The sequence below is a fragment of the Amphibalanus amphitrite genome, unplaced genomic scaffold, assembly GCF_019059575.1.
Source record: "Amphibalanus amphitrite isolate SeventyFive unplaced genomic scaffold, NRLGWU_Aamphi_draft 001056F_arrow, whole genome shotgun sequence".
NCBI lineage: Eukaryota > Metazoa > Arthropoda > Thecostraca > Balanomorpha > Balanidae > Amphibalanus > Amphibalanus amphitrite.
Window position 1 is genome coordinate 1 of NW_024882550.1, and position 247,989 is coordinate 247,989.

Genomic DNA, 247,989 nt, shown 5'->3' on the forward strand with positions numbered 1-247,989 from the left:
ACTGCAATAACTGCTCCAATCCTGTGATAGAACCTGGCCATGGATGAGATAACCTGGCGATGCACCTACTACCTTTCTGCACTCAGCAGCAAATTTTTTTTTTAATCCAGATGATAAAGTGCAAGGCCCTATATACTAAAAAGTGTGATTAATTAATAATTACATCTCCAAATCTCCTCAGAACAACCCACTGAACTCTATAAATATCTGAAACCCCTACAAAAATAACTGAAACAAAAGCGTCGTTTTCGTCTCGCTAATTACGTTTACGTAAATTAATAGCTAATTTGCTGCATTGTTTAATTTGCAGCAGAACGTTTGTTGATCCTTTTCTCCTGAGAGCCTAAGCATAACATATTAATATATTCATTTTCCTTAAAATATTTTACCGAATATTATTAAGTGGTTTTATTTCAAATGAAATAATAATTAAAACAAAATTGGTGTTGTACAACCGATTATTTATGATGATCTACCATACTACATGATAATCAATGACGTCATCTTACCAAAAAATCAAAAGACGTAGAATAAGGATTTATAAAAGCTTAGCATACTTATCGGCAAAACGTTGGACGGCGGTGAAAACAGGGCGCCTGGGGCGATTTGATCAAGGTTCGTGAAATCTACACGTGACGTTTGGTATATAGAAGGCCCTTGGAGTGGGAGGAGTTCCAAATGTCACGTGACTAATATGCCCTCCGGCGCCCTCTTTTCACCGGCGTCCAAAACGTTTTCTTTGTTTTTTCGCAGTCGCACCGTGCCGTTTTCGCGTTTTAATTTTCCTTGTACCTACTTCCTTTGTCTTTAACTTATCCTGTGGTTCCAGAGTCCCTGTCCTTTCCATTTCCTTTTAAATATATTTTTAATGCTCATCCCTATCCCCCAGTCCTAACAGTTTCAAATTGTATTGCAATAAAATGTTTTGAATTCTTCACATATAACCTATCTACCTTCGTTGGTACTGTTGGTAGCCAGTGACACATCTAGGCAGGTAAGTAGGTACCTACCTGCTTTCCTGCTGTCTTCATAAAGCATACCTAATGAAGTTGTCAAATTTGTAGCACATTTTCAACACTTTCATGTGGTGTCAGTGTGGCATGAAACCTAGCTAGGTTCATTATGTTCAGGGTTCAATTCAGAAGAGCTCCGCATAACTCACATAAGAGACAGACGGAGGCTTTACATGAGGTAGATGGCCTGATGACTTAGCTGGAATATGGCCAAAATTAAATTGACAACTTTTAGGTGAAAGGTGGTGATTTGGGTTAAGGGGCGTTTGTTGAAGTCAACTACTGGGTTATTTTGCACCCATTAAATGAAACTTCTGCTCCAATTCTACCCATTGAACCGCAATATCATGATCCACCTGTCCATCACTAGGTATCCTTCCTTATTACATAGAAACTTTGAATGGCATGGCAATTTATAATTTTAAATGACAATATTTTTATGTTTCTTCTGTAGGTAGGTAGGTAGGTAGGTAGGTAGGTAGGTACACCAGACTGCTATGGACACTTTTCCAAGTTGGTGGGGCAAAAAACCTAATGTATATCTTGGTTTGAGTCGTTTGATTGAGTTGATTGATTCCTTTCATTGTCGCGTTTGAGTCGATTGAATCAATTCCCGAAAACTGCTCTGACTTGATTGATTTGATTGGTTTCCCAAATTTGTCGTGATTGAATTGATTGCTATTGATTGAGTCGTATACAACCCTGGTTCAAACATGTGATATGATGTTGCCCCCATGCATTAGGGTGGGTGTCAAGGTCACCTGAAGGTCAGGTCAGGTCATTGACCTTTGATGACCTCGGTTCACTTTTTCGAGTTTTACATGTTTCTAGGCCAGTTTTTGGAGCTGAATTCGAATTTAGCAACCATATGAACATTTACGAAGTAGTTTTGGTGCCTTCGTAACATGTTACGAAGCTGTCAGAGGCGGTTGCCACCTACTACGAATACCCTTACTGGTTGACCTGACCTGATCTGACCCGACCTGGCCTAAATACATGAAGACATCATCTGTGATCAAAACTAACATGATATTCGTGATCAGCACCCCGAAAAACCCCATGGCAGCCACACTTTACGACGTTCTAACAGGTCCCGATTTTCCCGCCTTTGGGGTCATTGACCTGACCTGCAAGGTCAACCAATGACCTAGGACCTTAAAATTGGGTATCATCGGCTTCCTCTCGTCACGGGCAACACGCTCGTTTTTTCCGCGAAGCTCTAGCTCGATCAGGGGCGAAACGGCAAGGGGGGTCCAACGGACCCCCCCCCCCCTTATACGTTCGCGGCTGGAAAAACACCAATACGGGCGAGGGTTAATTATGTCGTTATCCGTCAGTGACTTTCGTTTGTGTGCTTACAGATATGGAAGCGAGACTGTTTATCCTCCTGCCACTTTTGCTGACATCTGCTGCGACACGTTCTTCTCACGTGCCTCTACATGACGTTTGCCTTCCGACTGAGACCCGAACGACGTGGAAAACTAGCATCGAAACTTGAGTACCAATTGTGTGACTTTTCGAAGCACAATGGCTGTAAATGTATTTTGAATGTAATTATTGGAATTAATCATGAAAGTTTGTTGTCCTTTATCTCCATAAATTGTTTTGATTTCATGTCATTTTGTCAATTGTTAAGACTTTTACGTCACCGTTTAAAAGTAGTAAATGTAAATGTTTTCGAAACCTGTGCCAAATGTAAATCTGTTTCGCGGATTTCGGGTCTAAGTCTTTACCCTTCTGTTCCGCTACGCCGTTACATCCCCGACTCGAATCCTGCCCCTGGCTCATCTGTGACGCCCCAAGACGAAAACGACGCTGCAACGCTCAATGACCTGACCCGACCGGTCAGCACCGCCCGTCCGAACAGACAGTCGTCCCGATTCAACCCCGTCACCAGACGACACAACGCCTCCTATTGCGCACCAACCCGACCAGAAATGTTTACGCCCGGTCTCTAGCCGGCAGGGTGTGAACGCGGCGACCTCGACCGGATGGCTCCGATGACTGGTTCGTCAGCGCTGGCCTCGCCACCCGAGCCAGCGGCGCTGTTGACAAATGTCAGCGCCCGGCCGGCCCCGTGACGTCCGGTGTCAGACTGACTGACACCCCATCACTGCTGACGTCGCTGGGAGCCGCCGAACAACGAACTGACACCGGTCATCTGATATCATCGGGGGCCATCCGTGTCATCGCCGGTCACCATTCTTCATCGCACGCTTCACCGCTCGGCTGGTACGCGCGCACGCCCGACGTAAGCCGAAGCAAGTCGCCGTCGTGAGGCTGCCGCTGCCGCCACACTGCTGAGGTCGTCACTCTGCTTTGCCCTGCTCAACTTCGCTCGCTTTCTGCTTCGACTGGCCGGCGTTAGGCGCTCGCTGACGTAAGCCGAGACAAGTTCGCCGTCGCGATGCTGCCCGCCGTTGCCCCTCACAGCGCCACCTAGCGGTTGCGGACAAACGCCACCTAGCGTTGTGAGCGATGCGGGCGCCACCTAGCGCTGCGTTCTCTAAAGACAGACGCCATCTAGCGAGTGAGTGCGGTGAAAGGAAACGGGGAAACGGGTTACGGACAAAAGTACGTATCGCTAAAGTACGTAGGACAAAAGTACGTAAGCAAAAGTACGTAGGATTAAAGTACGTATCGCAGAAGTACGTACAGTATAAATTACGTATGGACAAAAGTACGTCAGGGACAAAAGTACGTATCGCAGAAGTACGTACAGTATAAAGTACGTATGGACAAAAGTATGTCAGGGACAAAAGTACGTATCGCAGAAGTACGTACAGTATAAAGTACGTGTTACGAACAAAGCTTACATGTATTAAGGATAATAGGGTATTGTCGATATGGTGGCTCCCTAGGCTACCGAGTTCGTGCAGCACGTGTTTTATTTTATTTCGAAATGTAGGACAAACACAGGGGACAAACGGCCCCCGGTCAACAGACATGGTAGCCCAAATCTAGTCGGATATGAAAATTATTCTAAATCCATAGACTTTAATGCTAAATTGACTATATTTGAGAGGGTTTTATGAAGACACGTGACCAGATACAGAAAAAAGCGAGATGCTATCTTGTAGATCAAATCGTCTACTTTCTGCGACTTTTGAAGTGTTTTTCAATCTGAGGTACGGAAATCGTGTTCCCAAGAGACTGAAAGTAGCCATGCTTTACATTAGACCCAATGGCAAAAATTTGGAATCTGACGAAATTGGCCATTTTTACGTCTGATTTATGAAAGTTCTAGACAGGATATATAAAAACCCGAGATGCTATCAGGTGGGAAATTTCATTGTCTATTACCACTTTTTGAAGTGTTTTTCGATCTGAGACCGGCAAATCGTGTTCCCAAGAGACTGAAAGTAACCCTGTTCTACAGCAAGACAATGGCAGAATTCTAATATTTGATGGAAGATATCTTAGGTGATAATAACCTTACTACTAATTGCAATGCTTCATTGGAAAGCTCAACACTGGCACTATCATCGGTCTTTGCATTGCTATTTCACGGAACAACAAGAAATAACGTTTTGAAGCCTTTGAATATTGACTTACTTTTCATCGACGCCCGACGGGCTCGATCCCCATCACCACCAACAATTTTCCGGGAAGTAAGGGTTTTGCAGATATTTAAGCAGAATTGCAGAGCTGTGTTAGTACTACGGCACTTAAATACACATTTTAAGAAAACTGCTTTTTCTTAGCATGAGTTAGGTCTCCGAAACAGCAACATGTCGATGTAATGAGGAAAAATAAGTGCAAATGATCGCGCAAGAGAGTATCCTTAGCTCCCTAGCAACCACCTATGACCTAGCAACGTAAGGCAGAATAGTAAACAACTTCTGTTGATATCAGGTACTCAGCCTTGGAAGCACACTAGACGGTCACCATACTGGGCTTCATACTGAATTTTGCATACCAGAATGGATGTTTCCAACTAAAATTATTTTTTCGCGAAATTTATCTTCGTTGCCCTACTATTTTTCGTAAAACAGAGATATACAAACTTCATGATATCAAAAATGATATTGTGATAATGAAAACCGCCATATAAAACAAGATAATTGCTGAGATCATGCCTACTAAACTTGGTCCTACCCCCTAATTCAATATACCCTGTGGGACAAACATGAAAATGTGTTGTGTGTGGTCAAAAATGTAGGCATTGTGTTGAATGTTTTAATTTTGAAGAGGCATATCTTTAAATACAATGCATCGGCCTCAAAAGTGATTTTTAAGTTTATAACATGGTCCTCCGGGCCGGATCTTTAGTAACCAGTAATTCTAATGGATCCGTGTTTTTTTTTTCTTTTTTGGAATGATATACGGGTAAAATGAGTAGCACAACGGAATCATTAAAAACCCGTAGTGTCGTGTCTGCTTCGTCGAGAAGTTCCACGGTAAGGCGTGAGGCAGAGCTGGCCAAGCTTCGTCTGTCACAGCAGCGACAACGAAGCGAGCTGGAGCGACAGCTTCAGGAGGCTGAGCGGCGACTGAAAGAGTCCGCGCTGGCTCATGAAGTCGAGCTTCTCGAAGCGGAGGCAGACCTCATTGAACGGGACGAGCGGGATGGTAGTGATGGCGAGCGTGTGCGTGGCGGCGGCGACTCCAGAGTGCAGTCGCCCGCGACAGCCGGACAGCCGCCTCCCACTGCTGCCACGGACCATCAGCCGCCGTGTGACGCGGCACCGGTGACTGCCGCCGATCGCACCAGCCGCTGGATCAGTGATCTGGGGAGCCGGGCCTGTTCCCCGGAGAGAACGCCGCCTGGAACCTGGATCGACCAGCTGCTTCCCTCCACAAGTCCTGAGATGGGTAAGCCAGGACAGCAGTGCACGGCCGCAGCACCCTCTCCTCTACCAAGACTGGCGCTAGAGAAGTTTCAAGGTGACCCGCTGCAGTGGCCCACGTGGAGCGCTCTGTTCAAGTCGTTAGTCCACGATCGAAGCGAGCTGTCTGACGCAGAGCGACTGACTCACCTTCAGACGTGTCTCGAAGGGCCGGCACGAGACGCCGTCAGTGGCCTCCTGTGTGACGGCTCCCTCTACGGAGAAGCTCTCCGCGAGCTACAAGAGCAGTTTGGTGATCCGACAGCGGTTGTGAGGTCCAGCATTCGTCAGGTGCTACAGCTGCCTCCTGTGACGGAACACAGCCTGACTGGTCTGGTCGAGCTGTCCCGCGCCCTGCACGCCGCCGTCAGCGTGCTGCGGTCGATGGGCTACCACGCTGACCTCGCAGCTACCTCCAATGTCGCAGCAGTCGTCTCAAAGCTGCCTTTGTCACTCGCCTGGAAGTGGGGAGAGGAAGTTCTGGCAAAGAGACCTGTGCAGCCGACTCTTGGCGACTTGGACAGATGGCTACGGAGACAGGCGCTGGCTGCACGTGCAGTGCAGGATGACCTAGCAGAGAGTGGAGGCCCGCGGAGCCGAATAAATGGTCTTGTCGCTTGCAGCAGCAGCAGTAGAGATGGAGATCGGGACAGAATGACCGGGGAGGCTGTTGTATCCCGTATGGCGGGTGTGTCTGCTGTCGTGTCGGCACCTTCTCTCCCGTGTGGCTGCTGTGGCGGCGGCCACGGGCTAGACTCATGTGAGGAGCTGTTGCGCATGAGTCTGAGCGACCGAATGTGCATTGTCACGCAGGCACGAGCGTGCTTCGCGTGCCTAGCGGTTGGCCACGTCGCACGCAACTGCAAGCTGAGAAGAAAATGTACTGTGAACGGGTGTGGCCGGTACCATCACCATCTTCTTCACAGTGCTGCGGCGCCCGCCCTGAGTATTCCTGGCGCCGTTTGTGATAAGTCTCAGCGTGCACCCGTCCGATGTCACGGGACAGTGGACTCAGTCGCCCGTGTGGGCACACAGACCGTCACCGGAGCTGACGGAGCGCCGGCAGCCGGCAGGACCCAGCTGATCCTGCAGGTGGTGCCGGTAACTGCTCACGGGCCGGGAGGTAGCCGCCGGGTGAATGCCCTGTTAGATCTGGGAAGCCAGATATCGCTGGTAACGGATAAGCTGGCGGGTCAGTTGGGACTGACAGGGCCAGTACAGCCACTGCGGATCGCTACGGTCGATCGCACCACGGCCAGGCCGTCACGACGAGTTACGTTTAGCGTGCAGCCTATGGGGTCAGGCGAGCTCTACGAAGTGATGAACGCACAAGCAACTCCAACGCTGAACGTATCCGGACGGGCGGTGAACTGGCCGCTGGAGAAGTTGAAGTGGCCACATCTGGCAGACATCGACCTCTGTGAAGCGACCTCGGAGGTAGTTGAAGTCCTGCTCGGAGCCGATGTATTCGGTCTGATCGTGCCACGAGAGGTCCGAGAGGGCCCACCGGGGAGCCCGTCCGCTGTGCGCACGCGGCTAGGATGGATAGCCACCGGCCGGCTGCCGGCGCTCAACCGAGATGACACGCTGCTGGTTCACCATGTCCGCGCACCAGGTGATGACGCTCTGCGCGCTCCGGTGGGACAGCTCATGACGACGGAACCAGACGAGATTCAGTTCAGCTCGCTGCCGGGGAAGTTGGAACTGAAGGAGGCGGCGCCCCGGCTGCTCGAAACCGATCTAGTGAGAGGCAGGCATCACGATACGGGTCTGTACTGGAGCCGACCGGACGCCAAACCGCCCGATACTCACGTGCCACCCTCACAGATGACGCAACAGAGGACGGCGATCGCCGGCACAGATGGCTGCCCGCTATGTTGCAGCGGGGAGGCCTCCTTTAGGTGGAGCTGTCCACCCGATTTGTGGGACCGACGGCTACGCGCCCGCCGCCGAAATCGAGGCGGTCAGCGGGATGTAGGTACGGCGTACGCACGTCCAACTGACCGTCTGTGCCTGCTGGAAGACGGCCAACGGACGGAAGTAAAACGCGCGCCGCTCAGGCGGCTGATGCAAGTCCTATCGAAGTATCTAGTGACGATGGTCTTTTAAATGTCCATGCCTGCGTGCATGCTTTGTTCGATGTCGAAGTGATAATTCGTAAACGGAGCTGGGTCGAATTATGGGGAGGCTGTTACGAACAAAGCTTACATGTATTAAGGATAATAGGGTATTGTCGATATGGTGGCTCCCTAGGCTACCGAGTTCGTGCAGCACGTGTTTTATTTTATTTCGAAATGTAGGACAAACACAGGGGACAAACATGAAAATGTGTTGTGTGTGGTCAAAAATGTAGGCATTGTGTTGAATGTTTTAATTTTGAAGAGGCATATCTTTAAATACAATGCATCGGCCTCAAAAGTGATTTTTACGGAGCGAGCGAAGCGAGCGTAGTCTTTCCTTAGATTAACGGAAATTTCTGAGTATGAGCGGCCGGCCGGCCGTGGTCACGCTTTTGCGTGGCTTATATCTCAGCAACCACTTGACCGATTTACATGCGGTAATTTTTGTAGGGTAGCTTCATTCCTTCTACCAAGTATTGGACTATTCCCGATGCATGTGGGTGACCCCTTATGCACGTGCCACGTGCAAAACGTAGAGGTGTCACTTTTGCAATTGTTGCAATATCTCGGTAACTACTTGGCCGATTGCGCTGAAAGTTGGCATGTAGGTAGGTACCCACTATGCAATGCATATCCATGTGCCAGAGTTGAGGTGCTGCTGCACGTGCGCACGTGCAGGGGTCGATTCCAGATCTCGAGAACGGCTGGACCGATGGCGCTCAAATTTGGTACATGGCTAGGGACCGGTTAGTAGGGTGTCGTGCAAAAGTCAGTTGGGACCCATTTTGCACGTGCGCACGTGCAGGGTGCCGCCTCCAGATCTCGAGAACGGCTGGGCCGATTGTGCTCAAATTTGGCACATCGCTAGAGACCGGTTAGTAGGGTGCCGTGCACAACTCAGTTGGAGGTACCCCCTCGCAATTTCGCACGTGCAAGGCTCACCCTCTCGCTCGCTCCGTTAGTCGCCCCAAAAGGCGTTATACTGGTTAAGTTTATAACAGTACGTATGGACAAAAGTGCGTCAGGGACAAAAGTACGTATAGCTAATGTACGTAGGGTAAAAAGTACGTATGGACAAAAGTACGTCAGGGACAAAAGTACGTATCGCAGAAGTACGTAGGGTATAAAGTACGCATGGACAAAAGTACGTCACGGACAAAAGTACGTATAGCTAATGTACGTAGGGTAAAAAGTACGTATGGACAAAATTACGTCACGGACAAAAGTACGTATGGCAGAAGTACGTAAGGGTATAAAGTACGTAAACGTATGGACAAAAGTACGTCACGTACAAAAGTACATATAGCAAATGTACGTAGGGTATAATGAAGGATAAAGACGCAAGGTAAAGACCTTGGGCAAGACGCCCCAGATAATCTATTTTGCTACATGGGCCTACCAGGCCTACCTAAATTTTGTGCTACATCACCTGGAAGGCCAAATTTGTACTCAATGTGTTCTTTGGACATTTTACTTTAAATTCCACCCCTCAAATTCATTGACTTATGATCGGACTCCCAGCTAGGAAGTGATTTGTGAAGCAACTGCAAATGGGACATTTTGCCCCAACCCCAGGGCAAAACGCCCCACGGCCTGAGGCAAGAAGCCCCATGCTCTAGAGTCTAGCTTAAAGATTTAAAGGGAGATTATGACCTTTTTCCACAAAATCTGAGTTAGGACCATTTTCTGACAAAACACAACAAGCTATAATGTAAATTAAAACCATTTTGCTCAATTCGGTACCTTGCCGCAAATATCTCAACTTGAAGTCACGTTAGCGGGGAGCGCTGAAAATGACCGTTGAATAAGTACTTACATCACTTTTTGGTACTTGCATGTAATTTTGTAAAATGAGCGTATTCATTACATTTGATCTTCATCACATCTAGTTAGTTAATGGTCGTCTATAGTGCCTTCAAAAGATATTCATGGTTTGGGGGTGGTTTATGTCTAAATTTACGCAACTATTTTTCCTGTTCATCATCTGTCGCCATATGCTGCTATTTTAGTAGCAACGACTCAATTTTGAATCGGTCCCGCCGACTGCACAATAAAAGAAGATAGATACAACACTTTTGCGGCATCACTGAAAAACTTATGCAGTACTGTTATCAAAATTCTCATAACACCGTTCGACAAACCTGAAGTCTTTTTGAAATAAATATGCTTGTATTTTTCGCTTCAGGCTCTGAGGCCAAAATAATGAATTTCGTAGTCGCAATCGCAAGATTTGGCTGCGTTTCTGGCGCTTGCCGTTCATTTGTGGCGCAAAATAATACTTGGAAACAAAGAAGAGTGGGCACTATGTACCCCCGAATTAGAATCTAATTAATTCTAAACCGTATTACATTACCGTATTACAAACCGTATTAAAATTCTCGTATTACATAATTCTAAACCGAATTAACTCTAATTCAAATTAGAATCCTTACAACCAAGCAACGACAAGGCGATAACAAACAAAAACCCAAGCGTCGCTGTTTGAAACAAAAGCGCCATATACTGCGACTTTTTTATAGAGAAGGACAACGCATTTCGGTGGGTGTGACAAGTACTGCAAGTACTGCTTCTTTTTTGCAAAAATAAAAACCTTTTTCACATACGAAAATGTGCTAGGAAATTTTCATATTTTATAGATACTACAGTAGAAATAGTATAGATGTCGAGTAATTTTTATTTAAGAAAAAAAGAAAGCTCATTATCTCCCTTTAACATGGTAGTTGGCTAAATCTTATATCCCGCGAGTTGCTGGGGGGGGGGCGTTAAACGCCCCCACTTTTTTCGCCGGGCCATAGCATAAAAACGGCGCGCCGCAGGCGCGCCAAATTTTGGATACCTGTAGGGAATTGATTTTAGTTTATTGTGACAAAGTTTTAAAAAAATCGGTCGGAAAATTTTTGAGATATCGAGGTTTTAGTGACGTCATGATTTCTGAGTTTTCGACCAAAAACGGCATATGTTCAAAAAATTATATAAAATCACAGAATAGACATACAGACATGCCGTAAACGTCATTAGACTGCCAATACCATGATCAATCAAATGGCTATCTTCGATTATTGATTATCGCTCCGCATTTTCCATAATCTTGAATTGAATCTTGGCAATTTTTCGTGACTACTTCACGACCATGATACATGAATTTCTTAAATTGAACTTTTTGAGCCAAACACGTACACATATGATATAATGAATGTCACCATCGTGTTCTACGCCCCAAATTACCTATAAAACACGTGTCACAGGCTGCGAATATCAGTTTTGATTTTCGGGGATATGTGCCTACCCGGTTGACCTGACCTTGACCCTGACCTATGCTTGACTGACCCCTACATGGAGCTGACACTCTTGTAGGCCTTATATGATGGATTGTGCACCGTTTGGACAGAGTTTATGACGAGAGGCGCCCATTGCGAAGTCCTGAAGTCCATGCTACTGAAAGCCCGATTTCAGGTGTTTGACCTGACCTTGACCCGACCTGTGACCTCAAAATTCAACTTTAAAGTACTCATCTGAAGCGTCTCGTCGCGCTCTTTCGTTTGCCGCCTCGTGCGTTTCGCTGCGCCTATTGGTTCTCGAGTTATCGGCTGGGGGCGTTTAACGCCCCCCCCCCCCCAGCAAACGGTGGGTGGCGAAATACCCCAGCAACTGCCGGGATATGAGAGATCCGTTAGACCGCTGGAGGCACGGCACTGAAGTTAGCACCTTCCATCCTATCAGGTGTTCAGCTATGACACTATTGTATGAGCAGGTTTTTCACGTGCCTCATAAGGCCAAATAATAAATTATTGCAATGCAAATCAGTTAACAATACACTTCCTTTGCCATACAGTTGCTGAGAAAAATACATATAAATGCATAGAAACTTGCTGTTCGCCAGCTACCGAACATTAGGAAGTGGGTAGTCCGAACAACACATGAGGTAAAACGCCCCATGGGGCTTTTTGCCCCGCGACCTACTGGGGCGTTTTACCCCATCATGTAGTTCGGTCAGCGAACAACGCCTTGCGCTCCAGCAAGACATAATTTAACACGAACCAACCCGGCATTATAAGCGTTAGACAATAGTTGTTCAAAATACATAAGAGTCGTTAACCTGATGTGGACTACAAAAGAACGCGAAGATGCATAATCAGATGACCAAACATAAATATCACTAAAAAACAACACATTTTTGGCTATATCTCCCTAGAGAGTTATTACAATTTCTTTCCAGCTCATATAATGATCATATAGTGCACGTTTAACAGAAGAGAGGACCTTTCCCCAGAACCCTGTCAGTTCCGAGAGATATCGGTGAGGCCGCCAGGCGTTTTACCTCGGCGGGGCGACTTGCCCCGGTCTACCCTACGTGTGGACCAAGTACGTCACGGACAAAAGTACGTATAGCAAATGTACGTAGGGTATAAAGTACGTACCCCACCCATGGGGTAAGTTGATCAATGTGTAATACCTTTCTTATTCTTTATTTAATGAGCATTTGCTACAAGGCATAGCAAAATTTCTCGATGAGTAAATGGGCGAAAGGAACAAAGCTATATTATTTGGTACCTATATGAATTTATCACGAGTTCCCTATAGTATGGCAACAGGGCAGCAATAAAGAAAAAGTGGCTCAACTTACACTACTATACCCTACTTCTAGCATACGTACTTACTACTTATACACTACGTACTTTGGCATACGAACCGTACGTACTTTTGGCATACGTACTTTTTACACTACGTACTTTTTCATACGAACTTTTGCGTACGAACATTTGCGTACGTACTTTTGGCATACGTACTTTATACACTACGTACTTTTGCAAACGTACTTTTGCGTACGAACATTTGCGTACGTACTTTTGGCATACGTACTTTATACACTACGTACTTTTGCATACGAACTTTTGCGTACGAACATTTGCGTACGTACTTTTGGCATACGTACTTTTTACACTACGTACTTTTGCATACGTACTTTTGCGTACGAACATTTGCGTACGTACTTTTGGCATACGTACTTTATGCACTACGTACTTTTTCATACGTACTTTTGCGTACGAACATTTGCGTACGTACTTTTGACATACGTGCTTTATGCACTACGTACTTTTGCATACGTACTTTTACGTACGAACATTTGCGTACGTACTTTTGGCATACGAACTTTAGCGCCTACGTATATTTGCGTACGAACATTTGCATACGTACTTTTGTCCTACGTACTTTAGCGATACGTACTTTAGTCCTAAAATCGAAAGGAAACAATAGAGTGACTGCGAGGAACATGATGACTGAAAGTGAATGCGCAATTGGACCAAACGGGTGAACATTTGATTTTAGATCCGGACTATAAACAATAATCGCGGACGGTGCTAAGGTCGGACATTTCGGAAAAAGAACTCTACTACAAGGACTACAACAAATAGGGGACATGGGAAAAAGCGATTGCACGTGTGCTCATTGTATTGTATAGCCCTCGCCCTGGCAGGGCATTTTTCATAACACGGCCTGGCAGGGAGGGGGGGGGGGGCCGATGCGACCCCCCCTCGCGATTGGCTCCTATGGCACCTAGAAACACCAAATTTGGTAGGTAGGTGGGCCCCCGGAGTTCTCGCCCCTGTGCAAATTTTGTTGCTCTAGGTCAATATTTAGGGGGGTTTAGGGGGGTATAAATGTAAAAATTTCGCTAAAAACAGGTCAAAGATTTTTGCTTATAACTTTTGATCTAATTAAGATAGAGCAAAAAGAAAAGCACCAGTGAACTCAGCACGTCAAGGCGGCGCGTCGAATGATATACTTTTTAGGTTGCTTAAGAGTACTTAAAGTTTTTCTTAATTTTTAAGTAAACTTTAATTAATTAATTAAGTTCAAGTTAGCCAAATTGCATCATATCGCATATCATTCGATTCGGCTGATCACAAGGAACACAATGACGCCATTTTTAAGCTCTAGCGTCATTATGTGCCAAGTTATTGGCAAAAACGTCATTTGACCTCAGTTGACCTCATTTGACCTGACCCATGGATAAATACACCAAACAAAGAAGCACCAAGTGACCTGCTGTTAAGTACTGTGGTTTCAAAGCACAAAAGTGATAGAACGAAGCGGATATCTCCAGTATTTTCCGAATTTAGTATTTTCCCATAGGCTTAACATTACGACGTAATGACCTCTAACTGACCTCAGGTCAGTGACCTAAAAAAAACGAACTATATGTTATACAACTCGGTAAACTTAGCACACCCTGAAAGTTTGAAGGAAATTAGTTCAAAACTGAGAGCTGGACAGGTGCAAAAAGAAAATTGAAATTTGACCATGACCTTGTACCGGTTTTTCTGACCTGATGACCTGACCCAAGGTCAACCGGACCTGAAATTTTCAGGTCATATGTCAAAAGATTGCCCCATAGGCTGTATCAAATTTGGCGGCGCTGCGCGCCGCCGTTTTTACGCTATCTTCGAAAAACCTTAAGGGGGGTCGCATCGACCCCCCCCCCTGCCAGGGCGAGGGCTATAGTGTTGCATTTGACTGTATTGTGCCATATATTATACTATGTCGTTTTATGTTGCAATGTTTGTGTGTGCGTTTGTTGGGTGATAACTAACGTGTGTTGACACGTTATATCATGCATCATATCGGAAGCATTCCAAGACGAAAATCTTCATTTAAGAATTAAGATTTTAGCTTTAGGGACCTTGCGTTGTGATGTAACAAAGTTCATCCCCAGCCCCTGCCTTACTAACAATGTCCTTTTATAGTCCTCGTTCCTTACCTGTGACGCCTGTCCTGACCCGCTTCTGATTGGTGTTATGATATGACGTACATGTGTGACGTATGTATGACGCGTGGTATATGTCGCGCCGGAGCGGGCCGAAGCCACGGCAGTCGAGTGGAGAGAATTCTAAGACAGCAACGGACTCGGACCGTGTGAGGGCCGCTCCCTCGCCGGTCGCTTATCTTCACTTGTTCTTTTCGGCTCGTCATCTCGATCGAACTCATTATCTCGGACATTCAAATATGTATAACGTGAAAAGTGAAACGCTGTATTTTAATTATCACGAACTTTATTACACAGGTACATACCGACCGGCATGAGCATTTCGACATAGACATAAGGAGCTCCATTGGCACAATAGACACGGCATCATGTTGTCACTTCCTTAGTCAAGTATAGCTACCGTCACATCAGTTGTTGCTCAATTACATAAAGACCTCGCCCGCACATGCCATTTTCCCATCCTAGAACGCACATGGGGGGGGGGGGGGTTGCCACCCCCGCGCCAATTTGTTCCTGTTGGAGATAGAGCTTCGCGGTAAAGACCAAAAAGATTCTTTGGGAAGAAACGAATCCAATGATACCCAGTTTTACCTTCTTAGGTCAGTCATTGACCTTCCAGGTCAGGTCAAACTAAAAAATGTTGCTGTTTTGGGTCACCGTTGGATATCAAGTGCGCTGCTTAGCATATACCGACGACGATGCCGTTTTCTGGTGCCAAGCCAGCTAGAACCTCTTTGTAACACTACCCGACCAGATTTTTGCGGCTGAGGTCATTTCAGGTCAAGTTAGGTCAAGATCAATTATATGTGTTTGTATGTCTGTGTGTGTCTGTGTGTATACTGATGTGAGCACCGATTGTTTATGTGTCCATTATTACATGAAATCATGATCTGAGAAGCTTTTACCAAAAATGCAGTCAAAAAATTTCACGAAAAGTAAATTACGCTTGCCTAAAACGCAATTATTTCAGATGACCTAGGTTGACCTTGACCCTGACCTTGACATCTGTACATCGTCGAACAACATGTTCCATGATAGGTGGGAGGTAAGACTGGCAAAAAAGGCCGAAATCAAGGTGTCAAAAGCTCACAAGGCCCATAGCCAACGCAAGATGTTGAGAATTGGTCATTTGGGTCATGACATGACCTGAAAAATAAGGTTATATCTCCGAAACCAAAAACCACAGAAACTTGAAAGTTTTAGTGGACATCAAGAAAGGATAGAGGAGCAGCTATACCAAAAATAAGACTTCTAGCTCTAAAAATGTTGAGTGCAGAGCAGAAAGACTACCGGGGGGGGCAACCACCCCCCCCCCCATGTGCGGGCGAGGGTTAAAACTCAAATAACAATTCATATTGCTGTTAAAGGACATTAAATGCATTATTATTGGCAGGACCTACTCGCAGTGCACAATTAACCATTCCTTTACCCTTTGTTGAAAATTTAGAGATTTTCAGCTTGACAGCAATTGATCCCGTGTTGATCAATAAGCACACAAGATCGCCATGCGTTCAGCCCTGTTGATTGCTAAGGCGGACACGGTGCCATGTGAGCAGGCTATCAGCCGTCTCATTCAGCTGCTCCCGGTGACCTAGTGTCCATCAGCGTCTCATCCGTCTCCATACACCGCCTCCAGAACGACCCTGGCCGTCGGCAGCAGTCGCCGCCGCCGGCTGCAGCGTCGCCCCAGACGGCGGCTATTCGTCAGCGCCGTCGTCCCTGCGTCGGCTCGGCCTCTCACCCCGACCGCCACCGCGCGCGGGGGAAGGTGGGTAAGCCGGCGCCCAGATTGCATAGGAGCGGCGCAGACAGCGTAGCGGGTAATAGTGTCAGATTGAGTGGAAGCGGCGCTGTGTTGGGATGAAGGAGGCAAAGTGCCGCGGCGCTTTCCTTTTTAGGCTCAGATGTGTGAGGTGAATGGTAATCACCGACAATGGGAACATTCAGACGTGCACGGAGAAACGGCATGTCAACTGACAGGTGCTGCGTGTTTCTGAAAAGAATGCTTTAACATGTTCCACTATTTATAAAATCTGATGGCTTATAGTTGCAATTCAAAATACCTAATAATTAAAATCTAAATGATAATTTAGATTTTGATTATCATTTTGGTTTGCAACTATTGGCCATCAGATTTTATAAATATGTCTAACAATACTGAACAATGTTCTGGGAGTCTCGAGTCTCGACTTGTATCCTGCTAGGTTGCACTAGGCTTATTTTGATAACAACTGCACCGCAGCTCCCGGCCCCCGGGGCAGGACGAGAAGTGAGAAGTCTGGAAGAATCGTGGTAGGTATTTGCTGGGACACAAAGTTGCAATGTTTTGTACTGAGATCTTAGTTAGCTGAATTAGCTCAAAACTAGCCCAATGAACAGGAAATCTAATTAGAAGAGGTGTCGTCATTCGGTTCCAACTTCCATTGTTGTAGGTATCTGGGTACTATGGACGTCAAACCCCTTGAGACCCCAAGATTACTTTACTAATATTGAGAACCCACTTTTTGCGATAATTTTTAAATACGTTAACTCTCGTTGACGATATTCTGGCAATGTGTGTTTCAGAACCTGCCGAAACTTTTATTACAAAGTTATTTTGACGCCAAACGATTATGAAAGGTACTTCTCATTCACTCGTAATGTTAAATTTCACGGAACGAATTTGCGGTTTGGGTAGAGGCTACGCGCTCATGGGGCGGAGCCACGTAATGACGTCAGCGCTAAGCTCCGCCCTACCCTCCGGCGCTCCTTGCGTCCGGTCACTCGCGTCTCGCGCTCCATCCAGGCTTGCTGGTGGGCGGTGGCTGGTAGCGGTAGCGGGCGCTGGTAGATGACATTAAGAGCAGATGGCGCTGGTGGCGGGGCTCGAGTATGGCCGAACGGACAAGCCTCTGCCCGGGCCTGAATTGACCTTAGCATTATGAGTGAATGAGAAGTACCTTTCATAATCGTTTGGCGTCAAGATACCTTTGTAATAAAAGTTTCGGCAGGTTCTGAAACACACATTGCCAGAAAATCGTTAACTAGAGTTCACGCATTTAAAAATTATCGCAAAAAGTGTGGTCTTAAGGGGTTTGACGTCCATAGTACCTAGGACCTGCACCATTTTGAATTAGTTCCGAAATTTTCAAAGTGCCTATTTTTGCATCTAGATGTATTAAAAATAGTGAAAAATTGCATTCAACAATTAATTAGATGAATGGAATATGTATAAACATAGACCTCGTATGCACTATGCACATAGGTGGGCACCGTTCCCCAAAATTGTAACTTCGTTACTCGTTCCTCCGTTCCCTCAAAACGTGACTTTCGTTACTCGTTCCTCCGTTCCTCTGTATATAATGTAACGGAAGTTCTTTTAGTCCGTTACTCCGTTACAGCAAAATAAAAAACGTTAAAATGTTGGGTATTTCAAACATTTTTGAGACCATTCTGACACAAACTAAACCTACCGAGAAAGCGGAATGCCCACCAAATCTACCAAGACAGTGGGCACTGATTGGACACTAAACCTTGGAACGTCTGGTGGTACTGATGCGCATTACTTGTCCCTGGCCAGATGCCGGTTGCACTTCACGAACACTAGACGTTCCAGGTTGGCATCTGAGAGCATAGGCGGCGGAACGGGGGGGGGGCACCGGCGCACCGTGCCCCCTTTGATTTTGGCATTTTAACATTAGCCCTATGTGCGTTGCATGGAAAGAATGGGACAAAAAGTCGGCAGTGCCCCCCCCCCCTCTCCCTTAATTGAAGATGTTCCGCTGCCACTTTCTGAGAGGGTAGCCCTTTTTGCACGTAGCACATCTTTTCCCATTGAGAACATGCGCTCTACTGAGGCGCTTGAAGGGACGCCCGTGTTGAACTTTGCGAACACATACTGCAACGCCGGCTCATTGCGGAAGGCCAGTACACTGTACACTGAGGCCATCTTCCGTCTTCAAGTCAGGGCTGCTCAATAATCCACTATTCCGCTGCTGCATTAATGTCTGTGGGTTAGCTGAAAGATCAACCCGCTCGGACAACGAAAAGTAACGGAGGAACGAAGGAACGGACTAAACTGTTAACTTGTAACGGAGGAACGAACAACCAATGTAACGGAAGTTACTTGGTCCGTTACCCTTTTTAAAATGTAACGAGTCCGTTCCTCCGTTCCTAAAAATTGTAACGGCGTTCCGGAACGGAGGAACGGAGGAACGGATCGTGCCCACCTATGACTATGCATAAGGACGTGGAAAAACAGCTCGAAGAGTTTTCCCTCTAAATATGGAAGCAATGATTGAAATTTGATATTCTACAGATTGCGAGTTTCACAGCTCATTTCTGGCAACCTTGAATGTGCCGACCGCGCTCATTATTCAGAAAAAAAATATTGATAGTACCTAGTTGTCTTTCGTTTTTATTATTCTTTTCTGGTTTTTGCTGTATTGAAGAAGCTGCTTTGAAATCGGCTCCTTCACTTTGATATAGAAATCCAGCATCAGAGTGGCGTGAGTTTGATAGTTGCTTTGTTGAAGGCTACGGTTTATATAGCCTTGGGCTACGGTCTGCCATGTTTTCGGTTTTGCATGAATAGGTATTGTTTTTGTTTTTTTTTTTGTTCATTGGATGGATTTTGTTACATTTAAGCTGTGTATTTTGTCATTGCTCAGCTATAAATACATATTTTGCACAGTACATACAGTGCTTTATTGCATTTATTGTCACATGCTCCCAGTTTGAATTCATTTTAATGCCTATTCCAATTCAGTATTCAATTCAAATTGAGACAGGCCACTACCTTGTTTTTGTTTAGTTTTTAGCAGTTAGTTGAAGATGCACCTTATTGCCCGTCTTCGAACCTGAAGAACCACTGTCACTGTAAACAAATATTGAAACTGTAAGCCATGACAATAAGGGTAATAAGAACCCTTTTAAATCACTAGTCAGATATTTCAGCCTGTCTGATCTCTTAAAGTACACTGATAGATACATCACAAGCTGAGCTATAGGAATGAACAGAAAGTCAAAAAGAAAAATCAACAGCAAGGTGATATTTTCACCTGGCTAGTGCTAAAAGTATCTAGGTATCACGTGAGCTTTTCATTGAAGCTCTTAAAATGATAACACAGGCTAAAATATCTGACTATATATTTCAAGTTTTATCAATCCCTAAAATTATCATGAAGACTGTAGATTGTAGAAGGTTGAATATATTGCTGACTATATCATTATAAAGTAAGATGACTTTTTGGGTGTAGCCCATTATCAAGCTTGACATTTAGACTTTTGAAGCTTCAAAATGACTAGGAACTATTAAACCACATGTTCCTTCTTCCTGAGCTATTGAAACACATGAAATGATATATCTCGCTATCACAAGTAACCTGCATTGATCCATCAGTCAAAGGAACAGAATACACATTGATGATTGATGCAAAAAGTAAAAACATGCAACATTAGATCAAGAGTATTCACTAATTCCTGCATTATTTTATTCTCCAGTGAAATGGCCCACTCTAAGTTGACTGTACCCGTTTCCAGCGCTGCTGAGCTGCTGATATGGAGGCTGGCGGTGGAACCAGGCCTGCTGGCATGTCGTCCCCGCCGCGCTGGACCGGCCTGCACGCCGAGTACTCGCCTCCGAGGACGGCCTCGGAGCCCGGCCAGCGCTCCGAGACGCGCCGCCCGCACCTGGTCAACTACGGCGCCTCCCGGCTCAGCACGCCCGTCAGCTTCATCCCGCTGCCTGAGCACGGTACGGACCCGACGGGTGGAGTGATCGATCGCAGACAAACTAAAAAACCTGCCATTGACAGCGCTGGGAAGACCGTGTATGTATATCATTTTCGGTTTTGATTGCGTGCAATGTTTTTACGGAGCGAGCGAAGCGAGCGGAGTCTTTCCTTAGATTAACGGAAATTTCTGAGTATGAGCGGCCGGCCGGCCGGCCGTGCGGACGCTTTTGCGAGGCTTATATCTCAGCAACCACTTGACCGATTTACATGGGGTAATTTTTGTAGGGTAGCTTCATTCCTTCTACCAAGTATTGGACTATTCCCGATGCATGTGGGTGACCCCTTATGCACGTGCCACGTGCAAAACGAAGAGGTGTCAGTTTTGCAATTGTTGCAATATCTCGGTAACTACTTGGCCGATTGCGCTCAAAGTTGGCATGTAGGTAGACACCCACTAGGCACTGCATATCCATGTGCCAGAGTTGGGGTGCTGCTGCACGTGCGCACGTGCAGGGGTCGTTTCCAGACCTCGAGAACGGCTGGACCGATGGCGCTCAAATTTGGTACACGGTTAGGGACCAGTTAGTAGGGTGCCGTGCACAAGTCAGTTGGGACCCATTTTGCACGTGCGCACGTGCAGGGTGCCGCTCCCAGATCTCGAGAGCGGCTGGGCCGATTGTGCTCAAATTTGGCACATCGCTAGAAACCGGTCAGTAGGGGGCCGTGCACAAGTCAGTTGGAGGTATCCCCTCGAAATTTCGCACGTGCAAGACTCACCCCCTCGCTCGCTCCGTTAGTCGCCCCAAAAGGCGCTATACTGGTGATTAGTTCCTTGCTCGCGTATGTATTGGGGAGCATCCACATGGCGGGCTTAACTCCTCGTAATGCTGTATTTGTAGATCAAAGCTGAAATGGTTGTCACATTCGTCGGATACAGTTATCGTCGCATTCATCCTTTTCCAGTGTTTTCGGTCGCTCGCATTCCACCCCGGTAGGTGGCGCCCTCTGTGTCGCCTCATAGGGCGATTCCGTGGGACAGCTGATCTGGCGCCGACCCTCACGTGCCCTCTTCTATGTAGTATGGCAAGCTCATGGTTATGTGCACTAGCCTGTTGTGTACCTATGTGAATTGTGAGCCCTTTCGCCGTGCTGATACTGGCCGTTTACGCCGGCTCCCGCCGCCAGGTCGGCTGGTGATCGGTGTGCCCGACCGCACCCAGCCGCCCGACATCAGCATCCAGGGCTCGGGCGTGGAGCGCTCGCACGCCGTGCTGGAGACGGGTGGCCCCGGCGGCGGTGTGCTGCTGCGACCTCAGGCCGGGGTCACCACGGTGGACGGTATCCGGTGTGCGGCGCCCGTCCAACTCACCAGCGGTGAGTACCGAAGGGAATCGGGCAGGAGAGCGCTAACGACGCTTTGATACAGTCAGAGGAGGGCTCACGATGCCGTGGTGTAGGCGTATTAGCGACGCCAATATTTTGATATGAATGAGAGAGGGATGACGAGTGACGACGCAGTGATACAGACGGGATAAGTCTGACGACAGCGTATTAATGCGGGCTGGAGAGCACTAACGTTTCATGATACAGGCTGGAGAGCACTAACGTTACATGATACAGGCGGGAGAGCACTAACGTTACATGATACAGGTGGGAGAGCACTAACAGCACTTGGGAGGTAGGTGGTCGATCGTTCGAGTGAAGGGGAGGAATATTAAAAGGTTGGGATGTCGATCCCCGGTGGTTGAGTACGCGGACCTGTCGACCGAGCACCGGGGCGGGGTAGGCTCTCTGTGACCCGGAGCCGACGAGATGGGGTTACACACTGCACTGTGGGGGGGGGGGGGGTCGGGAGAGAAGAGGTCGGAGGGTTCAATAGGTGCTGAGACGGCTCAATTTATGATCTCTGGAACATTCACCGGATGTGATGAATTAATTTCTGGTAAGCGTGCCACTGCTAATGTAATGAGGTAAATGATGAGTGATGAAACGTGGAGTTTGTTGGACTCGAGGTAGGAACTCTGGTTATAATAACGCCGTTGAACTTATGTTATCATTGCTGTGGAATGGTATGAAGGAAGGTACTGAAATATGTCCATTTCACTGTGTTGTTTGGGATATCCTCATTTAGATAATAGATTGCACTCCGATGGCTGGCGAGGAATAATGCAGCGACAGACGATACAAGCGACAATTTCCCTGCCTACTTATGTCTACTGCATTAACGAATGTATTTTTTTTTTCGACCAGTATCATCCTTTTTCTGCAAGACATTGCGGGAAGCCTTCCCGGGAAGGCTGCAAGTCGCAATGTTATGCTCGCTTATGTCGACACATTCCGCCTTCGGCCTGCCAGTTAGATATGTGAGTTCTATGTAGTTTCGTCTAATGCGTCGCTCTGCCTCTCTGGAACAAATTGGATCTGCGAACGAATGGCGCAGAATGTTTTCCCAGATTTTTGCCCGATCAAGCACCGTCACATTGACGTTATATAAGCGACTACGCGTCCGTTGCAAAGCTCTTAAGTCTAGTCGCGATAATGAATTCTCGTTAAGCATTCACAAAGCTTTTAGCTGGATAGTAAACAAATCGTCGCTCCTACCTGTGCTTACTGAACTAATCGACAGGGCAACACAGTCGACTCACAGTGTTTGCCTTGAAACAATGACTCAGCTCTCTGATCGATCAGTACGAGTCAATGAATATTTAACGACCTCCCGGCGTCCACCGGATGTGGACAGCCCTCGGCGGTGTCAAACACTGGATCAGGGGCAGGCTCGGCGGGCGCTCTGTAGGGGTTTTGCGGTTCGAGTGCCCTGAAACTGGGTCCCCACTCCTCAGTCCGGGCGGGAATTCTGTAAACCTCGTGTTAGCAGTTACATCACTCATGGCTGCCCCTGTGAAGCCTGTAAGCTAACCCAACCTATTTCTGTCACAATTGAGTAATGGCTCGCCTATCCATCTCCTACATATTGGCTAGGGGTTTATATTTGTGTTATTTCATTAATTGCCGATGATAAACTCGCTCTCGGTCTCCGTCGTCAGTCCGTTCAATCACGTTCGTTTCACCTGTTGCCAGATTTAATTGAGAATTGTTAATTAACTTTTGAATATCCGTTGCGAATAGAAGTGCGTCTATCTGCCACGAAGTATGTCACCGCCTCATTCATAAAATTAAAAATGGTGGATTCAATTTTAGTAAAATTTTGTGCTTCAAAAGATTGTCAAGAAAATGACTTAAGTTATTTAACATAAAATTGTACCGAAGTGCGAGTCGACAGGCATCCCGGCTACTGCCTGCGACGTGAGCTGTAATGCCTGTTAACAATGCCCTTACACCTAACAATGTGAATGTATCAGTGACATCGCAGTACGTCGGCGCTGGTTTTTTCCGTCGGAAACGGCGCGGTCCAGCTCCGGACATTCCTAGTGACTGGCTCGAATGTTAAAGGGACCCTCCCACCTTCAAAAAAGTTAATGAATTGGCATGAAAGTGATGTCGCTCGGTTCAGAAAGAGCAAAAACGAATATCTACCAAATTTCATCGAAAAATATTCACCGGTTTTCAAGATATTAGACTTTTACTTTTGTTTACTTTTTGGGATCTCCGCTGTTCCTAGCGACTTTATTTGAAAGTGCGGCATTTGTTGCGCGCAAAGCAGCATATACCACCGCGTGCTACAAAACGTTTTAGTCAAACATTTAACGGACGTTCGAAAGCCTGATGACGTCATCAGATTCCCGTAATGGTTAAGAGATAGGGACCACGCTGGTCCCACCCTGCAAGTAAAGGGAAGAAATTTCTTGAACACCATAAAGCTGCGGGGGTTGCGACCAGGATAAATGGTGGTTTCTGAGCCTGGCCGCAAACTTGGCTATCTCAACTCAAAACTAATGTTAAGGTGGGAGGGTCCCTTTAACGCCACGGGTGGTGTGGGTGTGTGGCCTGTGGGAATGGGAAGTCTGAGAGTCGTACCTGGGTGTGAAGGCATGGAGGGACTGGGATGCAGCCGTACCCGGGTGTGTGGGCGTGGTGAGACTGGGATACAGCCGTGCCTGGGCGTGTGGGCGTAGAGGGACTGAGATTCACCCGCACCCGGGTGTGTGGGCGTGGTGGGACTGGGATCCAGTCGTACCTGGGTGTAAAGGCGAGGTGGAACTGGGATCCAGTGGCAGTTTCAAGGTGTGGATAATTTCGCATTCTCAAAGCTGGGGTAACTCCGGCGGTGCCAAAGTTATCAGTTATGCTTGTCTGAGCTGGCCTCTTTATGTTATTCGTTCTTATGCCGCTGCAGCGTGCGATGCTGCGATGAATTCGAATTTGGATCAGGCTAGGTAAACTGAGAGCTGCAAATGTGTATGTAGTTGCGTTCTCTGCACCCCGAGCACTCACACTGATTTCCCGAGCCCTTTCCCACCACTGGGAAATTTCCAGTAGTGCGGCTACATTTCGATAATTGTGTTCTGCCTGGTGGTAGGTGGCCACACGCCCTGAAGTATCCCGCGTGGGCCGAGCCGAGTCGCGTCGAACAGGCGTCAGGAGCCAGTGGTCAGAGGAGCTCCAGTGACCAGAGGTAGCTATTCTGTGTCCGGTCACTCCACCAGCCTGCCGGGAGCGGTCGCACGGTCGGGGGTCGAGGCCACCAGTTGTTGGATACGCTGCACTGCACGTGCTCCGCGCTTGGATGGTTAGGTGCAGCAATGGTGCATTTCCCTCGCGCCGGCCCTGTATAAACGGTCTCGGTGATTCGGTGTATGCTGCAAATAATTGGTCGCCTGTGTTTTGGGGCATGCCTGTTCGGCTACGATGCAATGAATGTTCGATGTTCGATGCAACATTTGTTTTGCGCAGCTGAATCATGGTTATGGAAATGCAAATGCCCTATCGGTTATTATGCAATTTTTACAGATTTAAATTTTGATTGCTTTGGGCTGGTCGGGTATTTTGTTTTTTGTTTTCAATACTGTTAAATTGTTTGTTGTGAATCATTTTAACGGCACTTCTTACAACGAAGTCGCTATTTTTGATACCTGTGCTCTGCGTGACGACCCAACTTGCGCTGAAAAAGAAAAGATTAGAAGCTGTAAATGGTAGAATCTGTATGGCATTTCGTGCGTTGACTCAAGTGTGCACTGGACACGGAATTACAAACATGTAGAAAAGTTGGATTTGGAAATGCACAGCGGAATGCATGAGTCGATTTTATGACACGTAGTCGTCGTTTGGCGCTGTCATTTTGAATAGTCCGGCACCGGCTACAGTAGATCTCCAAACACTTAGCTTGCCAGTCTTGCGCCACGCTTCCATGCAGTATCTCATGAATATTAACCCGCGCCCCGTAGGGGGGGGGGGCCGAAACGGCCCCCCCCTGTCCTTTTCGGTCGATATCTCCTAAACGGCTGGAGATATCGCCACCAAACTTTCAGGACCCCTCCGGGCATCAATTTTACACATTGTGACCAAAAATTTTTCCAGAGGCTATGATAGGTTGGCCACAAATGACGTCAGAGTGACGTCATGTTCTGTCATTTTCGACCGAAAAAAGACCTTCGCGAGTAGACCTGTCAGGACTACAGCTTTGAAGATACAGAAAAATGATCAAGACATAAAAGGTGTAGAATTGACAGGGCTACAAAACTGCTATCTCGAATTTTTGAAATTTTTTGAGTTTTGACCCCCAAAAATCAAAAAAGCATTTTTTTGGATATATTCGCCAAAAAATCCAAAAAGTTTTTTGAGTTTCGAAAAAACCGGAATATATGTGATAGTGCCTACCGTCTTCTATCTACATACCAAATTTCAGATCGATACCTCGTTTTTTGGCCAAGTTATAGCGAAAAAACTGTTCAAAAATGATGACGTCAAATTTTCAAACTCAATTTTTGGCAATTCTAGAACTCGTAGAGCAAAACGAAGACCACCATTAGACTCCCCGTGACGAGCTGCATCGAATCGATACCCATTATATGCAAAAATATCAACTTTGAAATTTGACCTAATTTGACCTGACCTTGACCTGACCTTCACCAAAACGTGACCTAGGCTGGCCCCAAAGGCTGCCTAACCCACATAATCGCATTTGTCATGTAAAATGGACCATAAAACATGTATCACACGACACATTCATATTGTGACCCCCGGTGACCTGACCTCGCTGTGACCTGACCTGGTATCAGTGACCTCAGATAGCAAAGTATGTGTTTGACGAACAATGTACCATCGATGGTTTTCAATAAATTACCAATTTACTCGCTTTCACAGCACATTTCTTGAATTGCCTGTGAACGGTGAAAATCTGACCTTTGACCTGACCTGTGACGTCATCGGTTTGACCTAGGTCAATGAAATTTGGTCACAAGGTAGTTCCCAGGTGGGGCTATCGAACGCCGTTTGAATTTTGAAAATCGGCCGGTAACTTTCCGAGATCTTAGGGGGGGGGGCCGAAACGGCCCCCCCCCTACGGGTGGTAGGGTCCGCCGGTAGCCCTACGGGGCGCGGGTTAAGTCACGCTTTGAAAATGGTAAGTAGAGCTCGTTCCTATTCGTTATTAACATGCACCGCTTCATGGTGGCTTTCGGGACTGTGAGCCGGCTCGCGACTGGTTTGTGAGCAATGGAACCCGTCGGCCTCAGCTCGATGTGCGGCGCCTTTGATATGTGCTGTATGTCGCCTGCTTTCGTGCGCTCATGTGTATCTGTCTTTTTTCACAGCGAAGCTACGCCTCATGCTGTTTCTCCTGATCCTGCTTCTTGCCTCACCCACCTAGCACCTGGTCTATGAAACACCAAGTCAGTTTTTAACAGCTCTCATTTCATATGGCTCATTCCAGCGTTTATTAAATTTCACACTGACTCACAACATTTGGATGGTATACTTACTACCTTGTAGTCCTTGCTGTCCTCATTTATACTCAGAAATCATCCCGATACCTAACGGCCTCTGTCCTGCTCGCCGCTTTACTGACGTATATCCGTGGCGCGCCACTGTGTCTCGTGAACTCTGTGTCTCGGCATCTCACCCCTTCCGTCCGCTCCGCCGCTAACCGCTGTCGATCTGTGTTGGCCGCCTTGACAGGTTGTATGCTGTGCTTTGGTCGCTCTCACTACTTCAAGTACATGTGTCCCGCCGACTACCGGCCCCCAGAGTCGGCCGACGCCGAAATGACCGGAGACTATCTGGCCATGGGCGGATCACCAGGTGAGTCGATCGGCTGGAGGCTGGTGTCGAGGGGTCACAGGGTCACGACAGAATGCCGGTGACATTGGAGGGGACCGGGTGCATTCCATGGTGACGGACAGGGTCAGAAGGGGGACGCCAGATGGGGAGCTGGGTGGGTGGGATGGGTCGGTTGTGACAGATAATGCGCCTGGGACAGATACAAAATAGGGGGTGTGCAGAGCGGGATCGGTCGGTCGTGCTAGCGATGGCTCTGGTCCTCCTCTGGTAGGTGCTCAAAAGTGTAGGAGGCTCGTTCCGACACCTGAGCCTGAGGGGATCTGCCAGCGGCTGCTCTGGGGTATATGCTGACACGGCCCGCCGGGGCCGGACTCTGCCCCGCCAGTGTGGACGTCCTTCCACCGTCCCACATGACCGAGCGGCCGAACTCCCTGAACTGAACTCCCTGGATCAGTTTTAGCTCGGCTTATTTGATCGGAAAATTGGTGCAGAAACGAAAAACACTGCTGATGTGTTACAATAGCCAGAACAATGAGGGGTATCAGCCAGCAAAAATAAAACAGCATTACTTATCCAACAAAAACAAAGTAGGTCAGACAGCAGGGGCAAAACAGCCGGGGTTTGTGAGCACCAACCGCTGAGGCTGCTGGAACGTCCATTTGCCCTTAATCCGGTGATGGGATTACCCATCAAAACACTGCAGCATTGTATTTCAGACCATATGAAATGTGTCTAGTCACATCCCTCTTTCCGGAGATTTGTTATCGTAAAGCATCACGGATGTCGGTCTGCGTCAGCTTGCTGTCAGTCCGACTAAGACGGGTGCCGTATACAGAGTGCACTCTCCGGCTTCTGTTAGCTGTGACTCCTGCGTGCGAGATATCCAGAGCCTATGCACTGGGCTCACACTCGTCCGAGCTATCAGTGCTTCTCGCGGTGTTTACACGCAGCTTCACGACGTGCTACTGTCGTGTTGAAATCGCTCGTCACCAGAGTCGGTTGTAAGATATTGCCAAGTGCCGGCGATAATATAAACGGAGCGTGTAAACCTGATGGTTAGCGACCCGCTAAATTTACTCTCAGCTCGTAATGTAGATCCAACTGACGCGGCCGGGCTTTGGTTGAGGGCGATATGGTCGGGACTCCCGACCCCTCCCAACTCGGGAGGGATTTACGAGGGTGATGGCCCCGCTGAGACGTCTGTTCAATTACCCAGCCACAGCCCTGCCAAGATTCAACGGCGAACAGTCCATTAGCGCAAAAAGGCAGCCGAGAGGCGTGGGGGACATTTGTTTCTGCCGCGCGCAGGCCCGCTAGCTTGGTCACTGTCGTGTTCTTGTCATGACGTCTGTCTGCGTCTGTCGACAATGAAAATGGCGTCAGTGGACCGGTGTCAGTGGACCGGTGTCAGTGGACCGGTGTCAGTGGACAGGTGTCAGTGGACGAGTTAGTGGACCGGTGTCAGTGGACGAGTTCAGTGTGCTGGTGTCAGTGGACGAGTGTTGTGAACAGGTGTCAGTTAGTGCTTACAGTCTGGGGACCAGTGGGGACAGAACTATGACAGGCCGCCGGTCGTCAGCCTCACCATCGGACTCTCCTCTGAATCAGCCATCTGTCAGTTACCTGTCAGTTCAAGTCAGCCAGTCAGACTACCTGTCAGTCGGCCGTCATCAGCCACCGCGTAGGCTGTCCGTGAACATCCGGCTCTGCAGTCGCATTTTCCCCGGACCCGGTGCTAGAGTGACTTGTGAACCGACAAATACTTGAACCTCCCACCTGCACACGGAGGTGTGCCATCAGCCTCAGACGATAGTCAGCGGGTACAGTCACCCAGTGCCAGTCGCCCAGTGTCTATGCACGCCACTCTTCGCTGTCCTTCGGGCGTTGGCTCGTAAAGCTTCGGTCAGCCGGGGCTGGGTTACGCAACGGGCGGCTCGCGGTGCCGATCTGACCGCCCCGTCGGGGCTGCTCTGTGGACGTGAGTAGACGACCGATCGGGCAGGTAAACCATCGCAAACCATCACACACGGGGGCGTGAGTGGCCGCTGGGAGTCTGGTGAGCGTGCCTGGTCGCTCGGTCGGTCGATTTGGATGCATGGGCGCTCAGGAGCCAGCGTTGAGCCGCTTGGTGTGTTGAAACATCGGGAAGCCTGGGACCATAAGCTCGTTGACAGTTGTTTGACGCAACAAAGTGAAGGGTCTGTCGGTATTGTATTATCTTGTTTCAGATCAGTTCCCTAATTGATGAGAATCTGCTTCTGGAAGGAATCGCCGCACTACCGTTCACCTTGGCCCGTGCTCGTTGTCGCCACCAGTGTCCACTGCTACCGGTTTTTGAGGTCTGTGGGTCACCCGTGTCGTAATTAGCGGGCGTTTTCACCCCGTCAGACGGCTACTCAAGGCCGCGCACAACTCGCGCCGTGGGATGGCCGCCTCAAGGCCGCCGCGGCGGTGTCATCGTTAGGAAACTGACCGACCGCACGGCGTCAGTTGTGCGTGTCCTGTGCTGGGCTGTTACACGGCAGTTCTCCGCCTGACTGGGTTCATTCAGTCTTACAACAGACGCGCTATTCCCGCTCGTAGCACTGCCGTATGGTGGAATGTAGGTGCCACTGTGCGTTTGTCAGATTAGGCCAAGTTTGCGCTCTGTTTCGCAAGTTTTTTTTTTCAACGGGCCTGCATGATCTGACCACCGTCGACCAAAGGCACAGGGCAGATCCTAAGTTAGTAGATATATCCTGCTGATCTCAATGGTTATGCTGTGGGCGTTGGAGATCCCTGCAAGCCAGTGGATGTGCGAGAGCGTCATCCCAGCTCATCCACCCCCTCTCCCTGTAATATCCCCTGATGTCAGTGGAGCAGCTGATTGAGCTCGTTTGGACTGAGAAGCTCGGCTTGACGGGCGGTTCGCGCGGCGCGATGAGAGCCAATTCGGCGGCCTCCAACACGCGGGGTCGGGCCTCACGCGCTGAATCGAGACCCTACGCACAGGGTAGCTGTTGAGGAGGGAGGTCAAAGTGCTGGAGGAGCCTAAGGGAGAAGTGGACGGCACTGTCCCGAGGACGTGGAGTCTTTGAGGAATTCAGAGCTGGATGGTCTGTTAACTGAAGTGACCATTTTCCTGGCGTGCCACCGTTTCATGCGGTGCGGTATACACGAAGGTCGATGAATAGCCCCGTGGTCTTGGGACCTTGGATGTAAGGACGACGGTTAGCGGCGTGCATCGCTAGGAATTCGTGCGTGCTGAAAGCATACCCATACTACTGATTCCCATGTTCGTGATTTGCCATGGCATTGAAGAGTCTGGTATGTTGGTGTTCTTTACCGCTGTTTCAGTTAATGTTTTACCTTGTCGAAAATCCTGGCCCGAAGTTTTCCCTATATTTCCCCTGATCAGAAGCTGGGATTTCCTTTTTTACGTCGGAACAATGGGTCTAGCTGCTCCTTCAGCGGATTGTGTGCACGAGCACGCGCTACTGGTATGGTCGTGCTTAGTTTGCTGATCGGCTCCTGGTATCGGTGAAGTGGTGCTTTGTTACTCAAAAATATTTTTAATATGAAGCGTTGTGGATGGCTAGTGTTCATAGCTACTGCATTGGTCATGTCCTACCATAATCTCGGGGTACGCACTTATCGAAAAACGCTACAATACTGCGTGTGTGTATCACGCATTCCGCATCTATCTCGTAATGAAGCGTCATAAATAATGTTCATGTCTATTTCGATCAGTATTTGGCCTCAAATAGTCCCGAACGTGATACCGACAGGCGCAGCACGGCGCACACTGCACAGCTGTAGTGTCCGCCCTGAGATACAGTGCCCGTTCAAAGATGCTGGGTCACCCTATTGCTCAGGTCCCACCCTCCGCTGTACGGGGTCACTCCATGTGTCCGCCCACTCTCCAGGGTACCGTCTCTGCACGGCTGCAGCGGCAGCGACTCAGTGCTGCACGCCGCTGACCGTGCTGAGATCAGCGGCACGTGCCGGCCGTCAGCGCCGCCCGGCCGCGCGCTGATGGACGCTGACGGGGCGCGCCGGGACGCCGGACAGAGCCCTGCTGATCGGGCGTCGCCGGACGGGTCCGTCGGCCCGGCGCCGCCCCGGTCCGGCCGATCGCCGCCCTGATTCAGCGGCTGTGCGGCGCGGCCGGCAGCTGACGGGGCGCTCCTGGACGGCGGGGCGGCGCCGAGCCCCGTCCGTCCGCCCGGCTGGCCCGCCCGCCCGCTCCCCAACCAGCCAGTCGGCCGGCGACGCGCGCAGTGTGGAGCCGCTGCTCGGTGAAGGTGGTGCATCGCGCGGGCGACGGGCGCTGTGGATCAGTGTTTTTGTCCGTGAGACGGGCAGTGACAGTCAGTGGACTTTCCGACGAGTCGGACGACAGATTCACGCAAGAGGCACCGCGACAGTGGACTGTAGATTCCTAGAAAAAAAAGACGGACGAGCGAAGCAGTAGTTAGTACCGAGCTACGAGCATCGACAGTGTGTCTGTACTCACGGAGTAGCAGCATTCAACGCAACCGGTCGGCGGACCGCCGAGCTACCCATTCCGCTCGGCCGCCTGTGACCGCGCTCCGGACATAGCTCGGTCGGGCGGACCTCCACCGCTGCCGACGCCGGCGGTGTTGGGTTTACACGGGCGTGCGACGTGTAAACGGACCGAGCCGCACACCGGGAGCAGAGGGCAGGATGGCCTGTGTCAGCCAGCGCGCCGGTGAGAGGGTCCGCGGAGACGCCGCGACGACTGGGATACCGGGAAAGTGGAGGGTGTAGAGAAACGAGGTGGACAGATGCGATTGTAGTGAAGGATGTAGTGTTATTGGTATCGTTCGATAGCACAGTAAACCATGGTCGCCAACGCAGGTTTTTAAATGTCCGCGTTGCCCAGTAGGTCGCTCTGCTTCGCTCTCCCTAAGCACCCAAACAGCTAACCAAATCAGTCCATTTTTAGGAAAAGTCACGGGGACTGGGTTATTACTGGAGAGCAGCGACCCCTCCCCTCGCTCCCGCCCCCTCCTGGGCCTGTCTCGGCGCAGTCTCTGTGTTGATATTTGCCGGCTGTCAGCCGCGGCGCCCCTCCCCCGGAGCCTCTGATGGGTACCGCTGAGTGGAGCGTGGGCGGAGTGGCCTGTTGGCGGATCTCGTGTCGTCCGCTGACGGATGACGCTGCCTGGCCGGCCCGGTACGGCCCACCGGCACGTGTCCGTACTGCCAAACATGTGACTGTGGTTGGCAGGCTGGCCGTGGAGTTCGGCACGTGAGCCGGTTGCGTCAGGCCAGACGGGTTGAGGAGGCGCGCCGGGCACCGGGCCGCGCCTGTTCGGTGTCGCAGCGACTGCCGCACTGTGCTCGACACATGTCCGCCGGCTCATTGGACCGACGGAGGTTGTCCCGACCGGTGCTCGACCGGTGCTCAACCGGTGCTCGACCAGCTGTGCCGCGGCATTGTCTGACGTGGCACGTGGCACCCGTGCCAAGAAGCACGTGGCCCGTGCTGGTCGCGGTCGGTCGCTTCCGGCAGGTGTTTCTTTTTTGGAGCGCTCGGCGCTTTACGGCGCCCTTTCAATCGAGCGGCTGGCTATATAGGCCGAGATGGGGTGCTGGCAGCTGCCGCGGCGCCGGCACTGATTGAATCCGTCCCTGGGGAAGAGGAGGAATTCCACCGCGCCGCCGAGCGGCCGCCTGTTATCCGACGGTTCCGCTCATTTATCCGGCGCCCGCAGCTGCGGACGGCCGCGTTGCTGCCAAATTCTCCCCGCCCGGGTAAGGCTGGTCCCGGAAGCGCGCTCCATTCGCCCTCAGTTCGCTCCGGTATGCGATTTTCTCTGTTGGCGTGTCGAGTTTTACAGCCCGGGCTGGTTATGGCGCTCGTGGAGACGGGGTGCGGAGCGATGAATTGATTTAGTGTCGGTTTTACTGCCAGCTGCGCCCCGGTCAGACTGGGTGGGATACCGATCACCACCGATCACCGCCCGTCTCCCGTCCAAACAGTGCGCTTTTTGGGCGGACCGGTCTTGCTTAATCACAAACTGCATGTGTGCGGCGGCGGGGATTTGAGCTAGTGAAAGCAGGTGATGGTCTCCATACGTGCCTACACATCACATGTCCCGCCGCTGACATCTTTAGAACGTGCCGATAAGTGCCGCGCCATACTCCTGAAAGCACACAAATTCCACAGGCGTCACAAAGTCAGGCTGTATCGTCTTTGAGTGGCTCTAACAGGCATGAGGCCGCGTTTTACGACACAGGCATCCGACTGACAGAATCGCACACCTGTTGAGTACTTGGGTCATCACTTTGCCAACCATCGAGCTTCGAATCTGGATGGCACTCACATGCCCAAAGATCTCACAGACACACCGAGCCATCTCCATAATGCAAATATCGAGCGGCGCCGCATTCCCAGCGCGTATTCTCTCGCGTGGGTCCCGCGCGGCGTGTCGCAACTGCGTCTGTGTGTGCGTGGTCGGTTCTGCTCCGGGACGCCGGTCATGTCCCGCCGTCAGCTCTCTGTCCTGTCCGGCGCCGTCCGTGGGGACGTGCAGGTGCGCTGTGACATTCAGACGGTGCACACGTCCTTCGATGGCGGACGCGCCGTGTTGTGAGCGGTCCGGCTGGCGTCCAGACGTGATTTATTGACCGATTGTGAGTGGTGACTCACCGGTCTGCATGGTGCAGTCCTGTCCGTCAGCGGCCGCTGACGCGTCCCCGTTCAGCCGGCACCGGTACTCACTCTGTCCGTACACCATATAAGGTGTTCCGACAGTACCGACAGGATCAATGTTCAATCATTTTCGTCTCACCATGCCACTGGACATAGTATTTTGCTTTGTGGGCAGTTGTCTGTGTAATGTGGGTTAGCGCTTGCCACTTCACTAGTGGCCCTAATGCCTTGGTGCGCGGTTGTTCGCCGTCAGCAGTCTTATTCCCCTTGTTACTGACATTCTTCCGTCTTTGTCCGCCTCTCGTTCTCATTGTGTTGATGTTTGTGTTTGAGCTCCGCCCCGGTAACCCCGCTGTCTTATTGACGCGTCCCTTCTGCTCCTCCGGCAGCGCTGGACAACCCCGAGTACTACCACATGGGCGAGTCTGGCGGCGGTGGCGGCCCCCCGGTGTCTCCTCGTCTCCAGCTGCCGCCGCCCAAACCACCCCGCCAGCCGGCCTCCGAGGGCCCCTTCACTGGCGAGTACCTCTACACTCGGCTGGAGCGTCCTGCGGGGCCGGCGCCGGCAGCACGCACCCTGCCGCCGCCCCGCGCCGCGCCGCCCCCGTCACCGTACGACAACGTGCCGCCGACGGCCGCGGCGGCCCGGGCGGCGGCGGCGGCGGCGGCGGCGGCGCAGGGCGGTGACCGGGAGCAGCCGTCCGTCTGCAGCACGGTACGTGTGACACGACCTGCAGGCGCCGTTCCGTTGTCCCGGGACAGTGTTGTTACCCGTCGCTTGCAGCCGCTCTGTGTTCTATCCCTGCTCTGTCCTGACTTCTGAGTGCGCTGGACCGACCACTCTGCGTATTGGTCTCCGTGTTGCATGTCCTGTGTGTCTGTCGGCTCCTCCGTTTGTCACTTGCCACACCGTTCGTTTGCCACACGTCAATGTGTCTGTTCATCTGTCGATTCGTCCGTCGAGCGGGTTACAAATCTGACGAGCGTGTGTTTAGCTATCTGCATGTGGTCTTCTTTATTGGTTGCCGATCTTTCCGCTCGTTATTTTTCTTTCGCCTGCTACCACTACCATTGGCAATCTTTTATATATTCTGTCATCTTCGAACGGGACTGGTTCTCAGTCTCCGGGGTACTCAAAGCGTATCTCTCCCGCTGCGCCTCGCTGGTCTGCTCCGAATTTCTTCAATCCTTGTTGGCCCGCGATTTAGCCCACAGAGTTCGGCTATTTCCGTCGCGCTGTGTACCACTCGTTGATAGCGCGCACTTGAGAGGTCATTCATCCGTCACAAGGAGCATTTGTAGTGAATGAACGACGCAGATTGTGTTGAGCTACTTGGAACTGGGCGAAGTCAACAATTACTCGGAACCGACACAGGAGATAGTTCTTAGAGCGCTATCTGTCGTGAATACGGCCCATCTCGAGCTAATCTCGGCTAATTTCTGATGGCTTCTCACTGAGGTGGGTCGGCCTAGATGGACCATTCGCCGGCATCTGTTTCGTCCTCACCGACCTCACCCCAGGGAAAACCTCTGTTGGCGCCTCGGCGTAGCCTCCATGTGACCACTGACTATCTGCCTGATTGCACGACAAACTATGCCGGGACTGTGGGCGCGCCGGCGGCGGTGGCCGACAGTTGGCGGTGTTGACGGTGCTATCGCTATCAGCCCGCGGACAAATTAGGTCTGGCGGGTGGTGGAGATATCACCACGTGTACGGACGGTACGGTGTTTGCCAGTGTGCCGCTGCGTGAGGTGTGTCCCTGAATGAGGGAGGGAATCTGCGCTGAGAGTACCTATGGGCGGATCGGGGAGTACTGTTTAGAGGATCGGCTGAAGTTATTGGGCTATTTACATATGAGAACAGAAAAAGCGTGCTTCGGCGCCGGCGCCTGCAACGCCTCTTTGGTGTCTGGGGCCAGAGTTTGTCTCAATTCAGGATCGGAGATGTTTGAATTTACACTAACATCGCCGGATTCGAAACCTTCTGTGACATTACCTAGTGACTATCTCAATTCAATCGAGAACACTACAAGAAGAGGTCAGCACGGAAACGCAAGGTGTGATCGCTGTTTCGGGTTCTATTGTATAAGCGATGAGAGGAATTCGGTTTCTCAGCACGGCCGCATGTTCAGGCTGCTCGGCGCTGCTGCTGCTGTTGATTTCAGTGACCGCTGGCGATGGTCATCGCAATTTTTCATTGGAAACTGGCCTGTGCTGCTGCTGATTTGTCCGTTGAAACTAATCCGTAAGGGGCTGGCAAACGTGGGTGAACTATACTGTCTCTCTGGATGAGACTCGATTCACATTTTTCCTCACCTGCTCTACCGCTCTGCCAGCGATCCCTGCTGAACCCACCGACCTCTGTGGACTCCTGTCACACCACTGTCACATCCAGTGTCACATTACTGTCACACCCTTTGCCCAACTCCATTTCTCACCTCCGTCACCTACCAGCTGTTCGCCCACCTCCCCCCCCCCACCCATCTTCCCCTCCTCCTCCCCGGCCCCGCCCCCCAGAAGGCAGACCGTTGGCGCCTCGGTACCACTATAGCCGTATGACCGATAGTCTCGGCCAAAGGTCGTCCCGGTACGTCAACACCTGCCGCCATCGGCGCTATCTCGTCCTCCGAGCGGCCGGGCACGGTGTGAGACGACGCTCGACGGTCTCGGGGCCACGACGGTGACCAGAGCAGCTCCCACGTGCGTGCTGTGAAGGTGTGGGACCGTACGGTCACAGAGTGCTTACGCGTGGGGCGGTGCGAGACGGTGACAGCTTGAGAAGTGCTGTTGCGACTCTGTGCAGAGCGATCAGTGCAGTGTAGCGCCGTCCCGCGCAGTGCAGTGTGCTGGACCAGGTGCAGTGCCGCGCAGTTTGGTGTAGGGTGTCGTGCAGGCGCGGATACAAGGGGGGGGGGCATGGGGGCCATGGCCCCCCCCCTTAGCCAATTTTTTTCAAAAATTAAATAAAAAGTTAAAAAGTTAAAAAGCTGAAAAGGGGCCTCCTGAAAATAAAGTGGCCGAAATCCGATGAGTTTTTTTTTAACCTACCCACTTAGTTATTTCTTAGAAGACTAGCTGAGAAGACTTCTTTGTTAGAAGATTGGTAAAGCTTTTCATAACTTGGAGGTCTCTTATACTCACAGAGATGACCACTTTTACAGGGCCTCCTAACCTGCACAGAGGGCCTCCAAGCCTGCACAGATGTTGAGATGTTGCCTGAACAGCTAGATAAGCTCAATAGACGCAGTTTTTTTGGGGGGGGGGCCCAACAAGTGGGAAGATGGGGCCTCCAACAGGTGGGATTATGGGGGGGCCTCCTGGTTTCTAATGGCCCCTCCCTTGGAGATTTTCTGGATCCGCCCCTGGTGTCGTGCTTTACTGTGCCGCGCCGGGCCGCGCAGTGCCGTAGGCTGCAGTACAGTGTGTCGTGCCGTCCATCTCAGGTAGTGGCGTGTCGCTCCCAGTCACCGTACACCGGACGACGTCGCTCCGTCTGTCCGTCTCTGTCTATGTGTGGGTGCATGTTTGTGCCGTCTAGCCATCTCGGCTCGGCGGCGTCAGGCGGACTCCTCAGTGGGTGAGTTGTGGGTCTGTCCGCAGACGAGGCCGTCCCTCCTCCCGAGCTGACTGACTGCACCCCTGGGACCGTGATGCGTTTCGCTGCAAACCCGGACCCCCGCGGTCTTGACAAGGATGGACATTAGACAGATGCATCGTTCCATAATGTAACGACGCGCTGCGTTGAATTGCCATCCAGGGACTTAAGATTGATTCAGAGCTGCTCTGCAGCGACGCCGTCAGGTCGGCTAGCTGGAATGCCGACCGGAACAGAAGGTGGGAGGCGCTGCGGCCGTCGAGCGCCGTTTGCGGTGGTGCGTTACGCTCGGGAAGATGTGCCGACACGTCTGTGGAACAGTGACGGAATGTGTTTACTGACATGCCGCCGACCTGACCGCCGGCCGTGGTTATTTTCATAGCGGGCGGCGGAGGCGTCCCATGATGCGCTCAGCACATGTGACGCGGTGACTGCAGACGCCCTGGTACGGTCCTGCGCTCTGACCCAGACACCCGATCAGCGGGGTGGGCGCGCCAGTCACGGCGACTGGCGCGATGGTGGCAGAAACAGTCTGCTGAGAGACATCTCCCTTCGATCTTCCTTTCTCACTCTCTTGGGCAGCTGTTTATCGCAATGGAAATATGTCAGCGTGCTGCGGGCAGCTGTTTATTGCAATGGAAATATGTCAGCATGCTGCCAATTGGCTCTCCACTCCAGCGTTATTTCACGTTTGACGTCACAGGTCATCCACGACTGCGTCGGCTGGCCTGTTCGTCTCCACGCGCCAGCACTGTGACCAGATGGCCGCTCGTTAACATTCCCGGCCATCGCGAAAGCCTGTTCCATGTAATACATCGGCTTTGCACGCTGCAGGAACGGCCGGCTCTGCCTGTGCGTGAGCACGCACCCGGGCCAGTGACCTCTCTCCCCTCTTCCACGCGCCCTCTCCTCTGCTCCGCTCCGTTCCGGGCCGATCACTGAATCCGATATGCCTGGATTGCGCCCGCCCGCTCCCCGGCAGAGCTGCAGTCGAGGTCAGCCCACTGCCGTCCGCCCGGCCCGCCCTGCTCTGCCAGGCTCCCCGGACCGGTGGCTTACAGTCTGTCGATGGTGATATCTCGGGTGGACCGTGCGCACGGCCTGCACAGTGACCGTGCTCGTGCAAATAATCTAACGGCGATGATTGGTGGCTGCAATTACGTCCTCGCTGGCGCTCTAGCGCTGACGACCGAGCGATAGATTTGGATGGCCATGGCCGTCTGATGATGGTGGGCAGACGTCCCGCTTGCCACTGCATTGATCTACATCTCTTGGCTCGGGCGGTGAGGCCTTGGTACCGCGCCTCCGTCTCGGTATGGGTCTCAGAAACAGACGATCTGCTGATGAAATGGATATTGGATAGTGCTGCTGCGTCTCGTTCTCTTGGTCGGTTAACCGGTGGTATGATCTCGCGATATGCTGATACTGCACGGTTATGCGGTACTGATCATCAGATGATGGCTATGCTGGTACTCGAATGTCATAAGTTTATCGACCACTGGTTTAGATATCTGCTAGTGATTTCTCAGTTACAGTCTTCATATGTCGCAAAATGAGCCGACTAGAGTATATCAGCTGACTGGAGTTTATCGGCTGACTGTTTATGTTAATCTTGTTACGTAATGACAAAGATCAGTGATCATGGTAATTGTAAAAGAACGTGATTTTGCGCATTTTCGCACGTTGTACTTGTGTCCAACTCAAACACTTCACTGAATCCCAAAGTTCCCGTCAGGAATTGAAGGTTGGTGCTCTCTAGGTCACCACTAGCACCAGTGCATAGTGTGCGTATGTTGACCTCAGTGTATATTGAGACTGTTGACCCGTCCGCTGTCCCCCACTCTCCCTAACCTCCGCCTCCCTCTTCTCTCACTCCCAGGTGTCTCAGGACCACCCGGACTCGGCCGACGCCCTGCAGCAGCTGGAGCAGTCGCGTCTGGACGAGATCCTACACATGTGCGCCGAGTACGACAGTCAGATGGCCGGCGGGCCGCTCTCCGGCCCCGCCGCCCGGCCGCCCGACTCGCCGGCAGTAGCGCATAGAAGGTATGCTGGGGGACAAGCGTAGGGTCTGGGGGTGGGGGAGGTGGCCTCTTGGTATGATGATGATGGGGCCCTCCGTGGCTTGGCATTGAGATCGGCGTAGAGCCTCTCTGTCTGACCCTGTCTGCATTCGTGTTCCCGCAGGCTGGGGCCAGTGATGTTCATTCGTTGTTTGTTTGTTCAATTCCATGCGGCTGGGAGGAGGCCACTTTTCGTTGCACGTGGTATCACCCCATGGGGAATAATGCAGGGTGCAGCATGCATTCTGCACAGTGCGATGCAAGCGAAATGGTGTCACTGGCTTGTAAAAACTGTCATATGCTGATGCGAACATGTGCATATGCGGCTGACTCACCCTTTCCATGAAAGCCTACTTTCCATATTACATGAACCGAATGGCCAGTCACTCCCTCAAAACTAAATCCTACATTTGCATGTCATGCATTTGATAATTCGCTTGTGATCATACCTGGTACAGTTTACGCCCATGCCCAACTGGGAATAGCCACAGGGTAGCCTGGAGGTCAGGGGTCATCCCATGTGACGTGGCTCACGTCCGGTCACGTCACGGTCACGGACGTGCGGCGGCACGGCTATCGTGACGTCACGTCCGTGGTCGGGGTGGGTCGCGACTGCGCACTCCTGGCGCTCTCAGTCCATTGCAGTGAACGGGTTAGGTGTAACGTTGTGTATGTGGGGGCCAGTGTGGTGTTGTGCGGTGTTGGTGTGTTGCAGGTTATAGGAGAATGTAAATGGTGACGGCTTGTGGTGTTGATTTCAGTTGGGTGACTTCACTTGGCTGAGCACTGGTGTTGTATGTACATATGCATGTGTAACATAAGCAGCGGGGAATACAGTATCCCGGCTGAACGTGTGCTTAAGCGCTCAGTACCTCAGTGTGTTTCCGTCCCCTCCACTGGCCTGGTGTCGGCTGGACGTGCCCAGGCGTTTGCAGTAGCGCAGTACAGCAGTGTGTTCCGTCCCCTCCACTGACTCCACTGTGTTGTCGCCGCCGGCAGGATCAAGACGAACGGCTCTCTGCCGCGGGACCGCCGGCTGGGCTCCCCGGGCGCGGACACTCCGCCGGAGCCGCGGCGCCGCTCCGCCTCCGAGGACGAGCTGAGCCCGGCGGCAGCCGCAGCAGCCGACGTCCGCAGTCCCTACGAGAACGTCAGCTTCGTCCACTACCCGCAGAGCCCCCGCACCCGGATCCGCACCACGGTGCAGCGCGAGCGTCTGGACGGCGCCGGCCGCGAGGCGAGCCCACCGGTGTCGACGGCCGGCGCGGTGTACATGGTTCCGCCGCCGCCGGTGCCGCTGCCGACCCCGCCGCCGCGCGCGCCGCTCCACTCCGGTGGCATGGTGAACGGCTCGGACGGCCGCGGCCTGCAGTTTGTCAACGAGGAGTACATGCGGGGACTGCCCCTGGACCCCAGCTTCCAGAACGATGATCTCGTCTTTCTACCGGTGAGTGAAAGAGGGCGTGGTAAGCTTGGAAGGAGGGCCAGCACGGGAGAGAGTCAGCTTGAAGGAATAATTGCCCTCCCGTTTAGAGGAATTCGACCTATTCATTAGTTTGGTTAATTGATAGTTCGGTTCAATTAGGAGTGAGATGGAGAATTGGATAGGCATCTCGTTTGGATTAATAAGAATGCCGACTCCCGTTCAGATCAGTGCGAATCTTCGTTTTGTTTGCGCAATAAATTCACTGTGGCAAACATTGATCTTAGCATTATTCAAGCACTTGTTGAAACTGCAGTCATTACCAGCGAACTTCGTTTGAAACCAAACAGCAGATTATTTGGAAAGGAACTCTTTGATCACTGCAACTGTTCACTTTTATCGTGGCAGCTGTTCTCGTGCGGCTACCGATCCAGTGAAATACCATTTGATACTGATAATCATCGTTTCGCTCGCCTCGCCCTCTCCAATACCGTCAACCCTCCTCACTACTGAATTACTGATCAATTCCCGTGTTCCCCTCCAGCTGTAACAACCCCCCCCCCTCCACAATCGCCCCTCAGAATAACCATCTCGCTCATCTCATCGCCATTGATTTTCATTATTTTCCTCATCCCCTCCAGTAGTCAAAAGATCTCCCCATTTACTTGTTGCAGCAGCTGGAGTAATGCTAAGTAATGCATTACTGGAGTAGGTAATGCTTGGAGTAATGCTTGAGTAATGCTAAGATCAATGCTAATTGTTTGCCCTAGTGGATCTCCCCATTTCTCCACACTAAACCAGAAACCAGCCATCTTATCGTTTGTGTATTCAGAAGTGCCCCAGAAAAAAATATGTCCACCAGAGCAGTGACCAGCTCTTCATTCTCCCCATCACATCAGTGTGAACAGTGAAGGTGTCATACAACACGTCTGACCAATGACTAACCCCCCCCCCCCCCCGCTTCCGTCCAGGCGGTGGGCGGCGGGTACGTGAACACGGGTATGGACGAGGAGACGCGTCGCGCGGCCGCCGAACTGCAGCATCGGCAGCGACTCGGTAACGTCTACCAGCAGCTGCCGTCGCGGCCGCCCGTCGAGTCGCCCCTCCCCGGCCTGCAGACCGACGGCCGCGCGCCCTCAGAGTCGGAGCTGCCCGGGTCGCTGTCGACTCCGGCAGAGGAGGAGGGTGGCTCTGCGCGCGTCAGCTGGAGGGATGACGTCGAGTCGAACTCTGGGGATGAGATGGTCCGTCACAGTCGGTCGTTCAGCGATACCACCGATGATGACCGTGAGGTGAGACCCGAGGGATTGAGGAGTCGGTGAGTGATGCGGAGTGGGCGACATTGAAACTTAGAATCATCACAGGTACGCGCCGCGGGGATTTCTGGAAGAGAGAGGGCGAGTTTCTCTGGGTTGGGTCGCGTCAGGGTTCTCAAACACCTGGGGTTTGAGATGGAAAGTACCCAGGAGTGAGTATAGAGATGGAGGAAGCAACTTTGGGAGACGACTAACCCCTGGAACTACGGCTGACCTCTGGGGAAGCCCACACCCTGTTTGTAAAGTGGCGGCGTCGTAACGAATCATGTGGGGAGTGCCATCATAAGGCACTGGTGCCGTGCGGATGTTATGTTCCATTCTCTTGGAGCCAGCCCGGGACGGTTCACGATTTGAAGGGTTATGATAACCGAGTCTCCGGATGACTAGAGTTTAAAGGGCGCATCTGAACAGTTGTGGACTGGCTTTTAGGCTGGCCTGAAAGGATGTCTGTCGGTCCCTTGTGTGACAGCTACGAGCCGCGCCAGAATGCAGCGGCCTCGTGTCTTGGCGTTGAGCTTCAATCGAGTACCTATGTGTGCCGCGTCTGTCAACATTTGGCGCTAGCTTGTAATGCGATAGGAGTCGTTATTGTCACCTGACCTAACAATGACGTTATGGGAGATAGGATTTAAGGTGTTCCATTTATTGTTGACGATGTACTCAGAACTGATGCCTACAGACGCTCAATTCAATGACGATTGTATCATTGAGACGCAAAAATGGCGTGTGCGATTGCACGGCTCTTTGATATTATCGGCAATGGCATTTCGATCGAGGTCTGTCTGTTTGCCAAGGTCAGATATTGCTGTTGATTTGGTGTAACTGATACGGATGTCTCCCTCGATACTCGAGTGTGTTGTGGGGTAAGGTATGTCAGGAAGTGTTATAGCATAGTCAGTGGTCTATCGAAGCGTTGCACTATCACAATGATCATATTTTCCCGGAAATTCCATCAGACTTGGCTGGGCATATGCATATTTAGATATCACACCCAACCTATATCGAGCGTGTATAAGTAAGAGTAACTAAGAACGACACATTATCAATGTGCCAATCATTTTGTTCAATGTTGCAGGAGCTGTTAATCGCTGTCACTTATACTTAAAACGATTCAGTTCATGTATAACTGCGTGTCGCTTCCTGCGTCCCTTGGCCAAACCTAGCTGGGTGAGCTGTTTTATATGTTTGACCCCTCCTTCCCTCGTCTTTGTCAGATGTGCCGCCGTCTGAAGGACCAGAGGCGTATGACGTACCGGCAGCTGTCCGAACTGCGGCAACAGAAACTCGACCTCGAGCACCAGGAGTCTGAGGCCATCCGACAGGTCAGTCCTGTCCTGTCTATCTGTGAGAGGTGTGACCTGCAAGAGCATTTCTGTCCCGGTCCTTTGGTCTCACCGGGAAGGGTTGCTTCGATCCTAGGCTACCTTTGTCTTATGGGCTATGGCTCTAAAATATGACGCTTTATGTCTGTTGGGAATATTTAATGATGTTTTATGTCTGTTGGGAATATTTGCTACTTCTTTTTCCACTTCATCGTACATCGTACTACATTTATGCTCTATACATATTTATGCCTTATTAGAGGACATTTGGGAAAAGTTACGCTAAGAATACTTTGAAAAAATTGCCTTTGCCTCGTTTTACTTTGCTTTGTTGATACGAAAAATGGCTTCCTTAGCTTTTCCAGTGTATATTCTGTCTGTTGGTCAATTGCTAGCGGATGTTCCTATTGATTTTATTCGGTGCGGTACAAGGCGCGCAATGTCATGAACATTTGCATGAGGGTGAATATCGATATCTAAATATGGTTGTCGGCATTTCACTTGTTTCTGGCGCGCATTCATGAGCAAGTTCCTCGTAGGGGCTCACATTTTTGATGGCCCAAAATGTACATAGCCCTTTCAAAATGCATCCACTCAGTTGAAGCTACTGTTGAAAAATCACCCGGTGTTATATCACTTGTTTTTAACGTCGATGCTCGCCCTGAGTTGCCTCGTGCCAACGCTTTCATATGGAATCATGTTGGCATGCCAGCTATGGAAAGCTGTATTTGCATGTTTTCAGAAATCATCAAACCGGCTCCACACACGATTTGGAAAGGTCAAACTATCACTCTGTACGTGTGAGACCGCGCTGAATCACCTCCTGAATGCCAGGACCAGATTTATCAAATAGCATCAGTTGTTGCCAGACGGCCATATATCTGCCTTTTCTCCACAGCATGATAAGACGATTTTTTGCAATGTTTTGTTGGTATGTAGGTTAAGTTGTTTTGCAATATATCATTTGAAGATGAATTGATGTGGGTGGGTGAATGCAAGTGCAGATTGCAGTTGCTGATTGTGGCTTTTAGCGACCGTTTCTGCGTTACTTTTCGAACTGTGGCGATTTGCATCACTCGCACCATGCTTGGTTATAAAGAATCAAAGTCATATGCTGTGGACTTATTGTGGAAGGTTTGGACGTAACCCTGCCCATATGTATTTAGCCGGTACAGAAATAGGCTGAGACAGCACAAAATGCTATACGTATAAACAGTGTAATATATCGTTGCCTTGTCTCCATGCCTGCCTTTGTCATCTGCCATTGCAACACGTTACACCGACTATTGGATACCGCTTTTTGCCGAAATGCGGCCAGTAACAAGTTTTTGCTGTCGCAACAACTCTTGTCGTCTATGCAAGGCAACTAGGTCGCCAGCGAAGGGCGCATTGCTGAGTTATTGTGACTTGAACCGTTCAGCTGACCCATTACCAATCAAGTATCAGGTCAGCATGAGGTCAGAGGTCAGCATCCGAATAATGCTGCCGTCGGGAGGAAAAAAGCCGTAAGTCGCATTTTTATCGATTTTTCGTTTTTGATATCGTTGGAAAGCTCTTTTCATGATGCGTTTAATGGTACTGCTCAAACGTGTGTACACTCAAAAATGAACATATTATATATAATATAAAAATTCAAAAACGGATTTGTTACATCAGGGATAGCAAAACACGCAGGAAGAAAGCCGTATCCTTAAATTTGGCAGATACGGCATTTATACAAAATTTCAAACAAAGAATGTGGAACTGATAAGTCAGGAAGAAAGCCGTATCTTGTAGATACGGCTTTTATTTGATGGTGGCCTGTGAAATATGAGCCGAATCGTTGGCCCAGGCAGTTTGGAAGAAAGCCGTATCTACTCATTTAGCATGGCTTCGGCATATCCTGGACGGAACAGTTGAACATTTACACAAACATGCTACGTGATCGTAGCAATATGTGACCATTTATAGGGGAATTTTAATTGAAATAAAATAGGGAGTGAACTTGAGAAGTTTGAAGCCAACAGAACTTTGCCAGCTCGGTGGTGTCAGCAGGGTGCCGGGCATTCAGTATTTTGATGTGCTTACCAGCCGGGAGCGCCAGTATAATCCGACCGTTCTTTTCCCCAGCTTCGTTTAAAATTCCAATAAAAAATACCCGACTTAGCCTCCCCCATGATTAATTTGGCCTCCCTGTCCCCACCCCACCCCACAACCAAAATAGCATCATGTTAAGTTCGACCCGGTAATCATCATAGACATGCAGCTCGTAGCCGGCACGCTTAGTACGACGACCTACAATCTTTGTCGTAAAACCGTTAAAGATATAGTTGAATACCGTGAAAGGTCGGACGATTGCTATTGCCAACCTCGTCACATTCATTGTGATAATTGTGACCACGCCCATGTATCTTTGGGACGTCATCCCCTGTCACTTCCATTCCTGGTCAATGACTTTACCGTCTTCTTTCCGGCTCCCTCATACCATGATGCTCAATCATATTGGAAATTTAGGCTACCTTGTAGCACCCACACAAGCCCAGCATTGTCATATTCTACGGGCAGCAGTGTCCAGAGCCTACCAGCACAGCTGTGGCCGGTGGAGGATGCAGCAAGGCGTACTTAATAGCCCTCTGCTCTGTTGCAGTAGGCGCTATAATCAGAGCCCTGTGAATACGAGTGCACATTGGGGGGCCTTTTGAGGGTGCGCCCTCTAAAGGGCGTTCCCGCAGACGTGTGGAGCTCTCAGCAGTCTAGCGATCTCCGACAATGAGGCGGCATTTGCTTACACCCTCAGCCGCGGCACAGTGCTGTCGCCCTAGATGTTTCGCACAGGCTTTGTAGATGCAGTTTCTTTAGGGAAATTCCTGAAGTTCTTACACCATCCTCTATTTTGGTTCAGGAGCCGGGCGGTTCCGTGCTTGTAGGTGCACACCACGTGACTTAACAGCTTCCCTTTTCCGGGAACCTTGTGTCCAGCTAATCAGCAACATTCCCACTCATCCTCTTTTGCCCCCTTGAAGTGCTTTGAGGTCTGCAGATCGACGATGGGAAACTACACTATCTCGGTTCTCTCGACATTGTCGCCGTGGCTCCGGCGCAGCGGCAGACCGGCACACTCATCTCTCCGAATATATCGGTGGCTAAGAATTAACTCTGGAGTCCGGTGTAATCGAAAATTGAAGCACCGTACAAAGACAGCATTCGTGATTCCCCTTGTCGGTCGCAGGCACGTAGCCAAAATTTTGCTCAGGGAGGGGCCACAGGTCGCGGCCTAGTGTCGTGCCCCTCCAGAAAAGGAAAACTCCTCGGATTTGGCCCACTATCTCTTGGGGTGTGGTGCAGCTGTGGTTATTTTTTCTTAAATTTTATTTTATTTTTCGCCTTTAGAGGGGGGCATGGCCCCTGTGCCCCCCCCCCCTTGGCTACGTCTCTGGTCGGTTGGTCAAGCTGTCTTTTGATGGCACCCTGCGCAATCAGAATCCAAGAGCCTAAAGTTACGACAATAATGCGATTATGCATGGATGATGTAGTTTAAAATGGGTATCATGTTTGTTTTTGTATCGAACGTTCAATTAAATAGGTATCCACTAGGGTTACCCGCGTGCTCCGCAACGCGAAGAAGGGTTAATTTTGACCCGTAGGTATTGGGTTGGTCTGTGTCGATTTGGTTGGTATCCATTTCGTTCGATTTCTTTTTGACGGCCAAGCATTTTGTAATAAAACAAAAAAGATACATCGCATCGAGGTGCCCGTGTCGTATTATCATGCGTTCTACTTTAGAATGATTCGAAATCTGACGTGAAGTCTTTTGAGGGCCATCGATGAATTCCGGTAAAAATGACAATGTAATGGTTTGGAACATTTACATTTTTAAGAATACTGTTGATCATCATGCAAAAATGAAGGCTGAGCCTTGGACAGAATTGAATGCTCTTTCCAACGGTGCCATTTTTAATTGCCAGAGATATCAGATCATTGAGCAAAACCTGTGTGATTAATAAAGTGGCACAAAATTGACAAACACCATTTTCTTCCGTGATTTGTACCACCTTGATTTGGAGCAATCAGCTTTTCACAATTTTCTCATGAGAGGCGGTACATTTCTCTTGCCAACAGGCGTTGTTCCAACTCGCTCCGTTTAACGGTCACCTAAAAATAAAATCAATTCCAAAATCCGTCCAAAACGTCAATTTTCCACATAAAAGTGCCCTCCTCGGTGCACGTGGCGCGTGCCATCCTCTGCATCGTACACCATTCGATAGCCCGTTCAATTATCTGCACGATGCTGTTTTTCCCGTGCCGGTCGGATCCCTGGTCACCAAGATATTGCACGGGGACCGGACCCGTGTCGGCCAAAATTTGCCGTTTTCGCCCGATTTCGCACGCCGATTTATACATGTAAAGTCTATGACGCGAATTTGCACTTTTTGGGCACGCGCCACGCGCTCCCTATCAATCCGATCGAGCTGAGACCCCTCAAAGGCACGTCGCGCATCCTTGATCTATAAGTTGTGCAAATTTCACCGCGCTAGGTGCAACGGTCTGGCCTGTAGTCCACGCAAAGCACGACCAAGTCGGGACCTCGGTAACGGACAGACGCACCCTCCTCAAATAGTAATATAGACAAGCGGCTGCGCCACTTGCTTTGCTGCGTGGTAGGAAAAAATTGCGGCACCAGCCAATTTGCTTTCGAATGGTGTTCGATTCAAATCGATGTGTCGTCTAGAAGCATAGATATGGACGGAAATGTGAAGATAATTTAAAAAAGAACTGTTCTGAGGCCTTTGTTGGATGAAATTGGCTGAAACGGGGTCAAGACGGGTCAAAGGGGTCAGCCCCGGTCACTTTGGGTGAGGCCAGGTCACAAAGGTCACCTCGCGTCCGATGGGATCAGCCCGGGCCACTGTTCAACTTTTGCCTCCACCACTACCCCTTCCCCTACCACTACCCCTACCACTACCCCTACCACTACCACTACCACTACCCCTACCACTACTACTACCCATACTCCTACCCCTACCACTACCCCTACCACTACCCCTACCACTGCATCTACCACTACCACTACCACTACCCCTACCCCTACCACTACTACTACCCATGTTCCTACCCATACCACTACCCCTACCACTACCCCTACTACTACCCCTACCACTACTACCCCTACCACTACCCCTACCCCTACCCCTACTACTACTCCTACCACTACCCCTACCCCTACTCCTACTACTACTCCTACCACTACCCCTACCCCTACCCCTACCCCTACATCCTAGTGTAATGAGATTACATTTTTTCACCAGACTAGGCATAAAATTTTGAACGCAGGCTGAGTTCACTGGTGCACATTCCTCAGCAGCAGGTGTTCCTGTCCCGACCTTCCTTTCCCTCTCCCACGCTACGCGCGAAAACAGCGAGGCATTCCGCCCCAAAATGACGCAGCGAATGGAGCCGCGCAACAACGCAGCCGGGAGATTAGAGGCGACCGAGGCGTCAGTAACGACTGAAACGAGTATCCATAACCGGACTAACAGCCATTCAGGATGCTCCCGGTAGCAGAGGCGGATCGGCCAAACCTTCCCGAAGTCACGGACGCCAGCAAACGGCGCGGCCCACCTCCGGCTTCAGTAATTAAGGAGGCAGGTGGCATGCCAAACGGGAAAACAAGGGAAGAGTGAGCAGCAAACACATTGCAACAGCAATCAGCGGGCCAAATCAACGATGAAAGCAATACGACCAAAATCGCCATTGCAGGACGAATCCGTAGATACCCGACAACCCACAATGGAACCCAGTCCTCTTACCAGAAATCAGGCAGAAGGAGACAAGAATCATTTCAAGAAATCAAGCAATGCATGGACATTATTGGTACTGCAACTCGTAAAAGACTAAAAACAGCGAAGAACAGAAAAACGGCTATTCTCTGGATCAGAATTCCTTAAAACTCAACAAAACAAAGTCGAGCGGCAAGGAAGAACAGACGAATGTACAGTTGACCCGGTTGCACGACCGCCGGCAAACAGACTGAAAAAAAATGTTCATGATACCGGCTCGGCAGTACACAGAAAATACGCAAAACATCAGCGGAAGAGTGGTAGTATGAACGGAACCAAATTGTCTGAGTTGATGAGCGGCTTAGAAAATTACATGCAAAATAGCGAATTCACAATCAAGAACCACTAAAAGAAGAGAAATCGCCCGTGTAGCTCAAAACAGCTAAATCAACAGAGAAGGAATTCGCAAAAAGTTGAGTCCTCACAAAAGCTCACCAAATCTGAAGAAAAGTTAACCGGAAATGAAACCAAGACGCTGCAGAAATTCACTCAACCCGCAACAAGGGAACCGGTTAATTGCACATTGGAAGGATCCGCCGAATTTAAAGAGCGGGTCAGGTCACCAGAAGATAAACGTGGAACATATCTTTTCACACAGCTGAAACAAATTCAGAAGGGCCGGCTTTTCACGGAATGGATCAAGAACTGGAGATGAAATCGTTGCGCGGCAGAAAATCGCCCAACCCCAGAGCTGCAACATGTCACTTGTAAATTGGAAGGACCTGCTGTTTACCGAATGAATCAAGTTACCAGAAGATGAACGTGAAACCCAGCGAGTGGCCGTATTCCGGACTTCTCGAAATCATCTACTTCCGAAGCTGGAACGAATAGCCACGCTAACAGTTTTCCGTTAACCAGCGAGGATAAAAAAACATCTGTGAGAGATGAACATCAAGGGAGCTCGACTATGCGTCAAATTGAAGATGAGGCAAATATTGGATTTCGCCGTGCCGAGACACGAAAGAACAACAATTTTCTCATCAGGGAATTTGGAGCGGTTCCGAAGAGAAGGCCAAAACAAGCGAAGATAAGAAGTGAAGACAAATTCAAAATCAATCCGAGCTGAAGTAAAATTAACGGATTACAGCACAAGAAAAACCTGATAAAGAATGGGAAGACCACAGATAAAGCAATACTGTCAGGTCATCCGCCTACAAAACCAAACAAACGCCTTCAGAAAAGGATTTGCAATTGCAACTTTCGTGAAATGGAACAAGAAAATTGTATAACTAAGGCCAGAATCAAGCGAAGGAAATTCACAAAGAACAGAATATCTGAGCACAAGGCCTCTCGAAATCGCGAGAAGCCAGCAAAATGGCGTCGGTGAAAGGCGAAAGATCGAGAGAAAGGACGGAAAGCATAAAAAGGGGAGGAGAGACGGCGCTCCCTCTCACTGTTACTCCGGACGTCACTCCACTCACTGCTCCTCCGGACGGCACTCCGAACAGTGCTCCTCCGGGCGTCACCACGGCAGCCTTGATCCAGTCAACGCTACGCCTCGCAGCAGCCTCATCGGCGACCATCGGTTGCAAGTGAGTTTGAAGCGGACACATCAGAACGCATCCCCTTTCACCATGTAATCACGCCTCATATCCACCCCTAGCCGCCAGTTGCAATTATGATATCTGCTGGTTGTTCCGTTTGTGCGGGTGCCACCCCGGGTATGGTCCAACCCTTAGTAGACATTCACCGGTCGGGGGAGGGAGTACGTTTATTTAGTCAACATCGCCCACCCGGTCTAGATCATACCGTGGCGCGATAATGGCGATGTGCGACGAACTATACTCGGTCCGAGATTGTAAATACGTTGGGTCAAATGTTTTTTTTTTTCCGCGGGCGAGGTGAGCCCGCCCGGCTTCTCAGGCCCGGCAGGATATGTGGGCATTGAATTTGCGCTTCAGGATTATCCTTTTTTTTTGGGGGGGGGGGCATCAATTCTGCATCCGGCATCTAAAGTGTGCCTACTCCGGTTTTTCAGTTAGTGGGGAGGGGTAGATTTTAAGCCTAAGCGGTTTCATCCGATACAAGGGGTCAATGAGTTTGAGTGCAGGAAAGATTTTGCAGCCGCTTTGGGGGCTCGCTCCGCCCCAAAACTGTGTGATTAACTTGTTAGGTTACCGGTCGATTTAGTTGTTTTCCGTTCCTTTTTTTGAATCATTTGCTTTTGTATTGCGAGTTTCATATCTTCTTGTTTGATTGAATATATCTTGGAAAAGTATTCATATCTGTTGGGGATATTAGGAAGGGAATGGTGAACGAGCAGACCATGCGAGAGCGTTTGGGCCGTCGATACCTGGAAAACCAAGCGAAACAACACCCTCCACACGGCTCACTCGTGAGCATGCCGTCTCTTCGCGGAACACAAACACTGGGAAAACCCACACGCAGTGTCACACCGATTTGTTGTTGTCCTTGTGACCGTCGTTAAAGCTCTAATTCGTAATAATGAGAATGAAATAGATATTTGCCTCGGTGTTATTTTTACACTTGTTCATGATGAGTCACAGTTACCCTAAATTAGTGTTTTTTTTTAAGTTAACTTAAGTAATTTAAAATCTATGTCTGATCGCGTTCTCTTGCAGTTGTACAAGTATAGGTAGGGCCCACTCTCGCTCAATATGGGCGGAGTCAGCCGGCACGGCCGTCAGTGATTGGCGCAGTTTTATTTGGGGGGAGAGGTACCGCGTAAGGGACGGGCCCAGCTACACTAATCTCGGAGAGCGCGGGAGTGACCAGGCTGACCCCGAAGCACCTGCACTGATCCACATCCTCGTCGTCTGGCCAACTCGCGGCCGAGTTAATATCCTGCCTTAGACACTGCAGCGCTCGAACGGGAGCTGTTTGTTGTCGTCCGGTCAGAACGGACCGGATTATCATCCTGCCTTAAGACAATGCAGCGCTCGAACGGGAGCTGTTGATTGTCGTCCGGTCAGAACGGACCGGGTTATTATCCTGCCTTAAGACACTGCAGCGCTCGAACGGGAGCTGTTTGATTGTCGCCCGGTCAGAACGGACCGGGTTATTATCCTGCCTTAAGACACTGCAGCGCTCGAACGGGAGCTGTTTGATTGTCGTCCGGTCAGAACGGACCGGGTTATTATCCTGCTTTAAGACACTGCAGCGCTCGAACGGGAGCTGTTTGATTGTCGTCCGGTCAGAACGGACCGGGTTATTATCCTGCCTTAAGACACTGCAGCGCTCGAACGGGAGCTGTTTGATTGTCGCCCGGTCAGAACGGACCGGGTTATTATCCTGCCTTAAGACACTGCAGCGCTCGAACGGGAGCTGTTTGATTGTCGCCCGGTCAGAACGGACCGGGTTATTATCCTGCCTTAAGACACTGCAGCGCTCGAACGGGAGCTGTTTGATTGTCGTCCGGTCAGAACGGACCGGGTTATTATCCTGCCTTAAGACACTGCAGCGCTCGAACGGGAGCTGTTTGATTGTCGTCCGGTCAGAACGGACCGGGTTATTATCCTGCCTTAAGACACTGCAGCGCTCGAACGGGAGCTGTTTGATTGTCGCCCGGTCAGAACGGACCGGGTTATTATCCTGCCTTAAGACACTGCAGCGCTCGAACGGGAGCTGTTTGATTGTCGTCCGGTCAGAACGGACCGGGTTATTATCCTGCCTTAAGACACTGCAGCGCTCGAACGGGAGCTGTTCGATTGTCGTCCGGTCAGAACAGACCGGGTTATTATCCTGCCTTAGACAACGCAGCGCTCGCACCGGAGCTGTCCGATTGTCGCCTGGTCAGCACTGACCGGGTTATCATCCGTCCACATTTTACAGCCCATAATAATCTCAGCACAAGGAATGCTTGCCGCTCCGCCTGGTCCGTGCGGGTCGATGACTCAAATAGGGGGCGGGGACTCCGCCCGGTAGCCCGGCCGGTGGGGCCGAGCGGCGCAATTAACCCGGGGGAGGGACGCTTGGGCGGCCCGCCGCCCTGTTATGCGAGTGAACGCTTATGCCATCTAGGGAGTGAATCAGAAACGATAAGCCGAGCCCTCCTCGGTTACCGGCGTGACACGCGACCGTAGTGCCGTCTGCAGGACAGACACGACACTTTCAAGGGGGCCGAGCCGACCACGATTACACTTAGACACTGACAGGTAGAGAATATGTATGTGAGATGCCTGATCGACGTTAAGACAAGCCGACAGGGTTAATAGTCAAGTAACATAACTTACAGAGTCTTCTATTCCCGGTTTCGCTCCATGATAGGCAGAAGGTATCATTTAGAGAATTATTTAGACAAGGGGATGCTGAATTTAAGTCTTGATTTCGCAGCCGGCAATAAATTCCCATCTAGGACATTAAAGATACGGACAGGTTTGCATAGCTAATAATTGGTGATATCTTCAATTGAGCACGACCCGATCAACAACTAATTAGACCGCTCTTGGCCACAAGGATCTCAGTAATAGAACACTTGTTTAGAACTGATCACCGTCAACCCGGCTTGTGTAGATGACCGATGGCCTCAGGGTAACGTGATGATGGAAAGTCATTGAAACAGAAGCCGATTTCGCTAACACTTAGAGTTTGCAATTACGAGAATCAGCTCGAGTCTAAGGGAAAGACTGGCCATCAACTTATATTTGTGTTTAGCGAAACCTCCGTGCATAAATTTGAGTTTCACAGTAAACAAGGATAGTTTTTTCATGATTTATCACCCGGCACCTTAAGGCATTCGACAGTTCTCGGCCGTGAATCGTTTTGCGGGCTAATCTCCTGGCGAGACCTACCAGCTATGTAACATTGCTAGAGCGTCATTAATTAAGTTTTTTTTTTGGGAAATCGTCGATATGAAAACGAGACGTAAATTGGGAAAAATATGCAAACTCGATAATGTGCTATTGATTGAATAAAACCAGTTTTCTTGTATTCAGGTTTATTGTTAAACTTTGCGTACCGGAGTTGCCGTAAAAGTGAAGTCCAGAAATCAACGTAGTAGGCAAAAGTGTTTATCAATTGTCCAGTACAAACCCTTGCAATTACCGCGATTTTTCAGGCCAAAGCCTTTAGCGGAGGGACTTTATAAGCCCCCCTACGGTTCTATCTTTTGAATCAGCGTTCCCTCGGTCGTTAGGATGTTGCTATGATGAATATTGGGGATGAAATTGCAACTCATTTAAGTCAAATTAGCAGCAAGTTCGGCATAAGGTTGGTGATCCTTGTTTTGTGTGGCTTCGGTAAATTCGTGATTAGGCATTTTATTCGGTATCGGCATGATAATTATGATTTCGTAGTGTGACGATTATGGTTTTTGTTGTGGACAACACTGATAGATATCTATCGGGCTGGAGGGCGTTCCATTCGTAACAAAGGGCCTTCACTCGTGGCATTCAACAGGAGGGGCCGTGCGCGGTAAAGCACCACTGACGCTGATTATCCCTCCGCTGCCAATAGTGTTCTGATTTGATTCTCTACACTCTCCCTCCCTCTCTCTGTCTGTCTGTCTGTCTGTCTGTCTGTCTCTCTCTCTCTCTCTCTCTCTCTCTCTCGCTCTCTCTCTCTCTTTTCTCTGTCTCTGTCTCTGTCTCTGTCTCTGTCTCTCTCTCTGTCTGTCTCTCTCTCTCTCTCTCTCTCTCTCTCTCTCTCTCTCTCTCTCTCTCTCTCTCTCTCTCTCTCTCTCTCTCTCTCTCTCTCTCTCTCTCTCTCTCCTACCCTTACGATGAACACGCAGCTACACGTACGTACAGTCACTCAGGCGGGAACGGGAGACAAGTTTCGAAGGCTGAAGGATTCACGATTCGCCCACCGTGTAGGCATGATATTCTCGCACATATAACCAGGAACCTATGATTAGAAACGAGACCCTTGACAGAAATGGAACGTATGACATAATAGGACGTGTTTAGACCCGGGCGAAGAGAGAGGAAGGAGCATGCGACCACGCCCTTGCGCGTTAAGTTCTGCCGGTAAGGACGCATCATTGGGGGAGAAGGGACCTGAAAAACGTCCAAGTCTAGTTACATGAGAGAAGACGGGAACGGGACACTAAGACACCTAGGAGCACGCAGTAAAGCGCGAACATACGCTTGTGACCGGAGGGCGGCACTGTAAGACGCGATATACGCTGGTAGTCGGGGAGACACCGTAAGACGCGATATACGCTGGTTGTCGGGGAGACACCGTAAGACGCGATACGCTGGTGGTCGGGGAGACACCGTAAGACGCGATATACGCTGGCGATCGGGGAGACGCCGTAAGACGCGATACGCTGGTGGTCGGGGAGACACCGTAAGACGCGATACGCAGGTGATCGGGGAGACACCGTAAGTCGCGAACATAGGTCCCTCACTGGTACTTACACCTCGATAGGTTCGGGAATAACTCCAGTAGAGTTCGGGTAAAATTTAAATATAGGAAGGGCCTGCGTCAAGCTCGGACGTATCCATCACTGGCAGGGCGGATGCCATCGGCAGAGCGGCAGAGAACGTTATATGCGATACAATGGTAACCCAGTGACCGCAGTTAGTCGATAAACGGATCCACATCGCGGTGAGTCGGGTAATTTGGGGGACATTGTGCATTTGTTTATTTAGGTAGGCTGCGACGGCAGTTTAATACGAGGTGCCTCGGAAAGTTACGCCGTAAGACGCTAGTCCCGGTTCCAGGACGGTACGCGCCGTAAGTCGCGAATACGCAATAAAGCGGTGCCAGCCGTAATAAGGCGCGAAATATACGCTGTAAGTCGTCACGTCGTCATCATAGGGCAAGGACGCGGTAAGACGCGAATAACCGCAGGTGATCGGATAGAGATACCGTAAGTCGCGATTATACGCCGGTTATCGGGGGACGATACCGTAAGACGCGAATTATACGCTGTAAGTCGTCACTTAGTCGTTATAGGGCAAGGACGCTGTAAGACGCGAGTTATACGCCGTAAGTCGTCGGGAGATGCAGTAAGACGCGAGATAATACGTAGTAAGACGTGCTTTGTGATCCCAAATGTAGACCATCGATGAGTAGAAAGGGCCCATTAGGCGGAACGTGTAGAATTAATTGATGCGTTTCGATTAACTCCGATAGGCAGAGTAGAAGTTCAAAGGTTCCAAGGGTACTCCAGAGCCGAGGTAATTTAGGACGTGGGATCGACTGCAGGGATAGGAAAAGGGGGAGGGAAGCGAGACGTCGCAGTTTGGTAATACGGACAAGTTTGAGTCAGATGAGTGAAAGTGTGTGACTGGATGAGTGTCTGCGGGAGCAATTGCGCTTAGGTTAACCAGTTCGACCACCTAGCACCCTTCTATTATCCTCAGGGATGGACCATACCCGAGGGACCCAGAACAAACGCGTAACTGTCCCCCCTCTGTTGTGGTGAAACCCAATGATGCAGTGCCTGTGTGTTCGCCAAAGACTGACTTGCCTCAAATGGCCTCGCTAAATGCACTCCTCACCGATGGCGGACGGCAGAGACCAAAGTCCGCACAGAGCCGACCTGCTACCAGGGCAACTCCAAAAAGAGCCCAGGGCGAATGAGGAGAGAGGCCCCCTACAGACTGGCGCGCCCAACGTGGGGCCAAGTCAAGTCGATGGCATCACATAAACCCGGCAGAAAGGCGCATGTTCACGGACCCAGAGAAGGAGGATTGTAAAACAAGCGACGGAGATAACCAAGATAGGCAGCTGCGGCAGGAAGCAGCCGCCGAGGAAGATGCTGCGGAAGCGAGGCATCGAGAGGAAGAAATCATAAGCTGCTACAAATGCTATAACCCAAGCTTCGCGACCCAAGGGCTATTGGAACAGATAGTGTCCACCCTAGAAATTCACGACACCATGGAAAAGAAGGAGGACACCAGCGAAGGATTTATTAAAACCGCACGAACGAGACAGGAAGAAGAAGCAATGAAACAACACCCCAAAAAAAAAAAACACTACCTCGCAACCAGCGCCGACCGATCGAGAGGGACTAGAAGGAGGAGGACGAAGATGAAGAGGAGGACGAGGATGAAGAGGAGGACGAAGATGAAGAGGAGGACGAGGATGAAGAGGAGGACGAGCATGGAGAGGAGGCCGAGGATGAAGAGGAGGACGAGGATGAAGAGGAGGACAGGGCGAGGATGAAGAGGAGGACGAGGACGAAGAGGACGAGGACAAGGAGGAGGACGAAGATGAAGAGGAGGACGAGAATGAAGAGGATGAAGAGGAGGACGAAGATGAAGAGGAGGACGAGGATGAAGAGGAGGACGAAGATGAAGAGGAGGACGAGGATGAAGAGGAGGACGAGCATGGAGAGGAGGCCGAGGATGAAGAGGAGGACGAGGATGAAGAGGAGGACAGGGCGAGGATGAAGAGGAGGACGAGGACGAAGAGGACGAGGACAAGGAGGAGGACGAAGATGAAGAGGAGGACGAGAATGAAGAGGATGAAGAGGAGGACAAAGATGAAGAGGAGGGCGAGGATGAAGAGGAGGACGAGGATGAAGAGGAGGACGAGGATGAAAAGGAGGACGAGGATGAAGAGGAGGACGAGGACAAAGAGGAGGACGAGGACGAAGAGTAGGACGAGGACAAAGAGGAGGAGGAGGACGAAGAGGAGGACGAGGAATACGAGAGACGACCATGCCGAAGGGGATAGCAACAAGAAAGTACAGGATCTCGGCGGAGCGGACGAGATAGGACGGCGGAAGGCTACCAACACCAACAACATGTGCACGACCAACTACGTACAACGTCAACAGCCAACTACCGCTGCCCCGTACAACCCGCAGAGCGACACCAGCCGGCCAGTGGATTCGCGGTGAGAGGAGCGACCCACGTCATCCTAAAAGCTCCTTCAGGACACAAAATACCGGTCGAGTACGAAGACACTCTCAGCTTCACATTGGTATCATTGGCTTTGACTACATTCAACGACACGGGATGACGATCAACGCGGTGAGACGATCCGTCCAGCTGCTAGGATCCGAGAAAATATCCTTGGAAAATGCCGATCAAGTGGTCGACGAATGTCTCTCCGGCTGGTGTGTGAGCAGGAGCCCGCCTGAAAAACACCCGGGACGCTACCCCAGATCGAGCGAGGAGAGAGAGAAATGCCCGCGGGCGAATGGAAGAGGTAGCAAGAGAACGGAACAGCTCGACAGAAAGGAGGAAAGGAAGGAACAGACGGCGATCAACGAACCCAAACTACACCCAGTCGAAACGTCAAGACAAGCGGGCGAAGACAAGCTACACTGCCCGACTCAGACAGAAAAGCGGGTACAGACAGTTGGAGACCACCCTCCAACCGTCGTCGCGTCCGACAATGGCTGCCAGGACTGCAGGAACACAAACCGCACCGGACGGTAGCCCAGACCAACACCAAGACGAAGAAGCAACAGAACGGAGAAGAGACGGAGAGAGTCCGCTTACACGAAGTGGGGAGCATTGACCCCAGCGACAGACCCTATAGAACCACTAACGGACGGCAGCTCAGACCAGCACCAACAACAAGAACCACCAGGACAGCGGGGAGACGAAGAGAGCTCCTTCTACACAAACAAAGGAGCACCGACCTCAGCAATAGACTTCATCTAACTACAACCGGACGGCAGTTCAGACCAACTCCAGAAACAAGAGCCAACGGAGCGATGGGAAGACGGAGAGAGCTCGCTCCACACAAACAAAGGAACACCGACCTCAGCAATAGACCCCATACAACTACTACCGGACGAAAGCTCAGACCAACACCAAGAACAAGAGCCAACAGAACGGCAGGGAGACGAAGACAGCCAGCTCTACACAAACATGGGAGCATTGACCTCAGTGACCGATTCAATCCATCTACTACCGGATGGCAGTTGGGACCGACACCAAAAACAAGAACAACCAGAACAGAGGGGAGACGAAAGGAGTCAGCTCTACACAAACTTCGTAAAACCGAAGCAGTGACCGATTTTCTTCAACCACCACCGGGCAACAGACCGGGCCAACACCACGAAGAGACAACGGAACGGAGAGAAGACGCAGAGAGACAGATCTTCAGGAACATAGGAGCGACGACCTCAGTTCTCAGCAACCGATCTCAGCGGAACACCATCGGACCGACGGCCAGGACAAGAAACAGCGAAACGCACGACAACTCTGTTGCACTGCACCGTCTCCATCGCCCGGGCCCTCAGTCACCGGGAGGCCGGTAGTGCCCCCGCAGGAATCCGAACCAATCCGTCAACACTCAACCAAGCCGAGCGAGCCGCTACCCGCCATTGCCTGGCCGGCCACTTCACGGACCAACAAGCAGAGAGAGGCGGCAACAGCAGGATCGGAACCAGTCAGGAGAGTCAGCACACCACCACCACTGACGAAATCGCGACAATCCAGGAGGAAAATCGGCTCAAAGAAAAAAAAACAATGGCTAGCCCCATCAACATCGCTAGCAGACCAACGCGCTACCGAAATCCCCTCCGAGGCTGGAAACTCGGGTGGTGGGCAAGGCAGCGAGGAGAATGCCAAGGGAGGACACCCCGCGATCACACCGGGCGGATGACGGCAGCCACTGGGACGGAGCTCCCTAGCGCAGTATCGACAGAAACAGCCAAGAAAACCCTCCACCTGAAGCAGAATCAACTCGAACCACGCTGTTTGTAGTACCCTTCCGAGATGACCACAACGAAGTCAGCACAGCTTGCGAGAGGGTGCTGCAGCCGTCGAAATCTTCCATTTACGCGATCGACTACCACAAGTGCCTGCAAGTTCTACCCGGCGAAGAAACGTTCTCTCTGCGCTACACGGGAACAGCCTAACCGCCAAAAGGCTCCCGACTCCAATGGACCGGCGTGTTCTCCTTGGCAGAAGGATGCGCGGCCATGGGGGACCGCTGCCAGCCCGCTACGGCCGGAAAAGAAGTGAACCTGACACGATTCCCCTGCAGATATTCTCCAATTTAACTGCCAATTTCACTGAACTTCCAACACCAAACGCAACGAACAAGACAAATCTACAAGAAATCATTAAGCAAACCTCTATCGTGGAAAGAAGCCCGACGTTGTCCGAACTACAGCAACAGGTGAAGGACTGGAGAACGCAGGAATAGTCGACCACCTGAGCGGAGATCGTCGTCGACCACACCGCCCTAATCCTGGGAGCGATTGCCACCCTGGGCGCCATAGGCCTCACCATCCTAGCCTGCCAACGAAGGCGCCAAGAACGAATGTCCGGTTACGCTCGCACATCCTCGCTCACCACCTCTGGCCCAATACCAGCCACACGCACTCCGGACAAACCAGATCCCTCCATCATGGCACTCCGGAGCCGTATCTCCCGCCTGGAGATAACGGTTCGAGAAATGCAGCGGAAGAAGGGGGGAAACTGAGAGACCAGGAGAAGGGACTACAAGATCTCAAGAAGAAATGCGACACATTCGCATGCCTTCTGTGAGCAGATGAACGACAGGACCGAAACCGGTCACCTATCAGCGTCACCACCCGGAGGACGAGACCAGGGGCAAGGCGAGGGAGCAGACGTTCGGCGACGCCCACGCCGGGGAGTGCAGCAGGTCTTCGCGGACACCCTCCGACGACAGGGAGCCGGAGCGACGGACCAGGCAGCAGGAGAAACTGACTGCCGCTGGGTAAGGGGCAGGGTGAAGTACGGGGGTAGGTGTTGCCATGTTTAGAATAGGATTGTGCATGCTCGCGCGTTGACCAACATGTAAAATGACTACCAAAGGGGGGCCCACGGGATGGCACTCGTTCAACCAAAGTAATCAGTCTTGATCGCGGGGTCGCGATCTTAGAAAAGTCAGCCTGAAAATGTAATGAGATTACATTTTTTCACCAGACTAGGCATAAAATTTTGAACGCAGGCTGAGTTCACTGGTGCACATTCCTCAGCAGCAGGTGTTCCTGTCCCGACCTTCCTTTCCCTCTCCCACGCTACGCGCGAAAACAGCGAGGCATTCCGCCCCAAAATGACGCAGCGAATGGAGCCGCGCAACAACGCAGCCGGGAGATTAGAGGCGACCGAGGCGTCAGTAACGACTGAAACGAGTATCCATAACCGGACTAACAGCCATTCAGGATGCTCCCGGTAGCAGAGGCGGATCGGCCAAACCTTCCCGAAGTCACGGACGCCAGCAAACGGCGCGGCCCACCTCCGGCTTCAGTAATTAAGGAGGCAGGTGGCATGCCAAACGGGAAAACAAGGGAAGAGTGAGCAGCAAACACATTGCAACAGCAATCAGCGGGCCAAATCAACGATGAAAGCAATACGACCAAAATCGCCATTGCAGGACGAATCCGTAGATACCCGACAACCCACAATGGAACCCAGTCCTCTTACCAGAAATCAGGCAGAAGGAGACAAGAATCATTTCAAGAAATCAAGCAATGCATGGACATTATTGGTACTGCAACTCGTAAAAGACTAAAAACAGCGAAGAACAGAAAAACGGCTATTCTCTGGATCAGAATTCCTTAAAACTCAACAAAACAAAGTCGAGCGGCAAGGAAGAACAGACGAATGTACAGTTGACCCGGTTGCACGACCGCCGGCAAACAGACTGAAAAAAAATGTTCATGATACCGGCTCGGCAGTACACAGAAAATACGCAAAACATCAGCGGAAGAGTGGTAGTATGAACGGAACCAAATTGTCTGAGTTGATGAGCGGCTTAGAAAATTACATGCAAAATAGCGAATTCACAATCAAGAACCACTAAAAGAAGAGAAATCGCCCGTGTAGCTCAAAACAGCTAAATCAACAGAGAAGGAATTCGCAAAAAGTTGAGTCCTCACAAAAGCTCACCAAATCTGAAGAAAAGTTAACCGGAAATGAAACCAAGACGCTGCAGAAATTCACTCAACCCGCAACAAGGGAACCGGTTAATTGCACATTGGAAGGATCCGCCGAATTTAAAGAGCGGGTCAGGTCACCAGAAGATAAACGTGGAACATATCTTTTCACACAGCTGAAACAAATTCAGAAGGGCCGGCTTTTCACGGAATGGATCAAGAACTGGAGATGAAATCGTTGCGCGGCAGAAAATCGCCCAACCCCAGAGCTGCAACATGTCACTTGTAAATTGGAAGGACCTGCTGTTTACCGAATGAATCAAGTTACCAGAAGATGAACGTGAAACCCAGCGAGTGGCCGTATTCCGGACTTCTCGAAATCATCTACTTCCGAAGCTGGAACGAATAGCCACGCTAACAGTTTTCCGTTAACCAGCGAGGATAAAAAAACATCTGTGAGAGATGAACATCAAGGGAGCTCGACTATGCGTCAAATTGAAGATGAGGCAAATATTGGATTTCGCCGTGCCGAGACACGAAAGAACAACAATTTTCTCATCAGGGAATTTGGAGCGGTTCCGAAGAGAAGGCCAAAACAAGCGAAGATAAGAAGTGAAGACAAATTCAAAATCAATCCGAGCTGAAGTAAAATTAACGGATTACAGCACAAGAAAAACCTGATAAAGAATGGGAAGACCACAGATAAAGCAATACTGTCAGGTCATCCGCCTACAAAACCAAACAAACGCCTTCAGAAAAGGATTTGCAATTGCAACTTTCGTGAAATGGAACAAGAAAATTGTATAACTAAGGCCAGAATCAAGCGAAGGAAATTCACAAAGAACAGAATATCTGAGCACAAGGCCTCTCGAAATCGCGAGAAGCCAGCAAAATGGCGTCGGTGAAAGGCGAAAGATCGAGAGAAAGGACGGAAAGCATAAAAAGGGGAGGAGAGACGGCGCTCCCTCTCACTGTTACTCCGGACGTCACTCCACTCACTGCTCCTCCGGACGGCACTCCGAACAGTGCTCCTCCGGGCGTCACCACGGCAGCCTTGATCCAGTCAACGCTACGCCTCGCAGCAGCCTCATCGGCGACCATCGGTTGCAAGTGAGTTTGAAGCGGACACATCAGAACGCATCCCCTTTCACCATGTAATCACGCCTCATATCCACCCCTAGCCGCCAGTTGCAATTATGATATCTGCTGGTTGTTCCGTTTGTGCGGGTGCCACCCCGGGTATGGTCCAACCCTTAGTAGACATTCACCGGTCGGGGGAGGGAGTACGTTTATTTAGTCAACATCGCCCACCCGGTCTAGATCATACCGTGGCGCGATAATGGCGATGTGCGACGAACTATACTCGGTCCGAGATTGTAAATACGTTGGGTCAAATGTTTTTTTTTCCGCGGGCGAGGTGAGCCCGCCCGGCTTCTCAGGCCCGGCAGGATATGTGGGCATTGAATTTGCGCTTCAGGATTATCCTTTTTTTGGGGGGGGGGGCATCAATTCTGCATCCGGCATCTAAAGTGTGCCTACTCCGGTTTTTCAGTTAGTGGGGAGGGGTAGATTTTAAGCCTAAGCGGTTTCATCCGATACAAGGGGTCAATGAGTTTGAGTGCAGGAAAGATTTTGCAGCCGCTTTGGGGGCTCGCTCCGCCCCAAAACTGTGTGATTAACTTGTTAGGTTACCGGTCGATTTAGTTGTTTTCCGTTCCTTTTTTTGAATCATTTGCTTTTGTATTGCGAGTTTCATATCTTCTTGTTTGATTGAATATATCTTGGAAAAGTATTCATATCTGTTGGGGATATTAGGAAGGGAATGGTGAACGAGCAGACCATGCGAGAGCGTTTGGGCCGTCGATACCTGGAAAACCAAGCGAAACAACACCCTCCACACGGCTCACTCGTGAGCATGCCGTCTCTTCGCGGAACACAAACACTGGGAAAACCCACACGCAGTGTCACACCGATTTGTTGTTGTCCTTGTGACCGTCGTTAAAGCTCTAATTCGTAATAATGAGAATGAAATAGATATTTGCCTCGGTGTTATTTTTACACTTGTTCATGATGAGTCACAGTTACCCTAAATTAGTGTTTTTTTTTTAAGTTAACTTAAGTAATTTAAAATCTATGTCTGATCGCGTTCTCTTGCAGTTGTACAAGTATAGGTAGGGCCCACTCTCGCTCAATATGGGCGGAGTCAGCCGGCACGGCCGTCAGTGATTGGCGCAGTTTTATTTGGGGGGAGAGGTACCGCGTAAGGGACGGGCCCAGCTACACTAATCTCGGAGAGCGCGGGAGTGACCAGGCTGACCCCGAAGCACCTGCACTGATCCACATCCTCGTCGTCTGGCCAACTCGCGGCCGAGTTAATATCCTGCCTTAGACACTGCAGCGCTCGAACGGGAGCTGTTTGTTGTCGTCCGGTCAGAACGGACCGGATTATCATCCTGCCTTAAGACAATGCAGCGCTCGAACGGGAGCTGTTGATTGTCGTCCGGTCAGAACGGACCGGGTTATTATCCTGCCTTAAGACACTGCAGCGCTCGAACGGGAGCTGTTTGATTGTCGCCCGGTCAGAACGGACCGGGTTATTATCCTGCCTTAAGACACTGCAGCGCTCGAACGGGAGCTGTTTGATTGTCGTCCGGTCAGAACGGACCGGGTTATTATCCTGCTTTAAGACACTGCAGCGCTCGAACGGGAGCTGTTTGATTGTCGTCCGGTCAGAACGGACCGGGTTATTATCCTGCCTTAAGACACTGCAGCGCTCGAACGGGAGCTGTTTGATTGTCGCCCGGTCAGAACGGACCGGGTTATTATCCTGCCTTAAGACACTGCAGCGCTCGAACGGGAGCTGTTTGATTGTCGCCCGGTCAGAACGGACCGGGTTATTATCCTGCCTTAAGACACTGCAGCGCTCGAACGGGAGCTGTTTGATTGTCGTCCGGTCAGAACGGACCGGGTTATTATCCTGCCTTAAGACACTGCAGCGCTCGAACGGGAGCTGTTTGATTGTCGTCCGGTCAGAACGGACCGGGTTATTATCCTGCCTTAAGACACTGCAGCGCTCGAACGGGAGCTGTTTGATTGTCGCCCGGTCAGAACGGACCGGGTTATTATCCTGCCTTAAGACACTGCAGCGCTCGAACGGGAGCTGTTTGATTGTCGTCCGGTCAGAACGGACCGGGTTATTATCCTGCCTTAAGACACTGCAGCGCTCGAACGGGAGCTGTTCGATTGTCGTCCGGTCAGAACAGACCGGGTTATTATCCTGCCTTAGACAACGCAGCGCTCGCACCGGAGCTGTCCGATTGTCGCCTGGTCAGCACTGACCGGGTTATCATCCGTCCACATTTTACAGCCCATAATAATCTCAGCACAAGGAATGCTTGCCGCTCCGCCTGGTCCGTGCGGGTCGATGACTCAAATAGGGGGCGGGGACTCCGCCCGGTAGCCCGGCCGGTGGGGCCGAGCGGCGCAATTAACCCGGGGGAGGGACGCTTGGGCGGCCCGCCGCCCTGTTATGCGAGTGAACGCTTATGCCATCTAGGGAGTGAATCAGAAACGATAAGCCGAGCCCTCCTCGGTTACCGGCGTGACACGCGACCGTAGTGCCGTCTGCAGGACAGACACGACACTTTCAAGGGGGCCGAGCCGACCACGATTACACTTAGACACTGACAGGTAGAGAATATGTATGTGAGATGCCTGATCGACGTTAAGACAAGCCGACAGGGTTAATAGTCAAGTAACATAACTTACAGAGTCTTCTATTCCCGGTTTCGCTCCATGATAGGCAGAAGGTATCATTTAGAGAATTATTTAGACAAGGGGATGCTGAATTTAAGTCTTGATTTCGCAGCCGGCAATAAATTCCCATCTAGGACATTAAAGATACGGACAGGTTTGCATAGCTAATAATTGGTGATATCTTCAATTGAGCACGACCCGATCAACAACTAATTAGACCGCTCTTGGCCACAAGGATCTCAGTAATAGAACACTTGTTTAGAACTGATCACCGTCAACCCGGCTTGTGTAGATGACCGATGGCCTCAGGGTAACGTGATGATGGAAAGTCATTGAAACAGAAGCCGATTTCGCTAACACTTAGAGTTTGCAATTACGAGAATCAGCTCGAGTCTAAGGGAAAGACTGGCCATCAACTTATATTTGTGTTTAGCGAAACCTCCGTGCATAAATTTGAGTTTCACAGTAAACAAGGATAGTTTTTTCATGATTTATCACCCGGCACCTTAAGGCATTCGACAGTTCTCGGCCGTGAATCGTTTTGCGGGCTAATCTCCTGGCGAGACCTACCAGCTATGTAACATTGCTAGAGCGTCATTAATTAAGTTTTTTTTTTGGGAAATCGTCGATATGAAAACGAGACGTAAATTGGGAAAAATATGCAAACTCGATAATGTGCTATTGATTGAATAAAACCAGTTTTCTTGTATTCAGGTTTATTGTTAAACTTTGCGTACCGGAGTTGCCGTAAAAGTGAAGTCCAGAAATCAACGTAGTAGGCAAAAGTGTTTATCAATTGTCCAGTACAAACCCTTGCAATTACCGCGATTTTTCAGGCCAAAGCCTTTAGCGGAGGGACTTTATAAGCCCCCCTACGGTTCTATCTTTTGAATCAGCGTTCCCTCGGTCGTTAGGATGTTGCTATGATGAATATTGGGGATGAAATTGCAACTCATTTAAGTCAAATTAGCAGCAAGTTCGGCATAAGGTTGGTGATCCTTGTTTTGTGTGGCTTCGGTAAATTCGTGATTAGGCATTTTATTCGGTATCGGCATGATAATTATGATTTCGTAGTGTGACGATTATGGTTTTTGTTGTGGACAACACTGATAGATATCTATCGGGCTGGAGGGCGTTCCATTCGTAACAAAGGGCCTTCACTCGTGGCATTCAACAGGAGGGGCCGTGCGCGGTAAAGCACCACTGACGCTGATTATCCCTCCGCTGCCAATAGTGTTCTGATTTGATTCTCTACACTCTCCCTCCCTCTCTCTGTCTGTCTGTCTGTCTGTCTGTCTGTCTCTCTCTCTCTCTCTCTCTCTCTCGCTCTCTCTCTCTTTTCTCTGTCTCTGTCTCTGTCTCTGTCTCTGTCTCTCTCTCTGTCTGTCTCTCTCTCTCTCTCTCTCTCTCTCTCTCTCTCTCTCTCTCTCTCTCTCTCTCTCTCTCTCTCTCTCTCTCTCTCTCTCTCTCCTACCCTTACGATGAACACGCAGCTACACGTACGTACAGTCACTCAGGCGGGAACGGGAGACAAGTTTCGAAGGCTGGAGGATTCACGATTCGCCCACCGTGTAGGCATGATATTCTCGCACATATAACCAGGAACCTATGATTAGAAACGAGACCCTTGACAGAAATGGAACGTATGACATAATAGGACGTGTTTAGACCCGGGCGAAGAGAGAGGAAGGAGCATGCGACCACGCCCTTGCGCGTTAAGTTCTGCCGGTAAGGACGCATCATTGGGGGAGAAGGGACCTGAAAAACGTCCAAGTCTAGTTACATGAGAGAAGACGGGAACGGGACACTAAGACACCTAGGAGCACGCAGTAAAGCGCGAACATACGCTTGTGACCGGAGGGCGGCACTGTAAGACGCGATATACGCTGGTAGTCGGGGAGACACCGTAAGACGCGATATACGCTGGTTGTCGGGGAGACACCGTAAGACGCGATACGCTGGTGGTCGGGGAGACACCGTAAGACGCGATATACGCTGGCGATCGGGGAGACGCCGTAAGACGCGATACGCTGGTGGTCGGGGAGACACCGTAAGACGCGATACGCAGGTGATCGGGGAGACACCGTAAGTCGCGAACATAGGTCCCTCACTGGTACTTACACCTCGATAGGTTCGGGAATAACTCCAGTAGAGTTCGGGTAAAATTTAAATATAGGAAGGGCCTGCGTCAAGCTCGGACGTATCCATCACTGGCAGGGCGGATGCCATCGGCAGAGCGGCAGAGAACGTTATATGCGATACAATGGTAACCCAGTGACCGCAGTTAGTCGATAAACGGATCCACATCGCGGTGAGTCGGGTAATTTGGGGGACATTGTGCATTTGTTTATTTAGGTAGGCTGCGACGGCAGTTTAATACGAGGTGCCTCGGAAAGTTACGCCGTAAGACGCTAGTCCCGGTTCCAGGACGGTACGCGCCGTAAGTCGCGAATACGCAATAAAGCGGTGCCAGCCGTAATAAGGCGCGAAATATACGCTGTAAGTCGTCACGTCGTCATCATAGGGCAAGGACGCGGTAAGACGCGAATAACCGCAGGTGATCGGATAGAGATACCGTAAGTCGCGATTATACGCCGGTTATCGGGGGACGATACCGTAAGACGCGAATTATACGCTGTAAGTCGTCACTTAGTCGTTATAGGGCAAGGACGCTGTAAGACGCGAGTTATACGCCGTAAGTCGTCGGGAGATGCAGTAAGACGCGAGATAATACGTAGTAAGACGTGCTTTGTGATCCCAAATGTAGACCATCGATGAGTAGAAAGGGCCCATTAGGCGGAACGTGTAGAATTAATTGATGCGTTTCGATTAACTCCGATAGGCAGAGTAGAAGTTCAAAGGTTCCAAGGGTACTCCAGAGCCGAGGTAATTTAGGACGTGGGATCGACTGCAGGGATAGGAAAAGGGGGAGGGAAGCGAGACGTCGCAGTTTGGTAATACGGACAAGTTTGAGTCAGATGAGTGAAAGTGTGTGACTGGATGAGTGTCTGCGAGAGCAATTGCGCTTAGGTTAACCAGTTCGACCACCTAGCACCCTTCTATTATCCTCAGGGATGGACCATACCCGAGGGACCCAGAACAAACGCGTAACTGTCCCCCCTCTGTTGTGGTGAAACCCAATGATGCAGTGCCTGTGTGTTCGCCAAAGACTGACTTGCCTCAAATGGCCTCGCTAAATGCACTCCTCACCGATGGCGGACGGCAGAGACCAAAGTCCGCACAGAGCCGACCTGCTACCAGGGCAACTCCAAAAAGAGCCCAGGGCGAATGAGGAGAGAGGCCCCCTACACTAGCACTACTACTACCCCTACCACTACCACTACCTACCACTGGGTCATGTCAGGTCACATACTAATTGGATCCAATAAATGTTTTTAAAAAATCAGAATTTAAAAGATCTTCTAGCACCGCTCCTATTCGTTCCATTCCATTACCCTTAATCGATTTTGTCGGGAATAGCGCTTTGTGACAAATGTGGCGTGTTACGGCAAACGCGGTGCATATTCACCCGGTGATTGAGCATGCATCTTTGCACCAAATTACACCCATATCGGACCATATTTGACAAAACTGTGCGATTTGCGGCAAAAATGACGCCCTGAGATAATTGTTGCGCATTCCGGCAAACGCGGCGCATCTGTACCTGTTGGTTGAGCATGCATCCTGGCACCAAGTTGTACCCTTATTGCAGCATATTAGATAAAGTTGTGCAATTTGCGGCAAAAATGACGCCTTGTGACCAATGTGACGCATTGCGGCAAACGCGGTGCGTTTTTATACTTGTATCACAAACTCTTCCCATTGAACGAAAATCAACACATTCTCTCGCCACTTTTTATTCAAATTAAAAACCTGCCCATCCGCCAATGCGAGGCACCCGCCACCGATCGGCATGCATTTAGCTCACAAAGTTTGTCGACCCCGGCTCTCAATGAAGATCTACGAAACGATCAAAATTTCATTGGCGTCCTTCCAGCGTGCCCCACGCGCGAACCGTGCACCCCAGCGAGTCGGAACCTAGAAAAGGCGCTGACCCGTTCTGTCACCTATAAGGTGTGCAAATTTCAGCCCCCTACGTCGTACCGTCTGCCCTGTAGCCGTAACAAATTGAACCCACTACACGATGTGCGGACACACAAACAAACAGACAAACAGACAGACGGATTCTGTTTGAATAGTAAGTTAGACAAGCGGCTGCGCCACTTGCTTTGCTGCGTGGTAGGAAAAAAAATTGCGGCACCAGCCAATTTGCTTTCGAATGGTGTTTGATTCATGTCGATGTGTTGTCTAGAAGCATAGATATGGACGGAAATGTGAAGAGAATTTAAAAAAGAACTGTTCTGAGGGCGTTGTTGGATGAAATTTGGGTGATACGGGGTCAATACGGGTCAAAGGGGTCAGCCCCGGTCACTTTGGGTCAGGCCAGGTCACATAGGTCACCTCTCGTCCAGCTGGGATCAGCCCGGGCCACTGTTCTGCTTTTGCCTCCACCACTACCCCTACCCCTACCACTACCACTACCCCTACCACTACCCCTACCACTACCCCTACCACTACCCCTACCACTACCCCTACCACTACCCCTACCCCTACCCCTACCCCTACCCCTACCGCTACCCCTACCACTACCCCTACCACTACCCCTACCACTACCCCTACCACTACCACTTCCCCTACCCCTACCCCTACCACTACATCTACCCCTACCCCTACCCCTACCACTACTACTATCCATACTCCTACCCCTACCACTACCCCTACCACTACCCCTACTACTACCCCTACCACTACCACTACATCTACCACTACCCCTACCACTACCCCTACCCCTACCCCTACCCCTACCCCTACCACTACCACTACCTACCCCTACCACTACTACCACCCCTATCCCCTACCCCTACCAACACCGCTGGGTCATGTCAGGTCACAGAATAATTTGATCCAATCAGTACTAAAATATCAGGCTTAAAGTGTTCCCAGCCCTGCTCCTATTCGTGCCATTGCATTACCCCTAATCGATTTTGTCGGAAATGGCGCATTGTGACAAATGTGGCGCATTGCGGCAAACGCGGCGCATTTTCACCCGGCGATTGAGCATGCATCCTGGCACCAAATTGCACCCATATCGGACTATATTTGACACTGGCGGTCGCAGCCGCTAGCAAAAGGGGGGGCCAAAGTCACACTCGCGGGACATAACATTTATCCGTCACCGGGAGGGGGGGGGGGTGATCGGCTAATTTTTTACGTCCACGAGGTGCCGCGCAGTTGGCATTACTTATGCTTCATCCATCTGATTCTTGCGTGAAATCTTTAAGCTCAATTTAAGACAAAATCACCAGTTCCATTTCCCGTCCCACGGTGCTTCCACCGGTCGGCCCACTGCACCATGACGACGGATCGGTGTAGCATAGGTATGCTGGAATGTCAGGCACGCGGATTCATGACCTTACCACTATAAAACAATTCGGAAAAGTACAGATACCTCTTGCTTTGAACAAGCATGTGAAACCCAGAGAGCATTTTCAGACTATGGCATTTACCCATATGGGTAACATAACATATCTAGTTGTGTGGCGGCGGGAGAGAGTAGGTACACCGACCTCTGGAGAGTGGAGACCCCCCACAGGTTCCGAGCTTTCAAAATTGGCATCTGAGGCCCGCGCGCGACTCCTGCGGGGCTTCGCAACGGCTCTATTGGGGCTCACTCAACCTGCCTAGTCTTACTGCTAAAAAGACTGGCCCTGAGCCCTAAGGAATTCATCAGTCTCTGCCAGCCCCAGGACCCACACCGGCTCATGGGGTCCCGACGTCGAAATATGAGGGAATCTGCGCGGGACCATCAGGACGTAAAGTAATCTCGATCAGGACCAACGTAAGGCTGTGCCGGAGACTGCGTGAGCCCTCTGATCTTCAGAAACCCACCCATGTATGTTTTCACGTAGAGGCCAGTTTAGGGCCCTCAGAGACCAGTACAGGGCCTGCAAACTACAAAGGCCAGTAGTTTGAGACAATCAGTGACCGAGTTGGGCTCTCAGAGGCTAATGTGGGTCATTACAGAGCCAATATGGGCCCTCAGAGGTCAGCGTGGGGCCCTAAAAGACCGGCATGAGCCGTCGTTGGACCCCCAGAGGCCAGCAGAGGGCCCTCAAAGGCCAAGATGGGCCCTCCTCAGAGGCCAATGCAGGCCCTTAGAGGCCGGCATCGGGTCTTCAGCAGCCAGTGCGGGGCCCTCATTGGCACCTAAAGATTCGTCTTGGGACACCACAGACAGAAATAAGGCCACCAGAGACCGGTGTGAGACCCTCAGACGCCGGATGGGACCCCTGAGGCCGGTTAGGGGCCCTCATAGGCCAGATGTGGGGTCTCAGAGGTTGATTTAGGCTCTTAGCGGTCAACGTGGGCGCTTGACCGCCACTGAAGTTCCCTCAGAGGTCAGTGTAGGGCGCTCAAAGACCGGTGTGGGAGCTATATTAATAGCTGGGCGTGGGTTTTTTGAGCCTCGTGACGATCGAGGGCCCCATACACCTATATGGGGCCCATTGGTTGTTTGAGGGGGGGAAATGATATGATGGCCCCCTTTATTGACCTTTGGGGGGGCATGGCCCTGATGCCCCCCCCCCCGGCGACCGCCACTGTGTACACGTTACACACATGCCCCTGAGATTACATACTAGCTCATGCAAACTCTATGCAGGCCCCGGAGTTCCCACGCTAATCCTTAAGAAACCAAGCCGGCATACGGCGTCACCACCGGGCTTCTGAGGTGCACAGCACCAACCCATGAGGTCTTACTTTAGTGTCTTAAGCCAATCTCCTTTAGCAGGGCCCACCCACCACTGCCGAAGCGGGTCTCATTCCAGCCATTGCTGGGCCTACGAGAGCCTCAAGTAAACCCACGCTGATATTCCGTATAAGATCCGGCCATACTCGTGAACCGGTGCCAGCGACGCTGACCGCCAAATTGACAGAATGCGAAACTGAGCCCACTCATGAGTGAAATTTACGTCCTTTGATGGCGCAAGAAAGAAAATGAAACATACGAAAAGCTTTTTTAGGACTTTTGTTCGATCTGAAAGGTGGGGCCAAAAGATAGTATGGCCCCACCTTTCAGCACCAAAGGGGGGGCCATGGCCCCCGTGGCCCCCCCCCTGGGACCGCCAGTGATATTTGACAAAACTGTGCGATTTGCGGCAAAAATGGCGCGTTGTGACCAATGTGACGCCTTGCGGCAAATGCGGTGCATTTGTATACTCGTATCACAAACTGTTTCCATTGAACGAAAATCAACACAATCTCTCGCCACTATTTATTCAAATTAAAAACTTGCCCATCCGCCAATGCGAGGCACCCGCCACCGATCGGCATGCATTTAGCTCAGTAAGTTTGTCGACCCCGGCTCTCAGTGAAGATCTACGAACCGATCAAAATTTCATTGACGTTCTTCCAGCGCGCGCCACGTGCGAACCGTGCACCCCAGCGAGTGGAAACCTAGAAAAGGCGCTGACCCGCTCTGTCACCTAGAAGGTGTGCAAATTTCAACCCCCTACGATATACCGTCTGCCCTGTAGGCCGGCTAAATTGAACCCACTACACGATGTGCGGACACACACACTCACACACTCACAGACAGACGGATTCTGTTGGAATAGTAAGTTAGATACTTAAGAGCTGAAGCAGTGGAACGGAACCAGTAGCGGAACTGATTTAGTACTTTTATGAACCAATACGCTGTCAATACAAATGCACCGATGATGCTGCTTTTTGACGACAATATGATTAAACAAAAATGGCGATACGGCTTTATTCCCGATCGGTTAACCAATGTATCAGACATACGGCTTTTTGCATGACAGTATTGCTCAGGTGTCGCGTACGATGCGGCTTTCTTCCACGATACGGCTTTTTTCGTGAAAGAAAGATTCCGCAAACTCGGGGTTGAATTGGAAGCAAAAAAGTTTTTCGCCTTTTGTTTTTAGGTTAAAATAATTTCCCTTTTATAACCACTTTCATTGGATGTAAAATTTCTTTCCGATCACTGCAGTATGTTTTGTTTCGTTATTGAGCAAAGTTAACGAATTTTATAACAAAAAACGCGTTTTTGCCTCTCCTGAACAATTTTCAATTCGAAAAAGTGCCCCAGATACGGCTTTTTTCCTCCCGACGGCAGAATGAGGTGACTGTCATAGTGTTAGTTTCTTGCTGGATGTTTAAAACGACACCCATATCCCGTGTATTATCAAGATTACTTGTGTTTTATGGCACACCATTCATTTAAAAAAAACGTGGCCCTACGTGTATTCCTACACACGTATTTGTGCGCTTTACGCGGCACGATAGGTTTTACTACGAATAACGTCAATGTTAGGCTAACATCGCTGAATTATGTATGCTGCATTATGACTACAGTATAGTGCATATTAATCACTGAAGCTCGGGTATACTTTTCCATATTCATTCGCATATTTTTAACCGTCAGTTTAATCTTCCCTCCCGATGAACCGAGGCCAGTGTCCACTCTGACTCGATGCGACCCTGATGACCTCTGACCTGGTTTGACCCCGCTGACCCCGGTAGCTGGAGATGGAGATGGAGCACGCTTTGTTGACCTCTGACCCGTGACGACCCCGCTGACCTCTGACGTGTGACCTGACCCCGCAGCTGGAGATGGAGCACGCCCTGCTGGAGGGGGAGGTGGAGACCCACCAGGAGACGGTGGCTCGCCTGGAGCAGGAGGTGACTGATCTCAGAGAGACGCTGGCCAGTCGGACCGAGGGCCGCGAGCAGACACGGCGCCGGCAGACTCAGGAGGCCGATCAGGTGGGTACAGCGAGGGGCCTGGGACAGGAGGGGAGCGGGAGGAGGCTCATTGAGGGCCGCGAGCAGACGCGGCGCCGGCAGACTCAGGAGGCCGATCAGGTGGGTACGCGTGGGGTGGGTTTAGAGTGGTACTCAGACCCAGGAGGCTGATCAGGTGGGCACAACGCGGGGCGGGTGATACTTTAGACGGCACCACTGCCCGGGGCGGGTTGGGTGACCTTATCTGACGTGATAGAATTGGTGTGGTATGCATTTGGGGTGGATGACATTGGGCAGATTATGATGTAGGCAGGGACTGTGTTGAGATGGTCGACCGTGAGTGGGTGCTGCTGAAGCGCTGGTGAAGCCGCTTTTAGGGGGTTTCATCCACTGTTCCCAGTAACTTATACATAGGTGGCGCCAAGGCGCGGTGTGTCTGTGCGGGAGGAACCTGGCGACATCTGACGACAACGCTTGGAAACTTTTGCCGAAATGCTGAACGAATAAGGCTGATCAAGAGATAAATAAGCACTGGAAAAAAAAACTTGAAAATAATGGTACCAAACGGAAGGAGATAGCTAAGTGTCACCGTAACACAGAGATGCTTATGGTAAAAGCTGGCACTTGTAAGAGCAATCTGAGGTCGCAAATGCAGCAGAGGCGTCTCTGTTGTTTTAGTAAAGAGCTGCATCTGCTCAAACTCATACTGAACCCCACTCTGAGTCATAATCGAGCTTAGCGTATACATGCGTACCGCATACGTCGAAGAGCTAATCCACTCGTACGCCAGAGCTCAGGTCAGCCCATCAGCTGAACTGAAGCAGGGCATCGCTGAGCGTTGGTGTGTTAGTATCGCGTCTATGAGCAGAAACAATCTGCTCCAATGACGGCCAATAACTGCTATCGCTCCGATGCCGCGTGCCCCTGCCGTTCTCTGTTCAAACTGCGGGCACACGGAGTTGTGGCGGCGCGGGGTCGGGTGTCGCAGGCGGCTCTTTCGCTGTTGGCTCCCCTCCAAGCGCCAAGAGTGAGTAAACTCGTGCACTGAACCTGTCTGCTGGGACGGCCGTGAACGGTCCGCTAAAATGGGAACGGTAGCTGGTGCCACTGGTGTGGGATGTTTTTGGGAAGAACAACGCGGAATTTAAGGGAAAAGCGAGACCGCAACATGCGTCGTTTCGTTTAGCAATAAATTGTCCAGTTTGAGTTAATTACCCCGTTTACATGAGTCATTCAGCCTAAACGGAAATATCCGATTAGCTAGGGAACGGAAAAATGCGTTTCGAATTTCGTTTAATAATGATGGTTATTTTGGCTTGTTGTTTCTCCTCATTTAACTTTTGGTGTTTCCAGTACCTACATTACGTTTCTTTTTCATCCAAGCAACGCTCATTGCGAAACATCTCTCACTTTTCTGCGAAATCTGGCGTTGGTGGTATTTCACGGCGGCGGACGGGGATGCGGGTCGTGGTCAGGAAGTGGGAAGCGATAGGGATTCTCTGGGCTGCCGGCCGCCAGTCTCCCCCAGGAACTCGTGCAGTGAACTATTCGTTGGGCAGCTCAGTGCTGTGGACCAGGATGTTATTTCACCGTCCTGTTGATTACACCTTTTCTGTTTGACCGTCCCGCTTGCTCGTGGTTCCGGCTATTTGACAAGCGCTCGCGGCCGTCCCTGGCTAGTGACTGTCATGTCACGCATTAAGGTGAGCGTTGGAGTGGTGAGCGGCGGCGTGTTTCCGCCCTCCCCCCCCCCCCCCCCGGGGTGGCACCCGCAGCTGGCGGTCTGCCCTGACCCCCTTACCTCCGCCCGTGGCCCTGCGGGCCCGCATCACAGACGATCGATCGGTGCCGGCCTCCGCGCCACCCGCGGGCCGGCCGTGCCGACAGAGCTGGGGGTCCGGGCGTCAGCGGCGCCGGCGGCTGAGTGACCTTGGTGTGCCGCTGGCTCCGACCGGTCACACGGGCCGCCGCCGCCGCCGCCGCTGTCGGGCCGCGCCGTCAGTTCCGGTCAGACCAGTGACGCCTCGAGGCAGTGCTGTGCGCGGTCCAACGGCAGAGTGCGGACGGGGGCGGATAGGGCAGCCATGGTGGGGTCGCTCGCCAGCCAGGTGGAGCAGGTAACGGTGCTGTCGGTCAGCGTTGGGGGGTTGGTGACGAGCTAGAACCGGGAGTGGTGGTGACTGACGGGAGTTGTGGTTTTCCTGGACATGCAATTTATGTGTGTTGTGTATTCGTAAAGCTGGACGATTTGTGGTCGAGAATGTCATGAGTGGTGGCTAGATTTCATGAGAAGGATAAGTCTGATGATTTTTTTTTCGTTTGAGTTACTGCTGGCAATTTGTGCTGATGTAATTTCGTTGAATGAATGAATCATCTGTATCGAGGCACGTGAACTTTGTTAGCATTCTACGAGTATTTTTTCGTGTTCGCGTTTGCCCTTCGGTCCGACTCCTTTTCTCCGCCTCTGACGGACCGGCCAGCTCTCAGCGGCAGCCACCTGTGGCGTCCCACGCCGGTTGTAGCCGTGCCGTCTGAGGCGCCGGGCCCCTGGCCGAGTCCGTGTGGGCGGGTGGACAGTGCCCTGGCGCGGGCAGTGTCGCAGTCCCCGAACTGCAGACTGTTTGTCATTGATTGGACAGGAGCTGTCCTCTGGACCGGCGCCATGGTTGTAAATATGGCCGGCGATACCTCACTGAGACGCAGCCCAGGCCCGGTGGTGGGCTGGCGAATCCACGTCGTCTGTTCCGTCTGGTGTTGTTGCATGGCTCGGTGGGTGCGGTGCCGATCCTGTCAGTCAGCCGGTCTGGTTGGTCTGTTCACACTGCGCCGGGTGTCTGCTAATGGGTGTGGTTCAGCAGCTGCCAAACATTACGCTTCAGGCTCAGCTCATGGCTATAAGGGCACAGCTTCAGTGCGACGAATAATCCAATATCCCTGCTACACTCAAGATCAGCCAACTAACTATTGGCGCCTGCTATTTTGGGTGTATGGAATGAGAGTAGTGGGAAGAGGATATTGAGAAATCCGCTGACACCTCAACACCTTTTTCAACATCCCGAACATGCGGAGCGGTAGATATAAGCCGTTTTATCGTGTGTCGGGCTCCGCGAGATTTTGAAAGCAAACAACTTAACTGTCTGTCGACGTGTCAGCGTAGGGTCGGTGTCTCGCTACCCGTATCAAGCCCTGGTAGGTGGCTCAGCAGGAAGCGAGAGTGGTGTGGAAATACTACGCAACCGAGATCTGCTTTCCGGCTCTTGCATCATGACATCTCCAATACATATTTTTGGCCGGTGATACTAAAACGATAGTGGCTCTGGCAAATTCAGTGTTACTATACATACAACAATTATCTCCGTTTATCAGCTGAAATATTAGACGTCGTCCAGTTTAGTCGCAATCCGGCTGCTCACTGTCATTTGGTTGGCACCACAGCTGTCCCATGTCTTCGAACGGCTGTGTTTGTCTCGAGGCTGACGTTTACCTTTGCCTGACCTCTGTAATGACCAATTGCCCTTTTCGACCTACGTGGACAAGTGACTCATGTTTTACACTCGTAGCCTCTGTGCGACTTTGTTTTTTGTGACCCCGTTGCTTTAGCCAACCGACGACCCCTCATCTATGATCCTATCTTGACCTTAATGTGACCTCTTGTGACGCCGTGATCCCTCTCTCCACGCAGCTGGCGGCGCGGATTGTGGCTGCCGAGGCCGAGCTGGAGCGGCTGGAGCTACTCAGTGAAAAGTTCCGCGGCACCACCGACGAGGAGACCGAGCTGCTCGAGAAGCTCAAATACCAACATGAACTCGTTGAGCAGGAACGGAAGGTACGGATAACATTAACGACGCTTATTCGCCTACACTTTGTCTGTTGGGCAACGACGCTTACCGGCGCTTAGTGGATAGGCCGTATGGTGATCAGACGCTCGTGAGTCGTGTGTATACGAGTGGCGTTGAGATATGTTTCCCTGAAATATGCTGTGCCATGGCGGTGCCTTACCAAGCCCATAAATGTTATTGTTAATGTTGTTGCTGTTTTACTATGTAACATATGAGTGTTTGACTCTCAGCTGCTCACAAAAAGAAAGAGAACAGAAGACTTCGAAACCTTTCAGTTCAGTTTGTGATGTTTATCGGAGCGATTTCATCGTCGGGAGGAATGCTTATTGAAACAGCGACTACGGAGTAGTTTCAGTCAGCTGTCTCGCTTTGATCCGCCGCCCGGGCGTGATAGCAATGGCTGAAACATCTGACGCACCCTCCAAAATATTTGCACCCGGCCTGAGACGGACGATCGGACGGACAGTTACGAGGTGTCATATGACATAACTACTTCGCTTCGTCTACATGTGACAGCTGCGCACTTCGCCCACGTTTACCCGCCAGGTCAGCCAGGTGTGAGCTTCATATGCTATACCCGTATTTACTAGTCTGGCTTGTCTGATCTAGCGCTGTTCACTTTCTGCAGGCGCACGAGGACCAGGAGTTCCACCACATGGAGGATCAGGTCGGCTGGGAGACAGAGAAGGAGGAGTCGTTGCGGGTCATCCACCAGCTGGAGCGGCGGATCGCCAACACACGGTACGGGTCGCATCGAGCTACAACTGGGGAACGGGAGGCCCCACTAGCTGCAAGGGTCGCTAGAGCTTCCACCATGTTTGCTATCATATTGCTCACAGACAAAAACATAGCCGTTTCATCTTCAAACCGAATAATCTCTGTAATTACTAACCATCCTCGCCATCGCCTATCCCCGCCCAGCTCGGCCTGTCATTGGCCGTCTCCCAGCTGACGTCACGATGACGTCAGCAGTGGCCGTCTGAGCCGCGCCGGGGACGGTGTTTACCTCGCCCTATCTCAGCCGGCGGCACCTCGAGACGCCCCTGGCTGTCGGCAGTGTACCCCACACGGCCAACAACAGCAAACGGAACCTGGGGCCAGGGTCACGGCGGGGCTGGGGAGCCGAGGTGACTGTGATGTGGCCCATCGCTGCCCAACGGACGGTGGACGCCGACACCGAGTGGAGAGGTTAATTAGGCGCGGCGACCGGCCGAGCGAGAGCGATGAACGATGTGGTGTCGGGCTGCCAGCGGCGTGACACGCTGTCACTTGACGTGACGTGACAGATGTGACGCGAGACTGACATATGTGACGCGAGTCGACGTGACGAGGTGGCTGTATGAATGACGGGCCGGTGATGAGCCGGGGCGCGCCGCCGGGCCCGGTCGGCTGGGGGCCTGGATCACGGCCAGACAGGGCGACGGCGCTGCAGCTGGGCCCCGTCTGTCTCTGTGGCGCTCTCATTTGTTGTCTGTCACGCCCCCGCTCCTGAAAAGACCCTGACGCTGCGACGCCCATGGCCAAGGCACTGGCACCGAGCTTAGCATGGGTGGATGTCCGCGTGTCATTTGTTCCCTGTCGCCCTGATATGTGCCTTGGCGGTTAAGTAATTTCTCTCAAAATGTGTTAGCTGGATCGCCTAGTGGCATTTCTTGCGCTTTATGAATTTTGCATGCCATAGTGAAGATCGAGATCATAGAGCTCATTGTTTTGGGAGCTGATAGGTGCAGTGTGGGTCAAATGACTTCAGACATAACCTTCCAGGCGGTGGGGGGGGGGGCATTTTTGCCCCCCCCCCTTAGTTTTTTTTCTCGATATATCTCGAGAACCGCTGCGCCGATCGTCACCAAACTTTCGGTACCCTCCCGTGAACAGCTATTGCACATTGTGACCAAAAATTTTCCAAAGGCTATGATAGGTTGAACGCTAATGACGTCAGAGTGACGTCATTTCTGCCATTTTCGACCCAAAAAAAGGTTTCGCGAGAAGAGCTGTCAGGCCTACCAGCTTTAGAAATACAGAAAATCTTTCAGACATAAAAGGTGTAGAATTTGGAGGGCTTCAAAACTGCTATCTCGGATTTTTGAAATTTTTGGATTTTGACCCCCAAAAATCAAAAATAGCTTTTTTGAATATAATAGCCGAAAAATCCAAAAGTTTTTTGAATTTCGAAAAAACCGGAGGATATGTGATAGTCCCTACCGCTTTCTATCTACATACCAAATTTGAGATCGATACCTTTTTTTGGCCAAGTTATAGCGAAAAAACTGTTCAAAATTGATGACGTCCAATTTTCAAACTCAATTTTTTAGCAATTCTAGACATCGTAGCGCAAAACAAAGACCACCATTAGACTCCCCGTGACGAGCTGCATCGAATCAATACCCATTTTATGCAACAATATCAACTTAAAATTTGACCTTTTTTTGACCTAACCTCCACCAGAAAGTGACCTAAACCGTACCTGATGGTCTTATAACCAACGTTGGAAATGAAAAACTGGCCATAAAACATGCATCGCACAACCTTAGTAAAGTTGGGTTCATGTGGTGACCCTTGGTGACCTCTGGTGACCTGACCTGTGACCTGACCTGTTATGACCAGTGACCTCTAATAGCAACATATGTACTAGACAACTGACGCCCTATCGCTGATTTTCGACAAAATGCGTTTTACTCGGTGTTATAGCGCTTTTCCTAAAAGCCCCGTGAACGGTGAAACATTTTATCTTTGACCTGACCTGTGACGTCATCAGTGACCCCGAGGTCAATGAAATTTGGTTTCCCCTTGACAAATTTGACAGGGCTATCGAACGCCGTTTGAATTTTCCGGATCCGTCCAGTAGTTTCGGAGATACGGGGGGGGGGCAAAAAATGCCCCCCCCCCCCCCCCACCGCGCGGAAGGTGGCTGGGAGGCCCACCGCCTGCCGGGTTAAGATTGAGGCTTAGCCTGAGCATGCGAACAGAAGTTCCGTGTGCCACCTTGGTAAAGGGATTTTAATTTGTTTGCCGTCCACACTTAGGCTTGAAAGCGAACCGATATCATCGATTTAGTCGTGCCTAGCCCTCCTCAAGTAACCCTCGATGCGCACTGCGTACTTTGTAGTTTGTCATTCCCGTTACTTCGTTTGTCATTCCCGTTACTTCGTGTGCTGCTCATAGGGTCTGTTAAACTGACTCAGCTGCCTATAGTGTTCTAAGCTGAAATCAGTACATGTGTGTCCTAACGCTGTGTGTTACTCCTTTCCAGTGCTGAGATGGAGTCTGTCCGGGAGCAGCAGCGCCGGCTGATCGAGTCCATCCGGTCTGACACAGAGGCCATGGAGCGACAGCGGCGGGAGATCGTCAAACAAATGTGTCAGGTCAGTACCGTGCTCTGCTACAGGAGATCTGTTCAACTAGGGACCGTTTGGTCAGCGCAGGTAGATTGTCAGACAAATGTGCCACGTTGGTACCGCACTCTGCTAGCAGAGCTTAACATCTTAGCCCCCTGATCGTTTGGTCACCTGCTAACCCCTGTCTCAGTTCCCTGACCGTTCGGTCACCTGCAGTACCCGTGTCTCCGTCCCCTGACCGTTTGGTCACCTGCACTGCCCGCGTCTCAGTCCCCTGACGCCGACGGTGTGTCCCCCCAACAGGAGCGGGACCGACTGCGGAAGACGCAGCGCCGCCTCAGCAGCCTGTCGCAGTCCGGTGTTGACGAGGCGGCCGACGACCCCGGCCTGGACGAGCCCGAACAGAACTCGGACCAGGAGGAGGTGAGAGCAAGGAAGAGAAGGAGAGAGCCCGGAGTCGCACGGAGCGGCAAAGCTAGGGCTACTCGAAATGACCCGAATGCTCGTAACCCGGGAGAGCCGCGCCACGTAGTCAGCTTTGGGTTAATTATTGTTATGATAGAGCATCGCATATACCCAAATGACGGCGGCTCGGGAGATGAATGTTTCGAAGAGTGTCAAATCAGGAAATCGCTGGCCAAAGCTGGCAGGGAACCGCACTGATCCAGACCTTTCTGCTACCGCTTTGTGCACCCACCTAATCCACCGTCCCTATGTTCGCAGTTCTCCAGTAACGAGTACATCGAGTCGCGGCTGGCGCAGCTGCACATGCTGGGGAAGTCGCGGGACGACCTGCAGCGGATACAGAACGTCACCGCCAGCTCACCCATGCAGGTGAGACCCCGACGGGTGGACGCGGACCGGTGGCAGTGGTTCTGGGAGAGGGAGGATGGTGGCGTGCGACATCTGGGTGGTGAATGCTGAACTCTAGTCGAGGTGTCGTGTCGGTAGGGGATTCGGAGCTGACCAGTGCTGCTGCCCTTGGCACTTGGCAGCATGTTGAGCAGATAGAAGCAGTATTATATTTATTGAAATTATAAGAAAGAGGTGTCGTATATAGTACTTTTTAGAGCAATGTTTAAATAGTCATTTGCTTAAAGAATAGATGCGACTGCGTTCCACTTATTTTTTGTAGAGTCATAAAGACATTGAATGTCAGGTCGGGCGCATGTGATGTGCGGTCTACCTATCATACGTCAAGTAGATGTGAGACGATGCCTACTGGAAGATTAGGGTGATACACGCATTTTCTTGGACTTTACATTGCTAAAAACGAGAAACAAATGCATGTCATACCCATGTCTTTAATAAAACTGGAATTCCCCGGACAACCCGGAAGACGCAAAGCGATAGTCAAATGTTTGTTTTCTGCCCAGCCTCGGATGGTTTGCGGACCTGGTTAGCGACTACGTAGCACAATGCCACATCCGTGTGGTCGGGACAAACTAAATTACCGTCTATGAACCAGCCTTGACTGGCAAAATCTCCAGATTCGACTCGCTGGACTAAGCTCACCAAACCTCAGCAGCTATTCTCCGCGACATCATCTGCAAACAGGCTACAATCGACTGCGCAGGCGCGGGTGCAGCCATTAATAACACGGACAAACAGTAGTGCTGACAGCGCGGTGCGCCGCCCTGCTCGTCGTGTGCTCGTGCCGTGACCGTGACGTGTGTTTTGTGGGTGGGACGCCCCCGGTAGGCTGTGTGGTCGCGTCGGGTGGCTATTTGATGGAACTCCCGGGCAGGGGGAGTCGATGGTGGTTGCGGGACCGGGGACACTTAGGGGTGGTTTGGAGAGGTAGGAGAATAGTAGTACAAAGTCGCGTGCACATTCGTCATTAGCCATCATTAGGGGATGGGTGGGTGCATTAGTGGCTTTTCTTATTTTCTTGGAGTTGCCCATACGGTTACAAAATCATTATTGGAGTGAGGCCCATTCGTCAGAAATTATGAACGATGAAACTGCTCGTTTATTTGCTAACTTGCTATCAATGCTTGCGAATTTGTTTGGCTCCGTAATTAGCTGCTAATTGTACTGTGGTCGGTGAAAGGGATATCGCTTGTTGCGTAGTGAACCCATTGAACAGGAAACTAAGGAAAGGTTGAAACAATTGTCCTTTGAACAAGTCAGCTTCGCGGCCGTATATAGAAATTGTGAAAGCATACAACGGGTCGTAAGTCAGTGATGCTATTTTTACAAGTATTTGGCCTTGATACCTCGTTTCTTGCCTATTATTTGTCACTTTCCCTGTCGAATGAGCCATAGCAATCATTGGATATCGGTCTTGTTGCCTTGTAGCGCATACATTTGGGACTTCTCGCTGAACTGAACCCTGAAACGCCGTATTCTTGCTGCTTACACACTCATTTAAGCGCGCATTAGTAGCGCAGCGATCAGCGAAGTCAACAATGGTCCTTGAGAACTCGCCTAATGTATCCGAATCTCCAAGCTGTTGCCGTCCAAGCACGTTGCCGTCCCCAGCTTGAAGTGTTTCTCTTCTTTTCTCCAGGTGGACAACCGTTCATCAACCACACTGCGGGAGATCGAGCGAAACCGGCACGTGCTACTGGCCAAACAAGGTCAGTCCGCGGGCGGGACCGCTGGGGGAGGGAGGGGGATGACTCGTATTGTCCCTTGTCAGAGGTCCTTTTGTGTGTCAGAGGCACTGTGCAGTGTGGGCTGGATGGTGTTGGCTGTTGATCTCTGTCCACTTTGGAACAGCATTGCTGTGGCGTCATCATCACACATCGCTTATTTCCAGACGGTAATTTTGCACAGATGGTTGGAATTAATGTGTTTCTCTAGTTGAACAGGTAGGGATGCCCGTTTCTTGTATCGTTAATCATGCTGAGGGGTTTACGTTGATTTCTTTGGCCCCTAGCTACGAATGTTGGTTCACATTGGGCCTACTTCTGTTAGTAGCATGAGCTTTTCGCCTCCCTCCCCGCGCCAAGAGCAGAGCACGACGTGAACACACCTTCTGACATGTTACTGACGTTTTTGTCGTCGAGCTACTTCTTTCTACGTTTGCTCCAAAGAGATTGCCGTGAAATACTTTTTTCATTTTGATCTTGCAATACTTTTTTACATCTTTTTTATTATTTCCACAAGTCTTGGTAATGTGAAAGCGATTGTTCGCCGTGTAGTGTGTAGTGTGTAGTGTAGTGTGTCCCACTTCGATTGCCAGTATCGTGTTTCCTTGGAGCTTACCGGCACCATGTCGCCTTTCGGCGTCTGCCGGCTTTCGCCCGTCCCGTTAGTTTGCACACATTCGCCTGCTTTGTTTGGCCGATTGTGGGATGGCCCCAGCTTATACCAATAGTTCTGCCTTCTGAACCACTTGTTTCCTTAAAAGTGATGCAAATAGTTATCACGGTCGCCGCATGAATGGACCATAGACGAAGTGTGTGGGCGTCTTTGGCACTTCATTAATATCCATGTCTCATATATGCGGCGCATCTATGCTAGGTAATGCTTTGTAAAACACATCCAGAGAATGCCAATCCATGCGCCCTCGCCAGTGTCTGAAACAAACGGGCCTTTGCCGCTCCACCGTCACTGGGGCGCGTTATGTGGCTAGTGTCTGTCGACGGCTGAGGGGGCCGTTTATTCGGGAGCCCGCTGTTCGGACCGGCATCCAGACGAGGCTAACAAGCTTCTCTGACGGACGGACCAGCCGCCGTGGATGACGGAGACGGGCAGAGACACAAGGGGGTCGGACGAGGGGGGGGGGGGTGGCAGGGTCAGGGGCAGGGCTGAGTGGGCTGACTGGCATGGGACAGGTGATGTGGGGCACCGGAGCGGGCGATGCGTCAGCTATCTGAAGAAAGAGGGAGGAGAGAGAGTGTGTGTGAGAGAGAGAGAGAGAGAGAGAGAGAGAGAGAGAGAGAGAGAGAGAGAGAGAGAGAGAGAGAGAGAGAGAGAGAGAGAGGGGAGAGAGAGAGACGGATTATAGTGGTGACGTGTTACAGGTATGCGTTGTTTGAGTCTGTCAGAAGCGGCGCGACAGCTGAGACTGATGGGTCCCGGGGTGCTATATTTATAGCCGTTGGCAGGACAGGGTCAGGGCTGAGACACCGAGCCGGTCATCCCGTCTGTGACGGAGCCCGCCTGTCTGTGTAGGCTCACAGTCGGCCAGAGGCGGAACTTAGCGTTAGCGGTCACCGGGCACTCAGGCCCACCCTGCTCACCCCCGGGGAGTGACCGCACAGATGGGCGCAAATTGGCCGAATCAACACTGCCGCGCCGACGGGACCTCGAGCAGACATGGCTGGTCAGCTGTTGCCAAGTGGGTGGTCGTCCGCACGCTGAGCCTCCCGACCGGAACCCGTCAGCTGCTCCTGGAACTTCTGCGAGATTGTGGCCAGCTTCACACCTCGAGTCGGGATCGGATTTAGCGTCTATTTGTTGTTACGGCCGGCGGCTGCCATGGCTGTGGCGGCGCCGGCGGCGGCGGCATCTCGTTGGCTGGCTAGGCTCGCCTATCGGTTATCACCAAAAATAAACAGGGTTTGTGAAACCGCCGCGGAGCGCTGACCAGGTCGGCGGGGCGGTGGGACGGAGGACTGACGGGCGGTGAGACGGTGGGACCGGGCGGTGAGGCGGCGGACTCGGTCGGTGCTTTACGACGGCCGGCGTGGCGGTGCCAACTGGCCGACCCGACCCGCCTGCTGCCCGCCGCGCAGTGTCACCGGGCCGGTCGGCAGGTCGGACGGCCGCTGCGGGACTGTGAAGCCTTCCCTGTGGTCGACAAGTGTTAGTGTCAGCCGGTGGTAGCACATGTGTGGACAGTTGTGGACCCGTGAACAGTTGAGGTGCCGTCTATAGCTGCATAGCCGTGAATGTTCTGGGAGTTGCATGCAGTTCTGCAATCGCGAATACCGTGGAGCCGTGGACGTTTGTCGACCCGCGGACGACCCGGAGCCGCGGGAGGTCTTGCTGTGCGAAGGTCACCGTCCGCACAGAGGCAGCTCTCCACTGAGTGTGGGCTGCACAGTGCCCACACGCCCGTTCGGCCAGCCGACAGCGTGCTCGCCAGGTGGGCGGAGGTGCGCGCGCCGCCCCCGCCCCCGCCCCCGCCCGCCGCTGAGGCTGACTCGCCAGTGCAGTGCAGCTCGGGGAGCGGTGGGTTTGTGTGTGACCGACCCCCGACCGACCGTGGAGACCTGCGGCCACAGTCCCGTGGGACTGTCTCTACCAGCCGACCGCCGCGCCTACCCCCGGTCGTGACGAGTGGCTTAGAAAGCGGAGCGACGTCTGAGAAGAACGGTGTGACAGAGTCCGATTCCGTGACGAGAGGGAGTGGGCTTGACGAGCCGACCCCTGGGCTTGTCTCTGTCTTCTCTCAGTCGCCGGTCGTACATTCAGCCGGGCAGAGCCCGTCACTTTCTCGGATAACTGGCTAGTCGCTTGAGGCTGTCATCTGTGTCGCTGTGCGCTGGATTGTGCGTGTCCTCATTCGCGCTTATGCGTACGCCTGAGGTGTGATCCATCCTGCCGCCGCGGTGCCTGCTGTGTCGGCCCGACGCGTGAGGTCCGGCGGACGGGGCGTACCCGGCCGGCTGGTCTGGAGCGGTCGCCCGCCGCTCGTGCTCGCCGCTCGTGCTCGCCGCTCGTGGTCCGGCCGAGGAGCGGGCAGTGTTTGCTCGACGGGGCGGCGGCCGGCAGTCGGCCACGGAACGGCCCGGCGGCGGCCCGCTGGGGAGGTGCTCAGGTGTTCGTAGCCGGACGTGAGCCGGGAAGGCTGGACACGATTTCTGACTGACATCGAGAGTCCCCCGCCGTCTCAGTCTCAGCCTGCAGGAACTACCTGTCTGACCGGTGCTCTTCTGAAGTAACGAACTGAGTGGTAATAGCTGTATGTAAAAACTGTAGTGGATCTCGAGGAGAGACTGTTGAGAGACCTCGTGACTTGTGTTACCCCGAGGCAGCGAGTATCCCGGGAGTCGCGATGTCGCCCTGTTGGAATGGATTGTGCGGCTGGGCGCGGTCGGCTCGCTGTAAGCCGGGCGTGAAGACGTATACGGTGACAGCACGCCGGCCGGACGCGGCACCAGGTGAGAAAGGTGAGATGACCGTATGAGGTGAGAGAGGCTAGGTGAGGTGAGTTGACCGGTGAGAGGTGAGATGACGTTCCCAGGTGAGATAGGTGAAGTGAGGCTAGTGTCACGGGTACGAGGTTGCCAGCTAGTTGAGACGGCCGTTGTTGGGTGGACTTCGGACGGCCTCGCCCGTGCGCTCAGGTAACCCGGCCTTGGCTGGGGTGGCGAGCTCTTTCCTCCTGACAGAGCTGGGAGCTGGCTGTGGGAGCTGGCGAGCTGTCGGTCGAGCTGAGGGGTCTGCAGGAGCTGCCACCCCCGCAGCCGTGGTAGCTCTCCGGCTTAACGTGTACCGGAGACATGCCGCTGGGCGGAGGCCAAACGAGGATTGATTGCGATTGGTTGCGACACGGCATTCTTATTTTGATTTATGCTGTTGTTACTGAAAGACAGTTATGACACAGTTTTAAAAATGATTCGGTGGTGCACTTTATTACCTCGCAAATATGAACATTTTGCTCTTGCTGTAGCTATGTGACTTGGTGACAAACATCTATGTCAAACATACATATATGTCACATAACTTAATCAAACTGGCTAATGCTCTGTTCCATTATTTCACAAATCTTTTAATCCGTTCTCGGGATGACTGTATCTCGCCCGCATCTCGCTGCATTTCGCCTCACCATCTCATTTGCCGTATGTCCAGCCATGGCCATTGTTCTCTGGCGTGTTCTGTGTCGTGCCTGACCGTGCTCTGTGCCTGGCCGTGCCGCACCCCTGCAACCCAGCAGTCCATTGTCACATTGTTCCCGGCCGTCCGGCCGGCCGGTGGACGGTACCGCTATATCCTTCCTCGATCTGCGACCACCACATGGAACAGGAAAGCCCGGCCGGGTGTGGTATGAGGTGTTGTAGGAGGAAATTCAGCGGTGTGTGAGCTGTGTGAACGGTGGGGAAGGTAGGACTGGCTTGGCGCGAGTCAGCCTGCGTAGGGAATATCCTAGTCCTACACTCTCCTATTGACTAACATTGACTAGATTTGTACGATATCGGACCTGCACGCCATGGTTTGTCCAGTGCAGTGGTGGCATACTGGCGCCAGTATTGTGCCCCCCTCCCCCCCCCCCCTCTCCCCGGGCTGGATGGCGTCAGTCATTTCTCATGTTACTCCAGCTCGGCTGGTGCCGTTTAGAGCATCGTAACAGAGGAAATTCGAGCGACATTGTTCGGATCAGCGGTGCTGCTGATAACAGCAGGCAGTGCTAGTCGGTCCGAGGCTGAGTCTTCACTGCTGAGGCGGCGGACTGATGTATCCGAGCTGTGTTCGGGGCTTAGCCGAGCGCCGCCGGGTTGGTGACAACGTGATTAACACTTAAAAATGTCAAGGCGGCTGAATTTTTCTCTGTCTGCAGGGCAATGTCGTAATCAGTTATCAGAACAAAGGAGTGTTTGTCATAAAATCGGAGCAGGGTATTGCCGAGATTCGAGGTCACGTCGGGGGTTGGAATCCTGCACGGACAAGTGGTTGATGTGGCCGACTGAGTTTGGTCGGGAAGGGTGAGTTATAGCGGCCCGCCCCTCGTAAGTCTCAATCGGCCGTCCTCGAATGAGCAGCCTTCTGCAGGCGTCTCCTGGTCTCCAACCCTGACAGTTGGATAATTGCAATGATTTACGGTACCTTAGTCAGAGGCGAAAGCTCAAAGCAGCGTTTGGAAGTCGACCGTGACCAGCTAATGTCAACTTCGTCTCGCAAAAAGGCATCCGTTTCACTGCATTCGGTTACGCGCTTGGGCCTTTTATCAAGCCATAGCGCCCCAATAAATGGCTTAGATCCGTCAATGTTGCGACTGACGTTATCAAAGATAACTGACTTTGGGTATCGACACCAGGCTGCCACAGAACAGCGGTCTCCGTCGCCTGGCAGGTAGGTGGTTGTCGTGGCTCTCGACGTCACTAGCCCAAACGGAGCTAAGCATTTCCTTGCATTGTCTCGCAGTCATATGTCTGCTACAAGTGCTCATTGTGTGAGGAGCTGTGATAAATGCTGGTAGATTTATGCTGATGTTTGACTGCATTCAGTGCGTCTTGTCAGTGTCTACAGCCGTCGCATATTTCGGTCTCTGTCGTCTCGTTCTGCACACCTGTCTCCGGACCGGTGGAAATTGGGTGTCGCCAGGCCTGCCCTCTCCCAGGCTCGCTCCCGTGTAGCGCTCTCCAGTCATGTGCCGCCCACCTGCACCCTACTGCCGGTCATGCCGGGTCCACTGTGGGCGGGGGCGGCTTCGTGCCGCTGCGTTAATCCGCCGGCTGAGACGGCCGCCCCCGCCCCCGCCCCCGCCGAGAGAGCAGCGGGCGGCGGCCACGACTGCCGGTAAACACGCTGCCGCCCGGGTCGGACGGTACGTGAGGTGATTGAAGATGGGGTTGAGATCGGGTGGCACCGGCAGGGTAATCGGCCGGAGATGAACCGGGCCGTGCGCCGCGGCCGAGCCGCCCGCCGGCTCTGTGACTGGATGGTATGCGCTGAGAGCTGTTGGTTCAGGCTCACCCGATCTTTATGGTGGTGTGACCGCTTCAGTTTGTTGTGTTTCGGTGTTAGCTACGGAGTGTGACGACGCCGACGGCCAAATATCATTCACCACTCGCTAAATGTTTGAGCGACGTACAAACAGGCTCACGGTTTTAGAGTTTCTACGTTCAGCGTTGGATCCCATCATCTCACTCGGCTTTCTAAAGATAGGCATCTTCTTTGATATCAAAAGCTATCTCGCACCATGCTGGCTTTAATATTTTCTTTTTGCTTCATTTCTGAGGCGTGGCGATGCGGCTCTGCAGGGGTCAAAATGAGGTTTTCCTAATTAGGTCGAATATCTCGATTGGCTCGCTGAAAGTTGTAATGAAAAACAAGTTTTATGTTGGTTCGGTTTTCTTTCCTATTAGTCCCTTCAGACGACAACTTATATGGTATTTTAAAAAGTTTGGAATGCCTTCGCGCATGGCTTCTTGTGGCCATGAAACTTGAGCCTCCCTCCCAGGTATAGCTCATATCGCGGTCATTTAGCATGCGAGGCCTGTCACGAACCACTAATTAAATTACCACTCCGGCTCGACCTCTGTCCTCCGCCAATCACAGTCTGTTTTAGGTGTGACGTCAGATCCGTGTTGTTCCGCCGCGGTGCGTCGTGTCGTATTGGTCACCGTGGATGGTGGGCTCGTGACCAGTCGGCCGGACAGGCTCCCCCAGACTGGTGGGTGGAATCTGTCGTGGTTCGGTGGGTCAAAGAAAGGCTGAGATCAGTGTTGAGAAGTGAGTTCATTCCGTGAAGTAGGCTTCACTAACCATTTCTCGACAGCGCGTGCTTTGCAATAGTTGCTCATGTCGCCATCCCAAATTGAAGATTTTGATTCCTGATGTCTTCGTGTTGCCTGGTGTTGTTGCGGTTCCTCTGTTTGTGTTGCGAAACTGAAGCAGCGGCTATTTCGAAGCGTACAGATACAATCTTTTCGCTGATGCCTGCGGTAACTAGCGCAGTTCTGCTGTCTGCTAAGAAAGAATGATGCTTTGAAGTCACCGCAGTGTTATAAATTATCACTTCAAAGGGAGTCTGGCCGCCTGCTCCGCCGCTTTTTACAGCTGTGTGTAACTTAGTGCATATTTGTGGCCAGATGTGGTTCGCGAACTACCGTTATTGTTTGTTGAACGGTAGTAGCTGTGGTTTGTCGGTCGGATTTGTCCGAACCGCTTCGGCGAAGGACCCGTCAGGTCGGTCTGGGAAATTCATCCCTTCTTCTCTTTTGCTCTTTTTAATCGGTTTGCTACGCCCAGACTCTAACCATTTCCAGCTGATTTTGGTTCGGGACGTCTGCAGATTGAATGTGCATCGAGTCACTGAAGTAGCACGTCCCATATATCCAGTGTTACCTCCCCTCCGCGCTGTCCGTCAAAGCAAGGCCGCCCCGCCCTGGCAGCGGTGTGACAGTCGCCCTGTCCTCTGTGTGACAGTCGCCCTGTTTTCGAGTGTCCCTGAGCGTGTGACACTCCCGTGTCGACTCCGTTGTGTCAGCTGACAGCTGGGTGACCGAGCACCACTACCTGTCACTACAGGGAGCGCGTGTCTCGGCTGCTCAGGGCGGCCAGCGGGACTGTGATCGCCGGGTAGATTGTGTGATGTGATTGCTAGATAGATAAACTTTGATTGCGTCCACTTGACGCACTCCTGTTCGACAATCAACTCGCTTCTTGTACTTGTCCAACTCGCTTGGTTTGTGTATACTGTGTATATTGTTTTATTGTTGGTCACTCGTTGCGGCACAGCCCGCACTGTGCTGACCGGCTGCGTGCTCCTCCTCTCCGGCAGGTACTCAGGTGATTGAGGACGAGCGGCGGCGTGTGGAGGAACTGAAGCGACGCGTTCAGGACGAGGTGACGGCCCAGTGGGAGGAACAGAGGCGCCAGCAGCACTCTGCCCAGTCCCCGACCCCGGAGACGGCGGGGGAGCCGGCGCCGCCCACCGCGCCACGGTCAGTGTCCTGAGAGTTGGTGCGGTTGTATGGGGTCTGCCATTGTCACTGTTAGGGGCGACACCTGTCGGTGGTCCGCAAGGGGGCGTGGTGGAGGACACGCTCCGTCCACGACGGTGTAGTTCAGAAGCTTGACACTGAAGTATAGAACCTATTACTGAAGTTTAGAACCTGTAGTCCACTGCGACAGCGAAGCTGCTCAGGTGGCATCGAATAGAACTAATGTGTGCATCATTGTCATTGGACATGGGGAAGCGCACTGGCTCAGCGTCAGGTAGATCTTTGTATGAGAGATCTCTTAGAGGTCTGGAACGACGCAGCTCAGGTGTCCCAAAAGATCAACAATCACAATTGGCTATGTGTAGCCATTTATGTAGTGATGTGAAGTAGCAATAGATGTTCAATAGGTTAGTGCTGCCGTATGCAGCTCGTTCGCTCATCTGCGCTTTTTTCTATTTTCCAGCGTCACCAACGGTCACAGCTCTCACGAGGAGGCACCTCGGAGCCCCGCGTCCGGCGACCGGTCACCGCCAATCAGCGACGGCGGCCGCGAGCTGCAGCCAATCAGCGAGGACGGCCAGCCGCCGCGACCAATGAGCGGGGAGAACGGCCGCCAGCAGCGGCCAATGAGCGGCGAGGACGGCCGCCAGCAGCCAATGAGCGACGAGGAGGATGAGCCGCGCTCGCCGCGGCCCGTCTCGGACGCCTCGTCCGTGTTTGACGGCGTGGAGGAGCCGCCGGTTCGGCGGCGCAGCAAAGTATCCGTGCCGGTAAGCGCGGGGAGAAGCGGGATGGAATGGGATAGCATGAGAAAAGATTTGGCGTGACCCACGATTGATGAAATGGAACGACCACAAATAGAACGAAATGTTATCGGTTGCGTTGAAAGAAATAGTGTTTGAAGCTCCTAAACTCGTTGATTTACTTTATTAGAAATAATCATTGTTAAACATGCTCCCTTACATGTTGCAAATTTTCTTTTTGGCAAGCTAGACTTTTGATTCTGAAGTTTTCGTTAGTGTCGCGCATTCTCGCATCGCTTGCTACTTCATTTCGCCGTTGTGCCACATGCTGCTTCACCGCGATGACTTGCCTAACTTTGCGTGATTCTGTGTCCCCACAGCCCCAGCAGCGGCCACTGACGCGGTACCTGCCCATCACCAACCAGCAGTTTGATCTGCGGCAACACATCGAGTCAGCAGGTACGCGGCCGGTGGGACCGAGTGGCTCTACTCACTACCGCGGCGCTGGCTGGCTCGCCTGATCACGTATCAGGGATAAGAAGTATAGCTTAGACTATGATATATCTATGAATAACTAGTGGTCGATGGTTGGATCAGTACTGGCTCATGCCACCATAACCCTGCAGTCAGTCTAAAACAAAATGCTAGGTGGTCATCAATTCAACTTAGTCTGACCCCTGAGTCTTGACCCCTGCCTCTCCACAGGTCACCAGCTGGAGATGTGTCACCAAGTGGTCATCAGCCGGCACGCCTGTCGCGGTTACCTGCACAAACTCAGCTCGCGAATCCGCTCCTGGCAAAAGCGCTGGTTCGTCTTCGATCGCAGCAAGAACAAGCGCACGTTCATGTATTACTCTGACAAGTCGGAGAGCAAGGCGCGCGGCGGCGTCTACTTCCAGGTATGGACGGCTGGGCGTGCCGATGCAATTCTTACAGACGGAGTCTGACGCAAACATGCCGTGTATTGATGGCATAAGACATGGGAAATTAACTGAGTAGTGAGTAATCTGTTAAGTCTCTTCATCACGATTTGAACTAGTCGCTTGTATTGCTTCCGTCTCTTACGCAGTGGTGTTCTGCTATTATGGAAGCTGTGTGTTGCTCATCTTACCAAAAAAAAAAAAAAAAAAAAAACGACTGGTAGTAAAATACACTGCAGAATAACCAGATATCCATGGTGGTTTGCACGCTACATTTCCGTCCTGTGGTGACCGGTCCCTGACTGCGCGTATTTCAGGCGATCGAGGAGGTGTACGTGGACCACCTGAAGACGAGCCGCGGCAGCGCGCCCAACACCACCTTCTGCGTCAAGACCATGAGCCGCACCTTCTACCTGATGGCGCCCAGCCCGGAGGCCATGCGCATCTGGGTAGATGTGATTATGACGGGCGCCGAGGGGAACGCCGTCTTCGGGCACGGCTGACGGCGCCTGAGGGAGGGATCTGCTGCTGGAAGGTCGGCGCGGAGTGTCATCCCACCGTGCGGGGAAGAGGGATGGATCAGAGCGTGATCTGTACTAGGGGAGACGAGTTGGAGGGTTCTACATTCTAGGAGATGATGTTTGAGGGATGTGACATCATGATGAGTTGCGTGAAGGAGATTCGGAATTTTTGTCCACCGATGAAGTCAGTCAGAAGCCCGCCGCGAGAGGCAATGTGAGAGGGACTGGAATCAACTGTTGCCCCCGCACTTATTATCACAGTCGCGAGCGCTGAGGCGGTGCGATTATCACAACGACAGCGTATTTTGCAGCGAGTTCGGTGCTGTGTATAGTGTCGCCGCGGCCTGCGCGCGGTGTAGTGTTGTATGTGACACCGGTGTGCCTTAGTGTTTTGTATACCGTTTAGTGTTGTGTCGGACGGTGTCAGGCCTCTGTCGGCCGGCGCAGGCCGTGTGTCGTGTCTCCAGTGTTGTGTCGGCCGGCGCCCGCGCGGTGCCGGCTCTGGCCAGTGTCACGTGCCGCTCGATTGTGGCGAACGCAGTCAGCCCGTCTGTGCCTTCCTTGGCGGCTTTATGTCCACCCCGTGTCACGCCACGCGGCTCCGGAGGCGCGGCTGGGTTGTGACGGTACACCGCGAGGCCTGATCTGCCGCCAGTCAGTGCCTTGAGCCGGACTCTGCCAGGCTGTGCCGGTGTCCGGCCGCCCGCGGGATGTCGGGGGTCTACTCCCGGACTCCCAGCCGTCCCGGGACCGCCGCCCGGCCGGCCCGCGGGTCATTCTTGCCCTCGTGACTCAGGCGGCGCTGTCTGACGGCCTGGCGGTCCTGTGCTCCGCCGCCGCGTCGAGTCGGCCGCCTCTACTCACCATCATATTTTTGTATCCAAAGACGTGTCAAATAAACTAATACGTAATGACGTCCGAACAAAAATCGAGTCTTTAGATATTGTCTCGGGGTATTGAAGATGAGATTATGTAACCTCTAGTTCCCTTCACCACTCCCTTATATTGAATTATCGCTTTTTCGCAATTCGCATCCCCTGCAAGTCAAACCAATTGCCCATGTTTACGCTGCGGAGTGAGAGTAGCAAGTGTTGGGGCAGTAGGGGCATTCAGAACTTGGGAGACGGCGCATTTCGACCAGGAAATCCTGTCTTCTTCAGGGAAGGCCTTGTTTCGTTTTGTTGGGTTAGGCCTTTTCGGTCTGATGATGTTGATGATGAATTGGGGTTTTTGGGCGCCCGGACTACAGTGGTCATCGGCGCCCATTTCAGAGTCGGGAAGGAGTATAGGAATTAGGGGGAGACATTGGTCTGGGCAGGCACCCTAGTGAGTCGCCGGGGCTGAGCCCGTCCAGAGGACAGGCCGACCAGCCCCGTTATTACCCACTGCACCCGGCTACAGGTCTGCTCCCTTGGGAGCAGCGGAGCCGCTCCAAGGGAGCAGCCCGCATGAGATGAAGTTGCCTGTCCTGGTCCAGCCCGGACCGAGGGTTGCGGCGTGGTGGTTAAGGATTCGTTTGTCCTGAGGATGGAAACGACGGACGGGTGCAGGTAAGGTCCCACTCCCAACAAACCGGCGGTTTTTGGTGGAAGGCAGGCGAAAATCAGACGTCCTGTAGCCCAAAACGACCCCTATTGTATCTCTCACTCTCACAAATATTCGAAACACCAATGCCGTTCGTTACGTTTTTATTACACAATCTTTCCACGAAAAAAGGACAAGATGGCTGCACATTAGAATAAGCGCTCACATTCGTGTAAACTAAGATGTGTTTCAATAGAAGACGAAGCGATCAATGAAAAGGTTGACTTTCCCTTACAAAAACGAGTGCATACAGCCAGCTACTCAATGACATCACATATGTACAAAGTAGCTTATACCACTAAACCAGCTAAGACCAAGTCATGTCAATACAAAGCAAGAAGAATCGTTCGTTAAAAAAAAAAGTAATGAAAATGGACTGCATTCTGTGACATCACGTATAAAACATATAAACATTACACAGACAGATGGCTGGTTCGGGTTTGCAGCAGCTATGTGTATACCTACGGTGAGCAGGTCGGTTTTAATCGCAAATTGCTTTCCTAGAAATGATCAGTCAAAATTGGGATCGCCCGTGTAAAGTTCAGCTTAGGGGGCGCTGGTGCACCCATATCGATTACATGAGCCAGTGCGACAGAAAACTTGCGACACCGAAGCAGTAGAGCTCAGCTCCTAGGGAGACTTATGTACAAACATTACAATGCATTGCTGCCCTGTCCCACACATCTAGCCGCTTCTATAAACATTCACGTCCACAGCTTTACCGAATACCGACCCACCTACTCTCAGCATATCTTTATCAACCGGTCATATACTATGGTCCACAGACCGGCTATGTAGGCCTGATATAGCCCTCCGTCTCTGCTAGCCACTGCAAAGGTCATCGGCAAGAGACAACCGAACCCAACAGCTCGATGGCCGGTTACTCGTCAGGCTAATGTTGAAGCAAGCCGATAACAGACCTGCCTCAGTACGGAAACGGATGGCCGAGCTGCTTCAATTGACCTGCTAGCGGGCGAAGTGGCAAGGCTGCTTCCATATCTACTAGCGGGCGAAGTGGTCAGGCTGCTTCAATTGTAGCGCTCCTCGCGGCTAAGCCGCTTCAGGAATATCTAGCCGGTTCGCTGAGCTGCAAACTTCAGTAGCAGTGGGCATGGTTGGTTCTACTTCAGATGATATAGCTGTCCCGGTTGGCTGGGCTGCTTCAGTTATAGTAGCGGGCCTGATGGCTGGGCGGAGCCGGCGCCTGGCGGCTCGACGGCGGCACCTGGTAAAAGACGGCAGACTACAGTTAGTGGCTGTTCACGCTGGCACGCTGGCAGGCAGCCTGTGCCACAGACAATACGTCAGCATACTGACATCTATCTCGGTCACCTGGCTGAGGTGTGGCACAAAACGGCCGCGAGACACAACGGTCACAGCACACGAGATACCACATACAATTCACAGCACAGAAGATACGATATCGCCGAGCTGCAGGAACCGCCAACACCGTTCAAGGACGGTCGAACTGCTCCCAGCGAAATGACTTCGAACTAAGCGTCCGGTGGGTTAGTCTTGTGTGACATCTGCCAACGTCACTCGCACTTTGGGAAAGGATATCGCACGCCGATGTGGGTGGGGTCCGGAGTGCCCAATCACACAATAAGAGGGTGAATGCGTCTCTGAGTTGGCGGTGCATACAACTTCAAGTCAATCCGTGCGATTCCTATAGTTCATCCCACACATCCCATAAAGCGGAAATCGGGATGCTCTAGCTATTGCAGACTACACCACAGTCCAAGCCCCAGTCACAGCCCTCCGTCCCCTCTGCACTGGGTAGTGGGTACGCCCCAAATCTTGATTTTATCACAAGTGCAATGCAAGAATGACAGTGGACACAATCGCAATTTTCGTCCCGGTACAGCCGTTCGCAACATGGCCAAATATTCCGACAATCAATGCCGGGTGAGCAGGTGTCTGATCTGTATTGTAATGAGGGGCCCAACACAGTGTCTGTACAGGACCCGTCCACATACCCAGCAGCTCTGATGGCCGTCCAGTTCACGTCACTACTGTGAACTGTGGAAGGTATTAGGCTGGATCTAATAGTGGCGGCCCTGGTGACTGGGCAAGGGGGGAGGAAGATAAGGGATAGGAGAGACAGATTGACGTCCGCAGCCCATTCATCGGTCACACCAGCGAGCGCACCCCTGCCAGCCCGGCCGAGCGGCGGCCTACTCACCGGCGGTGACGCGCCGCTGGCCGGCGGGTACGCCCCTGGGCCCACCGAGCGAACCGGGTAGCCGGACGTGATACCGCCCGACTTGCCGCCCTGAAACACAGCACAGGCCGCTCCAGCTCCGTGGCGGAGAGTGCTAACTACACTATAGTTCGTTTTTCTTAAGTTTGCCCCTCACTGTAAACGTCTTTTTGAACACAGCACGAGAATTGCTAGCTGAATTACTGAGAAAACTGGTTGGCGCACATTGATTTCACCAGATTTCACAGACGATCAATTTCATCAAATTTGTTAACTATTTCACAGACTCATAGCTCGTATTTACCCATACCTACAGCTCCACAGTGATAGGCGACTTCTTAGGAATTATGTCTGAACTAATTAATAAATTGCACGGCGTTTAACATTAAAGATACATCGTCGGTGTTCAAAACTTATTTTGAAAATATTATTCATATCTCCAATACAATGTGCGCCAACCTGTTTTCTCAGTAATTCAGCTAGCATTTCTCGTGCTGTGTTCAAAAAGACGTTTACAGTGAGGGGCAAACTTAAGAAAAACGAACTATAGTCCAGTGGACAGTCGGGGTAGTGTGGGATGGTGGGTTTGGCACGTGTCTGTTAGTCTGTCATGTATGAGCTGTCCGTCAGCTGAGCCGTGAGCTGTCCGACTCCATTCCGTATGGAGAATACAATAAAGCTGATGGTGATGACTGTCCGTCCACTGAATATCGGTCAGTGATGTGAGCCGTCCGTCACTGTAAGCGTGTTTTCCTTAGCGGTGTACTGTCAGAAACGTCCCCTGTAAGTGTCCCTGTCAGCTGCTGTATCCCTGCATCCAACCGGTGTTCTTTCATGTACCCCTGTCACAGTGACTCTCGCCCCTCCCCGTCGACTTCCTCTCTTCCCTGTCAGCTGTCAGTGCTCCCTGTTCCCCCGTCCGTCAGTGTTTCCTGCCCCGTGTCATTGTCACCCCTCACCGTCACTGTCCCGCCGTCCCCAACATCCCTATCGACTGACCTGCGACTGTTGTACGGGCAGCTGCAGCGGCGAGGAGCGGATCCCCAGGTGGCTCGGCGGCCGGTGCGGCGACGAGCTGTAGTAGTCGCCCTTCTCCCGGGAGGTATCTATTACACTGTGAGACGCCATGCCGTACCCTGAAACACGCGACGACACCATAGTCAGCAGTTAGTAGGTATGTGTAAACCGCTAGTCGCCGACAGTAAACAATAAATGTTACCCAAAATCACTGTGCCATCTGTCGATGAATAAAGAAGACAGACGGAATACGTACAGAAGGAGTTTCACAGAATATGTGACAGATCAATTATATGCTCAAGAGGCGACCACCGTTGAGTCCCAACAGCCAGTGTGTGGAAAACTATCAACACATGAAATGAAAAACCCTGTCAACCACATTAGGCAGGACGCCCCAGTGCGTCCCAGCTCAGCGGCCGACCGTTGCTCTCCGGGCAGTGAGAGCGCCGACTGACCTCTGGAGGCCGGCATGTAGGCCGGGTGGTGGGCCTCCTCACGGATGGCGGCCGACGCCACCGAGACGTGCGGGTGGCCGGCTGACAGCGGGCCGCCGTAACTCACTGGGGGAATAGAAAACCGGTCAGGGGGTACAACATACATACAGGACAGTCAGGGAGCAAGAGATTATACAATATGTACTGGGCAGTTATAGGGAAAGACAGTGGCTACGTTTCCATGGCACAAGTTAAGCCGATTTTGAAAAAAATGGATTTGCTCCATCATAGCATTTAGGCATAATGTAAAAATGTAAATATAGGATTAGGTGCCAGCTAAAACCATATATACGCTCATTTTTGGCATAAGGTGAATAGTTTCCGAGAAAAACGCACGTGAAATTTCGCTAAATCGATTTAGACGTGTCATGGAAACGTAGTGAGTCTATACTCGGGGCAGACGGAAACAACACCCCACAAAAGGATAACCGAACAGCCACGAAACAACAGCCTGCAGACCTACCAGTCAGAAAAAACTTTATGACAGAGCTGAAACATGAACAGCATTCAATGAACACCCGGACGTATAGTGAGGTCTCAATAGCCTAACGATATGAATCCTGCAAGCCCAACCCAAACAACAATGCCTACAAAGAGCAGCGCAGCAGTGCGTTGTCGGTCCGTCCGACCGACCGACCCCAGCGCACTGAGATCGGCGTCTGGTACTCACTGGGCGGCTGCGGCTGTCCCTTGTACAAGTACTCGTGGCGATAGGCCTGCGGCTGGTGCGGCGGCGGCGGCGACGGGCTCCTGGTCCGCTTCATCCCCTGTAACACATCGCACAGACACCGTGATAACACTGTGACTGTCACTGACCAGAAGTTACACCAATCAGAACACTGAACAAAGTCGGAGAGCGCATGGGAAAAAGGAGAAGATTGAGCATAGTGAACATTTCGGGACAGGCAATGTCGACTGTCGGACCTCACGACGGGATCCAACGCTACTGCCACTGGTCAGTGGTCACCTCACCATTTGACAATTACTGGCATCGCCTTTCACCAAAGGCGAGTAACTGACGTGCTGTCTCACCATGGGCAGCAGTGACGGGTGGTGTCCGGGCAGCTTGTTGAGCGTGATCCGGCCGGTGCCGTGCTGTGAGATGGGCGGCTGCAGCTGCAGCACCGGCTGCATGCTGGGCATCGGCCCGAGCGCCTGCTGCGCCGCCTGGGCCGCCTGGGCGTCCTTCATCAGCTGCTGGCGGCGCCGCGTCTCGTCCTCGTTCAACACCTTCTTCAGCTTCATGAACATCTCGTGCTTCTCCTTCTTCAGCTCCTGCAGACGCGTCTCCAGCTGGGGGAGGGGGACACCGCAGAAAGGGAGTGGTCATACACGGAGCAGCAATGGAGTATTATAACCGTACAGTTCACCGATGGTTCCTCCTGTGTGATACCCGGCCCGTCCCAACCTACCCTGTTCCCTTCTGGGCACTACCTATCATTTGCTAGCCTTTTTACCTGCGCTGTCTCTGCGATCGTGTCCTGCAGGGACGAGGTGTGCTGTTTCTTGAGTTGCTCCCGCTTTAGCCGCTGTCTGGCCTCCTCGGCGTCTGCCTCCATTTCTGTTGAGAGTTTGTGTCAGTCAGTGCTCATTGGAAGCATTTATGGCAGATCGTGATGACGCATTGTCTAATGAGTCGACAAAACTGTCACAGCATGGGAATGTGTCAATGGACTGCAACAGTAAAGGAACAACAAAAATATGCTCAATGCATACCCTAGGCTACATAACTGACGAAAACGCCTCCATAGTGCAGCTGCACACATCCATCAATAGAAATATAAATGTTTAATAGCACACCTTACCACTTATTAACAGGGCGCAGTGTATGTACAGGGTGCAGCGCAGTGTACATTGAAAGTCTCCATGCTTAGTTGATCAATGCAACCATATCTGGGCTCTAATACACTGTCAAGCCCATCTGTGAGACTATACCTCATTGAACAAACTTCAGTGTATGATAATGCAAACTCATGTGACCATTAGCATTTAACAATGCAAATGGACATTGGACTCGGTCACTCACCATCGCGTTTTCGTTTCCGATCGCGCATGATGTGCGCCTTGAGCGCCTCCCATGTCGCTCGACACATCTTCCCTCGCTCAACACGCATCTTGAGCTAGCCTGCGGGCACAACATACAATATCGTCAATCATGTATAGACATCGTCAGCTAGGACTTTATAACTCCATCAGACCATCCCACAGGCAACATAGTGAGCTAAGTTTAGAGGTCACAAGGCCTCGGGTCACCGATGCCAAGTAATGCCAAGTGTTCTTCAGGCAAGGGGACTGATGAGCTCTTCAGCCCAAGGGGATCGATATAACATCTACTGAGTTACACTGTAATCAATGTCTGGATCGCAAAGCATGCCAATCTCGACGAGCTCGGTCGGTGTGGATGGAGGCACTCGGCCGGTACGCGGTACGTTGCCGATTTACTGCGGAGCAGTGCGGATTTCGGGTGGAGCTGTCAGGCCCAAGTGTGATACCAGGCTTACGTGCTTTTGTGACACATGACTGTCAGAGAAAATGATGTACGAGAGGTACCTATGGCAAGGCATCCGGGCAACTCCTCGTATGGCAATTCTTCGTCCGCAAAACCTCGTCCACGTATTTCTTCGTGTCGCATTTCATGGTAAGTTAGATAGATACGACTCTTTAGTGCCCTGGTTGATACCTGGTAGATACCTATATCTACCTAGACGCCAGACTGGAAAACATCCATACACTACGCCGGACTCACTCGATTTCAGCGATTTTGCGCTGAAATTTCTGCATGATTTGCGGCCAAAATGAGATGCCTATTTGTGCCGAAATTAAGCCACTTTTACATAATGCACATGTGCACATCTACGATCAAGGCTATATCAGCCAGACCCAGACAGAGCATTTCGGGGCCTTAGACGCTTTCCCATGTTTGAGCGTCCGAACAAGTTTTTTTATTTCCACGGAAACCCAATAGGTACCTCAAAACGCTTACGGACTGTAGCGTGAAACAAGGTCGGAGCCGGAAGTTCTGGGGCCACCAAAATCGGCCGAGCGGTGTCAGTGTGTCAGTGTGTTCGACGCTGGCGGAAGCCAGCGAGGGCCGGGCAGCGGAGCAGCACGTGCTCCGGCACATCAGTCTCTTCTCAGCACACGGCGCAGAGCGCCGCGGGGTACCGCTTGTCTGGGCACTGCTGGCAATCGCGGAGAGGAGACAGCCGATTCGGTGCACATACTGGAGCGAGCGGTGCCAGTGGCCCGCCCTCATCTGGTGCACCGAAACGGCATCCTCTCGGTCCTTCCTGGGGATAAGGAGCAGCATTATCTCACATCACAGCCTCGGCAGGTCCTACCGTGAGTGGCCGCCGGGCGTGACCAACGTGGAGTTTGAGAGTCTGCTCGAGGAGCTGATGTCCGAGGGCGATGCGCTGCTGGCCACCGACGGATCAGTCACCCGGGAGCCCCTTCCCCGGAGCGGCTGGGGCTGCTTCATCCGCTCGGCTGAACTCACCCAAAGCGTATCGGAGCTACGCGGCTCGTGCTCTCGAGCATGCGGGCTGAGACGGAGGCCATCACTGTTGGACTGAACGCCCTGAATCAGCTCCTACCCGACTGTCAGCACATCGTCGTCACCACTGACTCGCAGTCTCTCCTGCGGAAATTGGAGGGCGGCGTCTCGCCCCCTGAATGGTGGGCAGACAGGCGCATCACCTGGCTCATACTGCCCCGGCCACGCTGGCGTGGAAGTCAACGAGAAGGCAGACCGGCTGGCGGGCAATGGCGCGCCCGCTACCAGCAGGATCGTCCTCGTCCTCTCGGCTTCCGACTTCCAGCAACTACTCAAATTCAAGATGGAAACTGACGATGCCAGGAAGCCAAATCCAGGAGAAGCGGAATTCGGGAGGATGGCCCGTGTCGGTCTGAGGCCGGGGCCGGGCTGGATCGCGAGATCGGGCCTCTGCGGCCCCGTGGGAGGATGGCGTGCCAGCTCGCGAGCGGGACGGTGTCTCGTCGAACCCTGGCCGACGTCTGCGTGTTGGGAGGAGCGGAGATGGCATGGAGGCGGATCTTCGGCTCCTGTTCCATCGACGAAGCTGTCGCAGAGTGGTAAGTAAGTAAGGGTGCAGCAACGTGCTCTCAAGGAGTGGCTTGAATAGTGTTCGGACTATTTGTCACGCCATTCATGCAAGGCCACACAATGAACAACCCTGGTCAGCGAGCAGGCGTTTGAGGGCAGGGCGGCCACTTATTTCGCCAGGTCGTCCACGCTCTCATTCCCCTTGATACTGCAGTGGGCAAGAACCAGCCACAGTATTACTAAATATTACTTAACAACCTAACCTAACCCAATGCTCAGCGATGTTCAACTAGGTCTTCCATACCTATCTCCAAGCCAAGGGTTGAGGCCTCACCCGGGCAGCTGCTCCTCTGCCAAGTAGACTCAGGGTGACTGGCCAGTTCAGGGCTCAGGCACGTAATGACCTGGGCGGAATCCCGACTGGAAAAAATGCCTCCACTACGCTGAAGTTCTCGGCGGAGGTGATGCGCCGAAATTTCGGCGCAAGGGTTTATGCGCCGAAATTATTTTACCAAGCCATGCTTCATGCGCCGAAAATTTTCAAGGCTTACTGATGGCTGCAGGCTGTAGCCACGCACTTTTCGTCGAGGGGGGGGGGGCTGGCGTGTGTGTGTGGCTGTCTTCCAGTGACTACTGTCTACAGACGGTTGTTGGCACGGTCGACGGGATCGGGCAGACAATAGACATCAGCAGGCCATGCGGGACCGAGCACCAGCGTTCGCTATCACAAAATCTCCTGACTCACAAGCTCACTGGCATGTTCCATAATGTAACCTTTATTTTGTTGCCCGGCTCTGATCAGCAGTAGTGCCCAACCGGTGACTGACGCCTGACGGGGCCTTCAACAGGCGTGGTGCAAGCACGGCCGATGGGATCGGGCAGATACCAGGCCACGCGGGACCGATTGCCAGCGTCCGCTCGCAAACCACACGCCGGAAATACAGGAATCACAACGGTCAATACGCACACGATAGCATACGTTATCTGAACTAGGGAATCCGACAATCCATAACCTCACTCTCGACCGGTGAACTGTTCCCGCCGTGGGAGAGTCACAATCAGGTTCACTGAACATGACTTAAATACCCTGAGACGAACACGTGACAAGATAAGTGATATTTAAGATGTTTAACTCCCGAAGACATTTAATCCTCGCCGGCCGAGGGGGGTTGGTGGTGCCACCCCCCCCCCCTGACGGTTTTTTTTCGCGATTTACGCCGAATTACGCCGAAAATTTCGGCGCAAGCCGTCGATTTACGCCGAAGTACGCCGAAAATTTTCGGCGCAAACGCCCAACTACGCTCGAGTTCTCGACGAAAGCGTGCATTTTTTCCAGTCGGGGGCGGAATGTCTCATCCCAAAACTTCTCCAGAGCTGCCCACAGGGCGAATCTGTTGCTAGATCGTACAGCGTGCCGACTTCATTCGGTGAGTCTTTCGCCAACAAAAAATATTATGCGGCCGCCCTGCGCCGAAAAATTCAGCCGCCACCATGCGCTGAATTCGGCGCACGCCGCACGCGAAGTTACGCTGGATGTGCGCTGAAATTTTTGGCGCAATCCCACTACTACAACGCGTATTTTTTTTAAGTTCAAGTTTGAGGGGCCCAATATGTAAATGCACCATAGGCCTTACCAGCCACCATTTTTCGCCTTACCCACAGTGTATATAAATACCGGCCTTACCGTCCTATTTCTCAGATAGCTGCGTCGCTCTTCGTCGCAAATTCGTTACAATTTATTTTTACTCTAACTGGCTGACAAATAATTTTAATGACGTCATTGTATACAAAAATTTTGGATACCAGTTTCGTGCCAATTTCTGGAATATTTGTTGATGTTTTTCCCTCAATATATTTGAAGACCTGAAATTTGATATATTATACAATAATCAACATAGTTTGGCACACTTTTTGTAAATCCATTCCTTTTTGTCTTTTAAAATCATCTATCCTAATTACGTCATCAAACTTTCAACTATGCTTTACAAAATGTCCTTGTTTACAAATGTCTTTGTTGACTTTTCGTCTGACTGTGTGGGGGGCAAGCCAAATAGTGTGTAAAGGAAAGGTGATAGGTATTTGCAAGGCTATATAAGGTATTTGTGAAAAATAGCGAATTTTGTGCGATACTGCGATACTTACGGCTTACCCAACAGTTTGGAGAGCAATAAGGTTTGTGTCTCACTCGGCTAGTTAGTTTTAGTCATGTTTTCTCTAGGCTCTAGCCATTCAATAATCGATGGTGAATTCTTGTTATAGTTTGTTGAAAAATGAAAAATGTTACCTTCCTTTTTGGCTTCCTATTTTGAGTGGTAATTGCATTGTTTGTCTGTTTCAGTGACAGGTGGCTGACGGCAGGATGGAATCACAGTCAAGCACCACAGCTAGCAGCAGCTGTCACTGCCAGGAGACTGATACTGATGACACAAGCACCATGGCCGACACATGGAGTGTGGTGTCTGAGTCGTCCTTGGCTGTGACATCACCTATTGGGTCGTCATCGGTGCAGCGTTACGTGCTGAGGGCCTTCACCTACCTGCATGTGCAGGACCAGGACACAGGTGTCACCCGACTGGTGACTGGCCAGCGTAGCTTCAGCACAAAGCCAAGTGAAAGGTTAGTTAGAGTGCCTGTGATATTGGGAAATAATCTAGGAGGGATGGCATTATTAATGTTGATGTGGGAAGAGAATGAATGCAGTCACAATTCACATGATGCTTTGGTACAAACCAATTTATTGTCAAATTTGTTGTACTTTCGCAGAGTCATCTTTGGCCCGCAGCCGATGGTGGTGGTACCGCCAGCCCACTACTGCGTCGTCGAGAACCCGGCGGTGCGTAACGGCACTCAGGTGGCGTTCGACGAGTTCGGCCAGGCGCTGCTGCGTCACGGTGAGCGCGAGATGCGTCTGACTCGGGCTCCGTTCCCCCTGTTCCCGGGCGAGACGCTGGTCGGCGGCGTACGCCCGCTCCCGGTGGTCGGCGAGGGCCAGGTGCTGCGCCTGCGCGCGCTGCATGACACCACTGATAGCGAGGGCACGCAGCGTCAGGCCGGGGACCAGTGGCTGGTGAGGAAGAAGGGCATGTACACGCCGTCGATGGCCGAGGAGGTGGTCGGCGTACTGGATTTAAAGGTGGTCACCCTGACGAACCGTCAGTACTGCATCGTCTGCACGCCCGTGCTGGGCGAGAAGCCGAAGCGGAGGGTTGTGCGCGGGCCTCTCTCTTTCCTCCTGCAGCCGGACGAGACTCTCGATAACGGGGTCCGAGAGATCCACTTCCTGGAGGCGGCTGACGCGCTGGACCTGGTGGCGCGCGAGGCGTTCACGGACGAGACGGTGACGCCGGCGGTGGAGCGCGCGCTGGGAGACCGGTGGACGGTGCGCGGACCGGCCGTGGTCGCGCCGCCCGCTGAGGTCGAGGTGCTCCGGAAGCACAGCGTCATCGCTCTGGGCGCCACCGAAGGCGTGTACGTACAGAACACGGAGACAGGTGAGGTGCGCGCCCAGATGGGCCGGCCGTACCTGCTCGCCATCAACGAGCGGCTCTGGAGCAAGGACCTGCCGCTGGACGCCGAGCAGCTGCTGGCCGAGTACCGCGCAGAGGCCGAGGCGGACGGCGGCGGCGGCGGTCGGTGGCGCGACAAGAGCCGCGTGGTGCAGGTCTTTGTGCGCCTGGACCGGTGCCTGGTGATCGAGAACCCCCTCACCGAGGAGACGCGCGAGGTGCACGGCCCGCAGCTGGCCAGTCTGATGCCTGACGAGCAGTTCCGGGTGTTCTCTCTGCCCGGCGGCACGCCCGTGCTGCCAGGGCGCTCTCAGTCGCTGACGCTGCCCCTGCTGGGCGACATGCACCGCCTGACCGACCTGATCACCGTCCGAGACGAAGAGGACGGTCACACGATGACCGTCAATATCACGTGGAAGCTGGTGTACCCCACGTCGGGTCCTATCGCCAAAAACGGGGCAGATGAGGCGTACTTGCAGCTGAGGCGCCGTTTTCTCTCTGAGGCTCCGTGCGGCTTGATCAGAAAGCTATACGAGATCGGGGAGTTTCGGTTTCAGGTTGTGGTCACCTCTGACGTGACAGAGTCAGCCAGCGAGTATTGATCTGGGTTAGCTGTAAATAACTCAGCTGGGGAGTCAATTAAATGCGTGTATTATTTTTCATATATTCACCTAGGATTAGTATCAAAGATTGGATGCAGCAAAAAAAAAATCCAAAAGTTACTGAAAGCCTAATTTGTTGGCCACGACTGGCCACAACAGTGCGAAGGTTACGCCAGAGAATGATCATTTCGGTCACATCTGATCAGACGCTGCAACCGATTCCTTTGGATGCGGACGAATGTTCGACGTTATAACGAGTCCTTTCTAATTCTTGTGAATGATCTATTATTACTACCCATCCCTGTTAGAACTTACTTTTATGGGCTTGAAGACTCTCGCACTAGCTGTAGACTTTAAGCGTGCTAAAGATATGCCACGAGTGACGAGGCATTTAAGGTGGCCTAGCAAGGTTACGCCGAGCTGCTTTCCAACACGGCATCACAAGTGGATTAGCATGCTTGCAGTTCTCGGGTTAACTGGCAATGTTCGGTAAGATCGTTGGCCCCTTTGCCCCCACCGTAGTGCATTATCGGGTAAGGTCACTCGCTGTTTAGTGAACACACCTATTGCACACGCTTTGATCACGGAGATTTGCCTTGTTTCTAGATCTCGAAAGATTATGTTGTCATTGCTTGTGAGGTGCGTGTTTTAAGCTTTTAATCGTCGGCTTGGAACCATAGGTATAGGTTAAGAAACTCGCCCCGACCACAGCTCATATAAAGAGTGATTTACACCGGCTTTCTTAGAAAGAATAAGTAGTAGTCATTTCGTTAGTTCAGTTGAGCAAGATTGCATTGTGATAGCCTAGAAGTGCCTGCAATATCACGAATTTTGCGGGTGCTGAGTTGTGGTGATTGTTACATCTTAAGCTGGTTTGCGACAGAAATCGTTGGTCAGGTCGTGTGTCAATAGATGTGCTGCAATATGTTATTGTAATCGGGATACTTATGTGGTATTTTGCGGCTTTCCTTGAGTGATCGCCACTATTGGCTTAGGTTTGGAAGTTGAGCGTGACCAGTGACATTTCTGCACTTAAAATAAAAAATAAAGAAAAGCCTTCGATTCTCTTGTATCTTATAGAACATCCCATGGATCGTCGCATCGGTGCACTAATGCAATGTGAGTAGACGGCTCACTTTGCTCTCGCAATGATGTCTGCGTAGCCGCGACCTCGACTGGACTGGTCATTTTTATCTTGTGAAATACCCAAATACCCAGATAGATGAGATACCCCGTTGTGAGATAAGGTCGAGAGGACGACGCTTCATTCGCTAACGTTTCCGTCACAGCAGTTTGGCTATCAGATCCCACACGATGTTCTGCCCCGCCTTCAAAGCTCGATCAGCTCGTGCATTTAATGCTCTTCTTTGACAGGTTCCTGACATTTGACTTATCTAACGTATATATAAGCTCTTAAAAAAGCATTCGTAAGTGTTGCGAGTGTAGACCGATACCGGGCTGAATATGGTTTGTTTGATGGGCGAGACCTGCCCCGTATTTTGGAGTGTGCCCACCGGACTGTTACCGACAGCTGCCGGGACTTTCCGGACGGCTGGCTTGGGACGTCAGCCGAGGCCACGCGCTCTCGGCTGATCGCCGTGCGTCACGGCGGCAATTGTGACGCCCCGTCACGACCATGTCACGGCTGTGCTGCTGTTGACGGGCCGGCGGCGCGGCGCACGCGCGGCCTTGAGTGCCGTTGCGAGACGGCAGCAGTGGGCTGACGATGACGGCCGGCGCCGCACCTGTCACCCGGAGGCTGTCGCCGCCGGCTCCGGGGTGACTCGGCAGATCTCTCGGGAGTCGGTCAGACCCGGCCGGTGGCCGCTCCGGTGTGGAAACGCGACCGGAGCGGCGCGCCGGCGTTACGCCACTGCACGGTACCAGCCGGAGCGGGCCCGCTGGATCGTGACAGCCCCGTGTGCTGTCACCGGTGTCCCCATCCGTTCCATGAGCTCGTGAATGGCGTGCGTCCTTGCTCTCTGCATGGTGACCTAACTACGAACCATGCGAGAAGCTTGGCGAGAAGATTCGGTGGACGGTCATCTGAACAGGCTGCATACTGACGTTGCCGATCGCTGGAACTGAAACGCCTCCATTTATCGCAATGGGCGTAGAGCTTAGTAGTCTACGAGGGGGTATCGAAAAGTTCTGATCATCACATAGAAGATGTAGACCGATTTTGATGATTTTTGGTTGGTGTGATATTTGGTTGTTAAGAACAATGTTCCCGCAAAGAGAATCCTGAGAACTGGTTTTATCTTATGGAAGAGAGACTTAGAAGTAAAAAAGATTAGTGTTGGGCCCATTGAGGACCGAACCGTCATCCAACTAATGCATTTGAAACGGTATCACACTGAGAAAATGCATCAAGAACATGAAATTAGTTTATGGCGAGGAAAGCCCATCTCATGCACTTACCGAAAATGAAGAAATAATTTTCAACTTTGTTGCATGGCCCTTGCACGGAAGTCAAGAAGTGAGTGACTACCAATGACTGACAAGGTGGTGACTGTGCAGAAAGTGGAGGACCTCATCCTTACAGATCGTCGTGTGACCTTTTAGATGATTGTGCAACAGAAAGGTTTCGATGCTGGCAGTGCCTGAAAATATTATCAGCGAAGAACTACAGACGATAAAGGAGTCAGCCCGCTTAGAAGTTCGTGTGTCTACTTTGTTCAAGAGAAAAATGCGTCTTGGCCCTTCGAAATGAAAACTAGGCCTTTTTTAGGAAATTGAAGACATCTTCGATCATTTGATGACTTGTGACGAATGATGGGTCTATGTGTATGATCCAGAGACAAAAAGATGATCAAGAAGTTTAAGCACGGCACATCTGTCCTTCTTAAAAGGCGAAGATGCAGAAGCCGATATGGAAGGTCAATGCTATCAGTGTTCTAGATCTGGCGTAGGATAGTCATTACCGACTGTCTTGATGATGGTCGGATAATGATAAGCAAGCACTACTGCACACTTTTGAAGAAGTTGCGAGATGGCCTCAAGCAAAATCGCCGCAAAAAAAGCCCAAGAAAGATGTTTTATCCGCACCGACAGCGATAAGCGTCGAAGGACGCCTATTCGTCCTGAGCTGCGATTGAAGAAACAACATGATGTGGACATCAAATCCTACCGCATCTAACAAATGCACCTGGCCAGGTATTAACTGACTTTTGATTGTTACGGGAGATGAAGAATCCACACTATGGCCGGTGTTTTATGGACAGAAATGACGTCATTGATGAGGTGGAGCAGTGATTTACGGGACAGTGCGAAGGTCCTGCAATGACCGCCTGAGGCAGCTGAAGAAACGATGCAATAAGTTTGCGGTCGTGTGTGGTGACCTGTAAAGGAGTAATGAACATCATGTAAAAAAATCAGATTTCTATCTCATCTAATTCATGGTGATGATCAGAACTTTTCGATACCCCCTCGTATTTCCACTTAAGTGTCAACAGAACTATATGAGAGGGCAAAAGCGCTGACTTCTTTGTCGTTGAGCGTCTGTTTTCTCAGTCTTCCTTCAGTTCCTATGCAGAGATATCGGGATGAGTGTTAAACAGCGTGCAAAACAGAGGTCTCGATGGCACCACTCGTCTATTTTCAACCACAGTTCGGCACTGTTCAACTTTAAAGTTTTAGACGGTGGGCACCTGATGAAGTGCAGCATGGAAGCATGTTTGCTGGCTGCTGCATATCTGTCCCATGAATAGCGCTATCAAATGATTGAAGTCTGAAGACAGCTTTTTTAGCTTTAGCGCATGTTTTATAAATCTGCACATTGACCGATGGTGGTGTTCGAGATAAATGAACTTTTGATGACTGAAATGATTAAATAATTGGGTAAGGAAGTGCGCGGCGTCCTATCAATTTGAGCTCATCGTGTTTGACCTTTTCACGTAACATTGTGGAATAGGCCTCGCCAATTATTCATGCTCTTTCAAAGCCCACCTATATGTTCCAGGCGAAAAAAGCGATGCGTGAAATAAAAACAACCAGCATGAGCATACCTAACCTTCTACCTCCGATTGGCAACGATTTAATTGAAGTTTATTAGCACATAACAAACATTTACACAACGTACGCATGTCACAACGCTCGCTTTTGCCGCCTACCGGTGCATGAGTTGCGATTCTTCGCCTCTTTAGAACCACATGCCAGATTCATAAAACATTGGGGTAACACGATCGATTGTATCACAAACGGTAGCCAGGTAATTTAGCGTACCGGTCGGCGGTCATTATAAAAATGATATGGTCTCTCGTCGTTTTAGAGCTTGTAAGCACAAATACATTTTAACTCACAAATTATGCATTGTGACACCACACTGGGAGAAAGAACAAACATGAAACGCTTGTAAAAAGAAAACATTTTCCTGAAACGCAGCATTGTAGCATAATTAAAACGCAACAGCTGTGCGAACACCTCGACGTGATCTATACGGCACCCGGTAAGATCACACAATGCTGAATCTACACAATGTAGCTGCCACAATGCTGAATGTTTTAGCATGCATTTCGGCGTGTGGCCGCCCATGACTTTACTGGGAACTGCTTTCAACGTCCAAAGACCTCAACATTTTATTCGTGGGTTTACCGAATCATCAATATGTGTACCTATAGAAGCCTGTTCGCTATAATTTTCACGTGTGCATGCAGCTGCAAGATGACTCTTGGTGACACAAGATAGCCCTGTTGTGGTACATGTTTCTTCAGGATTCGGCTCCCGTCCAGCAGGCTCGCCCTCGCGCACACACTGCTACTCGCCGCCTGTGACATGGTCGCATAGATAGCATCTCGGAGGCGCGCAGCGGCGTGTAATGACATTCACCACACGAGTACAGCATTCCGGTCAACGGCCGGTGGATCCGTGATCAGATCGCGACCCGGTTGACGACAGCAAGAGGAGTCGCCCCGACTTCACTGACTGTCAGGGGAGTCCACGTGCATGGGGCTGTGTGAGGAACAGCCCGCACTGCGCACTGCTGGCACTGAGCTGACCTCACACTGTCCCCTGGCCGTGCCCGTGGAGGGGAGGAGCACCTGTCTCAGTCCCTGTGGCTGTCTCAGTCTCCGTAACTGTCTCTGGAGCATCTCCAAACGACACTTAGCGAATTCTCACTCGGATCAGGCTGCAGGCCACCGACTCGTCCGTCTCGGCATCCACCAGAAGGAACTCGACCTTTGCGCTGATCTGAAATTGAGGCACCGAGTTAGGATTTTGAACAGCTCTGGGTGCGTCGATCCCGAGCTAGGCAAGTGAAAATACCTTCCCATTTTGGCTATTTTGCTTACATATGCATCGACGCCTTTCATCGACGGGCTTTATCACGTGACACGCATACGTTGACATGCGTATAGGGAGACGGTACGACAATAATGTTATCTTCTAGGCAGATTATAGCATTCAAGGCTATAGAACTCCATAGCATTAAAAGACTGCACTGGATAAGCTACACTACAGATTCCATGCCCACCAAACAATTATGTTCAACCTGAAGAGAGGCGTTTCACGCCGGGGTAGGCCCTGGAGACGGTGATGCTTTACTCAAGCTGGAGTACATACACGCCCTGTAGACGAGTACCTTGTACTCATGCCGGGGTAGGCCCTGGAGACGGGTACCGTATACTGCCGCCGGGAGGCCCTGCAGACGGGTACCGTGTACTCACGCTGGGTAGGCCCTGGAGACGGGTACCGTGTACTCACGCTGGGGTAGGCCCTGGAGACGGGGATGTCGGCGCGGTAGACGTACTCCTGGCCGGGCTGGACGGGACAGGCGCCCTGCTGGAGGCCGCTGCACGCGTCCGACGGCACCCCGGCGAACGGCACGCGAATGCCGCCCAGAACACCGGTCACCTTGGCCTTCAGACGGTCGTACGGCTTATCTGCGGTCAGCAGCGGGTGGTGAGCGATGGACAGCCGGCGCCGCCACTGGTCAAACGACGGTGACAGATTGGACGATTCAGATTCATTACGAAGGTTTTTTCAGTGCTTTAGTGTTAATGTTTGACACTCGATAGGTGTCAAGATTAGTGCATGTGGACCTGAAGTGGCCAGGCCATAGGAAGCCGCGTTATTAGGTATTATCGCAGCTAGGGGCTAGAGCAAAGAATGTGTTTCGAAGCAAATGTTATTTTGTTAGATGCCTGGCGAATTTGATCACTTGATAATAAAACTAATTTACCGAGGAAAAACAAACTAGCGATTTAGGTCGAGCCAAAGCTGCTTGATCTCGTCATAATCACCGACAGCTCATGATGCCAGCACCCGTCCAGACAAGTCAACTTTCACTTAGGAGTTAGGACTAAGTCCGGGCGACCTAAAATCACAAATCACACATCACATCACCTAGGACTAATGTTCCCACCCCTCTTGTGTCCAGGGTTGCGGGGTCGATGGATTTTCGGCGACCCCGACTCCGACTCCGACTAGGCCCTGCTCCGGCTTTCCCGACTCAGGCTTTCAAAAGCCAACTCCGACTCGGGGCAGAATTTTCGACTCATACCGACTCCAACTCCGACTCCGCAGACCTGGCAGGGCTGCGGAGTCGCTGGATTTTCGGTGATTCCGACTCCGGCTCCGGTTTCCAAAATCAACTCCGACTCCGACTCCACTTCGAATGTCTCCGACTCCGACTCCGACTTCGCAGCCCTGCCTGTGTCTATTCCTGGCTGCGACTATGTAGTTACGGCTCAGCCCGACCCCACGACATGCAACTCACCTGGCCTGAAGCGGATGGTGATGCCGGTGTTGCCTCCCTTCGGCAGCGTGCACACCTTCCCCGTGCAGTTGTCCACCTTCACATCTGTCAAACAGCAAAGTCGCATAGTTGAAGAGAGGGAGATGGAGACCAGTCTACTCTTTTTAATCGCAGGCATATCCTGCACTTTTTAAAGCGTACCATTTCGGAGGTTTTTACGTCCTAAGGTTTCGCATAGGATTAGGTTTACGGTATGTAGGTATATTTAATATTTTCCAAACGGCAAACGGCCGGGGCATGTCCTGCCGTTTTTTGCACACGATACACTTTTGGCACATATACCTACAATGTCAGATCAAGTTCGTTCCAACCCAGGTCACCAGGTCACGTCAATTGACCTAACCTCAAGAACAAAAAAAAAATGATCGCATAGCCTTACAGACCGATTACTACGAGCCTGAGCGATTGATAAGAGTGTCGAGACGCATCGTTTTGGTATTTACCTATCATATACGGTGAACTGATATCAGGTCAATTTAGCGATATATCCATGATAAGGAAAAACTTAACTGCGTTTCTTTTCGGAAGTATATCATGCTTATCACTAGCGAACATTGTTCAACAGATTAATGCGCACTAAATTTGAAAACTGCATCCGGTTAAAACAAAATTTGAGTGGTTAAAACAATTGCTCACAACTCACATACTCACACGTGTGGACCGATATGCGACACTACCTTTTAAATCTTATTCAATTCATTGCACTGACCTAAGTAAAACTTAAGTTAACCATAAGTGACCTTTTAACCCTCGCCCGTATTAGACGGGGTCGAACGGACCCCCCTTCGGTTTTCGCGAATAACTCGCGTAAAAAACGGCCGATCGCGACGCATCTTTCAGTACCCTCGATTTTATCAATTTTACACCTACCCTGAAAATTTCATGACCCTGACCCAAATAACCTTTGACCTGTGACATATTTTCCGAAGGCATGTTTGGCCAGAAATGCGATTTGGTGTACCTACTAGTTATGTCGGCTCGCATTAGACGCACGTTTGCAGTCTTTGTATATGGTTTCAAATGTTGAAACATGTGGTATGATACTGGTCCCACGCATTGGGTGTCATGGTCACCTGAAGGTCAGGCCAGATCATTGACCTTTGAGGACCTCAGTTCACTTTTTTTGAGTGTCACATGTTTCTGGGCTAGTTTTCGCAGCTGATTTCGAATTTAGCAACCATTTGAACGAAGTACCTAGATTTGGTGCATTCGTAACATGTTACGAAGCTGTCAGAGGCGGTTGACACCTACTTTGAATACCCGGTAAGACCCCTACTTGGTGACCTGACCTGACCTGACCCGACCTGGCCTAAATGCATCAAGACATCATCTATGATCAAAACTAACATGCAATTCGTGATCGGCACCATGAAAAACTATAACAGCCTTACATTACGGAGTTCTAACAAGTCCCGATTTCTCCAACTTTGGGGTCATTGACCTGACCTGCAGGCTGCAAGGTCAATCGATGACCTAGGAACTTAACCCTCGCCGGCACAGGCCCTTTTACGTCCTTCGACGGCACAAGGGGGGAGGGGGTGGTACGGCTCCATCCTCGCGTTTGGCCCCTGATCGAGCTAGAGCTTCGCGGAAAAAGAGCGTGTTGCCCGTGACGAGCGAAAGCCGATGATACCCGATTTGAAGGTCCTAGGTCATCGGTTGACCTTCCAGGTCAGGTCAATGACCCAAAAGTCGGGAAACTCGGGACCTGTTAGAACGTCGAGAAGTGTGGCTGCTACGGGGTTTTCGGGGTACTGATCACGAATATCGTGTTAGTTTTGATTTCAAATGATGTCTTTAACCCGCGCCCTGCTGGGGGGGTGTTTGAACACCCCCCCTTGTGGTTTTTCGCGAATATCTCAAAAACGGCGGCGCGGAGCGCCGCCGTTTTTGGTACACCTTATCATACATCAATTCTACACATGTTGTGAAAATTTCAGACCAAGGTCATTCAAGGTCAGGTCACCAGGTCACTTGAAGTGACCTCACCTCATAAAAAGTTTCAATGTCTGCCATAGCTACACCGAGTGACCGATCGCTTTGAAACTTTCAGCGATTGCTAAGAGCAATAGCATGTACAAAATGTATATCTCAGAATTTTGATATCCATGACCTAAGGTCAGGTCAATTTTGCGACCTCCCCATTATAAGTCAATGGGAGAAAATTGAAATGCGCCTCTTTTGGACGACAGACATTATAAACACTCCCAAACACCGAATTACAAGTGGTTTAGACACACTGAACATGAAAATGGTGTCCGTGACCCCTGTTTATGCCCTGAGGTCATGTTAGGTCACGAATGGTATCTAACAGTTTTTCTCAAATAACTTTTGATAGAGGCATGCTAGAGCGATGAAAACGCCTTAGATGTGTTCAGCTCGACGATACGGATCGACTGATATGCAACATGACCCTTTCCGGTCAGGTCATGACCTTGACCTGAGGTCAAATTTTCAAGTTGACCTTTCAAGGTCAAGTTATAGTTCATTCGATGCGTCTTGACGAGAGGAACACGATGCCGGTAAAAGTAAGCTCGTACAAGGCTTGGGTCAAAAGTTATTGCAGAAAAACTGTTTCCGAAAAAATCAGCTATTTTTGCAGTTTTTGCCCCCTGCAGGCAAAACCGTTGACGTTAGGTCAAATCTGAGAGAATTACTCAGAAAGGGCGTTAATAGGGCTATCGAATGCGCTTTTCCGCGGCGCTGTAGCTCTATTGGTTCCCGAGTTATGCGTTGGCTTCTTGGAAATTTTCGACATTCGACTCTGAAATCGGCGAAATTTTGCCTTCAATGACCTCTGGTGACCTGACCTTTGACCTGACCAAAAAATTGACCGAAGTGATTTCGTCATTATTTTTGACGCTCTTTCGAACGCCGCCTTCCGCGTATCGCTACGTGGCCCAGGAGCCGAGTTAGAAGGGGGGTGTTCAAACACCCCCCCCCCCCCCAGCAGGGCGTGGAAATCCAGGACCCCCAGCCGGGCGCGGGTTAAGCATTTAGACCAGGTCGGGTCAGATCAGGTCAGGTCAACCAGTAGGAATCGCGACGGGTATCCGTAGTACGTGTCAACCGCCTCTGATAGCCTTGTAACATGTTACGAAAGCACCAAAACTACTTCGTAAATGTTCAAATGGTTGCTGAATTTGAATTCAGCTCCAAAAACTAGCCTAGAACCATGTAAAACTCGAAAAAGTGAGCCGAGGTCACCAAAGGTCAATGACCTGGCCTGACCTTCAGGTGATCTTGACATCCACCCTAATGCATGAGAGCAACGTCATATCACATGTATGAACGCTTGAAAGCACGAAAAGCTTACAAACGCGTGGCTAATGCGAGCCGACATACGCCGAATCGCGATTCCGGCCAAACATGGTCTCGGAAAATAGGTCACAGGTCAAAGGTCATTTGGCTCACGGTCATGAAGTTATATGATTATTAGATGTAAAACTTATCAATGCGAGGGTACTGAAAGTTTCGTCGCGATCGGCCGCTTTTTACGCGAGTTATTTGCGAAAAACCTTAGGGGGTTGCATCACCCCCCCCCCCCCCCGTGCCGGCGAGGGATAGAGTACTTACATAGATGATTACAAGATATGAATGTCTTTATGCCTCAAAGATCTATTTATGTTAGTGGAAGAGCTTTAAAGGACTTTCGGATCTTTTTCCTCGTTGTTGTAAGTTCTAGCTCACGAGTTATGTGCCGATTTGTTTACCTGCAAACGTCAAAATCTATGTAGAAGAAACAAACATTGCCGTTCAATAGCCCCTGGTGGCCTATTAACCTTGCCTTCACTTAAAAATGGCCGACTACTTTCTTTGTGGCATTTGGTGACATTTTGAACACTGATAGATAACGAATTTTATCCACGTGACCAGAGAGCTTACGTGAAATGACCATAGTCACATGAACCGGGAGGCGGGAGTTGAATGCAAATGTATGTAGGTAAATGCTCCCCTCTTCCCTCTCCCCCGCCTCGATGTGTTACGATCTGACTACCACCCTGGTGGCCTCTAATGGAACGAATGAGTGTGTGCAATTTGTAACTCGTCCCATATCAGTTTTGATGTCCTGTCCCGTCTTGAGCGTGGTGGTCGGCGGGCGACTGCAGGTTAGGCAACCCGCACTGCACCAATATCGGTGGCGGGAACTTCGGGCCGTGCGGATCCCACTGTCTGCTGCCTCTTAGCATCTGTCTATTCTGTTGAGGGATAGGCTGCTTTCTTATAATTACTTGAAAACTACAGTGCTGAGATTTCATCTGAATGCCTGAGCCCTGACCAACCAACTAACTATATGATAAGCCACTAGTAGCATAAGCTACAAAACGAGTGAGTCATGTTTCAGGCATGATAATGCGACTTGATCAATGCATAAACAAAGACGCTTAAACGAAAATCCTCTTTCTGTTCTCTCTCTAGGAAATTCTAACGAGCTCAAAGGATTCATGTCCAAGTCAATCCCATGGCCGTGTCTAAACCGTCCTTGTCTCGAGCCAACTGATTCCCTGCGAACATAGAGATCACAGTGATATGATATAGGTATACTTATTCTCAGATAAAGTTATGATATTTTAGGCGAGGATATAATTATATACAGTACCTATAAATTCTTATATTCTTATGGTTTATTATTAATTGGTTGAGGTACAAAAAATAACCTACTTAGGGATACTTCTGGACGTCTATCAATTCAGCGGCAACGAATATCAGCCTCACAGCAGCATATTTCGGGGTCTTTCGATTTGGCTGAGAATCGGTATACAGGGCCTCCTCGATGCGCTGATTCCGAAAATGTACCTCTTTGGGGTGGTATTTTGCACCGTTAACGAGTTAACGGCCATTTAACATTTTAACGGGAAACGGCGGGGTCTTTCGATTTGGCTGAAAATCGGTATACAGGGCCTCCTCGATGCGCTGATTCCGAAAATGTACCTCTTTGGGGTGGTATTTTGCACCGTTAACGAGTTAACGATCAATTAACATTTTAACGGGAAACGGCGGGGTCTTTCGATTTGGCTAAAAATCGGTATACAGGGCCTCCTTGATGCGCTGATTCCGAAAATGTACCTCTTTGGGGTGGTATTTTGCACCGTTAACGAGTTAACGGCCATTTAACATTTAAACGGGAAACGGCGGGGTCTTTCGATTTGGCTGAAAATCAGTATACAGGGCCTCCTCGATGCGCTGATTCCGAAAATGTACCTCTTTGGGGTGGTATTTTGCACCGTTAACGAGTTAACGACCGATTAACATTTTAACGGGAAACGGCGGGGTCTTTCGATTTGGCTAAAAATCGGTATACAGGGCCTCCTTGATGCGCTGATTCCGAAAATGTACCTCTTTTGAGTGGTATTTTGCACCGTTAACGAGTTATCGGCCATTTAACATTTTAACGGGAAACAGCGGGGTCTTTCGATTTGGCTGAAAATCGGTATACAGGGCCTCCTCGATGCGCTGATTCCGAAAATGTACCTCTTTGGGGTGGTATTTTGCACCGTTAACGAGTTAACGGCCAGTTAACATTTTAACCGGAAACGGCGGGGTCTTTCGAATTGGCTGAAAACCGGTATACGGAAAACTCCTCGATGCGCTGATTCCGAAAATGTATCTCTCTGGGGTGGTATTTTGCACCGTTAACGAGTTAACGGCCATTTAACATTTTAACAGGAAACGGCGGGGTCTTTCGATTTGGCTGAAAATCGGTATACAGGGCCTCCTCGATGCGCTGATTCCGAAAATGTACCTCTTTGGGGCGGTATTTTGCACTGTTAACGAGTTAACGGCCAGTTAACATTTTAATGGGAAACGGCGGGGTCTTTCGAATTGGCTGAAAATCGGTATACAGGGCCTCCTCGATGCGCTGATTCCGAAAATGTAAATCTTTGGGGTGGTATTTTGCACCGTTAACGAGTTAACGGCCATTTAACATTTTAACGGGAAACAGCGGGGTCTTTCGATTTGGCTGAAAATCGGTGTCCAGGGCCTTCTCGATGCGCTGATTCCGAAAATGTACCTCTTTTGGGTGGTATTTTGCACCGTTAACGAGTTAACGACCAATTAACACTTTAACGGGAAACGGCGGGGTGTTTCGATTTCGCTGAAAATCGGTATACCGGGCCTCCTCGATGCGCTGATTCCGAAAATGTACCTCTTTGGGGTGGTATTTTGCACCGTTAACGAGTTAACGGCCATTTAACATTTTAACGGGAAACGGCGGGGTCTTTCGATTTGGCTGACAATCGGTATACCGGGCCTCCTCGATGCGCTGATTCCGAAAATGTACCTCTTTGAGGTGGTATTTCGCATCGTTAACGAGTTAACGATCCGTTAACATTTCAGCAGCATATATCGATTTCAGCAGCAAATTTTCGGGGTCTTTCGATTTGGCTTAAAATCGGCATATTCCCGCATTTTAACGGGAATCGGCGTGGTCTTTCGATTTGGCTTAAAATCGGTATACAGGGCCTCTTCGATGCGCTGATTCCGAAAATGTACCTCTTTTGGGTGGTATTTTGCACCGTTTTTGCACCGCAAAATACCACCCCAAAGAGGCACATTTTCGAAATCAGCGCATCGAGGAGGCCCTGTATACCGATTTTCAGCGAAATCGAAAGACCCCGCCGTTTCCCGTTAAAATGTTATTTGGTCGTTAACTCGTTAACGGTGCAAAATACCACCCTAAATAGGCACATTTTCGGAATCAGCGCATCGAGGAGGCCCTGCATACCGATTTTCAGCCAAATCGAAAGACCCCGCTGTTTCCCGTTACAATGTTAACTGGCCATTAACTCGTTAACGGTGCAAAATACCACCCCAAAAAGGTACATTATCGAAATCACCGCATCGAGGAGGCCCTGTATACCGATTTTCAGCCAAATCGAAAGACCCCGCCGTTTCCCATTAAAATGTTAAATGGCCGTTAACTCGTTAACGGTGCAAAATACCACCCCAAAGAGGTACATTTTCGGAATCAGCGCATCGAGGAGGCCCTGTATACCGATTTTCAGCCAAATCGAAAGACTCCAAAAATTTGCTGCTGAAATCGATATATGCTGCTGAAATGTTAACGGTTCGTTAACTCGTTAACGGTGCAAAATACCACCCCAAAGAGGCATATTTTCGGAATCAGCGCATCGAGGAGGCCCTGTATACCGATTTTCAGCCAAATCGAAAGACCCCGCTGTTTCCCGTTAAAATGTTAAATGGCCGATAACTCGTTAACGGTGCAAAATACCACCCCAGAGAGGTACATTTTCGGAATCAGCGCATCGAGGAGGCCCTGGATACCAATTTTCAGCCAAATCGAAAGACCCCGCCGTTTCCCGTTAAAATGTTAAATGGCCGTTAACTCGTTAACGGTGCAAAATACCACCCCAAAGACGTACATTTTCGGAATCAGCGCATCGAGGAGGCCCTGTATACCGATTTTCAGCCAAATCGAAAGACCCCGCTGTTTCCCGTTAAAATGTTAACTGGCCGTTAACTCGTTAACGGTGCAAAATACCACCCCAAAGGGATACATTTTCGGAATCAGCGCATCGAGGAGGCCCTGTATACCGATTTTCAGCCAAATAGAAAGACCCCGCCGTTTCCCGTTAAAATGTTAAATAGCCGTTAACTCGTTAACGGTACAAAATACCACCCCAGAGAGGTACATTTTCGGAATCAGCGCATCGAGGAGGCCCTGTATACCGATTTTCAGCCAATTCGAAAGACCCCGCTGTTTCCCGTTAAAATGTTAACTGGCCGTTAACTCGTTAACGGTGCAAAATACCACCCCAAAGGGGTACATTTTCGGGATTAGCGCATCGAGGAGGCCCTGTATACCGATTTTCAGCCAAATCGAAAGACCCCGCTGTTTCCCGTTAAAATGTTAACCCTCGCCCATGTAGTTGGTGCAACCCCCCCCCCCCTGAGGTTTTTCGGAAATAGTGCAAAAACGGCGGCGCGCAGCGCCGCCAAATTTGGGGTACCTTATGGGGCAAACCTTGCGCATCTTTTGATAAAAAAAAAAAATTGACCGGGTCATGTCAGGTCACGGAGTTATGACGTCACAAAGGGAACAGCCTCCGGCCGGATTTTCACAAACTGAGTGCCAACGCCCGAGGTTTCCTGCCGGTGGTACGGACATCGGTTGATGGATCGTGATGAACATTCCCATGCATGTTGGGGCAAGTATTGGCTATCATATGGTATAAGAAACTTGACCGGGTCAGGTCAGGTCACGGAGCTATGACGTCACAAGAGGAACAGCGTCCGGTACTATTTTTGAAAAGCGCCCGAACCACTATTTTGCTAATTCTTGTCACCTCAATGGGAATATGCAGCAATATTAGCTTCTATAGGGAGCAAATGGACATCCCAAATCCAAAAATACAATCAGATTTCAAAAATTTAAATTTTGATTTTTCGAATTTCTGCCGCCGACTGTGACCTTGCCGACTTCCGGCGCTCCCAACGCGCCATTTTTAGAGCTAGGGAAACGAAATACATACCAAACGATGGAGAATTGATCAAGGAACACGATAGTGAAGGTTTCAAGTCGATATCTCCCACCGTTTTGCCGCAATCGCCGCGGAAAATTTGAAAAAGTCTATTTTTCCGAAAATTTGACCTTTGACTGGTCAAAAGTAGGTCAAATGTTGACCTAGGACCAAAAAATATACCACCAATCGCGAGATCTCGGCGAGAGCAATCCGTTGGTCTTTTCCGCTAAGCTCTACGACGCTCCGTTTTCAAACGCCAAGGGGGGGGGGTCGCACCCCCCCCCCCCCCTGCATGGGCGAAGGTGGCAGATCGCCGTTTACGGGCGAGGGTTAAATGGCCGATAACTCGTTAACGGTGCAAAATACCACCCCAGAGAGGTACATTTTGGAATCAGCGCATCGAGGAGGCCCTGTATACCGATTTTCAGCCAAATCGAAAGACCCCGAAATATGCTGCTGTGAGGCTGATATTCGTTGCTGCTGAATTGATAGACGTTACTTCTGGCTATCTACGGTTCACTATAATCCGCTATTGTTAATCACCTGCACAGCTGCAACAATGGAATGTGGGCGCAGCGTTAGCGGTTCTCCACTTATTATGAGTTGTAATTAATAACTTATAATTAATCAATGGGTTACACACTCATTGAGCTGAAGATTTATCTAAGCTTTATGTAGTAAAAGCTACATAACGCATTTAACAACCATGAATCGTTAAGTCTCAGCAGTTTCAGATTAATCATCATAAGCTCAACATGCTTTAGTTCTGCGTGCCTGCCGATTTAGTTCTGCGGGCCTTCTGATAACAGTCAGCGTGCACAGTGCACAGATTCGTTCAAGAACATCCAGTGCATCCAGCAACGTACTAGATTGAATGAATGGAAATACGTCTTGAGGCAAAGTAGTCCGGTCATACGGAGTCAAAAGTGACATTCATGCCATCCATCTTTCATTGCGTCTGCATCAATACCATTCGGACGTCGATCCATTAAAAGTTGAAAAATAACAATTGATCCAATGAAACAGCGAAGCGATAGGTAACTACGTCAACAGATGACAAAACGAAATTGTCAACAAAACTCAGAATTTTTATTATGTCAATTTCTAATCAAGCAGGGTCAGTGAAATCATGGTCAAGGTCAATGTCAGAAGAAGAAGCTTTTTAAAACAGTTTACCGTTTAATGAACGTATAAATAAACGCTTATTTATACGTCCGTGTTGTAATGCATTGAGATTCAAAAAGTAAAATAAAGAAATAAAGAAATAAAAAAGAAAGAAAATAAAGAAGCGTACCAATAAGATTGCTGGACGGAGGGCGTCATGTCTGGATTATTTCCCTGTGAAATGGTGTAATTCGTTCTTAACTATCAGAGCCTGGATTTTGTTGAGCCTCGATTAGTCTCGAGCCTCGAAACTTCTTTAGCATGTAACCTTTAACCGGGAACAACGCCCTAGGTCCTTAGGTGCGTAATATTTTTCTGTCGTAAACAAGCATCATAATGACACGTTTTCAAACTACTGTTATGCATCGCTAGACGCGAGCATACCTACCGATCTGACGCTGGCTAGTTCGCCCGGTCGCACTCACGTCAGCAACAGTCAAAACTACGCAATAGGAAACAAAACGATATTGCAGGACTTTGTCATTTGCGCAACACAGTGGCAATGAAGAGAGCATTAAGCGGTTGAGGCGGTACCTAAAGAATCGTACAATATCACACAATGGCAGAAAAACCGCTGCCGTTGGGAAAGGCCAAAAACTTGTTTTATCCCTGCAGCATGTATGATCTGGCTATGTATTATGTTTCTCAACCAAGTGTGTAAGCGGGCTGAAGCCTAGGCAGCGAATAGGACGAAGGACGTTTGGTAGTACAATGACTTAAATTAGGTAACCGCTTAATAACTTAAAGGAAATAGTTCACTTTTAACATGGGGTTTTGAACTGGAATAGCAGTTTCGTAGCTTGAGCTGAGACAGGCACAAATCAGGAGCTTTTACGGCTCAACGATCACCCTAGACGAAAATATTCCATTTCTCGTTCCGAAAAGAGTGCCTTGCAGAGGAATGTGTGCCTTGTACAGGAATGCAGCCACGTCATCGTCAGCCAATCAGCATGCTGCTTACAGCCAATGCAGCATGCGTAGGTTTGAACTACGCAATATGATTGGTCAACGCGTAATAAGCTTCCGCGTCGAACATTATTTTACATAGAATATAGTTCGTCCTATATTAAAATATAGAAAATAATTGTTTTTACAAAAAGGTTTTATTTTATTTTCTGATCATTTTGAGCATAACAAATCATAAATCCATAGCAAAATACTAATTTCAGGAAAGTGAACTGTTTCCTTTAATGTTCTGTTACTATGAGGTAATTCTATTTCTGACATCAATCGTCTAACCTGTATCTCACACTTATCGACAGTGGCTCGAATTATCTTTCTTTCATACCGGCTGTGTTGTATTACGACAGATTTGCAAAACTTAGCAGAAACTTAGCTAGCTTAGCATAGCAGCCAATCTTTGGACGCATTATGTAGCAAATCTAGGCACATATCACTTATCAGGCCAGTTAACCGAGCTTTGACGTCGCATGTCAAGTTGTGTTTGGCTAAAATTGGCGGTTTCGATACGTGGGCAAGGTTACCTGCCCTTTTTGCTGTATGTTTCTTCGTTGCAAGCGAGCTAATTGGTGCTTATTGCTATCCTAGGAGCCATGTAAGGTTGCCCCGTGGTCAAATTAATGCGAGACCATGAATGATTATTGGTTGCGGCCAATGTAAAACTTTTTGTGGGGTCAATTCTAGCCATTTTAACTCGTTTTAGGCATCCTGAGCCTAAATGATTATTTTTTCATATCACAACAGGCGTTTATTGATCGCGGTACTGAAGCCTAAGGATTATTGTTAAGATAGATACGGATGTCAGGTTGATAAACGTCTACAATTTTTTTTTTTTTTTTGTAAATGATCCGCCTTTGCGTGCACTTTTCAAGGTCGTTTCAGGTCACTGAGGTCAGTTTTGACATTTTCCCAGCAGAAGCAAACTATTCTACACCTCTTGATGATTGTCTGCACAATTCACCTTTTAATCAGATATTGACCTATCAAAATGCCTTGTACGGAAATGAGGTATTGAGGATGAAGTAATGAAACCTTGCTGTTTATAAATCATTCCTCGCACTTGTGGGGTCAGATGGACCCATTTCATTTAACACGAATAGGTATGTTGTACAGTGGATCGCAACGAAACTTTAAAGACATTCGAGTTGCTCAATTTTATACCGACCTTAAAAAGTGACCCTGACTCAAATGATTTTTTACCTGTAACCGTTTTATCGACACCATGTTATGCCGACTTGGCAAATTGACTTATAGCAACGTGCATTCTGTGCGTTTGCAGATTTTTCAAATTAGCACTTGATAATATTCCAACCTGTGCAATATTGTCTATCCCATGGTCATGGTAGGTGTCAAGGTAACGCTAACGTCAGGTCAAAGTTATTGACCTTTGGTGACCTCGGCTGACAGTTTTGAGTTTTACGATTTTGTATGGTCGTTTTTTAATCAGATCAATCAGATACCGAACAGCTTGGGGTTCCTATCGATCCCCCCCCCCCTTTATACCTACCTATGCGGCTGTGAATACGTGGAAACGGACAACGGTCAAGATTTTAAGAGGTACGTTATCACTTAGCTTTGTGAAGGTCTAATTTTTATTATATAATAACAAACAGATCACATGCTACATAACTATATATACCTACATACTTGGATCTTCAAAAATATTGTTACGAGAAGTTGCGATTGCAGGGCAAAAAAAATTGTAAGTTCTGAACTCTCCCATAGCCTTAGCTTGACCCAAAAATTGTTTCGATGAAAACTTTTGTATGCTTCATGACAAGAGATGTGTACGCGACAGCGAGTTCTCCTGGTACGATATCGATGGAAGTGATAAGATCTGAGTTACAACGGTGCTAAATAAATAAGTCGTCGCGACAGGATATTATCAACATCGTATCGACATGATGGTCTGCACTTTTTATCACCCGAGTCAGCCTCGCTGTGACGTGCGAGGCTGACAAATGGCACGCGCACGTCCCACTTTTTCGTCTGGTCGTCAACGCACGTGTGTCACTGCCCCTGGTCGCCCCGGGTCTCACTTTGACTCTTCCTGCCACAGCGGGCCTCGGTCAGGTGGGCGGTCACTCCGAGCAGCACGATCAGCAGCAGCACGCGGCACGCCATGGTCTCACTGTCAGCGGTCCGTTGACGACTGCCCGCCGCCGGAGCCGGCGCGCCTTTTACACGCCGGCTCCCGCCGCGGCCGGCCTTCCAAGGTGAGCCGAGAGCGGCGCCATCAGCACTCTGCCAAACAACCGGGGCACCGGAGAGAAAGGAGGCAGGACGGTCGGCCGGCGCCCTCCACCCTGACCTGACCGGAGCCGGGGCGTGCACGGGTCCCACTGACCTCTGTCGGTGCCGACAGGCGGAACTGGACCGCCGACCGACCGACTGCCGATCGACGGCGACGACACAGCGGAAACGGTGGCCGGCGATCGCGCCGTCTGTTTTTATCAGATACTCAGCTGCCGGTCTGTGACGTATGTTGTACTCTCGACACTGACCGCGTGGAGGCTTTGGTCGTGTTGACTGTTGACATGATATTTATCGTACACGACTCCAAACGGCACGCTGCTCAATCGCAACACGTGTAAACTAACGAACGCTTTTCGAAGATATCTTCCGAAGAAACGCATGAACATAAATGGGTAGGGAAAGGGGTAGATAAGAAACTACGGGGAGTAAAGTAATTGTGAAACGATTAGGTCTAAGGTCTAAGCAATAAAGCTCTCGCTTTGCCTTTAGTTTCCGGAAGCACTGAAATTTGTATTCTTATCCTAACCCATCTAGCAAAAGCATATCACATCAGTGCACAAAATTGCATTAAAGTTACAAGCGCCGCATATTATTTGAAATGATCCGCAAAAATTAGTTATGCCAATCTCCACTCCAGTCATTCACCTTGCCCGTTTCCATATTTCCTTTACCACTGCCCCTTGCCCCTTTCCCATACATCAAAAGATCAAAGTCATCTTGCCAGCTTCTATCTACATAGGTATGTTAGGCAAAGTTATCGCTTCCTTCTCGACACTCCCTTTGTTCCTAACCGAAGACAATCTAACAGTTGTTTCTTTACCACAGATATCCCTCTCTAGCTCACTCAAGGACGAATTTTATGTGCGTTAGGCACCAACGTGGGAGCCGCGAACGCAGTGTGCGTGTGAGTGTGCGTGGTCTGCTCGGATGGCTGAGCCATTATTATCGTTCATTTCTAAAACCATGTCCACCTGTAATTGTAAGAAAAAGAGCGGACTCTGACCATTCCCTGAATTCCAGCTCGTCGCTCAGTCATCGTCTGTCATTAGCCAGGCGACGCGATGGTGAAAGGGCATTGACCGGCCGCAAAGCGTCTCGGTGGACAGGCTCCGGCGGTTGACCGCCGGTCTAAATTAGAATAGACACACTATGGTGATTCCGTAGGCACCTAAAATGATTTTTGACACTTCCTGCAAATAAATGAGCAAGTAACTGCGCATTAAAAAGGTTTGTTTGCATTGAGCATAGGCCACAGAGCCGTGTGTATAAATGTTTTTTATTCGATCATGTGTCTGGACTCTTATCTAGCCCCCAGGATTGAGAAATCCGACTTCTTGGCATTTTAGGTTCTTACAGCTTTTATGATTGAAAATCACACGAGAATGCCTAGACCTCCACTCTCCGGTCACAAAATGTTACTTGCACACCCAAAACCATACTTTTTATCTCAGCATCTGTAAGGAATCACACGCTACAAATGCGAAGGTTTTCCCCATCTCTCAGCATACAATCTTCAAAGTACTGGAAGTTTTTCACTCCAAATGAATTGCTTCATTACCCACCGTGCCGGAATCCATATACTGTCCCAATCCATCCTCACTATTACGTGGAACCCGTCGTAAACCGACTGGTCATCGCAGTGACATCGCTCGCCACCAAGGTCGCGCGCCGGCTCCCGCCTGTTGCCTCACGGGCGGCCATTGCGGCACCGGTGGCTGAACTGAACTGACCACACCGGAGGCCGGCCTGGACCCTCCGCCGTCTTACCTGCTGAATAGTAAAGTAATACTGGTCTGACCCAAGATTCTTCAAGATAAGGTTGGGGTCGCAGTCACGTGGGTTGTCACGTGGAGCTTTTCCATCCTTGCTCACGATTTCATCAACCTTGATTTATCTATGCTTGAAACGATTTTGTACGGAGGTTTTTTTAGTTTATTAAAAAACTAATTGAATGGTATTTACAATCAACAAACATATTTTCATTTGCAAACTCCGACAAAAGTTAAATTTATTCGCTGCTCATCATTTAGCTTGATTGCGTTTGAAATTTTGGGTGCTTGGTCTGACCTGTGTCATGTGCGATAAGCTGCGGGTTCGACAGAGCGGCTGATGCCCAGACTGTGGCAAATTGGCGGTGGTCCTGGATTGTGAGGACTTGGAAATATTCTGTAGACGTTCGTGGGTGTGTGTGAACTGTGAGGTGGGCCTCCATGTCAAACATATAGGTATCAATATTGAAAAAGGTGTACGGAATATCTCCCAAAGGTTGGATACATTATAACGCAGCCACATGTTGATCAAGACAGCCCATATTCAGCCCAGATTCAGCCCGGATTCAGCCCAGATTCGGGACACCTCTGATCAAGCTGAAACTCGCACACAATGTAGGCCATGACATGCCCAATCCACAGTCCAAGTCATTCGGTGGCACTCCCAGCCGTTTGACCTACAGAGGTCAGCAAAGGTCACGTGGCCCAAATTTGCACAGCAGATTGTGGCCCACCCAGTAGAGCTAGAGCGCTAAAAATGGCACCAATCGACTCGCCAGCATCTAAACTTACTTTCCAAGCACTCATTTGACCTCTCAAGGTCATGCGATGACCTAAGGTCATTTGTGGGCTATGTCGAAAATACACTTGCACAGCAGTTTTCGAGTAGATGAATTGACCGAATTCCAAATCAAAGCACATCATCAGGTAGCCCATAGGCCGTAGTAACTTTCCTTAAAAACCGTTTTCGATATGTGACCCCGTTTGACCTCGGCAGGTCAAAATGTGCAAATAAACGACTCTAAATACGTCGCAGCCCGGATTCAGCCCAGATTCGGGACACCTCCGATCAAGCTGAAACTCGCACACAATGTAGGCCATGACATGCCCAATCCACAGTCCAAGTCATTCGGTGGCACTCCCAGCCGTTTGACCTACAGAAGTCAGCAAAGGTCACGTGGCCCAAATTTGCACAGCAGATTGTGGCCCACCCAGTAGAGCTAGAGCGCTAAAAATGGCACCAATCGACTCGCCAGCATCTAATCTTACTTTCCCGGCACTCATTTGACCTCTCAAGGTCATGCGATGACCTAAGGTCATTTGTGGGCTATGTCGAAAATACATTTGCACAGCAGTTTTCGAGTAGATGGATTGACCGAATTCCAAATCAAAGTACATCGGGTAGCCCATAGGCCGTAGTAACTTTCCTTAAAAACCGCTTTTCGATATGTGACCCCGTTTGACCTCGGCAGGTCAAAATGTGCAAATAAACGACTCTAAATACGTCGCAGCCCGGATTCAGCCCAGATTCGGGACACCTCTGATCAAGCTGAAACTCGCACACAATGTAGGCCATGACATGCCCAATCCACAGTCCAAGTCATTCGGTGGCACTCCCAGCCGTTTGACCTACAGAGGTCAGCAAAGGTCACGTGGCCCAAATTTGCACAGCAGATTGTGGCCCACCCAGTAGAGCTAGAGCGCTAAAAATGGCACCAATCGACTCGCCAGCATCTAATCTTACTTTCTTACTTTCCCAACACTCATTTGACCTCTCAAGGTCATGCGATGACCTAAGGTCATTTGTGGGCTATGTCGAAAATACACTTGCACAGCAGTTTTCGAGTAGATGAATTGACCGAATTCCAAATCAAAGCACATCATCAGGTAGCCCATAGGCAGTAGTAACTTTCCTTAAAAAACCGTTTTCGATATGTGACCCCGTTTGACCTCGGCAGGTCAAAATGTGCAAATAAACGACACTCAATACGTCGCAGCCCGGATTCAGCCCAGATTCGGGACACCTCCGATCAAGCTGAAACTCGCACACAATGTAGGCCATGACATGCCCAATCCACAGTCCAAGTCATTCGGTGGCACTCCCAGCCGTTTGACCTACAGAAGTCAGCAAAGGTCACGTGGCCCAAATTTGCACAGCAGATTGTGGCCCACCCAGTAGAGCTAGAGCGCTAAAAATGGCACCAATCGACTCGCCAGCATCAAATCTTACTTTCCCGGCACTCATTTGACCTCTCAAGGTCATGCGATGACCTAAGGTCATTTGTGGGCTATGTCGAAAATACACTTGCACAGCAGTTTTCGAGTAGATGGATTGACCGAATTCCAAATCAAAGCACATCATCGGGTAGCCCATAGGCCGTAGTAACTTTCCTTAAAAACCGCTTTTCGATATGTGACCCCGTTTGACCTCGGCAGGTCAAAATGTGCAAATAAACGACACTCAATACGTCGCAGCCCGGGTTCAGCCCAGATTCGGGACACCTCCGATCAAGCTGAAACTCGCACACAATGTAGGCCATGACATGCCCAATTCACAGTCCAAGTCATTCGGTGGCACTCCCAGCCGTTTGACCTACAGAGGTCAGCAAAGGTCACGTGGCCCAAATTTGCACAGCAGATTGTGGCCCACCCAGTAGAGCTAGAGCGCTAAAAATGGCACCAATCGACTCGCCAGCATCTAATCTTACTTTCCCAATACTCATTTGACCTCTCTCAAGGTCATGCGATGACCTAAGGTCATTTGTGGGCTATGTCGAAAATACACTTGCACAGCAGTTTTCGAGTAGATGAATTGACCGAATTCCAAATCAAAGCACATCATCAGGTAGCCCATAGGCACTAGTAACTTTCCTTAAAAAACCGTTTTCGATATGTGACCCCGTTTGACCTCGGCAGGTCAAAATGTGCAAATAAACGACACTCAATACGTCGCAGCCCGGATTCAGCCCAGATTCGGGACACCTCCGATCAAGCTGAAACTCGCACACAATGTAGGCCATGACATGCCCAATCCACAGTCCAAGTCATTCGGTGGCACTCCCAGCCGTTTGACCTACAGAAGTCAGCAAAGGTCACGTGGCCCAAATTTGCACAGCAGATTGTGGCCCACCCAGTAGAGCTAGAGCGCTAAAAATGGCACCAATCGACTCGCCAGCATCTAATCTTACTTTCCCAATACTCATTTGACCTCTCTCAAGGTCATGCGATGACCTAAGGTCATTTGTGGGCTATGTCGAAAATACACTTGCACAGCAGTTTTCGAGTAGATGAATTGACCGAATTCCAAATCAAAGCACATCATCAGGTAGCCCATAGGCAGTAGTAACTTTCCTTAAAAAACCGTTTTCGATATGTGACCCCGTTTGACCTCGGCAGGTCAAAATGTGCAAATAAACGACACTCAATACGTCGCAGCCCGGATTCAGCCCAGATTCGGGACACCTCCGATCAAGCTGAAACTCGCACACAATGTAGGCCATGACATGCCCAATCCACAGTCCAAGTCATTCGGTGGCACTCCCAGCCGTTTGACCTACAGAAGTCAGCAAAGGTCACGTGGCCCAAATTTGCACAGCAGATTGTGGCCCACCCAGTAGAGCTAGAGCGCTAAAAATGGCACCAATCGACTCGCCAGCATCAAATCTTACTTTCCCGGCACTCATTTGACCTCTCAAGGTCATGCGATGACCTAAGGTCATTTGTGGGCTATGTCGAAAATACACTTGCACAGCAGTTTTCGAGTAGATGGATTGACCGAATTCCAAATCAAAGCACATCAACAGGTAGCCCATAGGCCGTAGTAACTTTCCTTAAAAACCGCTTTTCGATATGTGACCCCGTTTGACCTTGGCAGGTCAAAATGTGCAAATAAACGACACTCAATACGTCGCAGCCCGGGTTCAGCCCAGATTCGGGACACCTCCGATCAAGCTGAAACTCGCACACAATGTAGGCCATGACATGCCCAATCCACAGTCCACGTCATTCGGTGGCACTCCCAGCCGTTTGACCTACAGAGGTCAGCAAAGGTCACGTGGCCCAAATTTGCACAGCAGATTGTGGCCCACCCAGTAGAGCTAGAGCGCTAAAAATGGCACCAATCGACTCGCCAGCATCTAATCTTACTTTCCCGGCACTCATTTGACCTCTCAAGGTCATGCGATGACCTAAGGTCATTTGTGGGCTATGTCGAAAACACACTTGCACAGCAGTTTTCGAGTAGATGGATTGACCGAATTCCAAATCAAAGCACATCATCGGGTAGCCCATAGGCCGTAGTAACTTAACTTAAAACCCGCTTTTCGATATGTGACCCCGTTTGACCTCGGCAGGTCAAAATGTGCAAATAAACGACACTCAATACGTCGCAGCCCGGATTCAGCCCAGATTTAGGACACCTCCGATCAAGCTGAAACTCGCACACAATGTAGACCATGACATGCCCAATCCACAGTCCAAGTCATTCGGTGGCACTCTCAGCCGTTTGACCTACAGAGGTCAGCAAAGGTCACGTGGCCCAAATTTGCACAGCAGATTGTGGCCCACCCAGTAGAGCTAGAGCGCTAAAAATGGCACCAATCGACTCGCCAGCATCTAATCTTACTTTCCCAATACTCATTTGACCTCTCAAGGTCATGCGATGACCTAAGGTCATTTGTGGGCTATGTCGAAAATACACTTGCACAGCAGTTTTCGAGTAGATGGATTGACCGAATTCCAAATCAAAGCACATCATCGGGTAGTTCATAGGCCGTAGTAACTTTCCTTAAAAACCGCTTTTCGATATGTGACCCCGTTTGACCTCGGCAGGTCAAAATGTGCAAATAAACGACACTCCATACGTCGCAGCCCGGATTCAGTCCAGATTCGGGACACCTCTGATCAAGCTGAAACTCGCACACAATGTAGGCCATGACATGCCCAATCCACAGTCCAAGTCATTCGGTGGCACTCCCAGCCGTTTGACCTACAGAGGTCAGCAAAGGTCACGTGGCCCAAATTTGCACAGCAGATTGTGGCCCACCCAGTAGAGCTAGAGCGCTAAAATGGCACCAATCGACTCGCCAGCATCTAATCTTACTTTCTCAACACTCATTTGACCTCTCAAGGTCATGCGATGACCTAAGGTCATTTGTGGGCTATGTCGAAAATACACTTGCACAGCAGTTTTCGAGTAGATGGATTGACCGAATTCCAAATCAAAGTACATCATCGGGTAGCCCATAGGCCGTAGTAACTTTCCTTAGAAACCGCTTTTCGATATGTGACCCCGTTTGACCTCGGCAGGTCAAAATGTGCAAATAAACGACTCTCAATACGTCGCAGCCCGGATTCAGCCCAGATTCGGGACACCTCCGATCAAGCTGAAACTCGCACACAATGTAGGCCATGACATGCCCAATCCACAGTCCAAGTCATTCGGTGGCACTCCCAGCCGTTTGACCTACAGAGGTCAGCAAAGGTCACGTGGCCCAAATTTGCACAGCAGATTGTGGCCCACCCAGTAGAGCTAGAGCGCTAAAAATGGCACCAATCGACTCGCCAGCATCTAATCTTACTTTCCCAACACTCATTTGACATCTCAAGGTCATGTGATGACTTAACCCGGCAGTTGCTGGGGTATTTCGCCACCCACCGTTTGCTGGGGGGGGGGGGGGCGTTAAACGCCCCCAGCCGATAACTCGAGAACCAATAGGCGCAGCGAAACGCACGAGGCGGCAAACGAAAGAACGCGACGAGACGCTTCAGATGAGTACTTAAAAGTTGAATTTTGAGGTCACAGGTCAGGTCAAGGTCAGGTCAAACACCTGAAATTGGGCTTTCAGTAGCATGGACTTCAGGACTTCGCAAAGGGCGCCTCTCGTCATAAACTCTGTCAAAACGGTGCACAATCCATCATATAAGGCCTACAAGAGTGTCAGCTCCATGTAGGGGTCAGTCAAGCATAGGTCAGGGTCAAGGTCAGGTCAACCGGGCAGGCACATATTCCCGAAAATCAAAACTGATATTCGCAGCCTGTGACACATGTTTTATGGGTAATTTGGGGCGTAGAACACGATGGTGACATTCATTTTACCACATGTGTACGTGTTTGGCTAAAAAAGTTCAATTTAAGAAATGCATGTATCATGGTCGTGAAGTAGTCACGAGAAATTGCCAAGATTCACTTCAAGATTTTGGAAAATGCGGAACGATAATCAACAATCGAAGATAGCCATTTGATTGTCCATGGTATTGGCAGTCTAATGGCATTTACGGTATGTCTGTATGTCTATTCTGTGATTTTATATGATTTTTTGAACATATGCCGTTTTTGGTCGAAAACTGAGAAATCATGACGTCACTAAAACCTCGATATCTCAAATCTGACCGATTTTTTTTATACTTTGTCACATTAAGCTTCAATCAATTCCCTACAGGTACCCAAAATTTGGCGCGCCTGCGGCGCGCCGTTTTTATGCTATGGCCCGGCGAAAAAAGTGGGGGCGTTTAACGCCCCCCCCCCAGCAACTCGCGGGTTAAGGTCATTTGTGGGCTATGTCGAAAATACACTTACACGGCCTATGGGCTACTAATACACGGCCTATGGGCCGTGTATGATGTGATGATGTGCTTTGATTTGGAATTCGGTCAATCCATCTACTCGAAAACTGCTGTGCAAGTGTATTTTCGACATAGCCCACAAATGACCTTAGGTCATCGCATGACCTTGAGAGGTCAAATGAGTGTTGGGAAAGTAAGATTAGATGCTGGCGAGTCGATTGGTGCCATTTTTAGCGCTCTAGCTCTACTGGGTGGGCCACAATCTGCTGTGCAAATTTGGGCAACGTGACCTTTGCTGACCTTTCTAGGTCAAACGGCTGGGAGTGCCACCGAATGACTGGGACTATGGATTGGGCATGTCATGGCCTACATTTTGTGCGAGTTTCAGCTTGATCGGAGGTGTCCCGAATCTGGGCTGAATCCGGGCTGCGACGTATTTAGAGTCGTTTATTTGCACATTTTGACTTGCCGAGGTCAAACGGGGTCACATATCGAAAAGCGGTTTTCAAGGAAAGTTACTACGGCCTATAGGCTACCCGATGATGTGCTTTGATTTTGAATTCGGTCAATCCATCTACTCGAAAACTGCTGTGCAAGTGTATTTTCGACATAGCCCACAAATGACCTTAGGTCATCGCATGACCTTGAGAGGTCAAATGAGTGCCGGGAAAGTAAGATTAGATGCTGGCGAGTCGATTGGTGCCATTTTTAGCGCTCTAGCTCTACTGGGTGGGCCACAATCTGCTGTGCAAATTTGGGCCACGTGACCTTTGCTGACCTCTGTAGGTCAAACGGCTGGGAGTGCCACCGAATGTCTTGGACTGTGGATTGGGCATGTCATGGCCTACATTGTGTGCGAGTGTCAGCTTGATCGGAGGCGTCCCGAATCCAGGCTGAATCCGGGCTTCGACGTATTGAGTGTCGTTTATTTGCACATTTTGACCTGCCGAGGTCAAACGGGGTCACATATCGAAAAGCGGTTTTTGAGGAAAGTTACTACGGCCTATGGGCTACCAGATGATGTGCTTTGATTTGGAATTCGGTCAATCCATCTACTCGAAAACTGCTGTGCAAGTGTATTTTCGACATAGCCCACAAATGACCTTAGGTCATCGCATGACCTTGAGAGGTCAAATGAGTGCCGGGAAAGTAAGATTTGATGCTGGCGAGTCGATTGGTGCCATTTTTAGCGCTCTAGCTCTACTGGGTGGGCCACAAACTGCTGTGCAAATTTGGGCCACGTGGCCTTTGCTGACTTCTGTAGGTCAAACGGCTGGGAGTGCCACCGAATGATTTGGACTGTGGATTGGGCATGTCATGGCCTACATTGTGTGCGAGTTTCAGCTTGATCGGAGGTGTCCCGAATCTGGGCTGAATTCGGGCTTCGATATATTGAGTGTCGTTTATTTGCACATTTTGACCTGCCGAGGTCAAACGGGGTCACATATCGAAAAGCGGTTTTTAAGGAAAGTTACTACGGCCTATGGGCTACCTGTTGATGTGCTTTGATTTGGAATTTGGTCAATCCATCTACTCGAAAACTGCTGTGCAAGTGTATTTTCGACATAGCCCACAAATGACCTTAGGTCATCGCATGACCTTGAGAGGTCAAATGAGTATTGGGAAAGTAAGATTAGATGCTGGCGAGTCGATTGGTGCCATTTTTAGCGCTCTAGCTCTACTGGGTGGGCCACAATCTGCTGTGCAAATTTGGGCCACGTGACCTTTGCTGACCTCTGTAGGTCAAACGGCTGAGAGTGCCACCGAATGACTTGGACTGTGCATTGGGCATGTCATGGCCTACATTGTGTGCGAGTTTCAGCTTGATCTGAGGTGTCCCGAATCTGGGCTGAATCCGGGCTGCAACATATTGAGTGTCGTTTATTTGCACATTTTGACCTGCCGAGGTCAAACGGGGTCACATATCGAAAAGCGGTTTTTAAGGAAAGTTACTACGGCCTATAGGCTACCCGATGATGTGCTTTGATTTGGAATTCGGTCAATCCATCTACTCGAAAACTGCTGTGCAAGTGTATTTTCGACATAGCCCACAAATGACCTTAGGTCATCGCATGACCTTGAGAGGTCAAATGAGTGCCGGGAAAGTAAGATTAGATGCTGGCGAGTCGATTGGTGCCATTTTTAGCGCTCTAGCTCTACTGGGTGGGCCACAATCTGCTGTGCAAATTTGGGCCACGTGACCTTTGCTGACCTCTGTAGGTCAAACGGCTGGGAGTGCCACCGAATGTCTTGGACTGTGGATTGGGCATGTCATGGCCTACATTGTGTGCGAGTGTCAGCTTGATCGGAGGCGTCCCGAATCCGGGCTGAATCCGGGCTTCGACGTATTGAGTGTCGTTTATTTGCACATTTTGACCTGCCGAGGTCAAACGGGGTCACATATCGAAAAGCGGTTGTTAAGGAAAGTTACTACGGCCTATGGGCTACCAGATGATGTGCTTTGATTTGGAATTCGGTCAATCCATCTACTCGAAAACTGTTGTGCAAGTGTATTTTCGACATAGCCCACAAATGACCTTAGGTCATCGCATGACCTTGAGAGGTCAAATGAGTGTTGGAAAGTAAGATTAGATGCTGGCGAGTCGATTGGTGCCATTTTTATCGCTCTACCTCTACTGGGTGGGCCACAATCTGCTGTGCCAATTTGGGCCACTTGACATTTGCTGACCTCTGTAGGTCAAACGGCTTGGAGTGCCACCGAATGACTTGGACTGTCGATTGGGCATGTCATTGCCTACATTGTGTGCGAGTTTCAGCTTGATCGGAGGTGTCCCGAATCTGGGCTGAATCCGGGCTTCGACGTATTGAGTGTCGTTTATTTGCACATTTTGACCTGCCGAGGTCAAACGGGGTCACATATCGAAAAGCGGTTTTTAAGGAAAGTTACTACGGCCTATGGGCTACCCGATGATGTGCTTTGATTTGGAATTCGGTCAATCTATCTACTCGAAAACTGCTGTACAAGTGTATTTTCGACATAGCCCACAAATGACCTTAGGTCATCGCATGACCTTGAGAGGTCAAATGAGTGTTGGGAAAGTAAGATTAGATGCTGGCGAGTCGAATGGTGCCATTTTTAGCGCTCTAGCTCTACTGGGTGGGCAACAATCTGCTGTGCAAATTTGGGCCACGTGACTTTTGCTGACCTCTCTAGGTCAAACGGCTGGGAGTGCCACCGAATGACTTGGACTGTGGATTGGGCATGTCATGGCCTACATTGTGTGGGAGTTTCAGCTTGATCGGAGGTGTCCCAAATCTGGGCTGAATCCGGGCTTCGACGTATTGAGTGTCGTTTATTTGCACATTTTGACCTGCCGAGGTCAAACGGGGTCACATATCGAAAAGCGGTTTTTAAGGAAAGTTACTACGGCCTATGGGCTACCAGATGATGTGCTTTGATTTGGAATTCGGTCAATCCATCTACTCGAAAACTGCTGTGCAAGTGTATTTTCGACATAGCCCACAAATGACCTTAGGTCATCGCATGACCTTGAGAGGTCAAATGAGTGCTGGGAAAGTAAGAAAGTAAGATTAGATGCTGGCGAGTCGATTGGTGCCATTTTTAGCGCTCTAGCTCTACTGGGTGGGCCACAATCTGCTGTGCAAATTTGGGCCACGTGACCTTTGCTGACCTCTGTAGGTCAAACGGCTGGGAGTGCCACCGAATGACTTGGACTGTGGATTGGGCATGTCATGGCCTACATTGTGTGCGAGTTTCAGCTTGATCGGAGGTGTCCCGAATCTTGGCTGAATCCGGGCTGCGACGTATTGAGTGTCGTTTATTTGCACATTTTGACCTGCCGAGGTCAAACGGGGTCACATATCGAAAAGCGGTTTTTAAGGAAAGTTACTACGGCCTATGGGCTACCCGATGATGTGCTTTGATTTGGAATTCGGTCAATCCATCTACTCGAAAACTGCTGTGCAAATGTATTTTCGACATAGCCCACAAATGACCTTAGGTCATCGCATGACCTTGAGAGGTCAAATGAGTGTTGGGAAAGTAAGAATAGATGCTGGCGAGTCGATTGGTGCCATTTTTAGCGCTCTAGCTCTACTGGGTGGGCCACAATCTGCTGTGCAAATTTGGGCCACGTGACCTTTGCTGACCTCTCTAGGTCAAACGGCTGGGAGTGCCACCGAATGACTTGTACTGTGGATTGGGCATGTCATGGCCTACATTGTGTGCGAGTTTCAGCTTGATCGGAGGTGTCCCGAATCTGGGCTGAATCCGGGCTGAATCTGGGCTGAATATGGGCTGTCTTGACGGACATCGCAGCCACCGATGATATTTAAGTGTGCCTACCAACGGTTAGGGGAAGGAGGGTGAATTGCGCCACCTTAAGGAAAAACGATAATTGTAGGAAAATCGCTGGAGATATAAGCATGCACTCAGCACTGGTAATCATTTCAAATAGGAGCTTATTGGCTACGATTTAAGAGCCTCCCGATCAATTAAGAATGTTTCGTTTGCTTCTGACAGCTGCTTTTTCAGAAACATGCAAAAGGGCGCATTTGCCAACAACTGCTGTAAATTGCGCCAGGGGGATGGCGCAATTAGAACCCAATTGCGCCCTATACTTTAACATGGCTAAGCGAATGAGACGGAATGCATACACCCCTGCAGTCTAATGTCATTGCAGCTTACTTAAACATTCATAATGTTAGGTATGCTGGCTAAATAATAAATGTAGGTGTAAATCGCGATGCTTTTGCCCAGGTAGATTACATGTCTCCGTATACGCTTGTAAAAGTGCAACGAAAACGTTTACTGTACCTATACCAAGTACCGACTAGATATATGTGAACGTATGCGCCTATACGGTTACATTTTCAATCGTTGCTCTCAAAATTAATATTTTTTATCGTTTCGACAGCTTTATGACATCAGTTTTTACTTTTTATCATAGCTGTCACCTCTCACGTCTGAGTCCATGTTGAAATGTTGTATTTTGTCAATTACACCACAAGTTCGTAGCCTAAATGGCAGCTGCATTATAAGTTTGACAAGAGAAATAATTTGCGGACTGGCGACAGAGGGCTGCTCCCCTGCCTGACATTAAACTCCTTCTTTATTGCAATCAGTTAATAATGCATTCATACTGTCGGGATACAATAGCTACACTATTATTCTATTTGCGCCCCCTGGCGCAATTGCCATGGGCGCAATTAGAATTGAGGTACTTTTTAATAAACGCGTAGAAGTTATCATAAAGATGTTGAAGGATGTTTACTGTTTCAGTGAAATATAATGAAAAAAGGGATTTTCTTTCTAAATATCACTCTGAAAATCACACAAATACCTATTACAAATTTTTATAGCCAACGGGTCAAAATCCTGAAAAAGCTAAGAAAACGCCGTAACATCTTTGATGGCGTAATGAGCCTTGCTGATTGGCTTTATCAGAGAGTTTGGGCCATAAAAGGAAGTGTCCAGGCAGTGGGGAAAATAATGTTTTCGAACACAAAATTCAAAACATGCCACTGAATCCGTGGGAATGTTGGTGGGCGCCAGGGGCGTCGCCACGGGTCCCCAACTTGTACGGACACATTCTGTCAGCCGTAATGCTCGTCAGATGTGTTAACCCACGCGGACCCATGGAGGGTGTTTTTCGTCCTCCCCTCCCCCCCCCCCACACACACACACCTCGGACGAATAGTTGCGATAGCCCCGAATGCCTAGTGGTTTTTCGGGAAAAAATACAAACACATTTTTGATACCAACCTACATTAGGTCAAAGGGTTAGCGACATTAGGTCAAAGGTTAGGTTAGCGACCCCGAGCTGCGGCTTTTTTGCAGATTTCTTCACCAAAAAAGGTCCTAGACCTAAAGCAGTGGTACACTCGGGGGCAGATTGATGTTCCACCACTCCCCACCCATCGGGCTCCCATGGCTCCCGCACTGGCTGCTGTCAGTGGCAGAACTGGCAGCACTGGCATTGGCAGGCAGTGCTGAGCAGTGCTGAGGGCAGGCAACACTGGCAGCAGCCACTGCTGATCCATGGGAGCCCGATGGGTAGGGAGTGGTGGAACATCAATCTGCCCCCGAGTGTACCAACGCATTCGTCATGTCAAGACGCGTCGAATGACATATATGTAGGTTGTTTGAAAAGGTCAAGTTTTATGTTGACCTCATCTGACCTCGAATGGCCTTTGGTTGACGTTTACACATGATCAGTCTCATTTGCTGTATTTGAAGTCACTGGCCACGATTTTGTCATTCCTTTTGATCTAAGCATTCATTTAGAGCCTCAGGATGACAAAAGTGACATGATTAAATGTAATATGACTGACGTATCAGTAAAATAGCATTTAGAAGGATACAGGGTGTAACGAAATTATCCGGTAACCTTCTTCCCGCTGCGATTAAGAAACAAGACAGCCTGAGGTTTTCCTTTTGATGAAGATATCGCCAGCTTTCATAAAATCATAATTAAAAATCCCTGGAACATTCCAGCTACTGGGTCTTCAAGCAGTAGGTTTGATGTGGACAGACGCCGTATTAGCATGTGCTCACATACAGTTGGGCGGTCCTGCAGTGCCGGGTGTCCCCTTATTCACCTCCCGCTGGACAAAAATCCATCTCTATGAAATCAGGATGACAACTATTTCCAAGTCGTAGCCCGTTAGTTCAAAAGGATAAGAGCTTCTCTCGGCGTCACTTCTCATTCTCCTACGGACTTAATGTAGCGCTCCAGCCTGCACGAAGGCAGCGTGGCTTGAATCAAACATCAGTGCGCTTTTAGAAATCGAGCCCTCCCGTGCCGTCCGGTTGAGCGGCTCCAATGTTTGCCAGGATGCTGCTTCGGTAATAATCGTCACTGAAGGTGGTCTTCTGTGACACAATGCACAGCTGGAACATCGCACATAAGCTGAACATGTTCCAGCCTGGAATCCGGCCAAGATCCAGGTCGGACCTGGATCTTGGCCGGATGTTTGACGCCGGTGACGGCCGGCACGTTTGAGTTACTGGCAGCCAACACAAGGCCGCTTTGACGGCTCAAAGGACAATACAGCGCGAATAGCTGCCCACTCCACCAAACGCTCATGTCTTCCTTCGACCAGTGCAGTGGATGTGTCTTGGTGTGAGGCCAAAGGTGGTGCACTAGCTATTTTCCCGTCCATTGCGTTGTCTTTTTCAGTTTGATGGGCAGAAGAACCAAGTTAAGGGGTGGATAGTGGTGGGCCATGATGTGGGCCTTCTTATTATCTGCCTTGCCAAGAATACAAGTCAATCTGCAGATTGATTGTTGTCGTTTCCTTGTCGCTATCTTGACAACTCTCCTAACCACTTTAGCGTTCGCGGCCGGGCTGAGTTCTAATAAAAAAGATGTCCGAATAATTTCGTCACACCCTATACCTATACCTACTCTTGCGTGACATTGACTTTGGGGCGGCCTTGGATCGTAACTTTAACCACAAATAGGGGGTCTGATAAGCTTTAACCTGCTTCAAACATGTGCGAAGACTGCATTTTTGCGGTCGACGAAACTTGTACGGACATTCCGTACAAGTTTCCGGGCCTTCCAAAACTTGTACGGACACTGTCCGTAGTGTCCGTAGTGGTGGCGACGCCCATGGTGGGCGCAATTGGTTAGGAGGGCGCAATACACCCACTTTCCCATTAAACAATCGACATTCATGAGCATCTCAGACCTGAAATAAATTGTCCAAAAGGTGTCTTTAGCAGTTGGCTTATCTGATTTGAAACGGTGAATAGTTGTTGGAACTGGACGAAATCTCTAGAGATGGGACTTACCTTCATGACCAAATGGACATACCGTCTACATTGCAGATGAAAACGAGGATTATCAACTAAACAATACGTCACCCATGGCATCCGGGTACTTGCCTATTCATCATACAGAGCGGACGGCAGACTGTCAGGGATGTCTTTCAGGGGCATTCCCATGTCGCTGTTTTGACATTGACATTGAGACTGCTGGACTTGTAATGCAATGCATGTCAACCATCTACTGATGGATGCATGCAAATTGGCATCGGCAACTTGGCCTTGACTTCTGCTCAGTGAGGGGCTCAGGTCGCCCGGAAGCGACATATCGTGTCTGTTGTCGTGGTTGGACTGGACGGTTACCAATGGCCATGTGTAATTTTTGACTCAGCATTTTATCTGAGGACATTATCCCCCTCCTTGTTAAATGTCCAGGAAAGCAGTGGACGTACACAACTTACAATTCATGCGTTGCAATTGCCCATTATAAGTTAAAAGTACATATCTAGTTGCATTTCTCGGTACACGCCGCAAGATGATCTATGTAAATTTTTAATGGGATATAGGCTCCTAGAACAGGGCAGTCGGCCACCATCACTAGAAATGGTGACCTAATGACCCTTCTACGATCGGGAAAAATACTTTACTATGGGAATGTAAATATTAATTTGAACCTCAGACACATCACACTTATGAACATCAGAATCACCTGAAGAGGAAAAACCGTGTTTGCCTTGCTCAATGTAAGTAATCAAGTTATTGGGCTCCCATCTGTCACTCTACCAATTTTATCACGCCGGTATTTCTAACGCATACCTACCCTGTTTATCATAACGACAACGCACCGCCGCACCATGCGCCAGCGTGAGGGCGTTGGCGCCTGGCGGAGTATTATTAGCGCTACTTCCGGCTGCCGCAGTGCAATTGTCACGAGCCGCCGAGCTGCTATACCGGCAAGGTCGCGAGGCGGTGCTTCACGCCAACACAAAAAGTGGGCGCGTGGCGGGCTACAGCGACGGCGCGTGCCGCTGACGGGGGAAGCTGGAGCCGCGAGCTAGCGGGAGTCGCGACCGGCGCCGCACCGACGCGCCGGTGCCGATGCCGTCGGGGATAACAAACAAAGGGGGCGCAGGGAGAGGGCGTGATGGTAGTTGACCGCGCGATCCGAGTGGCGTGGTGCGACGTGTGGAATGGGCACTGGGGGCTAGATCAAGGCTGCTGGCTGACGCCTTCCGGGATAGGGAACGGTGAGACGCCACAGCTGTGATAGGCGGTCAGACGGGTCACCGCTAGTCATAACGGCGAGAGAGAGAGAGAGAGAGAGAGAGAGAGAGAGAGAGAGAGAGAGAGAGAGAGAGAGAGAGAGAGAGAGAGAGAGAGAGAGAGAGAGAGAGAGAGAGTCAGAGGTCACAATTATCAATTGGGTAGTCGGGTTTTGTTTACCCTAATTAGAGCGAGGATGGTTGAAAAATTATTCGTTTTTACCGTACCGATAACATCGTGTGCTTACAATAGGTAGGTATTGGGGTTTCCTTTCATCCGAGTATAGTGACCGAACATCAATCAATTCAACCATGGTCTGCTGGACCGTGGACGCCGTCAAGGCCTTTTGAATAAATATCCTCCTCCTCTTCCCGTCTCCATATGGAATCTTGTTGTCTCAATGTCAACAAGACGGGCCATATTGCAACGAGTCGCGAAAATGGCATTGCCGATTTCAAGCTGCCGGGAGACTACATAGCTATCGTTTCAGAAATACGTAAGCAGAAACTGAATTCAAATAATGTGAGTTGTGTTAAAATATTTATCTATAGGTATTGTACATATTTCAGGGGCGATTCCATTCTGAGGGCTAAAGGGCTGCCCTCCCCTAAAGATGAGAAATTCGGGTCTCTCGATACTCGACCAATTGTACCTATGCATATATGTCCCCCTGAACTTGTTCCTGGCTAGGAGCTAAGTTAATAAGTACGTAAGAATCTTGGTAAGTACTACGCAAGAGGCCAAGGGCACAATTACTGCCAGGGCCGGGGTACCGCCAGCTATTATGAAGGCATCTATCCTTGAATGCATTCGTAATTACATACACACCGTATGCAAACACTCAATTGCATGCTATGCATACCGCGTGACGGCCGGAACAAGTCGTAGGAATTTCCGAGTCCCGGTGAAAACACCTGATCACTGAAGCGATGAAAATAATGTTTAAAAGCACCGCAGGTTTGGATGATCAAGTGCACCCTGGCGCAACACTCGCTATTCGCCAACAGGGCCAAGAGCAGCATGATTCATCAGTTCATGACGCGCAGGTTTACGACTCCATTCTCCCCGTCACTGTCATAACAGGAGGCGACCTTGACCTCTTTGTCCGGTACCTGCCTCACCCCATTCTGCTCCACGTCTCCGCCGGCCGGAGGAACAGTCGCGGCGGGTCTGGACGGCGCCGGTCTGCCGTCCTATCGGGAGAGATCACCCCCCCCCCCCCCCCCCCCAGTCGGCTGAGCCATGTTTACGCCCGTCGGGGCTATAGTGACGGTGAAATAGTGGCTACTCGGGTGCTGTAATTGTTGTCGTCAAAATAACTGCTTATTCGCAAAATACATAAGGTAAGTATTAAGTAACAACTTAGCTCCGTCTAGCGCAAAACAAGCGAACCGCAGAGAACGTTGGGCGTGGTCCGGACAAACGTTATTGTCACATCAATAGTTTTTGTCTCACGACATCGACTGCAGACAAGACAATATCAGGGCGAACCGTTTCTCGATGCGCCGTTACGAGTCGGCGGCACTTCCTGGCCTAATAGATCAACAAAACGCTTGCAAAGACCTCGTTAGATCTAACGGGTTTCTGCATATTGGATCGATTCCCCGCGTCTAAATCAGCTCCACCTTAGCAATGCATCGACACGCGGTAAGCGGCGTTCAAAGAGCGTAAAATTTATCACGAAGAAAGTAGGCGAAGTGGAGTAAGACGGCCGCCCTAACTTTTCAGTTAGGGTGGCCATTAGTTTTAACCCGCGCACCGACGGGGGTCTGCGCCAACTTAGTACCGACGGGGGGGGGGGGGGGCGGATGACCGCCCCCCCTGAGATCTCGAGAACGAAGCAAGATAGCGACAAGCGGTAAACGGCATCGGATACGCACGGACAAGGTCTACAATTTTTACTAAGGTCATTTTCAGGTCAGGTCAAAGATGACGTCACAGGGGTCGAAAAAGTCAAAATGGCGGCGCTAGATATGGAGAAGGTTTTTCTCGAATAACTTTCAAAGTAGTCAAGATAGGAACAAACTAAGGGCATCATCGTGATCCTCTCGTCAATCCGCATCGAATGATATATATGTTGACCTCGAAAGGTCAAGGTCAAAGGTTGACCTCAGGTCACGTGACCTCGAGGTCATCATGTATATCATTCGATGCGTCTTGACGAGCTGAACACAATGAGACCATTCGCGCGGCTGTATCTTGTTCCTGTAAGGAGTTATTGGCAAAAAACCTTTGGTGACCTTTGATGACGTCACATGACCTTACAGCTGCCCAACAGCAAAACAGACCTCAAGGTAGTGAAGGTTGATCGTATGTGAAGTCATGTATGGTATATGGGGCCATTCCGACCCGTTTTAGTGGTAAAAACAGGGAGTTGATTTTTCCCCCATTGACTTATAATGGGGAGGTCGCGAAATTGACCTGACCTTAGGTCACCGACATCAAAATTCCGAGATATACAAATTGTAGCTACTAATGACCTAATAACATCCTGCGACTTTCAAAGGCCTCCGACATCTACTGTAGCTCTGGCACGGTGACAAAGTTGCAAAAAAGTGACTTGAGGTTGGGTCATTCAAAGTGACCTGGTGACCTGACCTTAAAAGTTAGGAGGTTCAAACTTGCACACCATGTGTAAAATTGATGAGAGAATAGTCATACCAAATTTCGCGGCGCTACGCGCCGCGGTTTTCCCGCTATCCGCGAAAAACCTCAGGGGGGGCGGATATCCGCCCCCCCGTCGGTGCGCGGGTTAACTGCTTAGAAATGACACATGGAGTGTGAAACTGAGTGAAAACGTTCTTCGGGCAGACATTTGACTTCTAATTGCCAGGCAATGAGATTTTGAAAGCGATGTAGCAATTGCATTGTACCTATAGCTATTTCGCAAACCATTGAACAACTTCTTACCCCAACCCATGGGATTAAGCGGCCATGTTAAATAGGGTATAGGTAATAGGCTTAAGAAGAAGGCTAACATTGGCAATGGCACAACTCGCCAGCTTGCTCGGCCGTCCACCCGGGGAAGTCCGCGTGTAGGTATACGGCTCTCGCTTGATTAAGCGGTAGGTTTTGCGCTTTTACATTACCGGTTATATCTCAGAAATTAATCCATCTACGATGAAGACATTTTTCAAAAGGCTTGGGGTGCCACGGAATGGCTCAGGCTGTGGATTATGTATGTCTCAGCCTCTACATATTGTGTGCAAGTTTCAGCTTGATGGGAGGTGTCCCGATTCTGGGCTGAATCCGGGCTGCGACGTATGGAGTGTCGTTTATTTGTACATTTTGCCCTGCCGAGGTCAAACGGGGTCACATATCGAGAAGCGGTTTTTAAGGAAAGTTACTACGGCCTATGGGCTACTCGATGATGTGTTTGATTTGGAATTCGGTTTATCTCTCTACTCGACAACTGCTGTGCAAGTGTATTTTCGACATAGCCCACAAATGACCTTAGGTCATCGCATGACCTTGAAAGGTCAAATGGGAATTGGGAAAGTAAGATTAGATGCTGCAGCATCTACTCTTACTTTTAATTTCAGGGGGAGCTCGACTGCCACCAACTGCAGCCATACCTGTCAGGAGGCTCATAAATGTCAAGCGCCCGCCGCGCTTCGAACCCGGACTGTTATAACCGGGAACGCCCGTGCTCTCACCATGCGGAGTCTAACGCTCAACCGACTGAGCTACGGGACCGGCGAATTCTCCACCCCTGTACAGAGGTCACCGAAGGTCACGTGACGAAAATCTGCACAGCGGATTGTGGCCCACCCAGCAGAGCTAGAGCGACCAAAACGACACCAAACGACTCGCCAGCATCTAATGTTACTTGCCCTCAGGCGATTTGACCTCTCAAGGTCATGTGATGGCCTAAGGTCTAAGTTGGTACTTGGTTGACGTGACATTTGCTGACCTCTGCAGGTCAAACGGGCCAACGGCTGGGGGTGCCACTGAATGTCTCGGGCTGTGGATTATGTATGCCACGGCCATAGCCTAAATGTGCAAGTTTTAGCTTAATCTGAGGTGTCCCGAATCGGGACTGAGTCCGGACTGCGACAATATCGTTTATTTGTTCATTTTGTGCTCCCGAGACCCGAGGTCAAACGGGGATCACATTCACTTACCTATCGAGATTCTGTTTTCAGGAAAAGTTACTGCGGTTTATGAGCTACCCGATGCTCTGCTTTGATTTGGAATTGAGGATTTAACCGATCCTTATAGTCAAGAACCGCTGGGGAAGTGTACCTATTTTTGACATAACCCACAAGCGACCTTAGATCATCGCATGCCCTTGACTTGACAGGTCAAATTGCTCGAAGGTAAGTAAGATTAGATGATGGTGAGTCGTTTGGTGCCGTTTTTATCGCTCCAGCTCTGCTGGGTGGGCCACAGCCCACAATCCGCTGTGCAGTTTTGGGTTACGTGACCTTTGCTGACCTCTGCAGGGCCGTTTCACAGCACGACGCTGCAGCGCGCTACGCGTGCGGTGTATTGGATTTGGATTTCCATGGAATTTGAAACATCAATAAACTCGAACGCTCGCAACACTGAAGGCTGAAGCGTCGAGGCGAATTCGTCTAAAACGCTGCACCAATGACGTAGCGCAGCATAGCGCCACTGTAGTGTAGTGCCGTGAACCAGGGCCCAGGTCAAACGGCTGGAGATGCCACCCTATACCTTGGGCGGATTCTTACCAAGTAGATAGGTATTAGGTAAGAAGCAACGGAAACAGGATGTTTATATGATGAATTGTGTATGTCTCGGCCTCTATTGTGTGCAAGTTTCAGCCTGAGGTGTCCCGAATCTCGGCTGAATCTGGGCTGAATATGGGTAGTCTGACATCGCTGATATCCGACCGGCGCCAGGCTGGCTGGTGGTCAACGATCGGCACGCCTCCAGTGGCGGTTACGGCAACTACTGGTGAGCTCAAAGGGCACCAGGGCCCAATTTGGGCCCAATTTTATAAATGGTGTGCTACCAAATGTTGTGCTTTCCATTTCACGGCAGTCGACGATCTATATTCACAGCACTACTCAGTTCACGCAGTCTTATGAAGAGGATGTGAATTTCAATTTTCTTTGTCATACTCATTTTAGTGACAGCCATCAGACATGGTTTACAGTGGCGGCGGAAGGTAATTTTGGATGGGGGTGCAGAGTTTTCTCAAAGGGCCCCTCTGGAAGTTTTGGGCCCCCCTTCAGTTTTTTTTTTTTTGAGTGATTATTATTGATTTATGAAAAATGAAGATTTTGGAAAACTATTCCCATACACACAGGTTCTGTAAAAGGTTTGAAATTGCAGTGTACCTACCTGTCTCAAATAATGAAAGCATACCTAAAGAAGCAAATGCAGCTAGTTTTTTATCGGCTAATCTTTTAGTCTAGCCACCACCCGCAGCGTCCAAACCACTTTTCTGGATCCGCAAAGGACCATTGAGGGTCCTACGAGACCGTTCCAAGAAGACCGTGTTTAGAAGTCCCTTGGAAACCGACCACATAGGGACTCCTCTAGAGACCTATACATGACTCCCCAGACTGAATGAGCCCTCCGATCAGGGTCGGTCCCTTGAAAGTTGCTGAAAGGTTTCAGAAGGCAGTATAGGCTCGAAAGTCTTTTGAGGGCTCTCAGAAACCGGCATCGGACCCAAAAAAAGCCTGTATCGAGGCCCTCCAAAGCCGGGATGGAGGCCACAGGAGCCGATGTTTAGCCTAAAGAGCCGGTATGGAGGACTGAATAGAGGAAAGGGGTCTCAGTGGGGCCTTCAGGGGCACGCGTTTGAGCCCCAAAAGTATGTGTGGGGTCTTAGAGGCAGGTAGAACCCTGGGGTATGCACGGGGTCCCAGGAGCTCGCGTGTGAGCCCTAATATTCGGCTGGCGGCTACTAGAACCAGCATGGGGATTCTTAGAAGCCGCTTAGACCCACATTTCATGGGTCATGAGTCCCAAGAGTCGATGTAGTGTAGGGGCCATAAAAGCCGGTGTAGGGCCCATGGCCCCATAAGTTCCGACATTGAGACTCTCAGACGCCGGCGACGGGGCACCAAGAGCAGATAAAGTGCCTCAACAAGCCGACATGGGGCCTGAGAATCAGTGTAGAATTCCAGGAGCCTGCGTGAGCTCTCGGAGACCTTCGCATTTCGTAAGGTCCACAAAGGTCGCTGGATCCTCTGAATCTGAGCTCTGCGTGGCCCTCAGAGGCCAGCATGTCTCCTGGCACCTGCCTGCGTTGAGTTGAGACCCTCCGAGGCCGTCGTAGGGTTCTTCAGAGGCCAGTGTTGGCCCTTGAAACCTTCGTTAGGCCCTAGAAGCCGTCAAGAGGGCCCTCAGAGGTCAGCATGGCCCCTGGAGCCTGCCTGCGTCGAGGCCCTCAGAGGCCGTCGTGGGGCCCTCAGATGCCAGTGTGGGCCTTTGGAGCTTGCGTTTGGTATTAGAGACCATCGTGAGGGCCCAGAGAGGTCGTCGTCAGGGCCCTCAGCCCCTCAGGAACCGTCCTGGGTCCTCAGAAGTTGTTGTGAGGGCCTTTAGAAGCCTTCGAGAGGATCATCAGAGGTCGTCATGAGGGTCCTTGGTCATATTGAGGGTCTTCATGGGCCCTAAGATACCTTTGCAGGGCTCTCAGAGGCCTTGGTAAGACCGCTAGAGGCCATTGTTGTTAGGGCCCTCAATAGACCGTTGCAGAGCCCTCAGATGCCAGCATAGCCCCTGCAGCCTGGTTGTGTTGAGGCCCTCAGAGGCCGTCGCTGGGCCGTCTGAAGCCAAATGGGCCTTCAGACTTGAGTTGGGTCTAGGGCCGTCACAAGGACCCTCAGAGACCGTCGTAGAGTCCCTCAGGGGCCAGTGGGGCCCCTGGAGTCCTGTGGGACCCTCAGCGGTCGTCATGAGGGCCCTTAGTGGTCGTTATAGGGCCCCAGGGGACAGAGTTCGTCGTGAGAGCCCTCAGAGATCATCGTAAGGGCCCTCAGAAGCTGTCATAGGTGCCCTCAGAGGCCAGCGTGGCCCCTGGAGTCTCCTTGGGGCCCTGGAGTCTCTGTGGGACCCTCAGTAGTCGTCATGAGGGCCCTTAGTGGCCGTTGTAGGGCCCTAGGGGACAAAGCCCTCAGTTGGGAGCCCTCAGAGATCGTCATAAAAGGGCCCTCTGAGGCCGTCGTGGGGGGCCCTCAGATGCCGCGTGGAGCACCAAACGCGGCTCAGGACACTTCTAGCCGGTGTGGGGGCCCCAAAGACTAGCATGGGGCGCTCCTGACCATAATTGGACATACCGGATTATTCCACATCAGTGTTCGGTTCACGATCACTGGTTTTCAGGAGAAATGTATTGGATGGTGCGACGGGCCCCTTGTACGGATTTTGGGGGTGCAAAAAGATATGTTTGCACCCCCATGTTTTTCGATGGGGGTGCAGCTGCACCCCCTGCACCCCCTATTCCGCCGCCACTGATGGTTTACTAGCATATGTAGTAAGGATTTCAAATGACCTTTTCCAACACTGCGTACTATTTCTTCATGGTTTACTAGCCTTGGGAATCGGCTTACTATTCCATAAAATAGCCACTGGCCCACTGTGCAAATATGTAAAATAGCTGCAGTTCAAATTTTTGTTACGTAGGTACTAGAAATATGTACCACTTTCTATGGAAGCAGCTTTCCAAAATAGACAACTTCAACGCAGCAACTGCAATTAGTTTTCTGTGAGCTGTTCACCTTTGGCATACGCTGCTGTGGGCGGATAACTTTAGAACAATTGGTTGGTTGAAATTTACAGAGTTTGAGAATGAGCAGGGTTTGTAAGTATTTTCTAACACATTTTTTAGTACGGCTGATGAGGCTTAGGCAAGGCTTAGGGGCTTAGGTTACGGCATTGAGGATTTGTGATTTTGTTGGTATTGTGATCTTGCTCACGGTATATAGAGAACCAAGGCTATATTAGAGAACTATGCTTGCTCTTCTTTGCAAGCCAGTGTGTAATATGTTGAATGATAAGAGAAGGAATATTTAAAAGTTGTTTCATATTTCTGGCTTCCACTTCAGCTTGTTTATGCTTCATCCCGCTGTCTCAGTCTTGCTGAAAATCCGGTGGGTTCGGGAAACGTAAGCTGTGTTATTGAAATTATTTTGGATTGCTCTCCATAACCTAGCGGTAGCCCTCCCCCCATAGGTTCAGCAAGACCTAAAGTTAATGCATTAGGTAGTTCATCTGGATATTTGTAAAGTTACTCATACTGGCAAGTAGTAAATATCAAAGTAAGGTGGTAGCCAACATTCTGATGGAGTACCTATGTCAATGTATCTAAATGCTGTGCAAGTTTCGTGATTTTGTTAGCTGTTTCATTTTGGGGTGTGCAGGGTAGGTAGCTGGTAGGTAGGTACTTTAATATCCCCCAAAACTCACAAATTCATATTAGTTTAAATGCAGGCTTTTGATTATAATGTTGCCTGGGTATCCTGATTGATTAGAAGATTATACATTTGCTATTTTCAATTTAGTTTCTCTTTTACCGCTCCGCTCCTGGAGTACGGTAACATTGTCTGGGGGCCATTCAATCAAGCGGATCAGCTCCTCATCGAACGAGTCCAGCGCCGAGCGACCAAGCTGGTCCAGGAAGTACGTCACCTACCGTACCAGGAAAGACTGAAGTCTATGAAGCTGCCTTCCCTCCACTACCGACGTCGACGCGGCGACATGATCGCTGTCTACAATGTGCTGCATGGGAGACTGGACCTGAATCCGGAGGAGTTCTTCAACCGAGTAACAACCAGAGATACAAGAGGACACTCCTGGCGTCTTGCGAAGCCCCATGCCGTCACCCGCATCCATCGAAACGCGTTCGCAGTCAGAGTCATTAACGACTGGAACAGCCTACCATCATCCGTCGTAGACGCCGACTCTCTAAACTCGTACAAGAACCGGCTCGACACTCACTGGAGACACCTCCACTTCACCCCGCCCCTACCATACGAACAGTAACACTGTCAAACACGAACTCGACTGGAGCGGACACTACAGGCCTTGGGCCTCTCAAAATTTTCCGTGCATCTTAAAGGGACCCTCCCACCTTCAAAAAAGTTAATGAATTGGCATAAAAGTGATGTAGCGTGAATCACAAAGAGCGAAAATGAACATCTACCAAATTTTACCGGAAAATATTCAACCGTTTTCGAGATATAAGACTTTTATTTTTGTTTACTTTTTGGGAACTCCGCTGTTTCTATGACGTCACATAAAGGTTTTCTTTACGTCGGCATTTGGAAGCAATAATTTGGTATCAAAGTGCGACAAATATTGCGCGAATGATGCGTTTATCTTATCAAGGTCAATATATGATGGCCAACAAAGGATTCCAGGACAATTCTTCTTATGGCATTTTTTCGTATCGCAATTCTTCGTCTGCAAATCTTCGTCAGGGCATTTATTCGTATCGCATTACTTTGTCTCGCATCAGTGTATATGAAAATCGGCTCGCATTTCTTCTTCAACGCAAATATATGCAAGAGTAAGCATTGATGGACAAATAAATGCACCGACGAAGATTTGTAGACGAAGAAATGCGGACGAAGAAATGTCATGCGAGGATTCGTTCGGGTACCATGACATTTATGTGATTTCAAAGTCAAGGTTCACAGCTGATCTGCAAAATCAAGCCAAGAATCCAAACTATCGAAAAACTATAAATATTTGTTTGTCTGTCACAGAGGTCTCAAGCAATATAAGGTTGACATATGTTGAATCAAAAATCTACTGCCACAACTCACATCTCCTGCCTTAGTTTATCATTGTTGTTTTAACTTGCTTTCAAGAGAAACAGAAGCCAGTATCTGATATCACTTCAGATGATTGTTTCAAGATCTGAGTTCAAATGGAATTAAAAGCAAGATCAAGATGAAACAGGGATTATTGCTGTTAAAGTAGTTTGGCCATGATACAACAGGCACATAAATCATTAGCCAAATCAAATACTGGTTGGTTTGTCAAGATGTTTGTTGTCTGTCGTCTGTCGAGCTGCTATGAACACTGAACGCTCTCACTCTTACTTTAAAGAGAGTAGTTTAAGTTGAATGGTAGTGAGCTGTAATTAGACAAAGCAGCTATTCAGTGCTCACATCAAGCCAGGCTAGGAAATGGCATCAACTGTGGTGGGAGGAAGCAGGTTCGGCAGGCCTATGTTGTAAACTTCTGTTGTGTCTTGTGTTTGATCAACTGATGTTTTCTGCTCTGTTTTGTGCAGTGATAGTAGCAGGTAACTGCATGCTTGTCAAATTATGTGAATAAACGAATTCATAACATTGCATTTTTCTCTCAATGCAAGGAACAAGTAAGATGTAGAAAATGTAATAGAGGGCTGCATTGCTGATTTCATGCACTTTATCAGAGCTTTATTTAGAATTGCTTTCCTGAAAGCTACACACAGGCCACAGCACTGAAATTCACAATGTCATAGCTTTTGGCAGAAAAAAAAGAAAAGACTTGCCTAGGTAAAATTGGCTGAAAGTATGGCAGAGCAGGTCTTGATGCGTATGCCCATCCGTGTGCTTGCCGAAGCCGAACTGACTGCAACACATTAACTCTGACCCACCATGGTGGCTGGCATATCCTGAACTTTCACCACTCTAAACAAGACAACTTTCAGCCCTCAGCATTGTATTAAAACACTGTACATGGCAGTTGACACTCAAAATTTGTTTCAGTGCCATCCACGGACAACATCAGTCGCCATTCACCAGGCCAGTAAAAACAGAATAGATAATAGCTTCAAACCCATGTAGTCAGAGTTACTAGGTCTGCACCTCAAAACAAAATCCAGGTGACATTCACCACGCCAGTAAAAAAACAGGTACCTAGGTACTTAGGTAACGTAACAGCTTCAAATCTGGTAACATGTTGGTCGGACGTAACACTACCATATGTACAGTCTGTCTTAAAAGTACCGCGCAAAGTGGCGGTGGATCCATCGAGCCTGACTGAGGAAGGGCCTGCTAAATTTGGGTCACCGAAGCAATGGACATCCTCGTCCATTCCCCAGCTCAATTGGTTCGGTGACTTTCAAATTAAAGCAGACCTTTCTCGGTCAGGCTTGATGGATCCACCGCCACTTTGCGCGGTACTTTTAAGACAGACTGTACATGGAATAATATGATACCAAACAATAGTGCAACCATTCTGGACAACAAAAGTGTATGATAAAATTAATTTAGAATACTTTGGCAGCATGATTTACGAGCACAGGCAGGTGTTACCTACCAGCCTTCTCAATGCTCGTAAAACCAACATTGTAGTTTTGATTTTACCTTACATGATAACACACTTGGCTGCAATGGCACATTTAATTTAACACTGTGAAAAGACCAGTTATAACCACTTCACAAGCACAATTGCACCTCATGCCGACATCCTTTTCCAAAGACAGTCAGCAGCGTCTTTCGTCAAAACTGGAAGATCAATCCCCTTTCAACTGTTAACATCAAAAATATTTCTTCATGGTGTGATCTCCTATGGAAACCTTGCGGGAAAAGAATTAATGTCAATTGTCAGCTCTTCAAATTTCTTTGGACTTAAACTTGCAGTACCATATCCAGTTTGCTTTGATATTTTGTTTTTCATTCCATGTTGAAGTTGAACACCAAGCTCCAGATATAGCAGGCAGCTTGATCATCTTCGGCCTTGGTATAATATCAGTCCAAGTTCCAGTGGTGGGTATCATCTAATATTCAAATTAAAATGAAAAGCAATAGGCTTTCTCAGCGCCGACGACGGATTTCACGATGATAAAAAAGGGAGCTCAAGGTCAGCAAAACTCGGGTTCAAGGAATGGCGGGCGTTGAAATGACTGCTGACGTCATCAACAAACCGCTAATGGTTAAGAGATAGGGACTAAGCTGGTCCCACCCTGCAAGTAAAGGGAAGAAATTTCTTGAACACCATAAAGCTGCGGGGGTTGCGACCAGGATAAATGGTGGTTTCTGAGCCTGGCCGCAAACTTGGCTATCTCAACTCAAAACTAATGTTAAGGTGGGATGGTCCCTTTAAGTAAGTAAGTAAGTTTTAACTTTGACACCTCTAGTCTACTAGTGCTTTGCTAGAATTCAGAATGTAGATTAATACAGTAAATTTGATAAACATATACACTGAATTATGGGTATCAATAGCACAGATGTCATATGAATGACTGGCACTCAACTGCGTGAAGAAATTTTATGAAATTTTATGATGTTTATAACATTGCTAGAAGCATGTGCTTTGTAGCAAAGGCTTGTTCAGGAAAGGAATTATATAGGACATGTTTTCATCAAAGTAAATATGTCAAATTTAACAGAAAAACAGCACTATCTAACCTGACCTTACTTATTAGGTTAGGTATATACGGAAAAGAAAGGTCCTGAGGGACCTGGGTGATTTCCGATCAGTGGCATTTCAATGTCTTCTTAGTTCCGTCTTGTTCTCGGTGACTTCGTTTCCTACTCATCAAGCGTCTTCTTCACTGCCTTGGTCTCAGTTCGTAGACTCGGTGCGCCCAGAACTTGTCAAGTCGATTCTTGAAGGCGTTGACGCTTGGGGCAGATACAACGTCCGCTGGGAGTCCATTCCAGGCCGAGATGACACGCGAACAGAAGGAGACTTGACGCAGCTGGGTGTTGACTCTGGGCTGTCTCAGTTTCAGACCGTGGTTCCTCGTTCTCTGGGACGGTTCTCGTTCCAGCAGGTCACCAGCTGTCACCTTCAGCCGTCCCGTCAACATCAGATACACTGTAATGACATCACCCCTCAGCCTCCTGTAGTACATGCTGGGGAGCTTCAGTTCCCTGAGCCTGTCCTGGTACTCGAGATGTCGCACGGAGTGGACGAACCTTGTCGCTCTCCTCTGCACCCTCTCCAAGGCGTCTTGATCACCTCTGGACGTCGGTCCCCAGACTGAGTTGGCGTATTCTAGATGGGGCCTCACCATGGTCTTGAAGAGGATGGGCATTGTAGTCTTGTCCAGTGACAGGAATGTGCGCTTGATGAGTCCAAGAATCCTGTTGGCGCATCCCACTGCTGCTGCTGTCTGCTCATGGAACTTGAGGGTATCATCAACGAGCACCCCGAGGTCCTTCTCCTTCTTGACAACGGTCAGCTCAGTCTCTGCCATCCGGTACTCGAAACCAGGGTTTGTGCTCCCCAAGTGCGTGACTTTGCACTTACTCCTATTAAAGGGGAGCTGCCACACAGCTGACCAAGCCTCCAGTGCTGATATGTCGTCCTGGAGAAGACCTCTGTCAATGTCACTGGACACCCTCCTGTACACCTTGGCGTCATCTGCGAACAGCTTGACGGTGCTGCTGATGGCGTCCGGTAGGTCGTTGATAAATAACAGGAATAAGACAGGTCCCAGGACAGACCCCTGCGGGATCCCGCTGATGACATCAGTCCACTCTGAGAAGTCTCCCTCAACAGCAACACGCTGTCTCCTGTTACCGAGAAAGGCCTGAAACCAGTGTAACAAGGGCCCATCAACTCCGCAAGCCTTCAGCTTCAGCAGGAGCCTCCTGTGCGGCACGCTGTCGAAGGCTTTGCGAAAATCAAGATAAATGACATCCACAGCACTGCGCTCGTCAACAGTTCTCAGCCAGTCCTCAATCACCACCAGCAGCTGCAGTGCACAGGATCGTCCAGGTAGAAACCCAAACTGGTGCTCAGACAGTACGTTCTCCGTTATCAGGTGATCCAGCAGAGCGTCCCTTACAAAAGACTCCAGCACCTTGCAGCAGATGGAGGTCAAGCTCACTGGACGGTAGTTTCCAGGCAGACTCCGGTCACCAGCCTTAAAGATGGGCGCGATATTTGCAGCTCTCCAATCCGCCGGGAGCTCTGCGGAGTCCAGCGATTTCTGAAAGATTGTCTTCAGGAGGTGGCTTAGTGGGCTCGCCAGTTCCTTCAAGATCCGTGGGTGGAGCTCGTCTGGTCCTGGGGACTTGTTTATGTTCAGTGCCTCCAGTCTCTTCTTCACTTCTCCTGCAGATATCTCAACCTCAGTTAGTCTGGTACCGTTGAACCTGGAAGTAGCCTGTGGAGTATGTTGATCTTCAACAGTAAACGCACCACTGAAGAAGTGACTGAGTGTCTCTGCCTTCTCTCTACCGCTGTGGGCTCTTGAGTTGTCCTCTCTCTTCAACTCTTCTACTCTCGCCTTCGTCTTGAGTTTAAACCTGACATACTTCCAAAAGCATTTAGGGTTCCTTGTGACATTCTTCGCCAGGTTGTTCTCATGCTGTCTTCTAAGTTTTCTTGACAGCTTCCTTAAGTCATTCTTTGCCCGTTTGAAATCCGCCAACGATCTTCCATCTCCAGAGCGGCGGTAGAGTCCATACAGATGGTCCTTCTTCCTCTTGGCTCGTATCAGCTTGTTGTTACTGTATGGTTGTCGCTTGTTCCTTACAGTCTTCATTGGTATGTACCTTGCTTCGAGACACTTTATCAATTCCTTTAGACAGTTCCAACCCTCTTCAACTCCTAGGTTCTGCACCCTGTGACTTATATCTGATGTTTCAATATCATGGGCCATGCTTTCAAAATCCGCATTTCTCATATCCTTCACAAGAGCACGCTTCGGACATACATCAGCATAACATCTTATCTTGAAAATCAAGCAGTCATGGTGGCTGTTTCCAATAGGTGGCCGGTGGTTCAGGTCCTGTATCATGCTCTCTTCTGACGTCAAGACCAGGTCCAAGAGACTTGGTGTTCGGTTGGGCATGAAGTGGGTTGGTGAACACACATGTTGACTCAAGAAGCAGTGCTGGATGGTTTGGATGAACTTGTGCGTGTAGTGCTGGTCTCCTGCAGTTGACATTCCCAGACTCCAGTCAATTTCTCTGTAGTTGAAATCGCCAACTAGTACAAGGTGACTTGGCTGACTGTCACACACCTCCTCCAACAGGGTACACAGGGCCTCTGTGGATCTATGGCCGTCCCCGCTGGGGCTCCTGTACACAGCACCGAGCACTAACATGTCGCTGTTCCTCAACTTAAGCTTAACAAACACAGCTTCTTGAAAGAGACTGCCAAACTTGACCTCTGCTGGCCTTAGCTCACACCGTACCATGATTCCGACACCTCTTATGCTTAGCAGTCCCAAATTCTCTAGTTCCGGATCAAAGTTGAGATATGTTGTGTAGTCTTCTCCAACTGAAAAGAATGACAGTGACAGTGGTCTTCGTTGCGCTTTAGGTACACACTCAGTGAGGACCACTATATCCGGCTTATCATCTTCAATTCTCACCAACAGTTCATCCATCTTGTTTGGGAGCCCATCAATGCTAGTGTACATAACTTTTAAGACCTTAGATACCTCGGCATGCAACACGTCACCCAGGTTTGTGCCATTTACACACACATTCTGCATAGGTGCTGTGAAATTGTTGTCATGCAACATGGGACAGGTCACATTCACATTATCACTCCAGCATGCAGTTTGTAAAAGCGATTTGCAGGCAGCATGGGCAAGCTGGGCCCCATCCACACCTTCCATGCGAAGATATCCTAGCAATATGTCTTTTACTCTTTCATTTAGTCAGACTGTACTCCCGTGATCAGCTCGATCACTCTGTCCTGCCTCAGGGTTTGGCTGCAGAATAACGACCCTTCCTCTCTGTATACGGACAGTTTTTCCTTCCTCTCGGAGCCTCTTCGCCTCAAGTCGCAGCTTGCGGTCCTTCTCCCTCTCCTCAGGGGTCCTGTCTGGAGAGAGGAACACCCCTCGGTACCTCTCACTGTCTCGCAGCTGTGGAGCCATCCTCAGTATGTCCCACTTTGTCCCTTCTTCGACCAGTGAAACTATCAGTGGTCGTGGTCGATCCTGCTGCCTTTTCCCTGCCCTGAAGACCTGCTTGATGTTGGTTGAGATGTGCAGCTCTTCCCGGATCATATTCTTAAATGCCTCAATGTCCTTCTCAGTTCTTCTTTTTGGGTCCTCGTCCACACTCTCTGGAAGGTTATGCACCACAATATTTTGCTTCCGCCTTTCCTTGTCAAAGAAGTCACCAACAGATTTGACCAAAGTCTCGCCTGATCCAGACTCTGCAGTAGTTCTCACTTCTCTTGCTGATATGGCCTCTATCTTGGCTCCCAGTGACTTGATTGCCTCTGCATAGGTTCTCCTCTGCTCTTGTTCTGTAGAAACAACTACTTCAGCTTGATCTTCCTGGCACTTGATCTTTTCCTCAATGCGGAGCACAATGCTACCGTGTCAAGGAAAAACATAGTAAGCGCCAATGTAAACAAAAATGAGTTAGAGATGCTAACGGGGGTTTTCGGGAACGACGGATTCGTTTCTGGTATCGCTTTTTTCATAACTTTCTCCAAAACTGAGATATTAAAGGGGTAGAATATAGCAAGTCCAGTGGCGTCTTCCGTTTGGCAAAGAAAAACACAGCATGTGACAAGTTGCTGCATGCTAGGTTTTACCTCGACCAAAGAGACTGCTGAACATCCTATTTTGCGCTGATGTGCATTAGGGTTGTTCAAAAAAAACCGAATTTTGGAAAAGTATACGGGCTCATGGTTCGTGTGGTGAGGTAGTCTTTTCTGAGTCCAACGATGCCCTTTTTTCCGAAAAATATTAACTGCTTCATGCTCCCCAAACGGCTTGAAGAGGAGGATGTTACGCCCGGCGGCCGGCCGGTGTCAATAAGGGCGAGAATTCGCTGCCGCGCGCGGGCGGAGGCGCCTTATCGGCACCGCGCGCCACGACATCTACCGGGCGGCCGGCCGGCCGGTGGTGGGAGGGAATGAATGCGTGGTCTTCTTTCACATGATGATAGGCATGATAGGGGTGCACTAGCCCATATTGTCGGAGCGGAAAGTTTCAGTGCAGCATCGTTGCCTCTGCCGCAGTGTTCTGTGTCGATGGTTCAGAAAATAGGCCAAACAGAACTAAGAAAAGACTCAATGCTTCTGGCTAGTTTATTCGAAACATCTCGTTTCGAGAATACAGCGCGGTGTTTCACGGCCGCTGCAACCACGCCTGTATGCGAAAATTGAAGTTTTCTAAGAACAGCAGGATCTGGCAAGGTGCAAGGACAGAAGGAGACCCCGACATCGACGTTAGGTTTAACTTACATTTGCAGTTCAAAAAAAAAAAAGATGACATGCCCGGGAATGACGCGGTGGCCGCCCTGACATTGTGACGAAGTTGGGCGTGAGTAGAGACAATAGCGGGAGTGCACATACAAGTCAAGCGCCCCTCAATCCAACCCTTCGGGCAGCAGCGGCACCAGCAACCCGGCCATGTCCACCAATGTCGTTCAAGATCCGAATCCAGAGCCGGCAGAGAGCACGGCTCTGCCCTGACGTGACACATATCCCCGGCGTGTCAAGACAGACAGACCATTACCTCGCCTGTATGAATACAACAATGTATACAGTATACCTTACCTATTTCTAAGTCTCATGTTGAGGCGAGAAGCGATCAGCGTCCAGTTCTACTTCGACGAAGACTCGTATTCAGACCCGGCAATGAGCACGGCTCTGCCCTGTTTCCGCGGCTTCTAATGGCCACATCGATACGAGACATCTCCAAGCGTCTGCTTTACCTACTACAAAACCAGGTCGGTGTGTTGCGATTAGCACGATACATTTCTTGCGTAGATATCTGTTAAATGCGTTATTAATTAGAAATAGGAAAAGTAAACATTGCCATCGTCATTCGCCAAACAGTCGAGGTTGCAAGCATAAGTCTGTCCGTCATGACACGCCGGGGATATGTGTCACGTCTCGGGGCAGAGTCGCGCTCAATGCCGGCTCTGGATTCGGGTCTTGAACGACACCGGTAGGCACGGCCGGGCTGTCGGTGCCGCTGCTGGATGGAGCGACGCAATTGACTTATACTCGTATGTGTACTCCGCTATTGTCTCTACTCACTTCTCATTTCGTCACACTGTCAGGGCGGCCACCCTGTCATTCCCAGACATGTTATCTTTTCTTTCGAACTGCTAATCTAAGTAAAACAAACGTCAATCCTGTTGCTTCAGCATTTCACTTCAACGAATCTGCATGACATTGGTGACGCCGATGCTGGTCAGAGCCATGCCCCAAAAACTTGGGCCAATGACTGTGCGAGGTCTCCACATTCTGTCCTTGCAGCCTGCTGCAGCTCCTCCCATCCTTCATAAATTTTCGCATAGAGTTGCGCAGCAGCATATTCAGGCTGCGAGGCATCGTCCAAATGCAATGTATTTTGTCAACAGCAGTGCAAAGAGCTGTGTTATTGCTCCGAGCTTGCAGCTTGATGAATAAACAAAGCTATATGGTATGCTAAGGAGCCAGCTCTATTCTGTAAACGGAATGTTTCGAGTGAGTTACCCAGAAGCGTTGAGTCTTTTATTATTAGTTCTGTTTGGCTAATTTTTTAACAATCGACACAGAACACCGCAGCAGAGGCACCGATGCAGCACTGAAGCTTTCCGCTCCGACAATATGGGCTAGCGCACCCCTATCATGTGAAAGAAGACCACGCATTCACTCCCTCCCATCGGCCGGCCGGCCGCCCGGTAGATGTCGTGGCGCGCGGTGCCGATAAGGCGCTTCCGCCTGCGCGCGGCGGCAAATTCTCGCCCTTATTGACACCGGCCGGTCGCCGGGCGTGACATGGTCCTCTTCAAGCCGTTTGGGAAGCATGAAGCAGTCAATATTTTTCGGAAAAAAGGGCATCGTTGGACTCAGAAAAGAATACCTCACCACATGAGCCATGAGCCCGTATACTCTTCCAAAATTCGGTTTTTTTGAACAACCCTAATGTGCATTGTGATAAAGTGTCGCATACGAGGTTCTCGCCCATTCGCGACTTCCACGCTTTAGGAAGCCCACTCCCCTGGTTGGGTCTGTCTGTTACTGCTGGCTACATGAGCGAGCCATGATGGCACATCAAGGTTGATGCATGTAGCAACTTGATGTGCTCTAGAAAACCTAAACTTCGCTTCACCGCCCCGGAGTCCCTATTGCAACTTATCAGTGTGAACCCCGATTTTTGAACTGTGGAGAGCCACACTGACAAACTTTCTCGGTGTCCTTGAGCGGGCCGACATCTGCTGCGTGTGCCGAGCCACCGAGCCCCGTTGGTACGAGTGGCAGGGGTGCCGGATCCAGTATCCCTGCACCTCTTCCTGACGTTCCCGAGGAGTTTCTGAGGGACCCAGTGTAATCTACGTCTGCCTCTGCGATACCGAATGCGTCTAAAGAGCACGATATCAGGGTGTGTGTGAAGTGCGTTAGTGGGATAAAACATTTTGATTTGGGTTGTATTGAAGTATAGCGAGAGATACTGATGCATGCCGAGACACTGCGTCAGCCAGCATGATGATGAGATGGCGTACACTGCAGATATGCAGGTGTAACTTCTAAAAAAAAAGACCGTGGCCCTGTTGACGGGACCTGCGGTAGCTGCAGCTCGGCGGTCAGCCGCGGGATCTATGGCCATTGGCCACGGGTAAACGCCGAGCTGCAGCTACGGCAGGTGCCCGTGAACAGCACTCGTGAAAATCACTTCTTTATGAGCCGTGTGGTCCATAGGCGTAGGAACAGGGGGGCCGGGGGCGGAGGGCCATGGCCCCCCACCCACTTTACAGCCTTTTTTTAAAGGGAAAATCTTTATTTTTTATAGGTGGCATGTGAGGTCCGTTTACTTATGCTAACGGACCATTCCTAACCTAACCCAAACTCAAACTTACCTACCCAAGCCGCACACAAAGTTTACTACATTGCCTAACCTATGATTCTTGTACCTACACATTACTGTGACAAGTGACCAGGGATAGCTAGGCAAGACGTGAAGCAAATATTTCAGGGTAAGATGAAGATATTAGTTGTTTTGCACCATTTGCTAGTTGTAGGTGATTGCAATTGCTTTAGGGTCTTGAATGAAATGACATTGCTGGCAATAAGCAATGATTGACAATCTCTAATGAGATGAGACTGGTGTACAGTTTGTCCTTGCCTGACAACATTTTCTATATTTCAGGTTGATGAGATGAAGTCATTCACATGCATGGATGCACAGTGAATAAACATATTATTAGCAATGGACATTCCTTTTATTGATCATGAAGAATCTGATATACCTATCCAGGTAGGTAATGATTACTGGTATTTTACCCCTTGAGACTCCTATTATATTTCATTTATAATTTACATATAGACAGGTAAATTGCATTGATGTGTAGATATGTATTTATTTTGCATCTATTGGCTTCTCCATCCTCATCATTTCTTTAACTTTATTCAGACCACCAATGTGGACTGTGAAGTGGGCTGGCGGTGGCGGCACCGACTGACGGCGGCGCCGGTCAGCGGCCGGCGCCCGTGTTTCCCGCCCCGATCCGCCTCCACAGCTGGTACTCGGAGACAGAGGACGAGGACGACAGCGGCGAGGTGTCGGTGACCGCCGCGCGGCCCCTGCCCGACGAGATCAGCGTCAACAACCTCCTGGACGACGTGGCCAGCTGGTCGGCCGACGAGACGGACGTCGACGGGCCGCCGCCGCCGCTGCCGGAGACGGCGCCGCCAGAGGGGGAGCCGACCCGCGGCCAGACCCCGGACACCGCCGGCACCCCCGCCAGTCCCGATCGGAGCAGTCAGGTGGGTCCCGGTATTGGATTTATAGGGGTGGGGCTGGTTGGGGGATGGGTCGGACTGGGTGGGAAGACTGAGAACTGAATGATACTTTTTAGAACGCGGTCGGTCGGTCAGCGACGACCGACTGCACTTAGTGGGATGGTGGGGACTGGGTAGAGTTGTGCGGAACAGTGTACATACAGCAGGTAGTATCGAACTACCAGGCACTGGTCTGCCTTAGTGTATCAGCTCATCTCATGGGCTTGCTGGATCGCTTAAAGGTTCTACCTATATGTTCAGTAATTATGTCATGTAAGGTTAATAATGGGGAAAACCGGCATTCGATTTTCGAAAGTTCTAATGCAAAAGTTCGATCTCCATCATTTAATTGTACGAGGATGTAGGTGCTAATTTACAAACGGTGTCAGTATGGCTAACCTTCTAGTTCGACTTACTTTACAAAATTTCGTCTTATTTGAACATGGCTTTGACCTATGTGAATGATTTAGCCCATCCAAATCAGGCAACGTATTTCATATGTCATGCTCTGTCTCGCCAAATATTATCCATCCCTTCATCATCGCTCTAATCTCCCATCGCACCGTGCCAGCCGCTATGTTTTTGGATCCAGTTTTGCAGCGTAGTTTAAATCTCATACTGATACCGCTGCGACTATGATCTCAGTGTCGCCGTGAGAAACTCGGTCGCTGCGTGATGCCATCACGACGGCACTCGCCGCTATCAGCTGGCTGGTCGGGCTGTGGGAACGGGTGTTGCTCGGTCCACTCGGCGTGCTCCAGTGCAGCCCGATTGGTTTCGGCCATCTGGTGCTGCCAGTAAATCGGCCGGGCTCCTGGAACCGGCTGTGATGTCGTCACTGCTGTTAGTGGTGAACAGATGGTGGTGTTGATGTTGAGTGTCAACACCAAGGTGACACAGAGTGTCAACATTCCGTGGCATCAGAGAATGGGCCGCGCAGCAGCACGGTGTAACGGTGTGTGGTTGGTCACACATCATTGGCTATTAGTGAAACAGGTTTCTCACGGTAATCCGTTAACGTCAATTCAAGCATGACCCAAAACACCTATCAATTACTCACCATCGATTCTGCTAGCGATCTATCGACGGCTGGTTTCTCATCTGCTCCGAACATCTCCCGTCTCCTGACATAATTGCGACTGTTGTTTAAGATTCGCCGTGCAACATAAGCCATCTGAGCCTGATCAGGTGCAAGGCACCACTTTCTGCGCGCCATCCGCCGTGATATCCGACGCTACAAAGACATTCTCGGAGGTGGTGGCCCGTGTTGACGCCTCTTTGCCTGGCCGGCCGGCGGCTGTTTGGTCTCGGAGAGGCTCCAGAGGCGCGCGGAGAGATCGGCGTGCAGTCGTGCTCCGCGTCAATCCTTCCGATCGGGACGATAAACCCGTCACGAGTCGAGAACTGGAGCCAAAGCGGCATACATACGTGTCCTGTTGATGTCCCGGGGCATGGCTAGGCTACACGTTGTTAGATAATGACAAGCGTGTTATCGAGGTGTTAAAGGACCTTGTTTGCTGACCTAAGCCACCTTAAGCCTCGTGATAGCATTATTTCCACTGTTCGATAGGATAGGCCTAGTGGCGCTATACATGACCTGTGTGTTATATAATAATTGGGTGAAGAAGAACGGCCGCGTGGCGGTCTTGGTCACGCTTGCATGTTTTTTTTTCTAAGGGCCTGTGAGCTGGCGTATGATGGACATAGCTCGCGTCCAAAAAGGCAGTAGGTAGGTAGGTACCGATAGTTCTCCTCAATCTACAGATACTTATTTCTAGTTGCGTAGCTGAGCGGGCTGGCAATTCTATCGGTGGATATATGACAAAGCAAACACATGTGGTGGTGCTGTGACTGCTCACAGGAGAGCAGGCTGTATGCTTTTCTTCGTATCGCCGATCCAGTTGCAAGCATGCTGCTAACTTGCTAGTATGTTCGATGTTCATCGATCCAAAAACAATCACGCACCCCCTTCGCCAACCCGTGAGCTACAGCTCAGCTTACACCTCCCGTCTCTCCCGTTCACAGGCTCCGGATAGCGGTTACAGTGACGGTAGCAGCAGCGTGCCAACGCTGTCTCGACAACGGGCGGCACTCGCCGATGGCTACCCGGGTAGCGTTGGACGTACAAACTGCTACCCTGGCAGCGGCGGTACAAATTGCTACCCGGGTAGCGGGGGTACAACCGGCTACCCAGGCAGCGGAGGTGGAGGCACAAATTGCTACCCAGGTAGCGTTGGACGCACAACCGGCTACCCAGGCAGCGGAGGTGGAGGCACAAATTGCTACCCAGGTAGCGTTGGTCGCACAATCGGCTACCCTGGCGGCGGTGGCGGCGGCGGCGGCGGCTCGGACGGCGGCGGAGAGCTGGCCGGCCTGCTGCGCGGAGTGCTCGACTCGGTCGGCCGGCCGCGACTCTCTGGCTCTGTCAGTGTCGCCAGCAGCAAGGATGTCGTTATCGGAAATGTCATCCACCTGCACACGGACGGCTTGATGAGCTCGCCACCGGCACCCAGTCCCAGACAGGTGCGTACGAAGGGGAACGGGGACGGGGAAGGGCCGTTTACAGGACAATTTGCCGAACTGCATTTTGCCGAATGCTTATTCGCCGAATGCCAATATGTCGAATGCATTTTGCCGACGTGTCTTTTTGCCGACGTGTCAAAAGGGCGAAGTGCTAAAAGTCGAAATGCAATTTGCCGACATGCCTTTAACTTTTTTGCCGACGTGCAATTTGCCGAAAAGTCAATTAGTCGAAATGTCAATTCACCGAAATGCTTATTTGCCGAAATGCTAATTAGTCGAAATGTAAATTTGCCGAAATGTCAATTTGCCGAAATGTCAATTTGCCGAAATGTCAATTTGCCGAAATGTCAATTATTCGCCAAAATGCTAATTTGCCGAAATGCTAATTAGTCGAAATGTCAATTTGCCGAAATGCCAATTAGTCGAAATTAATCTAACCTAACCTGACCCGTAAGTATTAACTTTAGGACCGACTCGCTTTTCAAAGTTAGAAACCCACTTACATGTCACCAAAGTATAAGAAAAACATAACTAAACCTTACCTTACCTGACGTACTGATTTTTGCCTACCCGTGGATAAGGAAGAAGATACATTAACCCGCGAGTTGCTGGGGGGGGGGGGCGTTAAACGCCCCCACTTTTTTCGCCGGGCCATAGCGCCGCAGGCGCTATGGCCCGGCAAAAAACGGCGCGCCGCAGGCGCGCCAAATTTTGGGTACCTGTAGAGAATTAATTGAAGTTTATTTTGACAAAGTTTCAAAAAAAATCGGTCGGAAAATTTTTGAGATATCGAGGTTTTAGTGACGTCATGATTTCTGAGTTTTCGACCAAAAACGGCATATGTTCAAAAAATCATATAAAATCACATAATAGACATACAGACATGCCATAAACGCCATTAGACTGCCAATACCATGAGCAATCAAATGGCTATCTTCAATTATTGATTATCGTTCCGCATTTTCCAAAATCCTGAACTGAATCTTGGCAATTTTTCGTGACCATGATAAATGAATTTCTTAAATTGAACTTTTTGAGCCAAACACGTACACATATGACAAAATGAATGTCACCATCGTGTTCTACGCCCCAAATTACCTATAAAACATGTGTCACAGGCTGCGAATATCAGTTTTTATTTTCGGGGATATGTGCCTACCCGGTTGACCTGACCTTGACCCTGACCTATGCTTGACTGACCCCTATATGGGGCTGACACTCTTGTAGGCCTTATAAGATGGATTGTGCACCGTTTTGACAGAGTTTATGGCGAGAGGCGCCCATTGCGAAGTCCTGAAGTCCATGCTACTGAAAGCCCGATTTCAGGTGTTTGACCTGACCTTGACCCGACCTGTGACCTCAAAATTTAACTTTAAAGTACTCATCTGAAGCGTCTCGTCGCGCTCTTTCTTTGCCGCCTCGTGCGTTTCGCTGCGCCTATTGGTTCTCGAGCTATCGGCTGGGGGCGTTTAACGCCCCCCCCCCCCCCCAGCAAACGGTGGGTGGCGAAATACCCCAGCAACTGCCGGGTTAATAGATTGCAGACAATGATAAGTCAATTATTTTTAGGTTAAGTGGTTGTGCATCAGGCTTCAGGCTACACAACAATTTAACCCTCACCGGACGTATTGGTTTTCTACATACGCGCCGGCCGAGGTGGTAATTGCTGAAAGGCGATTTGCCGAATGCATTTCGCCGAATGTCATTTTGCCGAAGTGCTTTTTGCCGACCTGTCAAAAAGTCGAAATGACATTTGCCGAAATGCTTATTAGTCGTTTCGCCCCTGATGGAGCTGGCGCGTCGCGGAAAAAACGAGCGTGTGCGCCGTTACGAGACGCAGAGATTGATACCCGATTTTAAGGTCCTACGTCAACCGGTGACCTCTGAGGTCAGGTCAAGTGCCCCAAGGTACGGTTCAGTTTTTGGCGAATAACTTCGCCACAAAGGGCCGCAGGGCCGCGATTTTGGCAGCATCGTGTTTGCCTTGCTTAGGCGCGTCAAATGATATAATTTTTAATTGGGTCAGGTCAACTTAGGGTGTTGACCTCAGGTCACGGTCAGGTCAGCACCCCCAGGTCATGAAGTTGGTGGAAAGAGGTCATGTCGCATATCATTCGATTCGGCAGGTATTCTCGAGTCCATTGGTGGCTTTCCCGACTCGCTAGCTCAATTTGATCGGGAGTTATTGACGAAAAACGAATGTGACCTTGATGACGTCATAAATGACGTCACGCAAGGTCAACATTGCAAAAGTTACGCATCTAACCTTGCAAGGAGTGCGTCAAATCACGATTCTGTGTGCTTGAGATAGTTAGAGGTCGTTCCCGGCGCCAGAATAGCAGTTTTCATTTTTCTTCTTGACTTAGATGTAATGGTGATTGGTGGGGTCACGAAAATGACCTGACCTCGTCCTCAAATAACCTTTAGGAAAATCTGAGATATACAAGCTGTGAGACTCGTAATGGATATTAGGTCCTGCAAGTTTCATTTCCCTGTGAAAGCTCCTCTGGCCGTGAGGGCGTTGCGAAGTTGCGACATCTGAAGACCGTGCAGAGGTTCTTTTATGACGTCATAGGTCGGTGACCTGACCTGACCCGAAAATGCGGTTGATGTAAAAAGATCCGGCTTGAATCAAAGGTCAGCTATGCAAAGTTTCAGCTCTATCGCCAGCGTGTTCGGAGCTATCGCGAAAAAAACCTATGGGGGTGTGGCACCCGCACCCCCCTCGGCCGGCGAGGGTTAACCTAAAAATATTTGACTTACCTTTGCCTGTAATCTCTCCCAAGGCATTGCCTTCGGCACTGCACTGCTTCGCCACGAGCAATTTGATGTTTATTTCCACATGGTATTGGTGCTTTTAAACTTGCTTGTGCCATGAATAATTATTAGTTATGGAATCAGGAGGTCAAAGGATATCATGTGATTTGCTTCTTACTTGGGGATTGCACCAAAAGTAAATTGGTGATCGGTCCTAAGTAAATAAACACCACCTAAACTAACCTAACCTAACCAAGGTTCGCAGATTGACATTTCGGCAAAGTTATATTTCAACTAATTGACATTTCGGCAAACTGCCAATTCGGCAGATTGACATTTCGGCAAATTGACATTTCGGCAAATTGACATTTCGGCAAATTGACATTTCGGCAAATTGACATATCGACTAATTTACATTTCGACTAATCGACATTTTGGCAAATCGCATTTCGGCAAATTTACATTTCGACTAATAGGCATTTCGGCAAATTGGCACTTCGGCAAAAAGGCATGTCGGCAAATGGCATTTGGACTTTTAGCATTTCGACTTTTTGACACGTCGGCAAAAAGCACATCGGCAAAATGACATTCGGCGAAATGCATTCGGCAAAATGACATTCGGTAAATCGCCTTTCGGCAATTTGTCCGGACACCGAAGGGCCGGGTGGCGGCCTTTTGATATGTGAGAGCTGCTTTGGTATATTGTGGGTAGTGTGCAGTATTATATAATACTGAACGAGGCCGGTGTAAATAAATTTTCAAGACCGAGGTCCTTACTGGATTTTTGAACGAGGCCGAAGGCCGAGTTCAAAAATCAGTAAGGACTGAGGTCTTGAAAATTTATCACCGGCCGAGTTTGGTATGTATTTTACTGTATGCCAACGATGCCAACGATAAATATATATTACTGACCGGGCCGACGAAATTATTTGGAAACGAGGTTTGCAAAATTGACGTAGGCCCGAGTGCGAAGCACGAGGTCCGGAGTCAAATTTTGCAAGCCGAGTTTCCAAATAATTTCGTACGGCTGAGGTCAGTAAGATTTTTCCTACATGCCGCATACCTATTAAAACGTTTTGACAGGTTTTGACTTATACAATTGTTTTGTCCATAATTTCCTAACAATAATTGCGCTACTGCTGTGCATAAAGCTTTAAAGGAAATTTATAGAAGAAAATGCATCAAAACACCTTACTTCAAAAAGAATCGCGTCTGAAAATATCAACTCAGAATGGCACAACAACTGGATATCCAAGAAACATAATACATGAATAATTTGCCACGACGTAAGAACAAGATAAAGGCATAATATTCATAGTGATTAAACGTGAATTTTCCAGTGCTCTTGCAAGAATCTTTACTTTATTTATGTAATCGTACTTCGTTGATGCCCTATGGCTAAACTTTCGTGAAATACATTATATGTTCTATATTTTACATGTTTGTTTCGAGGAAAGGACTACAGTCTACAACTGTCAAATAATAACGCAATAACTTAGGCCCAAGGTATCAGTGGACATATCAAACGAAGATAAGACAACAAGCGATAACGGATTTCGATTAATAGGCGCATATCTTACCATAATTTCGGCTTTGTAAACAATACAAAACATTTCAAAACCCTTGATAAGCAGAGCAGATATTTTTTACCAAAAAATGTTAGTTTTCTAATTTTACGCGGCAAATATCATGCAATAATGATGTCAATTATACATTCCCTGTCAATTATACCTCTGGGCCAATGCGATAAACTGTAGTTTAGAGGTCATTGCCCTGGGCAGTAAACCCGGGCAGTAAACTTTTGTTTCCTGCCCGGCCTATCAAATAACATGGCATTTTGACACCGACAGTTTCTTGGTCATAGTTTTACTGCCCGGCTCGTGCTGTGCTTAAGACATACCCCGGCATGTAGGAATTTATTTTCTGGACCGAAGCTCTTAGCCGACTTAGGAACGAGAACATCCCAAAATGTTGGCTTAAGTGCATTCTGGTAATGCATTTTTGACCGTGGTCAATTTGCTTACACCAGTTATTACCACACCCCTCTGGCTAATGTATTTGAATAGACCAGGCATACAGTAAAATAAAACATCGCACCTTCAACAGGCTTGTGAATGCGTGCATGGTGTAAGTTGTAACACAATATCCTTAATTTAGTGGGTAGTCTCCGATGAATGATTTTCTCAACATCGCCGCATGGTATATTTGGCTGCCTACTGAACGCTTACATAGGTATATCGTCCTATTCTATGTTTACGTTCATGCCACGCTGCGACCACGCTTTGCAGTCTGCATCTTCAGTAAACATTCGTCGGTAGCCCGACGACCCCTCCCCCAATCTGCTCTCTCTAGCCCCTCTGCCCCTCCCGCAGCCTCCCGCGGTGGACGAGTCAACCCCTCTGCCGGAGTCCACGGCGCGTATTGTGGCGTACCTGCGCTCTCGGTGGCTGGACACACTGACCCGACTGCAGCCGATCCCGTGGTGTCCCGAGTTCAGACTGCCGCTCCAGGAGTACTACATCGCTCTGTCGCTGCTGGTTAATGACATGCACGGCGACCGGCTGCGGCAGCCGGTGGAAATGGACCAGCTGCTGGCGCCGCTCACGGTAAGGGAACAGGTGTTTATCCTGCTCACGGTACGGCACTGTAATAGGACGTCGCACCCTGGCTGGAGCGATATTATATTGCTAGTATCTGAGATGTCTTACGGCTTACGCTTACCGCTGCTTTCTGCTGCTGAGGTGCTACTGTCTGAGAATGCGGTGTGACGAGGGAGACTGACGGGGTTCACGCGTTGCGTGTCCGGGATCTCGCCAGCGCCGCGGTCGGAACGGGCGCGCTTGGCACCCGGGGGCGAGTGTAAACATGGCTGAAAGTGAACCGTGAAGTCACCAAACGTGGGGAGAGCTCGTTAAAGTCAGTGCACCGTTATGTCGGACGTTTATAGCTCTAGGTACGGAAATCAGACGGACTTGTGGGCTAGCATTGGCGGATAATGAAGGCCCTTCTGGTACGAACTGCACCCTGAATCCTGGCTTCTTGTGTTATGGTGCTGGCGATTCCCAATGATAACACCTAGCACGTTTCGTGTGTATTGTTAGGACTTTTGGCGAGCGCTTCAGCCCATGTAGTCAATCAATCGCTCTGATACCTACCTATCTTGCAAAGTGTCGACGTGAATACCAAAGTATACCTACGCAACAAAATCGACTTACGAAGTCGACGTGAATACTGGGGCAGTTTTGTATTTTATTGACGAAACAGGCAACTCCGCCGCAGTGCACCTTGGCTATTCTGTGTTTTAACCGTGATGGTAGAGGCTTCAGAGGCTATTCGTGACATGACAAGTTCGATATCAGGGCGTCGGCGCTCGTTTCCCTGACGTTGGTCTGCGTGTTATCGCCCCCACCAGCCGGGGGAGACGGGTCTACCCGGCGCCCGGCCGCGCCGCATCCTGGTCGAGGGTGAACCCGGCTTCGGCAAGAGCACGCTGATGCTCAAACTGCTGCACGACTGGGCGTGCGACGACGCGCCGCAGTATCTGCGCTACTTCCATGTGAGTATCGACTATCGTGGGGGGGGGGCTGATTTCTCATTTAAAGACCATGGGCGCTGGTTTTGGCGTATTCTTCATTTCGCGGTAACGTTGTTGCTCAGTTTCACTCACTATGTCGTTCACTTGATATACAGACTACGTCTTCATGTAACATTTACCGAAACTATCAATGTAATGTATCATGGGACATTGATGGACCCTATCAACTGCTTTTTGTTACTGTGCTATCTGTGCATGCTGCGCTGAATTCAACTGCTGATACCTGGCTCCTCCCTCCCTTTTGCTCGGCAGTTCGCCTTTCTGATTCCGCTGTGGGAGTTCAACGGCTCTCTGTACAACTTCCTGCACCGGGAGCTGCTGCCGCGGCACATTGTCGGCCGTGAGCGTATGGAGCAGCTGTGGCAGTACCTGGTCGAGCACGAGGAGCGCGTGCTCTTCCTGCTGGACGGCCTGGACGAACTGCGCGACGAGCAGCGGCCGGCCGTCACCGAACTGCTCGCCGGAAAGATGTTCCTCAACAGTACCGTGGTGGTTACATCGCGACCCAGCCACGTGGCCGAGGCGCTGCCCTGGGTGCACCGGCGGCTGGTTATACAGGGCTTCGAGCGGCCCAGCGTGGGCCGCTACGTGCGCCAATACTTCAGCTGTGTGCGCCGGCCGGACGGGGTGGCCGGCCTGGAGGAGCAACTGCGCCGGCGGCCGGCGCTGGCCGAGCTGGCGCGCTGTCCGCTCCTCTGCCTGCTGCTCTGTGTCGTGTACGAGGAGTGTGACGCGGCGTTCCCGGCCAGCGAGGCGCTGCTCTACCGGTCGCTGTTCGAGTGTCTGATCCGGCGCAGTCTGCTGCGGCGCGGCCAGCGCCTGGAGGAGGACGGCGCCCTGCCGGCCCGCTGTCTGCGCCTGCTGCGCCAGTTCGGCCGGCTGGCCGTCCAGCTGTGCCTGGAGGAGCGCGTGTGCTACAGCCTGCAGGAAATCACCAACCACGTCTCCGACCGGGAGCTACTCGAGTGGGGATTCCTGACGCGCGTAGTCAGCGTCTCAAAAGTGCAGAAGCGCGAGCTGTACCAACCGCTGCACCGGACCTTCACCGACTTTCTGGCGGCGTTCTTCCTGTCCTCGCTGCCGGACCAGCGCGCGCTGCGGCACGAGATGGCACCTGTGCTAGTGCGTCTGGAAAGGCTGGACGGCCAGCCCAAAGCGTCACATGGGGTGATGGTGATGCTGCGTTATCTGGTGGCACTACTCAACGACGGCCAGCGGCGCGCCTACCAGGCGCTCGAGCTGCTGGCGCCGCTGTGTCTCGCGCCGCGCGCTCTTTTCACACTGCTCCGTGAGGCCGGCGACGAGCCGCTCGCCCAGAAGGCGGCTGCGCTCTGTCTGGCCGGCCAGCAGCACGTGATGGTGCAGACGGACCAGGCGGCCGAGCTGCGCGGCTGGACGGCCGTGCTGCGCAACAGCGCGCACCAGGAGAGCCTGGAGGTGGTTTTCCGGCCGGGTGGCGTGGTGCCGGCGCTCGAGCCGCTGCTGCGCGCCGCCGCCTCCCGGCTGCGCGCCGTCAAACTCTGCACCCTGCTCGGTACGGACATGACCAGTGAGGAACTGACAGCGATGGGCCGGTACGTGGCACAGCTGCTCGAACCCGACGCCAAGGCGCGCTATCGACTCAGCGAGCTGGAGATCGTGCTGCAGAACCTGGACGACAGCGACTTCGGCCGGTTCCAGCCGCTCGTGTCGGCGCTGTGCGACGCGCTGCCGCAGGTGCCCCGCTCGGCTCGCCTGAAGCTGGTGCTCGATCTGGACATGTCGGCCGAGCAGATGGCGCAGCTGTCGGCGGCGGTGCGGCGCGCGCCGGCCGTGGCTGTGCTGAGCATCTCACACCTTGTCTCGTTCGACGGCTCGATGCAGGCACTGGCCGAGCTGGTGCGCGCCGCGCCGCTCTCCGCGCTCACACTCTGCTCCGTGTGGCGACCCGACACGCACGCCACCAGTGCGCTCGACTTTTTCCGCTCGGAGCACGCGCTGCACGCGGCCGGCGGCAGCGCCACCAGTCTGAGCCGGCCGGACGCCAGTCTGCGGCGCAACTACAGCCTGGGCCGCGGCTCGGCCGGCGGCGCCGCCGGACTGCAGTTGGCGCACCGACTGCGGCTCGGCCGCGAGCCCATCTGCGACCCGGCGGCGCACGGCGGCGGCTTCCACCGGCTATTCTGCGCGCTGCGCACGCCCGGCTGTCTGCTGACCTCGCTGCGGCTGACGCGCTGCCGGCTCACCGGCTCCGACCTGGCCTGTCTGGGCGAGAGCCTGCGCGCCACCACGCACCTCACCAACCTGACGGTGCAGGACGTGTCGCAGGCCACCGACCTGGTGCCGCTGCTGTTCGCGCTGCAGGAGAACAGCCGGCTGCAGCTGCTCGACCTGGACTCCAGCACCATGGTCATCGAGGACGCCGAGTTCATCCTGCTCTGCGAGTCGCTCGTCTGCTGCACCAGCCTGATGCTGCTCGACCTCTCACATTGGACCTTCAGACTGGAGGTCAGTGGCTAGGATCTGTGAATCTTCATCAGGTACTGATCAACTCGGCTATCTAAAAATATTTTTATCCCGAATTCTAGCATGCGTATTCTTCCACGGCGTATGCCATGTTACTCAAGTTCCATACCCAGCTGAACCCAGCTTTACGCTTTGTTTTTGCCAGTTCCCCCGTCTCACACCATATCTCTCTCATGTATGCCGCCCTGTCGCGTCCGTCCGACACCCGTTTCCGTTCGTGTTTACCTTCTCCCTGTCTGTTCGTTCGCCCTCCCGTCTTCTCTGGCGCGACGCCCCGTGTCCCTGCAGTCGCTTTGTCCGTCTTTTTGTCCGCCTTTATGTGGGACGGAGCTTGTCCGCCTTTATGTCTGACGCTCCGTCCCTTATTCCGGCAGTGGGAGCAGTCGCTGCTGGCGGCCGTGCAGCTGCTGCAGCAGACCGGGCTGATGCAGCTCGAACTGGACGGCTGCTCGGTGTCGGTGACGCTGCCCGACGGCCGGCAGCCGACGGTGGCGCAGCTGGTGCGCCGCGTGCCGGCCGCCCGCTCCCGGCTCACCACGCTCGGTCTGCGCCGCGTCTCGGTGACCGTGAACGAGGGCCGGCCGCTGACGGGCGCCGAGCTGATGCCGCTCGTGCAGCGCCTCTTCCCGCGCGTCTCTGAGCTCAACCTGGCGGTGAAGGTGGGCGGCGCGCCGCTCGGCGACGCCGCCCTGCTGCGCTTCTTCCAGCAGTGCGCCGAGAGCGGCCAGCTGCGCCAGCTGCGACTCAGCAGCTGGCAGCTGCAGGTGGCCGCGCCGCGCGCCACGCTCGAGTCCAAGCTGCGGCCGCTGCTGCGCCGGCTGACGCTAGGGCAGATCTATCTGAGCGGCGTGAAGGCGACGGACGCCACGGAGGCGCGCTGCGAGCACCTGCTGGCCGTCTCGGTGATCGCCCACTCGCGGTGTCTGCGGCTGCTCAGTCTGGGCGGCATGACGTCCCTGCAGCCGAGCCAGGCCACCGCCATCGGACAGGGCATCCGGGACCGGTTCGCCGGCGAGCAGCTGATGCTCTACACCAGCGGCTGGCCGTACGCGGCGCTGCGCGCTCTTCGCTCCGTCGTGGAGGAGAGTGACCGGCTGATGGCCTCCTATGCCGGCGGACTGACCGGGCTTTACGTCATCACACGCACAGACAAGCCAGGGAAGGGCGCTTAGCGCCCGTGATGAGACGTCTGGACGAAGTGAATCAGTCCCCGTGAGCCGGCCGTGCAGCCTGGGCGGCTGGGTTTTAGATTGGGTAGGTGGCGCCTACGCTCCAGATCCGGTGAGTACCCCTCGTGCGCTCGCCGCCTGAAGCGGGGTACATTGTTACATCGGGACTCACGGTGCGCTGCTGTGTATGATGGCTTTAATGGTCGCCGATCTTCCAGTTTTGGACCAGCTGGTTGTCTCATTTCCATTGTCGCACCTAACTGCTTGTCTCTTTCCCCGTGCGGCTGGCCTCATTCCTGACTCGCGATAGTGCTCATTGGCTAGTAACCGTTTTCTTCTACGGTTTCATTCATCTCATTACCGCTGCAAGATCTGATAAAGTACAGTTACTGCATAAAGCAGTCGTCAGCTTTCCTGCAACTAATAGCCGGACCATTCCGATTCAATATTGCCATTGTGGTTCGTCTAAATGTTCGGAACGAATAGCAGTTATCTATGTCTATATTATTTATTACAAATATTTTCCATTTATTTTGCGCCGAACAAATTTATATTTAATTGTAATGCTGCTATTGTTTGTTAGAGTCACGCCTTTAGCTTGAGAATGGTAATGGATCATTGTAGAAGCATCTGTGCCCGTCAGTGCGCTTTCAGACAAAACATTGTCTTATTACATTTCAAGTCCCTACCGAAATATCATCGTAAGAAAACTACGAAGGCAGTTCCAATGCGGAAACTAAGATTCAATAGTTTCAGTTCCTTAGCTAATCCTGCTCTCTGCAAACAATCATGACATTGCCAAGTTTGAGATAGATTGATTCGAAGACTGAATACTTGGCTCGATTATCATGAACTCCGCCGACTTTTATTTTAATGACATGGAAATGCCCTGCTATTTCTCCATACGGTATGCTAAGTTCGTTTCAGAACACAATATCGTATGGAGTGATTTCATGTTTGTTAGCGCTATTGTTATTGCGATGCTCAGGTGAACGAGGCTCTAGTTGTTGCTTTATCGCGTCTTATTCGGGTGTAATGAAGTAATTGACCCTCTAGACAAGTGTACTTATAATTGTGGTTGTTATTGACAAGTGCGCACACTCATTGCTCACTCGCTACTTACGAAGCTTACCCGATAAACGCCTTGCCGCTAAGTATTGTCCGAGGCGTTGTGCGGAGATTTTCGATAGCTGTTGGGCGCCGTTGCCGCCCTGTTGGAAATGGTCGTGCCGTCGAGCTGTGCCCGCGCTGTGCGCTCCGTAGTTCGCTAGACGTGCTCTGACGACTGACCGGCTGTGCCGTCGGGTTTTGTCGGTACGGCCGGCGCCATCGTGCAGTAGTTTAGGCTTGGCATGCGACTTGTGCTGTTACCAGCCGCTTTGGGGGCCGGCTGGGCCAGCTCTGCCTCTCCCGTCTGCACTGTCCTACGGAGGACGATGGAGAGAGGATGTCGAGTTTTGTGCGGCACAGGCTGTCTTGCAGAGCCGCCGGGCCGTCCTTGCCTTCCCAACTGTGGTTTGTGGGTGATTGAGAAGGGAAACTTGGGAGACGCCTGCATTTTTGCAATGTCTATTTCAGCGTCAGAAAGTAGTTTACTTACTAGACGCTAGGCATGGACTTTGTAGTTGAAAGACTATTTATGTGCCATTTTATGGCCAGGTACAACAGAAGAAGATTGCTAACTTCGCTAGTGCATATGACTAAAGCCATCGGCATCGGTTTATACTCGTATGTGTGGATGTTTATCGTTCCATGTGATGAGCATTGTGAAAACGTGCTTGTGTCAACTTTTTGACGTACAGGGTGTCCCGAAATTGACGTCCTCTCCCATTGCGTGCAATAACACCAAAACAAAAAATGATCGGTTCATGATTTATTTGTTGATGTATCCACCACGCTTCCGCACACATGCCCGCATGCGCTCCGGCATGCCACACATCAGGTTGTCGAGAGTTTCTCCAGAGATGCTGCTCTAGGCCGATCGGAGGTTCCTGATGAGGGCAGTCTCGGACGACGCTGGTGCCATCTTGTCCATCCTGTCCTGGACGATTGCCCACAGTTTCTCGATTGGCGACAGGTCCGGGCTGTTACCTGGCCATTCTCCTTTGGCCCAGAAGCCAGGGAAGTTGGCCCGGCACCACTCCTGGGTCTTGGTGGCGTTGTGAGCCGGGGCACCGTCCTGTTGGAAAATGGCCTGTGACATGTCCGGCAGAAGTTTGATGGCCGTTGGTGGTCCGTTCTCCTTCCTTCGTCTCATCGCTGATGCCGCCGTTCCCTTCATCACCTCCTCCACGTAGTAGTCCGCTGTCACGGTTTGGCCGCGGGGCACGATGCGAAGGTCTGAAAGGCCACGGAAACTCATCATGCCCCACACCAGGACCTTGCCCGGCTGCTTGACGGTCTCGATGACAGGCACTTCTGAGCTGTTCTGAGCCCAAACACGGTCGTTCTGGCGGTTGAGAGGATGGAACATCTCAAAAGGAGACTCGTCCTGAACAGGACCCGCCTCCAGTCCTGCATGGACCAGTTGATCCGACTTTTAGCGAAGTCCAGCCGTTTTCGTCGCTGTGCTGCCGTCAGCTTGGGCTCCACGCGCGGTTTCAGCGGCTTCAGACGGAGGCACTGCCGCAGATACCGGTGGACAGCGGACTTGGAGGCCGGATGATTTTTTGCACTGAGTTTTCGCGCCAGTTTCCGTGTCGACTGGCGCCGTTTCGTAACGGATTTCGCCACCACGATTTTGGCCACCCGGCTCATCGCTGTCTTCCTCCCTCTTCCCCGCGGTTCTCCAGAGTCTCTCCCTTGCGGTCGAGGGCCATCCAGCGTCTGAGGGTCCTGGGCTCTATCCTTAGCTCATTGGCTACCTATACCTGGGGCGTGCCGCCGTTGACCATGCCGACAGCGCGGTAGCGAGTCGACAAAGGTTACTCCTTCGCCATGGCTGATATGCAGTCCGCGCGCCTCGCGACCCTCTTGGTAAATGACCTCTGCCGCCCCGCCGGGTCCTGGGTCGGCTCGCCTGGCTAGGTCACGTGACCATCAAACACGTGACCGTGCCCCAGGGTCGGGTCCCGGTAAAGCGCCATTGGTATACCGGTATTGCTCTAGGGAAACGTAACGAACGGGAGAGGACATCAATTTCGGGACACCCTGTAGTTTGGCGGTAACTCACGCCAAGACTTCAACTGACTTGTGCCTTCCTATGGCGGCCAAAATCGTTTCGTCAGTATTTACGTACAACCAAAATGTGCCTGACTTTTAACTAGAACAACTTCCAGACATTGCGTCTCTTTGACGGCCCGCTGTGATAAAATGTGCCAATGTCGCCCACCTGTGTATTGTTTGCCTGGCCTTTTGAAGCGTTTTAACGACTCGACATGCAGTGATGCTGTGTAATGAAAGGTCACATGCGTGTCTGATCCACCGTTAGACGTCGCTTAGTTTTGATTTTTGCACTTCGTTACTTGTTGTCGTTAAGTTAATATTCCGAATAATGCTTCAAATAATTGTGACGAGTTTCGCTTTGTGAACTGAAATGACGCGATAATATACCACGAAATGTGAAATCATTTAAGTGTCCGGTATGATTAGTGTGGTGTGCGACTGTAAGTAATGTAATGGAACGGATACCATTCGTAATAGGAAGACGACTGGAACTTAAAAAGCCAAGCTATTGATGCAGAACAAGGACCACCTCCGATCCGCGCTACATTCCCGCCCCTCACATCTCGGCTGTTCGCACTAATTCGAGACAGGTATACCACACACCAGAGGGCCTTAGCCGGGAGCAATGTAAACGGTTTCACACAATCTTAGATGGCTGCGAATTCACACCATTGTATTGTCTCAACGGATCCGACGTATAAGCCCCTTCAATTCTGATCTCGCACGGCCGGCGAAAGGGCTCTGAAATAGTAACGCTCAGAATATCTTTGGAAGAGCCCTAGGGTTACCACTATACGGGCGGCACCTAATTCTACCGCTATCAGTCAGCGCCTTAGACACGCTGCCCTACCATATCGCAAATGATGCACTGCCGATGATATGCTTCGTGGTTGTAGCGGCACCTGTCGCCGCTCGATGCGTTGCCCCGGCTGACGCCATTGTTCGTGTGCAGCCGTCAGTGCCTTCGTTGGCTGGACTGACCTCTTTGGCGTCTCAGAGATCGGAATTGGTCTGAAGCCCGTGGCTTCTGATGGTGGATGCCTGTAACACCAAAAGCTTTAGCTGTGATGGGTACGGAGACAAAATCCCTAGCACCTAGTCTTTTCGAATGACATGACACGAAATGCATTGGCATTTTTTCATGGTTGGCCATAAAAGTACCAGTCTTGCAACGCATTTTTTTATAACCTTCGCCACAACGCGTATGACTTGTGCTATGGCCATGCCAGCGGCCGGACCCTGGAAATCCAAACCCAGTCGGTCGTTGCCCGCACCGGCTACTTCTGTCCTACCCACGGACTCAGATTACGTCCCTCACCTAGCTCTGCGTGTTAGCAGCGGGGCTCTGTGCTGTTCCTCACCTAGCTCTGAGTATGGTCGGGGCGCTGTCCTGCCGCTCGACTCGCCTCCGCCGCCGCCCGGCTAACCAGTACCACGGCCCGGGAGTGGTGTCCGTCGCCGGTCGGCCAGCGGCCGCGCCGGAACACCAGTCGCCGGGCCGCGGCGGCCGGGTCGGGTCGCCAGCGCAGGTAGCGGCCCGCCGGGGCTGGTGTGGTGGCCGCCGCCGAGAACCGAGAGTGCGCCACCAGGCCGGCCAGAGCCGCCGTGTACGGGATGCGGTCTGAAACGGAGAACATGTTCTTAGTCACCGCATCCATTGAATAAAGGTACACCGGTCGAGTGTCAGGCTTCGAGTTAGGCAGTTTCTGACCTATAGCGATCAACACGGCTGTCAGCTGCGCTGCACTCTTACAGTCTCGTCCGATCCAGTAAGGTGCCATTATGGATAGTGCTGAAAATAAAACGGCGTGTCGTGGGACCGCCCGAAGTCCAAATTCGACGTGTTGCGTTGGTAACAGCTCCCAAGGTACGACTTGCTTCTCGACAGGGTGGCTCTCTATTTGTGAAGTCTGGCAGTACCAAATCACTGAATATATGGCCTCACTAAATTAGAACAGACGGCAACTGGCATCCAAGGAGCAATTCGGCCAAAGCTAACGGCCGGTGGCCCACATTTTACGCCACTATAAAGCATTTCACAGCTATCTCGGGAGCAATCATTTGCACTGCAGACGGACCGTCATCTTTCAAATGTTTTACAAGGAATCCTGACGCATTGTGGGCAAAATTACCGCCTCAGATATGTGCATGCCAAACTTGCCAACAGATGGCGCTAGAGTCGAGCGCCTGAAGTTATGCTGTGCCGGCGAGCAGAGTCTCAACAAACCACATCGACCGATGGGATGGGAAGTAGTAAAGGCCGACGCGAAGACAGCGAGCTTATGCATATTGCCAGCTGCCCTTCCGGATAGGTCTACCAAAACCATACCAGTTGCCTCTGACCCACACGGGTCGCTTTTCTCTCCAGTCGCCCACTCTGGGAGCGAGCGACCCGTGACGTTTCCGGTGGCGACAGCCGGGGCTCCGCAGATGTCACCGGCTAAATCGAGGCAGCCCGGTGCGACTCTAATGAAGGTGTGGTGTGACACGGCGCTCCTGCGTCCAGGACAGGTTGAGTTATCGACCGGGCCGGACAACGGGCGGCGGCGAGACTAATTGGGGCGCCCGGGCCCGGCGGCCGCTCTCCGAGATCGGACGAGCCCCGGCGGCCGGCCCGGCCGGGCTCCGGACCACGGCGGCCCGGCTGGGAGAGTGGACCAGAGCGGCTGAGCTAAAATACCAGAACACCCGGGCTGAAATACCAGAGCAGCCGGGCTAAAATACCTGAACAGCCGGGCTAAAATACCTGAACACCCGGGCTGAGGACCAAAACATTCCGACTCGAGGCCTGAAGGGTCGAAGGCCTCAAACTTACAAATGTGGCTATTTGTCTCACCCCATTGAACAACTCCTGCCTAAGAGTACTTCCTGTTTTTTTCTGTTTTTTTTTTGTTGTTGTTGGGTTAGGCCCTTTCGGTCCAATTAGACCATTTCAGAGCCGGAAGGATGATAGGAATTAGGGGGAGACATTGGTCTGGGCAGGCACCCTAGTGAGTCACCGGGGCTGAGCCCATCCCGAAGGACAGGTCGACCAGCCCCAAGGTACTCACTGCACCCGGCTACGGGGTGCGCTCCCTCGGGAGCAGCGGTGCCGCTCCAAGGAAGCAGCCCGCATGAGATAAAGTTGCCTGTCCAGCCCGGAGGGGGGTTGCGGCGTGGAGGAGAAGGATTTCCGTATCCTGAGGATAGAAGCATGGAACGGTGAGTACTTCCTGCATAGGCAGAGATAAGAGATTACTGATGCATAGCACGTGAATTGGTGATTACTGGACACCGGTGGAGATCAGCGTTAGGCGTGCTTGCCATTCGACTGCCACAAACTGCGCTAAGCACCAGTCCGGACGCTAATCGCGGACTCAAACGTCCAGATAATTGTATTTATATCCCGGCACGGGACGGCGCCAAGATGGTAACAACGCCAGACCCGCACAACAACAAGCCACTCCAGTGCTTCGAAAATCCAGTTATTCGCCAACTTAGCCAGCCCTTGGAAGCCGCGCACCAAAAACGACGACGGCGGCGCTCGGCTTTCTAAGAGACGAAGGCGAACAAAGTGACCCTGTCACCGTGAACAAAGTAAATAGACTCACCACTCACTCGGAGACCTCTGCAAAGCGCGGCTTTGTCTCATATGTCGCCGCCGGTGGACGCCAGCGAACGATTTAATCAAGCTATCCTGCGCAGATATGAACGCCGCTTCCCCCATAATGGAGAGATCATTCAGATCTATGGTCATCTGATATGAAGCGTTAAGGAAATCATCCAGCGACGAACCTCGCTGGTATAGCAATAGCTGTATTACAGGACTGCGGTATTATGTACCTACAGGGTCGATTGCTGCTTTGACTATCAGAGCAGATCAGATGGCTGTTTGGTGGCGAATACGGTTTTGGTATTCACGGTTTTCGGATTCCGTCCTACAGTAAAAGTTACAGAACAATATGTAACGTCGTTACGATAATTTGGCATTTACAGCACATGTTGTGGCCTGTGATGGAGGAGCTTATCTTGTTTCAGCGGCGAGCCCACTTACTGAGAGTCTGTTTGAGTCGCTCCCACTGGGTAGGATTGTGCACCAGCTGAATGAGCAGCTTCATCGAGGAATCGTCCACCGACAGCTCCCCAGAGCCGGACGACTGAAATGACACACAGAGGCCCGGAGGGAATGTCAGAAAACAGAGCACTCGCAGCCACACGGAGAGGGGGTACACAGTGGTTAAACGGTAAAATGTGATGGCAGTGGTAAAAAGTGGATTAGTGTAGTCACTAGGTAGAATGAACGTTTACGCAAAGGCAGGGTGAGAAAGAGAGAGAGAGAGAGAGAGAGAGAGGCGAAGAAAGAGAGACAGAGAGAGAGGGGAGAGACAGCGAGAGAAGGGGAGGGGAAGAGAGAGAGCCGAGAGAGAGGGAGAGAGAGAGAGAGAGAGAGAGAGAGAGAGAGAGAGAGAGAGAGAGAGAGAGAGAGAGAGAGAGAGAGAGAGAGAGAGAGAGAGAGAGAGAGAGAGAGGCGGAACGGCGTCTGCTCCCCAAAAGTAATCAGTGGTCGTCGTTGCGGGCCTTTCAGCCGTGCCAGTGCGGTGGCAATTTTTGCCGGTCTTTAATCAGCCGGCCGTGTAGGGGCGGTGACGAGGACTGGGTAGAGGGCGGAGTGCTGGGGAGGGTGCTGCCACCGCCACCGACGCGCCGAGGGCGATAGAACACCGGAGCTGATCGGAGGTGGCCTGTCGCCGTCAGCGACGAGCGTAAATGGTCTGACGTCTGACGCTGGGGGCGACAGGCGTATGCTGTCAGACGCTAAGGGGTCAGTATTCGGCCGTAATCTGCAGAAACATGGGCACGACTAAGCGGTACCGTCACTCACTCGGTCTTGAGGCTTGAGGGATTGCGGGTTGAAACTATTATGTATCAAATAATCCCTTCACACCTGCAGGATGTAAAAAATAAACGGTTTCAGGCTTCAGCTTTGCGCGAAATATTTTGATCGGCCTTCTAACCACGCCTTACGTTGGTGTTATTACGTTGTAGGTAGGAGCATAAATAAAACGTGTCGGAGCAAATGACACAATTCCCGAGAGCCGCCACCGGTTGCAGCATCACTGACGGTGATCTCTCAGATCGTTTCTGGAACCGCCAGGCCTCAGCTAGCTGCAAAAGGCTGCGGGACTCAGTAGCCGGGTCATGAGCCCTTCCACTGAGGTCTGCGATAGATGCGGAAGATTACCGCACACATTATATCCCTCAGATCACGAATCCCTTCCACTGACCGCTGCCTGGACCACGGCTCCGGCGCCCGTGTCACAGTGTGGCGCTGCACACTCGCTGTTCGGCGACATTCGGGGCTCTGTGGCGGCGGGCTGCATCCTGAGTCGACCGACACCGGCGTCCTCCTCCGACCAGCCGCCATCGGCTGAAACAGGTCACACGATCACACCGATAACCCGCGAGTTGCTGGGGGGGGGGGGCGTTAAACGCCCCCACTTTTTTCGCCGGGCCATTGCATAAAAACGGCGCGCCGCAGGCGCGCCAAAATTTTGGGTACCTGTAGGGAATTGATTGAAGTTTATTGTGACGAAGTTTCAAAAAAATCGGTCGAAAATTTTTTGAGATATCGAGATTTTAGTGACGTCATGATTTCTGAGTTTTCGACCAAAAACGGCATATGTTCAAAAAATCATATAAAATCACAGAATAAACATACAGACATGCCGTAAACGCCATAAGACTGCCAATACCATGATCAATCAAATGGCTATCTTCGATTATTGATTATCGTTCCGCATTTTTCATAATCTTGAACTGAATCTTGGCAATTTTTCGTGACTACTTCACGACCATGATACATGAATTTATTAAATTGAACTTTTTGAGCCAAACACGTACATATATGATAAAATGAATGTCACCATCGTGTTCTACGCCCCAAATTACCTATAAAACATGTGTCACAGGCTGCGAATATCAGTTTTGATTTTCGGGGATATGTGCCTACCCGGTTGACCTGACCTTGACCCTGACCTATGCTTGACTGATCCCTACATGGAGCTGACACTCTTGTAGGCCTTATAAGATGGATTGTGCACCGTTTTGACAGAGTTTATGGCGAGAGGCGCCCATTGCGAAGTCCTGAAGTCCATGCTACTGAAAGCCCGATTTCAGGTGTTTGACCTGACCTTGACCCGACCTGTGACCTCAAAATTCAACTTTAAAGTACTCATCTGAAGCGTCTCGTCGCGCTCTTTCGTTTGCCGCCTCGTGCGTTTCGCTGCGCCTATTGGTTCTCGAGTTATCGGCTGGGGGCGTTTAACGCCCCCCCCCCCCAGCAAACGGTGGGTGGCGAAATACCCCAGCAACTGCCGGGATAACACGGGATGGCTCGGGACGGGAAGCTGCTGGTGCCATCGAGCCCCTATACCAGCCCGCATACATACACTAAATGCTATCAGACTCCCACCACCACCGCACATGCTGGGTAGCAAAGATCCGGTCGGTCACGTTTAGCAAAGATCCGGTTTTTGAAGTCACCTGAGCTGTTGGTTTATTTCTGCCTAGTGGGTCATTATTCCAAGCTTAGACTTCTGTACACCAGGTCGCAGGTGTACAGAGGTCTATGCTCCAAGCAATACGGCAAATTATGGCATAATTGGCCCTATTATGGCATAATTTGCCGTAATGCTTGGAATAATAACGCACCAGGTAGAAGTAAACCAACAGCTCAGGTATAAGAACATTAGGCATATCAATGCAATCCCGTAGCGTTTCCTGTAGTAATACCAAGACGATCTGTCAAGACAGTTTCATAGTATTCATCCGTAAGCATTATTGCGGCTCACAAGCGATTAGCGAAGCTAGAAAACGAGCCACTCATTTATATTTGAACCATAAATCATCAGCAGGATCCGACTTAGCAAGAAAGCCGAGGCTCCATCCCTCAAGCCAGTAGTTTCTGAAAATAATCTGTAGCGAGGGCAAAATACATCCGTGCCTACCGTTTATCACGTTACCCACCGTTAATGCTTAATTAGCTTACTGTGAACTTAAAACGGACGCACAAGCCTCACAATAACATACCACGGGCGTCAATACCCGTCGGATACCGACGCGAGACCTTTCTGGCTGACTTTGAGCCCTCAGAGCTAGACCGGCGTAGGCCCCCAGAGAGCCACAGCCCCTCACTATTCTATGCAAATGTAAGTTGTAACTATCCATAAGTGACCTATAGGTATGACTTGAACATGATTGACGTATATCCCAAAAAGGAATTCATATACAATTGCATGATGCGGGTGAAATCCACTACGGTAGGCGTAAACATCTGTAATGTCAAATGTGTGTGTGTCCTTTATGCTATAGAGATAGAAAGGTATCTTAAGCACGCGGAATGGAAGTTGACCCCGTCCGTCTCTGCGGCCGGGTCCTATTTGCCGGCTCAGGCGCCCGTCCCCAGGGAAACACAGGAGACATTTTCTGTCATCAGAGGAGGAAACCTAAGCCGTCCCTTGGGCAACAAACATTACACATAGTCAGCTCAGCCAGAGTGGTCAGGGGATCTGCTCGGAGTGTAACCGAAATTAGTAGTAATGCAATAATTAGTTACATAACTGCATTTAGGTGTGACTTATGCAGTCGACCAACACTTTCCTACAAGTTATAGCGCCACCGCAAATAGGCGGTTCACGATGACGATGAAAGTGGCGTATACATAGAGCGCTTGGACGCCATCGTTTTGCCAAATGCGACGGTGCATGTGAGAATAATTGGAAACTGACTTTTCAGTTACGGTCAACAGCATTGGAAGTCAAACTGTAAACAACACTGAAACATATCCGCTTTGACTGGCGCAATCCGATGCGATGACCCAACGCTGACAACACAAACCTGCATTCGCTACCGGTTATTTTTAGCAAATGCCTGCTGACCCAATCTAACGATGACCCAACGCTGACAACACAACACTGTCCCGAATGGGAATAACACGGTTCACCATGCTGACCGACCGACCTCCCCCTCCCGAGGCGTGGCTCAGTTTGTGGGCCAGCTCTGCTGGAGCGCCACCGAACGTGACTCCCCTCATTTGCAGTGGAACGAGCCGCATTCAGGCCAGCTGAATACGACAATTTGTGCCGCTGCTCGAGGGGAAACTTCACCCGGGCGTTCGACGGAACTCGCCGCCAATCTATGGACGATGATTTCATACCTTATACCTACATGAAAAATCCTTAAAAGGCCTGAAAATGACTTCAAACAATGGAAAGCGACCTCAACGAGCAGTTTAAATAATGAAAATTCGCCAGAATGCATCTTCTCTCCACATGTGGTAAGAAGGTATAGGTATACCTACTCTTATGCATACCGTTCTCAAATACCTATCTATATCTTTAAAAGTCTTAAGACGGTCATCTGTCAAATAAACGGCCCAAACGCATAGGCGGCGGAACGGGGAGGGCACCGGGGCACCATGCCCCGTTCCCTTTGATTTCGACATTTTAACATTAGCCCTATGGGCGTTGCATGGAAAGAATGGGACCAAAAGTCGGCAGTGCCCCCCCCCCCCGCCGCTACTGCCCAAACGTCCGGATGGTGCTTTTGATAAATAATTGACAGAAATGGTTGTGGAGACATTAGTTTGGCATCGTTGCGTTTTCTGACAGTCGCGTAAAATGATAAACGTTTTTGTTAGACAAAGGTAAAATTGGTATTGACAAGCTCAGGTCACGGTCAGGTCTAACCCAGTAAGGTAGGGAAACTGGTGGGGTAAAGGTCATGCTGTATAACATTTGATTTAGGCCGAACACATTTAAAGTTATTGGTCTATTTTTCGACTCACTTATCTACTCACTTTGGTCGGAGTTATTGACCGAAAAAAAATATGATGACCTCACAGTCACATACCTAACCGCATTGACAAAATCAAAAAGAGACTAGAGTACCTACCTAAGTTATGAAATGAAGACTCCAAGAGCTTGAAGCAGGGCCTATTTTAACATGTTAACTGGGGTGGCAAAACCCACCCCAGTGGTGCGGTTTTCCACCCCAGTCGTCTTACTTTGCCACCCCAGTGAAAAACAGCCCAAAAGTCTGCCCACAGATATTGGCTGCCGACAATCACGGAGGCGACACATTCTTGGGGCGAACTCAGCTTGACAGGGGGAAAAGGGCTCACTGAGGTGCCACCACCACCAATGGGATGCCCTCTCACTACTAGGGGCGCCCTGCCGCAACTGTGGCGCCCTACTTTTTTTTTATAAATTTAGCTCGAATGTTTGAATGGACAGATTGACAGAGCCGGAGCCCACGCTAAGCAGAGCTTGTTGCGAAGACTCCGACCCCTACCGTCCGATCGCGCAATTCCGGGTAACGGGATAATTTAGATGCTTAAGTTTAACGTGCCCTTCAAAGCCGGACACAACCTGTCCCACTCAACTGACTTCAACTGGCTGTGGCTGCTCCCACCAACCGCAGACCAGCCCCGTCAGGAGTCTCAAATATTGAGCGCCGGAGCGTCTCGAACCCGGGCTCTCACTACCGGGAGTCCGGTGCTCTACCAACTGAGCTACGGGACTCTACTTCGATTGGGACACACTACCGGCAATGGGGCGCCCTACCAGCATTTGGGCGCGCCTACCACGACTGAAGAGCCTTATCAACATTCGGGCGTCCAGACACGATTGGGGCGCCACACCACTACTGGGGCGCCAACTGCACCTTTGGGAGCCCTATCAGTATTGGCTGCAAAATTAAATTTGTCATGTGACTTTGAGACAGGCCGCGTGATCAACAATGGATTTTCTAACGCACGTGCACGCATTGCTTCTGACGAGGGTATTTCCAAGAGAAAAATCTGGCGGGCGGCGGTTTAACCCGCGCCCCGCTGGGGGTCCTGGATTTCCACGCCCTGCTGGGGGGGGGGGTTGAACACCCCCTTCTAAGTCGGCTCCTGGGCCACGTAGCGACACGCGGTAAGCGGCATCCGAAAGGACGTCAAAAACCATGACGAAAATACCCACTTGTCATTTTTTAGGTCAGGTCAAAGGTCAGGTCACCAAAGGTCATCAAAGGTCAAATTTTGTTATTTCAACATTTTTCGAAACTGCCGACGGACAACTCGGAAACCAATAGAGCTACAGCGCCGCGGAAAAGCGCAATCGATAGCTCTTTTACAGGACTTTCTGAATAATGTTCTCAGGTTTGACCTCAGGTCAACGGTTTAGCCTCCAGAGTGCAAAAACTTCAAAAATAGCCGCTTTTTGGAAAAAATGTTTTTCTTCAATAACTTTTGGCTCAAGAGAGACACGACAGTACTTTTGCCAGCATCGTGTTCCTCTCGTCGAGACGCGTCGAATGAACTATAATTTGACCTTGAAAGGTCAACTTGAAAATTTGACTACATATCAAGGTAATGACCTGACCGGAAATGGTCGAGCTGCACATCAGTCGATCCGTATCGTCGAGCCAAACACATCTGAGGCGTTTTCATCGCTCTAGCTTGCCTCTATCAGAATTTATTAGCGAAAAACTGTTAGATACCATTCGTGACCTGATATGACTCGGGGGCATAACGAGGGGTCACGGGTGCCATTTTCTGGTTCAGCGTGTCATGTTAACTCGTAATTCAGTGTTTGAAAATGTTTAAAATGGCGTCCATCTAAAAGAGGCGCTTTTCAATTCTCTCCCATTGACTTATACCTAATGGAGAGGTCGAAAAATTGACCTGACCTTAGGTCATCTATATCGAAATTTCAAGATAAAGTGACCTCGAGACTCGAGTGACGCCGGCTGCTTGGTATGGGAAGGTGTTTATCATGGACGGATCGGGGGGGGGGAGGGATTTGAGGGCCATCGGCATAAGCAGTAAAAGTTCTCTGACGAAAGGGGGTTGCACCATGCACAGCCGACTTTTGGCTTAATTCTTTCCATGCATCGCCCGAAAGGGCTATGTTAGAAAAAAAAACTATGCCAACAAAGGCCTCCAGACACTTTCCCGAAACGTTAGCCGTTACGTACCACCGTCACAAAGAAGAGATTCTGAGACTCGATTGTGACGCCCCCCCCCCCATCGAAATGCTGCGCACAGCAGCATTTCGGTGGGGGGGGGGGGGCGCCCACACAAGAGACAGGGGCGCCACCACTGCCTGGCCACCCCAGTCCAATTGTCTTAAAATAGGCCCTGGCTTGAAGTAGGTCATTACGTCATCTCACGCTACAAATAAGCACGGTTTCTGTTTCATATCCCGCGCCCTGCCGCGCTTGTCGAACGTGTCCTGCTTGGGGTCGGAATCACCAAAGACTACCCTAAAACGGCTATTGAATAGAATATGTGCGACACGTAGACACTGGTGACTGGGTTACGCCGGCCCGCCAGGCGTCCGCTAAACTATAAGCCCAAGGCCCGTACGGCCGGGCAAGCCCATATCTTTTTAATGGCATAATTCTTAGCCACTGGCGGTGCATAATTATGATGAAGGAAATTTCTCTTTGACTACCAAATTAAATTTGGAAGCAATAAGCTACAACGAAGGCTGCGCAGTTTCGACATTTACGGTGAGAAACATCATGCTCAAGCTCGCGTGACACCAATCGGTTACCTAGCAACCCGCTGTTATAGGCGGTAACCAAGCATGGCGCTTATGCTGGCGGTAGTCCCACGTTGCTGCGCAACTTGCGTGAGAAACTTCTGATTGGTATGTCGAACACTATTTTACTCCTTGGCTGCACTTTGATGGACAGAGCTGTAAGGGTCCTGCAGTTGCACTAGTGCGAAGTAAAAGTAAGATCAAGATTATATCTCATTTGGTCAGTAATCTGCAGTTCAGGACTTGCTGCTGCAAATAACAGATAGCCCGCTGTGATATGCATTTTGTGCCTAGTTGCCCTTGTTAGTTCTCACTATGTTATCTACCTACTTTGCTAGCCTTTGAAGCTGTATTTTCGGCTTTTTCCACCCTGAGTTTCCAGATATTCAATTGCAATGTATCCTCCTAGGTTTTCTGTATTAGTAGAGCAGACGTCACACAAAGGTTATCCAACCGAGGAGAGGTGCTGTTGGTTTGTAGGTTGTAGTGTAGGTTTGTAGGTTGTAGGTTATTAGGTTGTATGTTATTCAGTTGTAGGCTAGGTCAGGTCAGGTTAGGTTTGTTTAGGTTGTTAGAAAGAAGCTCCTTTGGGTATAGCATTAGATCAGTGCCTCTCCTTGGTTGGAAAACCTTCGTGTGATGTCTGTTCTACTATTACCGGTTTTCCTCAGCATCTCCAGAACGGCAATCACTGTTACGATTAGAGGAAGCGTGATTTGGAATAGAATTGGGCTTCAAAAGCTTCTTTGGCTTGGCCAAAATAACTGTTGCTGAACAACAGCAGCTTTTACATCTATCATACCATGCTCCACAATTGAAGATAATCAAAACATTCCTCGAGAATCAGAATTTGAGAATTCTGTAACAGTTATGGGAGTTTTAGTTGACTAGTATGACGCCTATAGTGCTGAGTGCTGTTCTGTAGTTGCTAATTTTCATCAGCAATCAGCATGCTGGAGATTTTCTGATATGAGAAAGTGTACATGTGGCATTTCTTGGCCTCTCATTGGTGAACTGCACCAGTGTCCCAAAATTAATCGATTTGGGTGTGAAACGACATCGAAATGAAAACCATTTTCCACTCTCAATTCAACCTTTCAAGATCAATTTTCCACTCCGAACGTAAAAAGCAAAGGGCATATGCGTACACGGTATCTGCGTATTGTATAGTCGACTACAGAATGATGTTCCACTCCTCAGAAGCTATCAGTTGACCGGAGCGCTAAGTTGTGCCGTTTATCACGCAATTAAGCGTGTCGATTATGAGCGTTGGGACAAAGCTATAATTTATGAACTCAGCCCGTGTGATGCGGCACAGCCTACCACTCCAGGCAAATAATTGCCTGTGAAAAGTGGAACATCATTCTGTAGTCGACTAACATATCGATGCTTCCTACAATACACGCTCTACCCTATCAATTTTTTTGTGAAAATGTAAGCTATCAATTTGTTTTTACTCCACTCTTATCCCTCGCATCTGTTGTTGGCTTTACCTTACCGGCAATTTTCCACTCTCTTCACCCTGTCTACGGAATAATTTTCCCCTCTGACACCCAAGCTAAAATATAATTTTGGGACACTGAACTGCACAGACCATATGATTTTGACCAATGAGAAGCTAAAAAGTAACAGCAGCCTGCTGATAAAATGTAACAACCAAGCAGAGTCCTCGCTTCCAAAACCCTGATCTGCCATGTTACCACTAAATTATGTTGGTGTCCTAAACCTCTGATTACCTACTAAAGCATTTCAAAAAATAAATAAGTTATTAAATACCTAACCTTGCAATGCAAGACACAAGCAGCCAGGTCAAAGTCATAAAATGAACTATTTCCCATCGACATTCAAACCACCTCATTTTTTACGACCAAATCACTGAAACCCCGTCCTCCGGTAAAAAATGAACTACTTTCTATCCCTATTCCCTATTCCTTGTCCTCTGTTCAAGGGTAGTCCGGCAGTGGGCGATAGAAGCTTAGACACCTCCCTCCCATCCCCCGGAGTCGCCGGGGCCTCGGCGCTGCTCGGTTCGACACCTGATATCGGCTCCGACCTGCACCTGGCTGGGCTCGTTAGGCGGCAACTCATCACCACTCGCAGCCGGCGCCGCGCTCTCCAATCAGCACCGCTTAGCGCATCGATCTCGCTAATGGCCGCAGCGAGCGCAGATGTCACACCAGATGTCCGTCCCGCCCCGTGATGCCGGCAGGTCCGTGCTGCAGGCTGTCAGACGAGGACGGGAACCCGACCAACGCTGCTGGAAGCCGAACTGCTGAGAGATAGAGTCAGGGATACTTACTAGCCCCTGAGCTGTTATCAGTGGAAGACGTTTATAGATCCTCGTCTTTCCGCTGTGATCTGACGCCATGTGGTGGCTGCTGTGGCCGGCGGTGGCGGCGGCGGCGCTGCTGATCGCCGGGACTCTCCTTGGCCGCCTGCTGCCGCGGAGGCACACAGCGCTGGCCGGCCGGCACGTGCTCGTCACCGGCGGCTCCAGCGGCATCGGCCGCAGCCTGGCCGTGCTCTGCGCCAAACAGGGCGCGCACGTGACGATCGTGGCGCGGGACGAGGCGCGCCTGGAGGAGACCAAGCGCGAGATCCAGGCGGCGGTGGAGGGCGCGCGCGTCCAGTGTCTGTCCCTGGACGTGGCCAAGGACGCGGCGGCGGTGAGGGACGCCATATTCCGCGCCGAACAGGAGCTGGGCCCGCTCTACTTTGTCGCCTGCTGCGCCGGGTTCGCGCTGGCGCAGCGCTGCGAGGAGATGCCGATCGCCACGCACCGGCGGCTGATGGAGGTCAACTACTTCGGGGTGCTGAACGTGCTGCACGCGGCCGTGCCCGGTCTGAAGGCGCGCCGGGAGGGCCGTATCGCCGTGGTGACCTCACTGGGCGGCGTGGTCGGCCTGTGGGGCTTCACCGGCTACTGCGCCTCCAAGTACGCGCTGGTGGGCCTGTCGCACACGCTGCTGCAGGAGCTGAAGCCGTACGGCGTGGGCGTGACGCTGTGCTACCCGCCCGACACGGACACACCCGGCTTCGAGCAGGAGAACCGCACCAAACCAGAGGAGACGCGGCTCATCTGCGAGACCGCCGGCCTCTTCCCGCCCGAGAAGGTGGCCCAGAAGCTGCTGGACGACGTCATGGCCGGCAACATCAACAGCACGGTGGGCACTGAGGGCATGCTGATGACGACCGTCGGCCTCGGAATGGGCCCCGTGGGCTCGGCCGGCCAGCTGGCGCGCGAGGTGCTGCTGATGCCCGTCTTCAGGCTGGTCGTCGCCTTCTTCCACAGGTCCTGGGACGGCATCGTCAGAGACTGCATGCGCAAGAGGGATGAGAGCAAGAAGAGCGAATGATATGGGGCCTTGATGGGTGTGTAGTTAATCAAACGGTACATAATGAGGTGCTTGCAGTTGCACTGCGGGGGATGCGCTTTTGCGTTTCGTTATCACGCCTTCGGAGGGCATGGTTGATAACTATTTCGGTGCCGTTGTTGCCATGTAATCTTACTCAGTGGGTACGCTTTGTGGTTATGCTTCAGTGATATTTGTATGCATAATGGATCCTATTTTGTTGTACTTACATAGAAAGCGGTAATCGGTTTTGATATTACCTCTGGTCCGGGGTTGGAATAAAGACGCACTGGCCTGCTGGCAGTTATCCACCTGAAGTGTTGTGTTTCGAGTGATGTATGTAGATGAATGACTATTATGATCAGGGACATTTCATATTGTTCGGCACTGCCACTGCTAAATCGACAGAAATGATTTATGACAATCTTACACAATCAGATTACAGCCTGTCGATCCTTTTCTCCAGTGTGGTTAGGAAAATCAAATCATGCCCATGGGCATTGGGTAGCAACCTGTCCATCGTCCCTGACCCTTTCAACATAAGGCGACCAACGATCGCGCGGCCCGAAACCGACAGAGCACAATTACCGTGAAGCCGGGACGATCATCGTTACGCTGCGGGCGGTGCCACCTCAGGACCAGTCGGCGCCCCCTAGGGATTTTTACACGGGAGCCCGGCTCGTTACGGGGATTTCGCGAGGATGGGACAGTAATACGCCGCAGTTAGGAGTAAGAACGTCGGAGCCGCAATCGTCGCCGACGCCGCCGTCGGATGCGGGAAACTGAGCGGTCTGGGAGCTTGCGGTCGACGCTAACCGCTGAAGCAGGGAGGTTGTTTCAAAAATACAATACGTGCAAGCATTTCTGCGTTCTCACAAAAGTAGATTGAACGGATCGTGTCTTCACATGTGTTGACACATTATATCAGAATAATGCCGAAGACGGTGCACAATGCAGTGTTACGCCACATGGATAACAGTACGAAAAACCGTTTTTGTCAATTTCATTTTCCGTTCCTTATCCAGCTGAAGGACTACAAAACGACCTTGGTCTTGAAAATTCGTCTCTCTAACGCTATCATTAACACGAAACCGATTGAAGATTGAGCTTCAGTGGCGCAAACCACGAAAGGCCTGTTCACTGTTCATTCTTCAAATCTAATCCACATCAAGGAAGGTCGGTATCGCTAATTTTCCGCTAAATTAGAAGGCTAATTTCCTTGCGCCAAAGATCTTGAAATAAGATAATTACGTACCGCTATGCCTATTAGATACAGGTAATTGGCTTTCCGTGGAGTTGATCAGTGATGGCGAGAAGCCCGAGTTACAGGAGCCCCCTCGTTCTTGTCCATCAGGTCAAACGTCGTAGGACGGTTTGAGTTTTTTTTTTGTCTGGGCATTTTATCCGAGTATGCCAAGTATGTACTAACTGAACTTTTTCGTAAAAGGTATAACTTATTAGCCACTAAGGTGATTATCATAAAAAATGACGTAGAGCCCGTCCCCGTTGCCTTGCGTAGTGCACACTGCAGTTGCACACATTGTTTGTTTTGTTGGGAGCAAGCTTTTTCGGTCCATTGCAGAGCAAACGAGCAGGGATGTAGGAATGATAGGATATGGCGTAGACATTGAGCTGTGCGGGACACTGACCGTGAGCCGCGGAGGCGAGACCGCCCGGGTGGGACCCGACCTCATCGGTCCACCGGTTGTCAGGCAGGGCGACCGCCAGCCCGCCCGGAGAGGGAGCGTTAGGGGGACGTTGATAGCTTTGTCCTGAGGATGGCGAGGACGGATGATGATCGTGCGCACTATGTGCCCAGCCTTCGGTGGGACGTGGGACAGCCTGCGCGTCGCCGCGCCCGCCATATCGCATAATTATAATCATCCGGACTGGTATGCTGTACCGCACGGCCGCAGGGTTTTACCGCTCTCGCTAGATGGCAGTGGTAGTAAGCGCCTGGACCGGTATGCTGTGCCGTACTACCGCGAACTTAACCCGCTCCCGCTAGATGGCAGGGCTAGTATGCGCCTGGACTTGTATGCTGTGCCGCACAGCAGCAAGCTTATACCGCTCCCGCTAGATGGCAGCGGTGATAAGCGCCTGGACTGGTATGCTGTGCCGCACAGCAGCAAGCTTATATCGCTCCCGCTAGATGGCAGCGGTGATAAGCGCCTGAACTGGTATGCTGTCCCGCACAGGAACAGCAGCAAGATTACATCGCTCCCGCTAGATGGCAGTGGGGGGTGAACGCCTGACGGGGTGAAAGAGACGCGGGGTGAAAGAGACGCAAGTAGAATATACATTTATATACAGAATATACATACATCATTGTAGTTGAGCATTTTGGCGAAGGCGTATAAAGCACAAATATTTCTGATTTTCACAATTCCGTTCAGAATTCCGTTTCGGTAACAACTTATAGGATTATTCGCTCGACTTACCTATGGCAGGTGCACAAATCATTTGTTTTGCTAGAATAGGCTCTTTCGATAGGTACAAGATCACTGAACACTGAACAGCCATAGGATATAGGGATTAGGGAAGACTGAATACATTGAAATGATGCATCATAAGCCCGCCGGTTGGTGGGCCCCGCCGCAGCTGATCCCGTCCCGAAGAACGGGCCACCTCAGTTTAGAATCCTCGCTCAGGTTATAGACGCTGTTTGCGTGACAATACGTCTTCACTGAGCTGCCGCCGCTGTCTCAGTAGGAGCGCCGTTTCCGCCCAGACGGACACCAGTATCGGTCTCCGTCTATCCCGGCTCCCGGCACTGTCCGCGGAGACGGGCGCCGATCACGTGACTCGGCAGACTGATGGGCCCGTCAACGATAGAGGGGGTGGGGGAAGGGCAGCCCCGAATCGAGCGACTCGATTGGCACATGCTCCCTGTGCTCGTTGTCCGACCGACCTACCGATCAGAGTGCGTGTGCTAGGTAATGGTGCTATGGTAGTCATTGCACCACTCGCATCAGATAGTGCCAATAAATGAAACGAGCTCATACGAAAAATGGACACGAGACATGAACCTCGCCCAAACACATCGCATCATCATGCAACCACCGGCAGTGACAGTTTCACGGTACGAGGGATATGATAATGTGCCATGCGATCCGAAGGTCAGGCTGCCTGTTCAATGCCTCCGCCCCTAAAAAAACCTGCCGAACATAACAGACGTTTTGTCGATTACGTCCTGATCAGCTGGCAAGTGGCAGCCGACTGTCCGACCGCTCTCAGCATGCTTTTTTTGCTGTCGATTTATTGAATAACTTTCCGTGGTTATCTCCTTCACAGCGGCACGCGCCGCTGGATCCGCCAGTGGCGGCGCGGCATACAAGGCCTTGGGCGGCGCCCCCACTCACCGAGAGGAGGGTCCGGTATTCCCCTGTCCCCTGTCGCGGCAGCTGCGGCCACCGCCAGCAGCGGCAGCAGCCTGCTGAGAGGACCCGGCCGCGGCATGGCACCGACTGACCGCCGGTCGTACCGCGTCCCGCCGCTGCGGCCAGCACGCACGCGCCGGAAGACGGGGAGAGGGGGAGATACGGCGACCTCAGACAATATTGGTGGGCCGGACGGCGCCGCCGGGGTCGGACGGACACGGTCTTCGCTTCGCTTCTAGTCTTTTTCCTCTCTTGTGTCTTCTGAGCTTCTCTTCAATTTCCAGTCCGGTAGTGAGCTGTGTTGTCCTGTCCTCCATCCGGTGTGTTGATCGAAAGTGATCCGAACTGCTATCTGAAGCGCTGTTAGGTCGTACGGCGGGCGCTGGTACAGTCGTGTACAGGTTGATGGTCCGCTACTCTTTATCCACCGGGTTCCTATGGCTCAGCATTGGCAGCAGCCGCCTGGTACCGGTAGGCTGTGCCGCATGACCCGAGAGTGAAGCGGCACAGCCTACCCACACTGTGACAACGGCTCGGGTCGCCTGGTAGAGCGATTTGACCGGACGCTGCGTTACACCGGCTGGGGGGAGGGGGGGGGGTAAGGGTCAGGCCTGTCTATTTGGCTCGGCTCGGTGGATGAGGCGGGCTGGAGTGTGGTGTGGGGCGGGGGCCGGGGGGTGATGTGGGGAGGGAGTGAGCGGACCTGGGGCTGGGTGTGTGTGATCACTTGTCGCATAGAACCGATCGTAATCCACCCTCCAAAAATTCGCTTTAGAGATATTCACAAAACCCAGGGGGGTTCAAACACCCATCTCCCAAGTGGGGTGCGGAAGGACAGGTAAGGGTCCATACGGTCTCCTCATGAATTGCAGCAAAGAAAGAAAACAGACCTGTCACCAAATAATCTTTCTGAAAAGTGGACTAATCGCATAGCCTCGGACACAGAAATAAACATCCAGCACGCGAAGCGTCTCGAACCGGGCCTCTCACTACCGGTCAGTTTCACAGTCTATCATTCCTACGCTGAGCTACACCGGATGGTGGCAACGGCCGGGGCAAAGTCTGGCCGGGCGGGCGGCGGGGCCGGGAGGTCGGCAGCAAAGTCAATGAATGTTTTTGTGGTTTCGGGTGCCGGTCGCTCTAGCTTGGTGGAATGATGATGGATCATTGGCGAAACTTTCAACGTGGAGTCCCGGTTCGAGCCTCATGGGGGTTCGGCTACTTTTCCGAGTTAGGATCTGGTTTGATTTTAGTGGTTGCGAGCCATTTATACGGTTTTATATCTACATGTCGATTGTCGGTAGATTGATTGATTCATTCATTCGTTCATTTAATACATGTCGACATTTAGTAGCATACGAATTGACATCCAGGATCAATCCGATCAATCTATCATTTTCATAAGCGTATTGCCTAAATATCATGCATATATGTGGCACAAGACCTATGGTTGCCTCGATACCGTGCCAAATCACGTTTTGCACAATGCACAAGGAAATTATATTCGCTGGGTCTTCCGTGCATTTTGCTTAGCAAAAACAGGAATGCAGTTGTTAAGCGACGCAAAATGTGCAATGCAGCAAGTGACCACACACACACCCGCCCAGCCCCCATGGTCCACCAACACGCCCCACACTACTCGCCAGCCCACGCCAACCACCGAGACGAGCCCCTCCCCCCGCGCTAGTCTGACGCGACAGCTGGTCTACAAAGCGCTCCACCCGGCGACCCGAGACGATGTCAAACGGCGTGGGTAGCCTGTGCCGCTTCACTCTCGGGTCATGCGGCACAGCCTACCGGTACCAGGCGGCTGCTGCCAATGCTGAGCCATAGGAACCCGGTGGATAAAGAGTAGGGGACCATCAACCTGTACCTACACGACTGTACTCTGCTGCTCTGGCATTTGGGTCAGAGAAGTAAGTAGGTACAAATGCATTCATGGTGCATGGAGTAGGAGTGATATGCAATGGACAGCGAGAGTGAAATCGCTTAAAAATATGCCGTCCAAAAATCCGCAAAATGCAAATATCGATTTAATTTAGATACGGTCTCGACTCTTCAGCTCCATTAATATAAAAAGTTACGTAGAATTCGATTCTCGAATTTAGACTTACATTGTGCGTTTAACTCAATGCAAAATAAAGTTCAAAGTTCGGGTAACTTGACTGATAAGCTCAGCCACCCCACCACTCGGTGGACAGCTAATTAAATTATCGCAAATCGCGATGTTCCATCCACATGGGTCACTGCATCGCTTTAGTTACGCTACCCCGTTGTTATAGGCCCGAGTCAAGCCTCTTCTTGCTTCCGCCCCAACTTCTACCGCTAAATCTATGCAAAACCACCCGAATCGGAATTATCACCGGGCAACGAATATGCAGCGCTGCCGGATTGCGATCGTCCGCTGCCATACGGCGCCTATTGTTCCACCCTCGCGGTCCGGCTGACTGCCGCCGTCACCCGATAGCCCGAATTGGAACGCTCGCCCGGTCCCCACTCTCATCCGCTCGACCGGCGCTTTATAATCTGACCGGCGACGCGGCGACCGCAGAGCGGCGATCGGTAGCGCAGAGCCGATGGACGCCGGCCTCTGATGGACTATCGACCGCACCGCCCTGTCCTCTCCGGCACCGCGACGTTATTTATTATCCATCTGAACCGTCCCGTTCACAAGGTGTCGCGAGTCGCGACGGCCTCTTCATTTCGGTCCCCCACAAAAACGCTTCATTTCCTCGCGACGATGTTCAGAGTTCTTCTGTCGAGCTGGTGCTAAACTGTCTTGTTCAAAGAACTCGAAAAACGGGGCAGATACGACATGTGACGATCTGTGTCAGTTTTCACCAGGGGCTGAGGAGGACTTTGATTTTATCCGCTGGGGAGAACGAAAGATGCCGCCGAAACTGTAGTCAAGGAAAATATTTTCCTCACATTAGGAGCGGGCGCCGAAAATAGGGACTAACGTGTTTACTTTTGAATGACAGCCAGGCACGCCAAGGAATACGCTTAGCGATACCATGGGCGATACGTATAAGAGATAAGAACTATGGAAACCTTGAGGGTCAACCAACGACCTAAGACTTCAGCTCGATCAAGGGTCAAACAAATCGGCTATACGTTAGCCGATGTGAAAATGGGCGAATATTAAAATAAGAATAGCCATGGAGTCCGCTCAACCGTGCTTCAGCAGCCAAACAGAGTTTTGCCACACAAAATGTATTTATACGCATTCACAGCGCAGTCGAGAATAAGCGATTCGACGAAAACAAACACATTTGCCAAAATGGTTTCAGGACGTTGCAGAAGCAGCCAGCAGGTGGGTAATATCGCTCGACTTTCACAGAAATCACATTCTCGACACAAAAAGATACCGTGATTCCGTGATTCTGAAAAGGTGTATTGCCAGACTGTATTTTTACATGAAATCGTCTCTAGGCAGTGTCCAATTCAACCCGATAATGAACGCGACAGAATGACATTTCATCATTGTGCCACACACTTGGTGACAGTTTCATTTCATGCAGGTGCTCACGACCTGTCCAGCCGCCAGATACAACCAGCGTGAAAAGGTGTGCACACAACACCGAAAAGACTGACAAATCTGAAACCGTGACATGTATTCCATGGCGGGCCGTACAGTGCGACATTTAGTGTTAACTGCTGAGCATAGCCACAGCACTCGTAGGCCGCAGGCGGCTGGCCCGACCAGGCAGCGCCGCTGATGGCTGTATCGAGGGCTAGCGGGGCACATCAGTCAGTCACAAACACCGCACCTCGCGACAATGATAGAGGAGGTCGTCACGCAGGTCTCGACCGCTCGAGCGCACCGGCGGTGTCGCGGCGTTCACTAGGCCGTGTCGTCCACGGATGTTTCTGCGGACCCCGCACCAGAACACTCACTTTCCACAGTCACTGGCCGCACTGTGGGGTCGCATCGCCCGGCCGCCGACCAAGCTATGTACACTGACGGTCTCACTGCAGCACTGTTTGGAAACGGCCCGCGGTGTGTGCCAACGGAAGTGGCCCGCGATAGAGGCCGCACCGCCGGGGTAAACCACTGCTCAGATGAGACTAAAATGGCTCCACTGCCACTGCGTTCACCAGTGGCATATGCCAGTCTTCCGTCCCAGCGCGGCCGCGGCACACAGCTCAGCACGGCCACTGCACATCCGAGGTCAGCGATTGGGCGCAGTCGCCTCCCAACTGAGCCGCTGGCAGCACACTTCCCTGCGTTTATCATGTCCTGATCGAGTCTCAAGTCACAGCGCGTCCCTCCAATGACTTCTGAGTGGCGTCGATTCTCGCCGCTCCTGAGAGAGATGCGAGTTCTCCAAAAAGCCGGACCCACACGGCGAAGATACACGGCGCGGTCCGTGCACTCTCGCTGCCGGTGCCGAAGGATATGAAGAAGATGGACGCTCAAGGCGCGAAGCTCCGGCCAGAGCGCAGCAGGCCGACAGAAGATGGCGTCCCGCCTGCCGCGGAACCTGAGCGCGATTGCCAAAACACTGCGGTCAGAGGTCGGCCGTTGCTGCCAGACCGCCGCACCGCATCGTCTGACCGCCGTTCAGGCGGTGCCACTTCCCTGCCTGGAGAAAGGCACGGAAGTCCAAAAATAAAGACCCGCCATATGGGAATGGCGGATTTAGTTTTGTTTTTATAAACAAATCATAAAAGATGGCCAACGTAAACAAAATCGCTGCACATAGCTAAAATGCTCCATTACTGTTCGGCATATTTTCCTTTTACAATGAGAACGTCTCAACTTTTTTGAAGGTTTCGTCTTATTACAACGATCCTTTGTGAGACAAAATGAGTTGATTTAAAATACTGTCATTACATTTATCTAAAGCAATCAAATTGCATATTTTTGTAGATCATTGTCACTATGTATTGTGTCACAAATAATATTACACAACGATTGACATAAACCTGAAAATGCATATCAGTCAAAACAAAACATCACGCAGCGCAAGAGAACACTGACAAGTCATAGAACGAACATTGTGAAGAACATGTGCTGTTCTACTCCGCGGGCGCAGTTAGCACCGCATCAGCGGAAGCAGAAAAATAACAAAACAATACGGAAAAATGGTGTTCTGCACCGCAAACATTGCATCAACAAAATGGCATCATAGCAATGTCACCCAGAACAGATACGAGAATAACATTTTGGACGGTAAGCCCACCGTCCTGATATCAAATATATTATAGGCTTACTGTCCGAATAAAATACAAGACCCAGTGCCTGAGACAGGGCGAGCTATCTGCACACATTGACGCCCAAACACAAAACAACAGCAGTGGACCGAAGACCGGGGGTCTCAAAGGATATGAAACCACTGTGCATCATGAAACCCACCTCTCTTACTTTTAGGGACAACCCACCTAACCTGCTTTTCTATATTTAACCTCTCAACGATTCCCTCAATAATGAAGACACCCCAATGCATTTTAACCCGTTTAGCTCTACGTAAATTTAATGTCAAAATGGGCCTGGAAATCCACAGAGCATCCACGCATTCACTGCCGCTGATTTATGTCGAGCAATGAATGACAGTAAATGAATGGGATGAATAGCTGAATAGGCTGAGGTGTTATACATGGCCGGCCGGGAGAAAATGGATAAAACAATGGCGCCGAAAAGGTCGCCCGGTGGTGCCAAAGCCCGTGTGGGCGTGATTACCAGCTGGGCGCACCCCTGTCCCTCCATTCTCCTCGGCTCTGAGGGGAGACATGTGCCACTGGTGGGGAAATACGTGTATCACCTGTGGTACTATCGAGAAAACAACGGACACGTTGAATGATTGTATTGATAGTGTAATGCACTACACAACTGCGATAATTTAACAAATTTATTCAATACGACAAAGCGCTTTTGACTTTCAATACGACTTTCAATTCAATACGACTCTAGCTTTTAGTTATCATCAATCTTAAGTAAGTTTCGCATTCCAAAGAAACGTAAATCCTACGTTACTTCGATAGAATGTCCCTTTTCAGCCTAAAATAAAACATAAATGTCCCAACTATGCTGCTTACCCATTTATTTAGACCACAAGGCCAGGGACTATACCTTCCCATACTATGTGGAAACCAATTCCGATACTCACTTGATTCCCGAACTCACAACCCGGTCCTAAAATGGTGTTTGCAATGCAGATGACTGATATGATATATGTGCGTGTGACTTAAGAAGCACTTACTTATTACCATTAAAACCATTACCTGAAGGCAGCGGTCAGACCCGAGTTGACTTCCTATCACTGCATCACAGCCTCATGCCGTGTGCCTGACAGCACACTCATTTATACCTTACCTCTGAGTGGAGGCTAGCAGGTCTGCACCATTACCTCTTACCTCACAGCAGCAGATTAATGCCAGTTGCTTGAGCTCAGGACTGCCGCATACCACCTTAGCCCGGGATGGTTTATGAACTCACCTAATCCCCACCCGGGGTGGAAGTCCAACCTTTCTGACCTGGCCCAATTACCAGTCAACAGTCCGTCTTGACGTTCTCTCCAGGACTGCCGTTCTATCCGTGCCCTACCCAGCAGAAGTCTCCCGTCGCCCGAGCGACAGAGCTGCCACATTAGGGGGGCGGTCCTCCCTGAGCTCATCCTCTGGCTCTACAATCTCTCGTCGCCTGGAGGAGCTCTCACCTTAGGCCGGCCGGCCTACCTGAGCCCCTAACCTCGCTCAGTAGTTTCCCCTTCGCCCAAGCGGCGGATATCTCACCTTAGGGCGGCGGTCGGGTGGCCGGCAGCTGCTGCGCTGCCACATCCTCGTCGCAGATGCCCAGCATCTTCAGCTCGTCGGCGTCGGCGCGTTCGTCGGCGTCCGGCAGGTCGATATCCAACAGGTCGAGCACATCGGATACCGGGTTCTCGTCGTCGCTGATGGCCTCCGTCTGCGGCGGCGCAAGCAGGACAGCGGGAGCAGTGGGGGAGGGGGCGGCGGCGGGGGCGGGGGTAGTACCCGGTGGCGGACAGGCCGGCCGAGGAATGGTCGCCAGGACCTCCTTTCTGTTGGCCAGCTCCAGAGTGGCCAGCTCAGACTTGGATAGCTGGCCGGGAGGCTGGGGCGGCTCAGCGGCCGGCTTCGCGGGCTCCGGCTTCTTGACACGCAGCTTTGGCAGCTTGCCGACGATCGGGACGGCCTTCTTTTTTACGGCAGCGGCGCCGGCCGCCGGTTTCTGGGACAGTTTCTCGGGCAGGGTGATCTTCACCTTGGCCGCTGCGGCCGCCTCCGCCTCCGGTAGGTTACTGACCGTCGGCACCGGGCCCTCGGGCGCCTTCTCAACCTTCCCCTTCCGCGCCTCAGCCTCTTTCTCCTTCTTGGTCGCCGCCTGTTTGACCTCCTTCTCGGCCGTCTCCACCTTCGCCTTCTTGGACTCCTGCTCGGCGGCCAGGTTGGCCTGCACCTTCCGCTTCAGCTGGCCCATCTCGTCGGGCGCTGGTGCCGACGAAGTCAGCAGGTTCAGCTTGATGCCGGCCTTCTTGGTGACGGCCGGCGGTGTGACGGCCACCGCGGCGCCGGCAGCGGCGCCCACCTCGTCAGTCACGTCCTGCACGGCGCCCTCGCTCTGGCGGCGCATCCGCTCGTTGAGCCGGTCGCCGCGCTTCTGTGCCTCCTCCTCGCGCCGCTGGCGGATGCGCTGCTCCTGTTCCTCGGCACACCGGACCAGGAGCCGGCTGCGCGTCTCACCCACCACGGCGTGGTAGCTCGGGTTGTTCTCCAGGTACTCCTGTCGAGCGAGGGACAGAGTGGCGGCACGGCACACCGTCCGACCGGTCAGAGAGCAACAGGCGCGGGCTGATCCGTGGGGCACCTCTGTACGACCCTTTCACCGAGAGACTCACCACAAATAGGAACCAACTTCTGGAATGATGCTAGTGACAATCATCAGTAGTAGTAAAAAAAAAAAAATACATAGGTAATAAGAAAAGTCTAAAAAAATAATTTACGATCTGAATTACAATCAACATTGTGTGCATATCTGCACGTCTTTATGACACTGCTTCGTGAATGTATTAAGTTCTAATACGTACAATAAAGATATCATATCACCCTGCCAAGGTGATAGACATCGCACACTCACATCATACTTGGCGTTGTGTCTGCGGGACTTGAGATGGGACGAGGCGCAGCGCAGGTCGCCCACAAACATCTCACAAACCTTGCAGTACCAGCACTCGACACGGATGAACATATCCAGTCCTGCGGCCACGCAATCAGAACCCCAATCAGCGCAAATGAGTAGATCGGGACCGAATCAGGCGGCCGGACGTCCGCTCGGTCAGCGGTCAGCGATCGGTCAGAGGGATTCAGCGGTCAGCGATCGGTCAGCGGTCAGCGATTGGTCAGCGATTGGTCAGCGATTGGTCAGTGGTCAGCGATTGGTCAGAGGTATTCAGCGATCGGTCAGCGATCGGGACGGAATCAGGCGGTCGGACGTTTGATCAGTCAGCGGCCGTAGTCGCGGAATGGGGAGTAATTTCGGTGATACATATCGAACCAGACGCGCAGGGGTTGTTCAGGGTTACAATCGAACATATCGCTCCCGCGGGTGCTCGAATGCACAACTCGATAACTCGATGACTTAGCAACAACAGTGAACCTTTGGACTTCAATAAAAGCCTATACGAATGGAACGATCAACACTGATGACGAAATCGCTTATGTTGTAACGTTTGGTTGCTCAGTAATTCACATATTTTGAAACAGCTTATGAATAAGCAAAGGGCTGACTGTAGGGCAAACTTGCCTTTGATAGGTTTCGATTCAGCATTCTTCTTTTTCTTCTCAATGGGAGGAATGTCTTTCCGCCATGGAGTTTCAGGAACGTTTTGCAGGGCGGTCTGATGACCAAGACAATGAGTCAGTAGAATGAAAATACGTACCAATGCAAATAAACAAGCAAATATAGCAATGCTAGACATGCCAAGGCTTGTGATGCTTCTCCTACATGTTTTTTTATTTGGTATAGTTACCGAATAACGATATAACTAACAGTCTCATGTGAAGGTGGGCTCTCGAATTTGTGAAAATCAGATTTTCTGTCGTTCAGCTCCATTTTGACCACCTCCATTTGTTCGTATCAAATACTTCATCGATTTCAAAATAACGAAACTTTCTCAAGCGCAATTTCTTCCAAATCTAGACCCCAGAATACGGTGACAAGTCGCCGTTCCCCAACATGACTGACCAGGTACTGTTTTCTGTGCTCCTCCGACTTGAGGTGCTCCAGGTAGGTTTTGGCGTTGAGGAATATCTTCGTGCAGTGCAGACAGACGTGGTCGGCCGGGTCGCGGAAAAACACACTCGGATCCTCGGCGTTCAGGTTGATCTGTGCGCGAGATTACAACGTGGCTTAGTAAGCAGTAAGGATGATAAAAAAGAAGCACAATGTGTTTGAGAGTCGGCAGTCGGCAACAATAGATGGCATTGCTCATGATGTGCGGTGCGCCCTACGCATTCGACCCCCCTCGCACTTCCGGTAGCACCCTCACAACTAGATGGCCCACTAAGAAAATGTATAGCGCACGTCACCACTGGACCGTATCAAAGATAATGGGACAACCTGCTAGTATCTGACAAGGTTGCTGTAACATCCCTTTTCGCACCACTGTGCGTAACCCCAGCCCTCTACTAAAACCACGTTAGTCTGTTCCTCCACGCCTGATAGTTCGGATCGCTGTTCGGTTGTCCTTTTTATCAGCATTATGGTGGTCTTTTCTCATGAAAGTTACTCCCTGGGTACTTTCTCGACCTCTCGTTAAGAGCCGCATGCTCTACGTTGGTGACCCGCATCAATGAGACGCCCAGAAATGCCAGTAGTAACATGGCAGCATACTGATAAAAATGACGCCCGAACACCGCTCGGGTTTCGGGCGCCCGGACTGCGGAGATTATCGGTCTCCCAGACGGCCGTACCGGCTCCTCCGCCTCCTTTGGCATCTGGTCGGCACCGATCGGCCGATCCTTCAGCTTGGTGATGAGCGCGGCTACGGCGCCGAGCCCGGCCGCCTCGTCACCGGCCAGCCGTCCGCGCAGACCGTCCAGCAGGTCCTGTAGCTTCTCCGAGGCGTCCTTCAGCGAGTCCAGCTCGTTGGCGTCGCCAGAGTCGGCCGTGGAAGGCAGCCGGACCGGCTTCGGCAGCTGGCGGGGTGACACAGGAATTCGATTAGAACAGACCAGAGGGACAAACTATGATGACACAGGCCAACAGTACAATGAGATTGGCAACAATAGTGAGGGAAGTGACAGCTAATTAGAATGAGATCGCAATATGCGACCGTATATTTTATAGTCACTGCCTAGTACTTATAACTTACTGCATGGAAAGCGATCGATACCGTCCCATCACTACCACCCTACACCTCGAGGTACCCGGCATGTTCCAGCGCAGCTCTCCTCACCTTCTGTTCGCACTTTTCGATGACCAGTCGCAGTGTGTCGTACAGATCGAGCGTGAGGCCGCCCTCTGTCTGTTCGCCGAACCCATCCTTGGGTCCGCCCTTGACCGGCGTGTAGATGACCCGCGGCACGTGCGGCCCCGCGTTCTCCAGCTGCTCCTGGAGCGCCGCGTTGAACTGGGCGGCGCGGTCGTCCTTATCGGCTTCCAGCTTCACCGGCAAGCCCACCACCACGACACGCGTCAGGCCGTCAGCGCGCAGGTCCCTCAGCAGCGGCAGCAGCGGCGCCACGGCCCGCGAGAACGACCATCCGCCCGCCGTGTGGCCCGACTCCAGACAGCCAGCGCCGGCCAGCAGCACCAGGGTGCCGGCGCCTGACTGACGCACCGCGGCGCGCACCCAGTGGCGGAACTCGACCGAGCTGAACTCCACGTCCGGCCGAGAGACCAGCCGGATCCGGCCGGGCGGCAGCGCCGAGCCGAACGAGGCGCGAGACTCCTGCTCGCGGATGTACACCTGGACGGCTGCCAGCGTCTCGTCGCCCAGCAGCAGGTAGGACACCTGGCGACGGAAGGGAGACGGTGAGAGGGGCTGAAGGCGAGCGGTGTGACGAGAGACGCGCGGACGGATTGAGGTAAATTCAGCCAAAGCCATCATGCCCGAAGGCGTACTCGACGATCTCAAACATAACTCAGTGAACGAACATTTTTTAGACGTTTGCCAAACTCTTACTTAGTTCTTAGTTCTACCCCTGTCACTCGATAAAAGTCCATTTCAATGTAACGTATTTGGTGGGACTGTAGCTAGATCAGTTGGCTAGTGACGCGTAGTCCTCCCTGTCCGTCACGCACCTCAGACTTAGACGTAGCGGCGGTAGGCGTAGGAGTGCTAGCGGCATCGTCGTCCTCCGCTTCGTCCTGGGCCTGCTTCACTAACGCCCGGCCGACGTCAGTAATGATCCCTTTCTCCAGTTTGGCACAGAAGGGGTCGAGTAACTGCTTCAGCTGGGCCAGTATACCCGACACGGGCTCCAGTGCCTTCAGCAGCTCCCCCTGAGATCGCGTAGAAAGACAAATCAGCTCTAATTGTTCGCTGTGTAGGATCTACGGGCGTTTTACCTCGATGTCCGTCGCAAGTCCGGTAACCGAAGCGTACAAATCCAATTACATACCGATTAAATCACGCCTTATATCACTCATGCCAGTCGTGCAAACACTTGTGACAGACGCTCAAAAATACATCCGGTAAGACCGTATCCAGAAATCCTTCAGCTAGTATGTGGCTGAAACCCTGACGAAACCGACCTGCTTCTTGAGATTTTGGTGCAGCTCCCAGTTGTTGACGGGTTTTCCGTTGCGCATGACGACATTGTTGTCGCCATGCTGCTTCTGTTCCATTTTGAGCTGGTGCAATTCGCCGGCCAGCCGGTCGCGCTGTGCCAAAAACTCATCCTGTTTGGCCTTCAGACGGGTCAGGGTGCCGGGCGAAAGGGTGATCACCTGACCGTCGGCTGTAACATAAAGCCCACGCATAACGTCATCCCCGGTCCAGTTCAGACAGACAGCCGGGACTCGCCATGTCCTGGCCGTTACCTGTCCATTTCAGACACAGACCGCCGACACCTGTCCGGCAGACAGGCGACAAAATAATCACTCATCACCAGCTGTCCTGACGCCATTCCCAGGGACATCAGCTGACCTGAGGGCTGTTCACGGGCACCGCAAACTGCTGAGTGCCGTGTGTGCGGTGTGTGCAGCAGGCGTGGGGGTAGGGGATGGGTAGGCGGTTCTGACGTCACGGCTGCGTGCGGTGGACGGTCCGCTGTGGCCAGTCCCGACCGGCCACAGCGGTCGCTGTTTGCGGTGACGGAAGGATGACGTAGGGACGCAGTGGGCAGAGCTTACAGCCTGTGTACGGTCCGACCGCGCACAGGGTCCGTGAACAGCCCTCGGTTCATTCGGATCACGGGGACATTAACCCGGCAGTTGCTGGGGTATTTCGCCACCCACCGTTTGCTGGGGGGGGGGGCGTTAAACGCCCTCAGCCGATAACTCGAGAACCAATAGGCGCAGCGAAACGCACGAGGCGACAAACGAAAGAGCGCGACGAGACGCTTCAGATGAGTACTTTAAAGTTGAATTTTGAGGTCACAGGTCGGGTCAAGGTCAGGTCAAACACCCGAAATCGGGCTTTCAGTAGCATGGACTTCAGGACTTCGCAATGGGCGCCTCTCGCCATAAACTCTGTCAAAACGGTGCACAATCCATCTTATAAGGCCTACAAGAGTGTCAGCTCCATGTAGGGGTCAGTCAAGCATAGGTCAGGGTCAAGGTCAGGTCAACCGGGTAGGCACATATCCCCGAAAATCAAAACTGATATTCGCAGCCTGTGACACATGTTTTATAGGTAATTTGGGGCGTAGAACACGATGGTGACATTCATTTTATCATATGTGTACGTGTTTGGCTCAAAAAGTTCAATTTAATAAATTCATGTATCATGGTCGTGAAGTAGTCGCGAAAAATTGCCAAGATTCAGTTCAAGATTATGGAAAATGCGGAACGATAATCAATAATCGAAGATAGCCATTTGATTGATCATGGTATTGGCAGTCTAATGGCGTTTACGGCATGTCTGTATGTTTATTCTGTGATTTTATATGATTTTTTGAACATATGCCGTTTTTGGTCGAAAACTCAGAAATCATGACGTCACTAAAACCTCGATATCTCAAAAATTTTCCGACCGATTTTTTTGAAACTTTGTCACAATAAACTTCAATCAATTCCCTACAGGTACCCAAAATTTGGCGCGCCTGCGGCGCGCCGTTTTTATGCTATGGCCCGGCGAAAAAAGTGGGGGCGTTTAACGCCCCCCCCCCAGCAACTCGCGGGTTAACCCAAGTCCGACATTCGACAGTCGACACGGACATTAGCAAAAGTTCGACACATACATGGTGTTTCTCAGACAGTACCTACGCCATCTTGGTGCTACGTTGATTCGCATCGCCACTTAGTTGGGAAGTGTGAAAAAGCAAAGCTTTGATGATCTTAAAGGAAACAGTTCACTTTCCTGAAATTAGTATTTTGCTATGGATTTACAATTTTTTATGCTCAAAATGATCAGAAAATAAAATAAAACCTTTTTGTAAAAACAATTATTTTCTATATTTTAATATAGGACGAACTATATTCTATGTAAAATAATGTTTGACGCGGAAGCTTATTACGCGTTGACCAATCATATTGCGTAGTTCAAACCTACGCATGCTGCATTAGCTGTAAGCAGCATGCTGATTGGCTGACGATGACGTGGCTGCATTCCTGTGCAAGGCACACATTCCTCTGCAAGGCACTCTTTTCGGAACGAGAAATGGAATATCTTCGTCTAGGGTGATCGTTGAGCCGTAAAAGCTCCTGATTTGTGCTAGTCTCAGCTCAAGCTACGAAACTGCTATTCCAGTTCAAAATCCCATGTTAAAAGTGAACTATTTCCTTTAAGGGACAATGGAATAAACGCAGCACGCTGGACTCGGTCGCATCAGGTGACATCTGGTATACATTTCTGAGCAACGCTGCAACAGCGTGATCTGTTAGCATTCCACTTACCAGTTAACTTCAGTTTAGTCTCCGCAAATCCCAGCTTTGCTCTAGCTTCATTCAACAGTTGCTGATATTCTCTGGCTTTCCGAAACTGCAACACGAGGAGATTACATCAAACCAAAAACCAGTGCACAATATGTGTCTACAGTTTTAACATCACTCCGCTTTTCCCGCTCACTAGTGTTGTCATCTGCATATTCAGCCCTTTTTAACCCGTTCCAAGCCGGTGATCGCGAGTTTTCCATGCAGTGCTGGGGGGGGGGGGGGGGGACTCTCGTGCTCCCTCCTGTCTAACTCGGCTCCTCGGCCACGTAGCGACACGCGGTAAGCATTCGAGAGGGCGTCATAAATAATGAAGACAACACATCATTATTTTTTTTATGGTCAGGACAAAACTTAGGCCAACAAAGGCCATCAAAGGTCAAATTTTGCCTACTTCAACAATTTGACAATTCGGTGCATAACTCTGGAGCAAATAAAGCAACGGCACCGCAGAAAATCGCATTCGATAGCTCTATTAACGCCTTTTCCCAAGTTATCTCCCAGATTTGGCCCCGGATGAACAGTTTATTGAGGGCAACAACTTTAACTTTTAATAGCCGTTGTTACGAAAAATGTTCATTTTTTTCTGCAATAACTTTTGACTCGAGAAAATCACAACATTGCTTCTGCCAACAGCGTGTTCCTCTCATCGAGACGCGTCGAATGAATTATAATTTGACATTGGAAAGTCATTTTGAAAATTTGACCTCAGGTCAAGGTCATGACCTGACCGGAAAAGGTCACGTCCGTATACCAGTAAAACGCCTTTTGGGCGAAGAACGAGCGAGCGAGACAGTGAGCCCTGCACGTGCGCAAGGGCGAGAGGATACTTCCAACGGGCTTGTGCAAGGCACCCTTCTAACCGGTCGCTAGCGGTGTGCCAAATTTGAACGCAATCGGCCCAGCCGTTCCTGAGATCTGGAAGCGGCATTCTGCACGTGCGCACGTTGCAAGCGGGATCCAAACTGACTTTTGCACGGCACCCTACTAACTGGTCCCCAACCGTGTACCAAATTTGAGCGCAATCGGCCCAGCCGTTCTCGAGATCTGGGAGCGCCCCCTGCACGTGCGCACGTGCTGTAGCACCCCAACCTTAACACATGCAGATGAATTATCTGATGGAGACCTAACTGTGTACCGAGTTTCAATTCAATCGGCCCAACCGTTGTGCCGTTATTGAGGTTGCAATTTTGGGGGTTCTTAAAAAATGTCCAACTTTACCACGCGCCACGTGCGGTGGTTGGCAAGAACGCATGGTGGCCATCACACCACAGAACTTTTACGTCCAAGTGACATTCAGTAAAGAAGACCGCTTGTCAATCGGATGTCCCGTTCCTAAGATATTAGCTTTTGAAGAGCGTCCCCACGGCCGGCCGCTCATACTCAGGATTTTCCCTTAATTCAGTATGAACTCGCTCGCTCGCTGCGCTCGCTCGCTCGTAATCAGGCGATCCGCACTGTCGAACTGAACTTAAGGTATTGTCAAATGTCATCTCTCTAGCATGTCCCTATCAAAAGTTATCGTAACAAAACTGTTGGAGATCTTTCATGACCTGAGCTGGCCTCAGGAGCATTAACCCGCGCCCTGATGGGGTCTGCCGAGCAACGCGGTCTGATGCCCCCCCCCCCCCCCTAAGATCTCGAGAACCACGCAACATAGCGACAAGCGGTAAACGGCGTTGGATAGCCCCAACGGGGAACTATCTTGTGACCCAATTTCATTGACCTCGGTCTAACCGATCACGTCAAAGGTCAGGTCAAAGGTCGAATTTTCACCGTTTACAGGCATTTCAAGAAATGCATTGTAAAATCGAGTAAAATGCATTTAATTGAAAGTCATCGATGGGGAAATGTTCTTCAAACACAAATTTTGCTATTTGAGGTCACTGATACCAGGTCAGGTCACAGAGGTCAGGTCACTGAGGGTCACAAATTAAAAATATCATGTGATGCATGTTTTATGGTCCATTTTATATGCCAAATGCGATTATGTAGGACAGGCAGCCCTTGGGGTCAGTTGAGATTATGTTTTGGTGAAGGTCAGGTCAAGGTCAGGTCAAATTAGGTCAAATTTCAAAGTTGATATTTTTGCACAAAATTGGTATCGATTCGATGCAGGTCGTCACTGGGAGTTCAATGATGGTCTTCGTTTTGCGCTACGTGGTCTAGAATTGCTAAAAATTTAGTTCAAAAATTTGACGTCATCAATTTTGAACATTTTTTTTCGCTATAACTTGGCCAAAAAAGGAGGCATCGACCTAAAATTTGGTATTTATATCGAAGAGCGCAGGGACTTTCACATATATTCCGATTTTTTTTCGAAAATCAAAAACTTGGGATTTTTTTTTTAGTTTTTCTTAAAAAAAAACATTTGTTTTTGGTTTTTGGGTGTAAAAATCCAAAAATTTCGAAAATCAGAGATAGCAGTTTTGTAGCGCCGTCTTTTCTCTACACAACCACATAAAGACCTTTAAAATTGCTTGTTAACTGTAGATTTGGTGAGCGTTTCAAGATGTCATGTTTTTTGCTCATTTTTACTCGAACAGAACATGACCTCAGTTTGACCTCAATAACTCCTGACCCAATGTGACTTGTGACTTGAAATTTTGTGTCAAGGTGTCAAATTGATGCCCTGGTGATGGTACCCAAAATTTGGCGGCACTGCGCGCCGCCGTTTTCTCGCTATTTAAGAAAAACCACAGGGGGAGGCCAAAATGGCCCCCCATCAGGGCGCGGGTTATGAGGACTCATGGATGGCAAGTTTCCGGTTCAGTGTGTCACATTTACTTGTTATTCGATGTTTGAAAGTGTTAAGCTTGGCTTTCGCCCAAAAGGGGCGCATTCCAATTTCCTCCAATTGACTTAAACTGAACCTGACGGGACGCAAAATGAACCTGACCTTAGATCACCGATATCAAATTTCTGAGATATACATTTTATTTATAAAAAAACTCAGTCTTGTCAATCGCTAAAAATTACCCAGCGATCGTCCACTCGGTGTAGCTATGGCGAGCATTGAAACTTTTTTTTACTGAGGTAAGGTCACTTGACGTGACCTGGAATCAGGGTCTGAAATTTTTACAGTGGTGGGCACTTCGATACTCCCATCGATAACGATTAACGAATTCGTTATCGACGATAACGTTTTTCAGGTTTATCGTTATTGATTATCGTTATCGAAGTAGCGTTATCGAAGTCAATCGGTTTCGGTCAATCGATAACGAAAACTTCATCAAATAGACGCGAGCGTATTAAAGCGAACAGTTCACGTTCAACATGGAGTTTGAACTGAGATAGCAGTTTTGTAGATTGCACACTGAAAAATGCTATTTGGAATGTCTTTTGGCCCAACAAGCTCTGTCGCCAAAGATATTCAAGTTTTTGTTTGTACGTTTGTTTGTTTGTTTGTACGAGAAAAATAATATTTTCATTGTTCGCCCTCCCTTTTGTGTAAGCAGCTGGGTAATAATGGTGTTGTATGAGCGAGTGGATTAAATATTAATCAGAATTTTATTCCCTTCAAATATCTTATCCTTTCGAATTCGATTTCTTTCTTTTTTGAAGTTATCGTTATCGCGTTATCGAAGTGACCGCTTTGGTTATCGAGTTATCGTAATCGAAGTCGCTGACCTCGAAAGAGGTTATCGAATTATAGTTATCGAAGTCCCGGTGGAGTTACGAGTGCCCACCACTGAATGTTTACAACATGCGCAGAAAACATGTATTATACGGTGTGACAAAAACGGAAGCGCTGCGCGCCGCCGTTTGATATTTACAACAAAAACAAAACAAATAACAACACGGTACGGGAAAAAGGAGAGTTCCATGCACCTTTTCACAGATAAGACGCACCACTTCACTTTTAAGCTCATCTTTTGCTAGGGGAGCGGCCTGCAAATGTTGCAATCAATGCAGGGGCTGCAAGCCATATGGTTGTACATGTATACGTGCACGAAGCGCGAGGCTCATGACTCGTTATAACAAGACGGACCTATGCAGAGGCACCGAAATCATCTCCATAAAAGATACGAATATACTCAGTACTCACCCTATCGGAATATGGAAAGGAGGTGAATCTCAAGGCTTCCAGCTCATTCTTCATGTCAAGCAGCTGCTGCGTCATCCATGGACTTTTCTTCTTTACCTCAACCAGCTCTGTAGGGACCGAGACAGACGCTATCAAGCACACACCCAATAACAGACGCCGGGCAGACGAGAGAGTCGACAATGAAGCAGCGCGAACAGCAACGGACTCTTACTAGACCTTCTGTGACAGATATTCGAACACAGCAACCCTGCACACAGATATGATAATGACGGCATTTTCGGCTTCAGTGTGCCTGGCCTGCAACAAAAAAAAAAAAAAACTCATCGGCGCTCATTCTAAATAGCCGCATATTAGTAAAGACAGCCACCATTTTAGCTTATAGACCTCTTAGACTACATTCTACCCGAACCACCATATACTCTCCTCCCCTGGATTGATTCAGTGGCGACCCCCGATGCACTGACCCGCGCTCTCCACCTCCTCTGAAGGAAGTTTTTCCGGTTTGAGCGACCCGGCGCCGGCCGGCGGCGTCTGGCTTGCCTGCTGCACGTCAGTCAGAAGGCGGGGGACGGACGGCTGCCGCCTGTCCGAGTCCATGTGTTCCGGGACTCCGGACGAACTGGGGGTGCTGATTGGGACAGAGGGACGGGTCAGACGCACACAGAAGTTATGTTAGTTTCGATCACTGAAAAAAATTATCGCTGAATCGACATTCATTTATTACGAGCGAGCGAGCACAGCGATCGAAGCGAAGTCTTTTCAATATAACGAAAAAATCTCAGTATGAGCGGCCCGGCCCGGCCCGGCCTGTAACGCTTTTGAGAGGCTTATATCTCAGCAACCGCTGGACCGATTGGCCTGCGGTCTTTTTTGCTGGGTAGCCCCATTCCTTCTACACCGTAATTGACTACTTTTGATACATCTCAGTGACCGCCGTGGCACGTGCCACGTGAAAAGTCAATGGGTGTTCAAGCAGTTTTGCAAAGGTAGTGATTTTGAGAGACCCATATCTCAGCAGCGCCTTGAGCGATTGTCTTGCGGTAAATTTGATAGGGTAGCTGCATCCCTTCTACCAAAGGTCGGATACTCTTGATCTATGTGAGTGACCCCCACTGCACGTGCAAAATACAAAAAGAAGAGGTGCAAAATTTGTTCCCATTTCAGTAACTCGGTAATTACTAGGGCGATTTCGCTGAAACTTGGCATACAGGTAGGCACCCACCAGGTAATGCATTCCCATGTGTTGCGTGCAGGGGGCGTTTCCAGATCTCGAGAACGGCTGGGCCGATTGCGCTCAAATTTGGTACACGGTTGGGGACCGGTTAGTAGGGTGCCGTGCAAAAGTCATTTTGGACCTCGTTTGCACGTGCGCACGTGCAGAATGCCGCTTCCAGATCTCAGGAACGGCTCAGCCGATTGCGTTCAAATTTGGCACACCGCTAGCGACCGGTTAGAAGGGTGCTTTGCACAAGCCCGTTGGAAGTACCCTCTCGCCCTTCCGCACGTGCAGGGCTCACTATCTCGCTCGCTCAATTCTTCGCCCAAAAGGCGTTTTACTGGTTCCTAGCTATAATCTTATGAAGTAAAACAAGGTTGAAATTATCTGTCAGCATAGCGGCTGTCTATTGTCTAATGATGCTTGAGTTTAATCCAGGACGCCCGGACTATATAGGTCATGGGCAGTGCCCAGTGGGCACTCAATATCGAATCCAGGACGCCCGGACTATATAGGTCATCCACGGCACTCGACAACAGCTATCTGAATCGAGTCATTGGAGGAGTGAGTGAACTAGACCAACGATCCTCAAAATGCAGTCAAACCATAAGACACGCGTACGTAGCTCGCTAGTGCCTCCGCCTCGCGTCCCACTCGGACCCACCTGGCTCCCGGCGGGGTGGGCTGCTGCGGCACCGGCTGCTGAGGAGGCTGACCCGGGGGCTGGACGTACACGGGACGGGGCACACCAGGAGCGGCGTACATCGGCTGGCTAAACGGGGGCGCCGGACCCTGTGAGAGCGGCACAAAGATGTTACAGGGGCGCAATAAGGCGTACAATGCGGACAGTCATGGCATAGGAGATGTTTGGAGCTTGACACAATCGCCATGGACATCCGCGGGGCAAGAAAGGAAAAAATGATATTTCAAACCTGGTTTATTAAAATTTCTTCTTAATTATTACATGGTCAAATTTTCAACAGAGGTTTTATAATAACTGCCTTATTTCTTTAGGGAAACAATATAGGCAAACAAAAGGTTCCGCGGTACATAAAAAACCTCAAATAATTTTCAGTCCCTCACTAACCCGCCTTCCCGCATCACGATGCCACAAAGTCACCCCGACTAACTCACCGGTGCCATCGGGACGGCCATGCCCGGGAACGGCTGCGGCGGGAAGGCCGGGTGCGGTGGCGCGCCCGCCACCGGCGGGTACGGCATGGCCGGGTAGCCGGGCGGACCGGCCGGCGGCCCGTACCCCGGCGGAGGCGGCCCAGGCGTCCGCGACATGGCCAGCAGACTGCGCTCCACGCTGGAGGGAAACGATACAAATTATTACGTCATGGTGCGGTTAATGTTGACGATCATCGCGCATAACACACCAATTACCTATTGGTGTGTGGCAGTAAGAATAAGCAATCTAATATCGATCTGTCCAAAATTGCATAAGGCCACGAACAAAAAATCTAAAAAAAAAGTAAGCTGGCTAGCATTCTCAAGTCGGTCCGCTTCAGACTGCGCTACTCACTTGCGTCCCCAGGGCGGTGAGCGGCTGCGGCTCCTGGTCCGGCGCCGGCGCGGCGATGGACTGCGGCTCCATCGGCGGCGGCCCGGACTGCGCCGGTGCCGCGGGCTCGGGCCGCGCCGGTACCAGCCCGGGCTGCGGCTGCGCCGGCGCGGGCTGCGACTCCGGCTGCGGCGGCCGCGACTGCGGCGCGGCGGGGTGCGACTGGGCCGGACGCGCGGCGGTCCCCGCTCCGGGCTGGGGCTGTAGCGCACCATCCGCGCCGGGCTCGGACTGCGGCCCTTCATCGGCCGGGCGCCGCGCGGCGGGAACTCCCTCCCGGCCGGTGAGAGCGGCTCGGCGCCGGGCAACGGCGGCGGCCGCCGCGGGATGTGCCGGTTGCCACCCCGCCGGCGGCGCGGCCGGCCGCTGCTCGGCGGCGCCGGCTTTGCGCCCGGGTCCGGCCGCGGCTTGTCGCCCACCTCGTCGTCGGAGCTGAGCGGGCTGAGGCTGGCCGCGCTGCTGACGCTCTGCAGGTCGCTGGCGATGGCCGCCGCGCTGGCCAGGCGGGCGTCCTCCTCCTCCAGCCGCGACAGCTCCGGGATGATGCGACTGAACGGCAACGGCCGCTTGCTGGCGTCCGAACCGTCATCGCCGGCGCCATCGCCAGGCGCCTCACTGGGCTCTGGATCACTGCGCTTCAGTATACTCTTCTTAGGCTTGGCAGCTATATTAATGCCACCCAATGGGGACACAGACGTGTCTTCTTGCTCCATGATGTTGGTCAGGCTGAGTCTATAGCCAGTGGATGCTCACACAGCAAGGCTCTACCACACTCAAAATCCAATGTGTAAGTAATGATTGCAACTATTTTCACAGCCTGCAACAATGAAAATTGTGATGAACCTCTAGGACCTGTATATTACAAATATGATAGTTTGGAAATTAGCTTATTCACATCATCCTGGAACATAGTAATTAGGAAGTGATTGCTAGACTTTCATCCTGGAACATAGTAATTAGGAATTAGGAAGTGATCGCTAGACTTTCTTACAGGCTTATTTGAATCTTGTAGGAAAAGATCATAAGAAAAGTTACAATTTTTTATTTCAGAGAAATTTGATGATGACAATAGGTTGTAGCACTGTGAAATTAACAAGCATTGATTGATGAAATGCTGGGCTCAGTCACTCATACACTTGAAATTGATCAATTAGCAATGTGACTTATAATACAGCAGGGACATATTTTAAATTCACCCCAAAGGCCACTCATTGGACTTTGCTAAAAGCTTTGCTTTAGCTTCAAATGCTATCATTTCATTGCAAAGCAATTAAAAAAGCCCAAACACTACCAGTAAGGAGCAATTGATGCCACAAACATTCATGTAAAACACCTAGCCAGGGCAATTCTGTCTTTGCCACCCTCTGGACAAACCCATCCACATCCCTCTCACACTTCCTTTCAGGGATGGTGGTCATCCCATCTGACAACTGGTGGATGATGATGGATGCAAAATAATCCAAGCATTGGTGTAAGAGGATTTTGGTGCAAGAGGCCAGGTTGGGTCCACAACTGTGGAGTCCACACCATGACCTGCAATTCCTTTACAAATCTCCAGGGTGACTGTTCAGTGTTCAAACTTCAAGAGGTGGGCACTAGGGCAGACTGTCCCAATGCGGCAGCCTGGTCGCAAAAGCAAGAAACAGTCTCAATTCAGCGACTCATTGCAGTCTACAGTAGTCTACAGGTTGATGTATCCAGCACAGCCCAATGACTATGCCCTATCCTATAATCCCAAAGCTCTGCAATTTATTTTTTCAGGCCAGAAGAGCTTGCTCCGAAAATACAGACGACACAACAAATTTTCATACGAATTACTGATGTAGCGTTACTCAGTCGTAAGTCGTTAGCTCCCTTATCACCAATATTTTAATTTTTGAGCATTTCCATCCAATTTACTTGAAATTTGACCATTTCTTTCAAGGCTTAATTGGCGCTGAACGGAAAAATACAGGGCATGTCCGCCCTACGCTATAACTTCTAATCATGCTGTTTCCGACCGGCACTTTCATTGGCAGTCATTCAAAATGAGAAGGGCTTTCGACTTTTACCAATAACTACCAAATAACAGGAGAAAAACATCATAATTCACACAAAATCACGAAATCCCACCGGGCGCGAACCTCCCACACTCTGCGTCGGAAACGCCGTAAACGCCGCGCGTATTTACAAATTGCAACCGAGCTCCGCCGTGGGGTAAGGTGGGCAGGGGTTTTCGCACTACGGCTGCGGTTGAACTACCGTCTGTGGTAGAAACTTCAGGACGATGGCGCGTTTCATACGAAATGTGGCGCAATGTTTGTTTGCTTCTGAACTTGTACTGTCTGTTATTGCTGTGAATTCTTGAAGTGGGAGTGTTTCAATAACAATTTGTGGATTATTTGAGTTTCTTTTTATAAACATAGAATAGTATTATGAAACATTGTGTGGAAACTGCAAATACTGATATGATCAATTACTTAGTTTGGGAATTGATACACATTTTGTAGAGATTTGTCTGGCAAATGGTGTAACAAACCTCAAGCCTATCATGATCTGAAGCTGTTGTAACAAATCAAAATTGCTTTGATGTTACATAGTACCTTGTTGGAAAGACTGGAGCATGGTTCAAGATGATGTGTAAAAATTCAAGATTTGTGGGAAAGCTTGTGACTGAAGAACGAAAACAGTTCTATATGATGGCTCAATCAAACATGGAAATGGACAACAAAAGTAGAGTTTCAACATTCCAATTTCCAGCATGTGAGAATAACTTCAGAAATTCATAATTCTTGTAGTATTGCATTCTTCTTATGTACCTACAGTTATAGGTTTTGTTAGGGTATTTGAAATTCATTGTATCAGTTGAGATATAGATGGATTGCGGACAAATTTTAGAATCATTGCATGGTAGCTAGGTATAAGGTACTTATTCGGTAAAAAGGTATGTGATAAATGCCATAAGAAGGTTTTTTATGATTTAATATATGGTCGTTGTTGTACCTACAAAGATGCAAGCTTACTAGCAACTAGTTTCTGAATCAAATCGAAAGTATTTGCCATGAATGTAAATATGTACCTGCAAAGTATGTCAATAAATTTGTGTGATGTTGACCAGAGAGCTTTATCATCTGGGCATTTACGTCGCTTCTTAGTTCTTACATTAGGTGTTAAAGCATAGTAATTACGGATGAACTTTGTGCCAATATCTTCAATGCACAATGTATGTAGCATGTCTACAACCCTCACTGATCCTGCTATAGCTATAGGCATTTGGCACCAGCAAGACCAAGGGCATGAACTTCACAATTGCTCAACCTTTTGTCATGTACCACCAGTCACTTTTTTACTTGAGGTGCACATAGCAGTACACACAACAATATGCAGAGGGCCTACACAAAAACAACATGATTAGTGTGCACTATGCACAGGATTGTACCCTGATTATTTGCATATTTTGATCACTCAACAGTCAACAGTCAGGAGATAATTATTAAATATCATATTTATTATACATCACTTATCAAACAAGAGCATGATGACACACATTTTGACAAGCAATAATGGTAGTATTCCAATAAGTTGGACAGTCATCTCCCTGGGCGTCATTTTTCCAGGAAGGTACCTCTGCAGGTGTTGTGGTAGGCTAGGTTGAATTGGGTCAAGCTAGGCGAAGTAAGGTCAGGTGGTTAGGACCCGGTCAGACCGTAAGGGCTGGTCAGGTTGATTTTAATCTTTCATTCTAATTTGACATAGATATCTATTACCTATGTTTTTGCTCCAGCCTGAATTTCATTAGGTAATGAGCTAATTTTGCTTTGTTTTTATCTGTCTTGCTTTGTGTATTTGTCCCTTATATTTTGCCCCATAGGCAAGGGTGGAGCTTTTCCAGGGAAGGTGGTGGAGCATGATTGGAGGCGCTCAACCAGACGGCATATTAGGAGGGCACGGTTTCTGAACGCACACTGATGCCTGATTCAAGCCACGCTGTCTTCATGCGTGGCGGCGCGCTACTTAAAAGTCCCTAAAAGAACGGGAAGTGATGCCTATAGAACCTTCAATCATTCTGGGCTAACGCTTATGACTTGGAAAAAGTCGCGATCCCGATTCAATCGAAAACCTGTGGGCTCTTGCTTAGCAGGAGGTGTATGAAGAGCCACCCGCCATAAGCACTGCTCAACCGCAGGCGCAGGTTTAGACGGCGTTGGTCCGCATCAAAGCCAGTGTGCTGGAGGATCCATTGGCTGAAATGCTCCAGAACATTCGCCACTGTGTGGGTTCCTCATTTCCTCTCTGACTGTCCTTTGAAACCACTCCAAATATATGCAGAAACCAACGAGGTGAATAAACTGAGTTTTTTTATGAAAGGTGGCTACAAGCTCAGTTAAAAGAAAAAGTACCAGATTTTTTTGTTTTTACAGCGGGAAGAAAGGTGTCCGGATAATTTCGTTACACCCCCTGTGATGTTCAAATGGTTGCTAAATTCGAAATCAGCTCCAAAAACTAGCCTAGAAACATGTAAAACTCGAAAAAGTGAACCGAGGTCATCAAAGGTCATTGAGCTGACCTGACCTTCAGGTGACCTTGATACCCACCCTAATGCATGGGATCAGCATCATATCACATGTTTCAACGCTTGAAACCACGTGAAGACTGCAACCGCGCGGCTAATGCGAGCCGGCATACGCCGAATCGCGATTCGGGCCAAACATGGTCTCGAGAAATAGGTCACAGGTCAAAGGTCATTACTCATTTGGGTCAGGGTCATGAAATTTTCAGGGTAGGTGTAAAATTGATAAAATCGGGGGTATTGAAAGTTTCGTCGCGATCGGACGGTTTTTACGCGAGTTACTCACGAAAAACCGATAAAGCGCACCCAAAAAGGCAGAAATATGCACATGCGATATCCTATACTGCGAAAAAAGGTGCATCATTTTTGAACGTCGCCGACAAATTGTAATTACCCTAAGCTCAGGCAGATGTATGGTAGAAAATCCCCCAAGTGAAATACACTACGGCGGAAATAAAATACCCTACGGCGGAGCTCGGTTGCAATTTGTAAATACGCAAACGCCGCAGAATGCCTATTTAAAAATGTAGACGAGAAAGTGTGCAAGGAAATTTACCCTACGGTTTTGGTGCATTCCTCATCATGAATTTTGCCCCACTCCGTGCCGTAAATCCTCGAAAGTCGAAAGTTCTGAAAATTCAACTGATCTGACTGATTGACAGAGCCAAATCTTCGACAAGCAGCGGTTGTTGTTTGTGTCTGTTATTGCTTATCTCTATCGTCCGAAGGGGCCATTTCTTGTAATCGGCCTACACATAATCACGAGCCACGCGACATAACAGTCTCATAGGACTACCTCTTTACTTAGGATTCGATGAATAGAAAATCACCGTTGTCCGTGCTTCTATCCTCAGGATACTGAAATCCTTCTCCTCCACGCCGCAACCCCCTCCGGGCTGGACAGGCACCTTTATCTCATGCGGGCTGCTCCCTTGGAGCGGCACCGCTGCTCCCGAGGGAGCGCACCCCGTAGCCGGGTGCAGTGAGTACCTTGGGGCTGGTCGGCCTGTCTTTCGGGACGGGCTCAGCCCCGGTGACTCACTAGGGTGCCTGCCCAGACCAATGTCTCCCCCTAATTCCTATCATCCTTCCGGCTCTGAAATGGTCTCGTCAGTCCGAAAGGGCCTAACCCCCCCCCCCCCCAAAAAAAAGAAAATGTCGCAGAGGTGGCAGGTCGCTGTTTATTCTTACTACACTGGCTGTCATAGTTTCTCGTGATGTAACAACGCTGATCATCTAACGTCAAACGACATGACTAGCATTTCAAAGCCACAAAAATACAACACAGGCAACTTACTAGAGCACATCACATTCTATAGCCTTTGCGACACCGGTGACAAGAACTGACAACAGACAACAGCCAACAACACCAAGCCAACAACCGCGCCGGGCCGCGAGGATCGTGGCCATGACGGGCTTAGTCCCTACCTAGCTAGCACACCACAGCGCTGCCGCAGTCTCCCCGGCGACATGTAATAAACAGAGAGAAGGGTCTGCAGCTCAGGCCGGCCACCGCTGACACTACGATTTAGGCATTCTCGGCGCCGCGCGGCCCGGTCACAGCGAGCCCTAGAGACCTCCCGAGCGGTAATTGGCGGCAATTTGGCAACTATAAGCTCAGGTTTGGGTCAGGCGAAACCACTCATTTTGGCAGCACGTCGGTAAAAACTAACAAGGACAACATCTGGTCTCACTGGGGAAGCGATGGAAGAGGGGAGATGAAACATGACATTGCTAACACTGACATGGGGAATATCTTGAGAACGTTAACTCACGGGGATGTCGTCTGCAGCAGTCCGGTCCATGTCTTGCGTACTTGCGTACCGATTTTGGCGGCAAGTTGAATCAACCACTAATACCCCGTGAAATTTCTTCAGACGTGCCAGGCCGAGTCATGCACCACGGGTTTAGTAAACGGCTACACAACAGTTACACCTCGGCAAAGAATCGTCACACTAATGTCCAGAAGCTCCCGGTGTTCAGGGTGCTCTCGCGCGCTTATCCAATGCGTTTTAACGGCGCTCTTCCAGCGTTAAAGTCACGTTACAGCGGTTTCCCATGGCATTCTAAGTGTTACAATAGCGCGTGACCACACCACCTCTGTATATTCCGGCTCTCCCAGCTCTCCCGAAGGCCGCTCAGACGGTGTAGAACTGGGCGGCCGCCGACGACTGCAGCTCGATCTGCCCCATTTTGAACTGGAGCCGCTGTATCCAGCTGAGCAGCAGCTGGTGGCTACTGTGGACCGTCGGCTGCGCGGGCGCGCCGCCCTCCTGCCGGCAGCCGCCGGCCGCGCCGGCCGTCGCCGCCTGCGAGGCGCAGGTGGGCAGCTGGCAGCTGCCATGGGCGGCCGGACTCTGCTGCAGACAGCTGTGACCGGCCGGCTGCGACTGGCAGCTCTGCAGGCGCACACTCAGGTGGCCCGGCAGCTGCGGAGGCACACAGGGAACAGTCACACAAGTCAAAACCAGAAATATCAGCCTTGAACGGTCGACAGAACAGACTTGAGCTAAGACTCACATAGAGCACAATATAACCACGTTCTATGGCGCGGTTCCTAAACTGCGCCATCCCAGCGGCAGCCACATGCAACCTTCACGTATTCTTCAAGAAAACGCCACACAACGCTTGTTAGCACTCTGGAGTCTGGAACGACTATCCCTTGTCACGATTATGGATCATTCCCATTCATGACAACCACTTCGTCCTTACACTTCCGGTATTTTTACATCATCAACCTGTACAACCACCGTGCAGCCTTACCTGTTCATTGTAGGCGTAGAACACCTGTGTCCAGACTGGCAGCAGGCGGGCCAGCGTGGACGCGTTACACTCGGCCAGCGCCTCCATCAGGCTCAGGAAGTGCAGATTCACCATCTCACCCAACTGAGGAAATGAGGGGGGGGGGGGGAGGATCAGCAGCGGTGGTCGCCTCCATCAGGCTCAGGAAGTGCAGGTTCACCATCTCACCCAGCTGAGGGGGAGGGAGAGGCGGTCAGTAACAGTGGCCGTTCCACAGGAAGTCTCTCAACAGCGCTGCTGACCTGCCATTGATATTTTGCGCATTATGTGTGTACTCGAATGAATGTAATCTTCATGTTATGAACTTTGAAGAGTTTGAACTCTTTCGCACCAGACAAGGACATACAGAAAGGTACAAACAGAACATATAGAAACAAGGTACAAACAACCATAATAGTTATTTACGTCCTGCAGGACAATGATTAGGAAAACTGAATTCAAACAACCTGGCACTCCTCAAATATTTGACCATATCGCCAGCATCCCCTCTGGACTGAAACAAAGCGTGCGCTAAAGTGTATGCACGTTTTCCCTCTGCCATCCTATTATTCCAGTACGTACCACGCGTGAGTGCGACACCAGCTGCAGAATGCCGGGCGTCACTTTGGACCAGAAGTCGGCCAGGATGGCCAGCGCGGCGGCGTGCTGCTCGTGCGCCGGCGGCGTCTGTCCGGCGGCCACCACCTCCAGATACATGGTCCACAGCTGGCACAGGATGAACGCGTGGAACAGAGAGCTCATGTGCAGCACGGACGCCTTGCTCTGCTCGGCGAACCCGGCCAGGATCACCTGGATGTGGTCGGCGATGTGGCAGCTGGCGTCCAGAGGCACCGGCTGACACGTCTGGGGACATAAGGTGACACATGACTGACACAGGTGACACAGCTGACACAGGCAGCTGGCGTCCAGAGGTACCGGCTGACATGTCTGGGGACATAAGGTGACGTGTGTCTGACACAGGTGACACACAGCTGATACATGGGGGCTGGCGTCCAGAGGTACCGGCGGACATCTCTGGGGACATTGGGCGACACAGGTGACGCAGATGACGTTGGAACAGGTGACACAGACACACAGCTGACACAGGCAGCTGGCGTCCAGGGGCACCGGCTGACACGTCTGAAAATGGGTGACGTGATTCGGATAACATAAACGTGATGGGTAAAACACTACACATGTGCCAAATGATTGACAGATAATGCGATGACACAGGAATTCGATTAGACACTAGAAAAGTGAACTAGTGTTATTGTTACTAGTGTTACTATTGTTATTGTTACTAGTGATAGTGTTATTGTTATGAACTAGTGTTACTAGGTGAACTCCCGAAGCGGTTGTTGCTTACACTGTGGTCTGCGGTCCTAAGAGGGCGGGACAGCAGAGAATCGGTGGGATAGGGCGGGATAGCATGCACTTACCACGGTTGCCTGCGGTCCCAGCACGGTGGCGTGGGTCATGGCGCCCAGCAGCAGCCAGGAGAGCAGTCGGATGTGAGACACGCAGTCGATAAACTCCTTCGGACTGAAACAACAGTAGACACACGGCATTCAACGGCTTGAATCCAAATTAGTGGGACATGATTCGATAGCCGATGAGCTTTGAGTAATAAAAAGGTAAAAAACGTTCTTGAAAAGGGGGAAAAACGCCGTAAGAGCTAACTTTAGAGCCTCAGCATTGACAGTTCAAAGAACAACGAATCTAAAATATTACGGCACTAATTTCAGTTGTAAAAAAAAAACAATGAGTCATAGGTATGTACTCTATCGTGTTGTTCAGGCAGGTCGAGCAAGGAGCCACACACGTCATGCAACTGAACAAATCATGCCCTCTCACCCCTACTGGACGGGCCAGGACTACACACATACTCACCCCTGATGGACGGGCGACGGCGGATTGTAGAGCCAGGGCAGGTAGCGGCTGATGGCCCGCCACTGACTACAGACCAACAACCCGCCTTCCCATCCCTGTTACACAGATCCCATATACTCGCTCCCGCTGGATGGACCTCCAAATACATATAGCTCATCCCTGCTGGACGGGCGACGGCGGGTTGTAGAGCCAGGGTAGAAGATAGCGGCTGATGGCCCGCCACTGACTACAGACCAACAACCGCCTTCCCACCCCTGTTACACAGATCCTGTATACTCGCCCCCGCTGGATGGACCTCCAAATATAACTCACCCCTGCTGGACGGGCGATGGCGGGTTGTAGAGCCAGGGCAGGTAGCGGCTGATGGCCCGGTTCTCTCGGCTATTGCCGCGGCTGATCTCCAGTGCCACGAACTGGGCCACGCCCGCCTTCAGCACGCCGCCCATCGTGTCCTCGTTCAGACCCCGCAGCGGGCCCGTGCAGTTACTCTGGCCACGCAGACGCAGAGTTGTGAGGGGGACACGCCGTTCGGACTATGGAATGTTGTTTGCGAAAGAAGCCTCGAAGGACATAAATACAAACAGCACGACATGAAAAATGACAATAATAATAATTCCCGTTTCTAATTGTAGCCTCATATCAATGATAAAATCGTGAATATCCAATAATTTTTTAATTGACGGTAGCACGAATGGAGTATAAATTCCACCAAAAACAATATAACGTCCAACCAAGAACTTGTTAGCTTCACACCGTTTCCATTTCTGTCACATAGCCATCCACCACCGCCGATCCTATCCTACCTTGATTTTGGTGAGTGTGTGCACGTCTGCCAGGAAGTCCAGCGCGTCGTTGAGGTGTTGTCGCATACACTCGGCGGCGCCGGTGGCCCCGGCGGTATCGGTCCCCAGGTCAGGCACCATGTCCATCACGGTACTGGGTGCCATCGTGCCGCCCGCGTCCTGGGACAAGGGACGGAGACGGGGTTAGATGATCAGAGGGTGGAGTTGAGCGGCGGAACAGGGGTAAGCTGGTGTGCGGATTCAGTGCGGGCCCAACAGTCTAACTGTAGCTGTTAGCAAAAACAATCCAAACAGCAGTATAAAAGCGACACTGATGGCGATTCCTGAATTGCTGACGGTAAATTGCATGCTTTGGGTACTGCAGCGTCATGAAAGGTCGGGATAGCGATCCTCTCGATCCTAGCATCGTAGATCTTCCCTCCTAACAGGAGGTTCGGCCTACCTGCACGACAAAGTGCACCAGCAGGAGCAGGTTGGTGTCGGGTGGGTTGGACTTGAACTTGAGCGCCTGAACGAGCTCGAACACAACCACGCGGGAGAGCTGCTGCTTCTCCCGCTCCTGAGGGAAAGTACACAGCTCGGGTTTATGATCACATCACCATTGATCATTTGCCGCGGCTGACGCTCCTGCTGATGCTAAGAAGAAAAAAAACGTGATGCTGAACATCAATCTACAAACATCCATAGCTCGGCATGTTTGCACTGACCTGTCCGCACTGACTGGGAACTGAAAATCGGGAAATGATATACTTGACATATCGGCCTGTTAAAACCGCGGACACGACACAACACATTTAAGTAGGATCCCTTTTAATACGTTAAGCAGTCCCAGTCTCCCGCAGGCTGAACCAGCGACTGACCCTGCTGAAGACCCTGTTGCAGAGGTGGCACAGCTCCACAAGTCGGCGGTAGTCGATCGGACGGGTCTGCACCAGCAGACTGACCACCTTCGAGAACGGCTCCAGAATCGTCTGCGGCAGCGGTCACTATGGTCAATGATTGTATTTACTTGCATATTACATTTATCAGAGAAACAATCAGTCGCTCTTTGTGAAGTTCACCGACGAGGAACTAAAGGTATTGCATTGTAAATCGACTTAAGTAGCTCGTCTCTATACGAAATCGCATATTTGTGTCCATATGAAAATTTTCACCTGCCGCTACCAAGCCGTGAAACAGAGCCCAATGCGCCACAACGACTATTCCTGCTTCCATTTCCCACCTTATACATGTTGACGTTGGGTATTTTCAGGACAGAGCACATGATGGCCAGGAGAGAGTCCAGCTCGGGCAGCGCAGCCAGGCAGGGCAGCAGCCGGTGCAGCAGGGCGTCCAGCTGCGACACCAGCGGGCCGTACAGGTTGCCGCCGGCCTCCAGCGGCACGCACTCCAGGTACACGGACATGTTGTAGAGTATGGTCGGCATCTCGTCCAGACACGGCGCCGTTCGCTGCCGGTTCAGGTACTGGGGGCACGGAGAGACGGCGGTGGTGTCACAGGACGGATCACATTTGGTAACTTTATTGATACATTTTCAAATGCAGAGGATTGTGGCGCAGTGAAGTGCGGGAAATCGTGTCGTCTACCACCAAGGATAAATTATACGCCTGCTTTTAAATAGAACAATAAGAAAGGCAATACTAGGAATACGACACGCGAACGTGTCAGCTTAGCATGGAATTATCCAGCGCACATCCTAGCGGGCGGGAGCGGAACTGGAATTTAGACTGTACCGCAACACACAGATGCACTGCGGCACAGTATAACCGCCACTCCATACCAAAAGCGACAGCGTGTAACACGGATATTCGCACAGTTGAGCGACAGTTATGAACTTTGCCCGAGGCACCCAGGGTGGCTGGAGTGAGCTGGCGTTCGCCGGACTCACCTCGAGCAGATGGTGTAGCGGGGCAGCCGTGTTCAGCTCCGCAAAGTCGGCCAGAGCCTGAGCCAGCGTCCGGAAAAACGCGTGTGTGCTGTCCACTGAAAACGAATACAAATAGTCAACAGCATGTAAACAAAGGCATAACTGGAGCTATAACAATGAACCATTGTAAGTAGAAGATTAAGCAAGTCACTGCCCTATGTAGGCGATCCTACAAATGGCGAGATCAACGTAAACGCAGTTTTAGTTGTTTGACTGTTGTTTTGTCAATGATCGACAGCAAAAACAGGAACTAGCTATTTGACAATGTAGCCCCGGGTCTCAGTACTCCTCAGTCTTCACGGAGAATTCATAAATCACCCGTCCCATCCCCTACACTCCATGACCGCTTACCGTCCATATCAGTCTGGAACAGTTTGAAGAACATGTTGTGTGCAGCCAGCCTGTGCAGCACACAGCGCAGGAACTGGCGGCACACGCTGTTCACTGAGCCGGGCAGACTGTAACTGGACTCTGACTGCCACGGGTAGCGCTGACGGGCCGCCAGACTGAAACCGGCAGACATACGGACCGTGAGCATCATACAATAAATCGACCAGCTGCTGAGCCGGCTCCACCACTGATTCCGGGCAGATACCACGCTAGGTCTACAAAACCTCACCTACGGACTATGTCCTATCCTTTTTCTCTCACACCGTCCATCCCTTCTTTTCCTTTGCCAGCTTAGGCCGGGTCCCGTAGGATCCGGCCCGTCTCTACCAGGGAAGTCCCGTATGAAGCCAGTCTCGGTGGAGAGTATCTCCCCCAGCGTCGGCAAGGGGCCCCACTGGCGGGTTCGTGGCCCCTGGTGGGCGGGGCAGTCTTCCAGTAGGCATTTGACCGAGTCCGGTTTGGCCAGTTAACGCACTGTCGGACGTCCGGGTCAGTGCGAGTCTGAGTCGGTTGTCTCCGGTGAGTGGGAACAGCCCTGAGCCCACCCGGAGCTGGGCCACCGTGACTGACGCCCGGCAGTCCAGGCTGTCGAGCACTGGTTTGCGGCCCGTTCCTCCCTCCTTCCATCCCTCTCTCACCCGGACACAGCTCTCAGCATATCGGGCAGCAGACAGGCGGCCAGGGACGGCTCCCGGTGGACGAAGGTGGCCAGTACGACCACACACAGTCCCAGCTCCTCCTCCGTGTAGTCCTCACGGACCTGGCCGCAGTCCGGGCACCTGGGAGGATAGAGGGGTCAGCGTTAGAGAGACGAGATCAGTGTGCACCAGAGCTTAGAGTGGAAGAGACGGACAGAACTGAGACACATCAAGACACCTAAAAAATGTCTGAAAGGGGCGCAATACGATCGTCATCAGTTTGCAATATTTTCAAGTTTCAACTGACAAGCATGCAAGGAGAAATTAGCGAACCGAAATATGACACCAGGGCCTCGTTTCATAAAGCTCTGCCGTAACTTACACCTTTCCGTAATTCACACCCTTTCAAACTACGGAGCGCAAATAAATCCGTTTCACAAAGCCACAACTGGAATTGTTTACACCTCCGTAACTAAGCACATTTGCGTAGTTACCGTAATTTATCAAGCGTCCTACAAATTACAATTTCATGTCAACACTTATTTTTTTACGAGAATTTATAAAACAATTATGTTGAATTTAAATCTTAAAAATTAGTTATGAAAGAACAAAATTGATATTAATGACCATCCTTTATTAAAACAATATATTAAAAACAGCAGAAAGCCAGCTAAGCAGAAGTGCCTAACTACGAAAGTGGCGCGGCGCGGCGAATAAACAAAATTCCGATAGTGGCCACGGTCGTCAAGTTAGATGTAAGTGAATCCTAATCTATAATCTAAGATTCGGAATCAGGTGAGCCCCTACGATTTGGACCAAACTTGGTCAGTGGATAGTACGTAACGTCCTGATTACGATGCACCCAAAATCTAAGCTCGGCCCGCCATATTTACGAAGTTACGGATGTTTGAATTTCAAGGTCATTCGGGAGAGCCCCTACGATTTCCGTCAAAATTTGTGTACGGACACTCTAGATGCTCCTCATTACGAATATCACAAAATTTAAGCTCGGCCCGCCATATTTACGAAGTTACGGAGGTTTGAATTTCAAGGTCATTTGGGTGAGCCCCTACGATTTCCGTCAAAATTGGTGTACGGACACTCCAGACGCTCCTCATTACGAATATCGCAAAATTTAAGCTCGGCCCGCCATATTTACGAAGTTACGGAGTCACAAAGTTACGGAATTTCAAGGTCGTTCGGAGAGCCCCTCCGATTTTCGTCAAAATTTGTATGCGGACACATTACATGCTCCTCATTACGAATATCATAAAAGCTAAGCTCGGCCCGCACTATTTCAAAAGTTACTGACGTTTGAAACTCACTGAAATTCAAACATCTCTAACTTTTGAAATAGTGCGGGCCGAGCTTAGCTTTTATGATATTCGTAATGAGGAGCATGTATTTATTTATTTATTTATTTATTTCACGTCGCGACAAACCCATCCATTCGAGAACGGCTATTCCGGGCGTCATGTCATTTGGAAGATGTGATGGATAAAACATTCGCTCTTAGCACACGCATACAAAACACACTCACGGGTCCTCATCGCCATACTGCTCTCGGAGTAGCAGTGCTCGGTACTGGGCTTTGAACTGCCGCGGCCCCAGGCCTCGCACGGCTGGTGGCAGTGAGTTGTATGTTGTCACGGCTGAATAAAGAAACCGTCGGCGGCCTGACTCTGTGCGGATCGCTGGGGTCTCGAAAAAGTCAGCTTGGCGGGTCTCCCTACCATGAACATGTAATGTGTCCGCATACAAATTTTGACGAAAATCGGAGGGGCTCTCCGAACGACCTTGAAATTCCGTAACTTTGTGACTCCGTAACTTCGTAAATATGGCGGGCCGAGCTTAAATTTTGCGATATTCGTAATGAGGAGCGTCTGGAGTGTCCGTACACCAATTTTGACGGAAATCGTAGGGGCTCACCCAAATGACCTTGAAATTCAAACCTCCGTAACTTCGTAAATATGGCGGGCCGAGCTTAAATTTTGTGATATTCGTAATGAGGAGCATCTAGAGTGTCCGTACACAAATTTTGACGGAAATCGTAGGGGCTCTCCCGATTGACCTTGAAATTCAAACATCCGTAACTTCGTAAATATGGCGGGCCGAGCTTAGATTTTGGGTGCATCGTAATCAGGACGTTACGTACTATCCACTGACCAAGTTTGGTCCAAATCGTAGGGGCTCACCTGATTCCGAATCTTAGATTATAGATTAGGATTCACTTACATCTAACTTGACGACCGTATAGTGGCCACAAAAAGCGACTGGTACAGAAGATTTGCAGTTTCTTTTTCTCATTTTGGCTGTTCTTTCTTCCTCACCGGGCTCAACATTATAAAATATATTAAAAATTAGCTTCGAAACTTCACATTAATTCAAATTCACGCAACATTTTTGTGCGTAGTTTACACCACTGATATCAAGAGCTTGATAAAATATTTGGCGCTAATTACGTCGTTTTATGAAACCCAAATGGCATCAATTGGTCCGGAATCGAGCATTTGCCGTAAATGAAGCTCCGTACTTTCGATGGCGTGAATTACTCCGGTCTCCGGCTTTATGAAACCGAATTGGCATCAAATACGCCAAATCTGGCATAATTGACGGAACGCCGTAAGTAATTCCTTTTATGAAACGAGGCCCAGAACAGACATGAAAAGGTATAGATTATTTCCCGCCTATCGAGTACTTGCACCAACCACCTGACAACCACGGCGCGTACCTCTCGAGGACGCAGTCGTGACCCACGCGCAGACTGCACTGTTTCATGCTGGTTATCGGCTTCTCCTCAGCTGCCACACCCGTCTTGTCTCGGCGCGCCCATCTGTCACACAAAAAAGGCGGGCACAGTAATTCTACGATGAGTCGAAACTAGGACGAACGGGTAACATGGTAATGTGCTACTACGAAATCCTTCAGATATACACTACGGTTCTTAAACCGCAGCGAAGAAGAGCATTTGCATAAGTCAATTTCATGCATGTATCTATACAATTGTCAGCATACGATAGAAAAATAAATACCACGCTCGCGTACTCAGGCTCCATGAACACCAAGTTAGGAAGTTTAAGTCTGCCTAGCTTCAGGCAGACTGCTGACAGCAATCAGGAACAGGGGCTCCGTGTGAGCGCGTATGGGCGGTGATCGATCACTGACCGTGCCGTGCGGCTGTCGGCTGCCGCCTGCTCCACGGGGCTCAGACCCAACTTCTTGGCCTTGGGCTGTTTGATGTAAGCCCGGTGGACGGCCGGCTCGTCGCCCGGCGTGGCCGCTGTCAAATATAACCTTAGTCAACAGACGGTTTTAACACGTCATGTCTCGAAGGATCGCTGCTAAAAAGGGTTGGTAGCGCACAGTAACATTAGGTCACTCCAGTCCAATATTCATCAATCGGCATTGTCACCAGCAACATCAAACCGACGCGACATCCTAATGCTGCATATTACATAACGCCTACCGACAGAAAACCAAACATAATGCCAGATAGAAAAAAAGGATCATTTCCGGAGCGTAACACAATAATGAGACCACTCACCGTCATCCTCGGTGCTGGCGCTGCTCTGATTGGCCAGTGTCTCGCCGGTGACGTCACGCCCCTGGCGTCCCTCGGCTCCCAGCTGCAGCATCAGACGTCCCGCCGAGCCGGGCGCTGGGGGTCCCAACCAAACCAGGTCAACGTTATCGCTGGAGGTCACTACCTTAGTCAAGGTCAGAAGGGAGTCAACATCGAGGTAAAAAGCAGCATGGGTCTCTTCACAGACCTCGACATTGTCATAATCACACAGGACACTACCCAGGTCAAGATCACGGAACACCCTAAGTACCGAGACTCTGATCCTAGTAGTATGAAGTGAGTCCCCATGTCTCCTTCCCACATAACGTGGCTCTCCTGTTCGTCTCCCCCACCTACCGTGGCTCTCCTGTTTGGAGAAGACCAGTGAGAGCCGCTCTAGTAGCGAACGCTCGTTGCCGGACGCTGTCCCGTTGACTGCCGGCTGGTCGGTGGCGCGAGGCACGGCCAGACTCTGAGCACGCGGCGGCTGCCACGACTCGGCCGGCGACGGCTGCACGTCCAGCGAGGCGCCTGCAGGAGGGGGTGATATGGGGTGTAAGATAGCGTCTCTAAGGGAGGAGCTGGCACACGGAGAGGGACAATGTTATGAGCTTAGTCTTATATTTAATAATCACAACTAGAGGTACAGGTTTACGCGATGACTGTATGTTTTGATTTATGTTATGTTACGGGTGCATTGGTTTGGGGGATTGATTTGTATTTTTAGATGTATTATTTGGATAGATTTGGGTAGCCGTTTTTAATTAAACTGTAAGGGTTGGTGATAGGTGCGGGGTGTTCAAGTGTTTTGTTGGTTAGGCCCTTTTTTAACTTAACCTTACCCTACCCTACCCTACCCTACCCTACCCTACCCTACCCTACCCCTACACTACCCTACCTTAACCTACCCTACACTACCCTTCCCTACCCCTACACTACCCTACCCCTACACTACCCTACCCTAACCTACCCTACCCTACCCTACCCCTACACTACCCTACCCTACCCTAACCTACACTACCCTACCCTACCCTACCCTACAATCCCCTACCCTACCCTACCCTACCCTACCCTACAATCCCTACCCTACCCTACCCTACCCTACCCTACCCCTACACTACCCTACACTACCCCAACCCATACACTACCCTACCCTACCCTACCCCTACCCTACCCTACGCTACCCTACAATCCCCTACCCTATACCCTATCCTACCCTACAATCCCCTACCCTACCCTACCCTACCCTACCCTACCCTACCTTAACCTTACACTACCCTACCCTACCCTACCTTAACCTTACACTACCCTACCCTACCCTACCTTAACCTTACACTACCCTACCCTACCCTACCCTACCCTACTCTGCCCTACCCTACCCTACCCTACCCTACAATCCCCTACCCTACCCTACCCTACCCTACAATCCCCTACCCTACCCTACCCTACAATCCCCTACCCTACCCTACCCTACCCTACCCTACCCTACACTACCCTACCCCTACCCTACCCTACCCTACCCTACCATACCATACCCTACACTACCAAGTTTCAGCTAAATCGGCCCAGAAACGGCTGAGATATTGCAAGAACAAATTAATTGTATTTACTGGCGAATCCCCTTGGCGAGCGGTGCCTTGTGTCGGCCTTCGTTGTCAAAGGTCAACGACCTCCCGGCTCTGATTTCGCTCAGTTCTGCAAGCGAACAACTGAGCCTAAAGCACGTGCCCTCTGCTCGGCGCCGGTCGCGGCCCCACCACGTGCACACCGCTGAACCCACACCGTCGAAAATTTAATACGACAAATGAGTGCACGCGCTCGACTTGGCATGAAAATTTCACCCCCGTAGCCCTTACCGTTTCCGAGCAATTGCCTGTTTTTGCCGATTCTAATGCTAACCCTATGGCGCACATGAGCACGCGCCACGGGCGCACCCTCGGCCGCATCGTGCCCAAAATTTGATACGACCTGTTTTTTTACGTGACCCACGACTGGTAAAAATTTCACCATCCTGCGTCAATCGACGGCGCCGTAATAAGCCTTTTAGGGAGTAACCCCGACGGCGGCGTGGGCGGCGGACTTTTTAGGATTTATAATATAGACTAGAGGTACAGGTTTACGCGATAACTGTATGTTTTGAGTTATGTTATGTTACGGGTGCATTAGTTTGGGTGATTGACTTGTATTTTTAGATGTATTATTTGGATAGATTTGGGTAGCTGTTTTTAATTAAACTGTAAGGGTTGGTGATAGGTGCGGTGCGGGGTGTTCAAGTGTTTTGTATGTTAGGCCCTTTTTGAACTTAACCCTACCCCTACCCTACCCTACCCTACCCTACCCTACACTACCCTACCCTACCCTACCTATACCCTACCCTACTCTACTCTACCCTACCCTACCATACCCTACCCTACCCTACCCCTACACTACCCTACCCTACCCTAACCTACCCTACACTACCCTACCCTACTCTACCCCTACACTACCCTACCATACCCTACCCTACCCTACCCCTACAATACACTACCCTACCCTACCCTACCCTACCCTACACTACCCTACCCTACCCTACCCTACCCTACAATCCCCTACCCTACCCTACCTTACCCTACCCTACAATCCCCTACCCTACCCTACCCTACCCTACCCTACCCCTACACTACCCTAACCTACCCCTACACTACCCTACCCCTACACTACCCCTACACTACCCTACCCTACCCCTACCCTACCCTACTCTACCCTACCCTACGCTACCCTACAATCCCCTACCCTACCCTATCCTACCCTACTCTACCCTACAATCCCCTACCCTACCCTACCCTACCCTACCCTACCCTACCCTACCCTACAATCCCCTACCCTACCCTACCCTACCCTACCCTACCCCTACCCTACCCTACCCTACCCTACCCTACCCTACAACTACCCTACCTACCCTACCCTACCCTAAACTACACTACCACCGACAGTCCAAGTTTCAGCTAAATCATCCCAGAAACGGCTGAGATATTGCAAAAGCAAATTAATTGTATTTACTGGCGAATCCCCTTGGCGAGCGGTGCCCTGTGTCGGCCTTCGTTGTCAAAGGTCAACGACCTGCCGGCTCTGATGCTTTCACTCAGTTTTTTAAGCGAACAACTGAGCCTAAAGCACGTGCCCTCTGCTCGGCGCCGGTCGCGATTCTAATGCTAACCCTATGGCGCACATGAGCACGCGCCACGGGTGCACCCCTGGCCGCATCGTGCCCAAAATTTAATACGACCTGTTGAATTACGTGACCCACGAGTCGTGCAAATTTCACCCTCCTGCGTCAATCGACGGCGCCGCAATAAGCGTTTTTGGGAGTAACACCGACTGCGTAACCCCGACGGCGGCGTGGGCGGCGGCGGCGGACTTTTTAAGATTTATAATAGTAGACTAGAGGTACAGGTTTACGCGATAACTGTATGTTTTGATATGTATGATTAACGGATGCATTAGTTTGGGTGTAGAAACTTGCATTTTTATTGGTATGATTTTTGTAGAAGTGGGTAACTGCTTTTAATTGAACTGTAAAGTATGATGGTGATGCATGCGAGTTCTTCGAGCCCTTTGTACATAAGTTAAGATGTTACTGAACGCAACCCTACCCTACCCTACCCTACCCCTACACTACCCTACCCTACCCTACCCTACCCTACCATACCCTACCCTACCCTACCCCTACACTACACTACCCTACCCTACCTTACCACTACCCTACCCTACTCTACCTACCCTACCCTACCCTACCTACCCTACCCTACCCTACCCTACCCTACCCTACCCTACCCCACCCTACCTTACCCTACCCTTACCCTACCCTACCCTACTCCTACCCTACCCTACCCTACCCTACCTTTACACTACCCTACCCTACCCTACCCTACCCTACCCTTACACTACCCTACCCTACCCTACCCTACCATACCCTACCCTTACACTACCCTACCCTACCCTACTCCTACCCTACCCTACTCCTACACTAACCTACCCTACCCTACCCTACCCTTACACTACCCTACCCTACCCTACCCTACCCTACCATACCCTACCCTTACACTACCCTACCCTACCCTACCTTACCCTACCCTACCCTACCCTACCCTACCTAACTCTACCCTACCTAACTCTACCCTACCCTACCCTACCCTACCCTACAATCCCCTACCCAACCCTACCCTACAATCCCCTACCCTACCCTACCCTACCCTACCCTACCCTACCCTACCCTACACTACACTACCACCGACAGTCCAAGTTTCAGCTAAATCGGCCCAGAAACGGCTGAGATATTGCAAAAACAAATTAATTTATTTACTGGCGAATCCCCTTGGCGAGCGGTGCCTTGTGTCGGCCTTCGTTGGCTCTGATGCTTTTCACTCAGTTTTCTAAGCGAACAACTGAGCCTAAAGCACGTGCCCTCTGCTCGGCGCCGGTCGCGGCCCCATCACGTGCACACCGCTGAACCCACACCCTCGAAAATTTAATACGACAAATGAGTGCACGCGCTCGACTTGGTATGACAATTTCACCCCTGTAGCCCTTACCGTTCCCGAGCAATGGCCTGTTTTTGTCGATTCTACTGCTAACCATATGGCGCACATGAGCACGCGCCACGGGCGCACCCCCGGCCACATCGTGCCCAAAATTTAATACGACCTGTTGAATGACGTGACCCACGAGTCGTGAAAATTTCACCCTCCTGCGTCAATCGACGGCGCCGTAATAAGCCTTTTAGGGAGTAACCCCGACGGCGGCGGCGAACTTTTTAAGATTTATAATAGTAGACTAGAGGTACAGGTTTACGCGATAACTGTATGTTTTGATATGTATGATTAACGGATGCATTAGTTTGGGTGTAGAAACTTGCATTTTTATTGGTATTATTTGTGAAGAACTGAGTAACTGCTTTTAATTGAACTGTAAAGTATAGATGGTGATGCATGCGAGTTGTTCGAGCCCTTTGTAAGTTAGGATGTTACTCAATGCAACCCTAACCTACCCTACCCTACCCTACCCTACCCTACCCTACCCTACCCCTACACTACACTACCCTACCCTACCCTACCCTATACCCTACCCTACCCTTACACTACCCTACCCTACCCTACCCTACCCTTACACTACCCTACCCTACCCTACCCTACCCATACACTACCCTAACCTACCCTACCCCTACCCCTACCCTACCCCTACCCCTACCCCTACACTTCCCTACCCTGCCCTACCCGTACCCTACCCTACCCTACCCTACCCTACCCTTACACTACCCTACCCTACCCTACCCTATCCTACCCTACCTTACCCTACCCTACCCTACCCCTCCCTTACATTACCCTACCCTACCCTACCCCACCCTTACATTACCCTACCCTACCCTATCTCTATACACCCTACCCTACCCTACCCTACCCTACCCTACCCTACCCTACCCTACCCTACCCCACCCTTACACTACCCTACCCTACCCTATCTCTATACACTACCCTACCCTACCCTACCCCTACCCTTACCCTACCCTACCCTACCCTACCCAACCCCTACACTACCCTACCCTAACCTACCCTACCCAACCCAACCCTTTCACTACCCTACCCTACCCTACCCTTACACCACACTACCCTACCCTACCCTACCCTACCCCTACCCTACCCCTACACTACCCTACCCTACCCTACACTACCACCGACAGTCCAGGTTTCAGCTAAATCGGCCCAGAAACGGCTGAGATATTGCAAAAACAAATTAACTGTATTTACTGGCGAATCCCCTTGGCGAGCGGTGCCCGGCGTCGGTATTCATTGCCAAAGGTCAACGACCTCCCGGCTCTGATTTCGCTCAGGTTTGCAAGCGAAGAAACTGAGCCTATAAAGCACGTGCCCTCTGCTCGGCGCCGGTCGCGATTCTAATGCTAACCCTATGGCGCACATGAGCACGCGCCACGGGCGCACCCCCGGCCGCATCGTGCCCAAAATTTAATACGACCTGATGAATTACGTGACCCACGAGTGGTAAAAATTTCACCATCCTGCGTCAATCGACGGCGCCGCAATAGCCGTTTTTGGGCGTCACGCCGTCAGCGTAACCCCGACGGCGGACTTTTTAAGATTTATAATAGTAACTAGAGGTACAGGTTTACGCGATAACTGTATGTTTTGATATGTATGATTAACGGGTGCATTAGTTTGGGTGTAGAAGCTTGCATTTTTATTGGTATTATTTGTGAAGAACTGGGTAACTGCTTTTAATTGAACTGTGAAGTATGATGGTGATGCATGCGAGTTGTTCGAGTCCTTTGTAAGTTAGGATTTTACTCAATTCAACCCTACCCTACCCTACCCTACCCTACCCTACCCTACCCTACCCTACCCTACCCTACCCTACCCTACCCTACCCTACCCTACCCTACCCCTAAATTACCCTTACCTACCCTACCCTACCCTACCCTACCCTACCCTACCCTACCCTACCCTACCCTACCCCTACACTGCCCTACCCTACCCTACCCTACCCTTACACTACCCTACCCTACCCTTACACTACCCTACCATACCCTACCCTACCCCTACCCTACCCTACCCTACCCTACCCCTACCTCTACCCCTACACTACCCTACCCTACCCTACCCTACCCTACCCTACCCTACCCTACCCTACCCTACCCTTACCCTTACCTTACCCTTACCCTACCCTACCCTACCCTACCCTACCCTACCCTACCCTTACACTACCCTACCATACCCTACCCTACCCTACCCTAACCCTACCCCTAAATTACCCTTACCTACCCTACCCTACCCTACCCTACCCCTACACTGCCCTACCCTACCCTACCCTACCCTACCCTTACACTACCCTACCATACCCTACCCTACTTTACCCTACCCTACCCTACCCTTACCCTACCCTACCCTACCCTACCCTACCCTACCCTACCCTACCCTACCCTACCCTACCCTACCCTACCCTACCCTTACCCTACCCTTACCCTTACTCTACCCTACCCTACCCTACCCTACCCTACCCTTACACTACCCTACCCTACCCTACCCTACCCCTACACTACCCTACCCTACCCTACCCTACCCTACCCTAACCTACCCTACCCTACCCTACCCTACCCTAAACTACACTACCACCAACAGTCCAAGTTTCAGCTAAATCGGCCCAGAAACGGCTGAGATATTGCAAAAACAAACTTATTGTATTTACTGGTGATCCCCTTGGCGAGCGGTGCCCGGCGCCGGTATTCATTGTCAAAGTTCAACGACCTCCCGGCTCTGATGCTTCTCACTCAGTTTTAAGCGAACAACTGAACCTAAAGCACGTGCCTTCTGCTCGGCACCGGTCGCGGCCCCACCACGTGCACACCGCTGAAGCCACACCGTCGAAAATTTAATACGACAAATGAGTGCACGCGCTCGACTTGGCGTGAAAATTTCAGCCCCGTAGCCCTTACCGTTCCCGAGCAATAGCCTGTTTTTGCCGTTTTTAATGTTAACCCTATGGCGCACATGAGCACGCGCCACGGGCGCACCCCCGGCCGAATCGTGCCCAAAATTTAATACGACCTGTTGAATGACGTGACCCACGAGTCGTGAAAATTTCACCCTCCTGCGTCAATCGACGGCGCCTTAATAAGCCTTTTAGGGAGTAACCCCGACGGCGTGGGCGGATTTTCTAGGATTTATAATTTAGTTACTAGTGTTTTGTATGTTGGGCCCTTTTTGAACTCAACCCTACCCCTACCCTACCCCTACCCTACCCCTACCCTACCCCCTACCCTACCCTACCCTATCATACCCTACCCTACCCTACCCTACTACCTTACCATACCCTACCCTACCCCACCCTTACCCTACCCTACCCTACCCTACCCTACTACCCTACCCTACCCTAGCCTATACACTACCCTACTACCCTACCCTACTCTACCCTACCCTACCCTACCCTACTACCCTACCCTACTCTACCCTACCCTACCCTACCCTACCCTACCCTACCCTACCCTACCTAACTCTACCCTACCTACCCTACCCTACCCTACCCTACCCTACACTACTCTACTACCCTACCCTTCCCTACCCTATAGGGAAGCTGTATTGTATAGTCCCTACCCTACCCTACCCTACTACCCTACCCTACCCTACCCTACCCTACCCTACCCTACCCTTACATTACCCTGCCCACCCTACCCTACCCTATCCTACCCTACCCTACCCTACCCCTACACTACCCTACCCTACCCTACCCCTACCCTACCCTACCCTACCCTACCCTACCCTACAATCCCCTACCCTACCCTACCCTACAATCCCCTACCCTACCCAACCCTACCCTACCCTACCCTACCCTTCCCTTACACTACCCTACCCTACCCTACCCTACCCTACCCTACCATACCCTACTCCATACACTACCCTAACTTTCCCTACCCTACCCTACCCCACACCTACACTAACCTACCCTACCCTATCCTACCCTATCCTACCCTACCCTACCCTACCCTACCCTAACCTACCATGCCCTACCCTACCCCTACCCTACCCTACCCCTACCCTACCCTACCCCTACACTACCCTACACTACACTACCCTAAACTACCACCGACAGTCCAAGTTTCAGCTAAATCGACCCAGAAACGGCTGAGATATTGCAAAAACAAATTTATTGTATTTACTGGCGAATCCCCTTGGCGAGCGGTGCCTTGTGTAGGCCTTCGTTGTCTGATTATTTTCACTCAGGTTTTTAAGCGAACAACTGAGCCTAAAGCACGAGCGTTTTGCTCGGCGCCGACCGCGGCCCCACCACGTGCACACCGCTGAACCCACACCGTCGAAAATTTAATACGACAAATGAGTGCACGCGATCGACTTGGCGTGAAAATTTCACCCCTGTAGCCCTTACCGTTCCCGAGCAATAGCCTGTTTTTGCCGATTCTAATGCTAACCCTATGGCGCACATGAGCACGCGCCACGGGCGCACCCCCGGCCGCATCGTGCCCAAAATTTAATACGACCTGTTGAATGACGTGACCCACGAGTCGTGAAAATTTCACCCTCCTGCATGAATCGACGGCGCCGCAATAAGCCTTTTTGGGAGTAACAGGCGGCGGACTTTTTAAGATTTATAAATAGTAGACTAGAGGTACAGGTTTACGCGATAACTGTATGTTTTGAGTTATGTTATGTTACGGGTGCATTAGTTTGGGTGATTGACTTGTATTTTTAGATGTATTATTTGGATAGATTTGGGTAGCTGTTTTTAATTAAACTGTAAGGGTTGGTGATAGGTGCGGTGCGGGGTGTTCAAGTGTTTTGTATGTTAGGCCCTTTTTGAACTTAACCCTACCCCTACCCTACCCTACCCTACCCTACCCTACACTACCCTACCCTACCCTACCTATACCCTACCCTACTCTACTCTACCCTACCCTACCATACCCTACCCTACCCTACCCCTACACTACCCTACCCTACCCTAACCTACCCTACACTACCCTACCCTACTCTACCCCTACACTACCCTACCATACCCTACCCTACCCTACCCCTACCCTACCCTACACTACCCTACCCTACCCCTACCCCTACACTACCCTACCCTACCCTACCCTACCCTACAATCCCCTACCCTACCCTACCTTACCCTACCCTACAATCCCCTACCCTACCCTACCCTACCCTACCCTACCCCTACACTACCCTAACCTACCCCTACACTACCCTACCCCTACACTACCCCTACACTACCCTACCCTACCCCTACCCTACCCTACTCTACCCTACCCTACGCTACCCTACAATCCCCTACCCTACCCTATCCTACCCTACTCTACCCTACAATCCCCTACCCTACCCTACCCTACCCTACCCTACCCTACCCTACCCTACCCTACAATCCCCTACCCTACCCTACCCTACCCTACCCTACCCCTACCCTACCCTACCCTACCCTACCCTACCCTACCCTACAACTACCCTACCTACCCTACCTACCCTAAACTACACTACCACCGACAGTCCAAGTTTCAGCTAAATCATCCCAGAAACGGCTGAGATATTGCAAAAGCAAATTAATTGTATTTACTGGCGAATCCCCTTGGCGAGCGGTGCCTGTGTCGGCCTTCGTTGTCAAAGGTCAACGACCTGCCGGCTCTGATGCTTTCACTCAGTTTTTTAAGCGAACAACTGAGCCTAAAGCACGTGCCCTCTGCTCGGCGCCGGTCGCGATTCTAATGCTAACCCTATGGCGCACATGAGCACGCGCCACGGGTGCACCCCTGGCCGCATCGTGCCCAAAATTTAATACGACCTGTTGAATTACGTGACCACGAGTCGTGCAAATTTCACCCTCCTGCGTCAATCGACGGCGCCGCAATAAGCGTTTTGGGAGTAACACCGACTGCGTAACCCGACGGCGGC

General features: G+C 50.7%; 9 protein-coding genes across 23 annotated transcripts; 4 read left to right on the forward strand and 5 right to left on the reverse strand.

Moving 5' to 3' along the window:
- Nucleotides 1-19,081: 19,081 nt before the first annotated feature.
- On the forward strand, nucleotides 19,082-95,965 carry LOC122369620 (pleckstrin homology-like domain family B member 1). Of its 3 annotated transcripts, XM_043344503.1 has the most exons (21): nucleotides 19,082-19,215; nucleotides 20,249-20,462; nucleotides 21,628-21,816; nucleotides 27,517-27,639; nucleotides 34,669-34,994; nucleotides 39,754-39,920; nucleotides 40,937-41,384; nucleotides 42,332-42,652; nucleotides 43,891-43,998; nucleotides 74,977-75,135; nucleotides 78,797-78,940; nucleotides 79,582-79,694; nucleotides 82,204-82,315; nucleotides 82,592-82,711; nucleotides 83,012-83,122; nucleotides 84,801-84,870; nucleotides 92,691-92,853; nucleotides 93,317-93,623; nucleotides 93,977-94,055; nucleotides 94,302-94,495; nucleotides 94,834-95,965. In XM_043344503.1, exons 2-21 carry the CDS (start codon nucleotides 20,267-20,269, stop codon nucleotides 95,017-95,019), a joined length of 3,636 nt encoding a protein of 1,211 aa, XP_043200438.1. In that variant the 5' UTR covers nucleotides 19,082-19,215; nucleotides 20,249-20,266; the 3' UTR covers nucleotides 95,020-95,965. The 3 variants fall into 3 exon arrangements, with proteins under 3 accessions (XP_043200438.1, XP_043200439.1, XP_043200440.1); XM_043344504.1 differs by lacking the exon at nucleotides 27,517-27,639 and having other exon boundaries at nucleotides 19,118-19,215; XM_043344505.1 differs by lacking the exons at nucleotides 19,082-19,215; nucleotides 20,249-20,462; nucleotides 21,628-21,816; nucleotides 27,517-27,639 and adding an exon at nucleotides 31,889-32,329.
- A 743-nt stretch (nucleotides 95,966-96,708) lies between these two features.
- Nucleotides 96,709-106,299, reverse strand: LOC122369618 (G protein pathway suppressor 2-like). 8 transcript variants are annotated; one of them, XM_043344493.1, is made up of 9 exons: nucleotides 106,083-106,299; nucleotides 102,359-102,457; nucleotides 101,790-101,893; nucleotides 101,365-101,625; nucleotides 101,003-101,099; nucleotides 100,294-100,398; nucleotides 99,821-99,957; nucleotides 98,804-98,893; nucleotides 96,709-97,846 (listed from the first exon to the last, which is right to left on the reverse strand). In XM_043344493.1, the coding sequence occupies exons 2-9, from the start codon at nucleotides 102,444-102,446 to the stop codon at nucleotides 97,784-97,786; spliced, it is 945 nt and encodes a 314-aa protein (XP_043200428.1). In that variant the 5' UTR covers nucleotides 102,447-102,457; nucleotides 106,083-106,299; the 3' UTR covers nucleotides 96,709-97,783. The 8 variants fall into 8 exon arrangements, with proteins under 8 accessions (XP_043200428.1, XP_043200431.1, XP_043200430.1 ...); XM_043344496.1 differs by having other exon boundaries at nucleotides 106,055-106,087; XM_043344495.1 differs by lacking the exon at nucleotides 106,083-106,299 and adding an exon at nucleotides 106,033-106,067.
- A 102-nt stretch (nucleotides 106,300-106,401) lies between these two features.
- Nucleotides 106,402-109,568, forward strand: LOC122369619 (major vault protein-like). Of its 2 annotated transcripts, none has more exons than XM_043344500.1 (3): nucleotides 106,402-106,570; nucleotides 106,737-107,014; nucleotides 107,162-109,568. In XM_043344500.1, exons 2-3 carry the CDS (start codon nucleotides 106,758-106,760, stop codon nucleotides 108,504-108,506), a joined length of 1,602 nt encoding a protein of 533 aa, XP_043200435.1. In that variant the 5' UTR covers nucleotides 106,402-106,570; nucleotides 106,737-106,757; the 3' UTR covers nucleotides 108,507-109,568. The 2 variants fall into 2 exon arrangements, with proteins under 2 accessions (XP_043200435.1, XP_043200437.1); XM_043344502.1 differs by having other exon boundaries at nucleotides 106,406-106,494.
- Nucleotides 109,569-112,536: 2,968 nt separating this feature from the next.
- LOC122369624 (NPC intracellular cholesterol transporter 2-like) lies at nucleotides 112,537-128,293 on the reverse strand. Its single transcript, XM_043344514.1, has 4 exons — nucleotides 127,913-128,293; nucleotides 115,225-115,308; nucleotides 114,210-114,388; nucleotides 112,537-113,696 (listed from the first exon to the last, which is right to left on the reverse strand). The coding sequence occupies exons 1-4, from the start codon at nucleotides 127,995-127,997 to the stop codon at nucleotides 113,610-113,612; spliced, it is 435 nt and encodes a 144-aa protein (XP_043200449.1). The 5' UTR covers nucleotides 127,998-128,293; the 3' UTR covers nucleotides 112,537-113,609.
- Nucleotides 128,294-165,417: 37,124 nt separating this feature from the next.
- LOC122369625 lies at nucleotides 165,418-182,213 on the forward strand. The gene is made up of 7 exons (XM_043344515.1): nucleotides 165,418-165,570; nucleotides 165,792-166,079; nucleotides 168,120-168,617; nucleotides 173,747-173,980; nucleotides 174,787-174,930; nucleotides 175,222-177,456; nucleotides 177,849-182,213. Exons 1-7 carry the CDS (start codon nucleotides 165,523-165,525, stop codon nucleotides 178,644-178,646), a joined length of 4,245 nt encoding a protein of 1,414 aa, XP_043200450.1. The 5' UTR covers nucleotides 165,418-165,522; the 3' UTR covers nucleotides 178,647-182,213.
- Nucleotides 182,214-182,410: 197 nt separating this feature from the next.
- On the reverse strand, nucleotides 182,411-200,191 carry LOC122369622. Its single transcript, XM_043344511.1, has 5 exons — nucleotides 200,094-200,191; nucleotides 187,073-187,215; nucleotides 185,842-185,944; nucleotides 183,170-183,429; nucleotides 182,411-182,849 (listed from the first exon to the last, which is right to left on the reverse strand). The coding sequence occupies exons 1-4, from the start codon at nucleotides 200,188-200,190 to the stop codon at nucleotides 183,170-183,172; spliced, it is 603 nt and encodes a 200-aa protein (XP_043200446.1). The 5' UTR covers nucleotide 200,191; the 3' UTR covers nucleotides 182,411-182,849.
- Nucleotides 193,455-197,048, forward strand: LOC122369621 (3-ketodihydrosphingosine reductase-like). Of its 4 annotated transcripts, none has more exons than XM_043344509.1 (2): nucleotides 193,455-193,486; nucleotides 195,588-197,048. In XM_043344509.1, the coding sequence occupies exon 2, from the start codon at nucleotides 195,745-195,747 to the stop codon at nucleotides 196,732-196,734; it is 990 nt and encodes a 329-aa protein (XP_043200444.1). In that variant the 5' UTR covers nucleotides 193,455-193,486; nucleotides 195,588-195,744; the 3' UTR covers nucleotides 196,735-197,048. The 4 variants fall into 4 exon arrangements, with proteins under 4 accessions (XP_043200444.1, XP_043200442.1, XP_043200443.1 ...); XM_043344507.1 differs by lacking the exon at nucleotides 193,455-193,486 and adding an exon at nucleotides 193,511-193,572; XM_043344508.1 differs by lacking the exon at nucleotides 193,455-193,486 and adding an exon at nucleotides 193,513-193,536.
- A 3,293-nt stretch (nucleotides 200,192-203,484) lies between the features above and the next one.
- Nucleotides 203,485-221,914, reverse strand: LOC122369623. 2 transcript variants are annotated; one of them, XM_043344513.1, is made up of 15 exons: nucleotides 220,963-221,914; nucleotides 220,569-220,746; nucleotides 220,099-220,226; nucleotides 218,683-218,846; nucleotides 218,219-218,325; nucleotides 214,135-214,219; nucleotides 211,831-212,036; nucleotides 211,378-211,578; nucleotides 210,530-211,087; nucleotides 210,045-210,269; nucleotides 209,317-209,457; nucleotides 208,876-208,969; nucleotides 208,210-208,328; nucleotides 206,847-207,855; nucleotides 203,485-204,697 (listed from the first exon to the last, which is right to left on the reverse strand). In XM_043344513.1, exons 1-14 carry the CDS (start codon nucleotides 221,712-221,714, stop codon nucleotides 206,848-206,850), a joined length of 3,966 nt encoding a protein of 1,321 aa, XP_043200448.1. In that variant the 5' UTR covers nucleotides 221,715-221,914; the 3' UTR covers nucleotides 203,485-204,697; nucleotide 206,847. The 2 variants fall into 2 exon arrangements, with proteins under 2 accessions (XP_043200448.1, XP_043200447.1); XM_043344512.1 differs by having other exon boundaries at nucleotides 203,485-204,595; nucleotides 220,963-221,913.
- A 4,796-nt stretch (nucleotides 221,915-226,710) lies between these two features.
- On the reverse strand, nucleotides 226,711-238,072 carry LOC122369617 (protein unc-79 homolog; the record flags this gene model as incomplete). Its single annotated transcript, XM_043344489.1, has 16 exons — nucleotides 226,711-227,979; nucleotides 228,314-228,436; nucleotides 228,914-229,195; nucleotides 229,771-229,873; nucleotides 230,534-230,709; nucleotides 231,025-231,183; nucleotides 231,467-231,583; nucleotides 231,885-231,995; nucleotides 232,247-232,489; nucleotides 232,913-233,007; nucleotides 233,303-233,457; nucleotides 233,980-234,120; nucleotides 236,711-236,812; nucleotides 237,145-237,259; nucleotides 237,524-237,637; nucleotides 237,899-238,072. Coding segments are annotated over 16 exons (2,501 nt in total), but the record flags the coding sequence as incomplete, so codon positions are not given.
- Between the last annotated feature and the right edge of the window lie 9,917 nt (nucleotides 238,073-247,989).

Excerpts from the sequence above, each read along its gene's own strand:
- LOC122369619 (XM_043344500.1), top strand. The coding sequence starts at position 106,758 with ATGGAATCACAGTCAAGCACCACAGCTAGCAGCAGCTGTCACTGCCAG. Across the intron at positions 107,015-107,161 it reads AGCACAAAGCCAAGTGAAAG|AGTCATCTTTGGCCCGCAGC; the intron begins GTTAGTTAGAGT and ends GTACTTTCGCAG.
- LOC122369623 (XM_043344513.1), bottom strand. The coding sequence starts at position 221,714 with ATGGAGCAAGAAGACACGTCTGTGTCCCCATTGGGTGGCATTAATATA. Across the intron at positions 220,227-220,568 it reads TGGCCGTCCCGATGGCACCG|GGTCCGGCGCCCCCGTTTAG; the intron begins GTGAGTTAGTCG and ends CCGCTCTCACAG. Across the intron at positions 210,270-210,529 it reads TCGAAAAGTGCGAACAGAAG|CTGCCGAAGCCGGTCCGGCT; the intron begins GTGAGGAGAGCT and ends TCACCCCGCCAG.
- LOC122369622 (XM_043344511.1), bottom strand. The coding sequence starts at position 200,190 with ATGCCGCGGCCGGGTCCTCTCAGCAGGCTGCTGCCGCTGCTGGCGGTG. Across the intron at positions 187,216-200,093 it reads AATACCGGACCCTCCTCTCG|CCGATGGCGGCTGGTCGGAG; the intron begins GTGAGTGGGGGC and ends GACCTGTTTCAG. Across the intron at positions 185,945-187,072 it reads GAGCCGTGGTCCAGGCAGCG|TCGTCCGGCTCTGGGGAGCT; the intron begins GTCAGTGGAAGG and ends GTGTCATTTCAG.
- LOC122369620 (XM_043344503.1), top strand. The coding sequence starts at position 20,267 with ATGGAGGCTGGCGGTGGAACCAGGCCTGCTGGCATGTCGTCCCCGCCG. Across the intron at positions 39,921-40,936 it reads CCGGCAGTAGCGCATAGAAG|GATCAAGACGAACGGCTCTC; the intron begins GTATGCTGGGGG and ends CGCCGCCGGCAG. Across the intron at positions 78,941-79,581 it reads TCGTTGAGCAGGAACGGAAG|GCGCACGAGGACCAGGAGTT; the intron begins GTACGGATAACA and ends CACTTTCTGCAG.
- LOC122369624 (XM_043344514.1), bottom strand. The coding sequence starts at position 127,997 with ATGGCGTGCCGCGTGCTGCTGCTGATCGTGCTGCTCGGAGTGACCGCC. Across the intron at positions 115,309-127,912 it reads CTGTGGCAGGAAGAGTCAAA|ATGTGAAGGTGGACAACTGC; the intron begins GTGAGACCCGGG and ends GCTGTTTGACAG. Across the intron at positions 113,697-114,209 it reads TCTCCAGGGCCTACCCCAGC|ATCAGCGCAAAGGTCGAGTT; the intron begins GTGAGTACACGG and ends CCTCAATTTCAG.
- LOC122369618 (XM_043344493.1), bottom strand. The coding sequence starts at position 102,446 with ATGCGTGTTGAGCGAGGGAAGATGTGTCGAGCGACATGGGAGGCGCTC. Across the intron at positions 99,958-100,293 it reads CTACATGCCGGCCTCCAGAG|GGTACGGCATGGCGTCTCAC; the intron begins GTCAGTCGGCGC and ends CGCGTGTTTCAG. Across the intron at positions 98,894-99,820 it reads TGCCCGTACAACAGTCGCAG|GGCGGCAAGTCGGGCGGTAT; the intron begins GTCAGTCGATAG and ends GCTGTGTTTCAG.
- LOC122369625 (XM_043344515.1), top strand. The coding sequence starts at position 165,523 with ATGGACATTCCTTTTATTGATCATGAAGAATCTGATATACCTATCCAG. Across the intron at positions 174,931-175,221 it reads AGTATCTGCGCTACTTCCAT|TTCGCCTTTCTGATTCCGCT; the intron begins GTGAGTATCGAC and ends TTTGCTCGGCAG. Across the intron at positions 177,457-177,848 it reads ATTGGACCTTCAGACTGGAG|TGGGAGCAGTCGCTGCTGGC; the intron begins GTCAGTGGCTAG and ends TTATTCCGGCAG.
- LOC122369621 (XM_043344509.1), top strand. The coding sequence starts at position 195,745 with ATGTGGTGGCTGCTGTGGCCGGCGGTGGCGGCGGCGGCGCTGCTGATC.